The 222,347-nt window shown below is 40.1% G+C and overlaps 6 protein-coding genes across 7 annotated transcripts; 5 read left to right on the top strand and 1 right to left on the bottom strand.

Annotated features, from left to right (window-relative positions):
• Positions 1 to 16,183: 16,183 nt before the first annotated feature.
• LOC125770219 (uncharacterized) lies at positions 16,184 to 17,804 on the bottom strand. Its single transcript, XM_049439604.1, has 2 exons — positions 17,175 to 17,804; positions 16,184 to 17,106 (listed from the first exon to the last, which is right to left on the bottom strand). The coding sequence occupies exons 1-2, from the start codon at positions 17,691 to 17,693 to the stop codon at positions 16,498 to 16,500; spliced, it is 1,128 nt and encodes a 375-aa protein (XP_049295561.1). The 5' UTR covers positions 17,694 to 17,804; the 3' UTR covers positions 16,184 to 16,497.
• Positions 17,805 to 19,181: 1,377 nt separating this feature from the next.
• On the top strand, positions 19,182 to 20,321 carry LOC125770259 (chymotrypsin-2-like). The gene is made up of 3 exons (XM_049439663.1): positions 19,182 to 19,287; positions 19,385 to 19,800; positions 19,865 to 20,321. Exons 1-3 carry the CDS (start codon positions 19,230 to 19,232, stop codon positions 20,156 to 20,158), a joined length of 768 nt encoding a protein of 255 aa, XP_049295620.1. The 5' UTR covers positions 19,182 to 19,229; the 3' UTR covers positions 20,159 to 20,321.
• A 756-nt stretch (positions 20,322 to 21,077) lies between these two features.
• On the top strand, positions 21,078 to 23,525 carry LOC125770257 (trypsin delta-like). Its single transcript, XM_049439661.1, has 2 exons — positions 21,078 to 23,063; positions 23,142 to 23,525. The coding sequence occupies exons 1-2, from the start codon at positions 22,578 to 22,580 to the stop codon at positions 23,439 to 23,441; spliced, it is 786 nt and encodes a 261-aa protein (XP_049295618.1). The 5' UTR covers positions 21,078 to 22,577; the 3' UTR covers positions 23,442 to 23,525.
• A 943-nt stretch (positions 23,526 to 24,468) lies between these two features.
• LOC125769509 (transmembrane protease serine 9-like) lies at positions 24,469 to 27,402 on the top strand. The gene is made up of 7 exons (XM_049438243.1): positions 24,469 to 24,946; positions 25,016 to 25,726; positions 25,916 to 25,919; positions 26,053 to 26,144; positions 26,219 to 26,619; positions 26,701 to 26,850; positions 26,926 to 27,402. Exons 1-7 carry the CDS (start codon positions 24,889 to 24,891, stop codon positions 27,061 to 27,063), a joined length of 1,554 nt encoding a protein of 517 aa, XP_049294200.1. The 5' UTR covers positions 24,469 to 24,888; the 3' UTR covers positions 27,064 to 27,402.
• Positions 27,403 to 32,211: 4,809 nt separating this feature from the next.
• LOC125770140 (neuroligin-4, X-linked-like) lies at positions 32,212 to 179,572 on the top strand. Of its 2 annotated transcripts, XM_049439459.1 has the most exons (16): positions 32,212 to 33,258; positions 47,909 to 47,979; positions 104,052 to 104,810; positions 104,959 to 105,081; positions 114,126 to 114,267; positions 122,772 to 122,924; positions 132,180 to 132,374; positions 132,532 to 132,905; positions 132,991 to 133,136; positions 139,843 to 139,981; positions 141,062 to 141,347; positions 148,901 to 149,047; positions 154,378 to 154,612; positions 154,716 to 154,924; positions 155,017 to 155,363; positions 176,977 to 179,572. In XM_049439459.1, exons 3-16 carry the CDS (start codon positions 104,505 to 104,507, stop codon positions 177,502 to 177,504), a joined length of 3,330 nt encoding a protein of 1,109 aa, XP_049295416.1. In that variant the 5' UTR covers positions 32,212 to 33,258; positions 47,909 to 47,979; positions 104,052 to 104,504; the 3' UTR covers positions 177,505 to 179,572. The 2 variants fall into 2 exon arrangements, with proteins under 2 accessions (XP_049295416.1, XP_049295417.1); XM_049439460.1 differs by lacking the exons at positions 32,212 to 33,258; positions 47,909 to 47,979; positions 104,052 to 104,810; positions 104,959 to 105,081 and adding an exon at positions 110,689 to 111,941.
• A 23,504-nt stretch (positions 179,573 to 203,076) lies between these two features.
• LOC125770300 (uncharacterized) lies at positions 203,077 to 206,488 on the top strand. Its single transcript, XM_049439710.1, has 2 exons — positions 203,077 to 205,615; positions 205,687 to 206,488. The coding sequence occupies exons 1-2, from the start codon at positions 204,389 to 204,391 to the stop codon at positions 205,798 to 205,800; spliced, it is 1,341 nt and encodes a 446-aa protein (XP_049295667.1). The 5' UTR covers positions 203,077 to 204,388; the 3' UTR covers positions 205,801 to 206,488.
• The last annotated feature ends 15,859 nt before the right edge of the window (positions 206,489 to 222,347 follow it).

The following is a 222,347-nucleotide window of genomic DNA, read 5'->3' as shown; positions in this document are numbered from 1 at the left end:
AGTTTCATAGTGGTAATTTGCATTTCTTGTATTCCATCTGTGAAGACCTGACAAGTGGCTATGTGGCAGTCTAGAGACGAATTTGCTTCAGCTCGTTAAAGGAATGAATTCTTTCTCTTGTGTGTCCTGTCGACCGTGTCCGTCACCGTGTTGTGCACCGTTCGGACAGATGGTGAATCAGACGGATGGATGGATGAATAATTGACCGAAATGCAGAACTGCTGCATTTGCAGTTGCGGATGCATTTTTGAGTACAAAGATCCTGCTGTTCGATTTCGGAGGTAAATGATTGACTGGTGCTTTGTGGCGCAAATGTGTGTGGCACTGGATTTCATTTGCACAGTAGGAGAGATTATTTTTTAATAGAAATCCGCTTTGTTTCCACTTGTGCAGAGCCTTTAAGATGTGCGCTTTGGTGGTGATTTGATAAAAGCAAAAATGAACCTTGTAAGGAAATGCAATCTTCTTCTGCCTACTCCTTCATCAAACCAACCGTAACGCCAACACTCAAGACGATGTAAGATGGCTCTGCTATCCCACGCTCTCTTGAGAGGATTTGGAATTTAAGTTTACGGAGGATGTAATCCACCCATCCCTACGCAGTATGAGCGAATGGAAAATGGGGTTGGAAGGTGCAAGAAGCATAATGCATTTGCATCGTTGTTCGCAAAGGATTTCGCTGGTGGGGTCGCTATGGTGCGAAAGCCGAGCCAAGAGTATACACCTTCTGCGTGTCGCTAGCTGTGTGGTTGCGGCTTGGTCTTCTCTCGAGCGTGAAAAGATACTATCGCCTAGTCGTCGTCGTTGCCGTTGTCGTGGTCGCCTTATCCGCTAAAACCCCGATACAAGGAATCTGCATTATTTCAGCGGGCTCATCGCTGAACCGTGCTGCACGCAAAACCCGGGTGATAATGTGTACGAGCGAATTAAGATGTCACGGTTGCGGTTTTTCCCGTTCGGTACTGCTTCGTTAAGAAAGTGGTCCTCAAGAAATGGACGGGGTCAGTGCATTCGTTAAGTAGCGACATCATTAAGTAAATGAACGTTAACAAACAGCCAACAAACTCATCAGTCGGGTATGGAAAACTACATGTAACAATCATTGAGAAAGTATTTCTTTGAAAGTTTTTGTTTTGGTAAAGAAGCTTTTTCTTTCCTTTATCAATACGGCCAGGCCGTTCTTCACGAATAAAAAAACGCGTTTTCTTTCGACCTGGTTAGAGTCTTCAGCCAGCAATTTGGCGGTGATAACTTTCAATTTATCAACATTTTATTCGTGTACAATTTACAGCGATGGTCAGTAAAGTAAGCTCACTCCTGTAATTCAATAAAAATGTATTTGCTAATAAAAAATTCTCCGCCATTCGTGGGGTTTTGCAATGAAATGTACTTTAACTAAAGAAAAGACAGGGAAGGTGAAGAGTCATGAAGACGGAAGAGGAATTGGAATACAGTGAAACTGAAAGTGCTCTAAGAAGAGGGCCATTCTGGCTCTAGCCATGGGAAAGAGGAGTGGAGGTCTATCTCATAAATGTCGGGTGGGACATAGAGGAATCAAGCAAAAAATTGCTTTAGTATTATGGCAAAGGAAACAAGTGATTAAATAGGTTTGTTAGTGATAAAATCCGAATATCCAGAAAGGAAGCGGCCAACAGCAAAGTGAGTTAACTTTAGCAGCACCCGTTACACCAGGAGGCGACCAAATTTCCGAAGCATATTCCATCAATGGATGAACCTAGCAGCAGTACAGACATTTTAGGCAGAGAGCGGTCAACGATCTCTGACAATCGGATGATGAATCCGAGTGTCCTATTTGTCCTATTCAGTGTATGATTCAAATGATAGGTCAGTCTCTCATCAAGCCAAACCTCAAGGACTTTAGTAGAACTTGCTCTACATACTAGAGTGTTGCTAGAAGAGTAATTCTGCAGAATCCATTTTGATGAGCGACCAAAGGAAAAAAACATAACATGTAAATGACACCAGACATAGACAATACTGAGGACGTTTTGAAGGCAATCGGCAGATTTTCAGGACATCAACATACAGCAGACAGCCCTGAGGAGGAATAAATGTAAACAGTAATTAATAAACAAAGAAAAGATTGGTGGACTTAGTACGGTCCTTTGAGATACCCCGGACAGTGGCGGATGAAGCTTGGCGAAGGCCCTAAGCGGAATGGAAATTGCGGCCCCAAAAGTATGGCCGCACTGTCGATAAACTAAATTTTGAAAAGTGCTGACCGGGGGGTGAGTCATTTTTGGAGGCTCCTGCTGCACCTGCTCGGGGCCTCTACAACTACGCAGTCGAAAGGAGGAGGAAGGGGGGGGGGGGGGGGGTTGTTGGACTTCTGCTCGAGCTCCGTTCCGTTTGTTCTGTCGTCTTTCGGGACCCCTTTAAGAATCTATTAGGTATCATCGCTGCTTCGAGGCTCCCTATCAGCTTGAGGACCCCCGCGGCCGCTTACTTTGCGTACCGCTTGATCCGCCCCTGACCCCGGACATGACTTCGGAAGGTAAGGAAGGTAACGGAGAGAAAGCTTGAAGGGAATCTTCTTCATGGCATAACGAGATCACGTATTCGGAAAATCACGAGATCTTAGTAGAGATCTTTTTTGTGTGTACGGAGGATTTATCATGATATTCAATTTTTAAATTTTAAATAAAGTTATCGGACAACAAAGTATTAATTGCCATGTTACAACAATTTGAATGTGAGTTTGTCTCTTGACGATGAAAAATCTCCCAAAAGTTGGTTTAACTTAAACATATCTCTTTATTTTATTGGACAGCAGAAGCATGATCATTGTGATCATACTTAAAAACTCGTAGCAGTTAGTAAATATGCATCATTATTCATAACTGCTGTTATCCAGTGTTACGAACGAGCATCATCCATGCTCTCAGCGGTAGAAAAACTCATCAACCTTCCCGATATCGTCACCATCAACTGATATTCTGCCGCTCAGTTAGAATTTCGATAATTTCTTTTCAATACATTAGTTCTCAGCTATTATATCTTATATCAGTATATCCTCAAGGATTTGCGTTTCAATAGACTGCATCGCCACGGCTCTACATCTGACGATGTTTTTATCATTCACGAAAACAAAAAATGAATGACCGAAAATGACCAAGCTTCGGGTGTCGAATCCCAACCGTTTCGTTGTTTGAACTTTTATAAACAATTCTTAATCATTTATCATTTAAATCATTCATTTAGATCATTTAAATGGTTGAAATTTTTTAGGCATTTTGTTCTGAATCAACAAAATCGATTACAATGATGCGGTTTTTTGGTTCTGTTATTTAGAGTACGATACCTACCTACGATACTCCATGGGAAGTATCTTTAAAATAATAAAAATCCTTTATGTTATTGAATTCCTTTTTGTTATTTTATCCTTTTTTTATTGAATTTACAATTTCAAGAAGATGTCCTTATTTTGATGAGTAATTAATTTTTAAACTCCATCTCCTTCTGAACTAATTAACTTAATTTTCATTAGGTTTATTAAATGTATTATTAGATTAAAAACAAAACCCAATCAAAAAAGAAAATATATTTAATCAATAAACGTTACAGTAATAGCTTGTCTTATTTCAATAATCACCACTGTAGTTACTTCCAATCTTTTGCTGATGATGGAACATGCTCTGGAAGGATGGCAAACGCGCATCAATCTCAACTTTAGTGACTACTTTAGCGAAAGAAGGCCTTCAAAAGTTTCCAATCCAAAGCCGTTTGCTTTTTATTTGGCGAAAGAATTTCATGCACGATGTGCATCCACTCGTCGTAAGTAATAAGTGAAAGATGTGCCTTTGTTTGTGAAAATGTCGTAAAGTTGGTGCGATGGAAAAGCTTTGGAACGTTGGCAAATGGTACAAAAATTCACATGATAATTTTTAATAATTTTACAACTCACCAGAACACGTCAAAAAAGGAGATCTTCTTCGGGAGTTTGTTACAAACATATGACATGTTTTTTTTAGTTGCCGCAAAGTAACAAATTAGCCCATTTAGTGTGTTTTGTTGATTGCTTTATTGTTTTTTCTGCTTTCGTACAGAATGCATTCAGTAGTGCATCAGTATTGCTGAAATGTGTTGCAATTGCAATGTTGAGTTGCGGTTATGAGCACATAATGGAAAAACTTTGTTTCTTTGACTTCACTCCCGGATTGATGCGTGGTAAGTTGCATCAGCTTCGTTCCTTTATCTTTATCTCAGGAAAAGAAGCAAAAAAAAACAAAAAAAAACATGCGATAGAAAAAGGATAAATACCAAAAAAAAAACATGGCAGTAATAATGTGACGACAGGAGGTTCCGACAGCCGGGCGGTACCGAACCAAAACTGCATCGCTTTTAAACGGCAAGACAGACGGATGCAATGAAAATGCACCGAGCTTAGATTATTTATAGAGCGAGAAATGAAGCGAAAGAGTTAGCGTTTTCTTCCATCGCTCATCCGGGTACCGGGAAAGGGCAGAGGGCTGATGGTTGTATCCGGCAGAAATGAAATGTGCCCCGCTGCAACGTCACATCGGTAAGGAAGGGGAAAGCAGGGTAAACCATGCACCGAAATGCAGGAAGTGCAGCTTTCTTATGCATTTCTTGATTTCCGTTTTCGCACAAATAGGTGGTGGCGCGCGCGTACGGGAAATCTCGAAGCGGGTGTGCGAATAATTTATCTCCGACGAAACATGACTCACACATACGTTCGCTCACACGCAAGCGGATGCCCTTGGTTGGGAAGAAAGATCCTCGGATCCAAAGGTTTTGAATTTTTGGGGGGAGAGAAAACGGTTGTGCTGGGAATAGTGCCCACAGTTCTTCAGTGACGTTAAGCTTCCGGCAGTCCGGAAGATGTGTTTTGCTTTTCATTTTCCACCATTTCATCCACACCACAATGGTGCGACTCGGGAGAGAATTTATCTTTCCAGATCGTGATTCCGAACAACACTGTTTTGGCGTAAGATCCTTACCTGCAAGCGTATAAGTAGTGAGTGGTAGTACACTACTATCAACGAATAAGGGGTATTTTTTTTACTATATTGTATTCTGTTCACTTTGTCACTCACTCCGCAACTCGTTCAATTTCGATTTACACTAACGCGTTCGCGTAAATCGCGTGCCAACGAAGCTACACGGGCGGAAGCATCATGACGCACTCCGTGTTTACAGCAGAACAACCGGGAACTAGCTTCCAGGAACGCACGGGCATAGCTAGATAGATAGATAGATGGTACGTTTCACCAGAAAGAAGATGTATACGTCATGGTGCATGTTTATCACAGCAAAAGCTTGAGATGTGCATGGTGATACAGAATGCCCAAAGAAATACAGAAGATTTATTCGTTTTTTTTTGTGTCTGTTTTGGGTTTATTTTGAATGGTAAACTATTTTTTGTTCCTTCTCTCTGTAACACATTCTAGATTGCATGGATGGATTACCGCTGACAGCTCGTTAGGTGTATGTAAATGTCGTCTAGTATTTTCTTTCGTTTCCCCAGGTAGTTGGACAAAAGAGTACCCGATATTGTTGGAGACACCTTCACGAATAACCAAAAGCTCTAGGGGAGTTCGAGAGACAGTGATCCACTAAATCTGGTGGCTGAATTTAAGATATTATTTACCCACGATACTAGAGGACCATAGTAGAAGAGTGTGGAACAGGAGAAAAGGAGAACAGTACTTACTGCTTCAAGTGTTTGTTTTACCATTGACAATCTATTTACTTCCGGGTGCGGTTGCGAAAGAGAAACATAGCCTGGCCACTCTATCACCAGCAAAATGAGCAACGATCTTGAGAAAGGTTTGATAATTTGGTTAAAACTTTCACTATTCACTTTTCTACTCTATCTTTGAACCAGCACACGATAGACCTGTTGCCTGACAGTGTCCATCAGGCACTCAGGACTTTGGGGGCAGAACTCCATCCACCACACCGTGAGCTTCAAACATAGGAATATCATGAAAATAAACTTTGAAGCAATAAAAATATTCGAACGGGATAGAAAAGCGCTTTTCTGAAAGCGTCATAAAAAAAATCTGCTATTAAACTTTACAATCTCGCCCCAAACTGCCAGGGAGTGTGGTGCAAAAGTTACGTTCCGAAACACCGGCCGGATGACTAAATTATGATCGAGAGTCCAAATGCACTATGGGACAGCCATGGAACAAATCGCGGTTAGAAATTTTTATTGTTGCATCAATAAGGGTTTTAAATCATGTGGAATGTTCTTTTTTTTTGAAGAATTACTTATATTAACTTAAAGTTTGTAAATGTCATTCGAATGGCATCGGACGACCCAGCCCGTAAAATTGTTTTAGGTCGTCTGCACGACGGAGCTCAAGCTTGAGCGGGTTAGAAGACTTCTGCAACACCGTGTAAAAGACTTCTGTAAAAGACCGTTAACATGAGACTTCTGTAAAAATATTAATGGAATTATGTTAGTAAATAATGATTTTTATTTGTTTTTTGATATAAAATAAATTTTTAGTAAGGTATGCTTTTGAATCTATCAGCGCTTTCTCCACATTAGAAGTAACTATGACAATAAACAAGCCTAAAAGTTAGTTAAAAAAGGGTGTTCGTTAGTTCTTTTCGTGTCATTTATCCATTAATTTAACTTATTTTGTTCGTTTGATTAATATTTGGTCACAGTTTTTCTGTCGATTCTGACCTCTAGTTAATAAACTGAGGTCCAATCTTTTATATTTAGAGACAGCATTCTTTGTCTTTAATTAACATAATTAACATTAACATTAACAATTAACATAATTTATGTTATATAACATAAATTTATGTTATTATAACATAATAAAGTTGTTTTAGGAGGCGTTCAACACGACAGAATGGGGTATCGAAACCCATACGAAAATAATGCTCGTACGAACGACCCACTAAAGGTAATTAAAAAGTAGAAAAACCAAAAATGTTCAATAACCTAAGAGAAGAATATATTTCTGGCTATATTTCATGGTTATCAAAAGCAACGTTTGATGAAGGTCGCTGTTTTTATCTAAACAGAGTCTATCTATTCTAGTCTATTCTAAAGACTAGAGAAATATTTAATTTATTTTCAAATTTTTTATCGAACGAAGCTGTGGAACTGCGTGACTGAAACACTCATTAAAATTAATAATAATAATAGGTGGAGACTTTCACAGTAATAAGCGACGAACGGGAAAATGAAATTTTAATATCAAAATATTGATAGATGAATTATTTTCCTGAAATAATCATTTCACGCTAAATCGCATTTGAAATCGCACACAAAATAAAAACCGAATTTATGACCGCCCCAGTCCGAATAGTGCAATTGTGGTGCAGCAAAGGCGCGTCCAGGGTGGTTTCGAAGATTCCCGAGGTTATGATAAAGCAACGAAAAGTAACCGACAATTGCGACCACACTGAACGACTGAAAATGGTGTCCAGAATGGGGCAAATTATTATTTTAAGACGTACTTCGGGTCGGCAAATTGACACTCATAATTGAATTACCGGGAAAGATACCGGCCAGCCATGTGCAAGGTGACCGAGAAAGTAGAGCTTTCTTTGTTTTGGGATGCAACCACAACTTTCACGCGCATACTTCAAGCGAGAAGGTGGTGATACTTATCGTTCCTTTTTTTTAAAAGCAGTTATTAGCTTTAGGTTAGGGATGGAAATTCATTACCCATCGACAAAATTGATAGCTTAGCAATAAATCCACGCCCTTGTGTAAGGGGCACGGACGCAGCGAACTGGAACCGCGAAATGAAGTGAAGTATGAAGCGAAAGGTATGTAAATTTAATACACATCTTCTCCGTGTTATTCATGCGTATCGTTCCTTTTACCTATCAATTGTCATAAAATCTCGGCCTTATTTTTTTATGATACATGCGCCGTTGTTGGGAGATGGGAATGATTTTACTGAAGAGTTGTTGATGAGCATATGTGGGCAGGGTGTGTGTGTGTGGATCATCAACGCGGGGAATGGCCTCTGATGATGAGCGAAGGTATGTTGATGCACATCATATCACGATAAGGATGTTTCCCTGTGGGCTGGAAGGGACCCTGGGTACAATGGACCCCAATTGTTTGGGCGCTCGGTCTAAGATGGTTGTGCGCGATAACATGGCCCCGGACTCTGACTAAGTGACATGAACGATGATGGTGACGATGTCGGCGGAAGGAATGACTTTTTGATTATTTAACATGCTAGCTATTTTGTGCCAGTCTGTGTCTTCCGTTTTCACCTGTTTTATTTTTACATCTCGAGTTGAAGAACCGTAACGTCCTGTAACGCAGGTGAACCCGTTTGTGGTTAGCTGCCGTACGCTACATTGCAGACACACTCCATAAGAAAAAAAACAAACGAGACGAGCAGAACTTTTCTTGTGGGAAGGGGTTTGAGAATTTATTTGCCGTAATTTGCATACTTTGACGGGAGTATATGTGCGACACAAATCGAAGGAAACAGTGTCCGGAAGTAGCAAGGCTCGGGGTGCGGAATTGGGGGGGAAGTAAGGTTTTATCACGCCCTGAAGTTTGTTAACCCTCTCTGGACCCATTCCTACGCATTGCTGTTTTATTTGGTGTCTGTGGCCCACTGTCTCGTCATCATTATGCTGAAACTCCTCCGAAAAGAAACCCAAACATACTATCCTATGGGGCTAGGAACAGGAACTGGTGCGTGAAACAATGCTCATTCTCCATTCGCTTCCACTTCCTTGCTTGGTGGCTACGAAGGTTTTGATAAAAAATGTAGTATGTCTAACATATTTTTCTTTTACCGTGCTTCAAGAGTAGCGCAGCGGCCAGACTAGCTAGACAAACTTGTCCGTAATAGTACCGGTGAGAATGTCGCACGAAATGGTACTGGCCGAGGATGATGAGCATGAGCACAAATGCAAAATGAAGGCAAATCTTGTCTAAACCGGGGTTTTTGGGTTGGATACGAGATGACGTCTCGGCAGTCCCGGAGCCTCGTTCCGTTTCGCAAGGCCAACGGACTAGCTATCCCTGGTGACAGTTATATTTGCGTTTGTTAGCATTTCCATCCATTTTATAGCATTCCTTACAACGGATTCGATTGTGTTTTGTATTTTTCTTTTTTTTCTCTCAGTTTGTTTGACTTTAGACTGAGACTAAGAGTGTTGGAAGAGGCAAAATCCGTGTCTTCTTTTTAGTTTGCCAGCATTTATTGTTTCCGTACTTACAGTAACTCTTGCGCATCGTGCATCGTGCAAGAATGTAAGCGCCGCGAGCGTTATTTATTTCCGAGGGTTTTTGTTCGTCTGTGAGAAAAAATTGCATTTGAAGCTGCACAGTTACCAATTCCAAGGTTTCGCAACTGAAGGACACAGATGAAGATACTGTCGATACCGCGTGTGCCTTTATATGCACACTTTACACACGCTTGACGGGATAGACAAATGTGTGGAATTATGGGTCCGGTAAATGGCGCACTAGTCTTGGAGCTTTTTTGTACCTTTGCATCTCAGAATGAATCATTCTATTTGAAAGGATTTTTAGTTGTTGTTGAAAAGATTTCTCTCTGAAGTGTCCTTTAGAGTGGAGGCGAATAGTGGAATGTTTTGTAATAGGAAATAAAATACACAAGAAGCTCATTTGCGGAAGGTAGCTTTAGCTGGGATAAGAAGGAAAATAAAGTGTGTAATGAACGGATTTGAAATGCTTACATGTGGTTTAGCATGGTACTAAAAGGTAGAAAAGAAACCCCTTCGAGTTGTGGCCATTTTTCTATGCTTTATTATGTGTTTAGTCATTAAAATTCAATGAAGTATCCTTTTAGAGTAATTGCTACGAGCTTTTATTCTTTTTTATTCGTTTCTAATTTGAATAACAAAGCTCGTTTTTACCTTTCAGAGTACTTTTCAAGTCTATGTTTTTTTTAAAATAACATGAAGATACTTTTTTCTTTCATTAAACTGTAGAACAGCTATCGTTAACGCTATGGCAGTGCGTTACTTAACGCACGCGAAATGATTAAATGAAGATGGTTGCGTTTTTTCTTCTCTTCTCTGGCTTTTTTTTCCTCTACCATGAATGTAACGAGAAAATGTGATTAATACCTAGAAAGGTACTTTTGTAATTACATGCTCTACTCTAACACGCTTCCATCTTTATTTGCATTTCTACAGCGAACAAATGAGACACCTTTTTTCCGAGTTGCACCGTGAAGTACTGGAGTTGAAGGTTGGAAGTTTTGTTTTTTTTGTGTGTTTGTGTGCCTTACGCAAAAGAAACTGGCACGCCGGAACATTTCTTTTGTGGAAGAAAATCTTCCCGAACAACCGGCCACAAACCGAACTGAGCTTCAGCTTGAACATGGCTTGAAAGTGGCACCCAACAAACCGCCGCAAAAGTTGCAAATGGTCCAAGATAAACGGAAGAACGTGCCTAGGGTTTGCCTTAGATTCGGGTTCTTTTTGGAGATTTTACCCCATGTTCGGTAAAGCAGCTGCATACCCCAGCGTGGTAAGAAAACTTTCCATTTTCCCGTACCGTTGTTTAAGTGTGGCCAAATCTTGGGACAAAAACTTACCAACCAAACCATTTCAAAAGCAAAATAAAGAGATGGAAGGGTAACGCATTCTTAATCCTCTTAAGACTGCCGCGGCAAGTAAAATGTCGCCAGTCAGAAGGCTTTCCATGGTTGAAAGATTTCCTTCACCTCTACTAGCTCTACCACTTTCGGATGTTTCTCGGAAGTTTAGTACAACCACAACCACAAGTTCACACTTCTCTCTAGCCTGTGCAACAAATGCAGTGCAGGTGCACTTCCATGCTGGTGGATGGTGTTTTTTTTTTGGTATGTAAGTAAATTGGGATCATTACCGTTGAGTGGAAGCGAGACTTGCGGCCAAACCATATGTGTGTGTGTGTGTCTGGGAGTTAGTTCGCGCGTATGTATAACGAGACCGAATTCTTGGAATCGTCGTTACATTGCAAGCGTTCTCTAATCCCACTTTTAGTGGTCGGTAGTGCACGTTGGTTTGGCCAATTTCAGCTCCGATCCTACGCTCCTTCGGTGGATGGAAACGACACCTCATAAATTATCAAGATAAATTACAACACTCACTTTCTTGTTTCGGGTGGTCGTTCGTCGTTTTTTTTTTTTGCTTTCCCCGTTTAGCTTTATGGTTTCGTACACTCCATAGGAGCAACCTTGTCAGAAGTACGATTTCACTAGGCTTTGAGGTTGACGACGAACGAAACCTTGAAGCTATTGCGGTCCGCCTAGCGCTCCGAGATGGTTCGCAGCGGTAAAACTACCTTTCGGCCGGCGTCTTCTAACTTTACGCTTTTGTTTCACGAGCTCACGAGCCGTAATCCTTTATGACAATTAACATAAAGTTTTGCAAGTGTTTTCGCACTTTCCGTGCCGTGCAGAAACGGACAGTGAACGCTTTGGTGGACGCACGATCGTAAAAACGTGGGATTTACGGACAATCTTGGGTACGGTAAGCCACGGTGTTTTCTTTTTTTTTTTGGGGAAGAAGAATCTTCCGGCAAAGCGAAACTAGAGTTAGGCCGTTTGCTGGTTAGTAAAGTTCGGACTTTGGGTATCAGTCAAGCAGCCAGCGAGGTCTATTTACGGACAGGGCCTGCGGTCAGTGTTGGTTCAATTCAATTAAGTTTGGGGCCCGAATAATGGTAGCACTGACGATGATGTGACCGGTGTACGGTCGGTTCGTTAGATGAATGGATTTTTTTTTTGGTTGCCAAGAGCTTTACTGTTTGAGCTTCGCATCATTCCGGTCAAGTGGAGACCGTAAGGGTGACATCATACATCATCGTGTCTTTTTGTGATGATCATAATCGATGTAGAGATTGCATTATTGTCTTGATGTTTTGATGAGGATTGTTAGGATGATGAATTTATTGTAGTTTTTTTGTGTGTGTGGCTAGAGCGCTGGATTTACTGCAAATACCAAGGACGAATGGGAGAAATAAGATGGCGCTAAGCTTTTCGAGATAAATCAATTCATTTTTAGTGTTTTGTTTTGCTGTTTTAGAATTAATATTACTTAGATTACGGAGGGCGGCCTGGTGGTGTACGTGATGAACGGTGCCGTTTCCAGCCGACAGAACCGGGTATTAAATCCTATACGGTCCGCCGACCCCCTGTAGCAAGAAATGACTTTCAGACTTAGTGGTAAAAATAAGTCTAGTAAACCAGAAATCCCCGGTGTGAGCTTAGAGGTCGCTAAGCCAAGAAAAGAGGGAGAGAGAGATATTACTTTGAATTACATGAGGTACTACAAAGATTCAATTCTTATAATTCAGATATCGAAGGGCCTACCACCCCTCCTCTGTCCATGTGGACGACTTAAAAGAACTTTACGGGCTGGGTTGTCCGGTGCCATACGAATTACATGACGAACCCACCGAAGCATGGCGCGTCTAATTTGCTGTGCGGTAGTGAGTTCATCGTATAGCTCTTAGAGCTCGTTAATATAGCTACTCTTTCGTTGTCGAGGGGTAAAAAATGCTATAAACATCTTTCTCTCGAACGTCGGCCAAAGAATTTCTTTAGTTTTGGACAAAGTTCATGTCTCAGAGCCGTATGTGATGTGGAACTATATAGGCTCTTCATAATCCCAGCTTCGATCGTTGCGACAGGTGTTTTCAATGGAAAAAAAATCTTCAAACTGTAGAAAGACCGGTAGATATCCAACACCCTAACCCCTTAGTTTACTTTGACACAAGAAAGGTGAAATGTTGGACGACATCAAGAGTACGATCACTATATCCGTATGTTATTTCTGCGTAATTCAGGATTTTTTAGCAAGGCCGTTGGTAATGCCACCAATTTGGTTTGTTCATGTGACCATCATAAATTCCCTTGCTAGTCTCCAAACCTGAGGGTTTCTGTCATCTGCTTGATCATTTGCTAAACGTCCACAAAAGAGAGCTAATGTTGTTTATGTAATCAGTGTACTCCAGGATCTGTATTGACTTATAGAACCTATAGTTCACGAAGTTTCCTCCTCTGAACCGAGGAAGGCGTTCTCTAGCGCTAAATTATAGACCCTTGGTTGCAGCAAAGCCATGTGAAGTTGGTCATTGTCATTCGTGCTCTGGTAAGCTTGGGTTACAAGTCTGGCTATGCTATACATAATATACATAATTGAAATCTATGAAGAGACAGAACAGTGGAGCTGTTGTTCCGCCATCTTCGCCAAGATTTGCCGAATGGGGTAGATCCGATCAGTTTTTGATTTTCCGTTTCGAAATGTTCTCTTATGGTTTTCGACTAGCTCTTCTACGGAAGAGGCAAGTCGATATTGCACTATTAAGGAGTAATACAACTGTAAATGATGTACTCTAGCTTATCTCCTTTATTGCATATGGGATATATTTACTTTCTGAACAACTTCTTTGCCAAATTATTATTCTTTGGCACTTTTATGACTAAACAGTGTAAACAGTGACTAAACTAAATAGTGTTATGGTTACTATTTATTAGTTACTTTTGTTTCACATATCAGAGAAATTCATTAGTAGTCCAACTACTACGACGTTGACTACTACTACTACTACTACTACTACTACTACTACTAATACTACTGCTACTACTACTACCACTACTACTACTACTACTACTACTAGTACTAATATATTTTTAAGAACAACCTAATGTTTCACAATAAATTTTCTAGAATTTTCTCGTCTGCTTTCTAAACACTTACTATTGGTCTATTGTAAAAGAAAGACAACAATAGCTCTATCTCATTGTAGAACATGAGATTCGCATGAATAAATTTTCCAGTCGCTAATTACCAACAAGCTGCCCGTCTAAAAGCGCGGAAGTGAACACTTTTTTCTTGTCAACCCGAAATGTGACTTTCCTTTCGCGTTGACAAATGCAATGTTCCCGCTGTTGGCGGGTTTCATCGATCAACACGGCTAGTTGGTTGCAACGGGATGCAACACATTTGCACCACCCGGCTGTATGCAGCCGGTGTTGCGGAAGGATCGTTTTGCGTGTTCCCGAATTTACGAAACAATCATTAGCTTTCTCTCTGTGTAGTGCGCTCGGTATTTCGTCTCTTTTTACTGGGATGTACTGTTTTTTTTTCCTCCAGTCAAAACTTTCCCCATTTGCAAGCATTTTCTGCCTGGAGGGGTCACCGTCTCGGGGACGTACGATTTTCCCGTGCTGAAAAGTGTCCATGCTTGTGAGGCAAATCCATGATGTTACGGCTGCTCATCGTTACGGTCGTCATACGATGGGTCTCGAGAGTGGCCAGCGAGGAGATGCAGCGCTGAATTAATTGGCAAAATCTGACTTGGCATACTAATGCCGTTGTCATTAGTTTTGATTAAATTTATGAAACGAAACAAGAGTTTCGTACCCGTTTTCGCTCTTGTTGTTGCTGTGGCGTTGCTGATATATATATTTTATCACTGGTTGGAACACGGCTAGCACCAAGCTTAGTGACGAGGTTGGGAGAGTGGACGAGACGCCACAAGTGCTCGTAAAAATGGCAACACTAACCGTGAGAGCGGAAGTCGCTGTGCTGACGAACGTTCCGATTCGTTAAAGCATCCGGAAAGGACGGGAAACCACCGGAAGGGCTCTTTATTTTAGTCCCTCCCAAACGATCACAAACTACCTTGGGCGTTGCGTGTTTAGCAGGCGAAACCGGCCAGGAGGCATGTTTACGTGTTAGATCCGGAGCTTATGCCCGGTGCCCGTATCTGTCACTGCTACGACCACTACTGGATGGATTATACTCGTGCCCACCATCGATTGGCAACTCTACGAGTTTCCTTCGTCAAATCGGCAGACGAACAGGTTGTGCACGCACGATAGTCACACGTGCGGTGCGGTTTAGAACACGTAGAACAACCTTCACGCCATCGTCATCATGGGAGCCTCGGTGTATTGTGACAGGAGGAGCCTTTGACAACGGTTTTTAAACAAACAACAACCGTCCCTCTTGACTACTGGCACACTTTGTTCCCCCCCTTAACTATCTAGTACACTTCCTGCAGAGAGTGGAATGAATGTAAAGTTTTCGTTTAATTAATTTTGATAGGTACAAGTCAGTAATGCTTCCTTGGGTTGGCTTGGCATTTCCACTGAGCCACCGGGAGCTATATCAACGTTCGACTTTAAGCACGGCTCATCGATCGACATTAGTGTGCGGTGCACGTGCGGCAACTTCCTATTGATCGCATGATTAATTAAAGCCTCTTTTGTTTTACAGCAATGAGCGAACCGATGAATGGCATCGTTAGTGGTTATGCAGCTCGGGTGTCAGATGTTTGCGTGACCAAGGTGATGCTTGTAGACAAAAAACCAAACCGTGAATCTTCTGTTTTTGTTTTCCTTTGTTAGTGGTGTATAAATGGTACGGTTTGATAATTAAATTCAAAATAAAAACATTTGTACAGATGGACTGTTGTGATGCTGAGATTGAAATAAAATATTTTTGGATTGGGTGCAACTATTGATGAAAAGATGAAAAGAAACAAAATTAATGAAAACACTAAAAAGTAATGTCTAAAATCTTGGAAATATCATTATTAAAGAAACTAAAACAAAAGAGTAAATGAATTACACAAAATTAAACAATGAAACAATTGAGAGAAAGAAAGAGGAAAAGAAAAAAAAACATATAAAAAAATAAAAATAATTGAAGAACAAATGAAAAATACTAAAACAAATAATCAGTTAATGATTACAGCAAACTTCAAAGTAAATAAGACATTAACACATAAAATTTACAATGTTATACTAATGCAATAAGACAGAAACTTAAATCATAAGTAAAGCTAACAAAAAGATAAAAGTGTAAATAAAATATATTTACATACATGTACATGCAAGTAAATAAATTAAAATATTGAATAAGCTACACAGCAACAATAAGAAATATTAACTAAAGCAATATGAACGTGTAAAAAACTCTCAAAATATGTTTAATAAATGAAAGACGATTAAGAAATATGTTCAAAGAAACTAAACTATCGCACTAACAGTCGCTTCATCTTTTTACATTATTTTTATATCTTCCTATGATGCTGATTTACCATATGGTGATACAAAAAAATAGAATAAAATTGAACTCCCAAGAAAAATACTTTCCATTCCATTTACTGTCATTGTGCATATATGCCTTTTACACTACACCAACGATGTAAAATGAATGACACTCTCTATTGAATATCGTAACATTTCCTTTTATTATTTATCCTTTACCGAGCGCATCAGCAGCATCCGGATTGACTTATGGCAAGTGTGCACGCATTGTGTGCACATTTTCCTCATTGTGCTGCATCCTGGAACACATAAGCAGATTGAATGCGATTTCGATCTTGAATAGGAAGCAACGTTGCAGTGTTCAATAGAATAGAGAATCCGGAACTCAATAAAGTATTGAGTCGTTTGTGTTTTTTTTCAAACTACGCTTATGGCACACAGGATACTTAATACTGGGTGGTAAATGCTGGTTCCTTCCCCTGTGCTTCGGTTTTCACCAACGTCGTTGACTCGATGCTCGATGGGACTGGCGTGATCGTTTCTCATCCGACAGCTTACCGGCATTGGGCCCAATCTTAAGCCACTGTTCACACTTTTTCCGGGACACTTCCATCCGCTGCCAGGGAATCTTTTCCCGCAGTAACCACTCAAACCGTTCATCCTCGTACAGATCGTACTGTCCTTCGGTGATGGGGAAACCGTTCGGTTCGGACATAGCATCGAGCATACGCCACACACCGGACAGCGAGTCCCGTTCGGCAGGTTCCAGTGCGTCCTTCGGTGCTGTAGGATGTACCTTGCGCACCCGACGGTGCTTACGACGGTGCAGATCGTGCTGCTTTTTCTTCTCGTCTAGATGATACTTGAGGTCACATTTGAGCAACATCTCATCGATGAAACTTTGAAAGGGTGGACTAAATCCGCTCGTATCTTCAAGCGATAATTCGTGGGTAAAATCTTGTTGCTCTTGGACGCCTTCCGTTGGTAGGATTGGTTCTTCCTTCCCATCCAGCTCACCGATAAGCTGATCGTAAACTTCCCGAAACTCGGAGGTGAATTGATTCAACAGCATCATGTCATCACCTTCATCCTTTCCTGGTTTCTAGAATTGTCCGAAGAGTAGAAATGATGCCTTTGGTCGGGATAACTTCAAAATGAAGAATTGCATACCTTTTTCCGTTGATCCAACAAGATGTAGGATTCGTCCAGGTCGGAAAAAGGCTCCGATAATGCGCTTCGAGTAGAGTCGGAATCGTTTTCACACCGCGAACCCATCCCGGGCAGCTCCAGTACCGAGAGTGGTCTTAGAATGTGTAGAATGCTATCGGAAAAAGCCTGCCGTACCTCGGGATCTTCACTGGAACCGGTAGCTTCGTACGCGTCCATACCGGTGGCACGCTGAAATGAAAGTGCCTCATAAGCGAGCGGCTTTCGAAACTCTCGAACCGAAAGCCACCCTCCGCTGGGTAGCTCATTGTTGGATCGATAGGCAGTAGGCCCTCCAGCATGTGTCCCAGTGATGTGTGAGCGCATATGCCACCAAACGGTAAGCTGTGTCTGTGGCGGGTATGGCATGGGATTGATTTGACCCGTTTTTGTTTTTGACACACAAATAGGCGTTATTAGCGTGCTGCTTAGAAGCGGAAGGAAAATACAATGGATTAGGCGTTGGCTTACTCCTTGGGACATTTTGGCGACACGAGAGTTCGTGGTAGGTTTCAAGAAGTTGTTTTTTGAGATGTTTTAGTTTAGTCAATTGTTCGTCTCAATACAACAGTCTAGTTGTTGAAGGTTTAAGAAGCAGAAGCAGAAGAACTTTTGTTTTAAAAATTATAAATAATTGTGATATAAATAATTGAGTTAATTTAATGACATTTAATGGCAATATAAGAAAATTATATTAACAGGCAATAATTCGTGTAAAAGAGATTTTATTGCTCGAAGGATGCTCATACAAATATTCGGCTTACGTAGGAACTGTTCTTTAAACTGTTGCTTCAAAAGCTGAAATAATTAATAATTTTGAATCAATATATATCGATATACAAATTTTCAGCTTGTGTGAAAAAGGAAATGCTTGTGTTTAATAAAAATAAAAAAAGGTGAAATTTCGCCAAATTGGTAATAGATTTATAAAGGTATAAATTTCAGCTATAATTAAGAACTGGTACTAGCTGCTCTGCTTTATCGCTCCCACCGAGTATGATACAGGGAAATCCATGTACTCGTTGTTGTTTGTGGTCGCGTTTTGAAAGTTCCCTTTGCTTGCGCCGATAAACAGCTCCGAAATCGATAGGGTCAATAATCCTAGCGATATTGCACTTAATCGTGAGTTTTATTTTTACGTAAGCGGTTGGACCTTTGCAGACATTTGATGCACACCGTCCAGAAAGATATTGCGTCTTGCGGTACACGAAGACCGGTTGAAGAAACGTCAGACCTTGAAGGCTGCGCTATGGACGGACGGTGTCGTCGTTGTCGGTTGTGCATGACTTACGGAGATTGATTCGTAAAACGCTAGGTGGCCTTAGAGTCAACATGTACCAACGGATGACACTTCCCGTGTGACGTTGGCGGTAATTGACCGTAGTTCATTGACAAGGTCCACGAGCCACAAAACGCAAAGTGCAACATCGGTACGATCGGTGTTGTTACATGTACACATCGAGTCTGGTTATTCCCGTAATTGATATCTATAAATGGGTTATTATCAATCGTTCCGATATCACTGGGTCCGAAAATGAATCGACGTAACGCACAAAACGCCATTCACCGTGTGTGATTATTAACTTTGCTTTAGGCTGCATGATGTTGGAAGGTGTTGAAAAGTCACTTAATTTGTTGAGATCTGTTTCGAAGTTTTTATAAAGAAAATGCTATTCGATTTAACTATACGAACTAAAAACCAGCTCAGAATCTTTGTATCACGTACATTGTGGACTAGGTGGATTGGAGATTGCAAAATGAGTCGTCCCTCACCAAACTCCCACCATCGTTCCGATCGTATTTGGGCCGTTATCACAATTTTATCCTTATCGTGGTGGTTGATAACTGGAACACAATAAATCAAATCCCAAACACACATTTTCCAAATCCTTGCACATTCACTATCGCTTAGATTATCAGGTAGCGACTACTGTTTGTCCGGTCTTTCCCACCGTGAGGTATATAAAATGACCCGTCAACCGTAGTGGAGTCTATCCGTCGTCTAACTTCCTCAACAAAATGTTCCGCCTTAGCGTTCTGCTGACCATCGGTCTGGCCGTTTCGGCCTTCGGCAACGGTACGTATATGGGAAAAGGACGATCCTGCCTGCCTTGTCCTGATCACCGGGAAAAGTGACAGGGATTGATTGAGTTGCTTCATCTACTACTTCACAGTACTGTCGCCCGAGTACTACGAATGGGCCGGACGTATCGTTGGTGGTCAGAACGCCGGAACGAACCAGTTCCCGTACCAGGTTTCGCTGCGTTCCGCCGGCAATGCTCACTTCTGCGGTGGCTCGATCATTAACAATCGCTATGTGCTGTCGGCTGCTCACTGCACGATCGGTCGTACCACTGGCAACACGGTCTCCGTGGTTGGTGCTCTCTTCCTGAACAGTGGAGGCATTGCTCACCAGACGGCCCGCATCGTCAACCACCCGAGCTACAACGCCAACACGCTCGCCAACGATGTGTCGCTGGTGCAGACCGCTAGCTTCATCACGTACACCGCCGCTGTGCAGCCAATTGGTCTTGGAACGAACTTCGTCACCGGTGGAGGAGCCGTCGCTTCCGGTTGGGGTCAGCTCGGAGTACGTACTCGTGACGTGTAGAGTGAACATTCGCGATGTTAACCGATTGTTTCCCCACTTTCAGGCCAACATCGGTATCCCGAACCATCTGCAGTTCCTGAACACCCAAATCATCACGCTGGCTGATTGCCGTAGCCGTCACACCGTGGCCAACGCTAACCGTGTCTTCGACTCGACCGTCTGTACGCTCAGCCCGTCCGGCCAGGGCATGTGCATGGGAGACTCCGGTGGCCCGCTGGTTCAGGGTGGTGCCGTCCACGGTATTGTCTCGTGGGGTATCCCGTGCGGCCTCGGCAGTCCCGATGTGTTCGCTCGCGTCTCGTCCTTCGTCGGCTGGATCAATGCCAACGCTGTCTAAGCGATCGCTACAAAGTAATCACCTGACCAGGTGTATGTGATTGTGATGATATGAATATGGCACTGAAAAAATAGGATTATTAAAAAACATATTTTCAAAATTAAACAAGAGTTTGGTTTCTTTATGTGATAAAAGAATAATGTACTGTTTGTTAATAATTAAACATCGAAAATGGTTCTGAAGATGATTTAAAAACAAGAGTTATAATTAAACATATTTACAGTCGTACAGAGTACCTCCTCTAGAGAGTTATTCAAATAATGAGTAGACCAAAATGGGGTAGAAATACCCCTTTTAACGTGCATTTTCATTTTTACTGCTTTTCTGTTTTATTTTTGTGAAACAGTCGAATTATTTTTATCAATGTAACAAGAGATAAGGCCATTGAAAGATTTTCCATAGACTTTAGACCCAACAGTTTAAGATTTTTAATTAAAAGTCTTTCGAAGGTGTAATTTTGTTTTTGATTTAGGATTTGGCAAAATAAATCCACAAATGGTCTTTCTTATTTGCGATCAATATCAAAACCGATACAAAAATTGAACATTTGTATTGATTATGCGAACATAGTATAAGTATTTACAACTATGATGAAACAGGTGGTATCATTTGTTAGACAAAACTTTTTTCTCTGAGAATTTTGAACGCATTTATTGAGCTTGTTGATAATTTTAAACCAATAAAATAATTTAAAAATTACAGCTCAAAATGGTTTATCAATATCTTTACAGAAAAGTTGGTTCTGAAAAGTATCAATATGAAATAAATATATTGTTTAAAATTCATAAATTTTTTTAATTTGCAGATTTAAACGGTGTAAGTACATATCACATATTGTTAACTGAAATTCAAGAGTAGGTTTTGAATTCCATTGTAAGTTAAGTGATATACAATTTCTGCGCTCAGTTAGTCAGTTTAGAATGACCTCCGCGCGACTTTTAGCTCATTGTCCATTGTCTGACGGCGATATTTCTCAACGTATCAGCGCCATCTTGTTTTTGTTAGCAAAGCTTTGAAGCTTTTTCACCCGGTTACGTAAGAACTAAGAATGCTTAGTAATATTGAAAAAAAACGTTAACAAGCAGTTTTAAAAAAGCAAAGGAATGAAGTATGAAGATCCATGTAGTGTGGTAGATTTACCACAAGTTAAAAACGGATATTGCAAAGCACGAAATGAGGTTAGTTGAAAATCTCAATTTCGCCATATAACGTTATATGTAGCATTATTCATAGGTTAGGTCAGGTTAGTCGTTCATTGTTTCTATATTTCATATTCTTATATAACAGCAAAGAAAACTCGTAATACAAATAAGGAGAAGGTCTAGACAGGATGACGATGCTCGTCGAATGTCTAGATAAAGATCTTCAATTAAACATTACATTTTACAACTCCATAGCAAGAACACAGCAAAGATAATTATCGAATAATTTGACAATGTGGTCTAATTTATTTTATCAGTTTGTTCAACAAAAGATAGCATACCAAGACAATCTATCGTTTCTGTATCGATATTGATATCGCGATATGGATAGTATGTGATGCGAAGGTAACTTAATGAACGTGAAATAATAATTCCAGAAATAATTGCTTATACAATTACTGCAAGACCGTATCCAAATGTTGAATTCCAAAACTTCGGCGGAGTTTTTTTTAATGCAGGGATACATTCAGTATCCATGTGACTGAAATCTAGACACATTCAATCGCAAATGGTTATCAATCGGCTTTTTTTATCAGCTTGTAAGAAGGTATAACATCTTACGGGTAGACGAATCTAAAAATACTTTCCAGACATTATTGGACACTAGGAGCCCTTCAACGATTATCTAATCGTCTTACCTTTTTCTCATATTTCTCAAATATGGGGTGAGCTTACACTTTTCGCCGACTCATTTATAATTTCTTTTTTTTTTTGGGCAACTCCATCCAGTGGCTCAAAGATGATAAGCTGACGAGTTCACGAATAGCGCAAGATTAGGTGGCGGCTAATTGCATTGATTAACCCCTAATGAACACCTGCATCGGCACGTATTTGTATGGTGGGACTGGTATCTATCTAAAATGCGTTTGGGAGGGTTAGTTGTAAAGATGTCTGGATGCTCACTGAAAGGCTCGTGTTATTATGGTTCTTGTGCATAAGAAATGCGTGATAAAGGCTTGTTTACATGTGCCATTGTGTATGGATGAAGAACACTAGATGTAGAAGACTTTATCAGCTTGATCTGTATCAGGTTGCACCACATGCCCGGTAGGGATGGCCTTTTATCAACAATCCTAACTTTTGGGGAGGTATTAGTGAGACTGGTACACGATAAGCCAACGGTTCCACTTCCTTGGTTTGTATAAAAATCCGCGATCATTCCTCAACGGAAGACAATTGCCATTTCGATAGGAAACGAAACGCGTTTGCACACAAAAATGTATCGCAAAGCAGCTGCACTAATTCTTGGCCTGCTGGCCGTAGCCGTCAGTGGTGATCTGGCCACCTCGGACCCGCTTTACCAGCAGTGGAAGGGACGTATCGTTGGTGGAACTTACGCACGGGATGGAGACTTCCCATATCAGGCATCGTTCCGTACTGCTGACGGTACGCACATCTGCGGTGGTGCCGTGTTGAATCAACAGTGGGTCATTACGGCGGGCTCGTGTATGGCTGGCCGTGCGACGACGGATACCCGCGTGGTAGTGGGTGCCTATCGATTGAGTCAGGGAGGCTTCAATCTCGGCCTGCAACGCATCGTCATCCATCCTAACTTTGCTTCGGAAACGTTGGCCAACGATGTTGCAGTGGTTCGCGTGTCCTCGCCGATAGTGCTAAGTGACGCTGTTCAGGGCGTGCAGCTTGGTTCTTATAATGTTAATGTGGCATATGGAGCCCTCGTATCTGGTTGGGGCCGTCTTGAGGTAGATAAGACTTCGTGAACGCTTTGCCAAGCATTGAAAAGTTAACCACCAAACTAACGTTCGTATTGTGTTTTGCAGTTCTCCAACCCTCAGTTCCCGGATAACCTGCAGTACATTGCGGTGAACATTATATCCCAGCTGGAATGCCGTGCTCGGTTCGCTGCTCCGTATGATGCGCGTATCTACGATTCGACTCTGTGCAGTAGCAGTCCTGTTGGTCAGGGAACTTGTCTCGGTGATGCGGGTAGCCCGCTGGTGCACGGTGCCGAGCTTCATGGCATCGTTTCGTGGGGTATTCCATGCGGTGAAGGATATCCGGATGTCTACGCTCGTATCTCATCCCACCGCGGCTGGATTCTTGCGCACACTCTCATTTAAGGCGCAGTTGTAAGTTATTGTTAAGCAAATGGAGGTGTAAAAATTATGAAAACAAATTATTAAAATTTAAACCCTTGTTTGCGCTTCATATTACATAGTTTAATTCGATGATTTCACGAGTTTGGTAAGTTTAAAATTTACCGATTTCGAGTGGAGACAAATGAAATTGCGAATTATTAGAGTACGAAGAGTATTTTAGACTGAATGGCCTTATTTTACTGGTCACAACTAGTATGTGATGGGCACTACGATAGTCAGTTTTGAATACCCTTTACATATGCATGCCGCTTTACATTTACATGCCCTCAATTTTAAATTAAAATTTCATTGTACAATCTGCCAGTCGTAGACCTCTTCGACATTCGCACCGACAATCAAATCGCTGATAGTGTTATGGCAGAATTAAAGGATGATTCTCAATCATTCTGACGATCTCAATATTTCATCTTATGTTGGATTACCGCTCTACGGTGTTTGTGTCTTTGGGAATGTCTTAAAATTACTTTTTTGGTAATGAAGACTATCTCTCATACGACTTTAAATTGCGGAAGTATCCGGTATTGTGAACATTAAAATTTGGTAATCCAATAATCTACTAAATCGTTCTGCAGAAGAGAAGCCAAATACTTTAAGGACTAGTTTCTGCAATGAAGTTATAATGACATTAGTAGTATGAAAAAATGATTCGCTATACAACAGTGAGATCATTGTACTGTTGATCACGCTATTGTGTTATCTCCTCAATTGTTCGGATCCAACATCGTTAGAGCATAATTTTCTTAAAAACGCCTAAGATTTTTTCATATACCTTGAACTATGTTTATTTTAATAGTTGACTCATAAATCTTTTTCACAGTTTGAGCCTCAAGGATTTTTGTGACAGGCGACTGGATTCCTCAAACTTTCAGCAGAAAATCTCTCAAATGTTGTAGAATGACATGGTTGGTTGTGATTATCTCAATGTTCTACAAGTTGAGACGTTGCGAAAATGTCATTTTAGTTCCGTAACTTATGCAGAGTTAGCCGCTTTGCCGAAAATGATGTCTAACACACTGACATGTCGGTAGCGCCAGACAATTGGATGCATTTTAGCAAGCAAACTGGGTGAAAACCAGTTGTCTTGTATCAGACTTCAGTAATTCTATCAATCATAATCGACTGTAAGTTTTTGTGACAGGAGACACAGAGTGTATCTAGCGAAGGGCCTCGTCTTATCGTCTGTAGCCTATGCGATCGCGCTTGTAAACTGTCAACTCCATGTTGAAGTTGATGTTTCGCGATCAAATTCTTGGCAAGACGTCTTGATTTGGAGATATTTGTTTTCACCATGCTAGTTGCTATAAATTGCAGGTAGTACTTTCTACGTCTCAAAGTACGGTTTGAAACCAACCAGCGGTAGGCAATACTTATTGGAAGTTAGTGGGTTTCTGTTGTGTCGTTCCGAACAATGAATCGCTTGGTTGCGTTTGTAGTACTGTGCGTTGCCGTTTTGGCGAGTGCTGAAGGTAAAGAAATGTTTTGAACGATCTTATGGTGTTGGTGAACTTATAGGTGATCTTTACCATTTGCGACAGACACATCGCTACGCTCAACGGAATGGCAGGGGCGTATTATTGGTGGTATGAATGCAGCCTCGGGTCAATTCCCGTACCAAGTATCGCTGACAACGTTATCGTACAGGCATTTCTGCGGTGGTGCCATCATCGGTGATTACTGGATCTTGACGGCGGGACACTGCCTGATCAACCGTAAGGCAGAGGATGTAATTGCGGTTGTTGGTGGGCTTACGAGCGCACATGGCGGTTTCAATTACGATGTGCGGGAGGTGATCGTGCATCCCAACTTTAACGAGTGGACGCAGCAGAATGATATTGCCATAGTGCGCACTATGTGGGCGATGCATTTCAATACAGCCGTGTTTCCGGTGAAGATGGCCCGCGCGTACACACCGGCCAATCGGGCAGTCCTTGCATCTGGATGGGGTTTAACATCGGTCAACGTTCCAACACCGGCCGATGTGCTGCAGTTCGTGGCTCTGCGTACGATCAGCAATGAGGATTGTACACAACGTTTCCTCAACCTTCAGAATCGAGTCGTCACCCGCGACAATCTGTGCACGTACAGCCGGAACGCACAGGGCACTTGTATGGGAGACTCCGGTGGTCCGCTGGTAAATGATGGCGAATTGGTTGGTCTAGTGTCGTGGGGTATTCCGTGCGCCGTCGGCTATCCAGATGTGTACGTACGCGTTGCATCGTTCCGCGCCTGGATCACTGCAATTACTGGTGTGTTCTAAGAAGGGATATCATTGGAGCAAGTCGAAATAAATACACTGATTGTTATGTTCTTGGATTTCTAAGCACGGTGTATGTAATGGGAACTCTTATCTTCCTGGGGGGAATTGTACAATATCACGCCATGATATTGGTCCACGATCACCAATACATGTTGTTTCCGTCTGCTACCGTCATCAGACGGGTTCGATATCCCTTTACTAATGATGATGAAGCTTAAGCTTATCTTTCGATAAGCGGTTGGGGGTCTATATCGCTGATAGGGTGATACAGTACGAGCCCATAAAATGCTGCTACTAGAGGTAGTTCCCTTTTAGTGTCTCATTTGTCCGTTCCCTATATACAATGGCTCGTGTACAACAGGTGGTGTTGGTGTTGACCGCTCTGCTCGTGGCAGCTTCCGCGATCGGTAAGTTCAATGGTGGTTTTGTCCGCCTTTTTTGTAGATGATATACATATCTTCATTTTTGTGTGCGTTTGTAGCTGGACCCAATAGACGTATTGTTGGAGGAATCGATGCCGTTGCCGGAGATGCACCATGGATGGTTTCGTTGAGAAACTCGATCAATCAGCACCTTTGCGGTGGTACACTGTTGAGCAACCGGTTCGTACTTTCGTCGGCCAACTGTTTGTCGGGTCGTTTGGCGACGACCACAATGGCTGTAACGGGATCTCGGTTCCTCAATACGGCGGCCGTACCGTTCTATGGCATTCAGATTATAACCCATCCAAGCTTCAACGTCAACACGCTTGAGCATGATGTCGCACTGTTCCAGACTGCACTTCCGATCATTTTGACTCAATCGGTTCAACCACTGCCACTGTCAGCGGAAGTGATTGGAGTTGCCGTACGAGCTCGTGTCTTCGGATGGGGAGCTTCGGTGGTGCGTGTGTTTTATTTTAACAACTCAACGTGTGGATAATACTGAGAACTTTTGTTGTGAACCAATCCTATTTCGTTTTAGGCAAACGGAGGCAACACCAATGCGCTTCAGTTTTTGAACGTTAACACACTGAGCAATGAGGACTGTGCCAACTTCTTGGGAGCTGACGGTTGGCGTATCGGACCATCTTCACTGTGCACGCTGACCCGTGAAGGACAGGGCATCTGTGGGGTAAGGAATCGTGTTGCGAAGGCACATTTTGAACAATGGTTATAATCGATTTTATGTTGTTACATTGCATTGCAGGGCGATGAAGGTGGTGCGCTCGTTCTAGATAACTATGCCATCGGTGTCGCATCGTGGGGTATCCCGTGTGCCACCGGTCGTCCGGATGTGTTTGTCCGTATCTCGGCTGTTCGTAGCTGGATTCTTAACTTCATCTAAATGACGATAAGATGGGGCTGGAATCGATAGCAGTGCTGTGGCAAATAAAAGGTTAATAAAGCAAAGCATTTGAATCTACTCTAACTGTATGGTTGTTTGATAAAGAAAAAAAGCGTGTAGAACTAGTATGGAATGCAGTGATAAGACACAGATTGTGGTGATAACATTACTTTATCGGTATTGCTGTGAATTTGCAATGCGGTATTTATGATGTGTTGTGTATCTAGCTGTAAAATATAGCTTTAAATGAAATTTTAATTAAAAGCACTGTGGATTATTTTGACGCTTATTTTATTTGTCTGAAGCACATTATAATTCTTATAATAGATTTAAACTCTCGTAAAAATGTGTTTTAAAGGGCGATATACAGTCAGCTTGTTCGAAAATATTTATGTTTCTTGAACATGTAATAAAATAAATTAGCCCTATAAATAAACGTATCACCATACAAAGACGCTTAAAATATTGCAAGTGTGAAGTTTCCTGTACAAACGTAAATTTGTATGTCTTTTTATAAATTTCCTATTTTCTTGCCTTAGAATGCGTGTGTTGTCAAATTTACTTGCTAATAATTAACGAAAAAAATGGGGCGGTGGTATATGTGATAAACGGCGCCCGTCCACACGCCAGGACCGGGTTCAAATCCCATCCGAACCGTCCCCCCGTAGCATGGACTGACCATCCTGCTACGTGGTAAAATCAGTCTTGATACGGCCAGGCCGTTCTAACCGAGAAAAAAAAATCATGAAAAAATTGTTCTTTTGGAAAATCCCAAAAACGAAAAGTTTAAGATAAATTTAGTTCAGTTAAGCAAATTTATGGCATTGAATTTAAAAAGTATGATTGAATTGAAACACAGTATGAATTTATGTATTTAAATAAGAAGGCTTTTAAAACAAGATAAAAGAGCAATAATTTTATTTTTTCTAAACAACGTTAAATATAACTTATTTGATTTAGCGAAATAAAGTAAGTTTCAAATGTTCAGAAATAATTTAGTTATGAAAAGAGTTTGGCAGTTTGGAATATAACATGAATAACTATTTACTTATTGTGTTGCTTATAATTTTTTTCCTTTTATTTCTTATTTAAACCTAAGAATGACGGCTATTTACGATGTTATTTTTTAAATAAAATTATAAACATATAAACTTATGAAAAATGAAAATTTTGGTTTAAAATTTTATACCAAGTAGGTTAACTGTTATTTAATTAAAAATAATGAAATCGTATCATAATTGACAACAGGTTTCATAAAATTTAATATTCTTGTTTTTAATCTCAAAATTAAGTAGAACAAAAAATAATGGAACGATCAACAAAATTGTGAAACAAATTAAAAGGTTTAATTTGTGCTGAACATAATCCACACAGAAAGGTAGTTTCAATTGAAATGTAAAATCCTTTACATCGATACACCGGCACGAAATGGTCTCATTCTAAAGCGATTAATTTCAAAGTCAAAATTGAATTACCCTTGTCCGTGAGTGTTTTCATTCACGTTCCATTCACTTTGGTGCACCGAACACCGGGTGTAATCGGTCTCAGGTATCACTGACCCATCCGACATTAAATCATTTTTGAAAGCAGAAAAAGGACAAATTACAAGGCAGCGTGTTGAGTATGGTAAAGAAGATGCATAAAAAAATCGATGCACTTCTGTGACAGGACGAACTGAACCTGGGATGGTAGTACAGAGCGGGCAGCAAGAATTAGATAATCCAATTTCGGTGACATTTCAACGCTGTTGCTAACCGATTCTCTCGTCGGTGTAGGTGGAAATTAAAGGGAGTTCCGAAGGAGACACAAAACGACACGGGAAAGGGCAATCGAAACCAGAATCCAATTTCAACGGTAAGTAGCGCCAACATTAGACGGCTGGTCGATGATGTTGGCGAGAGTGAAATTGGACCACTGACAACGACATCGGCAAACGACGATGACGTCCAATTGCCGATTGCCACCGTTGGCAGCAATTGCTACCCGGTGCAGTACGCCACCACCCAGCCACCTGTCCGGGAACCAAGTACGAAATGAAGCGATACAAATTACAAAACAAAACGATCCCGTTTTGCACAGTTCAATCCATCGAATGGTGAATGGGAACTGGCCCCATCGGAGTACTTTCGTGGTGGGTTGGTTTGAAAAAAGAAAATGAACACCCGCACACCATGTCGTTGCCGTCGTTTAATGATGAGAGTCAATTCCGAACATGGGCGGGAGACTCAATCTGCAGTGAAAAAGGTAATTTTTCGGGTTGTTTTCGGGTGTTTTTACGGAGTCCCTTGCCTTTTGCCCAGCTTAGACCGGTTTCGTACAGAAGCTTTCAGCAGCGTAATTTCCCACGACTGAACCGCCGTTGGGTTTGTACGTGGGTCCATCATCCTAAAATTAATCCTCTCGACCGTTCGAGTTCAAACGCTGGTCCCGGTCGGTCTGTGCGTAGTTGAAATAAGCGAAATTTTTACGAGCCGGTAACGAGTTTTTAAGTACGCACGGTGGTGCGACCAGGCAGGGTAAATAGTGAAGGTGAAAAGAGGCGACCGGAATCGTGGTCGAATGATAGAGAGTAAAGAAAGCGAGTAGGCATGTCAATAAAAAGATCAACGAATATTCGGCAAAACCATCTGAGATTCGCACGCTGGCGGTGGATTAATTTTTGACGAAGTTCTCAGCTTCGTCCCTCGCAGTCCCGCGGCCGGTTTACAGAGGTGTGGCACGTAACGTTCGAAATGTTATGAGGGAAGTTTGTGCAGAGTAAACCGCTTTAAAAGTAAGTATTGGCCGTGTGATGGCTGTGTGCGCTGCAAGATTAACCTGATAGCAGAAGTTCGAAGGCCAATTGGAGGCCTCTTTGTGTGTGTCGGGAAAGCTTTCGTGCCTCGGATGCCGGACAGAGGACGAACCAAGACGGGGCAATGTTTTGTACGCGCGCACTCCGAACTGCGATGCATTGATGCGTGCGTCATAACGCGATGGGACGGTTTTTGGTGCTATTAGGGCAGCGAAAGTGTTTTACGAAAATGGCACGAGATCGCAAAAGAGAGTCAATTGTAAAAACGGTAAAAGTTTGCCTCACTTTCGTACCAGGACACCCCCGTGGTGCGTTGCACGAGTGCTCACTTGGTTAGTACTTCACAGTTGCTTAATCAGTTTTTTTTCTGCCCCTTCACTGACTACTGCTCCCTTCTGAGTTTGTTCCTTCCCGCGACGTATGGCAAAGCTGTTCTGAGCTTTTTGCAATCAGCCCACAGTGGCGGTGGATCAACTTTTGCAATATGAGAATATTCCTGGTCGTGTCGCGTTTTTTTGTTGTTGTTTCCCGTTCTTTGTTTCCAGTTCTTCTTTCTTCGCGAAACTCTGCGAAACCAAGACGCGAGATTGATTTTGCAGCGTGGCGCAGTATGTGGGTAGGTAGACATTGCTGCATAAAACATAGACGGACAAATTGGCCTTCCGCAGCAGTAGGCATCGTTGGATTATATTTAATGTACTGTGTCTTGCTTTGTCAACAATTTAAATAGCACTTAAACATTATAAGAAAAAAAGGCTTTTGCTAGTTCAACTTAGATGTTTTTGACGCTTAAATGCCAGAAGGTGCTATTGATTCAATTGAAATGAAATACTGTATTATACTGAATAAACATATCGCTTGGCTATGGAATGGAAAGTCCTTCTACTGACAGTAGCGCCATTTAACCAACAAGCGGCGGGAGTTTCGATGGGCTGAGTGTTCAACTGAGTTACTGTTAAAGCTGTGAGAGAAGAGCGAACAAGCTTATGAAAGAGCACGAATATCTAAAGCGGTTGGAGCGTTTTAAACGTGGGACTAAGAAATTGATAAAATTGCAGGGTTTGATTCATGTAAGTGTGATCTTTGTACATAATTCAACTGCATAGAGAACTTTAATAAAATATTTTTTTGATGACTCAAAACAAGAAATAGAAATTGAAAGTTTGTGTAAGAAAAGTATTTTTTTATGTTAAAGGAATTTTCTTAGAAATTTTAGAAACGCTAACGTAACGTGGTACTAATGTAACAGATTAAATATTAATAGAGTATGAACATTCAATTCACTTTGTCTAAAGGTGAAATTATAGTCAGAATATTAATTAATTAAGTCAGAATGTTGAGAGAAATGTCAAAAGTCAATAACTTCCAAGGTTAAAGTGCAAAAAAGTAGAACTAGGGATTAAATTGTAGATACTAATTAGTACGTTCAACCGTGAAGAGTAAGTTTTAGGAGTCTATTGTTACGTATGAGGGTAGCCCGAAGGAGCACATAAGCGGGTACATAGCATAAAGTTTGATCGGAAACTGTTTTTTTATAGCAGTTTTTTTAGTAATGATTAAAATAATGAATTTAGTAATGAGTATAACGATTTTTTTTAATGATGACACTTAACCTAGAACACAATTCATATTGGTTGGGATACATTTCCTTCGTTAAACTAAATAAGGAAAATTAACCCGTTAAAAAAAATAGTGATTTGGTTTAAATTTTATTTTTTTTTTGAGTGATTCATAAAATTTTTTTAAAAAAATATCTTCATTTTCAATAGACGCTCCATTTCCAATGATTTCCAATTTTTTATTTTACAAGTTTAAATGTAAAATTAAACAGTTGAATTTATGTAATTCTTACCATTAATTTAATACGTTTAATATTTAATTATTTTCTATTGATTGTTTAATTTTTATATTAATTTATTCTATATTAATTACTTCTTAGATGTTTAGATATAGTTTCATAATGGTTTATTTCATTCATTTTTCTTTGCTCTTCTTGATTTTTTTCAAAATACAATTCACCAGGGGAAATGATCTTTGGTTGGATTTAGTAGATTGAAGAGAAAAACTTACCAAAAGTCAAGAATGGCAAACAACATTTAATCAATTCATCTCGTACAATTTGCCATACTGACGAACCCTGTCATCACAACCTCACGTGGACAATTTAGCTCTCGCGAAGAGCTAGCAGCAGGATAAGAGAACCAGCTGATTTCGGGAGCGATAAACGCTACACTCACAAACGAGCGAGAGCGAGTGGCTTTTCCTGCTGGAAAAATCCCTCGGAAAAGCTGAACTCCCGCGTAATGGTGAGCCCCGTTGCAAGTGGCACCGCCAACAGTGAACGATTTCTACTTCAGCTTCAGCCGACGGCGGCGGCATCGGTGGGTTCGTGCTGACGGTTTGACGTACGTTCAACGTTCGCGGAGTAGTGCCCTCGTGCTTCGTTATCAATTCGGAAACTGATAACTTCCTCAAGCGTAGGAAAGATACACCGTTGTGGCAGCTTTGCTGCACTTTTACTGTACGCCACACTGAGGCGCGCTTGAGGCGTTTCCAGCTGGGTGCACTTTTCCGCTGGATGGGAAATAAACGCCTGGCTGAGCGGGAAAAGCGCGTAGCACATCCGGATTTGTGGTCGGTATACTGCCGTAGCCTGAACATTGTTGCTCGATAATCGCGAATTTTCGTGTGCGTGATTGTTTTGTGTGTGTGAGAGAGTGCGAAAAGCGGTGATACAGCATCAGTACGGTTGGTCGCGTTGCTGGATCTTTTATGTAGTGTGTTGCATCTGAAAATAAAGTTGTGCTTCTACCAGGCCGACCAACCCAGCCAGCTAGCTCGGCCAGATAAAACCTGCTTCTGGTGTGTGTTTTCACGTGGTGTGGTAACAGATCAGCCGGGGATTGTCCAGGGATTGGCGTAAACTCATTCGCAACGTGCTACCACCCCGTTGTTGGCGTGCGGTGATTAAATGTGTGCGGCTTGTTGTGGCGTTGCAAAACGCACGCCCGCTAGCCATTCGCTAGTGATGTGGTTGTGTTCGACGAAAATGATCAAATATTCATGCTAATGGTGATGATGATGATGATGTTTAAGATGTTTGTGATAGTCGTGGCATAAAAATGGCGTATCGTATGGATGTAGGAAAGTGTGCTTTAACGGCTTTAAAGGAAGTGAAATAACGTGTAGCATTAGCAGGAGTGTTATCAGAAGTTTGTGACCAAAGAAAAAAGGCGTGATCAAACAAATTGGCATGCAGTGTTTGAAGCTGGGGAAAAAATCTCTTGCTATCGGAAATAAGATAGCACGAAAAAAAAATTCCATTCGATCAGGTTGAAAATAATTTTCAGCACAGTTACCCATGGTGAACATCGGCGACTAGCGGCGGTCTCAAAAAATCGGTAGGTTTCGAACGAGTTTTACCTGCTTACCCGGTTGACGATCTTCCCGGGGGAAGCAGATATTGACCAACACACAAAGCAAAAACCCCTCTTATACGCAGAAAAGGATTTTTTAAACCGTAAAACGCTAAAAGCTAATCGAGCTGAAAGTGAACAGCGACGCAAAAGGTGGGGATCGGAACAAAGAGCTGCTCCAACAACACCCACGTGAAACTTCCGGGCATTTCGGTAAATTGTGCGTTAGCCGTTTGATTTCGACTGGCAAGCAAAAAGGGATCCTCCATCTTGTGTGTACCCTTTTTTTTACTAAGGCAGGGGTTAGTTGTGGTAGGGCGTGTACGGGTGAAAGGGATTGAAAGTCCTTCCCGCATGTTGCACCATTTTTCTCGACTGGAGGCCTACTAAATTAAGTGAATGGCATGGTACTGATGTACCTTCTCCGAAGTATGCATCCTTCTTTCATAATTCAATCGAAACGTGACGAAGGATTGATGTTTTTCCGTTTTTCGTTTTTATTTTCTTCCCTTTGTTTGCACTGCCAATCCCATCGGAACTGGGTTGAATGGGTTGAGTTTTATGCATCGATGAAATATTTTTACCACTCAGATCGTTGCTCGTGTGGAATGGAATTGGTCGGCACGCAGAAGCATTTTTTTGTTGTATTTCGGCGGTATATGGCGTTAGTTTGAATGAATGTGTTAAAAGGCTGAAAGGATCGCGTGAAGAGTGTGAGTTCAATCATATCATATCATATCATACTCGGTAAATGTGCTTATTCCTGCCCACAGTAAAAACCACTCTCCAGTATGCCTGTAAGACATAAAGTTAATAAAGTGCGTGTGATTTGAATATTTCAAAGAAAATCACTCACTTTTCGATGGAATTAGGTGGCATCTCGACAGTGCCAATGGTACATTAATGTTATTCAATCCCTCTGTGTGAAGGCGTGGAACTCATCGATTCATCCCTTTCGGCAGTGGATTGATGATTAATTTTATACGCACCACGCGTATCGAGTGTCTTCCGCCTAAGGTGCGAAAAGGGCTTTTACATCTGTCGTCTTACGATCTTCCGTGGGGGTTATACACCATCGCATAATGAGTTCCGCCCGCAAATGGTGGTACACTATCCGTTTACAATAATTAGCGGTGAGCCGATGGAAACTCGCCTCTGCTTCTTCGAAATCAAGTACGCTTGACGCACAATCCATCATTTCGAACGTTCTTAATACACCGAAACGGAATGTCCCCCGGACCCAACGTTTTCCTCCGTTTTCCATATCGAACGTAAAAGGGAAGACAATCGTGCCTGAAAGGTACATAAACAAATTAACCTTCTCAAAATGCGCGAAGCACCACCTGAAGATCGACAGCAGTGAAAGTCGTAGGCTTTCGACTGTTGCTCTTGCGAACCGCACACACTTTAGACAAAGTCACCACCCTTGCAGTGTAAACCACAAACAAAATAGCGAACAAGGCTATATTCCGACCCCGCACAAGAGAGGGAGACACGGCGTAGTACCTACGCAATGGTTAGGAGTGTAATTTATTTAAATTTAATTCAACCTATCGTTTTCAGGTTTTGCCACTGTGTTGTGCTGTGCTTGTGTCTGTCTCCCTTCCGGGTGAGGCCATCCGAAAAGAGGCTTCTTCTTGTCCAGGTGTTCGGTGTGGCATGATCGCATGCTACCGCACTTGTAAAAGTGGAAAGTGAAAATTGGTGAAAATTGCCATTTCATGTTGTTGCTTCGGTGCGCGGTAGTTACAAGTGGGTTTTGAAGTTTCGTATTAAAACTAGAGCGGAGGCTTTTGTTCGGCACAGTGCCGGTGTTTTGTTGGGTGAGCACTTAAAAGAGAGATAACTTCCACCGGCTGCGTGTTCCACGCAAAAGACCTACCTTCGTTCTGGTCTTGATGAAGATGAGAGTCACAGTGAAGATTGGAACGAAACAAAAACTGTGTGCCGGTGCGTACTGTGTCAGCCCTTATCTACACATGCATAAGTAATGCTGTGTGATCCATTGTGTTGCCGTTTGGTGGGTAGGATTGCGTACGTGGCACATCATTCCAATATCCCAACAGTCTCTTCTCTTCTCCTAAGTCTCGGGTCAGTTTAATTCAATTTCAAAAACTTTTCCAAACATCCACCACAGTTACCATTCCGCGTGGCTCTTTCTGCTCCAGAGATCTGAATTGCCCCTAGAGGAGTGGGACAGCAGAATGTGGTAACGTATGCACTCGATTGTGTGTTTCGCTTGTCATGGAGTTGGCACCACGAAACTCAACAACAACTTGGGAAATGAAAATTCCACTGCGACACCCATAAATTATTCCGACGTGAGCGCGACCTCCAGTGGTCACTCCTGGCAGCTCCAAACACGTTACGCCGTATAACACATATATACGAAATATTATTGGAGAAACATTGGAGATAGAAACCTCGCAAGAATCTGCGTGTTTTATTGAAAAAGAATTACGAATTCAAAGCTGAAATTCGTCCGTTCTTCGTTGCATGTTTTCGGTTGTGCGTGCGTTACTGGGAAATTGTGGAACTTATCTCCACAGGAACAGGAAAACTACAATCTCCCCGAAATACAAGTGATCGAGTCTTCGATCTATTCTTTGCAAACTTGCCGGTGATGGTTTATCAATCACTAAATGTCGTTTTTTCTTCGACAAACTGATACCATACTCTAACCCCCAGCTCCCAACAATGTTTATCGACGACTCTCTCGTGACAAACGGATGTGGAGCAACTTTGCCGGATGGTTTCCAGTGTCACCGTGTCACAGAACATCACCATCTTACTTACTAACGAACTGTTATCCACAGACGAAAAATAGTTAATTAAAGCCCTGTTTGTTTGCTGACTACACCGGAATAGCATTAGCGTCGTGGCGGATTCGTGGAAAGCTTTCCCAGCATATATTCCGGGCTTCCCCCCCATATATCGGTGTGTCGTGCGCGGTGTCTTACTTTTGCGGACGGCATTAAGATTGGACAGATGATGGCGCTCAGCCGGAACCGTGGCCATGGTTTGATAGCATTTTCCATTAATCTAATTAGCCGGATGGTTCCGTTGCTCCGGTCGCCGTATGGTCGAAGAAAGCTGGGCACGTGGGAGTAAAGCCCACGCACGTTTTTGGCAGAGTCCGGCCTTTCTTCTTTGCTCGTTTGAAGTGGAGTGTTCTGGAGAGTGTAGTGGGAAGTGGGAAGATTATTAGCTACGAGAAACATCACTTTCAAACGCTGCTAAATTATAATAAAAACTGAACATTCGCGGGAAGACGGGATGGTACTTTGAGTGGTGGTGACACGCGTGAGGAAATTGCAAATTTATTGCTGTCCATAAATACTGGGAAATGCACATTCTCTAAATGTTTTTTTTTTGTTTACTTTTATTTGGTGAACAAAAACGACAAATGTTTTTCTGCGTAAAGAATTGCGGAGCGTTTTCGAAAAACAATTTTAAATTGAAAGTAATACCGAGAGACAGCAGAAATGAAATTAAATCAAGAAATGGAAAACAAGTGGGACAGGATCTTGTGATGACAATATACAAAAATTAAACAGTGCTCCATTACATTATGGGAAATGATGTGATACAAAAGTTAACCGACATAGCGTATGGCGTATCGGTTTCGAACAGTGGAATGATCAATGCGAAGAGTAATTAATCATCGACCATCACGCAACACATCTCACACATTTCGCGTGAAATTGTGAAAACAATTTATCATTCTCCTAATGATGGTTGTGGTTTTGGCTCATTTCAATAGAAGATGTACGGTAGGCATAACAACGTTCATTAAAATCCTTCCACAGATATAGCTAGTTTCGCGTGGTTTAAAGTGATAATGCAATGGAGGATTTCAATTTAAACCCAACCTTCCTTTGCTACAAGTGCATCTGTCTTCTGTGTTAAGTTCGCATTAAAGAAACATTCGCATGCAGAGAAAGACACTCAATGGCCCTCATCATGGAACAGGTTTTTTTTTGTTTTTTTTTGTAGCCTGTAATGGAGGCTTTTGTTTGAAGAACATCCTTTAATTAAAACATCCTTGTGGCCTAGCGGTGGCTGAGGGTAATTCGTCACGAGTTTTCGTGACATCGGTACCAGATGTGTTTCATCAGTACGAAACCTCGCCCATGGTGGTGCATCATTAGAGGGCGGGGAGGGGTGCACTAGGTCGGTGAGATATGGCCATGTCAGGCATAGAAACTTTTGCCTAACAGTTTTCGTCGCTGAAGGTTCTCATTCGTGCCCGTCTACGATAAGTAAAAGTTTTCAAAATTCTCAACCATGCGGGTGTCTTATTTTCTTGTGTTTTACACAATGGTAGATCAAAATTTTGTTCGACACTTCTCGATGAGAAGGATAGAGAGAGAGAGAGAGAGAGAGAGAGAGAGCACGTGGGTGTGAAGTATGAACTGCAGTCATTCTTCATCAGCAATGCTGTTCATGGGGACGGAGCAAAAACTGGAGCACGGAGGACATCGGCCCTCCCCACCTCCATCAAACATCACCAAAAATACATGCACGGTGGTCGTTGGCCATCGTACGTTTTTGTACCAAAAATTTCACTCTTACCTGCCGCAGACAGCTACGAACATAAAGTACACGGGTAAAGGCTTCGGACAAAGGCCGGTTCGCTTGTAGCTAATGGTCTGATGGTTGGTAGTTTGCCAGGACACAAAAGATATCTTCAAATTAAAATGATTCATAGCGATTTGCCGTCGGTCTTTCGGGGCGTTTTGCAACCAAACCGACCTCACCCGTACCATTGTCGTTCGTTATTTTAGGTTAGTAAAACGTTTACCTCCAAACGCTCCCCAATTGCGTGTACCGTGCGCTGAAGATGGCTGGAAATAACAAAGAATGAAAGACACTTTTGGGGGGCCTGAGGGCGGGCTTGTGGTTCACGCGAGCCAGGCGGTTACTTTGGAGCATTGCTGTTGAGCTGATGCCGGCACTGACACATACAAAGATTTACGAGTCACCGCAGACGCAGGCGGGTTGTAGCTGTGGGAATGCGTCTGCACAAGACGAATCAAGATGATGCTGAAGGGCATGGTTTTGTGTGAGTGGGTACTTGAGAAGGAGTAATGGCTGAAGGAACTCCGCGAAGGTACCGCGCGGTGAGCGTGGAAGATGCACGAATGCAGACTGGGGCCTGGTTTCAACTTCACAGGCACAAAGTTTTCGTTGTGTTAAAGCCTTGTCAACAATAGTATTTGATTTAAAACGGCTCACCAGTCACACTGCCTCATACCCGGGGCACTGCCGCAGCCTCTGCAGGCACAACGCTGCGGCCCTCGTAAGATAGACGAGCTGCATCTTACTTTTTGATGTGTGTATACTCATCATATCGCAAAGTTTCGTCGAGCGGGAAGTGGTGGATATGTTTCCGTTTTTTTTTTATTTTAGACGAGCTGGAAGAGAGTAGAGCATTCTTGGAGAAACGAAATTCGTGACGAATGAAGGTCCCTGTAGCTATCGTTGCGTGTGTACGGTAAGGGCCACTGTTGTTTCATATTCTGAATAATGAAGACAATGAATAAACCTGCTTAAAGTACATAGGCAGAAAAGGTCCTTTTCGGTTGTGCCGCATGGCAAAAAGCAAACGTTGTGCTTGTGTTGTTCTTGCTCAGTCCTTTTAAAGATGATCAAATATTAAAGAACAGTTCATAATGGCAAGGTTTAAGAAACGGACGCAAGGTGTTAGTTTAGCATGTTCCGGCAAAGTGGACCGTTTGAATTGTAGCATTATGTTAGCAGCACATTTTGGACGCATTAAGGATGCCATCAAGTGGCGCGTTACTTCGTGTTGCGTGATCGAGTAATGCAGTATTTTAGATTTTGAGAAAAAAAAAGAATGGCTGTACATATCTTCCTATCAGCGTGGAATGAAAGGATTAGCATTTAAGCTCGGTAAACGGAGGAACGCTTAAGACTGCAGATTGATTAGTTACATCAATATCCTGGATATTTGTTAATCCTCGGTTCAAATAGTCAGGGATGGGAGGATTATTTCCAATTGGATGTTTTTTGTTTATTATAATTCGGTTTGATTGTTAGTTCCAAGAACATGTCAGATGTAAGAGGGTTTGTGGTTTGTGATGCTAAGATTAATCGCATTGATTAAACAAAAGTATATGAACCTTTTGAGAATTTGATGACTACGCATTTATGTAATGTGCTTCAAATTTGAAGTTCTTTAATTCCTTCAATAAAGAAAAGAATGGCATAATGGACGACGGTAAAGGATTTCTGGAATTGTTGATAAACTCCCTTATTCTCAGACTTCACGTTTCAAGTAACAATTAAACTAAAAGGGATATATTTGTCTAAACTTACCCTTACACCTTCTAATGATGATAATGATGATAATGAGGATGATAGTAGAGAAGTAGTCTTATTAACTCATTGCTGGTACCCGATGCCGGACAGCTCTAGTTCACGAGGTGATGAACAGCTTCTCGTAAGTGCGCTATCTACGTTAAACATTTCTCGACAAAGCGTCTCAGGTTATGCGACACACACACACCTGTACTGTCGTATTGTCATTTTTCCAGATCGTTAACTCCCAGACACGTGAGGGAGAGGTCGTGGACCGCACGTTGATGACATCCCAAAATCGGCCATCTTGAGGACACGAGACAAAAGGCGGCGATAAGCCCCCGAAACGCTAGCTTTCCCTGCGCCAGCTGTACTATCCACCAGACTGAGGATGATTCATAATTACACCTTTAATCTTGTAACCATCCCACGAACGACTCGGCCGCCTTGCAACAGCTGGCATCAGCTGGCTAGAATGGTTAGGGGCTTGCCCCATCGAGGTGGCAACCATCTCGAATCGACATCTATCATGGGCTTAATTAGTGCCTGTAATTACGCTCCAGGCCAGCCACACGGAAAAGTGGAAAGTCACGCGACAATCTTGAGCAAATCTCACCACACCACCAGCACCACCCCCTGAGTACATCAGGTTTGGGCGCTGTTGAGGTTAGGCAGACTTTCGTCCTGCCGTCGGTTCATTAGGCTTCCGTTTTTCACGAACCAGCGCAAGAGTAATTTCATGGCCCAGCTGGCAGGAGCTACGTAAAGAATTGATAAATGCCTGAAGCATTAGCTGGGCACGGGGACGAGCGAATAGAGTGAAGCTGATGATGGAAGGAATGTTAGTATTTTTGGGTGCTTAAATTTAAATTGATCCATTAACCTAGTAGTAAGCTAGAATATGAGGATTCCCATTATATGGGCATTGTAATTGTTTCAGAACGTTCAACTTTAATTATTGAAGTCTACTTATTTTTTTTGCAGAAAAACAACTAATTGTTTTTAACGGGTTCACGGGTGTGAAGTCACTGTTGAGCAGACAGTTAAACGGGACACAAACATCAGAAGCATCAGAAAAAAAACGAACATGGACACAAAACATTGGCAAATGAACGATTCGTGTAGAATGGGTTTTTTTTACGTACTCCGGTTAATTTTTAATTTCAATTATCTGGATTAGCACTTTTGGAACGGATCCAAATACGGCCGTTTGCGTACCGAACTGAAGTTCCGGAGTTGTTTCGAGAGAGTGCAGAATTTAATTAACTTTTTTTTCCTTCCTTCCTTGCTTTCCCGGATGATGCGAACTTTGTGCGCGACTTGCGGTGGTTTTGTATTGCCGATTTGAGAAGATGTGTGTGTGTCGTTTTTTTTCTCCCGAGGTCCTACTGGTCCTTGGAAAGCTGTGTTTCAAGTACTAGCACTCCGATGGAGTGTACCGAACCGGTGTAGTATTTTTGGCAAGTAGATTTGGCTTGTCGCAGTGCATTTTTATTGCACGAGAGTTCAGCTGGTTGCATTCCTTCGGGAAAGCAAATGCGGAAAGATTTCACACTAGTCACCGGACGGACGCATCGGTGCCAAAGTTCGGCGAAAAAGGTTAACGAGTGGAGTCATCGAATGAGCAGCATCAGAGATTTGCCGTAAAACCCGGCGCAACGGTACGGATACAGTTTTGCGGCAAGTTGGAAACGACTTGTACAAACGTTTGTGTATGGTTTGTTTTATCGGGTGGAACAGCAAACCAGAGCCTAACACCGTCGGGTCGCACCGACCCGAATTGCATCGAGGGCTGGAAAATTCGAACCAGATGGGGGGGAAAAAAGAACTCAAAACCTTACGGTTTCACCATTTTCGGTACCGTGTTGCGTGAGGAAGAGGGAAGAAAGAGCAAAACAGAAGCAAAAAAAAAACTGCTCCGTGTTGAATCTAATGGTGCAAATTTCTTTTCTAGGTTAAACCCGCACACATAGGCAATCTTTCACAAATATTGAAACACACATATTTGGTGAGCTATGTACACGGACATGGAATGTTAGGTTGGATTTTAGCCTTGCGGCAAATGTTGCGTGTGTATGTGTATGTGTGTAGGTATGTTGTGTATAGCTGTTGTACACATACACGCTGGCTTTGGGGTTTTCCTATGTCGGGTTTTGTGGTTTTGTCCGGCCAGAGGCTGGCTTAGACAGCGCGTTAAGGGCGATAAATAACGCACACAAACACACATTCGGTTCACAGTTTTGGTTTTGGGGTTTTTTTTCTGGGAAAATGGAGTACGCACAAAAAATAACAAAAACACACATTAGAGTGTGTTACTGTACAGTACAGTGTAAGGAGAAGGGAAAACAACGTTTAAAAAGCAAGTCCAAGCGAAAATGCTTGCTAGCGTAGATGACCTGGTAACAGTTTCAAGCGACTGGTTTTAAAATCCGATTTAATTTGTCTACATATGAAATGAAAACTTTAATCTTCTTTAATCCTTCTTGAAGCATTTTTTTCTCTGTGCAACCCTTAAGTACATACGTACGTAAAGTTTGATGCGAATTATCTTTCATTTCGCTATTTTGCAAAATGATTGCAGAAACTTTGATCGACAAGTAAACATTGGTTATGTGAAAAATAAATGTGATAATCTCCTACGAACCAGTCCAAGCTGTTTGCTTAGCAAGGCATCATCTGTCTGGCAAAACATTATCCATCTTTGATCTTGCAAATTTCGTCTCGTCGTGCATGAAGGCGCACGATAATGTTATTTGCTGTTGTTTATCTGCTAATTAAATACATGCATCTCGGTTTGATATGATTCTCGAAGCAAAACAAAAAAAAAACGAAAGAATCAACTACAAACGAAACCACTTCATTTGAATGTGTTTGTTTGTATGAAGAATTTCTTTTTCATCTTTCCCTTGTGCTTCTTTTTACTTAAAAGCATCGAGCCGCAAACCTAACATATAACCATTAATACTGTTTTAATGAGGCGTTTTGTCTGTGTGCGTGTATTTTTTTTTTTTATACACAAGCAGACGAAGTACATCATAAAGCGAGCGAGACAAACAACATCGTGCAACTTTGAAGAAGAACCGTTGGTTAGTATTTATTTTTGGAAGTCTTTTGTAGTATTTCATTTACGTGCATAACGGGGCCCACACACATGGGAACTCGTGTTCCGACACTGTCCTGCTGAAGTGCTTTGCGGGATGCCACAAGCATCACTTCTGGAGAGTGATTGTGTTTGTGTGTTTTTAATTCTTTTTGCATGAACATCCATTTCCCGAACAGCTCGCTGTCCTGTATGCTTGGGTGTGTGCGTTGTTCGTTTTTGGTGGTTCAGTGAGCAAACGAGCAGTTTGCGGGCCCCTGAATGTATGCTTTCACGCGAAAAAAGGGGTTCGCTCTTGACACGGAAAATATTTAACCACCCCTTGAACCGACCGACAGGTCAACGGGACCAGTGCAAGTCGTTCATTTTATTTATTGTTTTCCCGTTGCGTTCGTTGCCCACTCACCGTTCGTGTTCGTGTCGCTATCCGTAGAGCAGTGGTAGAGTAGTACCCTTCTAGGCATTCGAGTGACCCGCCTTTTCAGTGATGGAGTGAACAATTTTGAGTTGTATTGTTGTACCGCGTTGTTTTATCACGGACGCCACTAGTTCGGGCGTGAAATTTCACTCGATGTTGAGTATTCGAAGGGCGAGTCGAGCAACATCTCCAGCCATCCAGCAACAGGAAGGTTTGTTTTAATCGAGAACGTTTAAAATTGGGTAAATATTGAAGGAAGCATACGAACCATCCCACTATACCAGCGTGCGAACGGATCGTTGAATAAGTAATTTGTCGTTATAAATCTAAAGTTTGGGAATAGTTTTTGTTCCGCACAGTCTAGTTTGTCTGATGAATAATTTGATCTCATGAGAAATGAAGCTGTCAAATGGTGGACAAATAGAAGAGCATATCAAGTTTCTTGCGTTGTTTCATACTTTGTATTTTACTTTATAGTTTCGAACTGTACTGTTGTTTCAAGTGCGTTCAATTGAATCAGCAACACCACGTGTCAGCTTGCGCGGAATGTTGATGATCAACAAAACCGACAGCAATTGATTGGTTCGGACTCGAGTACACAAAAGCTCGCACTGCTGACGGCATGAAAATGGTACAAAGCACAATGACGCGTTGCCTTGACGGCTCTATTTCGGTAGCAATTATTGTACGGGAAGCGTGCGGGGTGTACTCGCCCAAAAAAATCGCATGGAGACGCCTGGTAGCTTTCGGGTTCAGTCGTACGGTCAAATGGAGGCGCCTGGTGCTTCAAGACAATTTCCGAAATTTTCATCATTGGACTGGCGGGTCGTTCACTTTTACGACCGTAACAATGTTTGCAAAATTTGAACAGATTTCCGACTAAACGCATTCATTGAAATGAGCATGCGAATGCCCGCTGCCTGCCCGCTCGCTCATGGATGGGAAATAATCTGTCCCCTAATTGGAGCTGGCATTTATTTTGGGGGCTGTGTAAAATGAGCAAAATGGCGCAAGGAATTCAATTTCGTCGCCATGCTATAAAGCACTGGTGAATGTTTGAGGTTATTTTTTTTTTAAACGGAACCGAACCGGCTATTACAGCGGCGAAGGGAAAAAACCCATTAAAATCATATTCAAAGCATTGCAAAATTCAATGAAAATGTCGTGCAGGCTATACTATTCGATCTGTATTATTTGTTTTCCTCTTGAATTTCCCTAGTTCTCTTACGGGTGGCTAGAAAAGCCGCTATGAAGTGGAGCCGTTTCCACAGAACGTTTTGCTCACGTCGATAAAAATAAAATTGAAGCAAAAGATAAAGGTTACAATAAACAGGGCCACCGTGAAACCCTGGGTGGCTGGGCGTAGTTGGCGTAGCAGGCAAAACAGGATGAAGAGGACCATAATATCTTTCAGCACAGACCCGACCCCTTAGACCAGTGGTGCAGTTTATTGTCGAAGTATCTCTTTCCAGCAGGGCGGGGGGAAGGGTGTATGGAAAGAAAATCAAATTTCACTCTTCCCTTGAGTTTTTCATTTTAAATTTTCATTCCATTTCTGAGGAGTGGGAGTGCACTATAGGCGAGTGTGCGAGGTGAAATGATAACGGAAGGAATCAAGTTTCCTTATTTCTCCCCCAGCCAGCAGCCAGATGAAGGCTGGCAAGTGAGTGAAAAATAATGCGCCCAATCTGGCGCTTCCATTTCGTTCACATTAGGAGGCGGCTAAAATTTTGAAGCATTTTTATCATCCCACTCACGGGCAGTTCCGGGCATTGGTATTCAAGCACCACCTGGTACGGGGTTTTGTTGATAGGGTAACGCATTCGCTGTGGTATTTGTCATGGTTTTTGGTTTGCCAACGAGGAAATAGGTTCGAGATAACTTGAGCGTTTATTTCGGAAGCAACTACTCAATGGTCAAAAGGCTGGGCACGGTTTTTGTATCGGGCACGGAACCGAACCGCGCACAGAAACAATGAATATAAATAAGAGTTAAAATGAATACCGAAGTGCCCGTTTTCGCTCGTTGGTTCGCATCAATGAAAAATGAGACCACCTTTTTCCTGCCCAGGTAGCAGTGCATTGCGTTTCTGTGGCTGCTTCTGTGGTGTTGTTCGAGAGCGTCATAAATTAAGCAGAGAGTAAATTGAGCTACCATTTAGCAATCGTGCCACGTGGCGTGGCGAGTTTATTGCTGTGCGAAGGATACATTTTCATCCTCTCAAAAAGTGAAAATGGAAAGAGTGTTAAATGTTTGTCTTCAAAAACTTTCATTTGTGTTCTGATAAAAATTAAGAAATTTAAAATTTATTCAACTTTAAAATTTCACAAGAAAGTAACACTACCATTACGGGTTGCTTAAAAAATTGATAAACCATCCCATTAATCGTTTATTATTGGTACACCAATTTTATGGCCATCAGAGGCATGTTCGCTAGTGTTGACGCAAAACCTTTATTGGTTTTAAATTTACTGCTGGGTTGGAGTGAATAATAAATTTCACCGTACCATCCAAATCGACACCTGGTGACACAAAGCGGGTGCTAAATAATGCTACGAACGCTTCGGGGGTTTAGAAGACATTTGTTGTATTGGTGCGTTAAATGATCCATTACGCGCGTGTACCTTTTAGGAGGTGCTGTGCGAAGTTTTGCGTTCCAAAATCATTCCGTGCTTACTGTTTAATGGGCAAACAACAAATGAAAATACAATCATCATAGGCACACCCCCCCATTTTGTACCGCCGAAAGTGTGTTTGTGGAACGGTTTGACTGTTTGAAATGCAGCACAAATAGAATCGTGGCCTTTGCTTGCTTTCAACACACCGACAGTGCATTTTCCCAATCGTACAGTGTTGACGTTACGGGTAGAGGGTCGAGATTTATCTTGCAACCGGACGCTACCACCATTCGGACCACACAGTGATGTTTAATGCAGTGAAAATGCTCTCCGGATGTAGCGTTGGCTTCGGAAAAGCGGTCACCGAATTCGAAATTTGGCCCATTCGTGGCAGGATTATTTCGATCATCATTTATTGACGTTTGGTTTTCGGCTGGTGAACTGGGGAGGGCGGATGTACGCGTTCGCCATTCGTACCTAGATCGATGATATTAATATTGAAATCGGCTATTCGGCATGTAACAAATGGGATGATTTACAAACCATTGTACTATTAGCTCCGAGCGCAAAACTTGATGATAGCGTTCGCCATCCGGCCACCATAGTGGAGCAATTGATTGCACTGTGAACAAAAAAAAACTCGATTGACAAGGGCTATTGTATTGGCTTTAGCGTGGCAGCTCTTTATGCATCCAATTTTCTCATTCATCACCAAACCGTCCCTAGAGGGTGGGGGCTTTTTTTTCGCCACTATCAATCGAACTTATAGCAAAAAAGCAACAGTGTAACGGTGCGTAATTGAATAGCCTTTATGGGTCGAAAATGAAAGAATTCTCACTGATTGGTTGAAATACTTTGACGTGAAGTTTTGCTTTTAGCTTTATTTTTGTGCGAAACGTGTAGAGAGAGACAAAATAGATTGAAAAGGGAACACAAAAAAGGTAGAAAAACAAGCGTGAAAAACGATCGAATTGGGTTCCATTTTGTGCGGAAATAATTTCATACATTGATGCTTAGATATTGCCTATTCATCGTTGGAATGTGGAAACGATCGTTTACAACGATTTGCGAAGAATGCATTCAAATGGGTAGAAAATCATTGTAAGCTGTTTAGACACGGTTTTGATAGGGAGAAAGGGTTGTATGTTACTCATTGTATTGTGAATCTCTTAGTGTTTGAAATGGTAGATTGACGATTGTTTGGTTGAATTTTATTTCATGAACTGTAGAATAACAATGTAATGATTGACATGTTGAAAAGTCGGGAATTTTGTCTTACTTTTATTAAAGAACTTTTATTGCACTAAAACCTAAAACAGTAAAAGAACTAGTCTGTGTCTCTTGTTATCCCGCTTGATACGATTTGTTATTGTTTTGTTGCAAATAGTTTTAATTCAATCAACGTTTACAATGTGAAACGTGGTTCGAAACTTTCTACATTGTCAATCATTTTGTTTATTATATTGTTTTTTATTTTTTTATATTTAAATAAAAAAAAACTTTTCCTTCCATATTTTATTTTGAATTAATGGCTTAAACACAAACAACAAAAACAAATTAATCTAGACTGTTTGAAACAATGAGCATTGTTTAAGTGCTACGTAACCTTTAAGAAATTTATTCTTTACTAGGAAAACATTTTGAGGTTTCAAAATTGATTTAAATTGTACGAATAAAAGAACGTCAAATCAGGAAAACTAAAAAATAAAAATAAAATAAAATTAAATTAATAAAATAAAGGATAATCAAGCCAAATTTGACAGTTTCATAGGGAAAGAGAAAAAAAGGGAAAACATCATTTAAAATATCTTTTATAGGAAACGTTCTTTACCACGCCATTTATTCGTATTATTTGCAATATAAACCCTCGGCATTGAAACCATCCTCGATGCGACCTAAAATCTGTAATTTAGTTTAGTTTAAAATTATATTATTTTAAATTCATTAATTTATGCATAATGCAATAATATAAAATAAAGATTGAATTTTTATTATTTTATATATCAAAAATAATGTTTGTCTGGTTCAAAAAATTTTTTAGTAAATAACATAGACCATTTAGTCAAATTTTTTATATCACACACTTTTTGTCAAAAGCTTGCTTTAAACTATTAAAAAAAAGAAAACTAAAACTGCTGACCTAATTCTTACATTATATTTTTTTTTCATTTGCAGTTGTAAATTACTCACTCAACGCAGGGTGCTATTTAGGAGCGGTAAAATTGAAACACTCCACAAAAAAACAGGTAAGCTACGAAAAAATAGACTCAATTGAATGCTACGAGTACAATTTTATTCCAGCGAGCAAAAGGAGAAAAATGTTGCGAACGTTTATTGATGAGATAAATTAAACGGCAAATAGCTGAACGTTACAAACGAACGAACGAACAAGAGAAAAACATGGATAGACAAAGCAAAATGGAGGAAAAAATCAAAGGCTTGATGCTAATATCAAACGGTTCCAATCAAAGCGTAATCGTATGAAATTGTGCTTGTAGCTTAGTGGAACACACTGACGGTTGATTGCTACTACAGAACCGCTTACAACCGACGCAGGCTTACATCAGTCCGAACATTATGCTGTTCGGTTGAGTTGTAAATAATTGGAATTAATGGGTGCTTCCGTGCATACGTAGGAAAGTTCGCTGGAGAGTCGCGGATGTGATTATAGCTAACCGACCTGTAGGTCGTAAAATTGTTCCGCCGGGCAAGAGCTTATTAGTTGATGGTGGGCCATTTTTTATTTCTCTTGCTTCAAGTGTAATAATTTAACTTTTTCTCAGTGTGGTGCGTTCTTACTTGCCAACTACTAGCGAGGGTCACCTGCACCACGAACACACTTTCCGTATTAGCAGTAAACAAGAGTTAAGGTGAAACTAATTAATTAGCATAAATGCTTAATCAGCTTGTCGCCCGGCCGTTGACACTATCGTTCTGTTTATCGTCGATGAAAGTCTTGAACGGAGCGAAACAAACAAGAAAGTTCGATCGCGGCCAGTCGGGCCCATGCGGTGCGGTGACATTTCTATCACAGGTCATTTGCTTGCAACAAGGTATAAAGTGTAGTACGAGAGCCAAACTTCCAGTACCGGCCCGTGTAGATGTTTCTATGCCATTTTTTGCGCTGTTTCGTTGTAGCGAAAATTGCACAAGAAAGTTTGACACCGGACACGGCAGCTACACCATGGTGGACGTAAACATTTTACAGCCTTTCGATTGGAGCACAAGCAAAACGACCGCGTCATAAGCCGACAAGTTCACCGTGAGTTGACGTTGGACCCAAATGATTCCGTTGACCGGGAGAACCCGTCCTTTCCTGTCGGGAACGTTTGCAAGTCGTTTGAAAGCTTCTTTGCCTTTCTCTTTCGCTCTTTCTCGGTTACTAACCAAAACTCGAAACGGAAACGGCTTAAAGAGCGCCATCTGGTGGAAAAAAGTGTTCTGATGGCAAAGTAGTATAGAGAGCGTTTTTATGATTTCCCGTTTTGACTGGGTTTGTTCACCAAACAAAACAACGAAGCCCCATTGCCCTAGGAAGGTGGACAATAAGTGTAAGCTGCAGGCTGCATCTGACAGGTTCCTCTAGCGGGACCGTTGAGATGTAATGCCCTTGTCATGTTTCCTACTCGGGTAAATCAGTGCACAATCAGGTTTCCATGCCTCATGCCTCGTGGAAGGTGAAGGTAGTCCTCTAGCTCGGACCATAACGTTCTTTTGCCTCCAGCCTTTTGTCGTCTTCTGGTAGAGGCGTTCGAGCTGCAGTTGCCACACGATGCAAACCGGAACTGAACGCCCGGAAGCGGAAATGTATGTTTTGCGGGTGTGGTAGTAAAACGTACGGAAGCATGCTTTATGGTGGTAAATTTACATTTTGAAGCAGGAAGTATAGCGTGCGGCTAACACAGCAGGCAACCCTTGCTAGTCCGTTGAGCTGTCTCATTCGATTAGCCAAACGAGAGTACGGCCGTGGCCGTTCGATGACGATGTTCGCATGTGGCTTCTGTTTGTTGTTTACGTGTTTATGAAGAGTTTGAACCTGGTATAGATAGGCAAAATATGCGAGTGAGTGAAAGTTTTACCTGTTGGAAATTTGTTTGGCGGGTTAGCGACACCTCACCGTGTAGTGTCGTGTTCATGTCTATAGTCTTCGCAAAAGGGATTATAAATTCAAGTTTTGGTTGTTTTAGTGAGTGAGAAAAGTAAACCGTATGGTAAAGTAAACAAAATTATCGATTTTCATGATATCTAGCACACAATGTGGGATGAATTTCATTTCAAAACAGTATTTAAAGGATTGTTTTCGAGGATTATATTTGATGAAATTATTTTCTCTTAGTTAGTCTTTCAATATTCAGATACTGCACATTCGTTAACAATATGAAGAAACTTTGCACCTTTCTCGAGCTTTTGCAAGATGAATTTGATTCTCTCTAAAGCGTTCGCAACTTCGACATTTGCAACGTCTGTTATGAGGATTGTGTCAAAAAGCTTTTATGTAAAAAAAAAAATCATTTTCAAACAAGAATCAGATTCAACCAAATTTAACTTTGCTTCTATATTGTGTTTCTTCTAAACTTCTTAAAATCCATAAATGGCATGAAAATTAGACTTTGAATCCATAAATGCATGAAAATTAGAACAAATAAAAGCTCTCTCTCTCTCTCTCTCTCTCTTTGTCTCTCTCTGTGAGACACATTATATAATAAAGTAATCCAGCTTCCTGGAGCTTCTCTTATTAATCCACCGTATTGGGTTTGAGATCCAAAGCCTTCAGGTTGTAATTCATTATCCAATACAAATATTGAATGAAAAGACATGATTGCGTCGGTTTTACACGACAGTACTGGGTATCAAATCCCATCCGAACCGTCTCCCCATAGCAAGGACTGACTATCTGGCTATGTGGTAAAAATAAGTCAAATATGCTAGAAATGACCTTTGAGGTCATTAAGCGAAGCAGGAGAAGGGGAAAATAATAGCTTTTCCAGATATCAATACGTATTATTTGCGCTTTGCATTTTACATACTTAAAACTATTGAATTTTGTTAGTATTTAAATTTCCTATGCGACTAATGGAATACATTGCCATGAAAGTGGTACATCATTCGAGGGCTGTCGGCATTTTAATCGGATTATGGTCCAAGTACCGGACAGAGTTGAAAACATAGTTTTTATAAATAATTAAAAATACCACTTTAAACTGATGACTTAATTAAAGCTTGTTAACAATAAAAAACCGAATGAAACAGTATTGTTAAAATTTGGTAATACTGCGTACTTCATTGACTTGTCCGGCAAACTTGCTCATCAAAGTTTCTTGCATTTGGTGCAACACTCAAACTTATCACTTCAATCGTCCAGACTGTTGTACACCGTTGTCACTGTAGCGCTAAAAGTTGTCTCATTAAAACAATACACTGGTCGTGCAGAGGAGTACATGACAAGGGTCAAACAACACTGGCACTGTTTATCATTAGCCGTCGGCACCGGTAGGTTGCGAAAACTTTCGTCCAAGCAGCAATGGGGAAGGTTGGTGAGTCGATGGCGATGCTGGATGCAGATGCTACCCAAAAGTTTAATTGATTTTCTGTAACTAATGTGCGCTTCACTGCGCCCACCTACGGCAAACGATGCAAGACCGTGTTCGTGTTACCGAAGCGGGAACAAACTTTGGCACACTGTGTTTGTCATAATGCTGTTTCCGCTTCTGTTTGATGTATCGTTTGAAGTACGGCGAGATGCTTTCGAAGATCAAAGTGTGTACAGTTTGAAGTAATATTAGATTGAATGCTTATTAATTCAACAACGACAACTTGTCACGAACAAATAACTGACTGTACTTGCAATTGTCTTGCTACGATAATGTATTAGGAATTGATGTTGTTTTATTTAAAGATAGGTTTAACAGAAATGTTACATTTTTTTTAAGTTTAATCAACTTTTCATCAAAAATTCAAAATCATTTTTTAAAAAATCTGAAAGTAATGTACAAGAAAGGACTTTAATGTTATAAGGGATGAAACAACTATTACGTAACACAAATATGGTGAATTTTTGACCCCGTCCCACAATAATATAACGTTGGTAACATCCTTCTTTTTTTATGACACTACAACCTCAAAAAAGGGCTTTCCTTGACTTGGTTTACCCGAGCTAGAAAAGACAATCCTGTGTACGGGGGTTCGATCCGGATGGGATTTGATCTCCGGTTCTGCCGTGTCGGCACCGCTACTCTCTCCACCACATTGCCGACCCTCTGTTAGTCGTGTAGTAATTTGGTAGATCATTCCCGTTCCCATAACAAAATAAGTTCTTTAGAATTAAATTTACCCATTCAATCGGTGTATCATCATCGGTTTCAGAACCTTCTTCAGTCCATATAGACTCTTGATCCTCGGCAATAAACTCTGTGAAACCTAATGAAAAAGTAAATTTTAGATATTTTTCCGTTTTTTTTCTAGACCTTTCAGTAACCCCTTCGTTTTGGCGTTTAAATAATTGGCGTAATTCCTCGGTTTGAGGATTTCTTAAAACTGTTATGCTTTCCGTATTTTAGCAATCTTCGTTGGGCTGGTGATTTACAACAAAAAGTTTATGTTTAACCAACTCATCTCTTCATCGGTCGTCAATATAAGTGACATAATGATGTTATGATGCTTGAAGTTCGCGGTGGAACGTTGCGATCATTCTACCCTTGAGCTTCATCCCTTACTTACTGCTGCCCTTTATCTGTAATTTTACTCTTTAGAGGTCCGAAATAGCCTTCTGTTGCACACTTTAACCTTTCCCTAATCAAAATAAAATGTTTTAAATGGTAGATAAGCTATACATAAGGAACACAAAGTACATTTCTATAACCTTGTCCCGATGTGGTATTCATTGCTCGAACAAACCATAGGAGAGCTTTTTTTCGACTTTTTTGATTTTTTTTTCGAAGTAATTCGAAATAATGTTACTGATTAGCTTTGTGCAAAAGAAAAGCTAAAAATTTTCCTTTCATGCGCTATAAATCAAGATGTTTGGCTTTATCATATTTAATGTTACGTAACACAGAGATTAAACCTTTAAATGGGGCTGGAACCCACTGTTTAACAAATTGTAACGCTGGGTGTAACCGCCTCCTTCTCTTTATCAGTGTTACGTTATTGTTGAATGATCCCTAATTGCATTACAATCAGTAAATTACTTTTGTATAAACGTTGCGAATAATTTCAATTAATTGTGAAGCTTTTTATCGTCTTTATTAAAGCTTCTTTAATGAATTGTTGCATTCAGTGTGTGATCCTACATCAAGATACAACTCAAGAGTCTTGGGTGTCACTATCAATCATCACGCACGCATTCACATTCGTGATGGATGGCATTATACAACGAACACAATTGACCGAAAGAAGGATGAGAATGTTGATGGAAGGTTGCGGTTGACATGCAACAGGGTTCCATGCATCCAAACCCCATACCAACCAGGTATCGATAGCAAAAAAAACACCTTTCGTACGATGATGTACTCATTTGGAAGGAAGCAAATTACAACCCACCTGTCCCGTAGCATTATTTTATTCCGTTTGCTTTAAATAAGTTTACGTTTGTTTTGCTCTCTGTTTCGCTTCGTGAAGTAAACGATTTTCTACCACCATTAGTGTTTGAAAAGGGGGACCATTTTTGAGGGGAGGAAGCAAAAAAAAGAGAAGAAATAAATTCACATTAACGTTCAACCCACGGTCTACCTTGAACCTTGAAGAGCATGTCAACGGCAAATCTAGACGAAAAGTTGTTGAAGCCGATAATGCTTCTCCAGTGACAGTGGGGATCCCTTTTACGAACCCTCCACGCATAATAGGCCATTCTTTGCTTGAAATGACACTTTTACCATCTCGAGGCTCGACAGCGACATTGGGAGGCCCGTACATGTCACCAAACCCTGCTTTGGCTCGATGGTGATAGTCACGCATCACGTGTCACGATTGTGCTGTCATCCTAACGAGGAGAAGGACTTCACACTTTTGTCTCCCACACACACATGTCTCGTTCCGGGCATTGCACACTGGCACAGGCCGGATCGCCTTTCGATTCGCACACTTTGAACGGGCCGCACAAAAGCGGCACGCGATGTGAAGACAATCGAACGGACACACATATGAGAGGCTTGGTTTGGCGTAAATATTTGTACAAGTGTAAATAAATCGATTCCACTTGAAGCAGCTGGCAAAACTAAGCCCTACCATTCCGGGTGGGATGAAGTGGGCGAGCTTTTGTTGTGTGCTTTTGTTCTTCGTGGAATAGTAAGCACACGGTGAATCGAAGTTGCCTGCCAGCTGACATGTGAACCGTGTTCCGTGGAACAGTCGTACAGGAAGGGTCGATCATGTTCGATGAATTTGAGCTGCAGCAATCGGTGATGCGATCCTTTCGTTCTTGGAATGAGCTTTAGCAAGTGAAGCGAATAACGGTGTGCCAACTGCCAGAGCTCGATGTTTATCGGAAGCCGGGACTGAAACATCTGGATGTAAAACAGACCAAGATATCCGATCGTGTACGAGCGGTATGCAATTTACGTTGTCACCGTTGCAGTAGAAAGTGGGCGAACACCTGTCGGGAAGGGTGGATGGGACAAACCTTTCACATTGAAAGAAACAAAGAATAAAAAAAACACAATGAAAATATACTGTGAAAAGAAGCGTGAAAAACTTACAAATTCTTCGCACGGGTGTTCGAGCTGTCTAACAAGCACGGAACACAGTGGGAAGACGGCTTGTATTATTCGCTGGCAAATGGAAATGGAAGCGTACCGGAAACGTGTTCTATCAGACGGTACCATTGGCACTGGTGACACACTTCCTGATTTATCTTCGTTTTTTTTCTCCCCCCGCTCGCTCCAAAGAATACAAGTCATTTGATTTGTTCACCTGCCTGGACTGCAGTACAGCTGGCGTTTCGGCTGCCGCACTTCTTTCCAACGGGCGTTGTAATATCTTATCGTCTGTGTAACACTTGATACGGTGCGTTTGTTCTCGGATCGAAGCAAAACGCGCCATACCGGGAGTTTGGAAAACGGATTTAGTGCACCTATCCGACTTTCCGGTTGTACGTGGTTCCAGATGAATGGAGTTTTTTTTGTATCCTTATGTTTCCCAGCATCCGGTCTGGGTGAGTCCGGGTTTTGTTAGTTTTACGCTACCGGCATGCGACGAGTGTGTTGGAGACGGATGGAACGGAACACTGCGCACCGGATATGGTTACGCTTAGTCGGATTAGATGAGAAGCATCGTTAGGATGGTGATGAAGAAGAGCCAGATGGAGCAAGATGGAGACAACGGAATTTGATGAATGGTTGATTTTGCACGTTCTTTCCGGTGGTGCCCAGCTTGGGAACGAAGAGATTTACTGTTGCATGCAGTAGCGTCAATTCTACGTACGAATAGCTGCTAGATATGTGACATCATGATCAGGTAGCTTTTTGCAATTCCATTTTCAGACTGTTGTATGCGCATGATCAGCTAAAATACGAAACAAAAACAGATTAATAATTGATGAAACAATCGTGCAACAAGTATTGCAATCGTGTCCTTTGCCTACTGATAATTCAATTTTCATACGATTTTGAACGATTGGGAAAGAATACAAAATGATTAAGATAATTGTAGTAAAAATGATAACAATATTCAATTCCAATACGAATGAAAGGTTGTTAAGAGTTTAAACAATTTCGTACTGTTTTGATAACACTTTACTTTAGCATTTCTCGGGAAAGAACTTTAAAAGCAAAAATATTGGCTAAAATTTTATTTTCAATCTTTAAAATAATTTTTTTGCAGCTATTATTCCTCCATTTTAATAAAGGTACTAGGATTTGTTTACAGAGTTTGCAGCAATTTTAATTTCCATAAGGAAAATTAACCAGAAACGCCACCAAAAAGCCATTTTTCTACATTGTAATAACTACCCTCATGGTATTTTGGATCAAAAGACAATTTTCTAATGAATTGTAGCTGCCAGTGTGCCTCAGCATCAACAATTGATCCAAAAATGAATGCAACGTATTTGGTGGGATCACCTGTGTGTAGTATATTATGAGTTTGATGATGCTAAACGTGAAGACCATTAAAGAAGACAATTTAGTAGCAAGCTTTTCGATTTCGTGATATAATACAACATACATAACAACATAATACATAATTAATAATACAACATAATCGTTTTTTCAGAAGATAGAAACTTTGAACAAGATTGATTGATTTAGCTTGCCGTTTAAACAAATCAGATAAATAACATTAAATTAGAATCAATGAACAAAAAATTCGATAACGATTAAGGATTGTTTCGATTACTTTACAACTCCCGTATCCTTCCGTGATTAATTCGTAAGCAAACCCTTTGACTTTATGTCTTCTTTAATTAATCATATCTTTCGCTGCTGACCACCGGAATGACCGTGTCTCTTATGGCCCGCAAATGAACGGATTAAGCAGATTTTCGTCTCATCTTTCACCAACCATCCGATAGGACAGTAGCAGAACAGTCAGCAAACCCTTCGTCAAGTTAATCACAACGTACACGATCTGTTCGGCATTGTTTTTCAGCTTCAGTGCCTTTTTGCTAATGGAAACGTTCCCGCACACCGACCGGAGGTGGAAACATGGCTTCCAATTAATTTGCCACATGATCCAGCGTGGTGTAAGCGTCTCGGGAGGCAAAATGAAAGTGAACACCGGGGCTAAATGAAGCGAAGCACTGTAATGTTGAATGTTTCTTTTGCAGTGTTTTGTTTTGTTTTTTGTACTTGTGAAAAGAAATCCGGCCAACAAAGTCTCGATGTAAGGGGAACGGTTCGTTGTGCTTTTCCTTCTTACTTGTAACGAGACAACAATGTACCGCGTTCCGGTCCAATATCATTGATCAAGTGGGTTGACAATTTTTTTTAAAAGAATATCGTAATGACTAAGTAACAGGGTGTGGATGCGAAGAGTGTAAAGGGAATGGAAACAACAGTGCACATCGAAATGATCAAATCAGGTTCGGAAGTAATCCTCTTTCTTAAGTTATTTGGTGAGTGTTGTTTTGTTTCCTTCGTATTCCCTATGGAAGAAGGAGAGAAAGTTGATTGCTGGGGCTGGTTTTCTTTTGCCGTTGGATTCCGATTGCGTTTTCGCTTTGATTTATGTGATTATTTTGCGTCGAGCAGGAAGCTGAGTTGTGTTTTACCGTTTTCTGCGTATTTTGATGGTAGGAGCAGGTACAATGATACAACTGAATAATTGTAAAAAGCCATACCCGAATCGACGTAGAAAGGCATGAGTTAAGTGATTGTCAACGAAAGGCTATAACATTTGTACATAAAATAAAAGTTTTATTTCAATGGTATAAAAAAATTAAAAATAAAGATAAACAAAGAAAAAAATCAAGTGCACATAATTGTTATAAGGTTGAAGAATGCTTATTGATGCTTGGATCCCAAACGATCTGTTCGAATAAAAATATCAAAATGTTACCATAATACCATAAGGGTCCCTGGTGGTGTTTGTAACAAACGGCGTCGGTCCACACGACTGGGCTGGGTATCAAATCCCATCTGGACCGTCCCTCCGTAGCAAGGACTGACTACTAAACATAAATCTAGTAAGCTAGAAATGCCAGGTGTGGCCTCATAGGTACTTAAGTCAAGAGAGAGAGAGGGAGAGAGATAGAGAGAGAGAGAGAAAACCATAATGTTAAAAGTAGTACTATGCTTTAACAAAATTTGCACATTGTAAAAGCAGCTTTGTGTACAGATTATGTAGCTGATACTTGCTTGCTTATGTGAACAAATATAACATTTCTTCATTGTTTGAATTTTGAGCTGCATGTCAATTTTGTTCCACCTTGATATATCTCGAACAGTCGCACTGTTTTCCAACTCCATTATCATACTTTACCGTTAGACTTTGTGAGTTTTCACCCAGCGAAAGTAAACCCTAACCGTACCGGGCAGCTGCAGACATGAAACGCGTAAAAGTTTTTTGCAGTACACAAAAAGGCCCATGAATAAACCAACGCCATTAAAATGTTGACCTCCTGTGTTCACGCGCGTTACGTGTTTGCTGTTTTGCGTATCGCGTATCGTTTGCGGTGCGTGTGGATACTAACGCAGTATTGACATCTGCGGGAGCAAAAGAATCCGCATGGACGTTCTGGTGATGTGAAGGGAAAACAATAAAGCAAACAAATTCACCTTCAGTCACAAAAAAAAAAAAATAAAAACACACCGTACAGGTGGGAAGGTAGCGATGATTTATAATTATGGCCGACAGTGGTTAGAAGCTTCAAAATGCGGCACATTAGCAACAAATGAATACACAAAAAAGAAAAATTGGCCTTGGTGTTTTTTCCTCCCCAAAGCATGGAAAACGTGAAAATCGACATCCCGCTGGTAGGGCGTTGAGTTTCCTCCACTTGCACGGGAAGGGTCCGGGAGAAAAAGCTTTTACGAAAGGAAAGCCCTTCTGGTGGATGAACTGGCATGTACCGAAGGTGGCAAATAGCTCCACAAGGGGTGCAAACACCGGTTCTGACCATTTGTGACCAGACGGAAACGCTAAGATTAAAAGCAGCGTGAATTTTGCACGTCACGTTTCGGTTTATTTGCGGCACAGGGAAAGCTCCCCCACCTGGTACGATGGAGCGGTCCATTTTCGTTGATACATGGTCTCCCTTTTTTGAAAAAATACATTACGTTAAAATTTGTTACCACTTTGACCAACTGTTGTCGATGGATTAGCGTGAGTAGGAACGTTGAGATGTATCTGATCTTTATCACGCACGTACAGTGGCTGGATGATCAGCTTCACTTGAGATACTGGATGGGGGTTTTTTTGTGGTGATTTATCCATTCCGAGAGGGGAATCGTTTAGTCATCATCTTGAAAGACGTGTTTTTGTTCAATTTTTAACCATATGTGGCAACTAAAATAAAAACGAGTTTTGTTTTACTTTTCCCCTAAAGTAAAGTAAAAGTATTTTAACGAGAATAACGAATTTTACTACAGTTTTACAACAATTCAAGATCTTTTATTCGCAATGATAATGTACTAAGTCGGCTCCCGATTAGTATGAATGATTTTCTATGTTCTAGGACAGAAAATTATTGGTCTGTCAAACAAAGAATAATCAAATAAAATAATAAATTGATGACATACAAAGGTGCAGCAGTATGAAAGTAATTCCCGTTTAAGTGAACATTTCAAGTTGAAGTAGAACTTTTAAAGGTAGATATGAACAAATCCATAATGCTTGAGATCTTTTCATAACTGAGAGTTACGAAGCTTTTTCATCTAACAAAAGCTCCAGAACGCAAGGAAACATACAATATTATCTATAAATGTTTTATCTCAACTTGAGAAGTATCTAACAATGGTTGCAACGAATTTATCCTTGTAAGGAAAACGATCATTAGGACTTACAGATTTAGGGGAAGGAAGTTTATTAAAATTCAATAACAGCAAGTGCATGTATTAAAACTTTGAGTCGATTTTATGTCTGTTCTAACGTAAATAAAAAACAAAACTAAAACGTTCTTACATATTATAATATATTTTATGTTTCAACGAAAATGTTATTGTTTCTTGCTAAATAATCGAATAATTCTTTACTTTACTAGTTAAATGAAACACTCTTGACATAATTTCTATGTACAATTTCAAAAACAATACAATTGCTTTTCTGGCTTCTAGAAAAAATAAAGATTCTATGTAAACAAGAAAATTGAATGTAAAAATTGCTTTTATTTGGATGACAACGCTGACGATGTGTGAGAAACATTCTTCTTAATCCTTGTCAAACCCATTTCCGCCCCGTGATGTATCGCTATCGTCCACCTCCCCAAAAAACCGGGTTCAGTTCTTGAGCAGAAAAGCAAACGTAACAAAAATAAATAAAAGATACTGTGAAGGTGATCCTTTGCCAGCGATTCATGCCCGCAACAAATAACAGTCCGTTCCCAACGGGGCCGTGTGAAAATTGATGCCATTTGATGGGAAAAGATCAGGGGCCCGTGTGTATGTGTGTGTGTTGGCAGCGGGTAGCTTGTTTTCGCTACCCGAAAAAGGAACACAGTGTAATACCTCATTTACCAGCGTGTTAACCAGCGCACCAGAACGGGGTTTTGGAAAAGCACGAAAATCATTATGAGATGCTTGTCACATACGGTGCCGCAACGTGGGCTTAAAAGTGGCAGTTTTGTCGCCGCTTGCTGTCGACGAGCGTACACCGGCACTGCAAGAACAAATGTCTTTCGTTTTTCCGGCGTTACACGCTCCCTATACGTGTGAGGGATATATGGATTGGTAGAGCGAAACGATCGGTAGACGTACGTATAATAAAGCACCTTCAGTTTCGCCATTTTACCTAACAGAACACAGAAGCGAGAAAAAAGAAGGAAATGAAATAGACTGAAAAAAAAGCTCGCAAAAGCGAAAGGATGCCACAAAACTGTAGTCGTTTTGAGGGAGGGAGAAAAATCCTGCGATGTATAAAAGATGGCCCCGTTGTGGGAAGGTTCACACCACGGCTCACGGTTCACCCTTTGGCTGACCTCCCCTCCCAAGGCTTTGAATTATAGTTGTTGTTCCCGGGCGTGTTATTGTTCGCCGGGGAAAATGGCGTCCCGAAAACGAGATAAACAAGACGATAAATGAAAACGAATCATCGAACCGTACCAGGATGCCCGGTGTGAAGATGGGCGTACTGGGCGCAGGAAACATAATGATTATGAAACGTTGTTGTTTGGTGTCGATCCAATGGCCGGTGGGAGGGTTGTGAGGAGGCATTTGGGGGATTTTGTGTGTGTGTGTTTTTTGTCGATGTTTCTCGACCGGCAAGGATGATTGTGGATTATGTTGCAACCCATTCATTACCGTCGGGAAGGCGTCGTACGAGTTCTGTTCGACGAGGTGCCTAGAACGGCGATTCAGTGGTTTTGGTTTTGAAGGATTATGCTTTAGCATCGTTTGTTTGGTAGGTCGGATGTTGTGTGTGTTTTTTCCCTAGCTATTTCTTCTTCTTTTTTTTAAAACACAGATTGCAGCAACACTTGGAGCGTTGTGGCACACCATTTGCCAACCAGTGGCAATTACTTATAACGTGTTTGTTTTTCACTGTGGGTTGTAGTTTGTGGTGAAGTGGTGAATAACCACTAGTTCAAGTAATTAATTTCAGCATCTATGAAAAATATGAAACGATAAAATGGAGAAAAAATCTACCCATTGTGTATAGCATGTTTGTTGAGAGTGTAACAATGAAGATGGCACTTTGAATATCCAATTATGGATGCACAACGAGAGCGATTTAAAATGAGTTTATTGAATTCCTTTTAGACAAAAACATTTTTTGTCTATCTTTTTTAATTTACTTTTGATACGATTTTGAAATACCACATTTTAAAAGATGTTTAACCATCATAAGATGTTGGAGTTCGAGAACGAATTTTCAAGTAATAAAGCTGAAGTGATTTCTGGATCATTTTCAAGTTAAACTGCAATGTGATGAAGTAGAAGTAGAATCCTTCCCATTTTCTTAATTTTGTTGTTAAATTGTCCCATACATCATGTCATCTTTGTAATTATGTGAGATGTGAAATGTGAGCTTGATGCTTGATCTATTTCACTTCCGCTCGCTATCGCTGCTCGTCGCACTCTACATGGGCCGAACGATCCATGGCTTAATTGTCTAAGGAGCTTCAATTTGGTTTCTAACCATTTTGACTTCAACTTATCGTTTTTTTTTCTTTTCGCTCTTTTCTCCTCCGCTCAGTTTCCTTCTAACTGTCCACTTCTTTGTAGTTCTCCTTTTCATTTTTCTTTATCTAATACTAGTTGTCTTCTTTTTCTGCTTACGGGATCCTTCCTATTTCATAGTCGATAGTATTGTGGAGGCTTAATTTAGTCTTAATTTTTTCTCTCTTTAGTTGCAAGTTTTATATTGTTAAACACTTGAGACCAACAATAAATGAAATGAAATGAAAAGAATAGATTCCACATTTAGCTCTACTTCTTTCACTTCAACTTGAAAAAGAAAACAGTTATTGTAATTGGCTTCAAATTTACGACAGTAACTTGAAAATTCTGTATTTGATACTTTTTTAAAAATAATGTACTCAGTGTGAGACATGTAATACTTAACTGTTTGCGTTAATTTCTACATAATCCCTGCTGAACTGACACAATCAAGATATTCGCCTCAGTCAAACCCAATAACAAGCACCAAACAAAGTTATAAAACTTCAATCGATTCAGCATTTATAAACTGGTTAGGCTTTTGCCAAATATCTATGCTAACAAGCCTGTTCCAAAAATGGACAAGACGTAGCTTTCGCTTGTACCGGTTCTAGCTATTTTTAAACCCAGAAGACTGGCCCAGCATCGTGTCGATTGTGCTCCTTCGTTTCTTCATTTTATATCGAGATATAAGGAAGATTTTCTGGTCAAAAGGAGATGGTGGTCCAGGATATGGCTGACTGGTTGGCTGGCTGGACCTCCGTCGGTCGGCAATCTAACGACAGTCTCATGAATTTCTATCAGATTTTTATTTGCTTTTACTCGTTAGCACAGAAACTGTGCGGCTAGCGGCAAGACCTACTGCCGTTGGTTCTTCCGCTTCATTCTTGGAAGCCCGGGCCTGGGTACGAAACGGCCCCAATGTGGTCGGACCGATGATATGCGATACAGTGCATAGAATGTTTGCCGCGACTCTCGAGCCCATGCTCGACATTTTTACCCCCCTCTTAGAGATGGTGCTTGAGAGCTGGGAAGGGCTTTGAACTTCCGCTTCCGGGTAGTTTGATGCTCCGGGCCTTCGACACACCATGTGAAGGGGGGGTGAAAAAATTCGCATCACAATCTGAACAATTTGTTTGCTCTGATGTTTTTTTGTTGTTGTATTATTTTCTCTTTCTCTATGTGTATGCATACTTTAGCCTTTCATTTTGCGTTTTTTGGTTGGAGGCTCTTCCATTCGATGTCGTTTTTATATTCGATTGCTAAGCAAATAGTGAACGTATCAGGAATCGATAGCACGAATGGCTGCAAGGCTTTAATGCCGGCCATTGATAGAGGTGATGTTTTCTTCCACTTCGAACGACGATGTGTGGACAAACAAACAGTGATAGAGGAGGATAAAAAAGGACGAAAACAGAAACTTCCATTTCCCACATTCTCTGCGATCTTTAATATCAGCTAAATGGATGGGTGGTTTCAGAGGCATTTAGCTTTGAAATTGCGTACAAAAAAAAAATGGAATCTGTCTCGCGTGTATGTGGGAGAGAGGTTTTAGCATGCATGGATAAATAGAATAAAAAGTCTTTTGCTGCGGGTGGTTTGCTAACGATTAGTTGCAGCAATGAATGCACATGGCGTCTTCACGCTTTTACCGGCAGGTGTGTGGTTATCGTGCCAGAGTGGATTTTAAATTTGCTTTGAGATTTATCGCTTCGTTATTAGATTTTATGGAAGAATTAATTGAATTGCTTTACCTGCGTCTCTATCAACAAAGAAGGAGAGTGCAAACAAGCACAGGATTTTATTGATGAAATAGATCAAGCTTTTGTATTTGTTGTGGGAAACCCGATTGTTATGAGGAGAATCGGTGAGCAAAAAGAAAAAAGGAATTAAAAAGTTCTGACAGAAAATTTAATATGAGTTGTTATTGTTATATCTTATATGTTGATGTTAGTTATTCTAAATGTTGTACGAAAGGTCTGCATATTGGCTTTATTTTCTTTAATTTTGATTTAAATTACTAAAACTGAAAACTAAACATACTAAAACTTACAGATGAAATACAAAAGGGACTTGAATTACTTCGCATTTAAATGACAAATTTAGGATTGCGATAGCTAGAGGGGAAGAAGATTTTAATATTTTCTTTTTTAATGAAGGATGGCTTGGGTGTATTGGTGACCTGAGCTGAGGTTAATAATTTAATTATATTTTAAAATATTCGACATTTACTATTAATATTACTAAATATATTTAAATTTTGACTGTATCTTATGGAATTTTTTTTAGCTTTCTACAAAGCTTTCACCAGGTATCTTGATTTGTATTTTTTTAATTAAGCCCTTGCTGGATAAGCGAATATCACGGATAATAGGCACAATCTTTTTTTAATGATAGATAATGGTGTTTAGCGTGTAAAGGGTGGATTTTTTTCCAAAACTAGATGTTAATTTTATTAGTTGCACTTTGCAAAATAAATCTGTCCTATTTGGTCGAACTAGCCTATTGCCTATTGAGCCTTTTATTTTTTTCCATCATCAGTTTGCAATTAATATGTCAATTCGCCTTGGTAACTGTCATTTCCCACCCGTATAATAGGTACCTATATAATCGGCGTTCCACTGTAATCCCATATTTTCATTCATAGTATTTGTGTTAAGTATAAACAATTCATTTACATACCGTGCAAAATGCCACAGCTCATTCATAGCTGACACAAGCTTACGTTTCTTAATGTGCGATTCAGAGATGAGAAATCGTTTAATATGTGTATGTCAGATGCAATAGGATTGTAATTAAGTTCGATTGAAACCAATTTCAGATTATTGTCTGTTAGTTAGCCTCGTAAACGGATGCCTTTCGGGTGTGGGATACGCCATGGAACACATGTTATTGTCGGATATTATTGATATGGCATGGTCGAAGGCTTAATGGAATTATTGAACTAGTTTTTATCTCCCTGGTGGGTTTGCTAATTGAACGTTTTGTGTTCCGGAGACTCAGTCTTAGATAATAGGTCGGAAAATGAGTGCGATAGTGCTTTGCAAAACCGACAAAACATTTGTGAAAAATTCTTTGATAGCTAGCGAGTTTTAATGCTTACAAACATAATTCAATTATGCACCTAAATACGTTTTAAAAGTTTCACTTCTCGGCATCTTAAAAGTGGATAAATTTAAAAGTTAGTTCGCTTTTTCTAGAGTTAACGTAAAATTTGCTGCACTTTTTAGCGTTGGTAAATTGTTGTTAAACTGTACGTTCAAGATAAATAGTATAAAATGTAGTTATTCCTCAAGAACAGTACGAGGTACGGTTACGTGCCATCTTTTAGCGGATCTTGTAGTTACTACACAAGTAGGTCTCGTTTCAACCCCACCCGGTTGACCTGAATAATGGATGTGGCTCAAGTACCGGTTTAAAAAGGAGAACACAATACATAACAAAAACCAACGCAGTAGAGAGAGAAAGAAAAAACACTACACAAAACAACTTTTAATTACACAGACATAGAATCTAGCCATCCTAAAGCAGTTCACCTCCGGACCAGCTGTGACCCACCTGCCAGTGTGTGTGTGCATCCTGTGGGGCAGGATTACACGGTTCCAGTCACCGTCTGCCGGTGACAGCTGAGAAGCAGTTCTTCCGGTTCTTGTTAATTCCAGAGTCTGAAGCGGAGTTTTTTTTTCAATCCTCCCTTACAGTGCCGTGTTTTTCTCTCTTTTCGCGTGTCGAAGATCGGAGTCTGCTGCGGACAGGTTGAGACCGAGCGGAAACTATACTCTGGGCATACTATCCGGACACATACAAAGTTAGGACACCCGAACGCACACATAAACGACGGATCTCCCTTTTGTTCCTATCCTTTGGGTGCTGATAATGAGCACAATCGTTATTAAACTCCGTTCTCGAAAAAGGGGACCAACGGGAGAAAGATGTTCAGTTTTGAACAACAGTTTTGTACGTGTTTTGTTGTTCGTAGCTTCTATAAGGGTGCTGTGGAGGTTTTGCTGCAGGTGCATCGTAAAAGGTAAAAGGGTTATGTACTCCGATGTACACGCAATAGGTAATTGGAGCGAATTTCCTTCATCCAAAATATGAGTAAAACAGCAAACCATTTTTGGCATATAGGAAAGGGGGGTTGATTTTTTGTTTGTCTCGACAAAATGTTCGGAACAGGAAATGTTGAATATTTCACTCGTTAGTCAATGGTTTCAGATTTTTCGGTATCCTGCGTAGCGCAAGAGGGTACCCTAGGCAACTAATAATTATTACACCCGGTCGGTGAGCAAACGGCCAAATTATGGACAAGTGGGTTGTGCATGTTACGTACTTTGGTGATTATCAAAATTGTAATTATTTATTTTTCGGAACTGCTTTGAGGTGCAGATTTAGTTTTGAATTTTGGTATTCAATAAACTTTTTAGCTAAACTGGTGAAAACGAATATTCTGTTAGAGTCTTGTATTCAGAAACCATTCACAGATTTATTTTTGCTTTCATTTAAAGAAATTTCTCGTCCCCAAAAAAATAACAATTTACTGTGAAAAATGTTTACACCAAATTAGAAAATATGTTGTCATGCATATTTTTTCCCTTCCAGAACGGTTTCCTTTCCTTCACTGGTGAATACGAACAAAGGCGTTACATCCAGCATACACGCGAAAGAATAAATATGGCACGATTTTAATTAAATTTTCATGACAAAAATTCACTTAGCTTCTGGCAAACGCTTATGAATTTTATCGACGCCAGTAACGCCAAGCATCACCCGTTATCGCACCCATCACGCACATCCACCCCGGGGGGGTGTAAGTGGGTGTTTGCTGTTTTTCCTCTTAAATTTGTTTAAAACACAGTGTGTGCCTATCGAGCATTTCCGGGATTTTACGGAATGACAAAATAAGAGAGACTTGGTACACAAAACAAAAAAAAAGAAAAAAGGAAAAAACCATTGTACACAGAGCATTGTGACTCTTCCCGGAAGCTGTCATTTTGAATTTTTCTTTCGCTTACGACAATGTCCTGATAGTTACAATTTTATTAAGTCACATTTCCTCCCCCCGAAAACCAGTTCCGCATTTTCAGAGCAAAACGAGGAAATGTACGGAAGAAGATTGGAATTTTCATCTCGAAAATAGCTACTTGCAAATATTCAGCAACAGAGTCGTGCTGGTGTCTTTGCTGTGGAGACGTATTTTGTATTTTGTTTGTGACAACTGTGAATGTTTTTGTCTACTTTTATTTATTTTACTTGTTGTTGCAATGAAGCAATGAATGTAACTTTTGTATAAGTATTAGTTGTCCAGTAGTGTGCATTCAAGTTGTCAGTTCAAATGATGAAATGCATCCCAACACAATCCATTCAAAAACATTTTTCGTTACTATTTTCTCCATCGTTAAGGCAGAATGATTTGTGGATGTTGCTTTTGTAGGTGCAAAATAGCCATGTGGTGCATACCTTTAGAAGGTTGGAATCTCATCAATCTTTCTTGCTACTACAGCTAAAGCTTAACAAATGTACATTGAATGTTACAGATGAATAGTCTGCAATGCGGTTCGGTGTTAAATGATGCCTTATGTCAAGATGAAATGTTATGAAGTGTTCTAAAGTATTTTCTTTCTACCAAAAGCAATGTCAAAGATCATGAAGGCGCTACAAAACAAAGTTTTTAATTCTTATCGTATATTTAAAAAATAATTTTCCTGTGATTGTTTCAGCATTATTTTATACATAAAATACAAATACAGACTAGAAATACAAACTGCAAAATCCGTTGATAATTCCTTCAGCGTGACATAAACCATCGAGCTAAACGGTACAACTCATGCGTATGGCTTAGTTTACGAGCTAATTAATCTGGATTAAAACTTATTCAGGCGATAATCTGCCATCTTAAAGTGGGAAAGTTTGTTCAGCTAGAAGTGGCGATATTCGCTGCACAATCACGTCTACGACCTGTTTTATAGAAATTGCCATTTCCTCAGAAATATTGTCACCGGTGCGGGACGAGCAGAGCATCATTTGTTTCCAGCTCTTTCTCCTGAAGTGTTGATAAATAGAATGGAAAACTTTCTGCATGCTTTCATAATTTTCCTTCACCATCACACCCGCTGGAATGGATTGCAAATGGAAGCATGGATCGGTTTTACAAGGAACGGTTATCGTAAACTAGGAATCTTGGAATTTTGAACTTAACCTAGAAACTGTTATATTTAACTTAATTGAATTATATATGTGCTTGAATGTTAGGCTCGTGCATTAATTGTTATATTGCATGGGAATGTTTTTTTTACTACGAAAAATAGGAATATAGACAGGTTTTAATGTGAGAAAATATAATGCTTCTTTAGGGTTTGTTTTCCTGGAATGTTTACTTAAAAAAATAAACGCACTCACACACACACACACGTAAACATCATTGATCCATCATCGGAAAGGAAAAGCTTCATAAATCATTTCTGCCTTCAGCTGAATCGCTTCAAGCATGAGATTTCCCATACCCTACTGGCTCACCCTACTGGCTCACCCGGATTGGAAATATGATATTTCTACCAGCACCTAGACGGCCTCGAAAGAAAACACCTGAAGTGGTGTCGCTTGGAGGGTAAGCTTAATTAGTCATTCTTTGGAGCGAAGTTTTATCCTTCCACCGTATCGGCAATGGTTTCAATATGCCGTCGTGTTGAAGACGTGGTCGTGCAAAGGGAAAGGGCCAGTTAAGCACGGTTTGTTGCTTCGAACGAATGAATGAGTGAAAGATCGAATGATAAGCGTTGCGTACGGGCAGGGAACAAAGTCCAGAACTTGGAACGGGGGCCACAGAAAATCCGGTCACAATGTTGATGAATATTTATGATGAGCTTCGATTCGTAGAAGCCTGGCCAGAGTTTCACACCCTCACCCCTACGGCCGTGGAAAGCTGCGCTGCGAAGAGTTTTTCATTCTGTTCAGTTCGCCCATTACCTCGCCATACTGAGCAGTGTTACAGTGTGAAGAAGAATATTAATCATGAAGTCGAGAGAAAAGTATTGGAGGTGTACTGCAGTACGATCGATATGAATTATAAGCTTCCGTTTGTTTCTGTTCCCTCGGTTCAGTGTTGCCAAATAGGGGCACAAGAAAAACTTACCACAACAAGGTCATCGTGACAGGGAGGTTTGGCAGAAAATACGAACGAAGGTGAGAAAAACACGTCGAATAAATGAGGCCTAATGAAATTATACGCTATATTTGAGCTGTGATTGAAATGATCCTTTAAAAGTAGTGTGTTCTTTCTATGAAAGAAGTGGAACACGGTTCTGTGGTACGGTTTAAACGTTGCTGTAATTATTTAGCTTTTGTTTAATTTTTTAATCGCCAGCGTATATTGCTTTGAATCAATTTCATTAAATACAATGATGATAATTTGTTAGTGACCCTTTGGGCAGATTACGGAAAGGTTCATATCTTTATGTTTCACTAGAATTTGTTCGTACCCAGAATATAACCACGGCGGTTATTTATTGTACATGATTCCTTTGATATACTAGACAATTTTTAAAACCAATTATTTTTTTGATATCAATTTAAAAAGTAATTATTACCTACTAGGAACAAATTCAATTAAACTCATATTGAATGTTCGCAATTGGAAGTTATTCGTAAATCAAATTAAGTTGGTATATTTAATTGATTATGGGAACGATTGTGGTTTTCAATGATATGTATTAATTAAAACTAATTGTATTTTTAAACTTATAACTTTCATATACTTTTGTCCCTAAAATGTAATGTTGTTGTTGATGAATTATTTTATAAATATAATAAAATAAATTAAAATCGTAAATTATTTTTAATCATTATCTTACTTGCATGAATGCAAATACCAACATATTACATTTACGTCAACAATGGCCATCTTCGCTCATCCCGAAAAACACCCGATTATTCTCCAAATTATAACGTCGAATAACTATTATAAACTATAATTAAGTGATTTCGTTGGGGTGATCTCCACACTACATCAAGGACTGTCTATCCTGCTTCGGTCAAATCAAGGCAAGGAAAGCCAGTAATGGCAGGCCAAGACCTCTATTGAGGTTGTAGTGCCACAAAAAGAGATGATTTAGTCGGACTTGAAATTAAGTTACGACATTTTTATATAATATCCCTGGGGGAATACAGTCCGTGAATATTGCACATAAATCCACGCCATTTTGTCATTCATTAAAACAAATCAAATCTGCTCACACTAGTATTGCATTAACGTATCTTCTTTCACAATATTCGTAGACTTCAATTAGACAATACATCAAAAGGTACGATCACAATTTTATGTTCTTTTCTTTCGCGTTAAAAAGTCGGAGTATAATAACTTAACGTGGAATGGAGCTTAACACAAATTACAATAGATATAAGACGATTTGTACATGGCCACGCTCGCTATTCGGTTTTGTCGCCTAGTCCGCTCTTACGATCTTTTACGCCCGAGAACCAAACCCGAAGTGACCCTTCGCTCGCGAACCCTGACCTCACGGTAGATTTCACTAACAAATCAACCACTGACCGTTTCTGTTAGTGGTAAGTTTACGTGACAGATCTACCGAGGAAAGGTTGGAACATAACACACAATATGTAGTAAAAATATATGTAATAAAAATGTTAAACAACCTTTATATTGGTACATGTTATGAATGAGGAACATAATTGCTATGTTCCATACATTTTTACAAATGTATTGATATTTAAATCGTAATAAATTTTGAGCATTTATCAATATGATCCATACCAATAAAGCGAATATTGTCAAAGTTGTCAAAACGCGCCTCAAAGCGCCTCAAAGCGCATCGTCTACATGAAGTCTAATGCTTTTGGATACCTTTTTTTACGAAACACCAGCAGGTATCCTAAACTAGGATTTTCGCAGCACAGCATTGGACAAATAATCCCATATTTTTAGTTTTTTCTCGGTAGAGAAATGTTTCTCTAAAAAGTTTCCAAAAATTGTTTTCTAAATAGCTTTTCAGTGTTTATCCTCCTTAAGAATCCTCCAAAAGAATTCTTCTTTTGGGTATAACAAGAAGACAGACAGAATAACCTATACCAAATCCTATCTGAATCTTTCGTCCATACTTGGGACGGCCTATAGGAGTTGGTAAAAAATAAGTATAATAAGCCCGAAATTACCGGCATGACCAAACAGATTGTTTTGTCAAGAAAACGAAATCTAGAAAATAAAAAAAAATATACGAAAGAAAAAAGAACTTAAACTTTTTCATTCGGATTGAAGATGATATGATGAACGAATCTCTTACCCGTAGGAAATGACACGAAAATAAAAACCGATCCAATGCCTCCAAGTCCAAGTGAAATATAATCAATCTATCGATCCACTGCATCGTTTGAACGCATATCATCCTGCACGGTTGCTTGCCCGGGCCGGAAATCGGAAACTGACATTGAAATGGACGCTTTCATTCAAACAATGGCGCATTTTAGCTTCAACTTTCCGTTCCGTCTTTGCTTTGATCAGCTTCACTTTGATGCTTGTTAACATTAGGACGAGCAAGGCAAGTCAGACAGCAGCACTGTTCCGGTTTCGGAAAGGAAACCCCGGTATTGCTGTTCGTTTTCACTGCAAATGGCCACGGGACATTCAACCATGAAACTTCCGTCCCGTACCGGTGACCATTCGATAAAACAATACCAAACGGTAAGTACGGGTGTGTTCCTGCGGGTGTGTGGCAACAATCGTCGGTCAAATGCTGGAGCCACTGATGCCCAGGTCGGTTGTTGCGGGCAGAAAAGTTTTATGTTTCCGACAGATGTACTGAATAAACGGGGAGTGTGTCGTTGGAAGGAAGGAAGTTTTGGGTTATCGAAAGCATTTCTTATTTCCTTTAAAGTTTATCCTAGAGATGGGTTCCTTTCTTTCATTCGACTGCGAACTCAAGCTATCTCGACGAGCTTGAAAAGGCTGCTTTTGCTCTACGAATATAATCGTAGCCGAATTAAAAGCGGACGAATGGGTTTTGTTTAAGTGTAAAGACTTAAATATTTAGTAAAAACGGAAAGGAGTTGGGAAAACTTTCCAAAATTTTCCTGAAGGTTGCCATTTCATTTCAAGCGCTGTTCAAATAAAACTTTCCACCGGAACAGATGGCCAGCGAAGGGTTTTGTAAACGCTTCTAGATGATTCAGAGCTAAGGCAACGCTACCAATACAAAGTTTTCTACATTTCGTTCGCATTGAAAGTTAGAGCGTAGCAAAAAGATGGTATTGATGTAATTGTAATTTACGATGATTTTTTTCCTTGTACGTTTAACAGCTTCATTTAGCTGTACCTGAGCGAAAAGTAATAAACAACCGTAAGCATGAACCTTTTCTTCTCATTCGCTTCCGGGAATAATTTTAAATGATCCGTATTTGTAAGTGAAACAATTCCAATGCAAATATCACCGCTTTTGGTAAATTAATGTTAAAGACTAGCAGATAAACTAAAAGAAACTACTAAGGATTCCGATAGCAAAAGGAATTCGATGAAGGGAAAATAGAAAGGAATATTTTTTAATCTTTTTGACAGAATACAGCAAAAAATGAACTGCTTAAAACTAAAATTGTTTATTATCGGAAAAAAAAATTTAAAAAATTGTTTTTTTTTCAAGTTGCTTCTTAAGGTGCGAACTAGCATTACAAAACAAAATGGAAAGCATTTTATTGTTACGAACACCAAAATTGTTGAGAAATTCAACCTGAAGGAGCAAGACTCGACCACTTTATTCATTGCCAGTTCAATTGTTCTTGCAATTGAACCTTTTTTTTAAATTTCGTGTTTGTACGAACGACTCTAGCGGGACATGTCTCAATATGGGTCCCGGTGGAATGCTTACATCAATAATATGTTCGTTTGATAGGTTTATGATAAAGCGAATCGGTTTCGATACGATCGGCCCCGTGGGGAGGGTCGCGCATGTCTTCGCATCAGTGAACAAATCGGTTTTCCAGCGATGGCATAAAAGTAGTACACATCGCCCACACCCGTGCTGCTCGCGATTCTTCCGGTTCCTTCGAGACAGGAAACGAACGTGTGGCAGCGAACCGCACGCAAGGGGGCGTACGTTGGCCCCGCTGATGTCACCGAAGGGAATTTTCACAAACTCATCTCGCGGAACATGTCGGTTGCCGGTCGCTGCTGTCACACTGATGATTTCATTTTTTATGCTAATGATTATGCTGTATTAAGCCGTATCATAATTCATCTCGACATTCGATGTCTCATCTGTGCGCGGACGGTACCGTACCATGCGCTGTCATCTATTTTATATTCGTTCGGGACTGGTTGGCGCTGGTTTTTGGATGTTCCTCACGAATGATAGGGAACCGGCCGAGGTTTCGTGCTCGATGACACGCAAGAAGAGGTCATAAGGAGGCGGAGAAGGAAGTTCAAGTGTGGAGAGCTTTTTCGGGGGAAGGAGAAGAGAATGGGAAACGGAGATGGCGTAGCATATTACATTATTCGAAAGCATGCGGCACGAAATCATAATAACTTTACGAGAGATGAATAACGCTACACGAGGGAATAGCTTTCTTTATAATGTCCCTGAACTCACCCGAACATTTTTAATGCCAATGGGGGTACAGGTCTTTGTCGAATGGGGTTTTTACCGTAGCGGCGTGAGGTTTGCAATTTCATGCGAATAATTGATAAATTTAATTCATATGTTTCGGTAGCGTTGAAAATTAACGCAACAGAGTTTGTTATGGTGTGATTAATAAAAAATTTTCCTTGCACAAAATTTGACCTCAACTACGTTATGATTAGGCGAAATTTATATGGAGCAACTCGTCATGCAGTCGATTTTTTTTTTTTTTTTTTATTCATAAAGAACGGCCTGGCCGTATTGCTATCATGCAGTCGATTCTTGCTAGCAGAAGAGTGGTTCAAATAAGAAATAAAAATTGTTGTTTTTAATTCTTAGATGTCTAGCAAAGAGCTTTTTAAATACCTCGTAATTTATTTGATTCTTAATTAATATTTACTATAATTAAAAAAGCAAAAAATCTTGACTCAAGTATTCTTTCTTCGTAGCTTAACGACCTTAGAGGTGATGGTCATATGATATTACTGGCTTAGTAGATTTAATTTTCCCATGTAGCCGGATAGTCAGTCCATGCTACGAGGGGACGATCGAGATGGAATTTAATCCCCGGTTCTGTCGTGTGGAACCGGCACCGTTTATCACATACACCAACGGACCGCGCCCAGCCGCCTAAAATATTATATGTATTAAAGTTATAAAGAACGACCATAAAAAATACTCTAGAACTGCTCCAGAGTTGCTATGATAGCTTCCATTAGTTTTTTTTTTTAATTTGGACGATTGACGACTTATTTGCTGTAAACTTTCCATATAAACAGTGTAAAAAATAAAAATAAAATAATAATTAAAAAATCAGCCCGTGTGTTTTAGATTAGAAAATTTTCTTAATGGCAGTTGCGATCAGCCGCTCGACAATTGTCAAAACAAGGCATTTTTCGAAAAGGTCTGAAACAGGTTAGGCTATGTTTTCCGAATGTTGATTTGGATGAATGTTGATTAAATTTAGATTAAAAAACACAATGAAATAACAAATACATTAAGTTTTTTATGCTATGTTTTCAGGATTTTTTTTTATACATAAATATATATACCTTCACGATTTGTATGAGCTTTGTCTCTTCCCATATATTCTTTTTAATCTTATAACTCTAATGTAAACATTGCATAGAAAATCAATATCGTTTCAATATCAATATTTCTATCTGTCAATTTCAAAGCTATTTCCTTTAAACGCGGTTCTGCAAATCTGCTACCTAATGAGATTTTCTATGTAAAAATTCTATATCCTTGAGAAATCCTTGGAAGAAATCTGCTCGCTGTTTTGAGAGATATGGGCTAAAAAATTTGTCTTTCTAACTTAAGCTATCAAAGATCCCTATATTGGACAGTTGAACCGGAAATGATGAGCAGGAAAAGCCGTGTAGGTCTTCACGATGATTATGACGACGGATGACTCAAGACCTTCTAGAAAGGTCTCACTGTGAGACTGATGAGTAGTTCTGAGCATATTAAAAATTACATTTTCTTGTTCATTATCTAATTTATAGATCTGTTTGTACCTGATCAAATGCCCTATAAATGGTATTATATTTTTGAGAAGGAATATTATGTTGGTGAAAACCAAGTTATTTCCTTAGAAATCGATATTCTCAGTAACTCTCCCCATTCCAATTCTATTTATCACGCTGAGATGAAGTAATGTACTGCCACCGGCACAACATGTTTTCATCTTAGCTACAAAATCTCTTTGCAATGTAATATCCATGCAAAGTTTAGCAAACATAAGTAAAGCTTAGGCATGGTAGCGGATATCTTACGCACTGATAACTAAGTTTCGTTTGTAAGCCCTCCAGGTATGGCCGTAAAGTTAATGGGGAAACATGCGTTTGTGCTTAGAAAAATCAGTTTAGTGTTTTATATGATTTCGCATCATCTTACCTTAACGAATCCAATTGGTTGGGAACGAAATAGATCTAATGGAAGCGAGACAGAACGGCAAACGAACGTTAAGTTTCTTCTGCATTTTAAAACATCCCTTTCCCTAGGCGACCTTTCTACGGTACAACGGTCCGTTTTTCACAACCCATCGACCGGCGATTTATGCGTTCATTGTCGCTCACCGGTACCCTAAATCTCGACCGGCCCTTATCAAACGCCTTTACGAGTATTATCCTTCGTTGCTATGAAGCTGGCCTCGGGAGCCTTGGTTCGCGTTTTCCACCATCAACAAACGAAATGGACCAATAAATTAGATTAACGGAGTCACTGCCAAAGTCTCCCCGAGGGCCAGTCATTTTCACCCCGAACGTGACCTCGTGATACCTTACCGTATCCGTCATCCTTTCCCCGCACGCACGGTATAATTTAATGTTTATTTTCGCGCGGATTTTTCACACGGTTATTTGCGAGAACATTCCGCATTTCGGGTCGCATCTTTGGTCGGGCAGTTTGAATAAAGTGTTATTTTAATTTGTTTGTCGGTTATAAAGCAGGAGGAAAGCGAATTGTAAGGAATAATTTGGTAGAGAAAGAGAGGAAAAGAAAGAGAGACAGAGAATGCGCAACAATCGTGTCACATTTGTCAAAGCAAGATAAAGTGGGTTTCCACTCCCGGAAAATTCATCCCATTGCATCAGATTCAGATTCGACATTAACGCTTCTCCTGCGATTTGTAACGATGCTTCATTCAACAGATGAGTGCAATGAAAATAAAAATGCAAAAGCGTGAAAAGCAGCGGACAATAGAAAGGAAAATAATGAAGAACCATAAATCGGAGTGGAAAAATGCTCTAATGATGTCCTCTCTTCGTGGTGTATTCAATTTCGGCAATGCGGAAAAGTTTTTTTAATGAGGTTTTTTGAAATTTTTTAGTGCACACTGAACACTGGAGTACTATTTTCCATCGGAAAAGATGTTAAATGTGAAAATGAAATGAAAAATAATTTTAAACAAAATGTGATCAGTGAATAAATAAAAAATAAATAAATAATAAATTGAATGAGGGAAAAATCAAATTAAAATTTGTTACACTCATAAGTAGTAAGTTTAATCAAGTAGAAAATTAAATTTTTTATTGTACTACAAATAGAAGTCAAAGATACTGTTAGCTGAAACAGTTTTATCTCCGTTGATGTGATTTTCATTATAAGCTTCAATGAAAAAATAAAATAAACATAAAACGATTCATAACACGATTAGCTTTCACAGTTTTCGAAATATTCGAAAGGGAATTGGATTTTTTTAAATGTGATTTGCTACTTTTGAAGTCGTTTTACAAGTTCTTAATATTTTATTTATGTATGTTTTCTTTTGCTTTGCTATTTCTATTATTTTTATTTATTATTTAAAAGTAGTTTGGGATAAATTTCCATTTACAAATGTGTAAATTTATTTTAAGTTGTAAAGCTTAAAACAAGTATTGAACCTTTAAATACTTCTACGTGAAACATCTAATTGAATGCGCAATGAAAAATATTAAATATCTTATGATGCTTCGTTTCATTTATTGGTTTATTTATTCTGATACTTATATTAACTATTTTAATATTTATATATTTAATTTATTATAACGGCCTCTGCCGTATTGTCAGCACTGCTTGTCATTTAATTTTAATAAATGATTGTCCGCATTTTTCCTGCACATATCTTACCAAACTGGTGAAAAACGATGTATAAATATGTTCATCTGCATTACACATTAACCATTGCTCTTAATTGGTTGTAAGCGTGTAAGGAAATGCAATTCAAAATCATTCATCACGATAGAAGCAACGCCGCAAATAACTCTGTCTATCTTGATATGGAACAAATATTCTCTAATCGCCTGACTCTCAACGGGGAACAAAAGCATGGATGGCTTCAACAGGATCATTGCCAACACGCCAACGGTGGCGACATTACATAATAATCCTTTTATGAATTCCAACGCGTGACCAGCCGTCCTCCGTTCCGCTCTTGAACGAACGAAAATTCCTTCACCAAACGTCAGATGGTTACGATTCGGACTAGCCAATGACGTTCACGGTGCAACGGTGTTTCCCCATCCCCAATGGTTCGCTAGGGAAGGTAAACTTTACGTTCGTCATTAAAAATTCCAACCATGTTTACATTCTCCGTTTGCAGTGGCCGGGCTAGGAAAAATGGGCTTCGTGGGCGAGGTGTAATGGTCGGATGGTCGACGAACCGTTTCATTACGCTGGCATTCGTGGAATTTATGCAACGGACAGCAAGGCGAACATGTTGGTTTTAAGCTAGCTGGAAGCTAAACAGTACATCAGAGGCTGGACATTTCATCCCCGAGCACCAGCATCCAGAACGCCGAACAGTTTGATCGATCGATGGACGGTACTGTATTGCCTTCGGTACGGGACGGAAAATTGTTGGTCGGGACAAAACTAAACCAACAGGTCAACATCCTGTTTCACAAACTAGCAACTACGAGCGCACAGGCGCGAAAACTATGTTTTAATCTTCTCCGATATGAAATTTAAATTTCATCTCAGCTTAATGTGAGCTATTGAGAGCATTCATTAGGTTTTTACTCGTGTAAATGTTAGATCAGTGTGTATGTAATTTGTTAAATCCAGCTCAAACTGACCAACCAGACCTTTGTGGGATCGAAGTTGCACTTTCGGTAGATTAAAAAAGTACTTTGATGCCATTTGCCATTCCATTGAAGATACGCTAATGATGAGAATGGAAGGGTGGCTACACCGTATCACGAACAATCTATTTTTCAACTAATCTTCAAATTCTTTTGAACTTGAGAGGGTGTTTCAACGTACTGCATGGATTGGACTGCTAAATCGGTAGGAAAGAGCAGCATGTTCCGTTCGAAACAGGTCTTCAAACCAAATTGAGCCGAGATCAAATCGGTAACGACCCTTAGGGGTCATTCTTGAGAGTACTTTTCTCGTTCGGCACACGTACGGAGTAAACAGGTGAGTTCCAATGTTTGTGAAAATAATAAAAGCCAAACATGGTTCCGAAAAAAAAATGGCTACTCATCGAAGGACCTAACCTCATGCACAGGTGTGCATAAGGTCAGTTTGTTCGGTGCGTCCAAATGAACAGGGTCAACCCCAATGAGTAGTTTTTGCATGAGAAGGAGTGGTCCAAAACTAAATTTTAATCATCATTCTAAAGTATCCAAACGAGTGACCATCATCGTCTGGTCGAACAAGAAACGAGCTTCATTTCCAAGAACAAAGGCAATGTTTGGAGAGCAGCAAAAACTTACTGCCCGTACGTAAAAGGGTGACCAGCAATGGAAACAGTGTGCCCAAGAACGTAATGAACGTCTGGTGTGTGGTTGGCGCTATAACTAGTCTAATGATAACAAACGGTTTGAGGAACGCCGGTTACTAGTTTTGCAGACGAATTTCCGACGACTGTTTGCCTGGTTCTTTGACCTTGCAGGTATTTTACGCATTGCTTACTAGTCGTTCCGTTTTTATCTCATTGGTATTATGAGAATGATTTTTGAGCTTGTTTTTTGCTGCCCTCAGGACAGTAGATTCGGTTGCCCAATTGGGTTGTGTTTGCTAACTGCTACGGATGAAACAACTTTACCTTCAAGTTTGTGTGCTTTTTGCCAATTTTTTTTGTTTGTTTCTCTAGAATTGAAAAAAGTAGACGACAAGCTAAGCATGAGCTAAAAGCCAACGTGCGTACCAATCTTTATCCGCTGTAGTTGTAATTGGGACAGATTAATTTTTTTTTTTACCTTTTTTCAGTCTGGTAACAAAACCAAGCAACGGAGAAGAGCCCTGGAATGCTTTTACCAGTTGAATTAAATTAGAATGAAATAAATCAACCTCCAGTGGCCGAAGGTACGCAAATGGGATTACAGTAATGTGGGGGAAAAAAAAGAAACAAAACGCTACCTCTTGAAACGATTCGTCCAGGATTTTCCACTCCTTTGTTTAGCCTTTATCGTAGCAGAATGGAAAAACTACGGACTTCAGTTTTCCCATGAGCCTTCAAATAAATACACAAGGGTAACTTCTGACCAGCGCACACGAGGGTTAGATTGCTTTTTTCTCCATTCCTGTTTAAATAATTACGCTATCGCAGTCGTTTGTACACATGCCACAGCCGCACAGCTCTAATTGGGTAACAACAAGCGGACATTAACTTAATTATTTATTATGTTTATAAATCTCCGTACAGTTGCTGTCCCATTCCAATGGCACTGCTGTGTGTGCTGGCATCACTTTTTGCTCTAGAAACATAATTCAGGTTTTTGAGCAAAACCATCGATCCTCAAACCCCTTAATTTATGCAATGGGAAGGGACAAAACAACATTTAAAAAATGGTTAGCGACGTTCACGTTTCATTCGTTTAGGAATATTGGTGTGCTGACGTTATTGGAACAGCTGGGACACTTGCATCAATTATGCCATCGTCGAAAAAATGCTGCTGCCTGCGAAGATCAGTTCATTGCCTCGAGCGTTCAATTCTGATGGCTGATCATCATCATCATCGATGGTGAAATTTCCTCCAGCGATTCGTTCATGCTTTTCTTCCATTCGAGAGTTGCACGATGAAAATTGATTTTAAAACGGGAATTCCAAACTCGTTTTATTTTGCAGCTATTTCAGTTTTCATTTAGTGCGGCGGAAGAAAAGTTTTGAAAATTGTATTTCTTTTGTTCTGTGATTTTTTGTTGTTTTCTTGTGCTGTGGCAACTGGGGAAAAGTACTGTTGAAACTTCAATGATGCATTTTGGACATGAGTTTTATTTCAATCTTTTATTGTTGCTTCTGTCTGAAGGTTTTGGTTTTGAGTGTTACAGTTAATGTGCGTTTGTAGATATAATTGAAAAATCTTTCGTAGAGAAATAATTGAGCGTACACATATAACGATAAATTTGATAACAACAAATAAGAAAACTTTCAGTGAAAATACGAAAAAGCATTTTAAAAGAAATAAATGAAGATAAGACAAGTCGAAAGAGTTGGCAAATACTTGGAAATATATATTTAAGGATCGGAAACATAAATATGATAGAAATTTACTCTCGCTATTAGAAATAAGAGCATTTACCGACTGCCTCGATCTCACATCATACAGCTGCATTCGATTTATTACTTTATATAGTTTTGCATTAAATTATATTCTTGAAACAATCGTTTGTCATCGTTTTGTTAGTCATTCGAAGAACGATGAAGCGAATCGAATAGAACGAATCTAAACCCCATGCATCAACTAACAGTGTAGTTTTAAGGTTTAGGGCCAATATACCAATCAAACAGTTTAGAATGTGTGTCTGTTTATTTTCTTATGTGCTGATGGAGAGTGGTGGTTTTCGGATGAAAATTTCCCTAACATATGTATTTAAAAAAAAAGAATTTATTTTGACTATTTTTCTTACAAGTTCCACGCCACCAATATACGCTATATTGACCGTTGTGTCTTCTTTCATAGGAATTCTTTGATTCACAGACAGCATTTGACAACGATACCATTAGATTTGTATCAGCTTCTGCAAAAACAGTCAGGCAACTACTTTCGAATCTACGCAAAATCCACGAGTAGCTCCGGAGCGAAGCAGATTTATACGTTGTTTCATTTCGTGTCCGTCTGATACAAGTAAATTCGACATTTATTATAAATTTTCTAAAAATTCTGGAATTAAAGTCCAAATAGTCAAACAGTTGTCTTGTTCTGGTCAGAAAACAGCAACCAGACATTACCATAACGGGCAGCAAAATTCAAGAAAATCGAACATGAGCAAAGTTATTTTTTCGTTCTTCGTTGAACCAATCGGTGAAACATTTAAAGAGTAAGTGGACTAAATGCGCATTTATTATGTATAGGTATCTGCTGAGACGATAGCTTGAAGGAGCGACTGAAGGTTTTAGTGAAGAAAAAGCATAACGTTTAATCAAATATCGTCAATCCTTTCAATTGCACTCAAATACGTCGGACCGAAGTTGGCAGGGAAACCTTAAACGGAGGATTAAATGCTACCATTACGAGGCCAAAACGGTCAAAGGGTCGGCTTATTAAAATAAAATTCCACGTAAAGTAGACTAAGGTTCCACGTAGTCCTAGACTAAGGAGACGGCGATTCGATGTGATTGTTCGCCAGGCTAGCAATAAAAGTGATTAATCAATTTTTTAAATAAATGTCAAATTAATAATAAAAAAAAATACTCACAAGGCTTAATTTAGCTAACCAATCGTTTTCAATTAATTTCTTGCAGGTATACTGACTGAATGCTATTGTGTGGAAAGATGATGTACTCCATCAGGTATCATCAGGCAGCATTTGCCCATTCGTAAACAGAGTAAGGATCTTAAGGTGTAGACTTACCATCATCATTACCTCAAAAAAATATAATATCGAAAAAAAAATTACATTTGTTTTTTTTTTCAAACAAAATGTTGCAAATGTTGCATTTCCATAATAAATTTTGCCTTATTAATTACATTAATTTTGAAATTCTTAGGAAAAAAGGCTATAATTATTTAAGAACTAATGCTACATTTTGAACAACTTTTAAGACCTTTTATTCTAGGAAATCGGTAATATTTCCTATATCGGTAATATTCCTAGGAAATTGTAAAGCCTCTAAGGCCGAACTATTTACAAATTGTTTTGCGTCACATCACGATATGATGCTTCACAACCTATGTTACCATTCCCGGAGGTCAGTTGACTTTCATTGAAACACTGTAAATCTTACCCCCGTAATGACCTTTACGTGCAACTAAACTGAAGCCATTTTGTTTGAGTTTGAGTTTTATTTTTATTCTTTGCTTCTGATTCAATCAAAGAAAGTAAGAAGCTTGCTTGGAAACACATTCTCGATTTGACCAAAGCTTGAGGAAAAGCGGGTGGCGAAAATGCAACCTCGCAATTTACGTTTTCTTCCTCCGCTGCGCTGTAGCGTGTCCCGAATCGCCGTAAAGCCAACGAACCGCGGAACGTAAGCCGTCATCATCTTCGGAGAGACATAAAACAAAAGACCGTGCCCCGAAGTGGGTCACACCACCGTACCAGCCACCGTGAATACACGAAGCGATCCATATAATAACGAGGTTCGGGGCACATTTTCACCCACCGATGGAAGAAAAAGGGCAACGCGGGAGCGTTTTTCGCATGGTAGCGACCGCAACGCTTAATGCTCGTCCTATACCCGTCACGCCAACCAAGGCCATGTGAGAAAACTGGGAAAAGATCATAAAGTTTCCGCAGGAGTTCAACTATATTTTTCACCACCACCAGCCCACATCCATCCTTCCAGGTTTGTTCCTGCCCTGTCCCTGCGCTTTATGTTGTCAGCCTTTTCTGCTGTTAAGCCGAACCGTGCGAAACATTGTCTTGCAGCGGGAAAGGCACTAAAAAGGCATCTTGTTGCCAGCAGCAACAGTGCTCTTCCGCCGCCCTCACCCCTTCCCGAAGCAGCAGCACTGTGGCCACGGGTTTTCTCGCGGGACAAGCACAGCTATGTCGGTCGGTGCTGTGCATTAAAAGGGCATGGAAACGAATCTTGAAGTGTTAATCTTCAAGAGCGTTCCGCTCAGCGGTTTTTCCTACGGGCCGATGCACATGCAGTGCGCGTTGCAACGTGAACGCTTGAGAAAGTGTTGGTTCTGACAGCGTAAGACATACTGCCGTGATCCTTTTGCGATTCCGTTCCATACATACACACGTACGCTCACCATGGCATAATGGCACATTTGCTCCCCGACCTGACGTGTGTGCGTGCGTGCGTTGGTGTGTATATGTACATTATGAGTTGGCGGGTGGGATTTGTAAGGATTTCATTCAAGCTCCGTTCATGCTCATTCCGCGGGTAGGAAACAAAATTATAACCTTGCCGAAGAAAAAAGAAAAAACAGTTCCACTAGAAACATTGAGCCATAAAGGAACAACATCAAAGGAAGCTTTCGAGGAGGAAGCGATAATTTTCATTTATGAGTCAGCAGATGACAAGCACGACGCGCAAATAGGTTTACATATGAGATATTTTAATTTAAAAAAAGGCGAAACTCTTACAATCTCTTTAGCGACTTAGCGCGCTATTGTGTGCCGGTACCGGTAAAGCAACACTGAATGGATTTTTTTCACTCTTGTTTAGATTCAGAGAATGCCATTTATGTGCAGCGTTGCATTAAATTGATGGTAAAGATAACGATGAATGAATGGATGAATACATCTATTTGATGTGACTGGGTATGTTTCCAACGTTTGTGTGATGTTGATAAGAAAATGCTTGTTTTTGTGACACCAGAATTCAATGGATTATTTGAGCTTATTTAATCCATTTGAAAGGTTTCGGAAATCGAACATTGCAAGGAGATTTTTTTGATGTTTTTTTATTCATATAGGGCGGCCTGACCGTGTTGATAACATTGATAGGTGTTTCCAGAATGAAGGTCAATATTTAATTTTAAAATAACTAGAATTTTTACAATAAATTCATTGTGTCAATTCAATAAAATCTGAAATACATGCACATAATTTTTTTTTAAATTCCGTTTAACACCATTTCTGACCATTGTGAACATTTGTTTTTAATTCCTCAGTTACTGAGGCGATTATGCAGCCATTACGAACCTTTGTTAGTAATGATGAGCAACTTTTAATAACTCCTATGAACATTTTGACTTCAGCTGTTCAACACAAAGTTTCATAAATAAATTAGAGCTCTTTTTACGCTGGAAATTAGTTCTTAGAACAGCGTTCAGGACGTACTACTATACAGCTTATGAGCAAATAAATAGAAAATAAAATATTTCATTTGATTTTTAAAACCATTTTTTTGCATAACGGAATGAAATATTTTAGCGAATTTAACAAAGAAAATAATCATGGAAAATACATTTTGCTAACCTTCAAAAGTAGTTGAAAGGTTGAATATAAAGTTTGAAAAGTAAAATGGTTGAAGTAAATTCGAGGAAATTGGATCGAGACAATTTCAGCAGAATAAAAAGTCAACACTGTTGTGGATGCAACCAAATGCATTTTACTAGTAGGAAGTGTATTTTTAAAGCAAACCATACCATTAAATCCAGTTCACATGGTTCTCTACCTTCAGCTTCCCATTAAGTACCTTTGAACATAGGTTTCCGTTCCGGCTTACGTTCACCCATTCAGTCCAGATACGAAGATAGAACAGATAGACGGACGTCGTTCATTAAAAAAGACCCGCTCCCGAAGGAAAGACACCGGAGGGAATGTTTTTCTTTCCCAATCACTTCGTTTCAAGCTTCTGTCTCTTGCAGCCGTTGCAATCATTTTGCTGCAAAAAGGCGTTTCACTCGAACGGTTAAATGCATTCCTTTTCGACTGCATGGCAACGACTACCTTTGCCGATCATGTTTATTTATCTGGAACTTCCGCACACTACCGACCCTGCAGCACAGCGCATTACCAAACACACTTAGTTTCATCAACACCAGCCCGCAAGTGTAGATTTGATGCTGAAGACATTTTCGTTCGTTACTGGATCGGTTGTGTAAATACGTTGGTGCAATAGTTCCATGGAATGAATTTTAAAATGTAGATAAAATGTAAATATTTTCCGGAACACTTCCGCACTGACTGCTGGTAAGCAAGCTGGGTAAAGGAATTGGAGGATAGAACATTGTGGGATGTGAAAATAAAACAGGTTCTAAAAGAATAGTCTATTTTCGACGAGCTGAGTTTTTAACCAGTGGCGGAACAAGGTTGGAAATTGTTAACAGTAATCGAAAAGGATATTCGTTCGGAAGTGCATTTACTCAACGTAAAGAAAGGTGTGGGGGTTTTTCGATTTTTTCCCCTCGTTTTGTAATGATTTCCTAATTTTATTCCAATCTTGTAGTACATTTCTTGGCATGGGAAGGAAATGTGTAACATTCTGCCAAAAACAGAAACCCTTCCGTAAAGGAAAGAAAAACGTCGTTCGCAATAAGCAACAAATCGACGCAGAAAATCGTACCGAGATTGGGAAGGAAATAGGTAAACACTGAAAAAATTGCATTTTCTCATGGGAAATTGGTATGAATTCGGAGGTAAATCTACTGCTGACGATTGAGAGGGTTTTGTGAAGTGCTGCTATCAAAATAGCTCGTTGCGGTTTGTCGGGTAGAAAGGTAAATCTTATTTATTTTAATTTGCAAAATGTTTATCAACATTCGGTTTGGAAGGGTTTTCGACGTGTTGTTATTTCCTTCATATTATCCATCTGAAGGTGGAAACAGTTTCTCCCGTAATAGTGTAAAAACGAAGGAAACGAATAGTAGCAGCTGCAGGTTTATGTTGCCGTTTAGAATGGATGAAAAATTGGTTTTGAATAGGTCAAATTTCATTCACTTTACGAAGCTATAAAACAGGTTTAAAGTTTTATGTATTGCAACCGTATATTTGTAGAATGCAAATATTCTACCTAAGACTAACACTGTTTCCTTCCCCAAATGTTGTGTGTTCATTGTCATTCATTGTTCATTCAGAATCGCCAAGAATATCAAAACTACTGCGAGAATAGAAACTGAGAATGATTCAACGATTTTCCTGTCGCTTCCGAGATTAGATCCTGTTGTGTCGAAAATGGGAAATTTTGTAGATCAGTCTTCATTAAATTTATACTCAGAATTAAATTTATACTCATATGGATACCCTATGAGCATCATAGGGTCCGTTGAATTTAATCCATAAAAATTTATAAAATAAATTTATTGATAACGTTAAATACTCGTATATGCGCATCACCATAATAACATGTTGAAATATTTTCGATGTTTGAAAACAGATGTAAACATTTATGTTTGAACAAAATTTAAAACCATTTTTACTTGAACACATGATAAACACTTGTTAAACAATGTTTTTATTTGATGATAAAAATGTCTCCGTTTTCTTCGAGACTTTCTAAAATAGCAGTTCCTTTAAATAAGTTTATAACCTACTGCGGCCATATCATCCAACCTTATGTGTTAGTCAAAAGTATGGATCTTTCAAAGCACCTGTCGACTGCCAGCTGACTGACAAAAAATAAAGGTATCCACACCAGCAACACACATAACAGGGTGTAACAAAAAGCACACCTCGATAGTATAAATACGGTACAATTGATGAAAATATCAAGAATTATTAAAAGAAAAAGGAAAGGAGAAGCTAGAGCAACTGACTATTTGAACTATATCAAAATCAATGCCTTATGGAGACGCCCAGTATTTTATGCAGCCGTTCTCAAAAAAAGTTATTTTTGAAAAAAACTATCTTACACATCGCGTTCGCAAACTTTAAATATCTCTACACCACATGAAAACTCTCTTTTAACACCTTAAAGTGATACTTATGAGCAAGTGGAAAAAACTCTCAGAATGGTTTCAGATCAAAGTTAAAGCATGATATTAATCATGGGCTTTTTTAAAAACATATTCAAATTTTAAAGTTTAATTTAACACAAATAATAAATGATGAACAAATAAGCATATACTTCTTACTTATATACTTCTTTTCCAAATCAGAAAAAAATCATTATTCATGATTTGATAGCCTCGTTCTCAGAAACCGGATTAGTTAGTGACTTGAATTTTTTTTTATTTCTATTAGTTTAAACATATAAATTAGAAAATCGGGTTTGGTTTGCACTAGTAGAAAGTAAGTTTCTTGAATTTTATTCTGGAAAATGACCCACATACATTGTCATAATCGGTGCAATAGCCACAATTGGGTCACGTATCTTTAGTAGTATTGTTTTAAATTAAGAACAAGCTTTGCTGAAACTACGTCAGCAACCTTCATACTCCAAAAATAAATTAAATACATAAGAAATCCCCTGCGCATAATTGTCGTTCGAAGATTTTCAAATGAGTTTAGCAATGTAGTTCAAGTTGAAGCTGGCCACACGCTTTTATGTCCAGTCGATTGTCAAAGCGGTCATAAAAATCTGCTTTCTACTGTCCGTAACATTAATACGACGAACATAAAATAAAGATACTGTAGGGTTTTTGTAGACCAAACCCTACCTATGAACTGTTCCCCGTTCTGTCGCACGCCATTTCTTGCCAAAAAGGAAAATGTTCGATTGTTCTCCTGTGAGTTGTTACGACTGCCACCTAATAAAATAAAACCTGGCATCGATGTAAGAATGTGTTCTCTCGTCGATAAAACATCGAATGTATGAAACAAAACAAGCAAGCGATATGACAAATCGATACAGCCCAAGCGGAGAAACGTGATTACGGCTAACAATAGAAGTCTCTGTTGCGCTTCCGACCGAGTGAGTGATCGTTTGCAGAGGAAATGTGAGCGGAAACAAATTCATCGCAAAGAGAACGCATGTCAACTAAAACATTCATCGGATACTGTCAACCGTTACCGTTTCAGGTGTCCAAAGATTCCTTCAGTGTATGGAAATGGTAAAATATGAAAGCATTCTTAAGCAAACAGTAGAAGGCACCCACAGGTTTGGGTTTCGTTTTGTTCACTGTATTTATTATGCATGAGGTACATACAGATATGGATATGCTAGAGTTTCCGTGTGTTGAAGAACTTCTTACAATCTGTAATCAAATAATTTTGAAGCACGAAAAATATATTGTTTATTTAGTATACGCGAATCGGTTGTTTTTTTCTTTAGAAAAATTTAGAAATTTTCACAGAATAAAGTTTTTTTTTCTCTTCATGTTTGCCTTTAATCATGTTGAGAGTAATTTATTGAAAAGTGTGCTATCATTTTTGTCCCAAGAAAAAGGCAAAATCAAATTTGAAACACAATCGAAAATTTCTAGGAAAACAACATTTCAAACGATACAAACTCATTTGAAGTTTTGTGCTTTATTTATTCTCACACGCCGGCACAAGGTGTTACAGATAGCATTCAACCGCAGCATGATTCGGCCAATCAATCGATCGGGGTTTCCAATTTTTAATTAACAGCAAATGGAGCCGCCCGGTTGATCATTTTGCGTGCGGAGTAAGATCGCTCCCGCAGAGTAGGAATGTGATGCGATAGGTTTAATTACGGCATCGCAAATGAAACCGCAGTAGCATATTTTACGTTTCCATTCCGCAGCCACATTCACGTAGGTTACACCCTTCGCTGATTATATATCGTTTTGTGGTGTGGTGCGCAAGGGTTGTATACTGTGCATCGTAAATGAAAACCATTAAATTACAATTTTGGAAACAGGTTTCTGTTTTGCATGTCTTGTTTTTTGATATGTTTGTTCCCTGAGAAAAAAAAATCCACGAGTTTCATTAATTGCTGTACGGGCAGTAATGGTCCTGCTGAATCATATTTACTGCGGTGCTAGTTTTTTTACAAAACGAAAAGTTGACTAACTGTACGAAGAAATACACAGTTCTTGGAACAGTGTTGAAAGCACTTTATTTAAATAGAAAAAATCAATAACCCTGTTTCATGCGATTGTGAAAGCTAAAAATCTGAAAATGATAATAGATTTCCATTTTCATACGCCTTCAAATCAGTAAATAAAAGCGACCAAGCAATTAAAATACATGTTTCGAATATTTTGCTGCTTCAAATTCCCAGAAATGGAATGATTTGTTTGTTGGGCCCTGTTAGATTGATTTGGCTCTACAGTGGAGCAACAAGAGAAAACAAAAATGGCGCTTCATATAAAAGCTCGTTAGTGCGTTAAAAGCGCTTAGTGCACCGCGCGCTTATAGTTGCAAACTGACAGCATTAATTAAGGTGGAAAGCCGGTTCTAAAAGGGGAGATTGTCACGAACACGCTTTGCTGCCCACAAAACATGCCAAAATTATTGGAACGAAACAGCAACAAAAAAATGGCTACCCTCTCTGTCACCGTTTCGCAGACTGAGCTTAAGCTTAATACTTTGCACCAGATTTTTGCGTTTTTTTCGGGAAAAAACACACAGTTCGACCAAAGCTGAACAGGTTCAGTTTTTGGCTGGTGTATCGTAAGTTGGGTGTTGGAGGGTTTTTTTTTTGTTTGGCTCGTATTTTGCTTTTCATCGTTGACTAACCTCGCTAAGCCCCCTCGAATTGCTTACTGGCGTCAAAACACTTTTATGGCCACACGGTATGTGTTTAACCGGGTGCCTTTTATCCGAATAAGCGCCATAAGCGCTGTTCGTTTTCTTTCGCTACCCCCCGGCCCGAACAGCCAGCAGATTGGTGTTCTTTTTTCGTGTATGTGTGCTTACGTTCTGGTGTGTGAGTGATTCGAGTGGCATTCCCTGCCGGCGGATATTATCTATTTCGATCACTTTCGTGCACTAGGTTTGTAGGGGAAAAAAAGGAACATTAAAAAAATCTGTGATAAAGAATGGAATAGGGAAAATACATGAAAAAACGGATTGGTTTTCACATAATTCGCATGAATGATTTTTCCGCACTTCATCCAATAAAAAAATACAACACTCGAATACTGAATGATGTTGATATTGAATACAGAGTTCGATAAAATTCATACCGGTGATCAAAAAAGGTTCGAGCCCTTTGCTTTCACTGTATTTCTCTCTCTCTCCTTCTCTTTTTGTACCTAACCGTATAAGGGGTTGAAAGCTTCAAGAAGTAATTTATGAATAAAAAAAAGCCTTTAATGCTTTGTAAAAGTGAAACAAAAAAAAACCAGGTACAGGGAAAAAATCAGGGAATTGCAAAATAAGACCAAACAACATGAAAACAGAAACAAAAAATAAAAACACCGAAAGCTTGAAATTATTGCGTCTACATGTGAATGCTGACGGTACGTATAAATACCTACACCATCCTTCTATCGAAGTTTCGGGTACCGAGCAACATTTTCATTGGATTTTAAATGAAACAGAAAATTAAACTTCTGCCTCAATGGGTCGTTTCGGAATTGAGTGCGTAAGGGTGGGTTCACCCTTATAAAAAAATAAATAAAATAAAAGCTCACATCACCACGTAACCATGAAAGCAAGCAAATGGAACAAAAAAAATTTGGAACAAGCTAAAGGGATTCATATTAAAAGTTTAAATAAAGCAACGGATGTGGTGTAACAAAGAAGAGACAAAAAAGACCTCGAATCGCTTCCAATCGAGTACATTACACGAATGTGAGTGGTTGAGTGGTTAAGAAGAAGAGATGAGGGAATAGCTGAAGAAGGGATAGGTAAGACTCGATTTTTGTGTGACTGTTCATCAAAACGCGTTGACGGAACAGTTATGGAGGGCAGAAGTGAATATAATGATCAGAAAATTTAAAAGCAAACACTCGAAACATGTGTGAAGTACCACCCGTAGTCCCTGAGGAGCGCAGCCACCGGATGAGGTCTAGTTGACCTCATTTCGTGAGCTTTTGCACTGCTAGCGCAAGAAAGAAAGCGATTTTAATATATTCGAAAAACGCACCTCCCCCCCCCCCCTTTGTGAACGGGATTATGGGGCATCGGCCTCGGCTCAATGGTATGACGTTTGATGAGCGGATCCCGGGAAACGGAATTTATTGTCCGTCATATTGGTTCGAGTAATTTGTATCCACCACATCCGGGCCCACACCGCCCAGACTTCACCCTTGCTGCTTTCGTTTTGCACGGTCCATTGTTTCATTTCGAGCACAATGAATAAATCGGAGGCCTACGGAAAAACCGAAAAACGCTTCTGATGCGGTAGAAAAACGACCATTTTTATAGCCTACATTCATTCAAACTTGGTTTGGTTCGGCTTTGTTAAGGACAATGAGGGGGTTGATTTTGGGAAGGGTAGAGAAGCCAGCGATGCGGTAAGGGCAGTTGGCGCATGTTTTCGGAAAATCGTGTAAACAAAGCATAAATTTAAATGTTTGCAGCCCGATACAGTATAATCTGCCGTCACGCATCGATGCATCGCCGAGTGAAGTTGCACACGAATCGGAAGTGATTTTAACTTTAATTTGAAACGGGTGGAGCGTGTAAATTGATGAGTTCCTTTTTCGGGGGATTTTTTCGATGTCTTTTTTCTGTGAAGCTCCGAACCGATAGTGTCCGGCCATGGGATTATTGGGCGTGATACCTCAATTTCGACATGAAGCATTTTGCGACACATGGTGCTGTTCGATTCGTGTGCGAAATTGCCGTGATGGATAAACAGTTCCAACCAGTGCAGTTTGTTTGTGCTATCTGTATAAACAAGACCCTTTTTTGTGAATTCATTTGGAAAGGTTTCAGTTTTGTTGAAATAGTATATTTTAAAGAGAGAAATACAGAAAGAAAACAAATCCCAACCATATGAACAAACATTTTCTATTTGCGGTTCATTTGCTTATTCGTTGGTCAGTTTTTTTTCAATGTCAGATTTTATGTAGACTGCGGTTAAATGACTTAGTTCAGCACAAGTTCTTTTTTTCAATGAAGCAACGAAAACTATGAACACCAAAATATTTACGATATTTTGGCGCCAGCACTTTGCTTTTCGCAACCGCAATGAAGTTGGTGAAAGAAACCACAATTTAAATCGCTTTAATTGCTTGTCTCATTATATGGCGATGTTTGGGCAGACTTCGAAAGAATTTGGTAAAATTATGCATTTTTCTTGTTAGGACTTGAAATAAGAAAGGTAACTTAAATATTAAATTACTTAATTGAACTCATGTATCGTTTATGTTTAAACTTGGAAGCAAAAAGAAATTTGGAAAGCAAAGTTACTTCGTAGTTCGGAGTTTTAGTAACTTTACAAAATCCGCTAGATGGCGTTCCCTTGAATTTGGGTCGGTTTGAAAATGAGTCGTGTATATCTAAAGAAAAAAGAGGGCATTTAAGCACATTATTTCATTTTATTTGTTTTGAGAATTGTTCTTTATTATTTTATAGATTTTTTTCGATGTAATTTCGCCATTAGGCACTATAATCTGGTTTGTTTTCCATTATTATTATGATTGATTTTAGAGCGATTTATCTTTGGTTGCTTTCCTTATCACTCCCTTGTTTTTTTGTTCAGTATGTTTAGGATGTCATCCAGCTTCTGGAAGGTTCCTCTCGTTTATTTAACGTAAGTGTCTTCCATGAGCTTATAACATTTGTAGTATAATGTCTGGCGAAGGTCTTGAGCCGCTTATTTTATTTATTGATTATCGTCTACATGTTCACGAACAAACGATAATATCATAGCCAAGAAGTCCACCAGTATCACTCGAAACGTTTTTGTTTAGCGGTTGATGGCTATAGTCTCCTAAATTCACGTACTTCTTCGTAGAGACTGAATGCTGAATGTCCGAAAGGGTTTTAACTCTGTGAGAGTTGAAACAAAATAGAAGATGACTAGAAGAGCCTTTCCAACCTTTCCGGGAGGTTTCGGGTCTTACACAATTATTTGACTGATGTGCCGTAAAATAATAATTTATACGAGCGATCTAATACCAACAGATGAGCAGAAATCTCCAGCTTTTAATTGACGACTAGTTTGGGTTAACATCAGCTCCCGGTAACGGTCATCGAAGCAGCGATCCTTCATCTAACTGTTATCTGATGTATTGAGAAGTCTTTAATTATTCATTGTAACCTGTGTTCTTGTTTTATCGCTTCAATTTTTGCTTACTCATTTAAAATACAAAAGCTAGAGTATTCTATATAAAAGTATTCATAATCTAGGAATTAAATGCCATGAAAACCGCGTCCCCGGTAGCCACTGCCGGAGCTTCTCAAGCTTCTCGGAGGCCCTAAGCGGAATGGTAATTGGGGCCCCAAAACTAAAGAAAGTCGCACCGTCGATGAACTTAAATCAATGAGGTGTATTTTGCATTGATCCACTAGAATCGGAGGAACTCAAATTATGAAAATACTGACCGGAGATGAGCTGATTTCAAAAGTGCTGAGCGGTGGGAAAGTCTTTTTCGGAGACCCTAACTGAGAGTCCTCGGGACCCTTTAAAACTCAGGTTGCGATGGCTGGGGAAAGGGGGAAATTGTTTGGAGGACAAACAAGTTTTTATTCTTTTTTTTATTTGAAGCAGTATTTGAGCGAAAAAAAACTTACTTCAACCAACTGGCATTTAAATTAATCAATTTATAAAATTTAGCAAAATTACTCAAAAAAAAGCTAAGGCTATAGCCTTAGAATAATTTCAAGTTTCTAGATTTTTTAAATTTTTTTTGTTATTTTTTATTATTTTTTTAAAAAGCATTATTTGAGTAAAAAGTAACTTAATTCAACCAATTCACATCATCATACATCGCATACATCAATTTGAGAGGGAGTGGGGGGAGGCTCTACTACCGATGAAAGAAAATAAGTAAAGTGTTACAATATTGTAAGACATGCATATTGAACTCATCAAGCACTAAAAAATTTTGGGGGTCCTTTAGCGCCGGCCGCTTAATTTGCGTAGTGGATGACCCGCCTCTGTCGGTAGCAAGGACGAACTATCCGGATAAGCGGTAAAAATAAGTCTAGTAAGCGAGAAATGACAGGTGTGACTTTGGAGATATTTAAGCCAAGAAGAGGAAGAAGAAGAGTTAAGATCTTTTATAGGTAATTATCAAAAAAAGTAATAGAAAGATTTCCATAATTATGGCTATTCAAAATCAAATTCATAATTCAAATTCCTTCCTTCGTTGTTCGTCGAATTTTGATTACGACATGGAGTTACACTAGTAATAAAATATCTACATGTCCAAAAATCCTCCTTGGTATATTGAAACTTAGTTCTTTTTCATGAGACTCAAATGGAAGGCACCACACAATGTACAATTTAGACATCCTTCTGTAGAATTAAATATGATTATTTCAATTTCTTCTCCCTTGATGCCACTGTCGCTTGTTTTTGTTCCCCACTTGCAATGGGGATAAACTTTTTTGGGCAAAAATCAAAACCAGTCTTCCCCCGTATACATACAGTGCGGCACAAACACATGAAACTGTCAAAAAGTTATCTACAGTGATTTTCCCGCTCGTCTTCATAGAAGGGACACTGCAAAACCGATTGCAAGAACGAATCAGTCTCCCGTGGGAGGGACTGGTTTGAAGAAGCGCACAATGGACATCATACAACCCAGGGCTAGGTATAGATAGTGCGGGCAGAAAACTTTTTTCCTTGACCCTAATATTCACCGGCGCGGCAAACGGCGAAGAAGTGACTTGAAGGGTACAACTCTGAACTTCCGTTACGGATCCGTCACGTTGAAATATTACGACCCGACGGTTTTGTTGCCTTTTTCCCGATGCGAAATGTCCATCGACGATGAGGTGACCAACAGTGGTGAGAAAACCCGAAAACCACTATGGCGAAAACGGCAAGAAAACGACCACGAAACTCGAATTCGTCAATGGCGGTGAGGAGTCCGGGCGCACATGGGCGCCCGAAAACAACCGAAAAAGAGGACCATCCAACAACAACAAAAAGTTTGATTCAATTTTTGGGGACTGTTAAATAATAGGATTTGAGGCTTAGTTTGCATAAATGTCCATCCCAAAAACGCGCGAAAGGACACGAGACTTTGGTTGTTGGTTGTTGGCTTTCGGGCGAAAAAAGGTTTGTCTTGTTGTGGGTAAAGCAAAAAAAAAGACATCCTCCTGGCACACCGATCCGTGTGTAGCTTCGTGCCAGAAAAGGGCATAAATAAAAATCCCCAAGGCATGTCCAAATTGGTCCAACGGTGGTCGGTTGCATAAGTTTGTGGTAGCATCGGTAGTGCATATTTTGAAGGCGAATTTGTATATTCGATGCTATCTCGCTCATTCCTACTGTTTGCCATCTTGCTTGGGAGGATTTTTTTTCCTCTCTCCATAATGTCCAAATTCACAAGGATATGGCGCATGCAATGTGGTATATTCGTGCCTCTTCTGAAGTGTAACATCAATTATTCATAAGTTGACGATGTTGGGAGGGAGGTACCAGTATTTTCTCGACGCTGATTCAAGCGCTATTCAGTTAGTGTTGTGTGCTGATGGCAGGGTCGCGTAAAACCATACTGCCGGACATCGAACTGCGGATGACAGATCATTTCTTTCTAACGTACTAAAAGGATTTTTCCACTCGCCCTGTTTAAGAGCTATTTCTATAAATATTTACACTGTGTGGCAGAAAGGTCGAAATGGAAAGATATTTGACGCAAGTGTGTGTGTTTTTTTGTCTCCGTTGTCATTGGTTTGCATCATTTCAGCAAGAAAAGATTTTTTACTTCAATCTACATCCAACTGCTACGTTTGAAACACTCCAACTACGCTTTAAAAGTGAAAGAAGGATTACCTTTTGACATTTATTTGCCCCATTCGACATGGTTTTTATTTCCACCGACGGCAGCTAAGCTTTATCTGCTCCGATTTGAGTGACCGGTTCAGTATCGCGTCTTTCACTAATGCTGAGTCGCTTAATCTCAGGGTTTGTGAAACAAAAAAAAACATCATTCTATGGCATGAAGAGCACAAAACAAAAAAAAAAACACAAAAAAAGAAGTTTAGCAACGAATCATTTCGACTGGACGTGGTAGAACACGTAACGAAATCATCATTTCCTTTCGCCGTTCTTATTTGCTCGACCACCGACACCGGTCTTGGGCTTTCTTTAAGCTTGGAAATTGATCCACGCTACTCCACGGTGGTTCGCTGCACGAGTACGTCCAGCGTGCAGGTCAGTTCGTTTTGGCCTCGGCCCGGCACACTGTGGCTCTTTATCGTGCGATTGCTTGCTAATCAAACGCGGTACTGGAAACAAAAAAAAGCAGTCAGCAATAAAGAGCTGGCTAGCTTGGGCTGGAACCGTGTTGCTTCCATGATGGATGTGCTTTTTACTGTTCCATTCCGGATAAGCGTGCTTTTTTTCTCTCTCTCTCTCGTTTTTGCTATTCTATGAAATGAACATTCTGGGTTTTTTTTTGGTTCTTACTTCTTTAGCCCTCTTCAGGTGAGTTTCTTTTTTCACCGAAGTTCAGTATATTTTTCCGGTTTTGACCAGGTAAAACCTTATCGTTTCGGTTCCAGAAAAACCATGTCCAGCTTTTTGTTTTTTTTTTTGCTCTTTACGTTTAACAAGTGGAAGCAATGGAAATCTTTTGTTCTTGCGAAGACATTTCAGAACAGAAGAGGATGTCTCTGTCTGGGACGGGAATAGATCTGCCCTGTCCGGTTTGAAGATGGGTCATGTTATTGCGGTGTGAGAGGTTATGAGTGTACTTTTCGTTTGATTGGAAGCTTTATCAAACAAGGCCTTATCTGGTAGGTTGAATGGCAGCATTTGGATTGAATAGTCCTATTTTCTTCTGTTTATTGTCTGGGTGTTGTACCGTACTGTTCTGCACATCTAGAAGATATGAAGCATTCCTCAGTATGAGTCATTACTATTTACCCAGGCACTAACTTTGACCGTTTGCTAGTAGGGTGGAAAGAAATGTGTTGTTTTTCACCTCACAATTACAAACTCCCAGAAGTGCAATATGTATAAGCATAAAACCATATAAGCAAGAAACCGCTATACACTCTCACGCAGGTAGCGCGTTCGTTCGCGTTCCGAAGTGGCTACTTGTGAAGTGAATAGCATTTTCTGTTAGTAGTTTCACAGCTACCTTGTATTTGTATTAACGCGGTAATGGGCACTTTCACCTCGTGTCTAGTGTGCACAGTGTGTACAGTGGTAATAAAAGCATTTATATTGCGAACACTAACGGCATCGTACATTTCCACGTGCGATGGGAAAATGGCGAACCACTAACAGAGTAGCTTCTTTTTCGTTTAAACCACTTTTCGAGCAAATGGGTTAAGTTTTGGTGAATCAAAAGAATAACGAGGTTGTGTCGAACTTTACAACCGCACACTGCTCTTATACAGCTACAGCAAAACTGCAATGGTGAAGTCGTTACGGAAGAGCCATATGAGAGTTATGGGGCGATAAAGTTGATGTGAAGCACATTTTGATGATCCGCTATAAATCACCGGAACCTGGGTAGAAATAGCACAGTGTGACTGTGGCAAATCGATATCTGAAAACCATTCGTATCCAAATCAGATCAGTGCCGTGTGGTTTAGTAATAGATTTGATGCCGGCGTCAAACGAAGCCGATAATAAAATATATACTGCGTGGTTGATTACTTTACTGCGAACAGGGCGAGCATGTTGGTGAACTGTAGAATAGATTTGATTGCGTGTAGAACCGTGTGGAACGAAGAAAATTGGTGATCAAAAAAGATTTAAATAATTAATTTTATACTATTTCGCTAATGGATTGCTTCATAAGTGAATTAAATTAAATTGAGTCTTCTGATGTTAAAGTGCTTTAAATGTTTAAATAGTTTTGTTGGAACCTTATGAAGGCAGCGAGATAAGATCCGAACGATCTGTCATAAGATAGTAGATAAGAAGGAGAAGATGAAAAAGAATATAAGAAAAAAAGGTGGATCCTAATTTACCGACTGGTTGACTTCATCTATTAATTTATTTTTATTTATATTTAATTATATCGGCATTTAGCCGTGTTGTCAGCCTCAAAAGGTTAAAGTGTACAATTTTCACAAGGCATTACCTCCTTGTACTGTACCTTATCTCGGACACACTCGGTTGACAACCTACTGCTTGATGTTAAACTTTTTTTCTGGGCTTGTAGGCTAAAACATCAAATTTTTGTTGTACATTATTAGTTACTTTCGAAACGATGAGGCTGTATCTAAGCTGATTTTTAACAAATTGCTGCATAGTCAATCCTTGTTACGAGGGAACGGTACGAATCCACCGGGATGCCCCTTATAATGAATAATGTTTTTTTTTTTTTGCTCGGTTAGAACGGCCTGGCCGTATCAAGACTTATTTTACCACGTAGCAGGATAGTCAGTCCATGCTACGGGGGGACGGTCCGGATGGGATTTGAACCCGGTCCCTGCCGTGTGGACGGGCGCCGTTTTTCACAAGGTAAAACAAAAAAAAAGAGAAAAAAACAAAAAAACACTGGTTACCATGAACATTTAAGGACTTCTTATCACAGAATTGTTTCCAACAATGTGGATAATGTAGTTTGTAAACAAACGTAGGATTGGGATCAAAGAATAGGGAAGCGGAGAGACAGGAATGAAGGTGTAAGGGAGGGATCGATGTGTGGATTTTTTCATTTTTTCTTCTTCTAATCAGTGTTAGTGGGGATGCACAGCTCCATTCAAAAACGATTTACTGCTCAACTGTCCAAACTCAGAGGCGTTTGTAGATGCTATGCCGTGCTTCAAATTCTTGAAGTCGTATCACTATATCGTATCTTTGGACATGTTTGTTTTCCAACAAAAAAGCATCTTTAGGAACATTTATTCTAGAATTAGTTGAATGTCAATTTAAATCTAGGTTTTTATTTAAAATAGTGACACGAAAACATAATTATTATTCTATTTGTTCAGTCGAATCACGATCAACTACTGATCATTATTGTAGAAGGAAAGTAAACTACTTTTCGAAATATTTTTCCGTGAAAGAACAATTATACTTTTCGTAAAGTTTTTAAAAAATATAATAAGAAACTGCATTGCACAAGAATTGCTGCAGATTTTATGGTTAATCATCTGAAAGAACAGCACAATATTAGTCTGTAGTTAATTTCAATACAACACTTTCGTCAACAACGACTTCAAGATACGTTAATACTTTGTCGCATGTTGACAACAAGTTCATGAAATTAAACGATGTATTGATATTGAACTAAATTCATATGTAATTATATTTTTTTATGTTACCTTTGATCATGCAGTAACTATTTCTATCCGTTCAAATTGGTTCATCATGGTTCTAGTTTGTTTGCAAAGCGTTGCGTAAACAGTATGAATCAAGTCTAATTCAATTTCACCCTACTTTAGCAACCATTTGCAAACATGCCGTGTGCAACTTGGGAATCGGCTATTTACAGGTAAGGCCTCCCGTCGGCACATAGGTGAGTGAGCCGTACAGCCATAGAAAAGTGGAAAAGCAAGCAGAGAGAATCACACGGATGAAGTGCAAGCAATATAATAAGCAGGAAACAAAAAGGCGCATCCCTGTGTTTTCTCTCATTCTCTATCCCTCTTTCTCCTTTGCTCTCACTCGATAGAGCACATCCTTTTTAGGGGCCGTAATGCCGTAATGAAGCAAAACATCCGGCCGTAATGAGGCTAAAAAGATTTCTTGCCCAGTTTATACGCTCTATTTGTACCCGTTTGGACGTTGCCGGTTTCCGGTTTCCGGTATGATTTTTTTTTTCGAGCTTCGAATCGAATCCTTAGGAATGCTGAATAAAGGGGCCCACGTGCAGCGCAATACTTATTGATGGAGCAGGGAAAGCATCGGGCACAAAACAAAATAGGCGAAGCCCACCCCGAAACTGTGCACGGGTGCAAGAGTTCACGGTTGATCGTGTTTTATGGCAGTGTGTATAAGGCGACGGTAGCTGTTTGTTTGTAGTTGTTGTAATGCCGCTTTTTTTCGTGCTGCCGTACCGAAATCCAATGAGTTCCAGGAAGTGGAAGCGATGGCACTGCATGGAATCACTTTCGTACATGGGCTGAATTGGATTACAGCACAATGAAACGTGAAAGGTTCGAAAGATCTGCCAGTAATGGCAATGGCCTAGCGAAAGAGCGATCATCTCTGGTTCTGCTACTTGCCAAAAAAACGCCCGAAACACCAAACAGAAGAGCATCCGTTAGAAGCGCGGCATTCACGTGGAAACGATGCACAGAACCTTCCGCGAATCGTTTGGAAGCCCTACGCGACCGTAAACTACCGCCACGGTGGCGCACAATGTTTACAACGGGCAAGGTTTACTAACTTACCGATTCCGCCTGCACACTGTCGTCCCAGCAGCTCAGAATAGAAGATTTATTGGATTGAAAAATCATTATTCATAAAGCGAAAATTCATTGGCCCGTAAGGGTCCCGCGGCTAGCCAAAATGTTGCCGGCATTCGGTTTGGCTCCGTTTTTCGCGTAGGTCCCGATCGATTTACGATGGAAATACGATACGATGGTTGGAAGGAAGAAAAGCCCTTCTACCCTTACCCCCGGGGTCCGGTTTCGGTCGATTCGTAGTAAACATTTTATGAAGCGATCGTGATTAGAAAGCATAACATACGCTCCATGCTGGACCACTCCGTTAACGACTTGTTGTTTAGCTTTCAACGTGCGAGTCGAGCTTGCTTACTTGCGTCCCGGAGCAAAAACCTCCGGAAAGAAGGTATAAAAATTCATAAACTGTGAAGATAAATCGATCAATTGTGCTTCGCCTGCCAACAAACCCGACGGTCTATGATTGATAACGAGCTTCTGATACATTGCACATCGTTTGAGGGTTTAAATAAGCATAAACATAAGGGGATAAGCAATACCACCATAAAGCTAAGCTCGAAAGGACAATTATCGAAAGGAGCACCATACAGCGTTCTGGTGTGGAAACCCAAACGCTGCATCGCTTAATGCTACCGAAAGTGTTAAACATCTTTGCTTACAATCTTAATCTGCTATCGGGTTAAGGGGAAAAAGCCTCAGGCTGCCTACACACTTTCCAGCTTAACAGAATCTTTGTCCATCAGGGGAAGAACAGGGCTAAATGTGGCTTCTTTATCCAGAGTGGAGTTTAGTTTCACCAACCACTGACACTATCACAGAGCTTCGGATTGCTCGGTTTGTTCGGTTTTGCTCGGTGTGGTGTAATCTCTTAAGTCATCCGAACAGCTTGTTCACCCAGTGCTGTGCAACTGGAGGAATTAATTACAACCTTACCTTACACCTTGGCTTAGCTATGGCCCCGAGTAAAATCTATTAAACTTCTTAACGAACAACTATTGAAGAACAACCGTAACACTCAGGCAAAACGAAACACACTCACCCACACGACATTGCACTTTGGATTCCAATTTCCTGGGAATGGGTTCGCACACAACCACACCGTCGAAGCTTCCGTGTAGCGATAGTTCCGCATCCGTTGCGATCGCCAAAGTGTATGGGCAAAGTTTAAAGTTTGCGTAAAACTTTATGCACCCGAGGATCGAGTTCACGCGTTTTGGGCAAACTTTTTTTTTTGCAAGCTAAACTTTTCTAATCAACCCATTTTGGAAACGCATACAGTGCGGACTAACCAGCCAGCGGAATGGGGGTTTGCACTTGTTGGATGAGAGTGGTTTTGAAGCGTAAGCTAGAGAGGGGTCGTGTAGTAGCTTAGTGTCGGTGTAAAGTATTTAATCTTCTAATGGGTATTGCACCGTCTGAATAACTCCACAATTTCTTACTGTGTGGGGGGGTTTTCTTTGCTCCCCTTACAATCTCAAGCACTCACCCGAATCAAATGTAAAACTTGCTACTTTTTCTAATGTGCAAAGATCGTGTCTAATGGAGAAAGTAGATGGTGTGATGGGTTGTCTAATCATGAAATTAGCAAACGAGTCACTGCTGAATGTGGGACAAGTGTAAGAAGTGCAAAAGATTGCCCACCACCGAAGTGACTTCATCTTGAGCTGGAACTGCTTTGCTCAGCTGTAAGTATGTCTGAGTCTAGTGTCGGCGATGGTAAGTAATTCCATTTTGCCACGACCTCTCGGTCGCAACCTCACTAGTGTAAATGTGTAGTGCACTCACACCCCGAAAGGGGGTTGGACTCTGAAAACGGAACAAACGCCTTTTTGGTAAAATTGAGGTCGAGTGTACGAAAATAGCATACCCGAGAGTGCATGGCTTTCACATCCACGGACACGCGAACGAATGAACTTCAAACTCCGCTGGAGCGAACTTTCGCACGTTCGTCGTTTTTGTTTTGCACCAGAGCAAAACAGGGATTGGGGAGCAAGCTAACGGGTGCACTTTTGCAGCACATTTGGGGTGGAAAGTTTTGCTAACAAATTAATTTAATTTGTACCGATGCAAATCACGGCCAAATATGGCGTCCGTCGATACGCTGGTGGCGAAGGTGGTGCCACATTGGCTGGTTGGCGTGTTTTTGCGTAGCGAAAACGAAGCCGGTCAAAAAGTGAAGCTGAGCCGAAGGAAAGTTGCAATCCGAAGCATTTTGAACGAGGAAGGTTGAAGCGTCATCGATGCGCGCACTATGTGCAATCCGGAACTTTTCATCGACTTCGACAGTGTGAGAAACTACGCTTGGCTTCCTGTGTCGCTGGAAGGCAAATGTCTGCAAGAAGAATGGGACGGTGTCTTAGAAACACCAATTTGTGCTCGCGATGCAATCCACCAATGCCGGCACCAATGAGACCGTGCCGCGTACGGGAGCTATTTAAAGGCTTATACAGAAGTTTAAATGACTTTGAATTAAACCTTGCCCCCCCCCTGCTTTTTCTCGTTCCGTTCGGGTGTTTTTTGGTGGCTGTGAACGTTTGTGATGACTTCTACAAATCCAGTGGAATCACGCGATGCAATAGGAAATGTAGCAGCGCACAGTTAGGAAAGCGAACTCTAGCCAGCTCTAAACACCCGTCGGTGGGAACGTTTTATCTTTCTTAACAAGTTCGACCTAAAGAAGTTGGAACGTTATAAGAAGATATATTGCACATGGTAAGGGAATATAGTTTCATCATAACGAGTTTTGCTCATTAGTAGTTGTAAGGGAGATGAAATAATTAATATTAGCGTTTTGCTTGTTATGTTTGGTGAACGTACCTTGATGCTAATTCCCCAGTAAACGTAGCTAGCATGATATGTTTTAATGTTTAATACTTTCGAAGTTCATATCTACATCGAATATATCGCTTAACTCAGGAATTAAGACATTTTTTCCAAAACGATTTTTTATTTGAAGAGCATTTGGTGTTTGCTTACTAAAGGTATGCTAAAGGTTGCTTATTAAAGCTCACAGTGGTCTTTTCAATGCATCAGTAAGCTTTGAGTTAAACTTCCCTCTTTCTTCTTGGTTCAACGACCTTTTAATAGTGATGGGTAAATCCTAAATTTTTCCGGAGTCGGACTAATCCAACTCCGAAACATTCCGAAGCATATTCCGGAGTAACTACGGCATTATTTACGATCCCGGTCGTGGGACGGGGGAGAGGTTGTTTGGGGAGGGAGTAGGTAAAATCCATAGTTGCAATCGGAGATTGCTCCGAAGTTAACCCTAGATGCAGCACTGGATTTGGCCGGAGTAATTCGGTATCAACTCTGGAGTAATTCGGAGTCACTCCGGCTTTTCCCGGAATCTCGAAGTTTTAGGTCCTTGATGGACTAGGGGCTTGGAAAGATTCCTGTATTGCAGTTATTTGCCACCATCGTCATGAGTTAGTAGCAAAATTGCCCGTAGGCGAAGTCGGCGCAAGAACACTGTGTGACCAGGGGAATAAGATCGATGCCCACATGCCCACATTTAGGCATGAATCGAAAGCTAATGGATGTCGATAAGAAAAGATAATCGGGGGGAGATTATTCATTAGCTTTCAGATCGTGAGAGAATGTAGTGAAATTTTAAGGTCATTTAAAATAGATAGACAAATAATTATTGGCCATACTTGAACCTGATCAGAAAACAATACTGCGAGTAATAATCTTAAAAGAAATCTCTTTTAGCTTTAAAAGGATAGAATGGACAATTGACCTCATAAAGAAGATTAAATTTTCCTTGCCTATTGTATATGCACTTACCACGTACAACAGACACGTAAGATCTTGAACGAAGGTGTAATTAGATTACATTGAAACTATTTGAAAAATAATGTGAAGAATTTGGTACAAAATTGTGCATTACTTGCCTACGTCAATGCAACATCTTTACCAGCAACACCATTTATAAATCAATTGTATTACGAATAAATAAATAAATCGAACAAAGATGTAATAATCATTTGAAATGTGGATGAATGAAAATTAAATATCTCGACCAAGACCACCTTGCAAGCATTGAGAATTGAGCTGAAGTGCAAAAAAAAACCTTGATTATAAACATAATGATAATCATTGCTTCGTGTGTGTATCGTAAATATAAGTATAAAAACTATCAAAACAAAAATTTTAAAAATACTAAAAAATAATTGCAAATACTTCAATTAGTTAGTAAACAAATGAATAAATGAATAAACAAGTTTATTTATTAGAAGCAGATTGGTGTAGTTATATTGTTCAATAAATAATGTAATAAATAAAAAAAGTAACAATAACTTACCTGTATATTTCTTTTTCGTTTCGTTACAGATTCACACATCGAACGTGTTGATGTTATTTACCCTAGAAGAAAGTGAAAAGCAAAAGTGATTTTTTATGATTTTTTTTTATTATTTTGTGTAGTGATGTTTTTGAGAGAACATATTCCTCGTAAAGCATTCAGCGCAAACTCGTGTACCCTTTCAGGCAAGAGTGACAAGGTGAAGATCGTGTACAGGTAATTCGGTGCCATTATGCAGTGTGAGGTGCGTTGGAATTGAATTGGTAGTTGCAGCAAGGAATATTAATTGCAACCGTGAATTGAATCTGTCGATTCGCGTTAGCCTGCTTACGCCCGCCAGTAACGCGGTATGTTGTACGCGGACGGATTCTACCGCAATCGTCAAAGTACCCATACCATACCGTGTCATTCGTGTGCGTAGAATGGCCGATCCTCATGCGGGGAACCGGTAATGTTCCCCCATTCGTTAACCGCACTGTACAATGCAGGCCCACGATGGGCCAAAGCGATCCTACCGCCACGACCGTCAGCAGCAACAGCAGCAAGGGCCACACTTACCGGAGCCGGAAGTGAGCAGCCGTGTCACGTCCTGTTTGAGATTCGTGCTGCAAACGAAACTCGTCCCATTCCGTGCCACGATCTGGCTGTGGGTGCTGTGTGCCTGCAGCTTCGCCATTGTTCCTGCCCGGGCTGGACCGCGCTACAGTTCGCGCATCGTCGATACAAAGTCGGGCGCTATCCGGGGCGTTATCCTCGAGCTCAACTCGAAGCACCTCGAGCCAGTGGAGGTAAATTGAATTTGCTGCACGTTTCGTGCTCGATCATCGGGTGGTCGCAATGTGGCAACGTTTCGAAACAGGTCCCTGGACTGGTGAGAATGTGAAAACGTGTGTGTTTGCATTTTTTCTCTCTTTCTTTTTCGTTTGTTACATGAAGGTTTTTAAAGCTGTGCCGTACGCGACACCACCGATAGGAAGTTTACGTTTTGAGCCACCGAAGAAACTTCCACCGTGGAAAGGAACCAAACTGGCGGATACATTTGGATCCGTGTGCCCACAGGTAAGTTTATCATTTTTAATAATGTTTTTTCCAGTTTTGTAGTTTATAATCGAGCTAAGGTAAATCAATAAAGAGTTGTTAGTAGAACAAGAAAAATTTTATGCATTAAGAAAGATGCATGGAGACGCCCAGTCTTTCATTCTGCATTAGCACCATAGATGGAGACGCATGGTTGTTTACTTTGCATCTCAATCTAAATGGATTCAACCCTCAAAAGACAAAGCAAAGAGCGATAACCATTTCCATAATATCTATAATTATATGATTACGGTCCACAAGTAAAGCTAAATGTGTAGATTATCTTTGCAAGAGTCTTCAACACATGCAAACTAAGTCAGACAATGTATTATCCCTAATGACTTAGGCGGCGGATAAAGAAACGTCGCACACAATACGGCCAGAGAGTTTGATGTCTTCATGAATGGAAATATTTCAATAACCCATTATACAAGGCTTATGTCGGTGAATGGAAAAGCAAACCGCTGGCTGACTTTTGGGGCGTACAGCACGCACGCCATCAAATCCGCGCCTAATGGTCGCTGATGAGACGATTCCGTTCTTGAATTCTGTGCACGTTTCCCACCAGCAAGCATTCGTATGCGAACGTCCTGTTCCGTGCTGCTGTCCGCTTGAACGCACTGATGACGTGATTGCAGCCCGTACCAGCGGATGATAAATGGTGCCATCATCGTCGCTTCAGCACTGCTGGCAAATAGGTTTACAAGGAAAACAAAAAAAAACAGACAATGTGAGTAGAAGGCAAGAATAAAAATGGTTCCACTTATCCGGCAAATTCTTCAAACCAGCCACTAGAGGACAAAATTTATCCATTGCTCAAAAGCGTGTGCTTCAAATAGCCCCGGTGGCGAAGTAATTCTTACAATTCGCATTGCACTTACTCGAAAACCGTGCACCGGTCACGGGTGAAAGATGGTCCGAATCATTTTCCATTTCCTCACCAAGATGGAGTCAGCAGTTTCTTTTTTTTGTCACCCTTGCCTTCTTTGCGACGATTGCACCAACCAACTGCACCATTTTCCAATGCTCCAATCTGAAGCAACTTTACGTACTTTGTAGCCGTGGCGGTCCAGCAAAGAAAGCGGAACGTAAAATTCTCACCGGCAATCACCGAGAGTCCGAGAAGCTTTTTTATTCAATTGAATGGCGAAATATTTTAGCCTGCTGTGCCAGTTCGTGCTTAATGTGCACTACCCGGACTTGTTCAGGAAATTAATATCATAATTTTTTCACCATCTCCGGCACCGGAACGATACCGTCTGTCGCTTGTCGTTCATCGTCCTGAAGCGAGCCGGCGCTTTCTTTTATCGACCATTTGGCTTACGGACGGATTGAAGTGTAGTCGTGCGGCATGGAGTTTACTTTTGCGTAATTTCACCCTCACTTTACTGCCATCGAACTCGTCGCAATTCTTGCTCTGCTCGGAATAACAGCATTCGGGAAGATGCATTCGACTAGGGAGTGCTGTTCCTTTTTCTCTTTCATCGCAGAAGAATTCAAGCTTTCGATGAAGCATTTCGATGAAGTTTATGAAATCAAGAACGAATGGCGTGTTATATTTGGATGAACATGGGATAGTCATAATACAGTCACAGAAAAGTTAATTTTAAGTTAAGTAGAGAGTAATTAATATTTAATAATATTTTGAACAAAAGTAAATATATCAAAATGCTTAACAAAACAAATTAATACAAACGGGTAGAAGGAATGTTTGAAAAAAAAAAATAATAAAATACTTCCTTTGAAAAGCAAAATATTAACCGCTACATGTTATTAAATTATTAATTCCTTCACACAAATCAAATGAAATCTTCAAAGTATGGGAAAATTGAAATGTGTACTTTATAAGGTAACCACTTACAATGTATAACATTAATGCCACTTATAATAGTATTTAAAAATAATTCTTTCTAAATTTTTATCTTCTTGGCCATTTCTGGCTTATTAGACTTATGTTTAACAAGTCGCTGGATAGTCAGTCGTTGTTAAGGGGGGACGGCTCGGATGGGAATTTATACCCAGTCCTGTTGTGTGGAACTGGACTTTAATGCCTTCAATCTCCCTTCAATTTGCCTTTAGTGAAAAATTAAATTAAAATTGCTCGACAGCCCTGTTCGTTTAAATATTAAAAAATATATCCCACAACTTGTGTATAATGGAAAACCGAAAAAAAAGATTATTCAATTGTTTTTGAAAGTTATGGCATGTGTGTTCTTCAGAATCGGACCATTTTTGAAAATCTTTTTTTGGAAACAAAGCTCTTTTTGTTTCTTATCATACTTGTTTTCCCCCTTGATACATTCACGTGAATATATTCGCTTGGGTGGTAACATAACGTGAGGATTTCCGTCAGCCTAAACTTTTGCTTCATAACTTATATAAATAAATTAACTGTTTGCAAAAAAACAAACGCTTTACAGCCGCCAACGCTCAATACTATAAATCATTTAGCGTACAAATTGTGTGCAAAGCATATGTGCACTTGCAAAAAGCAATTTGCTCCACTGGGAACGATGGCGAAAATTTCAAACCGAAAGCAAGGTAAAAACTTCATCTCGGGAACAACATTTTACCGTCTCGTGGGAAACACCCAGACGCCGGTCACCCAGCGTCGTCAAAAATTCAGGTCAATTTCATGACTTTACAAAATGCCGCCAATGCCAATGGTCCTTAATGCTGGGCCGGGCCGGTCGGGTAAGAATGGGAAGGATGGAGGTTTCAAACGAGCACACATACAGCGGCCAAACACATACTCGTTGCATTAAATTGTCGACAAATGGCTAATGAAAAATAAGCTCCGTGGGTGAGAAGGAAATTGTCGAAAGTGGCCAAAAAGGAATGGAACCGACTGCCACGATGTCTTTTGCGCGGTGCGAATCCCATCTGTTTCCGCTTTAATTCGCACACATCATCGTCAGGGCCGTTTTGCTTGCTGTTGAATTGGGTGGAGGGAGCAGGAGGGAAGTGAAAGAGGTGGGTAGTGCACTGAGGGTCATTCTCATACATACATCGTGTATGAACGCCCACACTGGGCACATTTCAAACGCACCGGAGCTCACCGACACGTATATGTTTAACGGCCACCGTTGGTAACGTACTATTACGGAAGTGGCACTAGCTTTTCTTCGGTACCCCCCTCCACTTGGGGCGGGTTGGAAAACTCGGTCCCTTCCTGAACTCGACACAATCATTACAATATTTTACCGGAGCTTTCTCTTTCACAAAAGCACACAGACACAAGCTCCGAAATACTCCATCCGTTCGACTGATGAGCCGACTACACGAGAAACGCTTACTGCCTTACCGAATGCGGTAGGGTTTTCCCCCTTCTTTCTCGAGGGTAAAATTGTCTCCACCACCCTCAACCCACTCTCGTGACAATTCGCGCATATGGCAAAGGAAATGGGAAGCCATTAAAGGCAAACAACCGGCTGGCAACACTGCTGCCGGAATATTTGCTAACCGACGACAGTGTCTACTTGTGCCGGCGCTAGAGGTAGGACGACATTTTTATTCATCTTTTCGTATTTTCTTTTACTTTTTGCACAACCACGAAACAGGCCTCGAGCGATCGAATGAGTGTAGAGGGATGGGCGCCGATTGTGCAAAGTAGGGGGCGGGAAGCATGAAGCATGAACGATAAAAATGGCAAACTGAAGTATCATGAAAATTTCATCACCAACTCTTTCCTTTGCTAGGTGCTTTGATTCAAGGCGGAAGCACTTGCAGACGATTTAATACAATGAAAAAAAAATACATGAAAAGGGATCAAACAAAGAAAATGAGCTTTTTTGCTTGGTAGAGTAAGAGTAAACTATTTAACAAGAAAGGTAAATGTGGCATTAATCCGGGAAGAGCCTTTTCCATTGTAATAACAAATTATCGAAGTAATTGTACAAGATACGCAAATACTTGTTTGCGGTGTGAAATTATTTGCTTAACTTTGTTTAATTTTGGTTAAACTGTTTAAAAATATTTTCTTCAAAATGAACCGTGTCTGTTTTTATACTTAGTATAATTTTTTATCTTTGCTTAATCACAATTAACATTTCCTTTTTTATTTAAGAATGTTATATTAAATGTATCAAATTTTATAGGAATCCTCCTTACACGTTTTAATAAATTCATTAAATGTTTACATAATTTTTGAAAAAATCTTTATTTAAGCGAATTGACATATTGACTGCAAAACCGATAATGGCAAAAAATAAAAACTTCAATTGGGAATGATACAATTTTCTCATGTTTTACCAAACAGAGCAGATTTATTTAGCAAAGTGTAAATAAGAAATTTAACATCTTGCTTTAGAAAACAAAGTTCATTACACACTAAACGCTAATATTTATCATTAAATGAAGTTAAGCCTATTATCCGTGATATTCGCTAAGGCCCGGGTCTATGAAAATGTTGCGGCAACATTTGTTCCCAAATCGTATGGACGAAATGTCAAATTCTTGCTGCGGGAACAATTTTGTTGCAAAAGAAACAAATCGATTTGTTTCATCTTCGAATGTTGCCGCAACAAATCTATATACCTTGGTATTACGTGCCTCGACTCAGTATTGTATTTGCACGTTGAAGATCCTTTTTCGAGCGTCCAAAATTACATAAAATGGATGATACACTCCCTATTTCGACAAATTTACTTTGAATATAATTATTTATTTTCCGATTATTTCATTAGAAAAATTTCAAACAAATGTCATCTGCCGTTTTGACATAAAAATGTGCCTTGTTGCATGTTCCATTTTTGATATTCATAGACCATCTCATTTTGTTGCCATTGAAGAAATGTTGCCGCAACATTTTCATAGACCCCGGCCTTACCCGGCAAGGGCGGAGTCCCGATAAGCACGGATCGGCAGTTCCACTGTATCTATTTACTTATTAATATTTTGATTATTATGGCTTTTGCCGTATAACCGGCACTGCTTATGCTGATGTTAAGAAAGGGCATTTACTTCTAGTATTTTTCCGAATCCTGGAAATAGTCGGTTGCTATTGTTGTGGGTTAAATATGTCCTATTGCTTTGTTTGCTTTGGGTTATCCACTACCATTGTTGTATCCAGAACTATTGTATTGTGAAGTGTTGTTCATGTTGGTAATATTGTTTATTGTTGTTGATGATGGTGTGTTTCGATAACGATTTTGTCGCTCGTATATTGGATCAAACAACTCATAAAAAAAAATAAAATCAAGCAGGTAAAACAAAAGAAAACCTGTTATGTCTTACTTCTTTTTAAGGTCTTGGTGATTTATAAAATGCTTTATTATTTAAATAATTCATTCCGGTTTTATATTGTATTATTAATATTTTAACTATGTTTTGATACTAATTTATATTATAGAGAGTGTTTGATTTTTCCAATGTAGTTTGTATCATATTTGAAAAATGATCCTGATGAATATTTCTGATTTTTTTTGTTTTTAAAAAAACTTAAACTTTTGCCGTACAAAATAAAAAATATACTATTAACAATTTGAATGAAATTGAAATATCAGGTCACTGACAAAATTTTAGTCAATTTCCAAAAGTAAAAGAAAACATATTTTAATGGTTCATAAAGTATGGTATAAATCTTTACGACACAGGCATTTGCTACGCATATGGTCTTTCTAAAATAATGATGATACTTAGAGCATATTTTTGCATTTGATGATGTCTTTAACCAACTATTCTTGTGTCTCATCTACTTCACAACCCTTCAACGGACATTCTTAACACACACTTGCTCCCGGGCATATATGCATAATCATGTGCTATGGCATGGCAATATTGCAATTTCAATTATTGAAGCCATTTTCCCTGGTTGTCAAGTGTAGAAGTGGCATTTTTCCACTTTTGCTTCTCATTGCCTTGTGTTTCGAGCGCTCGGTTCGAGTGCTTATCTGCAAGCGACTATTGTTCCTTACGACCTAGACACACATACATACGACAACAACTGCAGAAAAAAACGACCCAACTTCGTGAGCTGTGTGCAGGAAACGACACCTTCGAAATGGATGCAGATAATCTTTTAAACTTTTCTTTTCTTCATCGATTTTCTTTCATGGCCACGTAAAATGGAGCATTCTTGTCCATTTACCCAAACTAAGGCACTTTGCCTTAGCACCAGCTTTGGTGGTGCTTTTTTCAGTAACGCAGAACGGCAGTTTTCGCTGGAAGGACTTTTGCCAGGAAACGATGATCAATAATAGGAACGGTAACCGGGGGAGCAAGAATAGGCAATGGTGTTTTCGGAAAGTTTTCTACTCCGTAAGCACTCTTCGGATGATGGAGCGTGAGAACACTTGAACGGAACTAACGTCCACGTTGCGAAATATCGGTACGACACGCTTACAGGCTGGAAGGCTGGATATCTAATCGAGTTGCGCGTGTACGTGCAGGCAAGAAGCTTACTATCCTTCAAACAAGTCATTTATGACACCTTTCCTCAATTCGTTGCCTTGAGCTTGATCGATATCCATCGTGCTGGGTGACTACGAAGACACACTTGCTGTAACACCTTCCGGGCCTTCAAACGTAAGCGGATGGGTAAAAGTCAATATTCATCCATCACTTTCCTCGCCACGTATTGGCGATGGCTGACGAGCTCCATTCACCAGCGCCCTGTGGTGCAGGAAAACTAAGCCCGGAAAGCGACATAAAAAGAAAACCACCGTTAAAGAGTCATTTGTTTGAGTGTGCGATGGGCGTGTTTATTGGCACACCAGTTTTAGCTCAAGTGCGAAGTAACGATTCGGGTGGTGGCCATCAGGTGAAGTGGTTCTCTTCCCAACCCAGCCGGGAGGCAGCACATCTTGTCGATATCCTTTCGATAAACCATCATAAGTTTTTTGGTGAGAGTGGAAAATTTTCTCATTATCGTTACAAATATTACTTCTCCTGGGGTAAGCCGCATGCCGGAACGCCGACAAACCATCTGCTGTGTACAGTGAGGAAGCGTACAAGATGGAAACTGTTGAGATTCCAGCATCGTCATCGGTTTTTAATTTCGATAAAAGTGAAGTGCATACTGCGGAAAACGAAGTTTCCAATTTTCCGACCAGTTTGCCCTGACCTTACCCACATCCCTGGCCTGTGCTGGATGCTTCACCGCTTGATTTGCGGTTTTCTGCGTGATACTAGAGGGTTTGTATGCGTTCAAGTTGCCAACTTCATACTGCGGAGGCTTTCGTAGAAGGGTTCATGGTTTCATGTGAACGAACAACCAAAGCCTTGGAAAAGTGTGGGATTTTTGGGGGTGTTTGGGTAGTTCGGCAGTCGGTGGTGTTTCACCACCGGCAAGATGCAGATGCTTTAGGCGAATCTTTTGCTCCACGTTACTCGAAGACGAGCCCCAAATGGCATTTGAGGATACGCTTCAAACAAACCGTACCCATCCGTTCGATACCGTCGGACACCGTACTAAACCCAAACTGTTATGTTGGATGCGTTTTTGGGTTAGGAAATATTCTTTCATTTCTATCCGTTACTTCACGTTCCCCTATCATCAGGAATGCCGACGAGGGAGAGAGATGAACTTTTCCGCCTTCTGAAGTGAAGTTGCAAGAGCTTGCAAGTTGCATGCAGTTGCAGAAAATAAGTGGAAAGTGTGAGTTGCGCATTTCTAAATAACGAGTTTACTCACCACGCTCGAGGTATCTTGGCAGACCTTGCAAGTTGTTCGGGGTGCAAGTGTGTGGCCTTGGTTTGAAGGGCGCAACTCTTGCATTTGGAATACATTAGCGATTTTTCATGCATGAAATCATCATAACTACAATGTGCGGTATGGGTTTTATGCTTCATCGAAGTTGATTGGGTGCGGTTAGGTGTTATGAACGGACATCACATTTTTAAGTGTTTGTATGGTTTTGTTTCACTTGTTTGTCCAAGGAATTGTTGCTTTGAAGTCTTCAAAAGTTTCTAAACGGTAGTCAAATCATAAAAAAGCAACTACTCGAAAGAATTCCTATATTGCGCTGTAGGTATATACACTAAACATTAAAAGATGCACAACGTCTTGACATAATAGTGAATATCAGTTTCAAATAGACATAAGAATAGAGCTGCGCAAGGATGCATAAGGCTTTAGGACTCTTTCGTTTCAAATCCATTAAATTAAATTAACTAATTGATCGATAAACAAGTGAAACCTGAAGCATTAGCAAACAAAACTTCCAGTGCCACTAGTGTTGATTTAACAACCGGAGCTCAAGAGCTTAGACCGCTAATGAATAGCCCGTTGGGTAAACAACTTACAGTGGAACAAAAATCCTACTCGATCATCGCCTCGATAAACCCCAAACCCTTAGCTGACGAAACAGATTGGTTTGTTTACCAGCTGCAGCTTAAGAGCAATCAACGCTCTCCTTCCTTCCTTGAACATGGCACCCACGAGCCGTGAGCAAAACCACAACTCGAGACGATGCATCATCGAGCATCGGTCGTGGTACAAATTGGTCGAAAAACAAGAACCTGATTGTGGGGAAAATTATCCCGAATCGAAAGACCAATCATCCTCACCACCATCGGCGGTAGAATGGACCCGCGTCGCTGACGTCGGTTGAAGATTGAGATCAATTTTAAAATCTATCCTTTCTGGCTAATGTTCTTGTTTCTCGCTCGGGAAGGCGACCAACAGAAAGGTCAGTAAATCACTGCATCCAGAAACTGCAAATTGCACTTTGGCTCCACGCGATGGCAGTGCTTTTTGTGACATCAGACCGTGCCACCGGCATCGTCTGTCTCGGTGTTCGTTTTTCCAAATTGAACATTTCCATTAAGCACCGTGGTACCGCGGGCTACCGTAGCAAGCACAAACGTTTTATCATCGAACCCACTGACTAGAGCAGATTGCAGATCGTAACGTTCGTGCTTCTCATCGAGCGGGTTGCCTTCAGTTGTGAAATAACTGTTCATAACTCTCATATATCTGTATGCTTTTTTTGTTTGTTTGTTTCTTCTTTCATTCTTGTCCCATCGTTCCCTGTTTGTGCTTTTACAATTCCCGTCTAATCCGTGTACTTCGGCCATCTTTGCAGAGTTTTCCCGACATCAGCAATCGGACGGCGGCACTACTCTCGATGCCGAAAGGGCGTTACCAGCATCTGAAGCGACTGCAACCATTGCTGGCGAACCAGAGCGAGGACTGTCTGACGCTCAACATTTACGTCCCCGGAAGTGGTAAGTTCGCATTGTTAGTGTTTTTTCTTCCTCTCGTTGTCGCTTCATTTTTTATCACTTCATGAGCAGGACTACCGCTTGTAAGCAAGGAATATTCGATTGGCCTAACGCCGGTCCGCAACCGTTTTGTCCCGGCGGGCTGGCTGCGAAAAGTGGCGATAAATTTAGTACTCATCGACCATAAATTGGATCATTCTGAGGTGCCACCGAAGGAACGCGCCTGTCCAATTGGTGGGACCTTGCTTTCCCAACAGACCGGGAAGAGTTAATCTGGGCAGAACCAACCAGTCAGACCAGACAAAGGCAGTACATTGAACGGTTTCTTAGCGTTGGCAGAGATCGTAAGGTTATGTGTAATATTCCCTACCATTTGTTTGACCATGGAAACCTTGTAGAGTTGAATTGAATATGTTTTTTTTTTGCTTCCATCGTGCTATGGGAACGAGGTCAAAAGCTTGAACACACTGAACAAACAACTTTATCGGTGAAACAAACAAGTTTCCTTACTTTGAATACCGAAGTAACGCTTTTGATGGTCTGCACGAAGATGTGGTTCGTTCAAAGGATTGTATTTTTTTTACAATACTTGTTTTTCCTTCGATCTCCTTTTTGAGTTTATGCGTTGCGGAGATTTTTGAATTTGTTACCCTAAAAGCTTTTGTTTTTGTTTGAAATATGAAAAAGAGTCATTCAGATTAATTTAGTTGAAAAAATAATTTGAAATTATTCTTTGTTAAGAGTTAATCAAAATACATTCGAAAGAGTTATTTTTCATTGCAAATTTGATAATAACCGAAGCGAACCTAACGAACCAACTCAATCGTTTAACGAATAAAATGTTTTATGAACTTCTATCGATCGCGCAGACGTGGTGCAGTGATCAGGATTTTCTTTCGAAGTGAATTAAGTTTTTTCTCGGGTTTAACATTGCAACAAACTTTTTTGTGTGTTTTTATTATTTAAACGATTTGTCATATTATATTTACAAGAAGTGAAATGTTAACTTATGGATTTTTTAATTATTAAAAATTAACAGCTTTTTGAAGAAAAAAGATGTGGTATTAACTTTGCCCTTAAAAAAATCGTCACATATTTGACTAGTTCTGCTTAACAAAGCGTTACAACAGTTAATGAAATTCAATTTTGATTTTTAAACTTTTCAACACTCCGAGTGTTATGATTGTATTTTGTACAGTACTTTTTTGTTAGGAGTTCCTTGTCTTGCAGTTATTAGTGCCTCGTGGGAAATACATTGTGTAATTGTATTTTTGTTGTATTTAGTTTTAAATAACATCATTTGATTTATTATCTCAAATAACTGTAAAATTAATGGAATAGTATCCGACTTATAAAAAACTTTGTCCGTATGCCATGATTTTTTTCCAACAAAAGTTTGGAATGACATCCTGTATAAAATGTCCTGCCGAAAATTGTTTATGAAATGAATTCGATTAAATATCATTCCGTTTATTCCGTTATTGAAAGGAGGTTCTATATGTTTTTGGTTTATATTACTATTTGGTAATGTGTCAAAAGTTCTTACCAAATAGCAATGAGCAATAAGTCAATGGATATTGTTTTAATTGTCCCTTTCCTATCGAAGTCAAAATTGAATTTGTATAAAAATTTCAAATCAGCTTAGCATAAGTTAACAACGTAGTGGGTGAAAGACACATACACAAAACCTTATTTACTAACAAAACCTCAAAAAGAATCGATGCTTGATGAGAAAAAATTTAAAGAAATAACCAAGAAATGGAGTCATTAAAAGCTTGGCTAGCTATAAAATCTCATGCCAAACGTCCGATTTTCTCTGGAGTCGTTAAGCGAGTGTTTCACATTTCCCTAACCTAACCAATGCGGTGGAAAACACATAACCGCTACCGGTTTGCCTTACGTGTGTCATAATTGTAGTTATAAAATTTAATCTATTGTTCCACTATTAAGCACCCGTGCAACGCCGTTCGGTACGGTATCCCGTCAGCAAACAGTGAATATATGGCCGGCAGGAGAGTTTACTGCTGGGGAAAAGCACCGGAGCTGGTCATTATCAGATGAGCTACCGTTTACCCATGTTGACTAAATAGTGCTAAGGCTCCGAACCTAATTTTATGATGCTTTAAACAGATTAGTCTCTTGGGAGATGCTTGCTGGTGGCGCTACAACGGTAAAGCATAATATGAGGTGTGGATTTTCGGGTGGAATAAGGCCATTAACAAATTTATCACTTTGTTTTTCGATGAAGATCGAATGTAAGGTGGTAAAGCAGCATGTATCTTGTTGCTGGTGGTGTGGAAAACATTCTCACACATTAATCGTTCGTAAGTGTGGTTTGATGTTTGGGGTTTAGCTAATGTGCGTTACTATTATTATTAACTTATACCTTAGTTTTCGGTATTTTCCATGTACATCGAGTATCTTGCTCTATGGAGCAATGTTTGACTATAGCTTACGAACGTTCCACAGTATGTTCGCACACTAGTTTGGTTTATGTAGAGTTCCGTTTCGAGTTTTACGATCCCTATTTTGCTACGCTCAATACCAAAAGCGATTCAATCACGCCAAATTCCAAAAAACGCCCGAATCCGATATAACCTTTCCCCAAAGCAAACAGATTCGATTTCGCTGCTTTTGCATTTTGTCTTCCAGCTTAGTTTGGCACGCACAACGAACAACAACAATATCCCGTGAAATATTCGCTTCTGTGCGTATGTGTGCGTGTGTGTGTGTGGGTTCGCCCAGTTCTTTAATCTCGTAATGGCGATCGACAAATGGCGCATCCAATGGGTGCTTGCAGGCGAGTAGCGGAGAGTGCGTGCATTATTTTTATCGTTTCATTTCATTTCATTACACGTCCCCGGGAGAGAAAGGCAAAGCGATTCGATTTATGTTCTTGGTAATAAAATTCACAAAATAAATCATCCATACCTCTTACACAGCAAAGCGCATATACTACACATACTACGGCAAGATTTGGCTTCCGTGTACGTGTGAGTACGGTGCTGTTTTGAGTGTGTTATTTTCAATTTATCTCACCATCCTTGAGTATGGAACCGTACGCGTTTGACGGCCGCGCGTAAACCGGTGAAAGCTTGCCTGACAGATTCTGCGACCAAAGTTCATCGGTAAGCTGTCAAAGGTAAGCAGTAACACAAAAATAACAAAAAAAAAAAAAAAAGTAAAATTGGAAGCACCAAAACGGCTTCCCAAATGAGCCGTACCATCGTGGTGGATTAACTTTTCCGTTCATCATACCATTTCTTTCCATTCGCTGGATAGGAGCAGGGGCAAGTGAAAAAAGAATTCGACAAAAATTAAATTACATCTAACCGAATAAATATGGTGGAGGTAAAATTCAATTTTTACCATCGTCACATGGACGTACGGATGCGCTCCGCTTGGTGTTTTGCATAGATTTAGAGCAAAACATCTCACCTCATCCACAAGGAAGGAAGTTAATGTAGGGCGAAAAAAAACGCCGTCAAACTTTTCAATCATCGCGTTTACAGAGTTCACTGGAGAGTGTGAGAAATGGTTTTATCCGAATCTATCATGGGAACTTCATCATGCTACCATGCAGCGGTGCATATTTTATGAATACCTCAACCAAAAATGTACGAGTTATATTTTGGATATTTCCGTTTCTTTTTCCCTCCGGTCAATAAACTTATAAAAGCCAACGCGCTTACATAAACTCCAAAGCTAGTTTTGAGCTCAGATACGAGTTAAAGCTCAGTTCGTACGAAACGACCTTGTTCCAGGGGATTAAATCTGGATCTAATGTGTCTGGATGTAGTGTGAAATAGTCCAAACTTTCTGGATGCAGCTTCCAGTCCGTGTTTCCCGCCCACCTTGTGTGTGTGTGTGGGTTTGATTCGATCGCTACTGCTTTGCTATTTCGCTGTGGAACATCATGCCGATAGTTGGCTGGATGATGATGATGCCGATGATGACGGGATGATGTTGATGTTGTTTTCGATTAGGAAAATGTTCAATGGAAAAACTTTTTGTGCAAACGATAGCACCGGTATTCGAGACAGGAGTTTTGCGGTGCTGTGGGAATAAAGTTCGAAAAGCTAAGAATAGTGCAATTTGTGGTTTATGAGCGTATGTTGAGGTTAGGTTTTTTTTGTCTGTGCCAAAGTTCCACAAATCCTATTAAACACAAAACCAAAAACTGTGTCTTGCTTTCCAGATTTCTTTGATTTAAGCCAGCGACTTTAACTTGAGTTTAATCTTAATCTACTATTTAAAAATCGTTCAAACATGTTTGCTAACCGTATTAAGTCCAATATGCCTACAAAATTGTCTCTTTCCAATATCGCAAAGTTCTCGCGATAACTCAGCTGTTACGGGTTCCTTGAAACTGTCGTTAAGTACACCTTAAACGGTTTGTTAAGTTTCCAGGTTCCAGAGTGTTACTTCCCAGGCAATTGTCCCAGCCACAAATCTTCTTCTCATTAATTTCAATACAATTTGGTGGCTTTGTGTTTTATTTGTTCTGAATTTAGAATTTGCAGTCGTTTCTACTTCTCTGCTTGGACGACAATTTATCTACGTTTTGTGCAAATCTTCTTTTTTTTCTCTCACACAAAAGCAATACCGTCCAGACGGGACTGAACAGTTGGTCTTGGTTTTTTATTTTTTTGGCAGAGATACGAAGAGCAAACAATATTTTTCCGTCTCTACGGGTGGTGTGAAATGCGATGTTGCTCAAGAGATGTTCAAGGAGTGTGCAGCGCCCCACCACGGCATGCCAGGTAGTTGGGTGCAAGTGGTACTTCTAGCAAATGATAAATGATAATTGAATTTCAACTTTAACATTTTCGGTTTTCCATCATTCGGGCATCGGGCCGGGTCGTTCTGAAGTTGCTCAGCTTGAAGAGCACACGCAAGTTGGTAGGTATTTCGCTGTAACGAGCCAGAAACTGCTGCGCCAAAAAAAAAAACCAGCTCAAATAATTTCGAAGTATGCTCCGTGTGAAGTTTCGTTTTTTTTTTTTTGCAACGAGAACAAAAAACTAGTGAACGATTATTGAACCATTTTCGAGACGACTCCCACCAGGGGTTGAGAACATGTCGCACGGTTTTTTTCAGACATAATTGAGCCACATTTGGAGCGCCCTACTGATGCGTATGTACGTCTGTCTTCCGATCATTCACCGAGTGTGGAGTGAGGTGTATTTAAAAAGGCTATTCCAACGAACATGACGATCGTCATAAACAAGGATTCCCAGCTCACATGGTGCTTGAAACGATTCGATGGAATAACTCGGTCGGTTTGGTCATGATAAAGACGTGATGTTGAGAACTTTTCTCAGCGTGATTTAACCTGAATGAACGCAGAGATGACGTCCTTTTTACAGCTTGCACTTTAAAATACTAAGCTCAGTCTTACTCTTCTTCAGCAAATCCCCAACCGTTAGCAAAGCATTCAATGCGAGAAATTCATCGAAAGGTTAGCACAGGAAGGGACGGACGGATTAATTGAAATCTTAATTAAATGTGTAACAGCGGGCGTCAATCTGTGCTTTCATTTATTTATTTTTAATTAAGTTTCTTCATAACAGTTCTGCGTTCTTCGATCGATCGGTATTTTGGACATTCGCTACGTACTATATAATATCGGAACCGGGACACTTTCGCTCATGATTGAGAACGTTCGCCTTCGGCACAGTGTCGTGTTTGCAATTAAAAACAGATCCTTCGCCGTTTCCCATCCGGCGTTTTGTTAAATGACTCTCTTGTTTTCGTATCGGATTTGTGGCTGTAATAATCCTCTGTTCACCTTCGTGTTGTTGTCCACATTGGTTCGTTTTAACATTTCTCTCTAAACGAACAACACCATTTATCCTTGTTTTTTTTTTTTGGAAAAGCGAATTTTGAAAACTGACGTCGTACGATGAACGGGCATGTTTGTTTCACTCTGTCGTTCTCATTATTTTTAGCTAAAACTCGTTCCTTGATGCTTTCTTCGAGACGATACGAAGGAGGTTATGTGAGTAGCTTTCATATCTGATATGAATTTCACGTTGCTTGTAATAAGCCGCAAGGCTGCTCGTGGCTGATTTCTATTGGCAAGGTTTAAAAGGAAAATCCACACACGTACTCCACAGACTATTGATGTCGTCGAAAAGCAGAAATTAAAAAGCAAGCTACATTTAATGAAGATTAGCTTCTACCTGGAGCACAACAGGTACATTTTTGATGAAAATATAATTTCAGATCTTACTTCTTGCTGTGTTTTATAATCCTGCTGTATTACGATTAAAATCGGCTCTTATGCGTACATTGAGAATCATGTGACATTCTTTTAATGTTTCAGCTCATGTGCTTACTGGCGTGTGTAGGTTTTGAAACGTATTCGATGTATTTTTAATGTTTTTCATGGGTAATGGTTGATGGAAATCTTTTAGCAGGAAACCAGAAGGTTAAAAAAGAAATTTGTTTTAATATCAAAGTAGAGAGGATTAGGAAGAAATTTTTTGTTTGTATTTTACACAAACACATTCGATTTAAGATTTTTTTTATCTCTGTTGTTCAACCGAAATTTATAAAAGCTTTCGGATTCGTTAAGGAAGGGAGATAATCGATCAATCGATTTTATGTGTATTATTTTATTCCATACTTTAGGAGTGATTATGATAATTATAATTATGAAGCAACGATTCAATAGGAATGCAGGGTCATTTCGTTATACTTAATCATTTACGGAAAAAGCAACTCTGAATATATGTGCTAATTTGTTTGTTTGTAAATCTAGTCCGCCACTGAGGGCTCCACCAGGTAAACCGTACGTAACAGGGATTTCCTTATATACTAAGTCATCGCAAAACGAAGGACCTCATTTAAATCGTTGGACTCATTTAAACTGTTGAGTCATTGCAGACAGTGGCTCATTTGTCGCGTACCTAGTGCTTTAACGTTCTGTTTGTAGCTGGGAATGTCTAGCGGTTTTTCGAGGTACGTGAATTCAAATTTTGATAATATGGTGATGCGTGAATCAATTTTTAATTGCAATATGTTGATAAGAAATACGATTTTAGCTTTATTTCGGTGGTTTTCAGTTTTCAAGTTTCTATGCCCAACAGTAAGCAACGCGGGTGATATGAGAACACATTGGTGGTGGGAACTCTAATAAAGGACGAACAAGATTAACAAACAGAGTTTTAATACAGAAACGATCGTTAAACTCGCTCGTTATTTTGTGTACTAAATCGAAAGTCCGTTTGGCCTTACTCATGATTTCATCATAGTGATGTCGGAATATCTATTTGTTGTCTAATAGGACCTAGATCCCGGATCCTATCTTCACGTTGTACCGCGAGTCCTTGAATGATATACAAATACTGAATCGGATGTCTAAGACTAGTACCTATATGACAACAACGCACATTTTTCGATATAGACGCAGAGGAAGTCACAATCAGACCATTGGATAAATGTGCAACCGATGGATAAGAATATCGAAGTCAACAAAAACATTCTTCAATGAGACCCTTTTCTCGTTGAGCTCACGCCGGCCATTTCTGGTTTACTAGACTTATTTTTACCACGTAGCCGTTTAAAATATTTTCTACCATTTCTTAGACAATGCTTTTAAATGATAGTTTGTAACAATTAAATTCATTTTTTTATTTACAATCTGTCACAAAACTACCGGGAGTTGGTTAAACAAATTCAAGTAATTGTTCAACTATCGACATTTATTTTGACAACTTCAAAATAGGACCCATAAGTAATACACATATGTCATCTTCCAAAGCCATCGTAACATTTTTTGTACGCATTTGAAGATATCGCCTTCAGCTCTTTCAGCGATTTCTTCTACATGCCCTCCATGGATTCATCCATGTCTTTGTGCAAATTAGGTTATTTCTTATGCATTTTTTCTCTCAAGCATTGCAAAACTTGCAAATAGTACTCCTTTTTTACGGTAGAACCATTTTTAGGAATCATCTTTTCAATTTTCTGGACGTTTTTATCAGTTGAAGACGTTGATGAAGACGTTCGAGAACGAATCGACCCTCTACGAATGCTTTATACCTCTCGTAGAATCGAGTTTTTGGTAAAACATTCTTGCCATCTATAATATTGATTATCTTCCGCTCATGATGAAATTTCAAAATCTAAGATATTCTTTTAATAGTTCATCTGCAAAAACTTCAAGTTGACCCATCCTCCGAGCAGAATCCGTTTCAACGAGTTGAAGATTTATTAACTTTCCGTTTCCAACAAGGTCGTATTTAATTTATAGCGATCAATTTAAATGAAATTCTTATTACCTTACAACACATCAATTCGCCACCAACCACGTACTTTAAACAATCTTACCCAGAATAATCTGTAGACAAATAGAATTCGTACCGTCGCCTTGGGTTCCGCTCTAAATGCAAATTCGCAGAACACGATAAACACAGCCATTCACCTACATGTGTGGAAAGGAAATCGGCACACACAGTATTAACAAGTATTTCTTCTGCTCTTCTCTTCCCGCACAACAGGAAGCCGCGGACTGGAGGCACCCTATTCAATTTTCTTCTACATCCACGGTGAAGCGTACGATTGGGGTTCCGGCAATCCGTACGACGGTTCGGTACTAGCCAGCTACGGTCACGTCATAGTTGTAACAGTCAATTTTCGTTTAGGAATACTCGGTAAGTTATCTGTGGCCCATTTGCCAAACTGCACTGATCACGGTACACTGATGTAAAGTTATCGCTATCACTTGTGTAGCGAATTGCCCTTCCCTGGGCAAGGCGTCCGACAAAACGTTGTTGCACAAAACTATTTAAACTCTTGCGCTGCAACTCACGCACTTCTTGAAAGATGCACCGGGCAGGGTAATGCAGTGTCGTGTACCGACACTTTGACAATGGTTCGGTTTGGAAAGGTTCCCCGACCCGACAAAACGTTTATACGCATAGATAACAGTGTTGGGCAGTGGGTTTCAATGTTTGCCTCCAACAAGTCATCATCAACGTCATCGTTCATTAATTCAAGCCTGTATGCGAAGCACATGGCACAAGGCATAAAGCTACGAACACTGGCCACAACTAGCCCGTTCGTAAATCTACGTAGCGTTGATGGTGGTTAGCAATCGGTTTAGTAGCTCTCAGTACCAGTGTATACATACACTATCGCCGCTCACTACCGGATCCCCGCTCCGGTGGACTATTCGACTGAAAGCCGTCGCAATTCTAGTACGCTTTTCCGACCGGAGGCAGAATAATGAAAATTTATATTATTCACTGTGCTAGGTACTATCCAACCGGCGAAGGTTTTGATTCGTTTGCTTCTGTGGCTTGCTGGCCGACTAAAAACCCACTACGCTAACCCATCTGTCGGGTGAGTGGTTTTTCTCGGGAAGGATTTTCTGTTTTTGGTCACATATTTTTATTATGCTAGGCCACCGCTCGGCGCACAGTAATGGCAAATCGAGAACGTATGGCGAACGTAACATATTTTAACCTTCGTGTGTTTTATGTTTTTTCATTCTTTCGCACAATTATAGCATAAATCATTACTTATCAAAAGATTGAAATGGCAACAGCCGAAAGATTCATTTTTCATGCATGTTTATATGTACGGTAACGCTCGATCATCGTTGGTTTGGAGTCTGAAGTTTTATGGTTCTCATTTTATGGGGTTATTAATTTTTTTCCTCACTCTCTTTCTCTTGACATGTTTTACGACACGTGTATATCACGTGGGGGAAGTGTTCGCTTTGTTCGTGTGAACAGTGTACAATAAGATGATTATCTGTCCAACAATATCCCTGCAATTGCTTCTTTTGTAATACAGAAAAGTAATAATAAAACCTGTAGTACCGAAGGTTCACATCATTATAAGTTACTGGGATAAACATTCGTGCAAGAGTTGGTTTTTCTGATGCTAAATCCCCCGTAGCTTAACTCTAAAGTCGAACAATACGCTACACAGCAGGAACTATTCTCAATAAAAAAATCCTTTCATTTGAAGTAGCATTAAGATCTCTTCCGAAAACCACTTTTCATAAAATGGTAGAGCTTCATCAACGATTATCTCTAATCTTTCTTCCTTGAAAAACATCTCGTTGAAGTGATATCGCATATTATTGTGGCACTACCTGAACTATTTACAAAAGCCATTAGATGGTGTTCGGAATAAAAACGTGACATACACGGATAGTTTATTTGTGGACCAGACACAACGTATTCAGTATCAAACAAACTCCAACATTGTACCGTGTTAGCTTCACGGTAAAATAGAAAACACACCATACCCAGCCAAAAACTAACGCCAAACGAAACGATAAATAAATGTTGAAAAATGATCCATTCGCTTTCCAGCTGTGTTGCACCATTTCCAACGTAACATCCCACGGAATCCGTGAAAATCTGGTGCACGTTCTGCCGGGTAACGGAATTTAGGCGACCCAGCTGCTGGCACGGTGCATGATGGAATTCATTTCGTTATGGAATTATATTTATTACATTGGAAATCTTCTACTCTCCATCGAGACAACACTATCGATGTCGTTATCGGTCGGCTGTGTTTGGACGATCCGGGTGGACAGCCATTACACCATTTGGCATGGAATTTAGTAACGAACAGACATATTTTTGGGTTTTTGCCTTGCACATCACGTTAAAATGTAACACTGAATGTGGTATTACACAAATGTAAACATTGTTAAACTTTGCGAAATACAGCACAACGTGATGTTATTAGTATGTTGCACTTTGTAGAATCCATTAGCGGATATTCGTATGAAAGCTGAATAGTAACAAATTCTTTTTAAACAGTGATTTATAAAAAAAATTATTTAAAAATGATGGTTAGTCATCCAAAGTCAGAGTTGAATTCGTAGCGTGGGTCTCATCGTGAGCCGGTTCCATATCGGGTGCTTCGTTGCTAAATGTTCCGTAGTCTATGTGCGAGGTTCTGATCGTTTTCCATTTCAAATGTTCCTGATTGTGTCCGATCGGGTAGTTTCTCGTTCGTGGTTTCCTTCACCCTTTTCACTGCTTTGTTGGTCCATAGCATCGGTCGGTGTAATTTCCTCCACGTAGTATTAAATCCTTCATACATCGCACTCATTTATACTTTCTTCTATTCATCCATTCACTTATCATTCTTACAAGCGAGGTACAACATATAAAAGACAAACCAACAGCAGGAGTTTAGGAAGGGGAGGAGAGGTGATCACACTAATAATCCGTTCGCACGGCAAAAACCAAAAATGGCTCTTAGGTAAGCCTCGTCACCGTCCCCACACAGGTCTTGAATCGGAATGTTCGGCAACTTTTCAATGCTAAGAACTGCGTCCAACAAGGTGGGTCGAGCAGCCTCGTACTCCACTCAAGACCATAGAAGATAATCTATGTCTTAGTATTCGAGGCCGCAGCCACATACTTTGGAGCCGACCTGTTCTATATGCTGGTGATGTGCGCCCAATTCGAAGTGATTAGACCTAAGTCTAGACATAATTCGAATGTATGCACGATCACCTGAGATGCTGTGAAACCAAGGCTGCAAGGACACTCTAGGAGTGATCGAATATAAAAACCTCACGATCTCATCAGTGTTCCATGAACTCTGCCATCGAGTCATACAGTGAGACACTGGGCCACGCATGTGTTCGTGAGGTAGGAGAATCCTATCGAAAAAAGAACCTTCCGAAGCAACCGTTTTGAGGAAAACCTGGGCGATCAACAAAACCTCGGGGCTACGTAACATAAAATATTATTGTAGGATTTAAAAGATTTTATTTCGTTTAGAGACAGCTTCGTCTCTAAATCGTCTCTCTTCGTCTTTGTGTATCGGACCACGATAAGTGCAGCAGAACATAGATATGAAGATCTTCTTATCAATAATGGTCTGTAGATCCGTCATCAAGAGTCTGCGATCCGTCATAACCTAGCTTCATTATGAAAATTATATAAAGGAACGAAGCAGAGATGTGTTAGTATAAGAGGTGATTTAAGATCGTAGATCGCAAACCTTCTCAAGATCGCTAAAATATTATTGACAATATTTTTAACTTTTGTTAATTTTGTTACAGGAGAGATGATTGAAGGTGTAGATTAAATTCAACGGATATTTATTAATTTGTTTTATTCAATAAATATAGGGAGGAAACTTCCACCGTTACGTTTTCTTACGATCGAGGCGGACAGGGTCAAAAATTCGCCATTTCTACGTTACGTAATAGTTGAATCACCCCTAATCGTACTACTTTTTGTATAATAATTTGATAACTTTTTACCTTTTTAATTGTACATTACGATTCAGCATATCTTACGTCAAGATTTAAGCATAATAAATAAATAATTTAATAAATGTTCTGATAATCACATTATTGTTGATTTTAGTTAAAGTGCAGCAATACAATGAAATTCTTTTTAATTGCTATAAACGGTGGTTAAATGTTTTCTAGCGAAAACTGGCTTTGATGTAAAATCCGTAATGAAAATTCGGGAAAGTGATACACGATAATTTCCATTCGAGGGTTTAATAATATAAACTGTAGGCATGCAATATTTCAAACAAACAAGTCGAAGTCAATCAATGGATGTCATTAATACATCCATTATACATTTTCATTGTAATGTGTGATCTGAAAAGTGTGATATATGTAGGTGTTGTTACTGGTAAATTTACTTCTATCAACGAACATCATGCACGATCGATATTACATGTGATTCAAAACCACCATGCAGTATGCTCTATTTCTATTCATATCTTCAATTCCTGCTAACCGTGCCATCGATAATCGACAGCATCAATTTACATCCTTTTCATCCATTAGCCAACAACCGTGCAGCCCCATTCATACGAAGAACTTGAACATGATTCGGTTGAGTGGAAAAGAAATTCCAACTACCTGCATTTCATATTCCATTACGGTTTTTTTATTCTTCCATCGCCATCAGGTCACCATTTTTACCAAAGTAAAAAAAACATCTCTTACGTACTACATTTCTACCATCAGAAGCGATAATGTACGAGCTGTCTGTCTCCAGCTGAGAGCTGTGATTCACTTGAATATGTGCGTATCGGGTGTGTTTGTATTTTTTGTTACTCTCTTATCATCCTTGATGATACCACCAGAAGAGACGCTTTGTCCAGCGCCCAAAAGTGAGACACAAATATTTATAGCTCACCAGGTCGCCACACGTTGCATTCAGAAGAAGCAGCAACGTTCACCATAAAGCCTACGCCTTTGGCTTTTCAAATTTGGAATTCAACACGCGTGCCCCAAAGGATACTCGTAATACTCTCACCTAAACACCTATTTTTCTTCTCCCTATCCGAAATAAAGAAAAGAACTTTCGGTTTTGTACGCGTCTGGGTCAGCGGTTAGACCTCCTACGGTGCAAAGGTGAAAACCAAACGCCACTGTAAAGCGGTACCACCTGCGGTGAGGATCCTCATCTCATCGTCTGCCAAGGATACGAACTGGTAGTACAGATTATGAAATGTGAAAACGAGAAATGACGGCACAAGGGAAAAAAGACAAAAATAAAAAAAACCCATCATACACGCACGAACTAGCTCTCATGTGCGAGTAAAATCCTAACCTCGCATCGCAAACCGAAATAATCTCGAAAAGGGGATACTGCATTTGAATTGACGTGTAATTTAACCGCAGGTGTTCCGACACCTTCGGCTCAGTGGGAAGACGAATATCGCACAACGATTCTTCACCGTTTCCCAACCTTTCACACAAACACATGACCCGGTTCTGGCTGTATTTCCTTTTACGAAAAAAGCGAACCTTTCGGATGGTTTTACGCTTTACAAAACACCTTTGAAGGGTGTATTAAAGTTAATGGAGAGTTGAATTTTGCAAACGTATATTGTTCGTAAATTGGAATCGATTTTCAATATGATCCAACTTTTTTTCTCTCTCCATTCTTCAGTGTTTACGATTACGATCCATATCACGAACGAGATGACGAAAATGCTGATGAGATTATGAAACTTTACAGATGTGATTATATCAGATAATAGTGTTTGTACGCATATATTGTACATAACGATAAATTTGTTACAGATTCTTTATCGTAAAGAAAAGAAACACGAAACATTGACAAATTGTGAATAATTGTTTGAACGATTTTCTGCTCGTTGCTTTTCCATTCAAAACACAATTAATTGTTTTTTTTTCATTTACGATTGACATAATTTATTTTTCACTTTCCTTGTTCCTACGGTGTTAAATTTGTTCTTCGTACAAAAAAGAATCTCTCAACCTTAGTTGTGTTTGTTGTTGGTTACCTTTACAAACTTTCGGTGTTTAAGCATCAATCAGCTTGCCGGTTACCTGCATCACTTTGATTGACATAAATTTTTCTCATCGATTTTTTTTCTTTACTGTTTTTAATGGCTATTTTTTAAAACCCTTCTATCCAATAAACTTTACGCCTGACACCACGTGAAACCTTTAATGGTAATAAAAAGATTGTTCTGAAATTAAAAAAAAATCTTTTGAATATTTGTTTTTTATTTTCTTTTATTTAATTATAATGGTAATTTCATTTATACGGGGAGACTTTGGTTCTTCGTGTCGCAAATAACATTCGCACAATTGATGAAAGATAATTAAATTTAGCAAACCTTTTAACTAAATAAAACAAATTCAAATCTATCGATTTTTAATAGAATTTATTCTACTGAAAAAATAGATAAATAATCATCCAAAAGTACACAAATAGAACCAATTGGCTCAAAAATGGAAGTCAAATATAATGTAACTAATATTTCGAGCTAAACTAAATCATATGCGTCAAATAAAACATACAGTACATAATCTAGTAGAAAAAAAACTTTTTTTAAAACAAAAAATCAAATAATCAGTCATGCAAAACAAAGTTACACACATCAATTTGCATGAGCGAAGCGACAGAAAATATACACCATACTGTTTGGCTAGTTAGATTTCAGTCATATATTTTATTCCGCACACCTTTTAAATAATGAACATAGGCATGAACAAACACAAACGGCAAAAATGGATGGGTGGCAGCAATAGGATTTTATTTCAAAATGCGACAAGCTTGGTGGTTTAACTTGGAAAAATGGATCACATCATAAAGAGTGCACCGGTGGAGAACATGTGCACTATACGGTCATCGAACATTCATCGATATTGGTCTGTTATGGACAAACAAGGGTAACAACAACAACATCGAAAAAACTGCCCGTTCAAATGCAACATAAAACATTGCCCCCAAAAATGGCCTGTAAATCATGACCAGGCACGATTGAAAATCCCAACTGCAACAGACTCAAAGTTTTCGCGATTTTTCCAACGCGAAAGATGATGCAAATGTGAACCAATAGAAAAGCATCGAGCAAAAAAAAGGAACTCTGAGTTCAAAACCATTTCAGTTCCTGCTGTGAATGGTTACCGGTATGCCGGAAAAAATGCAAATGGTGCATTCCATTGGGTGAACATTTCCAATGCAGCGGATGCATTTTTCCACCTGATGTCATATGCAATGATTTCTGGACTGAAGCAAAATTCCATCGATGAAAAAAATGAGCAACAACAGCTTAAAAAAAAGCCAACATCATGATCATATACATCTGTATGTAACTGTATGCACCTGCACAACGAAAAATAACGCCTCGTACCGATGTCAATGTCTCACCGGGTGGGGGAATGCGGTACACCAAGAGAGGAGAGCTTTATGACTTACCCGTGGATGGGCGAAAGTCTGCTGAAACTATCGAGTGTGTCGTTTGATTTATGCGGTTCAATAATCGAATTTATTCGCTTTGCTCGATCGTTTCGCTTCGATGAGGATGTTTCCCGGCGTTTTTTTTTTGCTGGGAAGGAAGCAATATTTAGTATTGACCAGGATGATACTGAAGACCGTAGAAGACGATGGCTTGAAGGTTATTGGTGGGGTTTTGTTTACTTTTCACTATGAATTTTCCATAAATCAAGCACGCCGTTAGTTTTCGTGGGGTTTTCCTATGGAAAAGGATGCAACCCCGGGAGGAAAAACTAACGCTCCAGACCATTCACTGGAATCGATCCCGAACGAGTCAATAAATAAACTCCCATCTCCGAGGGCGAAGGGATACTTTTTGCCACTTTCCACCATCCATTTGAAATTAGATTAACGCGTTGGGGTGGTAGTTTTCTCTTTTTTCGCGAATACGATAAGAAAAGCGATTGTTTCTTATTTGCACGAAAACATAATGGTCCACCGGGAGGACAATGGTTGAAGCAAATGCCCACAATCATGCATCGGAAATCGGAACCAATCGATCGAACTGATATGGTCAAGGAGGCCACCATTCGGGCATAGGGCGCGGCCATAGTCTATCGAGCATCCTCACCTTTTGTTCAATGATGCTAGTGAGCATATGTTTACCTAGCAGATTACCATTTATCAATTTTATGAGTCCAGTGAGCCCTTTCGGTTCCATGGCGTCTCGTTTGTGAGCCGGGTGGGATGAGTCAAGCAATCGTTTGGACCTGTGACTCCGGCTGGTTCGCCTCCCAAGGACCAAAGGTAATCAGTAGATAAACATCGTAGGAAATGGTTTATTTGTTTTATCGCCCAATGTTCGTACGACCCCTTTTTGGCTTCTCCATCCGTAAGATCTATGCCCAGTGCAAGCACGTACATCTCGTAACGGAATGCCCACCATCGATAAAGCTACAGACTAATGCTCAATCACTCAGAACAGAGGGGAAGCAGAAGTGACAAAAAAGCGGCAAAACGTTGGTTCGTTTTTGCTTGAATAATTGAATGAATTATTTTTTCTGGTTTATTCTAACCTCGAGGTTATTTCGGGGTGGTTTTTTTGTAAAGATGGTTTTGCCAAACGATTCTTTTTAGATGATGGTCAGATAGATGGCCATGGGTCAAGAGACTATGGCTTATGGCTTTGTCCGTGTCTTAGATTTTTTTCTCTCTCACAAACGTGTTTTGTTGTTGAGAATTATCAAGAATCCTTATTGCATGAAAAAAGTTTTAGTTGCAAAAAGGTGCTTCATTTGGATGGTTGACGTTAAATGTTATCTTATCTGAAGATTCTAGATCATCTGTTTATTGATTCGTCTTTGTTCCATCCATACAGATATACTTATTAGCTTTGATTTTTTATTAAACGTCTTTTGGTGTTCTTAATTTGCATACCTTTAGGCGTTCAACACTTGCTTTATAAGCAGGTTGAAGAACATGCGTTTTGGTATTTATTATTTAGATAAAACATTCATTTCCTAAATGATTTTAATGATTTTGAAACAAGCGGAATATACATCTATATAATATCTTTTAAATTTTAATTTCATTGCATTCGTAGAAAACTCATAATTAACAATAAACAAATTTTTAAGCTTTTAATACTGTAATAAAATTTAAGGTTAGGCACGAGAATTTACAGTACATTTTTAATGTCATTTAAAAAAATCGTCAAATGAAATTGCATTCACTAAGATGTTCGTAAATTACATCCATACGTATACAAAAACTCATGTTAGCTATTGGAGAGAAAAAAAATGTCCTAGTAGTTTTTTTTGTAAATCAAGAAACAACGGTCAGTGAAGTAAATAATTTCCTAATTTAAATAATACCATCCCATAAATTATGCCGTAAGATGGCATGATTTGTGTTAAATTCGAATCAAAATTTTTACCCCACCGTTTTGCCGGGGATTCGCATTAATTTCGATGTTTTATTTCGCTTCGCAAAACAAAAACAAAAACCCTTTTTGCCAGCATATCTTGCAGTGGGGAAGGGAACATAATCTCATTAGACGTGACAGCAGAAAGGATTCGTAAATGCTGTTGTGACAAGATAAATGTTGTGATTTTCTAAGAAGTTTATCTTATTGCACGGTCGATCCTTCCCCATCCTAACTGCTGCTAACGGTTTGCTTTTCCGCTTTTTTTTTTGTTTTCGTAGGTTTTCTAAAAACTCGTGCCTCACTGTCACCCGGTTCCGGCGGTAATCTAGGATTAATGGACATCATTCTCGCTCTGCACTGGGTACGAGATAACATTGCGTCGTTCGGCGGTGACCCGAAGCGCATCACTCTCGTCGGCCACGATACGGGAGCGGCACTCGCGAATCTCGTCCTTATCTCCAAGTCGGGAAAGGGTACGTCATCATCCGGTCGTGTGATGTGCTTTTCTTTTTTGTTTGGTTTCGTTTGGTTTTGTTTTTCTTTCGACTCTGCCCATCGTTTGATTGGAGCTCTTTTCTTATCATGACTTTGTCGCTTCTGTTTTTTTTTGTGTATTTAAACCTGATGCAGGACTTGTGCAAAGGGCAATTCTTTTGAGTGGTTCAGCACTCAGCCCGTGGGCACTCATACCGGACCCGGACGCGGTACGGTTGGAAGTGTCACAACAGATGGCATGCCATCTAGTACCGGGCCGGAACGGTCGGAAGCCATCGACCGACGACATTACCGACTGCCTGCGGGATAAACCGATCGAGGCGCTTATGGGCGTACGGTTGACCAGTGTACGGTTCATGCCTTCCTGGGGACCGTTTCTACCGCTGGAGGACTCGTTGGATCCCGAGTTTGCCATGGAACATTCGGGCGAGGGCTTCATCACGAGCGAGCTAATGTTGGGCATGAGTACCACCGAAAGCTACAACGACTTCAGCGCGTCAGACATTCAGGTGAGCAATGAGATGAAATGAAGGTGAAATTTGGTGGCATACAAATGCATAATTTGCCTACGGTGCCCTTTCGCTCCACTTGCAGTACGGACTGGAGGAAGATCAGCGAAACCGGTTGCTGCGGACGTACATTCGCAATGCGTTCACGTTCCATCTGAACGAGATATTCTCCGCCGTCCGGAACGAGTACACCGACTGGGACAAACCAATCCAGCATCCAATCAATATCAGGTAGGTAATTGTACCGCCGATCCCTCTCGGGAGGATTTAACGCTTCAGCTAAGGACAATGTGGGCAAGCCACGTGAGAACCAAACAGCCTCAGCCAGGTTGAACTGCCCGTTCGGGCATGAGTTTTCGTGGTGATTGAAATTTGGTGTTTCTCGCGGGAATTGACGGCTGTGATTCAAATGTCTAATGTTTGCTTTGTGGTCGAAGAGAAATCAATTGATTCCGATTCCTTGGAGGATATTGCCAGGACGTAAGAAATCTTTCGATAGCAGGCTGGCACGCTTATGGAACATCATGAGATACTTTATGGTACAAGCTTAGTTCGCAGAATAATACATTATTATTGTGCATTATTTAGCATTTTTTTAAGTATAACTAGATATATCGAAAATCTTATCAAATTCCTTGGAAATTTTCTCACAAAAATGGATCGTTTAATGTACCCCAATGTAGTCTAATAGCATTTGATAATCAAAACTCAACCCAAACAATGGTTGTTTATTCAAATTTACAATTCTCATTCAGCTGGCCGTATCGTTCCGTCTGCATAAAGGCAACCTGTTTATGTTGTAATCTATTTAACTCCTGCTTGTAATATTCCTGAGAACACTTCCTAGCCTCAATTTTGTTTTCCAAGGACACCAGTAATCGAGTAACTGCCGATGTCACCTGGCACTCAATACCATTCACCTACGAAACCGGTTCATTTCCCACGTGCAACACGAAGCATAAGAATAATGTTCAAAATTGGCCAGAATAACCGAATACGCTGGCACACGTTTTGCCAAAGCCGCGCGGTTTGATAAAAGTTTCAGGGCGCCGTTTTCGCCGAACCGGACGTGATGCGTTTGCGAAACAATCGCAAACGAAACGGAACGGATGTGAAATTGGTACGGAATGGAAAATGAAAATTGCTTCCCCGAGTGTGCTGGCTGTGGGCCGTGTGTTGATTCTTGGGAAATAGATGGAATTCAATCGGCAAAACCCCGTACATGTGTGTGGGTGGGTGGGCAGCATTCGTTTTGTGCTCGGCACCGGCTCGGTTGGGAGAAAGATGGCTGCCACCTTCAGCAGCAAAAGCGGATGTTACCAGTTTTCGAATGCGTATGTGTGTGGGAGATGCTTTTGCCACTTCTACTGCTGCAACCTTTTACTGCTCCGGCCATGGCTGAATCTAGCGCGTCACGGAAATAGTAAAGCGAGACTTTTGATTCTAAATTGGATTTTGTGAAATTTTAATTCCCAACATGAGATTAAACCTTCTAGCAGCAAACCGAAACCGATCGGACAGGCGGGTTTTTGGGGGCGAATGAGACGAGATCGAAAGAGAAGGCAGAAATTTCCGGTGCACAGTGGGACTGTTAGGTAATTTCGTACCAACCGAAGCATTTTCACTCGTGTGTGTTAAGTGGTATGATTGTCGGTAGTCATGGTTTTGATAAAATTGTGATCCCACAACAACATTGGCCCAGGTTTCCACCCTACCTTCCCTATGATTTCTCATCGTCTAAGCCTACCCCAATAATGGGTACAATTAGAAGAAATATTTTTAGCATTCTCTAACTCGAACTCGACTCCAACTCGAGTGGGACCCATGGTAATGATATTATTTTAAACATTTCACTCGATAGTAGCAACCGCTCCCAGTGGACGATTTTTGTGTAATCATCCGTAGCCGAAGATTTCCGGCAGTGTAAAGCTCCCGGAGGAATGCACCTCGTTCGGGAAGCCGTTCTGGTATGCAGGAACTGAAAAAGGGACAGGCTCAAGGGTCAAATCATTACGGCACTGTAACCAACGACGTAAAACCAGCCGCACTGAACGAATGTGTCCACAAAACACGTGTATTTTCCCAACAGGAATTATCTGTCTCTTTTCAACGATTGTGTTTGCGTTACCTATCGTACAGCAAAAGCTTTTCGATTCGATTATAGCGACTACCAGGAAAAGCAAAAACGTACCAGAGATGCTTCCTCATCTGTTGCAAAACGGATGAAAATGAGGTAGCCAATTAATACCGTGAAATAGGATTAGTTATGTAGCTCGTTTCGAAACGGCACAACTTGTACTGGTGTACTGAAGTGGCCGTGTGTGTGTATGTGGCTGATTGGATGATGGATGCTGGGGATGGCACATTTACCCTTTTGCACTGCTCCGATCATCATCATCATCACTATGGTTGATGCATTAAATCATTCGTTGCTGCGTATGCATCACCACTTCATGTGCTTCATTTTCATGGTCCATTGTCGTATTGATACAGTAAGAGTATTAATAATTTTCAACTCGATAATTCACCTACCCGTACAACCCTACCACATCACCCATTAGCACCCACCCAAAACTATCGATGGACAAAGGGAAGTCCTTCAGCATAGAGTTAGTCATTAATCGATCGATAAATTAGAATTCGCCTCACTGACAAGCACGGTACGAATTCCGTTGAGCAAATAACAATTTAGACGAACATTTCACGCATCATTGTTGACCGCTGTTTTGGAGCATCTGTTCGAGTATCGATAAAAGCGAACGAATCGAAAAATGAAACGAGCTAACGTGATAACAAAGTGTCGCGGTTTATGGCTTTAGCCAATTATGGTCGATGGGTTGGAATTTTGGTATTTATGCGATTTTGCCGCTCATTTCTGTTCACCGAGGGTGGTACAGTAGTTTTGGGAAACGTTATAATTTATGGAGTCATCATTTCAGTGTAAGCTTGTTGACTGGAATGTAGTTATGTGTGTCCGTATGTGTGGAATGCATTTTATATGTCGTGTAGAGGAATGTATTGTTTTTGAATATTTTGTATTTACTTTTCATTTTTGTAATTTTTTTTTGTGATTTTTAAAGCTATAAATCTAATTCATTATAAATAATCTCGTATATCAATACGGCCAAGCCGTTCTATCTAAATAAAAAAAATATAATAATAATCTCGTAAACCGTACTTCTGTAACTCATTTTCTTTAATAATTAAAAAATTACTTAGTTTTTAAAATAATAAAAAAATAAATAAAAATAATAAAAAAAATAAAATAAGTTAGTGTTTTTGCTCCAAAACTTATGCAATGCATAAACATTTAAAAGCTGTTTAAAGCGACAATGAAGGTATAGGTTTAAAACTGTGATTAATGTCTTCTCCTTATAGTAAGGAAAACAAATCAAGTCATTGAGCTCCCTTCCCTATAATCGTTCTACGAGTTAGGGCAACACAGAACATTTACCGAAATGAATACATGAGTTAGTAATAACGGTTATTTTAAATTTCCACTTTGAAGAATTACCAATGAGACATTGAAATCTTTCGATGACTTTTGTCCTTAAAAAAGTCAATGTTTCATTGTACATTTATAATAGAAGTTTTGACAGTCACACGACAGGATATATACTAAATCTCTTTGGGGTCGATTCTTTCTACGTGGACTTATCCATGCAGCTGTGAATGAATATAGAGATTTACTTAAGAGAAGAGTAAAAATACGGACGGTTCAAACTGATATGAAATAATAGTCATGAGCACCATCTGACAAGGTACAAAATTTCGTTATAAGTGTCGTCGAAAAGTATAAGTAACTAATATAAAAGCAATTAGTCTGGTTAGTCATCTTCAAATAAAAATAAATCAAAAAATTAATTGGATTCTCATTTGGCACTTATCAGCAATTTTTGACATTTCTTCCTTTAATTTGAGTACAAATATGATTTAGATTTCGAGGAAAAGAACTCGAACTGAATCATCAAATTATCTAACCATCAACAACTTCTTTTCAAAAGTGTAAACATAAAATACATGATAATTGATCAAAAGTTCGTTCTGTTAAAGATTTTTTTTTGTTTCTAAAAAGCTATATGACGACCATTTATGATGACTTCAAACAAATAAACGTTATAAATATCAATCTCAAACATTTGACACTGATTTTGAAAAAAATAGAACAGCTATTGCTATCAAAATCGTCTATATGATCCCGAACTAACAAAACCTTCCTGTTTCATTCGATTCAGCATAAAATACAGTTCCACAAGCCAAACGGCACAATCAAACTTTGCAATTAAAATAACAAATTACCTCCCGGCTCTCCTGGGTCAGCAGAAGGCTAAATGATGCGCAGGAGTCAAACAAAACGAACAATCATACGACAGGCACACACACGCGGAAGCTGCTAATCCGCCATGAGTGGCCAGTTTTGTTCGTGATGTGAATAATTCCGGCTCATTTGTCACACGTACACTACACACTCCGCTCGCTTGCACCAGCACGCGGAGCGAATTAAGCGACCCAGTCACTCTGCTTATAGCGGCAATAAATATTAATACCCATTTTTCCCACCAAACGGTTACCCGATCAGGGGAAAAAAATTGAACTGTATATAGGCACACGACGAACAAAAAAAAATTCCCCCAAACATCAATAATGATTGGGATAAAACTTTGCTACGGCGCTAGGCACGGTGAAGGCTAAACGGACCAGTTCAGTCAGGGTGAGAAATAAGCTAACAGATTCCACGCACAAAAAGCGAACAGTTACACAAAGTCATCAATCAGAGGTTTGTGATAAAAATTATTACTAGCACTCGATCGCTGAGTTATTCATGCCCGGGTAAGAGGGGGAGAGGGTGAATGCAGACGAACGGTACAGATTTGGGTTAACTTCCGGTTCAGATCGATCCATCCGAGAGATCATCCAGGGTCCGAGAACTAACCGATGGTCGTGAGGGCGTGAAATGAGTTCTTGTCCTTCGTCAGGAAAATGGTGCGAACCGGACCGGAGTACACTTGGCAAAAATGGATCCGGTGCTACCGAACCTGAACGAAACCATTTTTCCGATGCGCATAAATTCCCAATGAGTATACACGGTCCGTTAGCATTCGACCAATGAGGTGCCAGCACAATCCGGGTGCAGGCACAAAAGTGAGGCTCATAAAAAATGTATAAACCACCTCTTTAAGAATTGGGTTCACCTTTTGTACGGCAAACATGAGGGTGAAGTTTATGAGTGCCGCAGGATGGTTTTGTCACGCTAGAGCAGAAACAGAAAATTGACTACCGATATAGAAGGCTCTGGCTACATTTGACCCGGGATCAGCTTTGCATGAGCGGGAAAAGTTTCTCTGAATGAAAAGTCATTCTTAATGCTGCTTTTTGGAGGGGAAATATTCAAAAGATTTTGCCCATTCTTGAAGGATAATCGACACCGACTATGTTGTCAATCGTATTAATGGACAACTTGACATAATCACGACATTCCTGTCGACGACGACAAACGGCACATTTCCTTTTTGGGGACAAAGTGCTCAAAGTCTAATGCACTTGGGATGCTAACAATCGATCCACATTCTTTTCAGTCCGTCTGTTTTGTCTTCGGCCGGAGACACCCCGGGGCAAAGGGAATAGAAAGATGTCGGGCAGTATTTATTTTATCGATACCACACCACAATGCATGTGTCAACTGTCATCTGCGAGGTTGTCTGTTAATGTTGAATGGATGAGAGTCTAAAAACAAAGAAACGCAAAAAGATGGACGAACAAAAACGATTTGAAAAATATTCTCCATTCACGTGCTACGATCGGAAGGATACATTGTTTCGATGATGAGAAAGGAAAGGAAAAAAAAACAAGCACGAAAGACGTCTCGCCTCAATGCAATGGTGCGAGCAACTGCACGCGCAGAATTTCCCACGAAAACAAAAGCACTCTGCACTACTTGGCAACCGGCTGCCCGATTGGTGATGTGAGGTTTGAGGGGGGGAAAACGGCTAGGATAAATACAGTCCAGAAATAATATCCTCTTTGCGGTTCGAGGTGAAAATGAAGAAGAAAAAATAATAATAAAACCCCACCCAAGACAGCATCCAATCGTTTATATCCCACATTGCTGCCAGTCACTCAGCTTATCGCTTTTCTTTTATGCTTTGTTTTTACGTCGGTTTTTTTTTACTTCAAATCGTTTGCTGGAGCTGAATTCCTGCGAGTATTCACTCATTTTCACTGTCACCATCCTGTCATTTGTGGCTTGTTCTGTCTGGTAGAGAGCGAGCGAGAGAGAGAGAGAGAGAGAGAGAGAGAGATAGAGAGAAACATTTTCAGTCTTCGTCAACTGGAAGACTGTTCCATCAGTAACTAGCGTGATGGCAGTTCGTTCGGTTGGACAATTTTACTTCCACAATTTTCCTCCACAATGCAATCCTAATTGGCGCGGGAACGGTATGAAAAAAAAGAAAATCGGAAACCATTGAAAAATGAAGTAAATCCACTGCTTAACGTCGATCGGACCTCTTGCACACATTTTTCACATTTCCCTTGTCGGTCATCCGTGGCGTGAGGGCGACAGTGAAAATGACGTGACAAGTATTTCCCGCTCCTGTGGTGGCTAATTTTGGGTTTTGCTTCAGCGAATTTTCTCCACCCTCCCCAGGATACCAACTTTTAACTCCCGGAGTGAGGAATTGTTGATGAAAGATGATTGTTGTTTATATTTCCTCTGTGTTTTGTTCGGCTTGATGGATGGACTGATTTGGCAACCTGCTTGTATTAATCTCTGTTATGCTACCATTTTTGGTTCGCAGTTTGATTGGGTTTGTTGTTTTTCTGTTGTTTTTTTTGAAGGATAGGCAAAAACGAAAAACAAACCTCAGCAGCATCAGCATGAGATGGGACATTTTTTAACGATCATTGGTTTGGTTGTTTTTTTTCTTATTCTCCACAGAGACTCAACCATGGAAGCCTTGAGCGATGGCCATACGGTGGCACCCATAATTAAGGTGGCTTATCTGCATGCGAGACGAGGTGCAAAGACTTACATGTTTCATTTTGGGTACCAAAGCAAGGAAAGTGAATATCCACAGGTAAGCTTTTGATTTAATTTAAATAAATATTGCAATTAATAAAAAAATACAAATGCAACAAACATGACATATTCGCATGAGACAATAAGATAATTAATTGGGGCGGCCCGGTGGTGCATGTGAAAAACGGCGCCCGTCCACACGGCAGGGACCGGGTTCAAATCCCATCCGGACCTTCTCCCCGTAGCATGGACTGACTATCCTGCTACGTGGTAAAATAAGTCTTGATACGGCCAGGACGTTCTAACCGAGCAAAAAAAAAATATAAGAGAATTAAAAGGTATTGAATAATAAATTGATCGACGAAGTATGATGAAAAACATAAAGGCACTAAAAAAAGAATGAACTGCTCGTTTTATGAATTGATAATTATTAAAATTTATCATTATAGCAATACGGCCAGGCCGTTCTTAATGAATAAAAAAAAATATCATTATACTATTTGTTCCAAATTATAATTAATTTGGAAAACAAAATTTATCTATTTCGAAAAAAAAATTTAAAAATACAAAAAAAATTATTTGCAAAACAAAATTTATGATTTTATTAAAATTTACAATTCATTTAACAGGACTCAAACGTTAAAAATTAATTTACATTTAATAACAATAAAAAAATTGGTCACTTTTGCTAAACTTTCAACTCCCTGGTTCATTTGTTAAAAAAAACCTCTAGACATCAATTCTCTACAGAGTTGGGAAAAGTTTAGCTCACACATTTTTGCTTCAAAATTACTTTACTTTTAGCATTAGAATGGAGTTGCTTTTGCGTGGAGGAAACTTATCATATGATTTACATTTATAGCATGATTTAACGGCTCACTTCTCAAGTACCCATTTTTTTATTCAACTTTTAGTTTTCGTGCAGAATCTCGCTATAAACTATGATTTACTTCACCGTTTCTTATCGTTCAACCCGCCGCCTCACACTATAAAAAGAGCTAATGCACCGACAAGACTTTCATCTTTGCCTTTCTGCTATTTTTCATTCCATAAAGTACAACCTTTTATCATATTTCTATTTAACTCGCGTTCTTTTCACATTTTCATTTTCGTTTTTCTTCGCTCAACACATCGACAGAGGCTGGGTAGTGTACGGGGTGAAGAACTACCGTACATCTTCGGACTACCGCTGGTGCAGGGTGGTCCAGTATTTCCGCAGAACTTCTCGCGCCAGGATATGGGTGTCAACGAGGCGGTGCTGAACTTCGTGACCAACTTCTGCAAAACGGGTGACCCGAACGAGGCCGGCCACCAGCAGGCACAGCCGCTCCATCCCGACTACGGTACGGCGAAGGAGCGAACCCGTTTCCGGCTCATCACGTGGGAAACGTACGAAACCACCACGCAGCAGTATCTTAGCATCTGTAAGTACTACCCCTGCGACCTGAAATCCGTTTGCCCGGGGGTCACTTTATTGAATTATGCAAAAGTGACACGTTGGAATATTGAAACAGTGTGCCGTAGTTCTTTAATTTTTCGCTAACCCTACACCATTCTGCAGTGTAACTTCTGGCCTTTTCGACCGAACTTATCTTTCGGCCCGATAAATTACACTACACTGTGTGCGTACAAGAGTACTTGGTTTGAGCAGTTCAAGCGGTCGTAAGTCAGCGTTAAGCAACTCCGGCCGAAAGATGCCGGTTGGGAACAGAGATCGATTGAAATGATTACCGTCGGGTGGGTAATAGAGGACTAAAAAAAGGCACCAGAACCTTGTCATGAATAATTTGGGTCTAAGTGTGTGCGTGTATGTGCACTAACTCCTAGGCACTGTGGAATGCGAAAAATTTGGATAAAGGTTTTCCGACTTCAGGGATGCCGAACATGAGATGCATATGGAAAAAGCTAACAATAAGAAAAGGTTTTTCATAAAATAAAAAACGAAACTTTCATTTGCAATTGTTGACAGCTCCGGTAACGTTACGTTTCATCGCTGCAAACGTTTACATTCGACAACCCTGCGTGTGTTGAAGAAAAATCACAAGCTTTTCGGCAAAACAGATCGTAACCTCAAAAAGCTGGCCCATTTCCGGCGATTTTCTTCTTTTCGATAGAAGCACTGATTCCGGGGGAATAAAAAGTCCACCCGAAGATTGCAAAGAAACAAAGAGATAAATTCAATTTAGTTATAAGGCTCTTATCGGATCACGGATTGGCGACGAAGACGTTCTGGCGGTTTTGTGTGAGCACTGTAGCCGTTCCCATTTTTCCGGCCAAAGCTTTTTCCGTTTCTAGTTTTTACTTGTTCGAGGATTTTTCTTCTCCCCTTTCTTTCGTCCAGCTTCTCTATCCAAAGCTCAGGGTTAAGTAGTAAAATCTTTTTCACGTACAAGAAAAAGAGCTACCGTTGGACCGATGGGACGCTGGTTGTGGGAAATCTTTCAACCCCGTATGGACCTTTTGCGGTACACTGCCTGCCCGCATCATCCCGCCTTCAGGTGGAGTTGAACGGTGAAGTTTTTGGGCCAAATACGTCGTGCTAAAAGGGACTGCTTTTTTGGCTTTTGTATCTTTTTTTAAATTTACTTCCACGTTCTTTTTTTTGCTTCGTCTGGCATCGTGATGCTGGTGCACCGTGGAAGAAACTTATACAACGAAAATAAAATACGAAACATCGAGCAGAAGCGATGCTTGTTTCATGGTTTTCCGGCGATATGTTCCGAGATAGCGCTGGTCGTCTATTTTGTGGCTAAAAACTGCCAACCATGTAAGGGAGTGTGTGCCTTACACCGAAACATATGTGTCTTTCGCAGTACCGGCTGAGTCTTTCTTCCTTAAAAAACACTCCAGAAAGCAATTGGCGTGAAGACGAATGTTCGCCAGGGGACGCCCGTGGGTGACGACAATGTTGAAGCTGGGTTTCAGGTCTCGCAACTCGTTCAAAGTTGCGAGCACCATGGCAAGTTTCACGAGTACATTTGGGCAATGCCCCACGCGGGAGATGAAAGAATGGTTTAAGTTTACGATGGCTTTACAGGATTTCTGCCCTCTCGGAAAAAAAGAAACTTGCCTTTCCTTTCTTCGGCGACAACACTCGCCCGCCCTCCCCGGAACACGGAAAGGTTTCCCTTAGAAAGAGATCGAAAGTGTCAGTTCTTGGTCAACTCGATGACTACAACTGTCCAGACAGAGAGATTTATGGTTAACTTTCGGGGTAAACAATTAAATGAAAAACTTTTTGATCATCTTGCGACACAAAAGGTCTCACCGGTGGCTGTCAACGTCCATAAATCGATGGCGATGTCGGTGATCGATTTTCACGCCGTCCGTTTTTGCGCTGGTCGCTTCGTACAATTCCCGCCAGTCTAGGTACAAAAAAAATGGTTTTTAATTTCCCCTCTTCTATAGCAAGTTTTTTCAAAACGACGTGTTGTTTGTTTTGTGCCACGGGAAGTGGTATTGCTTTTACAGCAAATCGCCCGTCAAACTTGTGGCGATTGCTGCGTGTTCAAGTGGCCATGAAATCGATACCGACTCCTGGGAATCGTTCTATGATGCTTTATCTGCTCTGTAAAGTTTTCTACAAATACTTTGGGTGAAAAAAAATTTGAACATTTTTCACATCACTAAGCTTTCTTTTTCTGCTTATTTGCTATAAAAACCGTGTTTTCGTTCTTACACGAAGGGAATCGAATAACACACCCCAAAAAGTAAATGTTTTCCGACATAAACATGGGAAGTTCGGAGTTCGGGGAAACCATTGCTGACTGTTTGCCGATATTTCACCACCAGTGTGTATGTGTGGCATGAACTTTTGGCGGCAAGCTGACAGATTTCGTGGAATTTATTTAAAGAATTCAGTTTCACGTGAAGTGTAATTTTTCAGTGTAGAATAAATTAGTTTAAGCTACATACTATTTAATTTAAAGCTTCAAACGGAAAACAAGAGTTGAGATTAGGGCCGATTCCTGTTTTAAACGGATTATTGTGACACTTTGCCCGACAGTTGTGTGACACATTTTTTATATGTAAGAAAGGGGTAAATGTAAAACTTCATTCTTATCCGATAGATGGTTCACATATGACTAATTTCTCTCCTCAAATCAAATTTCAATTCCTCAAAATATATAACCTAAAAGTCAGCTTTTCAATATTTTCAGTCCTCAAAACCATGGAGTTCTAATGGCTCAAAAGAGAACGATGTTCAGGGGACTTGTGTCTCTTTAATTTAAACATTTTTGATTTATTTTATTCTTTATTTTCTTATACACGTTCTATCAAATATAGCTCCGTACAGTGCAGCGTTATATCTCATGCTAATATCCTTGTTTCCATTGCCTAAAGAGCTAACAGACGAATTGGAAAAATCTTACTAGTAAAATGTTGATAGATATTGCTAACAATATTTAACATAAATAAAAAAAATCTATTTCACTCAACTATTTTACGTAAAATTTGAGGATAAATTATTTTACACCAGGGCTGCTTATAATCGGCAGAATTCAGTAATTCAACTTGCAAATAAATTATTCAACACCATAAATAATTACGTTTATCGCATTTCCCCCAAATAACTTCTAATCGTGATATGTAAATCCCTTTCGGAAACAGCGATACGTAATCCTTCCTACATTTCAAATTAAAAATAACAATGCGTAGCTGTTTATAAAGCATCCGCGGATCGAATCGTTTTTGCATAATAAATTGAACTGATGCTCATCGCCTACGTACAAGGACCATGAATCTGTTTGCATTTGCGACCCGCCAACTGATAAGAATCTATTTCCACCATTGATTCTCATGGGCTCCATTCATCTCCATTCAAAGAGACGTATGGCAGGAGGGAAAAAACAGCTGAAAAATAAAAAGGAACAAAACAAGAAGCACACTGAAGAGGTTGAACTCCATTTTTTTTGTATGTGACTCTGCTCTATTACAAACGGAAAATGAAAGCCGTTCATGGACTGCGTAATGCTGTTATTCTTCCTATTATTCCGCTATTCCGCTATCTCGTAGAACAATGGTGGCATACTAATGGTGAAACCGAACCGTATTGTCCTCCGTCTGTTTGTCGGTGGAAAATTGAAACCCAGACTCCCAGGATGAAATGAAGCATATTTTTGTTTGCATCATTCATTAGTCGAAAAGAGTCTAATGAAAAATAAACATCCAACTGGGTGGGAGGTTAAAAGGGGGCCTCCTAAAAAAGAGTCGTAGGGGGGAGTCTGTATCGGAGTGGAGCCACCAGTTAAGTGAAAGACGAATGACGCTTGGTAAAGATCAAAACGGTTCGTCTGTCAGGCACGAGCCAACCAGCATCTGTGCTTTACTACTCCGGTGCGGAAGACCCGTACATGGTGACGAAGGTCAATGATGAAAAGTGACGATTTACTGTCCAAAAAAAGACACGTTCAAATGGCAAACGTAGCCTAGCTGTGCTTTCGGGGACCGTTTCGTTTCATCTTGCTCTAGATCTCAGTGTCTTACCAAACCATACCAGCATTCTTCCATCAAGGAAACAAGACACAGGAATGGGCACAGACACGAAAGTGAATTATTTTACGTTGGCATGGCATTGGCAAGGGAACGGCGTAAAGATTGCACAATGATGAACAGCTAGCCGGTTGATAAGCTTGGCCTTGGAAAATTTCCTCAAACGAAGCAAGTCTAACTTTCCGCCATTTCATCAGCCTTGGAAAATATGAACCCTGCCATGAACTACCGTATTCTCAGCACCAAGATGGCTGATTTTGAGACTTTGAAGGAACGAGGCCGAAAGATCTATTCCGTGATGTCTCAAAAACCACCAAAAACGGCAAGCGCCCGTGTGAGCGATAGAGCGTGAAGTAATTTAATATAATATGTCCATTTTGACACGAATGCTCACTGACTCGTTGCTTATCGCCATTCATGCATACGATCTTAACGATTCGATGGTTCAAACAGTGACAGTTTAAATGACGATTGTCGTTCATTGAAATCCATCAACCAAATCGGAAGCAAACGAGTTGCTTAAAACCCAATCAACGGCACTCAAACAACAGTTCTTGTACGGGACTTTGTGGGAACCACAAAACATTCACATTGAATAGGGTAAAAGCTTCACTTGTTCGGCTTCTTAACAAACAAATGAAACTACAAGCTCCGATTCTCATCAGCTCGAGGTATTTGATCGGGAAGCGATGGATTGATTACTTCTGGCAAAACCATCCATTATGACTGGGAGCGACTTAAACGAAGTTACGTACGAACTCCGGGCACATCCATCGAAAGGAACTGCATTCGGGTCGCCGGCACATTGCACATCTGTGGGTATGGTTTTTGGGCCAAGAAACCACGGTTACCGCAGCTCGTCTTTCAATAAGCAAGGTATGGTGGGATGGCAAATTTAATACCCTCTGTAGTGTGTGCATCTGCTACTACATCCAACCTTCAAATCCACTCTTGCCGGCAGCATAAGCATAGTGCTTAGTGCTTATTTGTGCACTAAGGATAGTTTCCATCCAATTTCCGAGCTAGCGCTTTCTTCGCGAAAAGAGTACGGATTATCCCTGTTTTCGTGCCGGCATGACACAAAACCCATCCACCTTCTGTTCGATCGTTCACGTTCGTTCTGCCTATTCCCCGGCTGCTGGTTTTCGTGCGCCACACAATAATACGCCCGGAACGCGAACGCCTTCGGCTTGCAGTGTTGCGAAGCAAGAGATCTGCTCACGTCGAAAAGACACCGTGTTTCGAATGGAAAGTTTCATTTCGTACGTACGATTGGCGGCTGCTGCCAATATTCGTATTAGCAGCACTGCTCGAAGATGAGCCAAGTCTGTGCCTTTCCTGTGCTGCACTATCCATGCGACCAGAAAGATAAAGCTTCCAGAATGGAGCGATTGGAATAGTGGCAACGGTTCGCAATACAACATGTCACTAGCTATTAGGGGAGTTTCAATATAACTTATATTTGTGCAAGGTTTTCTCTCGCATTCTTTTGTACGCCCGGTGTGTGATGGGAATACAAATCACTTTAGGATGTATTTTGACGATGACAAATTAATATATCAATCAGTTTAGGACTTGCTTTTTGCTTTAGAATTGTATTGACAGATTTGTTTACATACCGAAAGTTGTTATGGTTTCTCCTTGCCCATGTCGTTCCTATACAAATGAGAAACAATCTTTATGACTCGTTCAAGAAAGGCGAAAGTCTTTTAAAAACTGATCATTTTTAGAAAAAAGGTAAAAAAGTCTTTCTCAATTTTTTCATAACTCCAAGATTTTTTGATTTTATTTTCAAGAACTGAAGGTATATAATAAAAACTTTTGAAAATCTGAAAAATTGAATTTGAGACATTTTTTCAGTATCAAGTTTCTTCATAATTCCAAGACTTCATCCAAATGCAAAATATTGAAGTCGATGAAACTATCTTTTGCAAAAGAGAACTGAGTCGTACATTTGACATGTCACAAACTTCTGGTAGAAAAAGTTGCTTAGAAAAGTAATAAAGAGAAATGCCAATGTATAGTCACAACTTGATCTTTTGATAGATTTCACCATTTGACAATAAAAGTACTAGAAGAGGAATAAATAAAAAAAAAATTCAATGAAAAATATATTGGTGAACAAAGGGTTTGAACAAACGTATTTCTTTCGATCCATTAAAAACCTTGATGAAACAAAGAAACAGTCAAAACGCATTTAAATGTAACGAAACACATCAATCCCGTCTTCACTTCATTCCTCGATTAAATTCACGTTCCAAATAGGATATCATCTTCCTTTGAAATACTTTAAGTGAATCTCACTCCTTTCTTCGCATCAACTTCATCGAGCATTCGCATTTGTTAAGCCAGTGCCAAAATCAAAAGAATCTTGCAGTGGAAAGAATTCCCAGAGCAGATGCCAAAAATGACAGCCTGACAGACACTTCCGATGCTACACTATCGCTCGTTCCCAGGAATGCATTAGCCGAAAGGATCGAGTTTCTTGCCAGCTGTACCGTCCGAAAACAAATGGATCAAGGTTGGAAAATCTCACCGCCAACGTGAACGTGACAGAACCGTGATAGATCTTTCGCCCAGTTGTAGCTCGAACGGGACCAACCCTAGAAACCAGGCTACCGAGTGTCTGGGGATGAAATTCTTGTCCTTTTGATTCGAACATACGTTTTGACAGTGTTCCCCTGAGTGCTGCCAACACTGTGCGGGAGGATCATTGACATAAATCATGTCCGCCTTCTGTTGATGCAGATGAAAAATGCATTTTCATAAATTTTGACATTTTAGTCCCGCCTTTTACGTTTCGTTTTTGTTTTCTGCTGACCATTTCCGGCCAACCCAATTTTGGTTCTTCCGAAGTGTGTCTGTGTGCGAAAGATCATCAACGCATGATTTTTAATCATGCTAAAGCTGCCATCGTTTAATGTAGATAAAGAGTCCGATATCTCACCACAACCCATTTTCATAACGTTTTGGATGAAAGGAAAAAATGCAAAATAAAAGCAAAAGTTACCGACAGGAAAGGGAATTCACATATTCGACTGATACGGGGTCGGGCGTTGATCCGTGAGAAAAATTATACACCTCGCAAATATGATTATTGCTTCCAACGGGACACTACACAATAAAGGTCATCGCACATGATGGGAATTAAAATGTTCACCGTCATCAAGCATTTTGTTTTGTTTTCTCGATTATTGCACATTGGCGAACATGAAACAATGTACAGACTGGAGAATGAATGGATAATTAAAACTCGACGTTATGAAATTAATTTAGCGGTGCAGGATTTCAAACAGACGTTCATTATTCTCCGTTCGATTTTGTTTTAAATTCATGCAAAACCGGTGTGAAACTTTAATGGTGAATCCTTTACGAAACAAAATAAATCATCAGCACGAAAACGGAACGGGGTTTCGGGCGTAGTATGTTTGCGGCACTAAACACTCACACTCTGTCGAACTGCTTGCGTCCAATTTCATTTCAGCAACGAAGCCAAAAATGCGCAGCCACTACCGGGGACACAAGATGGCACTTTGGTTGAACCTAATTCCGCAACTTCACCGACCGGGCGATCCGGATGTTTCCATGCGACACCATCACTTCCGTGAGCGGGAACCACACTATTATGCCGGTAAGTTTCAGTCCCATCCGTCAGACGGATGGCATTCGGTATCCACGGTGACAACGATTCCCATCAAACCCACTCCAGTCCACCCCAAAAACTAATCCCGTCGCCGTGGTAGCAAAAGGCGTTACCGGGCGTTACCGGGGTGTTACCGGGTAATGCTAGATGACGAGAGGGTTTTTTGGTCACGAAACAAAGTTAAGTCAACAATAACGAACATCAACCCCCACACGGGCGCACGTTATATACCCGTGTACCATACAATGTACTGCTATCGCGGTCAGCATTCCGCACCATGAATCCCATGCCATCGAAGAAAAACCACAACCAATGTGTTTGTGTGTGCATGTGATGGAGAGAAACATTTATATTTTTCCTTTTTTTGTTGCTTTTCAACCAAAGCAATACGATGACTACGAAGGGGAGGAAAAGTTTTGTATCAATCTTGTTGTCCCGGCCAGCACGTGAGCATTTTCTTTTGCTGGTTTTGTCATGGGCTGATGGTGTCCATGCCGGTGGATATGCTCGGTGATTTCCAAAAGGGGCGACGTGCTTTATCACCTTCATTTTGTTGATAAGAATGTCGACTAGGATCTTGGAAATTCTTTTGCCAAGAAAATAGTGAAATCTTTCCAGCTGAAGAGTAATTACAGGAAACTTTTTTTTAGAGTTATATCAATACAGTTGATAAAAATTTTATGACACCGCGATTATATGATGAAATGCAAGATGAATCTTTTGGTTGGAATAAATAAATTCTCTACATTCTTAAATATATTGCGGGTACCTAAGAACGTACATAAAGTGTTTCAAACTATTCTATCTTTATGTTGAATGTTTTTTAATGTTTGATACATGTTTATGATTTTTATTATTAATATATTTTTTAATCTTTATTGTAGTTTTATTGGATTTCAATTGAATATTTGCATAAACTAATTCATTAATCATTAATTAATAACGAAGGCAATATTGTATGTACAACAAAAACTTCATAGAATTTTTAGACAGTTGTTAGAAAGATATAATCAGATATTAAATTTTAATTAAATGGACTGTAAACTGAAATTAAATGGATACTAAACTTGTTTAAATGCATTTTTCTAGTTGGTTAAGCTTCAACTGTAATTTTAACATTTCTTTGATACACTTTCAACAAGTTGTTATCCTTTTTATATTAGGTTTTATAAAATATCTTATTCATTTAATTTCGTTTTTCAACTGTTTGCTTTACCCATTTATTTTTATTTATTTTGTCTACATTATTTACTGTTTTGTTTTTTTTTTCTTTTGTCACATTCCTATGATCGCATTAGCTTCGTTAATCGAATTTCACTCTTTTAATTGTATTTTTCACTTCTTTTATTTGTTTTTTTTTTCAACTTTTAACTTATTCAAATTCAGAGTAATGAACACTTTAAATACACAATTTGCTAAAACGTACACAATAGATATGCAAAATTTAAAGATTTTTTTTCACTTTCATATATTACACCACTTTTTGTGCAATAAAAAAGTTTTTCATTTTTAAAATAAGGAATATTTTTAGAAACGAACTACTTATTTACTTTTTGCCATCCACAATCAAGGACATGATTTTTTATGTATTACCTGCAATTTATTTCTCAACTAGCAGAACAAACAAAACAAGCAATGAATGTTTCATGAAAGTATTCTTTCTCCTTCAAAACAAATCAAGCACATCAACGAAGAGAAAAGTCATACTTTCCAACACAAAAAAAAACACACCGGTTCTGTGGCCCTCGGCAACCGTACAAGAAACTAAAGCAATTTATTTTTTGCCTAAACTTTGCTTTTTTTTTTGTATTCACAACCCGTCAACAACATGCTCGTGAGTGTGGATGGAACCTGCTAACAAAAAAAAATGGAAGTTAGTCGTTAAACGTACAACTCACCCGAACGCCGACGGTGAAGTGAAACTTTCAAACCGTTACACGGTAGTGCAACTCGTGTGCGTAACAGTCGATACACTAGCGAGCGTTGAGTGGTTCCGGTGGTGCTTAATAAGTGGTGCTCTATTGCTACGGCTGTGCTACACACGGCGTTGAAGAAGCAGCTATCCCGGTGCCCGGTGTAGTTCAATCGAAAGTTTGTCCATTTGGCGACCGCTGCTACACGTCACATGAGGTGAAGTGACATCGGCGAGAGACGATCCCGATGTATGTATGTCGTCGTCTCGGTGGACACATCCACTCGGAAAACCGCACGCTGTCCTAACTGGCAAGGAAAAGCCCTTGAGAATTCCAGTGAGCGGAAAGTTTGCCGATTAGGTAAAGTGTCGGTTTGCGGTTTGTTGGCTATTTAGCCGCGAATCCAGCAAAACTTAATATGATTCGCGGAAGTGCTTCTGGTGAGGAGCTGAGATTGAGCAGTGCCGTGGAACAGCGATTCGCATCTGGTGAAAGTTGACGCACATTAAATCCAATCGTTCTATAAGCAGGGATTTATCGAAACCGTTGTTTGATTAGCCGTTGAAACACGATCCTTTAATGTAAACGTGAAGTTCCTATGATATGTTTTCAAGCTTACAGAAGGCGTTTGAATGTGAGGAAATTAGTCCAACACAATTCAGACATATATACCGAGAAAACTATCTACTTTAAGGACTCTTTTGTGTATAGAGATTCTCGTCCATAAATGAACAAAAGGATAGAGAATATTTTCAAATCTAAACTCTAATTGCTTCCGGAGTCAATGTGAAGCCGGGAAATTACAAACGTCATCTCAACATTGCTAACTCATCCATTTCGGTCGCTTCAACATTCAATCTTGCCTCCAAATGCTGCTAACTGGCACTTTGGTGCAGTTCAACCTCCTTTTTTTTGATTCTTGCAGTCGACGAGTCGCCATCGGAAACATTAACCCCGGGTTCCAAGCCTAGAGGCCTTGGCAATGGCATTTTGCACGCGTTCTCGCGACTGCCAACGAACCGCACGGAGTTTCGCACGACTGCCCGCTTACAGTGACGGAATGGCGGCCATTTTTTATCCTGCTTCTTCATAACAACGGATCCCAAAAAAAAAAAAAAAAACGATTCCATCATCTCCCCGTTTGCACCCCGTTTTGTAACACCGAATCATACCAATCCGAGGTGTACCGACAAGCGAGCATGAAATTCAACGACTCGTTTCCGTTCAGTTTGTTGTTTTGCAGCGAGCCGGAAACAGGGTTTTACTTTGGTTTCCTCATTTCTTCCCCACAGCATACCTCGAACCTCCTCGAAGCCACTTTCGTTGTGTCCCGGTAAACTAAATCTCTACTCCTCTAACATTTTACTAAAAACATGACTAACAAGACGGTCGCCGCCTCGGCGTGGACCAAACAACGAAAATAACCTTTTCACAGCTTAGCATCACACGAAACGGAAGAAGATCATGCAAGAACTGGAATGGTTGATTCTTGCGGACCGTTAAGGAGAACGTTTCCACTACATACGGGTGGGCTGCTTGTTTTTTTTTTCTTTCTTTCTTTCTTTTCCCTTTCGTTTGAAACTCGCCCAACAATGATGACGCTTGGTTCCGTTGCAAAACTGGCACTGGGATGTGCAAGAAGCTTCGGTTAGCGAGGGTAAGGGTGTTTCTGTAACAGGAAGCTGCGCAGCAACCAGGAATTGGAACTACAAAGGCGTTCTTTAACGTTGGAATGGAATAACTTTTACTGTAATTACTTTATCCCGGTTAGAGTCACGCATGCCTGAGCTTTGCTGCAAGGCACTGATAAGCTTTGCTGCAAGCTCGTAACAAGACGCTAAAACTATCCACTCCGAAGCAGCGTCTCATTTGTCTGAGAACAATATTAGGATTTTTTTCAAGTCATTTATTGGACGGAATATAAGCTGCCTTTGAGGCAAAGAAAAAAACAAAATCTCAGAAAACAATTGTGTTCCTTCTAACTCTCAACTGCGCAGGAAATAGAAAATGTAGATATAAAGTAATCGTTTTTCAATATTTTTTTAATTAAACATGGTAGTTTGTTCAGTGAATTCAATTTATTGGTACTAATTTGTTCAAATATGTAACATTCACTTATAATTAGTCAAACAGTGGCTTATTTTATAAAAGTTCAGAAAAAGTCTCAGTTAGATGGATTTAGAAGCTTTACCAAACTTTCTTTTAAAGCACAAGATATCTTCAGTATGTCTTAGTCTTTCCTGACATATAGTGGGTTTCCTGAACTTTAGCTAATCTTAGAAATATTTAGTAAGTGGAAACAAAAGTCACTTGGGATTAGGTTTCGATTACTTCGTGTGTTAAACTGGTACGGATAGTACTATTTCATCAGACTTTGTCCCTCTGTCCTGATAAGCGTAAAACTGTAACTCCTTTTCCCGTTCCTGCTCTCCTTTACTCCACTCGTAGTACCCGGATCAGGTCCAGGTCTCCCTTGCCTCGGCAATCAAGGAGTTGGGCCTTGGGCTTGACATCATTAAGCGCATTGCTTATGATTTTTCAGATCCGTTGTGTTTTAAGGAACTGTTTTGCTCGCTGATTAGGTCGTTGCTGGAGTATTGCTATGTAGTATAGGCCCCGACTGCTCGAATTCATATTGAGCGCATAGAGCACAATGCAGAGACCCTTCAGCAGGTTTGAGATTTACAAATTTCTGGGTAGTTCCTCTGCTGCCTTGTCCAACTAAGACTCCAGGTGTCGGCTGTTCGGTATTGACTCCCTCGAGAACCGCCTCACTCAGGCTCACTCGTTAATTGTTGCTTCCGTCTTAGAAATAAATAAATATTTAGTTCAATATTATACCTAAATTTTCCAAAAATAAAACCCCAGTTTCTTGCTTATTTGGAAGTTTTACCACACTTTCATTCAAAGAACAATATATCTTCAGTAGGTCTTAGTCTTTACATGCAAATATGGGGTTTGGGGTCCGGGTGTGGATCTTTACTTGCTTATAGTGGGTTTCCTTAACTTTACCTAGTCTTAGATATTTTCAGTACTTGGAAAAAAATGCTTGTTATATTTCAGTGTAAAGTCTGGTACCGATAATACTTTACATATCAACGGACTGCACTTTTAAATACTCCTTTAAATTAGAAAATACTCTTGAATGCACAAATCTTCAACTGGTTTTTAATTTATGTTAAGCGGGTTTTATTATTAAAAACTTATTTTATTCTACAATTTTAGATCTTGTCGGGGAAAACGCAAGAACTAAAAACATTCTTTCCTCTTCTCGAAAGAACTCAAACATTAGCTAAAATAATTACAACTATTAAAATAATCTTCTTCACTCGCAACTAAATTGCTCATTTGAAGGCTAACGGCATTAAAGATATTCCATCCTTCTAAATTATTCCACCCCACCAGGATCAGTACGTGCAGAATCGTTCAGTCGTCCGAGATCGCTCTACCAGAACGGAATCATAAACGATGCGCAGGAATCGCGCCAGGAATCATTCGGCACCGAATGTACACCGGATCCGACGATGGGCGAGGTCCTGCAGGAGAGTGGCGGTGGTCCAGGTGACACCATCGGGAACGTGCTCAGCGAGGAGGAGGAAGCGGAACTGCTGGAAAAGCTTGCCAACCGGCACTACTACAGGTAGGCATGATTGATGCACGCCATCTAGCGAGCGAAAGTGTAATTTCCTTTTGGATTTTCTCATTCTCTCGCTCTCTCTCGCTCTGTCTCGATTTTTAAACAGCTATACGGCTGCCCTCGGCGTAACGGTCGGGGTTGGGTGTCTGTTGCTGCTGCTCAACATGTTGATCTTTGCCGGTATCTACTACCAGCGGGACCGCACGAAACGGAAATCGCAAGCATCGCAATCGAGCGGAACGGTCGGTGGTAGTGGCGTTACGACCGGTACATCCGCCTCCCTTTCGGGCAGTAACGGAACGCCGGACGAATCGGGTAAGTGTCTGGGCCAATAAATCTTGCTTGCTCTCTGACACCCTTCTCGCGTGCAAGCGCACTGATTAATCTTGTATTTGTGCGATCGACAGAAATTCCACTCACGAGCATACCGACTCCATCGCCGGTCAAAGTGAAACGTACGTTTGAACCACCGCCCAGTTACGCGACACTACCGAAGCGAACGGCCGGTAACAACAATGGTTCGGGTGCGGGCGTTGGAAGCGTACATCATCAGCATCACCATCATCATTTGCATCAGCATCTGCAGGGCGCCGCAAGTGGGACGAAAGAGACGAAGCTTGGTTCGCCACCGACATCTACCCATCTTCGCACCGGTACTCTAGGACGATCCGGCACGGGGAGTTTCTACGACTCCTCCACAAACAGTCGACACCAACACCAGCAACAGCAGCAGCAGTATTCGGCACAACAACAGGTGAGTGGAATTGGTTTTTCTTTTTTATATATGTAACACCCCGATAAGGTCGTCCTTTCTGTCAGTTTCTTCTGACCCTGATGACTTATGACCAACTGATATCGTTCGTATATTGCTGAACAAAATGGGAAAAAATCACCTTTCGATTGTTGGTCGGAAAAAAAAGATAAAATACAAATAACAATGATTGATTTATTCCCGAAAGCGCTGCCATGTTTAATCTTCATTTCTGTTTTTCGAATCCCGGCCGACTTGCTCACTTGTACAAGAGCACAGTTATAAGATGCACAAGAAGATGTGCCATACGAAACAAGTTAAATCGCTCCTCAAATGTCGTTTGCCTCCAGTGCTGTTTGTCTTGTGCGATGCTGTGACGAATGACGATGAAAAAACACGCACCAATTGCACACACCATGGCAAAGGAAAAGGGTCTTTCTCCAGCTCTAGGTGGCCTTCAACCATGTGGCTTCACGAAGAAAGGCATCGCTTTAGCCCGGTTGTTGCTTTTGGGAAGTTTTTTTTTGTTTGGTTTAAAAATTGATCGTACAAGCTACGGAGACCCTTCGTTGACAGGCCGACGATGGCGGCTGTTGAATAAATCAAATCGCTTCACCGTGCTTAACTTTGACCACATGTTTCGCTAAAAGCTAACTTGCGCAGCTGGAGAAAAAGCGTGCGAAAGTGGGTTGGGCGAATAGAAGAAAAAAGCACTCTCACCCACACACAACATTGACTTCGGTACAAACAAAATCCTTCTAACCTGGCCGTACTACTACGGCTGAAACGGATTTTGCTGCTTGTTTTTTTGTTTGTTTGTATTTCTGTATGTTATTTTTTGGGAAAAAAAGGCGTTCGTGCGTGCTACGGACGGGAGTTAAAGGGGAATTGCTTAAGCGAAAGCGTACGTGAAAGTTTTTGTCCCTCGTTTGGTTTTATTGCTACCGCCCAGAGGCCAGACGAAACGAAGTGTTACAACAGTGTGTTTCGCTTCGCTGCAAACAAAATGGTTTCATTTAAGCGGTATTGTTTGTAACCCGACAATTCAGTCAGGGGCGTATTAGAGCGAGAGCAGTTTTAAAATGATCATGAATTTTGATTGCTGGCTTTTTTTTGGTGTATTCACAGAGAGCTTGTTCTATTTTTTCGGTGGAATTAATCTAACAAAATGTAATTGTTTTGCTTGGTTAATTCAAAAAATTTTAATATACAATTAAAACTCGTTCGCGTAATTTCCCGAATTGAATAAAACAAACACATAATTGTTTTAATTATTTGATTAAATTTATATTAATTCTTAACTGTTAAAAACATAATTTAATCTGACCAAATCGCACAACTGTTCGCAGAAACTGGTGCGATCTAGTGCGTTCGCACGGTCAGGTACAGGTCATTAAGCTTTTCTCATAGTTTCGCTAATTTGTTTCATTTTCGTCGTAACTATATATATTCTTTCGAAAAATAAATATTCAAAACTGTCATAATATTATCTTTTGGAAAAAGCAGTAAGAGTACTGATCCAGACTCGATAGCGAACGGACGTGTTTTTCGAGAGTAAAGTACTATCACACGCATACACATAAGAATAGCGCACTCAGGCAGTGCATCACCTAGCCCAGAGATGGGTCGTAGGAAGCATATTATCACTAAGAGGCGTGCTTCAGTATCTCTAAGCGCATTTCAAAATTCGTTGGAAGATGTTGGAAACACACCGAAAACGGGAAGACAAGCCGAACAAAATCAGTTTGATATCCTTCAAACAATCGACGATCAAGAAATCATCACTTATCCTACAACCGCATCCTCACGGACGACCAAACTACCACCACCAATTGTGGTAACCAGTTCAAACGTAGGTGACGTACATAAAAAAGTTCTTGCAGCTGGTGTAATTAAGTACACCACATCAGTAACAAACAACGGTACACTGGTACGCACTACTACAAGCGCCGACTTCCGAGCGATAGTCAACTACCTGAAATCAACGAACTCGGAGTTTCACACATACCAATTGGATGAAGAAAAAACAACAAAGATCGTGTTGCTAGGCTTAACAGATAAGCCACTGGAAGAGGTCACACGCATACTAAATGATGAAAACATCACACCTGTGACGGTAAAGAAGCTGGGTATAAAAAAGAAGCGGTACGACGACCAAGCTGTGTACCTTCTTCATTTCAAAAAGGGAATGGTGGACATGAAATTGCTACGATCCATCACGGCTCTAGAACACCAAGTGGTGAAATGGCGCTATTTTTCGAACAATAGTTCGATTAGGCAATGTAAGAACTGCCAACGTTTTGGCCACGGAGCAGCAAATTGCTACAGACCACCGGTATGTATAAAGTGCGCCGAGCATCACGGTTCTACAAACTGCCCAGTAGCGAAGACCTCTACGGACGGCATTATTCCGCCGCACAAACTGAAATGTGCCAACTGCGGTGGGAATCACAATGCAAATTATTTTGGATGCCCGACGCGCATGAACAAAACTGCTGCCGAAAAGGATAAGTTAAGGCCGAAAGTATCGAAACAGGAACCATTCATAAACGGTAATTTTCCCCTCCTTCCTTCAAAACAACCAACACGAACTACCATTCCTAACACTAACATAAACAAGTTTACAACACAGCAAGCCAACTATTGTTCATTTGCCAAAGTAACGGCTAATAGCCAAAATAACCTTTTCAACTCAGAGGAAATAGTGGAAATAGTGAAAGAAACCTTCTCGTGCCTGAGGAACTGTTCCAATAAAGAAGACCAAATTTTAGTGGTTTTCAAAATAGTCCAAAAATATTGTTATCCGTGATGGCAGGATCCAACGACATAAAAGTTTCATACTGGAATGCAAACAGCATTACTAACAAAAAATTTGAGCTTATTCATTACCTAGATAAAACCCAGACAGATATCATGATAGTTTGCGAAACATTTCTCAAACCAGGTCAGGTGTTTAATGTGGGTAATTACATAACCTACAGGATTGACAGACTACAAGGGGCCAAAGGCGGCGTTATGGTTCTGGTTAAAAGCAGTGTACAGCATAATTTACTTCCTGCATATAATTTAAAAGTAATTGAAGCTATTGGTATAGAAATTAGACATGATAACACCCCTATATCGATTATTGGAACATATCATCCTGGAGGAAACTCTGATATGCTAAAGTTTAAAAGTGATATTCAAGCGCTTACTAATATAAGAAACAGTTTTTTTATATGTGGTGATTTGAATGCGCGCCACAGATTGTGGAATTGTGTGTCGGCGAACCAAGCCGGGAAAATCCTTTTTGATGAACTGCAAAAAGGTCAATTTTCTATAGTCCATCCTGATTCACCAACATATTTTCCAGTAAACACAAATACGAACCCTTCCACAATCGATATAATAATCACAAACAACAAACACAACATATCAGATCCCTCAACGTCGGTTGATTTTACCTCAGACCATCTACCAGTAAAATTTAGCATCGAAAACTTATCGATAAATTCTAAACCTGACGTTCAAATATTTGACTATTCAAAGGCTAATTGGAACACGTTTAAAACCCACCTAAGAAACACAATCGATGGTTCGGGAGTCAATTTAAGCCACATACAAAATTATTCACAGATAGACAATATGCTTGAAAAGGTAACAGAGGAAATAAAGAGAGCTCATGACCTTGCTGTGCCTAAAACAATTCCAGGAAAATACAATATAGTTATACCGGACACAATAATTGATCAAATTAAAATACGAAATATGTACAGGAAAAAGATACAAAGACATAGACAAAACTCGACCATCAAATCCATTTATTTGCAATTATCAAATGATATTAAAACTCAATTAAATATGGTACGAAATACAGCATGGTCAAAAAATCTTGCGTCAATGAATTCCCAAAATAATCCTAACAAAGTGTGGAAATTTGTAAAAGTTATTAGAAACCGACCGAAAAACATTCCGGCGTTGAACGAGGGTGGTAAAACATTATTAACTTCTGTTGAAAAATGCGAGTCTTTTAAAACTCATTTCCAAAAGGCACACAACACAACCATTAACAATTTCAGCAATCAAGAACACAAAGTTAACAAGGCCGTCAATAGTTTTTTCAAAAATCAAAGAATCTCAAACTTCGGCCCTAGGGAATTAATCAAGCCAAAAGAAAGATTGAAAATCATAAAAAATCTTAAATCCAAAAAATCTACTGGTATAGATAACATAAATAACAGAGCCATAAAAAAGCTTCCAATAAATGTTATAATATACTTGAATGTAGTTTTCAACAGTTGCCTAAAGCTAGGATATTTTCCAGGTAGCTGGAAAACTTCGAAAGTAGTTGCCATATCAAAACCGGGGAAAGACAGTAGCTTAGCGGCAAATTATAGACCAATCAGCCTTCTAAGCTGCCTTGGAAAAATTTTCGAAAAGATTATAGGACTAAAGTTAAGAGCTCACATAGACAAGTGCGACATCATTCCCAAATGTCAATTCGGTTTTCAACCAGGATTATCTACTACACACCAGTTAGATCGACTAAAAAAAGATATTATTTCCAAAAGAGACTGCAAAAAATCAATCGGTTTAGTACTATTAGACTCAGAAAAAGCTTTTGACACCATTTGGCATAAAGCCTTGCTCTTTAAATTAATTAAATTAAAATTTCCCAATTACTTAATTCACGTTATTCAGAGTTTCATCACAGACAGAAAGAATTCAGTTCATATTTCTAATAGTATCTCAGACACTTACACCCCTGCTGCAGGTGTGCCACAAGGAAGTGTACTCTCTCCTCTTTTATTCAATCTTTACATCTCTGACATACCAAAAATGAAAGATTGCAACCAATATCTGTATGCTGATGATGTAGCAATAAGCGCAAGTGGAAAAAAGGCTAAAACTATAATAAAAACATTAAATTCCGCACTTAATATTTACTCAAAGTATTGTCACAAGTGGAAACTAAAAATAAATGGAGAGAAATCTGAAGCCATATTTTTTACTCGCTTCACGAGTTCAAATAAAATTCCCAACATGCAGCTCCATTTAGAAAACACATCTATACCTTGGAAGGAAAATGCCAAGTATCTTGGCTTAACATTAGACAAAAGATTAACGTTCAGACAACATATAGAAAACACAATTATCAAAAGTGAAAAAATCTTCCGCATATTATATTGTTTTCTAAATAGAAGATCACAGCTTAGTTTCAAAAACAAATTATTACTCTACACTGCCTTAATCAGACCAACCATAACATACGCCTCTCCTGTATGGGAAAAGTGTGCCAAAACACACAAAAAGAAGCTTCAGATCTGTCAGAATAAGTATCTTAAAACTATATTAAATGTTCCTTCATGGCATAGGACTTATTTAGTTCATAGAAGCTGCAACATAAATACCATTGAGCAACACATAAAAAAACTAACAACAAACTATAATAACAGAAACCAAACGAACTCACATGTAACTACTGGCTAAAGAACAAATCCATACACCTTCCTTTTACACCCAACTTCCCCACACATTACCTACCCCGAAACCCATACCGTTTTTAAGAATGCACGAAATCATAAGCCAATCAATTAATTTCAGATTTCTAATAAAAAGAAAATCCTAGAATAAGATTAGATAAGTCATTAGATTAGGATACAAAACTAAGTTAAGTTAATAGATATAAGTTTTTTTTTTTTCTTACTCTCGTGGGTTTTTTGTACAAAATTTTTCCCACTAAACTTTCAAACGCCAGATAGGTATACTTTACTTTCACAACCGACAAGCTCAAACGCTAACCTAAAATAACGAGGAAAGATGAGATCGAACCCGTTAAAATTAACGTCTAATTTGTATATTGTACACATTCAATTTTCATCCAAATAAACTGTCTACTACTACTACTACTACGAAAAAGCAGTAAAACACTCACTCTTATTTTATAGACTGTTTTATAGACTTTTCAGGGTTCATTGCTTATCAAGTGTCTTTCTTATCATATGACCAGCCCATCAATGTTCTTGTTGGCTTAACGACCTCTAAGGTCACTAGACGTGTTTTACCACATTTACCAGCCCGATAGTCAGTTCTTTCTACGACGGGATGGTTCGTATGGGATTTTATACCTAGTCCAATCGTGTGGAACTGGCCAAAGTCAAAGTCTTTTAAAGAAAGGTGTTGTACCAGAGAGGGAATTGTAAATTCTGAAAATGAAAGCAAATAATTAGAATTGAGACAATTTAAATTAAATTAGAATATTCCACAACTCGTAGATTTTCTTGCAGACACGGTTTTATTCTACGCCGTGCTTTAATATTTTATGCTGTCTTACTTCGTTTGTTCGAAAGTGTATTTATATAATTTTGGATCGTTAGAATTTACTAAATTGATGTGGATTATTCCAGGGTAGTATTAGGACAACTTACAATTATTTAATGTACTCCAATAATTTCAATCACAATGCCTTAAAACCTTTTCTTATCGTTCGTAATCCTAAGTTTTACTAATACTCCTTACTCGTTCGTCGCGTATTTATCGGATTTTCGGATTTTTCTGTTGATACCGCCCATCAAACGGCGCACAGCTGCTTCAGCCACTGGTCTGGCCAGTAAATTCCACCAATTCTTCATTTGTTTCATGTCCTTAGTTACTGCTCCATTTTTCTTTAATTTTTGCTTCATTATTGCCCAATATCGTTGTATGGAGCTAAGCTGGAGATAATGTAGTGGATTCGCCTTTTTTGATATGAATTGCTCATCATTATCGTTGTACCATTATAGCATGTCCTTGCTGTAATGGCTGGTTGCCTGACCAGGCCAAAACATGACTGGACCATCATGAGACCTAATAAATGGCAAAATCGTTTCTTAAAACACTCATTCTTTTAGAAATACGAATTTATGTTCATGGTATCGGTAAAAACAAATTCGGAACGCTACCGCGAGCATAAGCCTTATAAAATTTAACCACCGGGATTTGTTAAAAATGCCTTTCACGCAGGTTTCATCGTCCATCAAAATGCAACCATACACCTGATCGTATAACTTCCGAGCCAAGTTTGTGGTCATTGTTTGTTTTTTTTTCAAATTTCAATTGGGATGTTTACTAGCTGGAAAACACTTAAAACCTTCTTAGAGTCGGATTCCCCGTACAATAGAGCGGTCGGCGTTAAGATTTTCGGAGAAATTGTAGCCCGAGATGTTTGGGGTTAGCCTTGATTTTCCGAATGACTCTCAATCGCAGTTAACGATTCATGGTTCTACTCCGTCAGTCGACTAAGGTAAACTTAACCGTATTGCCAGCTGACTAGAGGACACTTATGGATTATATAGATAATTATGTTTTCGCTTCTCCTATTGCTTGTCGAATATCTTGGAGCAGGAATAACTAAATTGAATGAAAATTCGACTAAGTGAAGTGAAAAGGGGGGGTGCGGTCGCCACCATAATTAAAGTAAAGTGCCCCATTTCTAAATGAACCAAACCTTAGCAAAGCGGGAGCATCGGTGTGGCCGAAAAGAAGAACGGCCATAAGGAAGAATTGAAGATGAGATCAGCGAACATCAAGAGGGTACAAATGAAGCACCTGATACCTGAACTCACATCGAAGCAGGGAGAAGGACCATTTAACAAATGATTTGCGTACAGCAAACATGATGAATGATCGCTGCATCACCTGAAAACCTTCAATATGGGTTTTCGTTGAGAGCGACCGGTAACTGAGCAGTACTCCAGAACCGATCTGACTAGCGAACAGTACAAAGTGTTCGAGCATTTGAAGTCCGAGAAGGCGCAAGCAAATTTGTTTAAGCAAGCCAAGAGTCTTCCAAGCTCTACTGACCATGGAATGGATTTGGGGATGGAAGGAAATAACTTAGTCCATCCAGATTCCCAAGGTTTTGATAACTGTGACTCAGTTAAAAATCGAGAATGAATCGCGGGTCATTATCTTGTATTGTTCTTTTGCATAAACGTTTCTAAAAAAATTGTTTTGTCAGTTTTCGACTGCGATCTTAAAGGCGTTTGTGACTTCTAGGATTCTAAATCTTTTATAATATCCTAAACTTCACATTAGTCAGGTATATGTGACTTTAATTGCCCAGAACTGAATATTTGGCACTATTCATGTTTGTGGGTCGTAGTCCAATTGCTAATTGAGGTTCATAGTAATTGGATCATAATTGCAGAATATACTAGAAATACATAATTAATAATTCCTATTAAAATATTTATTTAGTAGTAGGTTTGTTATCATTTGCGAAATTAAGTATTATGTTTTTTTTTACTCATAAATGTGTCCCAAAATAAGCTTTCAAATATGTGGAAAAATATCTAAAAGTCGTTGCTTATTTAAATGTTTTACATTGCCCGTAACTAATGTAAAATTTCAAACATTAATGATGCAACGAACGTTGCTAGCATCAATCATCATAAAACATTATAAAATTGGAAGAAGCATGGTCCCTAACTTCCTGCACTTTTTTTTTGCATTACCAACACTCTTTGCACCAAATGTTTTTTCCCATGTCAATATTTTTTTTCAGTTTGTTTAATTAAGATGCATCTGTTTGAAATGGCTAACTGGTTAACATCAACCCCAAAAAACTAGTCAAGTGATCAACTATTCTACTTGTACATAAACCAAAAAAGTGCTCAACCAATGAATCTATACTTCATCACTCAATTCATTAGGAAAACTACTTCTTTCACATTTTCTAAACATACCAAAGCATCACATAATGATTGGTTTTCCTTTTTTGCTAAGTAGAAAGAAGCAACGAAACTCTTTTCATCTTTTCGTTCAAATTGCTCCGAACATTGGTACATACCGGATTCTACCGGCGTGCCCTCGTCGCACGGTTGAATGAATTCCGATAATCCTTTAACATAGCTCTGCAGCATAATCACTGAAGGTACCGAAAAGACGGGGTTTGCCTGATTGCAAATCTGTTTTTTACCCATACCGAACCGAACCCACCACCCCCGGTGTTTGCAGTGTACCCTCTGCTCCACCGGTGATTGTTTAGGTCAACATTAATTCGACCGAAGGAAATGCCAATAAACGTCACAAAACCACGTTCATTTCATCAGCACCCGATCCTTTGGAGTTTTGCCTCTCTTATTTTTTTTTATTTGTGCACCCAAGCACTTTCCCCAAAAAGCACGCCGGTTCGATCGGATCCAGTGTTGCAGAAAAAGAAAAGCCGGACGATGCCATCGTTCATTCATCTCAATTTGCTGACGAATAATGGAAGCTGAATGTCGTTAATGGACTCCATTAATACCACAAAAAGAGGGCAACCAACTAGTGTGGGAGAGGTGAGCGATGTGCACTGGAAGGGGGTTTCCTTCCGCACCGGTTGGTGGCCCGGTTTGTGGTGGCTTCCGTTCCCGTCGTTGCGGGCCAGACGGGTACAGACGTTTTATTTTTGCTCTCCTAGCCCTCCTCGCCCCCTTTTACTGATACCTCCATTGCAGGTTGCTCACCCATGAATGACACTACGCAAAGGTACAGCTGTCCCGAAGCTTGCTCTACCTTTCTCCTGTCACAAGTTCCGTCTCGTTCGCATCATTTCGTTTTGCAATTCCGTCGTGGATCGTTTCTTTTCTTTTCTTGTTTTCTGTGCAATACGAATCAATTTCTTTCGTCCCTCCCCAACAAAAAAAGCTCTCCTTTCAATTTATTCTCGACCTTGTGAACCTTGCCGTTTCTTCGAACGCAAGTGAACCGTTCCCAACTGCCATTGGCACGCCCGGCTGTATGACGGTGGGTGAGTGATTCCGGAAGCTTCCAATCTCGGAAGCTCTTTCTTCGCCAGCGCTTACGCATGCAACGAAAAGACGCGGGTAGCATGCGTCCCTCTGATTAAATCATTCTCTGACATTTTCATTAAGACCGGGCCACCATTCCCCTCACTCACCTAACGTACACTACGGCCCACACACCCCGGGTGTATGGTGTTGTTCTAATAAAGCCTTTCAACTTCATTCAATACTGTCCAGGAGGGTTAATGGAAGAGGGACATCCAACAAAAGATCGAAAATCATAATCTTGGCAAAAAAATGTGCCAAAGGTAGCTGTTTGTTGTGAAGTTTCTTTATGTTGTAGCAAACGTTGCATGTCAAACGTCTATTATTTACCCTTCTGGAGTTTGTTTGAACATGGGTAAATGATCTGGTTTGACGAAAATAAATAATGTTGATAAGCAGTCAAATCCTAACTATATAACCATGATTAACCTAGGGAAAGGGATTTTAATGAACCATTTTTTCCTGTTTTGAAAAAAGCGTTATTGTAATTCTTAATATATTATGGGATTTTATAATTTCTCTTAGCATAATGTTTTGAAAAATACAATATTTCCAACTAAATGTGGAACTAATAATAAACAACTTTCAGTCTAAGTTCATTTTAACATAAGTCAGGTCCTATTACTGTTGAAAATAGATTCGGAGTTACAGGAATTAATTTACAGGAATAATAGGAAATCTTTCATGAAATGTTTCACGGACGAACTGAAAGGGGATTAGTTAATTGGACTTGTCATCTAGAGCTGGAAATGAACTTTAGGATTAAGCAAAATGAACACTGTACGAATGAACTTGACAGACGAATACACAGTCACAAACAGAACGGCGCGCGACGATTACGACTTTCTCGGCTTGGTGGAAAAAACTCCGAAAATTTACAGCCAGCACTCCGTGAGAATTTCTCACATTTTTGGTCCTTCGAACCGGATTGTGAATTCAAAGAGTTTTTTTTTCGTTCAAAGCTCTGCAACAAGAGCTCGGTCGGTTTAACGCTCTGCAACAAGGGCAAGGTGTACAATTCTTCGTCGCGTCGTTTCACGCCATCGCGTTTCGCTCCGCATCAAGGGCAACGGCCAACGATTTCAGCGCCATCGTTATTTGAATTTTCGCGCCAAACTTAAACGTTTTCTTTCGTGTTTAATTTCGTCCTGTGAGTGTTTTCAAATCGTGCAAAATCATGGACAAGAAGATAAAGGCCGCTCAACTAAAAAGAAGGATCGCGGTGGAAAATATAAGTGCTCTCGAACGGTTCCAAGTGCAATTTTCTGGGGATGACGCCAAGCAAATTCCGGAGGCGTTAGAGGGCTTGGAACGGCATAAGGAAGGGTTCTTCGCCGCGATATCGAAACTGGAAGAGCTCGATGACAGTAATGAAGCGATTGAAGCTTGCATCATGGACAGGATCAACATCGAGGAGCGGTGTAGGAAGCTAAAATCCTTCCTACGGGACAACCTTCGACGGGAAGAGGGTACGCTAAACGACACATCGGGTTTGGCTTCTTCAACGTTTGCGTTTGGTCGGCCAAACGCACCACATCTACGTCTTCCGAAGATCGAATTGCCATCATTCGATGGCGACCAAACGAAATGGCTGTCGTTTCGTGACCGATTCATCGCGATGATCGACGCTTCACCGGAGCTTCCTTCGATTGCGAAGCTGGAATATTTGCTGTCAGCCGTGAAAGGGGAAGCGGCGCTTCCTTTCGAACACACGCCGTTGACAGCGGACAACTACTCGGTGACGTGGGCAGCTCTTCTAAAAAGGTACGATAATCCACGTACACTAATCCGTGAGTATTATCGGAAGCTACATTCCTTTCCGCCCGTACGCGCGGATTGTGTGGATGAGTTAGTGCATTTGGTGGATGAATTCATTCGTCATGTGAATGGGTTACTAAAGCTCAACGAGCCCATCGATCATTGGGATACACCGTTGACAAATTTGCTGGTTATGAAGCTAGATCACGCTACTGTTTTAGCATGGGAAAAGCATTCGGTCCATGCCAAGAAGGACAAATACAAGGAGCTCATCGATTTTGTACAAGATCGAATACAAATATTGAAGGCGACTCGGAGTACTACTTGTGAAGATGACACTAGTATCACTAAGGTGGCTGGTACGCAGCGTTATCCAAGTTCGCGGAAGACAATCGTTCACTCAGCCGTAGCACAACCAGTGTCAAGTAGGATGATTGTATCACCACCACCGAAGTGTCCCTTGGAGTGTACGGAGAACCATTTCTTACGAAACTGTCCGGTGTTTGGCAGTAAGGACGTGCAGCAACGTCGGGAAGTGGTTACATCGAAACACTTATGTTGGAATTGTCTCGGAGATTCCCATCAAGTGAAATCCTGCAAGTCGGAGCATGCTTGTCGCACGTGTCATCAGCGACACCATACACTCTTGCATGTTCCTACCACTACAACGATCACGATGGCAGCTCACGACGATCGCAGTTCGGTGATCCTGGAAACGGCTGTCCTATTCATCGTGGGTGACGACGGAAAGAAACATGAGGCAAGGGCGCTCCTTGATTCAGGCTCCATGTCGAACTTTATTTCCGAATCACTTTCTCGGAAGCTTACGGCTACTCGAAACAAAATCAACGTGGCAGTCACGGGCATCGGAAAAACGGCACAGTCGGCGAGTGGGTCGATCGTCGCAACTGTGGCATCGAGGAATCAATCGTATTCTAATCACCTGGAGTTCCTCGTTCTGGAGTCACTATTTGCGCATACTCCAATTACACCCATCGATACTTCATCGTGGAGTATGTCCGATCTGCAGCTGGCAGATCCTTTATTTAATGTTCCGGGCAACATAGACATCATAATCGGCGGAGACACGTTCTGGGAGGTTCATTCAGGACGAAAACGATCTATGGGCACGGGCAAACCTTGGCTCGTGGAAACATCATTCGGCTGGAGCGTGACAGGGAATGCATCAAACGGTACACCTCCTCAACCATGTCATCGTTCGGGCTACGGAAGTCCACCTACGGAAGAGAAAACAAATCAGAAGGGTTCCACCGTTTATAATAAAGTTCCTGGAAGGTATGTTGCACATTTACCTCACTACCATAATTTTGGCATCGTTTTAGAGGCATCAAAGTCAAGGTCAGACCGATGTATTTCTCGGGCCGAACGTCATTCCAAGCGCTGGAAGTATAGCCCTCGTGACAATTCGGTAAACTATCATGCAAACGTGTCACATCGTTGGAAACCAAACTATCATTCGGATCATAAACGCTGGTTTCATTCACCAACCTGGGTTTGCGAAGAACAGAAAACAACAAGATCGAAATCTACAAGGGGAATATTGGAATGATCAATATCTACATACCATCACTCATTATTATTACCATCATTATCGGCGTATCATTTCATCGCGAAGCAACGGGCTTCATCAGGCATCATATTCGGGGTAAAGAGATTTACACACCCTTTACACTACTCAATCGGAATGAGTTTCATCATGTGGTGCTACTACACATCATCTGCGGACGGTTCGGGAATATGTGTGACGGTGGCCGGGTTCACTACACACATATTATTCACATACATTCATCTCGGCATCCAATTATGCTTCTTCGGTCGGAACAACAGCATCGCGTTCGTATCTAACATGCGCACATTCGTAGCGATGTTCAGCGTAGTATAGGAGGCAATAGTTAAATTTGCGAACAGTGTCAGTACACTTCATTACGGTAGAAAGTTCTCCTATAGGTTTGTACGGGAACTTTAGGGAAGCTGTCGATCAGCTCAATCAAATAGCTAGCTCGCATAGTTATCTATAAAGGAAGAAAGTAGTTAGTATCAGGATGGAACGTACTTACTTACCTTAGTGGCAAAGGAAATCTCAGAGATACACTCAAGCGTGGTTGGCTGGTTGAGATAACGGTACTCAGCAGCAACGTGATATCAACATTTGGAAGGCTAGCAATCATTCGCACCTTAAGTATGCACACACGCATTTTTCGCATACGGGATAATGCAAACAAAACTGACAGTTTAGGCTAGTTCATCGATTACGGCAACAATCGATCAAATCACAATGCAGATCAATCGTACAATTTCCGGTACACATTACGAATTACATTTAGTTAGCTTATTAGGTTTCATGAATTAAAAGAAGTTCCTTCTTTGGTGGCCGGGAATGTTGAAAATAGATTCGGAGTTACAGGAATTAATTTACAGGAATAATAGGAAATCTTTCATGAAATGTTTCACGGACGAACTGAAAGGGGATTAGTTAATTGGACTTGTCATCTAGAGCTGGAAATGAACTTTAGGATTAAGCAAAATGAACACTGTACGAATGAACTTGACAGACGAATACACAGTCACAAACAGAACGGCGCGCGACGATTACGACTTTCTCGGCTTGGTGGAAAAAACTCCGAAAATTTACAGCCAGCACTCCGTGAGAATTTCTCACAATTACTTTTCCCGTTTTCTTTTCCTTAGATTTTTCTAACAGTTATTGCCATTTTTTTGATCGAAACCTTCACTGAGAAGACTAGACACATATTGACATAACTTTTTAAAAGCTTTAAAACTCCGCCATTTTTGATTTCCAGAACGTTTTGTTCTGGAATATTATTAAAAAATGTATTATTTTACCGAATCTTCTCTTGATCCACACTAGCAATAACAGTTTGATAAAACACCTTAATTTATAGGTAATTTATCCGAAAAGAAACCTAAATGACCAGACAATGTCATTGTTAACGTAACAATGTTTAGAGTTTTCATAGTAAATCATGGTTAAACAGTTCATGTGGAAAGTTTAATTTCTTCGTAAATCAGTTTTATGAACAATCCTTTACAGAGACCTAACTCCCTTAGACTAACATTCGTCTCATATAGATAGATCACAAAATAGATCATCTACTAATTCCGCATTCGTTTTGAGTAATTTAAATTCGTATTCTATTCTTCTGAATCATTCTACTCATTTCTCGTGAACCGTTGCTCTCAATCATCAAAGATGCATTTATTTTGGCCATTGTTATTATCATTATCATAAGTGTAGTGGTGATATGAGCGACGTCTTAAGATTAAGAAAAGGTTAGTGCCTGCCACTTTACCAAATATAGTGTATATAGTGATAACGAAGCAGTAGAGATAATGATCATGAGAAAAGCATAAATTGTAATCAGAAGCGATCGGACAGCGAAAAATAAAATATCAAAATTTTCAATCTTACATTTATTATCGGAATCTTCTCTAAATGGCCATATACAAACAAAAAAACGTTTCAATTGTTACAATATGATCGCTAAATTTAAATAGCAAAATATCGTCAGGTCATTTTCCAAGAAAAAATGATTTTTTTTTGCAATCTGTTATTGAACATAGTGAAGTCAACACTTGCATTTTTGATACTTCTCATTTGTATAAATTATTGCAATGATCAATGGTCAAATTTGAAAATGTGTTAAACATTTCTATTCCTACTTTAATATTTTTGATCACTTCGTCTGGTGCTTCAAAACGACAAATGGACTTAACATAATAATTCACATCATTTCTAATATAATATTTCAGATTAAAATTTAATTATCTCATCCATTGTTGAGGACATTACTGAGATAATGGCCATAGCTGGAATGTAAAAAAGAAAAAAATGCAAACATCATTCCCAAACCGGCAAAATGACTCACAAGTCACTCTCAAAACTAATTAATGGATCATCGTCTACATATTTAAAATTCAGTTTAAGATACTTCTCATCGTTTCCCTGCATGTTTACTCAATTAAGTGTACAATGGAAATGTTGTTTCCAAAAATATGTTAAAAAGAAAAGAATTTTCTTTTCTTTATATTTCTTTAAAGAATATATCGTTACGGTACAAGAATATATCGTTGAAACGGCCACAACGAACAAACAACACCAACAGGCAACGAAACATACACAAACACAGAAAAAAACTACCTCCACAAACAGATCGTCATTCGATTGGCAAACAAATTTAAATTCCATCCCTTAATTGTGCGTCCATTCGTCCGCACATCAATCAAATGCGTCCGAGTGAAACTGATCTGCCCCAGTGTATTGCTTGCCTCGTCAAGGCGCTTGATTTGTATTTCATCTGCTTCACGGTACCGCAAAAGGCACAACATCCGATCGACTATTTTTAGCCCCCCAATCTGTCTTGGTACAGTAGTCGCTTTCTAGCGCTTCTCGATTTGGAATCTGGGTGACCGATTGAAAACATTGAATTATCGTCCGAATCGGGTACAAGCGAGCAAATCCATCTCCATCGGCGTAGGAGCGGTTGTATTTTATTTATCTTCCATCTCTTACGTCGTGAAATCGTAACGAAGGGGAAAAAAAACGTACAAGACCGGTCGGTAGATTTATGCTTGCGTCTGCAAAACGAGCTGCCTCTCCGGTCGCCCTGCCACGATTGGCTGACACATGACTGATTGATGCGGCCTCCGCTAGACTTGAGGTTTTCTACCAGCTTCCCCAGCTTTCTTGGGCTTGGATTGAACCAACTTAAAGGGCTTGTGTCTACGTCTTTTGCACATCTGTTTCACGTTCGGTTGTATCTTTCATCGTCCACTAAAGCCCTATTCGGGGTGTTTCCCGAGGGTAAAACTGATCAAAAACAGGCAGAAGGAAATGGGCACGATTTCACGAGCAGACAGAAGAAAGGGTTACAAGTTCGTTACAGTGTTTCCTGGTTATATTCTCGTTTCCCGCTCTAGATTATCCCCACTCCCTCCCCCTCCAAAATGGAAGGCTAATTTTATTCAAATTTTCTCCATAACAACTTCAATTGAAGTCCTTTAAAAGATGCCATCGCCTAAGCACAAAATAGAATGCCAGCATCGAGGGATATGAAAACCGATATCAACGGAGGTGCCGATTTCTTATATTTTGTTTTTTGGGGAAAAAGCATGTTAGGTTATGCATACACAGCCATACCCTACAGCACGATAAATTCAACGCCTAAAGCACATTCCTATCCGATTGTCTATTGCACGCCCGGAAGCAGTGTGCCACAGGGAAATGGTACGAAGTGTAGCTAAAGAAAGAATATTGAGTGGGTACAATAACAACAACGAAAAAAAAGAACTCAACCCCAAAATGGGAAGTAAGTAGCAAAAGAAATCGCACCACACCGATCTAAAGCACGATGTCCTTCCTTCAATTTCACTGCCTAGATAACGAGGGCGGAACGACACGCACCATGACAGAGGAAGAAAACACAAAACTGGGATGCAGCAAAATGTGCCTGTGAAAGATAAAAAATGGTAATTGATATTTACCCTTCCGGGAGCAAACGAACCGGGTGCATGGTGGCCGGGTGTAGGCCTCAAATGAACGGAAAATGTCTCTGATCTCTCACGCTTCTGGTGGGGGTTGGCTGATTTTTTTTTTACTCTTGAATATTTTTCCTACTTTTTATGCTCCCAATGGGGTTCGGTACAGACAGACGAATGAAAAAAAAAGAAAACAACAAAAAGGCATCAGAAGATAAAATTGTTTCAGAAAATGATAGGCTCACACATTGCAGGGTGCTTTCACGCAGCGGGTGAACATGAAACTTCCAGCAAAGTGAGAAATAAACGGGAATCGAGAAATACGAACCAAGCCCAATTTGCTGCGAAACACGAGCCAAATAGGCAAACAAAGGTTTGTCGATTGGGTAGGCCACACGATAAAAAAGAGACCCTCGAGGTTGGCACCTGATAATACGGGGGCAACATGGTGTACATGGGTGGGTGGCGCAAATGCATTCGTACCAGAGCACAACTATATTTGTACAACGGCACCGAACACACTGTCTGGCCGGTCATCGAACGAAGTACAAATGCTTTTAGGGGTTCCGCAATCGGTAGCAGCCATGCCCCTGAGGGTCCACAGGAATTTCGCCTGCATGTTTTAACCAGTTTGGAACCTTTCTAGGACACACATGGTTTTTGGGTAGCTGTAGGGACTGTTGGAAAAAACCCACTTATAAAAACGATTTAGAATTCCAGCGAATCAGTAGTTTTTTTTTCTCCTTCTGAATTATAAGTCTAAAACTACGATCACAAAACACATCAATCGGGCACCTGAACGACTGATGCATGGTGCTACGTGCAAAGTATGAAAAGCGTTTGGGTTCTTCTCGCACAATAAAAACTTTTTGTTATACCAAGGTTTCAATAAACTTTTTCTGAGAATGGTCATATTGTTTTTTGAGCAAATTTTCAATTTCATTCCGCTTTCATATTTATTTTGGTGTGAAATGTTTATTTTTTCTTTTAAGAAGGGTTTAACGTTGTATAAAATATTTGTTTTCATTCATATGACAAAATTGAATTTCTCTATTAAAGCCCTTAAGTTTGTTGGTAAACGGTGCTGGTTCCACGCGACTGAAACGGCCAAAAACCTCATCCGAACCGTTCCTTCTTGACAAGGTTTTGCATTGTATAAAATATACGGTGTAGTACCAAAAGTATTCGTCTACCTAATTTTTTTTACATAATTACGCGAATTATGGCCGCAACAGGCATGTAACAGTAAAATTAAAGATAGCGTTTCTTAGCAGGACAATAAATGTATAAAAAAGCACAACAAGCATTCGTCTACAAAGGTTTTGACATATGATTGGTGCGGTAAAAAGACTCATAGATCAAAGTATCTTTTGGTCGGAATTCTGTGTGCAACTTTGACCACTTAAAGTCCACGGCTCATCGAGTACACCAAAATTTCCCTTATAAAGGATGTGTTTTTGGCTTACTTTTTTATGAAGCTTGGTTTATATATTCCTTATAAGAAGTATGGCTTCTGACCATAAAGAACAGTGTCATCGAAAGATTTTAAATGGGTACATATTAGAATTCTTTTAGGCCGATTTGAGCTGTTTGAGAGCCTCTGGCTCAGTCGTATGGTTTAACGATGATGAACTTGCTTAACACAGTAAATATGTCATAATTTCAACTATTTTTCTGGATTGTTTGATGCCACTTGACAAAAAATTGTCGTTTTTAGCGACCGACTACACTGTATAATACAAATAAAATATATAAAATTTGGTGATGTAAAAAACAACTCTGTGAACCGAATTTAATAAGAGTGATTGAGATATAATAATTAATCGCTCTATGAGGAGTAAATATACCTGACTTATTCAAAAGTAATCTGTTAGTCCTTAGAGAGATTTTAGTAGCAATCCAATTCACTCACATTCAATCAACTAATAAAAAAGTGATTAAAAAAATGTAAATCAAACACATCTAAATTGTATATAAACAAAACTTTAGTTTTTGACATAAATTAGTTTACTTTATATTAATTAATCAAATATATGTAATTCACTCTTTGATCCTGTTTACCTATGGCCAACACTTGTTTCAACGTATAACATTTGATTTGTATCAACAATCATTAGCTTTCACATTCCTTTACAAGAATATTGGTATTTTCTATTAAAATTAAAATCAAATACCTCATCCCATCATTTAATTGCATTTTTATCGTGTACATGTTGAGCATGGATATTAATCGTGAAACACAAAGTAATCATTTCATTTTTTGATTTGTTTGACAAAACATTCACGAACCGATGCGCCGTAGGCGAATGGGGCTTTTGCAAAAGATAGCTATCGAACATTTTTAACACATATTTTTCCACAGCTAGTCTGTCCCATACCCTCACAGTTCTCGGTAAAATGGTGTACATAAACAATACCGTTGGTCCATTGGAATGAAAGCTTACTGATGGAATCACGTTAGCTTACGGAATGTCAAACAATTTTGAATACCCTCCGGATAGGCTCTGGACACACTTTCTTTCATTCTGATTTGTTTGGTGGAATGACGCACTTTTTTTTCTGGCTCCCCATACACACTGTAAGTGAAATACGTGACCAGTAGAAATAGATCGTTTGCAGACATGCTCCGTAAGTAGCCCCACACTGTGCGAGCTTTTATTCTACTGCACGTTGGTGTGGGTAATATTTCATCCACGATAATCTCATCACGGCCAGAAACTGCCCCATCATGCGTATCGATTTATCTTCGTGCCCATAAACCCTACGGGCGTAGAGATAGAGAGAGAGAGAAAGAGAAGTTCCCAAAAAGGAAGGGAAGCATTAGCATAACTGAGAGGAGGAAAAACAATCTCGAAGGTGTGGTCTCCTAGTTTCTTCTCTGGCATAGATTTACATGTGACGACGCCCAACATATATCGGGTAGAAGTTTTCCCTAGATTTGACCGCAAAGCTTGCATTTGATTGATTGATTTTCACGAACAAAGAATGTTCACCTAAAGAGATTCGAAAACCTTCGACCTTTAAGCTGCCAGTTGGGTGAAGCTGTGCTCATTAAAATATTTACACACACTGATATTCGGTGGAAAAATGATCCCAAGATAGGTTTTCCCACCATAAGGGAAAACAACATCTGTTGTGACAAACGCACGGAACATCATATCTCCGAACATCACATCCCGTTCGTGTTTAGAGAATTATTCTTATTAAAAATAAAACTCCCCGACTAAGCGTTCAGTTCCCTAGCGCCACTCACGCTTAGCTTGATGAGGCTACACATTTGCGTTGATCCCTCTGAAAGGTGACGCTCCCTATGGTTGGGTTGGATGATGAATCCCGTTGATTATTCAGCAGTTAATTATATGTGCGCCCAGCAACACAGTCCATGAATAATGTATGGACGGTACCCGAGATGCCTCACAGAGGAGGGGCCCTCCATCGTCTCGCACTGCTTTAATGCTCAATTAATTCATTTAAGCGATGGTCCCGAAAGTGAAACGCCACTAAAGTGGAAGAGTGAAGAGAAAAATTAACTGCAAATGGTGAAAGGATCTGGGGAAGCCTTGGGGAGTGCTGGTGGATGAAAATTCTCGCCAGAAAATCTGCGCCAGATTGTGCGGATGGAGATTAATGTGGAGGTAACTGTGTGCAGCAGCAACAGCAGCATCAGATGGACTTTACATACGATTTTTCCAACAGTTTTTAATTGGTTAATTAAGATTTGTGGGTGAACATGGGCGAAACCATTTATGTATGAGTATTTTTGTAAGATAAGTAAAAAAAAGTTAAACGATTATTGGATAAGTGGTTTCTCTCTGACACCTTTTTTACAGCACACAAGCTTCAGTATTTGCTTTGGCTGTAAATAGACATTTTTAGTTTCAAGAAAACATATTTGTCAAAACTCGTTGAAACTCGTGAAGAGTTATTACAAAAATGGCTTGACGACGTTTTTCAAACGCCTCATTTACACAATTTCAATTTAGTTTCAGAACCCAACAAAACAAAACAAATCGGTTATAGAAAATCTCCTCAATACCCAGGTTCTTTAAGTTTTATTTTTCAATAAATTAAACCGTTCTATTTCGTGAAAATTTACCTACCTTCCATCACCAATGTTAAAATTTCAAACTACCATGATAAGCAAATTACTGACCGTTAGTTTACTCAAATCTTATCTTTTAATATAATTGTTATTTGCTGGGCTGGGGAATTCATGAGTTTTGATATAAATCTCATTATAAAAATTGTTGCGAAGTAAACAACGAAAGTTTTTGTCGGTCTCCTATATGAGGAAAGAAGCTACAAAAAGATCTTTATTTCCTGGTCGTCTTACAAAGCGCGAGGTGCGAAAGCGTGTTTCTGTCTTAACATAAAAAACCACATTTAAAGCAATATGTCAGAGTACAATTTTTCCAATAAATATCTCATTACTTCATTGAACATTGAGAATAAACTTCTGTTCCTAAAATAAATTTCGCCATATTCCTCACAGCTTCCCAGTTTTAATGAGCAGTCAATAATTCCTACCTTTCCTACCTTTTCTTTCGCAGATAATCTCACCGCACAGTAGTAGCGTCGCCCACACGGCAGTGACAATAACGCCGACAGCTACCGTCAGCCATCATCAAACGTTGCCACGTGCCAGCAAAGCGCCCCTTCCACCGATCCGATCAACGACTAGTAGCAGTAGCAATGCCTCCACGTCCTCCGGTACGGCATCCACTTCCATCGCTCCACTGACGTCCATCCTTGTAAATAGCAACAACAACAGCAACCACCACCATCAGCATCACTATCAGCAGCAGGGCTGCGAGTTGGCAGCACTGCCACCGCAACCAAACAGCAACGTCATAACGGTGGACCTGGTGAGTTCGACTACGGCGGCATCCACCGGAAGCCCATCGGCAATGGGTGGCCAACATCATCAGCATCAGCACCACCATCACCATCATGCGCATCACCATGCGAACGGTAGTGGACCGAATGCCACAGCCAACACAGGGAACAGTGCTGGACCGCCCGCTGGCAGTACGGCCACGCTCAAGAAACGCGTCCAGATCCAGGAGGTAACCGTATAGCATCGGTACAGCACAGCTGACGACGACCAGGAAGCTGTGTGAAGACATAAATGCTAACGTAAAATGCTAAACGCGACTGATCGTGAAAACGGTGATCGGTTCGAGCGAAAGGAACGCGAACGCCTTGTCGTCGACAGGGTGCAAACAATCGATCGGACGGTAAATCAGGATGCATGAGTTTGTATTTTTCAAGCTAAAAATGTTCCGTGCTGCTGCTGTTGCCATGCTCCCCAATTCCTTCATGCAGTTGATTGGCAATGCAATAATTCTTCATTTACTCACTTCTCACTTACCAGATACCAAGAAGAAGGAAAAAAAAAACATTAACTCAATCGATTGGAAGCATTTGCAGCCATTTCACCATTTTCCAATCAATAAATCTTTGCCATTTCCATCGTTTAAGAAGGGCGAAAAAATCACAACCAGCACGAGAAAGCTCTCGACCATTGCAACAAGTTAAAGTCAAGCTTAGCCTTTTTTGTTCCTTTCCTTTTCGGTGGTACAGATTTTGCTAGCATTCAAACTACACCAAAAACGGGAAGGGCAAGATTAGTTCCCAAAAAAAAGGAATCGTTTGCTTGCTGCTTCTTCTGGATTTTAGAACCTTTCTTTTTTACCGTAACCCGTGCATGCCCCTTCCGATCGATTGCTGCCCGAGGTCGACATCCAAATCAAGCGCCCATTCGGGAAGGTACACGTGACCGTACCGGGAGAATAAATCTCAACTGTAAATAAGACACGATGCCGCCCCGAATGAAACGGAAGGATGTAGACGATCCCTAACATTTCTCCCTTACTTTACCAGTGCAGGTGAACGTGTTCCACAACACTGCTGGTGAATTCAGTAGGGAATTGCGAAGAATTGTGTTTAAAAGTGTAGCAAAAATTAAAGAGTGTATCTGGAGGGTTTATCGTATGTGAAACGATATTTAAAGTTACTGTAAGGGTTGTTTCTCCAACCTGGGTGAACATTTCCGGGAATTGTATCACCTGCTGCAAGGTCATAGCATCAAGGTCAGGCGTAAGGAGTTTTGAATTGAAATTTTAAAACCTAAAAATCCAGTTCCAAAACTGGGAACCGCGCATGTAGATATTGAGTATAGAGTGAATTTGAACCAGTATTTATTGACTGTTTTGCGTAAGTGGATGTGTACAGCCTAGAACAGTGAAACAGTTACGTGATTTGAGTCCTACTAACCACTTCCCCGTTTCCCTTGTTAGTCCCTATCCTTTCCCTTCTCCTCCACAAAAGAAAACCCTATAGTTCTACGTGACAAAAAAAATGTGGAAAACTGAAAGGAAACCAGCTAGTTTAGAATCTATTTAGCAAAATAATAAAAAGAAAATCATTAGACAATTAGTATAAACGAAAAAAGGGGATTGAGAATAGTTATGGTAACTAGTGCAATCGATTTCATCATTATTTGCAAAGCAAACTACATTTAAACCAATTCAACCGATCATACACAGAAAAAGAAAACAATTGGAAAGCATAGGAATCAAAAACATTACTTCATGCATTATAATTCTGGAAAATGAAATGTTTATACAAAACACAAAATCATTCAAATATTTGAAAGCCAGCTTTATTCTCCATCTTCCACACAATGGAAAGAAGATGGACCTGGGTGAGGAAGAAAACAAAACAAAACCATACAGACACACACACACACAATGTTGAATAGCGTTTTATAAAGATACGTACGAAACAGAACGCCCGTTTCGTTTCGTACGACCGTAAGTGTGCATAAATAGCATTAAGGCACGCGATCAGCTTCCCAAAATCGCGCCACGTTTCGACCGCCGTAAAGGATTCGTCGTCCATTTTCACATTCACACACACACGTACACACATAAAACATAATAACAGACAAATCATACACACACACATACAAACATACAAATTTCCCACATATTGTAAGTGAGATTGGTGCTACGACGCCTTTTTCCAGGGCTTTATCAAACGATCGAACGACGGGAAGTCGAAGAAAAAGGATATCGTGAAACGAAACGAGAAGATGATAATAATAAATGTTTCAACGCAGCAACACAAATGCATAAACGAAAATGTAGCGTTTTGATGGGAGGGATTTGGTTCTGTATTCCTTGTAGCCCGATTGTAGCATACTGATCTGATGACAACGCAGACGCTTCTTCAATGGATCAAATCGAGAACAAATCCGTTGCACGATTTCCAGCTCCTTCCAGCTCCAGCTCCTAAGGTATTCGTTTGCTGTTCGTATTCGTATGTTTGCTTTTTGTCTTTTCGAGTTTTTAGTGCAGTTGGGGTAGCTGGATGTTTTGTTACAAGCAGAGCAGATTGTAAACTATAATACCACGTTGTCTAAGTTGTGGGAGTGGTAGTTTCATTCGAATGATGATCGTAAACCAGTGTCGTAGATTGGTGAAATACTAGTCAGCTTTGTGAAACAGGGATGTGAGAAGATAAAATTTATCTTACAATTTTATGAAGAATTGCTCCTATTTGCATTATCTCGGCAAATATCTCTTTATCTCTATACAATTTTATTCTTATTTAAGTTAGTCCATGCGATTGATGTAAATGTTTATTCTACAGCAAGTGTTCTGCAAAACGGTTCAATTGAACTTTCACTGCTACGTCGCGTTCCCGCTAGATGACGCTAGATAGCGATTTCGGCTGAGTGAGGAGCTTCGGCTCAGCGAGGATATTCGGCTGAGCGAGATGAGTGCCGCTGAATAAAAGCCCACCGAAGCTGGCGCCAGGGCTCTTTCCCTAGCGACTCAGAGAAGAAGCAGAGGTTTTTTTTAACACCACACCAATTCACCAAACACACAATCCACACACCACACACAAAATACACGTGTTGTAAAAATATAAGAGTTGAGTTAAAGAAAACTGCGTGTCGCGAAAAAATATTTAGGGAAAGAAATTTGTGATTGCTGGACGCAATCTTTGTTGCTGGACGCAACAGCAAGGTTGTTTATAGCTCTCCTGTTTTTCCAGTAAGTTTTATATGTTTGTTTCGAATCCACAAAGGCTTAATATTTAATTAAAGCTTTAAATACATTATTCCGAGTCGTTTGATTCTTATTGGATCTCTCTACGCTTTAAACGTATACTAACCATAAATATGTTCCTCATAACTGTCACTTACGTTACTTACAGATAGATTGTCCACATATTGCATACTCATAGGCGCAACCAATCAAGGACCAATTAAAGACCAACTGATCAATAGCATGACATTTTATGAGCGATTTTTTTAGCGATTGAGATCCTAATGAAATCGTATGCTTTCACCACCATATTTTCCAAATCTCCAAAACTATCGAATGAGAACGATCGTGTACCCAATCTAATTCTGAACTGCTAAATATTTCTCATGATTATTTAAATAATTAAAGCTACACAGCATTCGACAGCGACACCATACCTTCGCTTCTGCTATCGAACAAAATCACAGCGTTATACAGTCGAGTGTTGTGCCATAAAACGAACCCACCGATCTGGAAGCCAATCCAAACCAGCAAAAGTCAAACAGCACAGCTGAGTTGGCTTTCGTTTTATGGATCTAATTAAGATAACAAGACAAGCAATACGTCGTGTACCGCCACTCACCGTGCCAAGACGGTTTGCCTAAAACTTTCGCACCGAAGAAGAGAGCAAACTTCCGCAACCCGAAGCATTCGGTTTTTGGATCGGTACTGGCAGCTGGCAACCATATCATATCGTAGCATATTTACCATTACGCAGGTGAGAAGCAGATAAGAACTTCTGTTTGACTAACGCACGGGTAAGGAACGTTTGCCCGATACTGTCTCAAGCTTTCGCACGTAAATATCACAAGTTCTGGATGGTACCCGAAGAACGAACGGCATCGTGATGGCGCGAGTGCAAATATTTACCAGTTTGGAGCATCAATTTCATTTGGAAAATTAATCGAATTCGCTCAAAAACTCGTCTGCTACATCCGCCTCTGTGCGAGTTGTGCTAAAAGTCAACCGAACGGTACATTCAACGCAAACGAGCTATTTGCTTTTGGGTGGAATCAAAACAGTTCGCACGCAAAGCTTGCCTTCCTGGAAAAGATGTTTATGATCCGGATTGAATATGCAACAAAATGGTAAATTGCAGCATTGGTTGTGAAAAGAAAACGTTGCTAACGATTCATTTCGAGCGAAATATTAAACGAGGGTGATGAAGAAGCATGAGATTGAGAAACCATTTCAACATCAAACGTTCATAATTGCCAACTGTGAACCCAAAGTACCCTTTAGAAATAAAGAAAATACATCAAAAATCGTTTAAAAAGCTATACTCCTTTTTACGATAATATTCAATCCGTTCAAAGAAATCAATTTTAATGATCATCAAATCTAATTGATCGCAACGGCAAACAACTGAAGCCTCATTTGGACATTCCGCTTCCACACCCCTCATCACAGCTAATGACGGCAAAAGCGAAACAAACCCCGTTCGTTTGGAAAATATGTCACTTAAAAGTTTTGTGCGCCCGAAACAGTATGCAACCCGCCGGACATGCTTCAGATAGCGTCTAATTCAAGACGATAGCAACACCCCCTCATTGCGAAAACAAGGAAAAGAGTCATAAGCACACCCTGGTCCTATCCCCCAAAAAAGCTGGGAGTTTCCAGCTGCTGAAGCAACTGAAATCGAGCACAAAAAGTAATCCAGGCCAACTTTCCACGTAGTACGCGGCGGGCGCGAGTTAATTCAAGTTGGAAAATTGACTTTTGATTGACTTCTTCTTCGTGGCGTCCGTGTCGTCGAACCCGGGAACAGGAAACAAAAGGCCTCGCTACCTCTATTGCAAAGGCTTACCCTTTTGTCTTTGGTGTGCGGTTTTTGGCACCAACACCACCATCACGGCGCTGAGTTACAAGTGCGCGTGCAGCATCGATAAAATATCGCAATTTAAAACTTGCTGAAACCAAAATACGCACCAACCCGCGATAAGATTAGCGCCTTGAGTACGATAAACAGCCGAAAGTTGTCGTCGATGCCTTTCATTGGTGGTACCGATTTTATCGCTACGGAGTCCGGGTGATGGCTGGTTCGAGTGGTTTGCATAGCACAAGGATTGTTCAAACATTTCACGCACGGTGGTCCATGCTCATCAAATCTCGGTCTATCGGATCAGTCAAGCACTCGCGCCACAAGCAAACCAGCGGCAAGAAACTAAAGCAAAGTTAGCAATTCAAAGCAAGCAGCCGAAAGTTGGTTCGCGAAGTTATCTCCCCGAAACGCAACACAAGGGTCAATGTCCCGGAGTGTTCTTCGTCAGGCTTGAAAGAAATAGCTGTGGTAACAAACTTTGCTAATAATTTCCCTCCCACCAAAAGCACAACGGAGTTACGGAAGATACTGTTAGCACCGCCCGGTTGGGAGGTTGGGAATGTTGGTGCTTGTGGTAAGTTGTGACTTATACAGGATCAGGCGAGCACCATCACAAAAGAAACAAGCTTTTCCATCCAACTTCTCATCCGCAGTCGTCGTCAAAATGGTTGAAATTTTCTGTTTTATTGTGCTACTTTTCAGACATCGTAGCGATGTTTTCCACCGTCGAAGCTTAAGCCCATCCGGTCGCTTCACATTTTCACTCGGGCATTTGAAACAATGGATCGAACATGATCGTGTGACGGGTGGAAAGTGGTACAACCGCTACCAATATCCATTGTTGTTGATGCTTTGTATTTTGTACTTTGAGCTTTCCCGTAGCTTTATCGCTGAATAGTCGGATGAAAAGGAGGATATGTTTGGATCAGTTCCCATCCATCGATGACCTTTCTATCGTAGCCAAGCTCTAACGAACGGCTTCATCAGCCATCGTCATCATCATCATCATCCTCGTCTACATCACGTGACCTATCCTACGGTAGCATAGCAACGGCCACGCAAGCCAAACGAAGACGCCAAGCGCCCAAGAGGGCCTGTGATGTGTTCGCAGTATTGTCGACGGTTTTATGCTAATAACATTCAATCGATGTGGTTATCGAGCGTAGCATGTTGTTTCGAAACCGGCGCGGATAGCAATTGGCCAGACGACGCACACGGCGAGCGTTTGGTGGAATTTTCTGCACAATCCAAAATCCAACGTTGGCGGAGCTTAATCCAATAAAATTGTCCATCAAACTTTATGGCACAAGAAAAAAAGCAGACAACAGAAAACCACGCCACGGTAAAGCGTACACGGTGAGGGATTGAATTGAGTTTAAACGTTCAGCTAAGGGAAGGTTTTGGACAAGAAGCGGGAAGATTTCAGCGATAGGCAGATGTTTGTGAAAATAATCCTACAAAATTAGAGATTTCTAGTGGAAAGTTTAAATCTTATCGTAAGCCATATTAAAATAAATGAAGACTATCCTCCATGCCGTAGGTGGTTGTACACTTTGCTTAATAAAAGTAAATATATTCCAAGCACGACAGAATCGTGCGATTGATCTCTGATAATCTGAAAAATTAAGATAAGCACTGTAAAAAATTTTTGCAACAGAAAACATAAAGTAATTTATTTTCAAAATATCAACCAACGAGAATTTTCTAATAGAATATTACAATAAAAGATGATTTAATATAAATGTGTCATTACTAAGATTTCAAAAAAATTTCGATAATCAAAATACAAAAACTGATGTTGTCTTTATATCGATCTCTATATCGATATATATTTAAAAATGAGCTGGAAAATTTTGCCATCGACTTTAATTTTTTAATTTAATTCTTTACCGACTCAATTATCCATGTTGGAGCTAAATATTCAAATCAAGAATCAAAATAAGCAATGTAAGACAAACAACATTTGTACGTGGCAAACATAAATCTAGCAGGCCAGAAATGGCCTGCATGACCTTAGTTAAGCCGAAAAGGAGAAAAAAAAAATATTGAACGTCTTTATCTCAGATTTTTTCTCAATAGTCACAGGCTCAGAAGTTTAACATGGCTATTTTATATTCCATATACAAAAAGTGATTACTATTAAATACTAAATGATGATTTAATATGTATTTCATGCTCAAGAGTTCTTATGTGGCATTACAACCCCAGTAGAGGTCTTGGAATGCCGTTTTGGATTCCCTTGACTTGACTAACCCGTAGACGGATAGTGAATCTCACTTTATCCGTATATTTCACAACAACTATTTCCTGCTGCAGCTAGTAAAATAAACAAATCTCATTTTAATACATTTAACTCAATGCACTTTAAGCTCCACGCTGCTTCCGGTTCTGCAAATAACATTGCAACAGTCACCGTCATTCCTGTCTCAATCTCATACTCCCGCAAAACGTGTCCAGCAATATGCGAGTACGTCCATCGAAATGCCATCGTTTGCCATTGCACGACACTCACCAAGATTCCGATCGATTTTCTACTCGGCCGCGCAAACAATCACATTCCCGCAGCACGGATCGTTCCAACTGCAAAACCGATATTCGTTGCCTGAGCGAACATTGTGGGCATTACAATTCATTCCGCTGGTCTGTGCGATGGTGAAGATAGCTTCCACTCGGATCAGTCGCTAGGCACATTCCGTAGCAACGGCTAGCAACTGCACCGCAGTGTCATCGTGGATAGTGCATCGACCAAAAGATGCAGCGGGATGCGCATGGCTTTCATTTCCATCATCCGGGTTAGTGGTGGATTCTTTAACTATTGCACCTTCACTTTCACTGCACGGAACAATCCGCAGTAGGACGAGCAAAAGCTTTTACAGTATGGCTGCCGGATGCTTGGATGCATCGGCAGGACAGATACCTCGCAAAGTGATCTGTTTTTTCCTCCCGTATAGATTCTGCTTTTTAACTATTTCGGAAGACTACCGAAATAAGAGAGTCAGAGGATCAAGCATTAACAAAAAACCCACCCAGAATGTGATGTTACGGTTGGGACAGGATCGGTTTCAATAACCCGTGCCTCGTATAAGGTCTATACCCTGAAAAAGGCTGTGCCACAATAGTCGCACAGTGCCACAGGACATGAAGTGGGAAAAGTTTATCCATGTTTACAGCCTCCCGGCTGTACCGTTCACAAGCTTACCCCGAGGTCTGATGCAAATGTCCAACCAAAATGTTCGAGCTGGACGAGTTTTCGGAAGCTTTTTGGAATGCCTTTGGTTCCGTGCGGCTGGCAACAGCAGCTGTAGAAGTAGTAGAAGCAGCAGCAGCAAAGTGGTTATAAACTTTCCCCAAAATCAGGAATGCATGATGCACTGCAGACATGACGTCAGAGTACGGACGGCTGCACAGTCCAACGACTCACAACGCAAAGGTAGCACTTTCGGTGACGACTATGAGAACTAATGGAAACGAAATCTACTGGTGGTTTCAGCCACGACCTACTTTTTCTCTTTATGGGTATGTCCGTGAGTGTGAGTGTGTGTTTCCGTGGCGTGGTTTGTCACACGGAAGGATGTTCACTTTCCGCCCATCCAGCGCCAGTACGCCCTGCTGTCATAGTCAGTCTGCCTGTACCCTTAATGGTAGCATTTCGAAAGGGCAACAATGAAATTCTAGCCCCAGTCTGCACAGCCTTGACTTTTTGCTAAAACAAACGTGCACACTGCAGAACTTGAATGTCACGCTTTTGTGTGAGTTTGTTCCGTACCGAATAAATTCTGCAGCGTATTGATTTTGGTTGAAAATAGGTTATGAAAATAAAGTTACCCTTTTCATGGTGTTGTTACAAAAACGAATAAAAATAATTTTAAAAAATTTCTAAGAAAAGACATCAAAGACGATAAAAATTTAAACAAAGCAAAAATGTAAATCAAGATAAGAATGAGAAACAAAAAGGAAAACAAAATTAACAGAGCGTGAAGCTGTTCCATGAAAGGAATTCAACTAATTCAATAAAACTTTAATTAAAAAGTGCGCTGTGTTAGCACACCAATATTAATTTAAAAAAAAAGTCTTCACAGTCCGACATGGTCTTTAAAGTTAGAGCAAGATAATAATTCTATACACTATACAATTCTATATTAAAATTTTAAATACAAAAAAATTGGAAAAAATTGATAACCTTCTATCTAACATTTGAAGTAAATTCGAAGCAAAACGACCCAAGAAAGTGTGCATGCAATTAAGAATAACTGTGCGCCTCCATTACACACGATATTATGGCGCAGGGCGGATTCAGCTCAAAATAATCTGTTTTAAATTTAAAAATAATTGTGTAAAATTTTAAACCTTCTATCTAGTGTTTGAAGTAAATAAGCACAAAACGACTCGAGAAAGTGTTTATGCAATTGTAGGTGACTGGGCGCCTCCATCACACTCATAGTCATAGTTTTGAGCGGGTTCAGCTCGAATTATCCCAAATTTTTTGGAAAATTTAAAACCTTCTATCTAACATTCGAAATTAAAAAAAAAACACACAAAACGGCCCGAGAAAGCGTTTTATGCTATTGTGAGCTACTGGACGCCTTTATTACAGTCGATGTGATGGCTCGGTTCGGATTCAGTTCTAAAGAATCTGTTTTAAATTCGTAAATTTTGTGTAAAATTTAAAATCTTCTATCTAACGTTCGAAATATTAAAAAAAAACACACGCACTCACAAAACAACACGAGAAAGCATTCATGCAATTGTAAGTGACTGGGCGCCTCCATTACAATCGGTGTCATGGCTCAGAGCGGATTTCGTTTTAAAGAATCTGTTTTATATATAAAAAAAACTGTGGAAAATTTAAAATTTTCTATCTAACGTTGGAAGCGAAAAAAACACACACACAACAACAACACGAGAAAGCATTCATGCAATTGTGAGTGACTGGGCGCCTCCATTACACCCGATGTCATGGCTCAGGGCGAATTTAATTGAAAACACTTTATCATGCACACACCGTTTTTGCTCACATGGGCCTATAAGATTGTTCCATTTTTAATATCCTAACAATATCGAGCCGGTTGCATGCAAAGCGAAGACTTTGTCCTTCGAAATGTCGCTCACGTCAAAACCTGCAAACGACCGAGCAAGGAACACAGGGTGATAGGAAACAGGGAATCCGAGGAACAGCGTTTCTTCAATTTCAATCTTCTTATCCTTCGTTTGCCAAAGTCGCTTGACTTGAGTGCTTTGTACGGCATGTTTTACCGTACCCTCAAAGCTGGTGTAAAAAGAAAGTCACGGATAGATATGTATTATAAGAAAAACATAAACCCACACACACACGCATGGAGACACACACCGGATATGTTTCGTGCAGTGCAGTCCTTGAGGTAGATCTCGGTCTTTCCGCTCGGTTCAGTTTTCAATCACGGGACACGGGAAAATATTATTATGTTTCATGTTGCTTCCGCTTGCGGTTGTTTCCTGTCCATGCCCAGCCCGGCAGGGATAAAGAAATCGTGTCCTCGGCATGTATTCTTCCGTTTGTGTGCCCTGTATGTGTGTTTGTGTGTGACCAAACCAATCGCTGTTTTATTATTATTTTCTCAAATGCACACTTTTGAAAGCAAAGCACATACACAGGCTCAGGAAGTGAGAAGGCAGCTTCCGTCTACTGTCGCCAGGAACTGGCAAAAGATCGACCGCCTTCACTTCCGTCCGGACCGTATCAGAGTGTCTGTAAAACGGTGTGTGTGTGAGTGTTTACTGCTCGAGTGGTTTTGAGGCGAACACGATGGTAAGAAATATTGATATCATACATGTTTATTGGGAAAAAATGCCATTCTGCTTCCGCTTTTCCGCCAGCACAACTTCCCTCCTCCAAGCTAAATGTACGATTTAAGAATGGAATGCGTATTTTCTTCTTTCCAATCCCGTGTTGCCGTTACCGTGCTGGTCTCACCTTCCGAGCCGATATGGTCGTTCTTTTGCGTAAAATCATCCTCTCGGGAGACTATCAAGACGATCTATGTACATCGAAACGATCTACACACCACCCCAAACGGGTTCACGCCGGACGCTTTATCTCAAGAAGCAAGTGTTACGGACACTGGGCTGGATGAGGTTTGGTGAAATTTTATTAACCTTGAAGAATCTTTCCATCGTTCCTTTATTGAGATCAGTCAAGGCAAAAACATGCGTCCTGCTCGGAGCAAAACTAACAGAACAGGAATTTCACCCCAACATTGGGTACCAGTGAAACATGAACCGTGTCCTTCTGCTTCCCGTTTTGACATTCGCCACAGAAGGGCAACATTATGGACACATGCTGCTGTACCTGGGGAAGCCTGATGAGTCGAAGACTTCACTGGCCGGCTCGTTCCCGTTCGATGCTTTTGTGGGTTTTGATGGTTGCAGGTACGTTGGATGTGCCATTTTTACCAGCAACCCGATCTTACAGCTCATTTCCTACATGTTCGATAGCATGCACATGGTTGTACGGGTACGGGTGCAGACATTCACCTACATAAGACATGTAAATTTACGATCCTCGGGGGTAATTGAGTGTACCACACGGACCGATACGCCGCTCACTTTTGCAATGAATGACCATTGGAGGTGATTGTGTGCATCTTGGATGTATAGATTGATGAAAGTTATTATTCCACCTAAGTTCACACGCTGTATAAGGGAAAGGTATTTGAGATTCGTTACAACCGAGTAATATTCTACGCCTTATAACACAACAAACCGTTTGTGGTGAACAGCCTTTGTTGCATGTCAGAAAAGGTAGAGCAAAAATGATTGAAGAGAAAGGTATTGCATCAACAAATCTTTGGGGAATATTTTGCCGATAACGTACAAACCTGGAGCTTCTCTAAACTTTTAATAGAAAATATGTAACTAGTAAGTGTTTTCAGACATATACAGCGTAAAGATAGAGGAAAAAATTATTATAGTTCGTATATCATTAACCTTGAACTGATTTACGGTAAATGGCCTGAAAATCCCAATTATTAGTAGTTCTCTTCTTCTTCTTAAGGGGCACTACAACATCAAGAGAGGTCCGTGTCTGTCATTTAAAAATCCCCAAACATTTAAAATACTATGTCCCGAGAAATGTATCACCATCCGACATTTCATGATTCCAAATGAATGGTTTGAGGCTGGTTTGCAGTTAATATGCCAATTTGTCTTTGGAACTGTCATTTCCGAGCTGCAGGGATAATAGGACAACCGGATAAAAGGTACCCGGATAATCGGCGCTCCACTGTAATTTGTTCTTACGCAGCAACATACTAAACTTTCATGATACACTAATTTTCATTTATTTTGATTTACTGAAGTACGAGGACATAATAAACATCATGAAAATTTAAACTATTTCATTTAATACTTTTATGTTTATAACTTTTTAATCAATTATTGAATTATTTGCTTTAAATTATATTTGAAAGAAAAAGAGTAATTTAGAACGTAAAAAAAATATTTCAAATATTTACTTACCATTGCCAATAGCATAATTCTTCATAAACTTTTCTAAAAACTAAATTTCCAAATCTGCTAATATTTGCGATCAACGATCAACGTCGTATATTTACAACAACTGGTTTAAAAACTGAATTTTTAAACAGTTTTTCATAGATTTTATTAACATGATAAGATAAATTTAAAAAACTGGTGATTTGTGTCCTGAATGTATTAATCAATTGTTGTTCTTTTAAAAATAGTTGGGAACGAATTTTTCAATCCCTTAAACAGTTGCTATAAATAAATATGAAAAAAAAAAAAAAATATTTGAAATCAGCGAAACAAAATAAAATGGAGTATTAAAAATAAATCGCAATATCTTGATAAACATATTGATTTGGTAATCTCTTTTCGTAAGCATCTTGAGAGCAATTGTTTCAAAGGGAAATCTTCATGGATGCTAAAATAAATAAATAATTTTAACTCATTTTCTGTTCTTACTTATAACATATTCAATAAAATCTGCCGGAACTGGGTGTATTTTATCATGAAACTTAATGTAAGAAATTACTTTTTTCTTGTTGTAATAAATTCCATCTTACCAGATTTCTTCCATTTACCAATCAATCTGCATAATGTATCAAACAAATGTAACATATGTGCAGTCGTAATTTCCATTTCATTACATGTCTCGTCCCATCCCATGTCAAGCAAGTGTCCTTTCAGCACGAATTTTACAACAGGCCCACATGGGAAAAGCTGTAAACCTCGAACGAACCCCTCTTCAAAAGCGGTTACATCAGAATGATCACTCACCGATTTGTCGGCCGCTAAGAGAAACCAGGCGTATTTGTTACCACTAGCACAGTTATTTATTTTTTTGTCATTCATCCACTTATCGAGCGAAAATCTCGGAGCGGGTTGTAAACATAGGCAAGTGCGCTCGTTCCAAACAAAGTGCCACTACTAATCCCTTCCCACACTGCTTGCCCCATCCCGTGGAATTGTTTTCATTTCTTTCAAGCGAAAAATGTGCGAAAACCCCTTCTGCGAATCGTTCACCGGAGCCTTTCCATAAACCGCGACTCGCGTACGATGTAAGCAACTTCGTCAATGTAATCAATTTCCGGTCAGACTTGGTGGGAAATCTCGTTGCGGATGGATTTCACGCAAAGCAGTGCAGCGGAACCGGCGGGGAGGGGAGGAGAAAAAGAACGTTTTTGAGGATGAAAAATCTCAATCGATCTCGTGCTGAGGTAACTGCTCACTCGCGTATCGTGATCCATCATTTGGAGTGGAAAATGTGGCGCAGAAAAAACATAAGAAAAAAATTCCGCGTCACAGCAAACATACGCAAACACGCAAACACACGTGCGCATAAAGTAGAACAAAACTCTGACCTCGTGCGTTCGACACGCGACTTTATCGGAACCGTGGGAAAATAGTGGCAAAAAATTGTACAAAAAATCAATCCCTCACGCGCACACACACACAGACAGGCAGGAAAGCCAAGAATAGTACTTCTTGTTCTTCTTTAAATCCGTGCCTTCAAAGAAAAACCACCAACGAGATCAAAAGAAGAATAAACGAAAGGATGAAAAAAATACACTTGCCTGTTATTCACCCAAAGGATATCTAAAAGTAACCACGGGTAAACTCCTACTCCATGGCAAAAAAGGTGCTTCTAGTGGTTTATCATTTTTTTCCTCTCTCTAACATTTTCTTGCACTTGTAGCTATTTACAAACCTTCACCCGGGTTTATTTGTACCTTATTTGTGTCAGAAGCCTGCCATTTTTTTTTACGTACATTGCGAGTGCTTATGCTTGCATTCGCTTCCATTCTAGTACATTCCGCAATCTTCGCTGTACTAAGAATATGTAACGATAGCAACCGGAAAGTGTTGTTATGATATCCGCTTTACGCCACACAGCTTTTGCTCTTCTTAAACTTTACTTACTGCAGGGAACTGTTCTGCACCCTTACCATCACAACTCAAAAATAAAACAAATAAAAAAAACTCAAACCACACGAAAACACTTTTCCGGCTAAATATATTATCCTACACGCGAGAAAAACTCTCCCCGTGTAGGGGCATCTTTCATTCGACAACAACGAAAAAATCCCATTTTTTTTTCGACGAGTGACGGCGTGAAATATCGACAAATTACATGCACATGGGAATCCATCATGTTTTGGCGTGTTTGAAAAATATCAGTTTGTTTAAGTAAACTCCCCGCCCCGAGGGGAGGCGTTCTACTTTCCGATCCGTGCACACATTTCCTACCAGTTCCAATCAATTCTGCAACAGTTTACCTCATGGCAAGCAAAAATCACACTCACCCCCGGATAAGCGAAGGATCAAACCGTAACGCAACGAGTGATAATAGATGGTATAGGTGGTGGAAAATCACATCCCTTTTTCCGCTGTGGTGTATCCTTTTGCTGGGAAATTTCTAAATCTTCCCCTTTTGCCGTGTATACTTTCTGACCGGTAGCAGCAAACACTTTGACCCGTTTCTTTTTTTTGTTTGGGATACTTTTCCATCTTCAAGTGCATTCCGGGCGACCTTCATACCGGATTTTTCTTTTCCCTGGAAATGGTTGGGACCCCTGCTTAACTACGGGACGAGGTGTCGGAATAGGGAAGGGTGGGTTTTGGTGTTGTAGAATGGAATGTGTCATCCTCCTTAGATCTTTCACCAAAATCTAGAAGTGGGAGGATGATGAATGATTTGCGGATGGACTTACGGAGAGTGTCTTTTCCAACTGACACCACTTCCGGTCAAGATCAACACAACCGAGGCTTCTTCTAGCATCGAGCACAATCATCATAATAATGTCCCTCTTTGCTCTGTATCCCAGACTTTACCGTAACCCGGTCAGCACCAGGTTTTTCAACCAGTTGGAAGTTTATCCAAAAGCCACCCAACGGGACTCGACTTTGGACAAAAGCGGACGAAACCGTTTTCTGGTGGTCTTTTTCAGCCCATTCAGCAAATCTCTCGTACTGCCGATTGTTGCAAGCAGCCACATATGTCGTCGGTGGTGGTAATGATCATGAAGGTACGGGCCGCAGATGAATATGTTTCCGGTACGAAACGTTGGGCTGGGAACAAGCAACGGTTTCCTGGATAGTCTTATTCGACAATTCAAGCTAAACGATCCCCGATTCATTTACCGAAAAGGGCCGACGTACCCCAACGTCGTTGTACAAGCACCCACTTGAAGTTAATGAAGCAAGTCATCATTCTAGCCGGCGACGAATGGCTATCGGTCAGTGCTGATGGGTAAGAATCCCATCAGCGCTACCCGTGGTTGTTGAGGCAAACGAGCAACGACTTGCACAGGTCCATTTCCAAATATGTTTTTCCCTTTATATTCCCTCCGGTAGGTGAGTCTTTCCTACGGTATCGAAAAAGTTTTTTTTTCCTTTATTATCTGCCTTCGCAATGTGGCGTAATGAATCCACTCCTGTCGTTTACCTTCTTTTTCATTGCTAACCGTGGCTACAAAATGGTCAACCAGAGGTACGGTTACAATCAACTGGATCAGGGGCCAAGATAATGGGCAATGGTTGTCTGTTTTTTTTCACCCCTTATATTCCCTTTTTTTCGCCCAACCAGTAGGCCTTTGGCCGGGTTGGATCTGAGCGTCAAGCTGCTCATCGAAAAGTACGCAGGAAGGTCGAGACTAATTAAGTGGTGAAGTCGAGCGTATGGATTAAGTTTGAAAAATGAACATTTAACTTCCTATGCAACCCCGAACACGATACGTAGCAATGCACTGCTTGTGAATAAACTTGCCGCAAGACTATCATCATTATAAAAAATCAGCTTTTCCCATGAGTTAAATAGCTATTAATTGGTTTTTAAAATCTCAGAACGGACGATTTTGCTAGTGATAGTTGAGGTAAAAAAAAGTGAAACAAAACAAATTGTAGAAAAGTGTTTAACAAATTATAAAACTGAAACTGGAATTAAAAAGTGATTAAAAATTAATAATGTGTATAATAAGCATAACTTTAGGCGTGAACAGTAATAATGCTTTCCTGTGTCATCTCAACGCGCAGCGCCATTACACACTGCAGTGGTGGGTACGCAAACTATCATGTTTTTAAAGCATGCACCACAAGCACAACTGAGAGATAACTATCAAACAAGCATGTAACGCAGTGTAAACGATAGGGCTGCGGTTCCGGTACTATTTCCAACCCATTGTGCATTGCTTGAGGCCTATTTTTACGCTCCACAAACAAGCCTATCATATGGTACGAACATGAAACATGGTTCGATAGGTACTTCCCATCAGCCATCCTGCCTTCTAGCGGCTGTTTATAGATTTTTTTTCTTCCCGGCAGCGCATCTCACATCGATTCGTCCACCGTCGAACGAATGAAGTTATGCCAAAGCACGTGCCGTAGCACGTACTTGCTTTGGAGTACGGCCAATGAAACGAACCCACCGTTAAAGATGGAATGCAACGGTGAAAGAACTTTGCTTTGGGTAAATAAATCAGTTCCTCAACGAGCGTACGGTAAGGATGGGACATTGCCCGAGGATCAATACCTGAAAGTGGAGTAGGGTCAAGCTGTGGTTTGTGCGGTACAGCGAGGCAGAGCGCGAAGGAGTCGCCAGATATTCGTAGCTCGCCGCGTTGCATGCCAATGAAGTTGATGGTGTGCTCCGTGCAGCATGTTAAGCGAGATTGTCATCTATCGCATCGACCACAGGCAGCCTAGTCATCATAAGCTGTAGACCGAACCACAGACAACGGCTGGTCCTTCCGGCACATACACAGCACCGTACAGCGGGACATCGGATGTCACCGGACGTCCATCGTTATGTCGTTCTGTTCTGCGTATGTTTGTGTATCGGATCGATTCGTAACCGATACCACCGCGCTCTGGTGTAATGTCATTCCCGGTCACGATTACATCTCGGCTTCTCGGTTTCACCGAAACCATCTGATTAGCTTTCTGCGCGACCGTCCGACTGCATTCGGCTGCATTCGTATCACCGTGCGGCAAATATCGGCATCACACGGGCGTGTTTCCGCTAGAACGAAACTCGGCCAAACCAAACATACCCAAAAACCGCCCCCAGAAACCAAAAAGAAACCTGGTTCTAAACAAAGCACTCACGTTCGTAAAGTTTAGCTCCCCAGCCCTGTTCAGGGCATTGAATGCAACGAGTAAAACCCTTTTTTTTGGACCCAATCTCAGACATGCAACATAAAGGGGAGGGGGCTGTCGGGTTGGTCACCTTCAAATTTATAGTTAACCAGGAAGCTTGGAAGACCGTTTTTACGCCTCCAAAACGGTTCGCTGGCACATAAAAACCAATTTTCGACTTCATAACAACCATCTGGTGCCTGGATTTAATGAAAAACTCTCCCCTCACCTGTACCGACCTCGGCCTCGGGTATTGCCCGCATATTGGAACGCGTTTTGGAATTTTTCCCCGGGATGAGTTAAGTTTTCCAACAAGCGTCTGAAGCGTTGTTCCATTCTTTCAACAAGTTCCCGTGCAGAACAGTATCGCCCGAAAGGCGAATGGAATGGAGAAGGCCTGTGCATTAATATAAAAGTGTATGAATACTTTCGCCTTCTTGAGCAACCGGACCACCCGGCATATACCCGGAGAATAATGTCCAGTTTTGTGTGTGTGTTCGTTGTTTTTTTTTTGCTGTTTGTCGTCAACAAAAAGCTTCCCTTTTGTTTCCTCACACCACCATGAATGAAGTCGGACTTATTTCGAGTCCCACTTCACGTCTGTTTATGGCGTTTTGCCAGCCCACTTTTACCAATTGTTTGTGATACGTTGAACTTTCCTCCGTTGGCAAAGTGTTTTTGCACCCTTTCGGTGTGGTACGTAAATGCGTTTTGTGTGTGTGTGTGTGTGTGTGTGTGTTTGTCGGTGAAAAACAATCGTTCACAAATTGTTGGCTTAAAAACAATACATTGAAAAGCGTTTCACTTTGTCACGCCCGAAGGGGTTTTGCTGTTTGATTGGTCGATTAGCTTTACCACCAGGAAGGAGCTGCTATTTCACCGATAATGGTCGTTTATACTCACTGCACTCGTGTGCAACATCTGTGCTGCTTTAGTGCATTCAATGCTACCTCAAAAAAAGTTCTACCCAAACGTCACTTCCAATTATGCTCGGAGCAAGATAAAACGAAGTATCTCGATTCAACTGATGGTTGGTTTAACAAAAACAGAATTGCTAGAAATATATGGATCCAGGATTCTCTAGAAATCAGAGACAGGTGGTTTGCTGATTCCCAATGCTAATGGTAGCAATTTTGCCCACACGAAGGCATCTCGTACGTATGGTAAGATGTTACGAGTTTCGTTCGTTTCTACGTATTTGCCAAGATCGATTACACGTCAATCGGGTGATTATATCCATTTTTCTACTTATGTCATCACCAGCAAGCATGGGAGAGACATACAAAAAAGGGGTTGATTCGTATATTACAGTGTTATGTTTAGAATTGTAGTCATTTTTTGTATAAGGTTTTTACACAATGTTAAATTTCAACTACAAAATAAAATATTTGCATTAATATGATTCTAATTTAAAGATACAAAAAATGCTTCCAATATTCAAAAGCTTTAACCATTTTTTTTCCTCATACCACGTATTGTGGTGCAAAATAGGAATCCATCCCCTGTTTTCGTTCACCACTATGTCCCAATGCTGTATAGCGATACATTTACGCGATACCGTAAGTAATTGTACTCAAAACTGTTAGAACTGCATCGCTTCTGCCTCGAACTCGAATCCCAGCTATCGTTCCTCAAATATTCCCCCAAGAGAGAAACCACAGATTGAAACTGAACACCGCTTGTTTCGCTTGTTTGATTTTCCACCAGTCCACCGGTGCCAGCGGATGTGTCTTGTGATTGTCTCCGCTATCTCGCTAGCAGCCGCCACAAGGATAGCAAATGGTACGGTGCTGAATCCTTCTGGGTAACGCTCGTTTTAACCTCGATCGTATGGATGTGAAATAAAATATGTCAAATAAATCGAACACATTCACGCCCATTCAAACGCAACTTCGTTCCCCGGGCAAGGAATAAGGTTGCATGAAAAATAACAAATTGAGAGCTTGCAAAAGAAGGGAACCCACACACACACACACACACACACGCTCACCCATACGAGCGTGCAGAAAAATGAGCATGACTCCGCTTTGCCAGATCCTCGACAGGTTGACGGCTAACAACGGCGTGTACATACGAGAAGCCGAACTCTCGCTTGCAGCACGGTAATGAGATCGTTATATTTTATTTGCTCAGGGACGTCCGTTTGCACTGTACCTTCATGGACAGATTTAGCAAAAATGAAGCATGTTACGTTGTACAACAGTGTAAACAGTTGTTTCTCTCTTTCTCTTTCTCTCTCGTTTTACTGTTTATTATTCCATGCTTTGATACGTTTTTTTTCGCCAATAATCTCATATCGTTTGTTTTGCAGACACACCAACACCGGGTGCTGGTTTGTACGAGGATTATGAGCACGGTTAAAGCAACCTGCAGGAATTATGATAATTTTTCATTATCCTTTAATGAAGGATGGATGTAATTTGCTGACACAAAAAAAAAGAAAACAAACGCTCGAGTAAGTTATGGATGGCAGGGGCCGATAAGCTAGAGGGATCATTCTAATCCATTCCCATCCAATCGATTATGATTCGCAAAATGATGAGAAACCTTTGCTGCATCTGATTTGCAGGCAGACAAGCTGAAACACGCAAAAAAAACAGCATTTTGAACGTTCAGTTGATGAAATGTTTTTTGTATAGGGCGGGATGATAAAACCAAATTTATTTTTTATGGCCATGTTTGGGATTTATCGGTCATTGATGGTTTGCCTTCAAGGAGAATGGAAATTTTGGTGGGAAAAATATGGATGAAAGAGTAATGATATCACGCAAGAAAAATATTATTACTGATGTGGAAGTACAACATTACTGATTAGTTCTTGTTCAAGGGTAATGATATGAGCAATATGACCTTTATTTGCAGTATTATTATTTTACTCAAATGCATAACATATTTATTTCTAGTAGGAGATTTAGTAATAAAACTATAAGACGTTATCAGACAACTTATCAAACGTAACAACTGATTCACGGTTTTATCCCGCTACAGGAATTATTTGCCAGTTCTGTGCAATTCTATTTGAGTTCCTCTTCTGTCCACGCGGATGGCTAAAAAAGACTATACCGGATGGATAGTACGATGTTAATCTAATGACCATACCAACCCATCAAAGCTAGTAAGTTCTTTCTCTTGAAGGCTAATTAGAGAGCTTTCCCTGCGTTGAACAAATTCTCGGAAGCGGAGGATTGGGTCTTTATAAATTCTATATTGCCTCAGCCTCGACCGTGGTTACAGATGTTTTAGATGGTAAGGTTTTTAAAGTAAACTCTTTTTTATTAGTTGAATTCAACAGACCATGTATGACCTTCTTGAAGAATAGAATTATAATTTAATAACTTTGAGCCAGTGTTTTGTTATCTCGAATTAGCTTTGTAAAACCTTGGTCTACCAATTCTCGGTACATGCCGCAGCACCATAATCATTTTTAAAAACAAAAAAAAAGGATTCAATTGGAATATATAATAATCAAAATCGTGTAAAAACAGAAGAATTCTTTAAATTTAAAGAGGGCCCCATCACTAAACACATTTTAACTTATTTATCAAAAGAAATATTAACAAAAATATAAAAACAATTATAAATTTAGGAAATTAAATTATGTTAATAAATAATAAGTACACAATAAAATGAAATTAAAGAGTTATTTCAAATATTATTTTCATAATTCAAACTTCTCTTTTCAACCTGTAAATAATATGTTTCAATTATAAGATTTAGTTTTTAATTTGCTAACAATTTCTTTGCTAAGTCAAAAATTTTTCTATTGCGTATGGTTCTCGAAATGAAACACAAATAATTCTATTTCGTTCCCTTAACCAACCTCGAAATAAACCGGATAAAATTCACATGCGATAGGCAAACGAGTGAACTTAATTTCCATTTTCCAGCGCTTTTCCCACACATTCTCCACTATCAACAGCCTGTAACGAACGCATTTTTTAACGTCAAAGTGTTGAAATGGCACCTTTGAAAAACTCTTACACCATGCGCGTAATGATTGCTTTCTCGTGTTTCCGTAAGCACCACATGGTAGGAAGCTGGAATGGTGAACATGTTTACCACGGTGAAACGGAACGCGAAACGTGTAAAACGTTATGAATTTTAATTTCTTTCACAACCGAAATGCATTACCATTACCGGGAACGGTTCTGTTCGCACGAAACTGGGTCAAAGATGTTTTTTTTTTGTTGGATGAATCCTACCTTCTTATCGATGTTCATCGATATTTGGAAAACCATTTTGGTTTCTTGCACTCAATTGAAATCCCCGAGAATAGCAGAAATGGAATCGCATTTTAATGATGTGAACATTATTGGCGCTGATGGTGGATGGATATTCGTGCACAACTGTTTAAAATCTAGTCAATACTAGCTGCCCGATAGTTGGGTGGCCTTCGATGCAGTGTTGGAAATATTAAAGCCTGTGGCAAATTACTATTCCCGAGGAATTAATGTTCATGTTTCACATACGCAAACATCACCACGTAAACCAACATGGGATGGTTGGTGTTAATTTAGTGGATTTTCGTATTTAATTCCACCTGAGCTAATGTTCACCATAAACATGAACCAGACGTATTTGTTTTCTTTTTATTTATTTTTTTTTTGTTGACAATTTTGTTTGGAAAACTTATAGAAACTACACAAACGGCTGTAGTTGTTGTTTTGTTTTCTCTCTCCCTTCACAAGCGGTTCCATCTGTCGGTGCGGACAGGTTCATTAGAGTGCAACACATGTTGGTGGTTAACACAGTTGTGTATGCTAATGGCTAGGGGCATTTCCGTTCCCTACCAGTACCCCGCATGTTCGTGCATGCCTACACGCATAACTTGGTACCGACACTTCAATAAATGATTTGCAAACATGACAAATGCTTCAACCAGAAGTGTCTACTACAAGCGGGAAAGAGAAAGAGAACCAACCGAGACCGTACAGTAATAACGTTCATAATGATGAAAAACAACCGTCTAAATGGAGGCCGCTCGGTTTTTGGCGAATAACAAATCGGCGTCGAAAAATCAACATACCCAAACTTTGTGCAAACTAATTTTCAGCACTGCCAACTCAAAGTAGCATTTTCCTACCCCTCGGGTTGGCAGTACGAACTGAGCGAACTGGACGAACATGTTGCAAAAACTCGTTCCCACTCGTGCGGGAATTTGCTTCCAATAACTCAATTTTCGGGCGTACCGGAGCTGATGGCATCGAACAACAGCGTCATCGGTGCCGGAACGTTGTCTTTGCCCTTATCGTACCGTGATCGTTCGTCGTTCTTGTGGAAAAACATTTTCTTTTCCGTACCGCTCCGTCACGAACTGCATTCTGTGTCGTTTTGTTTCCCGGCCGCCGTCTTTGGTGTGTAAAACTTTAAAAAACTTGTCAGTCCCGGTTGACGTTAACTTCATGTGATGTTGACATTACGGTACTGCGAGTGAAGCACGGTTATATTTGCTGTGCATAAATGGTACGGTTCAAGTAGGGGAAAGTTAAATTTAGAACCAAACTTTAAAATCGGGTGAGTTTGCTTAAAGATTTATATTTTCTATTGCGTGCTTAGCTAGTTTTTTTATAACTTGAAATTCACTTTAGAAATTTTAAATACGCAATTAAAAAGTTTCAAAACTGCAATGACATTTAATAAAACTTATGGCTTTCTTACGTAACTTTGAGATTGATAATCTTTGTGCAACTAATTATTGTAACGATTGAGAAAGAGTGTACAAAAATACTCACTCCACAAGAAGACACCCACATGCAAATATATCTACGTAAACCCACATGCAAATATATCTACATTTTGTGACAGATCTTCCAGAAATGCTGTGAGCATCAGTTGTACTCCATGTACCATCTTCCGATTTTAAAATTGATGACGGAAATTTGATAACAGATGAAGGCCAAGTATTGAGTAAGCCCTCGATATCGTTCAAATTTCACCTGAGGCTAAACATTTTGACATAATACTAAGAAAGTAAAAACACGCCAAGCAACAAAGGCGAATTATCTGGTAGTTAGAAGCTTAGACCATGGTATTGCCCAATTAGTAACTATGAGAAAGAGTATTTATATTTGTATTTTTATGCAGTTCCCTTGAGGCGTTTTAATGTTTTTCATTTTTAAACGCACAAACGCACACTAACTGGAAGTTCTTACCGGTTCCGGATGTGTTGTCTTCCCACTCTTAAGCAGCAATTCAGGCAGGAAATGAGCGAAGGAGGCTGATCTTGTGAAGGTTGGTCTCGTAGATGATCACTCGATGAACTGAAGCTACTAATTAGTTTTTGGATGCAGGATGATCTCTTTTTATACTGGAAATATGGAATTTTCGGAATCCATTTCGGATCAACCTCGCGTAGATTTTTCGTTTTCTTTTTCTTTTTAATTTTTTACAAAATAGATCACCTAGATTATTGTACGTTAAATTCACGACCAGACTAGGAACGGATCAGAGACGCCAAAACGAGTACTACGTTCCCCTACGGCAAGTAGTGATATAGTACGGCGCGATCTTGCCGGGGCGTATATGTCGATTGTACGATTGTCAAGTAGTCCTGCGACGTAAACTCTGCCCGTTACAATTCCGCTGTTTCAGCAACTCTAATGAGTGAACTACAGAGCAGCACAACATCTTAACGGCGACCGGATCAGTTATGTCTTTTTTAAGATTCCAACTAGCCGATTGACCTTAGTGACGACATGCTCAAGCTGGTGGTGGAAGCTCAACTTATCACCAAGGAGCACTCCTACATCCCTGACACTTTTCCAGGAATAAGGAATTACGCTGCAAACCATTCGTACAGCACGCAATCAGGGCATTCTGCAGACGCAGCTGATCTTCCTGGCTGCGTATCTGAAGGTAAAATTTTGCGTCATCCGCGCAAAGCAAGGGGCTATCAGCAGGAAGCACACGAGTGACGTCGTTCAGGAAGATCACGAAGAGAAGCGGACTATTCCTCCCTTGTGGTACTCCTGAAGAGGCATTGATGCGTCGGGAAGTTTGATCCCGCATCTTCACGCGATATGAACTGTCGGTGAAATTTGATAAACATTTGACCAGGAAGATCAAGTACGTGAAGCTTGGCGAACAGCAACGAATGCGGAACTCTGTCAAAAACTACCTTGATGTCCGTATAAATCGCATCGACATGAAGGCCTGCTCCGATGCGCCTGTGGCACAGGCTGACACACTCAACGAAATTGTTGGAAGTCGAACGTTTGGGGACAAACCCGTGCTGATCGGCGTTGATGTAGTTCGAGGCAGCAGCAAGAAGTGCCTTTTACCTGAACAATTCGAAGACTTTTGGGTTGGCGCAAAACGATGTGATGTCGCGATAGTTTGTAGCGTTAGATTTGTCACCGTTTTTGTGCACCAGAAATATCCACAATGTTTTCCAACAGGCTGGATAGACACCAACCTCAAATAGTCTCGAAAAATTGCGACCAATATGAGGACAACAGCGGTGGCGTAGCATTTCAGTATGGTGGAATTCCATGTGGACCCAGATCGTATGAGGGTTTTAGTCGAATAATAAAGGCCTTAATAACCGATGACGTACGGTAATTCATGCGAATCTCAAAATAGTATAATATATTTGATAAAAACCAAAACAGTTCTATACTCTTTGATAAACCTTATCGCTCCTTAAAACAATGTTAACAAAGGCACAACAAATTTCTTCTAGAAAAATCCCTCAGTATATTAATAGACACGAGTTCTATACAATGCTAAAGATTAATTCCATTTTCCACATACTTCACATTTTCAACAAAATTAGAGAAGCGTGCAACCACACACACAACATTACTGCATAAAATCCCGCCTAGTCCGTGCGCAGGATCGCTTGTTGGCAATGAAAGCAACATCTAATTATCGTTAAACATTTTTATTATAACTATTATTTCTCTGTCCAACCCCATAAAAGTTGTTGGAGAATAAAATTGCAACATCAAACAACGCTAATGTTACAATGGTTTCCTTAATTTCATTAACATTATTTTAGAATTTCGTCGTAACAAAGCCGCTTATGTAAAGCTAAAAAAAGTAATTTAAAGTTGCAACTGGTAACATAATTCCAATCCTGTATTATGTCCCATTTACACTCATCTCCCATTGCATAAGAGTTACTTTAATGTTCATTTAATTAATCCACCTTAAGCTCTCGTTTTAAAACGCATATTCAATTGTTTCAGCTTTGGTTTTATTTTCAATTCAATGGCACTGTAGAGAGATTTATTACCGGTATTAATTTAAAAAAAAAACAAAAATGGTCGAAACTTGGATTGCCTATTGAACAAAGACTCGTCCAATTATAGCACCAATTGTTAGGCAATAAATATGACATCTGAAAAAGTGGTTAGTAATGAAAAAGTGCTCTCAACGCTTAGCACAAAGCACAACCAATTGTCATAGCTAGTTTAATTTATGGCACAGATAATGATGCTAAAACCTATTTGAATAAATATTATCCCATTCATCGAGAAATGATCTTAGTCGTATGGCTTCAATTCAAAATTTGTTCAAAAAACAAAATGCACTCTCCATCCTCCTCCAAAGCTAGTTAGTTGTACTACAAAGCTAACCCTGCGGGGTTTGGACTTGAAAGGAGAAAATTTATTTCCCCTTTTCAATTACAACGATTGCATTGCGCCCGCTGTACGTTCCAAAAAGTTCTATTCAAGTGGAAAACTGTCCGCAAGTTAAAAACCACTCCTTACCAAAAACCGCAAGCAGAACTTTATTTACATTTCCTTCAAAAACGTATTTTTGCGTCATGGCAAAGGAACGTCTTTGAGGGTAGTTTCTCGCTAGTGGGATGATCCCACACCCGTCGATCCAACCCTGCTCCATTAGTGGTCGATTTTTAGCATTTCTTTCTACAGCCCGTTCATCAGACAACCATTGAGCGCAACCATGAGTTCGGTGGTGGATCAACAACCGAAATCAAATGCATCCACATTACGGAATGTTGAGTGCGGTCGGTATAGCCGAAGGAGACAACGGGGAGGGTGGTAAAATATTTCTTGCCTCATTGATAACCGAAAAACTTTCTCCTTTAGCACCGTCCGATTTTCTTGTGCTAGCAATCGATGAATTGGAACAGAGGAATAAAAAAAACCACTCCGAGCTAAAGGGCACGGAAAAACGAATTTCTGTAGCACTGGCCAATGTTGGGTAATCAGCACAAACCATCACAACGGGCAACAGAGCAATATACTTCGTTGGAGCGGTGAGGAAAGTTGAAAAACTTTCACACAAAATTGCACAATACACTTCCATTATTCCCGCTGCCGAGTGGCGCAAAACTTTGGCCCCTTTTGTTCGTTTCGTTCGTTCGATTTGTAAAACTGCTGCACGAGTCAATCGGAACCAACAGTTCGGTACGTGCCGTCACCACAACTACATCCCATCTTCATCATGTCGAAGTGGATTAATAAGCGAAAGGTGTCCATCATTAACCTTCAGGTACCGCCCAAATCGATCGCAACATTACCGACGGGAGGTGAGATCGAATTCGAGCAACTGTTCCATTTCGCGTTCAAGTGCTTTCGACTGTTTGCCCTAACGCCCGGTCAGATGGTGAAGCAAAGGGATCGGTACGTTGTGCGCAATACACGCTGGATGATGTTGATCGTGCTGCTGCTCGTGATCGGGGCTTGGTTTGCGCTGGTCGAAACATTCTTCATCAAAAGCCAGACGGCATTGATTACCGGAATTGCTAACCACATCCAGTTTATCATGAATACCGTCGCCTTAACGGCCGCTTGGATCGTTCCGCAGTTTAAACCGAACGAACTGAGCTCGATTCTGGACGGATTTCTAATAATCGATCGTGAGCTGAGCAATTACAACGTGCACGATGCGGATGGAAGCAAACGTGTGCCGTTTCTGTTGCGTTTCGGCGTGGTTCTAACGACTCTGTTTTCATTCGCGCTCTATGACGGGTATGTATCGTTCGTAAAGCTTTCCACGATTGAAGTGTGGTACTGGCTGTCCCATCAAGTACCGTTCATAATCTACGCACTGGCATTTCTGTATGCGTACGTTCTCATCTCCTGGCTGCATGCAAGGTTTCGCCGTCTAAATACGCTCGTGGAACAATACTATCGTCAGGGGCATATCTTTACGCCCAAACGTCAAACTATTATTAGCTTTGCGACCATGATTAAGCTAGACGAGGAAACGCCCGAAAACGAAGATATCCATCCTGCGGAACGTTGCGAAATGACCGACGACTTGCAGATACTCGCGATCGTATCGCGTACAATCGATCTTGGGCAGAAACTTGAATCCTACTTTGGACCACTATTTCTCACCGTTTACACAGCGCTCTTTTCGGTGACAACGATTCAAACGTACTACTGCTATCTACATCTGACCAAAGTCGATCAAGGTATGACGGTTGAATCGTTCATCCTTTCCGGTGGCATCATCCTGTTCAATGTAATCGCAATCGTTGCCCTGCCGTACATCTGCGAGCAGGTGGAAAGTGAGTCAAAGCTGCTGATGTCCTACCTTTCCAAACTATCGATGAAGCACGGTCAGGTTGCGCAACATTCCTCCATCTGGTTCCCGAATCTAATCTCAAGCGTTCGCTTTTCGGCATTCGGTTTCTTTACTATTAACTACAACATGCTATCGGGGGTAGGTATATGGATGCAGTCTCTGAATGGGGCTTCCGGGACTAATGTTGCATTTCTATATATTTCTCACAGCTCGTAGCCGGTATGGTGACGTATCTGATCATTTTCATCCAATTCAATTCCATGGTACCGAGCAATTTGAACGACATACACCAGACCCGCATGCATCAAATATCCGAGGATTGAAGAAATGTCTACGTCCAATATTATTGGAACACACAACCACCCAGTGCCTGCGTTTGTTCAACACTTTAGAAAATTTTAGAACAATTGACTCACTTTTCCATCACCACACCACACTAGCAATAAATCAATAGCGTTCTTTTGATATTTTCACACCGAGTAGCCGGTAGTATACCGGTTCCTATCTTCATTTGAACAACTTCTTTTATCTTGCGCTTTTATCGGAAATATCGAAAGAACCTTACAATGGTTGCATCCTTTGTGCTCTGATCGGTACGCAACCACACACCAGCCAGTTGGTACTGGAACCGATGGGATTTATCCCAACTCTTTGTTTCAGTGTCCTTTGATAGAACGAACTTGTTCGGAAAATACTGCTCCTTCAGAAAATTTTTCCCCAAAGCCTTAGTTGTTGTCTAGAGCGCGAAAGACTACTCACCATTTGCTGCTCCCCCAAAGTCTAGGACACAAAGGACGGACAATGCCGGGCTATCTTACGCCACCACACAACGAATTCTTTACCTGTGCTCGAATTAGAAAGAATACCCAAGAATGCTTTAAAAACTGCTCGAAGCACACTTGCGGAACACCTGCAAGCGTCACTCCGGTAGATGACACTTCCTGCGTCTTGTGTTTTGTCCGTTATTTTGCACCGCGAACCTATCTCAAAAACCTTACTTCAGCACGTGGACATCTTCAGAAAGGGGAAAAATGCATTGCAGTGAAGAATTTATCGGTTGTACCAGTTTCCGGGTACTCAGAACAACAGGAATACGTTGCTTTCTTTCTTTTCTTATTTCTGTTCCTTTATCATTCGAAGGCAATGAAGTGCGCACTCTCTGGGAATGTGAAGCCGGATACAAATTCTTATCCTATTGTGTGTGAGTTCACCATTGATACCACTCAATGTAAAGGGATGTCTTGGTGATAGTTCCATTCATTAGGTTTGGAACAAAAGGTAGGTAGTGTTGGTACACACATCACATAAGTATTAACTAATGGAGAAATATATCAACTTACGAATTATGTTTAAAGATCATGAAAAACTATAAAGAAATAAAAAAAAACATGTTTCTCACATCATATCATGTTGTGCGGTTGTCACAAATTTAGCTTTCTTCCTCACTATTTGATTTTTATTTGCAATAAAAATTTTAATTGTATGTATGTAGTTCATCTAGTAGTAAATCCATTTGTCTAAATTGCAGCAATCTTTTTGTCCACAAAAAATCCACATAAAGTTCATAGCGTAATGACAAAATCAGAGGCAACAACTGTCCAAAAATCCAATTTATATTGATTTTCCCTGTGGTCCGCCCCATGACCAATCGGTTTATAATTTACTTTACATAGAACATAAAAGACTACTTCTTCTTATATTGAGGAACGATATCCTGGCGAGGTTTGGCCTGTCATTTCTTCCTTGACTTGATTTGCTCGTAGCAGGATTGTCAGTCTTTGCTACCAATGAACGGTCCGGATGAGATTTGATAGCCTGGTCCTTTCGTTGAGAGACCGCCACCATTGCATTCTCAACCACAGGGTCTACGCAGTTATTTCAGATATTTCCCTAAATGGCCTGATGTCTTTACGACACTCAAGTGCTTGGGCCTTTCTTCGTCTGTTAGCAAGAGTCTCTAAGGCCAGAAGCAAATAACGTGATCGATATGGTGGTTGAGAGTCACGATCGATGGTAGTTGCCGAAATGTTTCTTTCTTCTTTCTTTGCCATAGAGGACTTCCGGACGCATCAGTGTGTGATATATCGTGCATTTCGTGTGTTGCTGGAGTCTTCTGTATCGCAGGAGTTTGTGGAGCTAGTATTAGGCACGATTTCCCTGAACAGTGCGCCTTCGGATTCCGCGGCTTATGTGGTTGTCCGAAGTTACGATCGTACCAAGGTAGCAGAACTCCTCTACCACCTTGAGATCGTCGCCGTCAACTGATACTCTGCTCCCGAGTCGGCCTCTATCACGGTCAGAGTCTCCGGCAAACAGGTACTTTGTCTTCGTCAATCTAATTCTGTCGGTCTCGCCTTTCAGTCGGGTGTACGCGTCGCACACTTCCGCAAATGTCCGTCCGATAATGTCGATGTCATCCGCGAAGCCGAGAAATTGGAGACAACTCTCTCCCCGGATGTCGAAGCTCGCGCTTCGCATGTCACCTTCCAGAGCGATATTAAACAGCAAACAGGAGAGTATGTCCCCTTGTCTCAGACCCCGGTGAGATTGGGACAGCATGTTCGATACTCTCACCTTGCACTGCACCCCATCCATAGTGACCTTCAACAGCCGTAACAGATTCCATGGAAATCCGTACTGCTGCATGGTGCTCCATAGTTCGGTTCGATCTATGGTATCGTAGGCCGCCTTAAAGCCAATGAAAAGGTGATGCGTAGCGATCTGAGGCTCTCGGCACTTCTGGAGGATCTTCCGTAGAGTGAAGATATGGCCGGTGGTCGATTTGCCAAAAACAAATCCACCTTAATAGCTTCTGACGAAATCTGAGGCAAGGGGCGCAAGTCTACAGAAGTGTATTCGGGACAGGATCTTGTAGGCAGCATTCAGGACTGTGATGGCTTTTTTCCAAAAGTCTGCGTATGGGCGTGAGACAATACTACCATATTCCAATATCGGTGTCTTAAAGGAATTCTTGTTATCATCATAAAGTATCACTTGAGGAAGGATTTGGTCGATGGGTTTAACCTAAAGTTTATAGGATCTTCATGCCAAGATATAATATTATTTCATTTTTACCAAAAATCATCAACCCCAGCCGAATAGGATTTCACCAATCAAAAATAAATTAATTTGAATCTAATTATTTATGTTATTACTACGGCTTTTGCCGTATTATGAAATTTGGAACTATATCATCAATGTTAATCTAACTATTTGAACCTAAACATGAAAAAAACTATGCATCTGAAATTCGCTATGTAAAAGAAATCTCTCTTGGATGACGGGTTGAACAGAACACAAAGGCACAGCCAACGGCCTTCCGCGATTCGGAGGTGAAAATATTTCCCAACCATTGTCGATTATATTATATTTAGTTATGGAATTACTAAAAAACCTTTTTTCACAAATAAAATGAATACGTTAATGCGTGTTACATTTTATTTCCAAGAATGGAACTTCAAATTACCTCATTTCAAAATTTTTCGTTCATTGCATCAACGACCAAATTAAGTCTATTTGTGTAACATTCTATAATCGTCAATGTCCAACTCATTCAGCCAGCTGAAGTGAACCCACTTCCATTAACCTGCTTAACAAGCGCAGTGGAACAGATTTCAATTAATTCAGGTTACTGCTTGCAATTATTATCCCCAATGGTATAAACCAGCACTCGGTGGAATAATTTTCGAATGCAATTTCGTGCTTCGAATGTAGCACAAAATCCCGCCAATCAACCGGGAAATCCAACATCTTAACGTTCCTTTCATTTCCAAATACAAGTGCAAAAAAAATCCAACAACTTTCCGTTGGTTTCGCTCTTTCCAGCGCGGTTCAAACCCACCGTAACGTGTTTCTGTTGAAACAAAATGAAAAATTTTATTATAAACAACAAACGGAAATATTTAAACTTTCACGTTCCGGTCGCCAGAAGCCCGCAAGCGAGCCCGCTAAACCCGATGGGCGGAAAATGGAAAGAAGGTGTGAAAAACCCCGTTCGAAAAACCGGTGCACCACTTCAACATTCTTTCGATGAGGTTTTCTCTCTCTTTCTCTCTCCCTTTTCATTTTTTTGCTGTTGCTCTTAGTGGCTTCCGTTTCGGATACCAGCCGACCAGCGCCGGCCTTCGATGGCAACTTTTTCTCATTAAAAACATTATTAAAGTTAGATCGTTTCCGTGCGCGATTTTTGTGTCTGTTTTGGTTTACTTTTTCCGTGGCTTTTTTGTTTTCCCATTACCTTCCACGCGTTTACTTTTGGTGGAAAAAGAGTGGCGGCTGCAAGAACCCAAGGGGCTAGGAGCTGAAAAGAAAAAACAAGGGGAAACCTCTTAAGCGTAAAGTGCAATCAGTTTAACTACATAACATGAAATATGAAATCAAACATGAACTGCAGGGAAATGTTTCTCGGTCTCGAAAACAAACGAAAATTTTCATTTTTTGAAGTGATCGCGCTTGAAAAATAATCTCATTAAAATTTTTGGAAGCGTTCGTTTGAAAAACATAGTTTTAATTTGTTACAAATTTCGCACCAAATGTGTAAAATCGGTTCATAGTTTTGATTTTTTTTAATGTTTCACGCTTTGTTGAATGCATTTTTCTCATGCTCCGCGAGTGTACCAATTTACTCTACGAAACAAATTTTTCAAGCTTTCAAAAGTGACCAACGCTATCAAGCATCTGTGTTGCTCGAGAGTCAAACGTTGGGCAACGTTTGTGCCAACATAATACACCCTCTCATGTAGATCTATCGCTTCGTACTATTTACAACAAAAAAAAACACACAACAACACCAACACTGCTGAAGTTGTGACGGGTGCGCTCAATGGTTCATTGCAAAATAAATGGACAGTTTTAATTGAAAAAAAAAATACCGTGAAACAGTGTCGAAGCAGAAACATTAAGAAGAATGAATGCAGAATGAATGCGCAACGTATAAGCCACTAGCTGCTGTAGCAAAGCATCAGCAAACTGCAATGAAAACCGCATCCTACGGGAAGCGATGACGGGAACGATAGCAACCCATTAAAAGCACATGGGGTTTATTGCTTTGCATTCTCGTCTATCCCGGGATGGGTGAGATTTTTATTTCCCTTCCATTAGTATTACTGTGTTTCTCTTTTCTTCTCAAGACATGACTTTACGTCCGGTTGCCTTTTTTTTCACCGTAGCAAATCCGGTGTAAAATCGTCAACCAATGTGAGATGGTAAGAAATAAAAACAAAGAGAACACCAAAGGAAGTCACCCATTGGAAGGTGAGCACGGTACAAAACACAAAAGGAAACAGCGGATAAGACTAATGAGCAATTAAAATTATCAATAGCACCACTCGATTATTTCAAACATGAACAATGGCCGTAAATTTTACCCCGCAGCGTAAAGTAAGAGAAAGTGCAACTCCAAAAAAAAAAGAAAATGTCCCCCACCCCAAAAGGAAAACAACATCCCGGAAGACTGATAAACGTTCAACATGTTTCCACTTCCGTTACCATCTGGTCCCGTGCGGAAGGCTCTTGTCAAAAGGATATAGGTGACATTCGCTGAAGTAATGACCCGGCGTCCAGCCCATTAACCTTCCCCACCCTGGATTGTCACAGATTTTCCCTCCGACCATTCCTCCCACCCCTACGGTGGACAAAAGAAGCAATTGCGCTCGGCCTTTTCCCATCGTTTTACGTAGCGATTGCAAGGAAAGATACAATTGTACAACCTTCCGCTTCCGGTTGGCATGGTGCGCGAATCATAAACCAACGGATCTTGATAATCGCCACATAAAGTACGGGCCGTAGGATAATCCATTGTTCGGACCCGGTCGCAACAAAACCCCGGATGCCCCGTTGATTAACTGCCCATTGTGAGCGAGTTCGGGAGCGAGCTTGAGATGGTAGCATTGGGCCGCGAACAGTTTCGTCAATTGACTCGAATAAATTTTAACAACTTGTATCGGTACCTCTTGGTTAGTACAAAGACGATGGATAATGTTGGATGATGTCTAGGTGCAAGGGCGAAATTGTTTCGAAACGTAGGAGATCGTTGAGAAGTCACATTTGGATGAATTTTAGGTGTTTCGAAATGCACTTTAGGTACTTTGGTTTTCTGAATGTTACTTTGGTTCTTTGAATTCTTGTTTTTGAGTTATTTAAGATTATTATACAATTTTTACTAATAATGACAAATTTTACATATTTTTCTTAGGTAAACTTTTACTTTTCGTTTATTTCAAAGTACAAGCACAAGTAAAGCACAAGCAAATAAAACATAACATACAAACAAGTACCGAATTCTCAAATTGCAAAAAATCAGTAAGAAATTCCCATTTTACATTATCCTGGTCACGGCGCCATAAGGTACGGGCGTATGTCAAACATGCCAACAATTTATGCCATCTTAAAACTACTTATGCAAAATGAAACAAATACAAAAAATGAAACATGGAAAAATTTAAGTAAAATAAACAAAATTGAGAATGTAAAATGTAAAATAAAACAAAAATAGTTAAATTATATAAAATGAATCTATTTAATGAATTACTATATAAACGTAATACTTCTTCTGCATAACAAGTAATTGATCACAAGATACGAATTATCTGTTATTAACAGAAAACAATTAAACTAGAAAATAGAAATATAAAATTGTCACATTGAAAAATTCGTTTTATTAGAAACGAAACGAATTGTATTATAAACGAAAAAAAGAATTTTTGAAAATAACTAAGACCTTAATGCTACAAATTTAATTCAATTTCAGCACAAAATATCATCTTTTTTCACAAAATACTAGGCAAAAGTAAACTTACGCCATATCTAAAGTGTATTTATTTTTCCTCCATGAGTAAGTACGACAAAAGAGTCCAGTAACATGCATTTATCCATAACAATCTTCATTTTGACGAATAAGCTTACCACAAAACGTTTATCAAACTTTCTACGCACCGTGCCAGTCTCATGTACGGGCAGTAAAATTTCCATAAAGTTATCCCTACGCACCAAACAGAATGCACTACTGCAAGCAGGAAAACCCATCCCCGATTGATATGTTGATAAACGGGCATCACATAAATAACTTCCCATCGGTCCCATTCCGGTTGATTCCGTGCGCCTGCAGTGGTGCTGTTAATTCAAATAGTCAAAAGATACTCATCCTGCTGACCGAGTACGTGGAACAAAATTGTTCAGTTAGTCCCGTTTCCAACCATCCCAATCACAGCTCATCCCGCCGGTACCATTTTTACACTAATAAACCCGATTTTAGCAGATCGCAATTTTTGGGGTCACTCCACATCTTTGTCGCTTTTTGTACGCTCCGTGGGTCATCTAATAAAGTCAACGGCACGCGGAGTTTAGTGTGATTGAAGTCATCGTCAGCGATCTCAGCTGGTCTGACAGCAGTGTGCACACGTCACACAAGCACACACGCCCACACTGATGAGGTCATTTTGGAAGAAGATTAAAATTTATGCCATTGCACGGTCATGAAATCGCGACAGTGGAAAATTGCATCGCCAAATTTATTGGACATTTTGTACCGGAAGGTTACGATCTGGTTGCGTGCAGGATGATAGGCACGTGACAAGAAACCATGGGAAAGGTAAAGCACACTATACGCACTAAACGTCCAAACATTCAAAATCAACTGCCCACCACCGTGACCTGGGAGGCTGGAAATTGTGATATTTGAACGACAAATTTTGCTCACTGTATAAACTGTACGATATCTTTGCATTCAATAACTGCAGCACTGCATTGTCCGTTTGTTTGTTTGTCCATTGTTGCACTTTTGCACCACATTTGTAAATCATATCGTCACACATAAGTTCGACTTTTGCGCTTCGTTTCAAAAGCCCTCTGTTAACACGTATCCCAATCAAATGAGCTTATGAATCACCTTTTTGTGCAAACATTTGCCAATCAACTTTTGCGGTACATCTCTAACGACAAAATGTACTCGGATGCTCGATTGGCACGGTACACCGGTTCCGGGTGTGTATTGCATCCATCAGACATTCAACAGAGGCCAATGAAATGACTCCCTACGGTTTGGTGAAGACAACCTCCGGATCGGGACCGATGTTTCGGTCAATTCGTTTCATTGCGAAACAAACCGTTCCCCCGGTCCGAGCAACACCAAATAATCAAATGGAAAAGTTATACCCCAGCCCCTTTGCTGTCCATCCCAACGTTATGTGCCGTCTTGAAGAAGGCACAAAATGAGAAGGCTAATACCATGGTTCGACACACGGAGAGGTAAAAGAAAACACAGCCCGATATCGTTTGCTTGTCCGTCGACACGTTGCACAAACCGGTACGATTGAGGGTTGAATGAGGCTCTGTTTACTTAACACCCCTTCAAGCACTAGCTAAACAGTGTCAGAGAGTTCTTGTTCCTGCCCAAAACTAGCACACGATACTCGTACACTAGTCTCGTTTTGCTTCTGCCCATTAGACAAGCTTGGCATTGCTTTTATTGCCCCTTGCTTCGTTTCCTTGGCCGAAGTTTCTAACGACGGTAAGATTCCTTATCCTTATCGTGTTCACACTTGGGCTAAGCTTGGTTCTTGCCACTCGAACCCTGTTTTGCCTGATGACTTCTATGAACTTGCCGCTCGAAAAACGAAATAATTAAATAAGATCACACTTCCTAATGACATCTTGTCCAAATGCTCGTCTCCAGGAACGGCACACGGCACTCTATCAAAATCTTTTGCTTGAACAAGTGTGTAACGATTGCAATGCTTCTGGGCCGTGTCTATTGCACGCAAATCATTCCTGCCTGCCTGCCGACATTGGATCCGATCCGTTTCTTTTCCGGGTTTGTTTGTGAACTTCAGTCTACGGTCTATTTACCCGTCCAATGTCCAGAAGTTAGATACATTATGCGTCTTCTACCAGAAACACCAAAGCTCCTAATAGCGGTCAAGTATTTACGATTCAAATAAGACCGATAGTAGGTATCGCCGACCCAGTCGCCGTGTGAGATGTTCGACAATGAGGATCTCTAGTGTTTCCTTTTAACCGGACAGCCAGGGTATTGTAATGTTGCCCATGTTCTCCTTGTGTTGGACATTAATGTTGATCGTTCTGACCCTGACTGTTCAGCCGTTACCGCTCATCGACTGCGAATGATTCGATTAATTTGACGAGTGTTTTGCACCTTCCAAACCGTGTGTGCGAATCGAAAGGTTGGGTAAATAAGTTCACTCGCAATACCCCCGGCCATCTTGTGGTAAACGATTCATTCTGAACCCTCTTGTATGGTGCCGTAGATTGAATGGAAAGCAGAAGGCTTAAGACGCACAGTAGCGAGAGGCGTGTGAAATGCTTTACGCCTCGTTAAGGATGGCTTCCGGGCAGCTTCGGGAAGCTGCAGTGTACGGTTCACGGCGAACCCACAGCGATTAGCAGGGTGTGCAAGTGGTCATTCGGATTCGACATCCGAGACACGACCACTTCACGGGTGTAATGTTCGAGCCGATTGAACGCTTCTGCACAATCTGTCTATTATCAGTGGATGAGTGAACTTGATGGATGTAATGTATCGATGTCCGACATTGTAAAGACTTACACGTGTGATATTCATTTCAAGTGTTTTCTGCTGGATTGAATAGTGTAGCGTATTAAGTCAAAGGTTAAGGTTTCATGGCAATTTAATTTTAACATTTGAAAGAACTTCTAAACATTAGATAAATGGGAATCATTAAGACACCAGAATTTTTTTTTTCTTTTGAGATTAAATTGCAAACGCTGTTCCTTTTCTGTCAGAAATATTTCAGTTACACCATTTAGAAAAAAAATTGAAATAGTTTAAAAATAAATTAACAATTTTTGATCCAATTATAAGTATCAATAGCATCAATTGGGGGCGGCCCGGTGGTGCATGTGACAAACGGCGCCAGTCCACACGGCCGGACCGGGTTCAAATCCCATCCGGTACGTCCCCCCGTAGCAAGGACTGACTATCCGGCTACGTGGTAAAATAAGTCTAGTAAGCCAGAAATGGCCGGCGTGACCTGTAAGGTCGTTAAGCCAAGAAGAAGAAGAAGCATCAATCATCACTTAATATCAGATATCGTGTATAGAACAAGTTTCCTTTCCCTAGTGCATTTTTATGTTCCTTCCCGATCTCTATCCCTTTCACTTGTCCTTGGTCTCCAAATGGTAACACTTTGAATGGTCAGAACGACTCTTTGCTGAGATATTTTAGGAGTTTAAATGCTGTTTCGATTTTGTTTGAAATTAAAATTTCGTTTTCTTTCTTTTGCTCTCATTTCCATTTCCGTTTTCCTCCTATTTAACCATGTCCTTTTATATAATTGTAGTTATATATGTTCTCCATTGAATTTTACTTTTTAATTTAATTTAATTAAATTGCTATTTTTTACTTTGTGTTTCTATTTCTTTAATATTACATACCTTTAATATTTTTTCTTTTTTTCTTTTGCTATTACTACGGGTTCTTTTCGACTTCATTGCTTTAAGTTATACCTTAGCTTATTTTAGTTAGTTTATTTGTTTTCGTAAGTCCGTTCTGTATTTAGTAACCTAAAAACAAAGAATATAAATTCAGTTAAAAAATACAAAAAAAATTAAAAAATGGTAGAATCAATAAATTGAATACCGTTCTGCACATGGAAAAACGAAATCATAGCTTAACAATGAATCCTATCTGCTCATAAATCTTGATCGCAAATAACACTTTCAATAGGCTTTAGCTCTTTAGCTTATAGTCAGAGCTAGTCAGAGTCGCAAATATCAGCATCCCTAAAACACAAGCCACATGTAACGGATCAATGCGAATCGTTAGACTGTTCATCCACACAATAAACTTTCCAATCAAAACCCTTCCAGGAAGATAGACGATGGAACAAGAACACTCCCTGCAAAACAACGCAAGGTTAAGTGCATTCGTCGCTAATTTCGATACACCATTCCTGGCATCAAGAGGTATGGTGAATTGAAAGCGAATGTAAACGACATGCTTTTGCCGCGAACCGTTGTAACGATTCGTTCGTACGTGGTTCGGTGCCAATTGTCTGCCTATGGGAGCGTGTGAATGCGTTCGCATACACGAACACACTTCGACGCGTTCGGCTGGGACGTGACATTAACACTTGCCTGGTGATGAAATCGCGACCTGCTGCCATACTCCTTCCTGATGGCGCTGATTTTAAGGGCACCATCCGTATTCCACATATTCATCCCAGCAGCAGGAAAAGAAGTCGGAGATGGAAAGTGGCGCATGTTTACGAAAACGAGATGATAGTTCTGGGCCCATTTGCGAAACCGAACCGACAATAAAGATATCACACCCGACCGCAACAGACGTGTCGTGTTACCCGCACACCGAAAGGCACATCTCGCCTTTCTTGCGAAACGGTTGCGGAAAATGGGTTGGGAAATTATCGTCACCAGAACCAGCCCAGTTTTCCATTCGTAACCGCTTCAATCAGCTCACTCCATCACGCTTCCACCGGTGCCTTTGATTGGCCCGGAATCGACAAATGTGCGCGACACCGAAACTCGACACACTTTTGCACCAGCGAACGGATCTGGCTTGATGGCTTTTACCTCATGCCAGCATCATTATCATCAAAACCACCGACTGAAATGTATCAGTGAATATTATGCCAATTATCAGCAAAACTCCCATCTCCCTACACCACAGTGGAAGTATTTCTCTTTGACATTATGTTTCCATTGCTTCGTTTCCTTCTTTGGTTGTCTTGTTCGTTGGCGTTGAGGCATATGATTTTCCAAGCAACATTGACGTTCGCTGTGTCTTCTTGCACGCGTACGATCTACGACTTTGGGACCGGAAGGGTATATTTAAATTGTAAATGAACTGTATGCTAACTAAACCAGCATTCCGATGGAAGAACAACGCTCGCTTTTACCAAAATAGCATCATCATCAGCGGCTGACTACAAATCGAGTCATTTGTTCGGGAAATTTTAATTTAATAGAACGCGCAACTATCTATCCTGGTGGTTACAGGCGATCAATAAGTCAACCGACAAATGAACAAACAACGCAAAAGCTGATGTTAATTTTATTGGCTCTAGCGGGGACGAAACTTATTTTTGGACGAATATTTTACGGTTTGCATGTAACAAGTATTGTGCTTTACGTTCCGCACGAAAACTTATCATTTTTTTACCTATTTTTAACTAGAACTTTTGTTTCAAAGCAAGCCGGTTTAATTTATAAATATATCTTATTGTTCTCACCTTAAAAAAGCATTTCCCTATAGATGCTCACTTTTACAGGAAATAGATTTTAGGCGGCTAAGGAGAGATTTATTAGCAAATAGGACGGGGTTTAGGTTTTTTTAAGTTTGCTTATCGTAAATAAATTTATAATTTAATTGCTTAAATCTCCTAGTTGATATTCAAAACGTGAACAAATTGATATTTAGCTAAACGGGAAAACTTACGTGAATGGTTATATGTGGAATTGCAGATACTCAGCGGTTAGTTCAGATATATTTATGGTTTAACGACCTTTAAGATTATGCCGACCTTTTCTGGATTACTAGACTTATTTTTACAACGTTGCCAATTAGTCTGTCGTTGCTACGGGGTGATGGTCGTAATAGGATTTGATGCTTCAATTGAACTATTTGTTCAATCTCTAGAATTTCGGAAAATTTTCTTCCCAGTCTTGTACACTAAATAGAAAATAGTTTCCGATTTGTTTCTGATGTGCTTTGATTCTAAGCGGAATACATTACAAGAAGGAAGTTGATTCCACAATTTCAAAGAGAATTGATTAACTTTTTTATTTTAATTTCTGACGCAGTTTGTTGAAATCGTATAAAAACAAAATTATTATTATAATTATTATTTATTTTACTGACGGACTGTTTGGCCCACTCCATAATGCACCTAACACGAACATTATGTTTACATAGTCATTAACGTGGACAGTACATTTGACAAAAAAATCGCACAGCAAATTTTTGGACATAAGTTCATGATTAGATAAATAGACAAATTAATACAAAACAAACTGTGACTTTAAGGGTTAGGGCTTATTTCACGCAGGACGCTAATACGTACGATCAATTCGGCCCTAGTCCGTATCCATCACCAACTGTGTTGAGAAGTCGACACATGCAAACCAGCGGGTCACAAGAGCCGAAGGAGGTCCGTGGATTCGTGATGGCTAGCATTGCTGGAGCTCGCATTGTCCTACCTGGTACGTAGAAGAACACCGACGTAAGCCTCGCTGGACAGTCGATGGATTCATTCAGTAGCCCAGTGATGAAGCTAAATCTAGCTTTCTTTATGCGGTCGTCGAGCAGCAAGCACCTAGTGTTGAGCTCCGTGCACGGATCCTAGCTACACCAAGCCGCGGATCGAAGCAAGACACCATACTATGCTTGTACAGCACAGCGTGTTGGTACATAAAGGGTCACCAAGCACACGTGTCATGTTAGCGACCAGTCCTAATAGTTGACCACACTTCGCAACGACATGGTCAAGCTGTTGTTCGAACGAGAGTCTTGAATCGGTTAGCATACCTAGATCTTTGAAGCAGTATTTCCTTTCAAGAATCTCTCTATTTAGTGCATAGTTAAAGAGCAATGGGGCTCGCGATCGACTGTAGTTGATATTACGCATTTATCGACAAATATACTCACAAATATAACGTTTTACTTGCTATACAATCCATGAATAACTCCATCACCTAATAAAGTGCTGATTTTTAAATTTTAAGTTAATTAAGTCACATAAAAAAGAGAAGTCGACACAGCCGGCGACGGTGACAATTGTAATGACGAAAATTCAGGAAAACTTTTATATGCCGCACAAACTTTGCTTTTGCGATGCTTTTTGGGGGTTTTATATAAATGAGGAAGTTTAAGACAAAGTCTCAGCGTCCGTAAGAATGTACTTTAAAACCCAGAGCAGAATTCGTTAATTATTCAAATTTACAGAAAAAAAACATTTTAATGTACACTGTTTATTGTGCAATTTATTAAGGAAACCATCGCATAATTCTGTTTTACTATGTACTCCAAACAAGCGTATAATAAACATTTTCACAACATGAAACCTTTTCCAACATGAAGTTTTTAGTTTTCTCGCAGCAAACAAATGTAATGCTAACTTCGCTTTTAAAAGGCATCTTTTTAGGCAAGCAGACTCATTTAGTAGTTCCTGACCATTGCGTATAGTGTACGAATGTTACCAACTTTATGCATACATTCGACCAGCTCCTTTGCTCCTTCTGCAGTAGCTGTTTCGTAAGCTAGTCATATTCCATTAATTCAATACTGGTAGCTGGAAATATATTTCTCTCTCACAGACACACGTTCGGGGGCATTTCATCCTTCGCCCAGCCCATGAGTCGAACAGCAAAATGTGCGAACATTAAAAGCGAACTGAACGGAACCACCGTGTGCAGCCTTTCAACGCCTAATTTACAAACGATTTCAACTGCGAGGCCATAACTCACCCTAAATAGCCTAGAAAGTGGAGCGTAATTTATCACCGCTCTGCAAATGATGTTACCAATCGGGATGGGATGTTGTGGGAAAAAGGCGCACAACAGTGCCGGATGGTGGGAAAAAGATACAACTCTACTAGAAGGCAACGTCAAGAGGCCTCCGACCAAAGCACTACTACTTTCTATCGAATACAACCATGCCCATGCTAATGCTCGTTCGGTTCGCCGAAACAGCTGAATACTGGCATTCGTAATGGAACGCGAACAAAACCGCCAAACGAGCGAGAGGAACGCTCAAATGTTACATTGGCCCGGAGGTTTTGCCGAAGCATTTATTACCTGGTTGCTATTAATTTAAAACACCCAATTTAAGCCTCGAACCCATTCATCTGCCAGGTGTGCTTTTGGCCGTCGTGTTTTGCTGCTTGTTGTAAAAATCAATCGCTTTCGTTTATTATCTCATGCCACTTGGCGGGTTTTGTACTGCTTGCTCTTTGCTTTAAATATAAAAAAAATGTCGCAGAAGAACAGTGGTATTGGCCCACCTGCCTTTAAACATTTATCTGCCCAGGGAAAACTAGAATATCGAATAAGAAATAAAAAAATACAGGCAATGAAATTTATGTAATATGTACAAACTTTAACAAGGGTACAATACGCAAGGCGCAAGATGAAGTGTTCCTTTGGAGCTGCGTTTTATTTATGGTAAAGAGAAGAAAATAAATGTTGCTTTTAGATTAAATTGCACTGCCAAAAATACCATATTCAAGATGGGGGAAGAGAAGAAATGCGCCTTCATTTGAACTTATGATTATGTCATTCTGCAGCAATATGATAAAATACGAAACTAGACAACATATTGCTGTATCTGTCACCCTGATTTATGATGTTTTGTAGATGATTATAGCATAAAAAATGCTATCTATCTTTTCGTTATTCTCCCTATTTTATTCATGATTGTTAATAAGATTGAAAGGTTACAACGTAGGAAACTAGAATTAATTATTTCCAACCCACAAATATCATCATTGTCCTTAATTCCAGGAAATGTGACATGAATAATACTCTAAAATTATTTTTTCATCTCACATGAAATTCTAGACCACAAACAGGTAATCATAATTTCGATAACAATGTGTTAACCATCCATTATCAGGCAAAAACTAAACACATCAGACAAAAACTACGCAATTCAATTTCAGTCCTTTCAAACCATGCATCTTCAGGAAACCATCTTCCTGACCCACCGACTAACTGTGAATGAGTCAAAAGCATGTTCGATAAGATCGCTGATTCGTATCGCCACGAATAGCGGATGAAGCGTGAACACATAAATTATCGTTTTGATTGTGTTTTACGTTACACGATACGAACATATCACTTCCTCGTACACTACATGGCTCCCCCCTCTTTTCTCGTCTTCTCAGTTTTCCATTATTTCCTAAAAACAATCGGTCCCATGATAACAACTACACCGGGCGGTAAGTATTATCTTTCTGCTTTGCTCGATTTTTACCGATTACGGGAAGGTTGTTGTTCCAGTCTGTGACATCGTTTGAACAGGGACATTTTCCTATTCCTTCAACGAGAATGTGGATAGCAGTCCAACACAAGCACAAAGAAAAAGCTAGAACATTCTCCATGGCATCCGTAGTATGAGGCGATAAACCGTACGAACGGAATAAACCACCGGAACCATACTACATCACTTTATTATTAGCGGCCACGTATAGTGATAAAAATAAACTTCCTCCACAATGACGATCGTCTCCTTATTGCGGAACCCCCTCGCCCGGAGAAAGAAAACGTTTTTACTAGTGCGCGATTGTTTTTCTTCACCAAAATGCCATTCTAGTTTGGTGTCATTTTTTTCCTTCTCTTCTCTATCCCATGAACATACTTCTTCTGTCTGCTCCGTACTAGTGCCCGGACTGGTGACAGATAGATTGCTTCATTATTTCCTATTTCCGGCCAAAATAATTGAAATTTCTGCCATTCTTGCTAAAACCGAACACTGTATTGCAGCAAATCAGATTGAAGAAGCATATCTACCATACGATCTGAAGTCGACTAAATATTGCCGTCGCTCTCGCGTTGTCTTCGTCGCTCATTTGTCTTTTTTATGGGTAGCTAACTTAGCGGACGATGATATCGTAACGATAAAGAACTTCAAGTGATATCATTTAATTTCATCGTTTCGCTTTCTTCGCCCTCCCAAAAAAGTTCGTTCATTTTTAGTACGTCTTCAAACGAAATTACTTCACCCTCAAAGAAGGAAAATGCATCGGCATGTTTGAGCTATCACAGGAAATATGGTAGCATTCTTTGTGTGTTTGCCATTCATGCTAGATCTGTTTCCCGTGCCGGTCGCTTTCCACATTCTCATTATGCCGATGCAACGAATAAATACATATTCTGCTTA

Source organism: Anopheles funestus, chromosome 3RL (genome assembly GCF_943734845.2).
Source record: "Anopheles funestus chromosome 3RL, idAnoFuneDA-416_04, whole genome shotgun sequence".
Taxonomy (NCBI): Eukaryota; Metazoa; Arthropoda; class Insecta; order Diptera; family Culicidae; genus Anopheles; species Anopheles funestus.
Note: the sequence above shows the minus strand (reverse complement) of the source record. Positions and strands in the feature narration are given on the sequence as shown.

What these genes read in the sequence shown, in the direction of transcription:
- LOC125770219 (XM_049439604.1), bottom strand. Translation starts at nt 17,693, where the DNA reads ATGTCCCAAGGAGTAAGCCAACGCCTAATCCATTGTATTTTCCTTCCG. An exon ending in TGTTGGATCAACGGAAAAAG is followed by an intron (nt 17,107 to 17,174) that starts GTATGCAATTCT and finishes GGACAATTCTAG; the next exon opens with AAACCAGGAAAGGATGAAGG.
- LOC125770259 (XM_049439663.1), top strand. Translation starts at nt 19,230, where the DNA reads ATGTTCCGCCTTAGCGTTCTGCTGACCATCGGTCTGGCCGTTTCGGCC. An exon ending in CGTTTCGGCCTTCGGCAACG is followed by an intron (nt 19,288 to 19,384) that starts GTACGTATATGG and finishes ACTACTTCACAG; the next exon opens with TACTGTCGCCCGAGTACTAC. An exon ending in CCGGTTGGGGTCAGCTCGGA is followed by an intron (nt 19,801 to 19,864) that starts GTACGTACTCGT and finishes CCCCACTTTCAG; the next exon opens with GCCAACATCGGTATCCCGAA.
- LOC125770257 (XM_049439661.1), top strand. Translation starts at nt 22,578, where the DNA reads ATGTATCGCAAAGCAGCTGCACTAATTCTTGGCCTGCTGGCCGTAGCC. An exon ending in CTGGTTGGGGCCGTCTTGAG is followed by an intron (nt 23,064 to 23,141) that starts GTAGATAAGACT and finishes TGTGTTTTGCAG; the next exon opens with TTCTCCAACCCTCAGTTCCC.
- LOC125769509 (XM_049438243.1), top strand. Translation starts at nt 24,889, where the DNA reads ATGAATCGCTTGGTTGCGTTTGTAGTACTGTGCGTTGCCGTTTTGGCG. An exon ending in CGTTTTGGCGAGTGCTGAAG is followed by an intron (nt 24,947 to 25,015) that starts GTAAAGAAATGT and finishes CATTTGCGACAG; the next exon opens with ACACATCGCTACGCTCAACG. An exon ending in CGTGGCAGCTTCCGCGATCG is followed by an intron (nt 26,145 to 26,218) that starts GTAAGTTCAATG and finishes GTGCGTTTGTAG; the next exon opens with CTGGACCCAATAGACGTATT.
- LOC125770140 (XM_049439459.1), top strand. Translation starts at nt 104,505, where the DNA reads ATGCAGGCCCACGATGGGCCAAAGCGATCCTACCGCCACGACCGTCAG. An exon ending in AGCACCTCGAGCCAGTGGAG is followed by an intron (nt 104,811 to 104,958) that starts GTAAATTGAATT and finishes TGTTACATGAAG; the next exon opens with GTTTTTAAAGCTGTGCCGTA. An exon ending in TTTTCGTTTAGGAATACTCG is followed by an intron (nt 122,925 to 132,179) that starts GTAAGTTATCTG and finishes TTGTTTTCGTAG; the next exon opens with GTTTTCTAAAAACTCGTGCC.
- LOC125770300 (XM_049439710.1), top strand. Translation starts at nt 204,389, where the DNA reads ATGTCGAAGTGGATTAATAAGCGAAAGGTGTCCATCATTAACCTTCAG. An exon ending in ACTACAACATGCTATCGGGG is followed by an intron (nt 205,616 to 205,686) that starts GTAGGTATATGG and finishes TATTTCTCACAG; the next exon opens with CTCGTAGCCGGTATGGTGAC.